Source organism: Drosophila arizonae, chromosome 2 (genome assembly GCF_054131065.1).
Source record: "Drosophila arizonae isolate 15081-1271.41 chromosome 2, UAZ_ARI_1.0, whole genome shotgun sequence".
In the NCBI taxonomy this organism is placed as follows: domain Eukaryota; kingdom Metazoa; phylum Arthropoda; class Insecta; order Diptera; family Drosophilidae; genus Drosophila; species Drosophila arizonae.
The window spans coordinates 33,749,874-34,038,231 of record NC_142922.1 but is presented as its reverse complement, the minus strand read 5'-3'; the positions used below and the strand labels follow the sequence as shown (position 1 = coordinate 34,038,231).

General features: G+C 42.7%; 3 protein-coding genes and 3 long non-coding RNA genes across 15 annotated transcripts; 3 read left to right on the top strand and 3 right to left on the bottom strand.

Annotated features, from left to right (window-relative positions):
• Window positions 1-34,750: 34,750 nt before the first annotated feature.
• Window positions 34,751-36,784, top strand: LOC149270947 (uncharacterized). Its single transcript, XR_016271648.1, has 3 exons — window positions 34,751-35,450; window positions 35,537-36,066; window positions 36,191-36,784. It is a non-coding gene; the product is annotated as an uncharacterized LOC149270947 (long non-coding RNA).
• A 38,922-nt stretch (window positions 36,785-75,706) lies between these two features.
• Window positions 75,707-77,828, bottom strand: LOC149270946 (MICOS complex subunit Mic10-like). The gene is made up of 2 exons (XM_089461917.1): window positions 77,624-77,828; window positions 75,707-75,895 (listed from the first exon to the last, which is right to left on the bottom strand). Exons 1-2 carry the CDS (start codon window positions 77,706-77,708, stop codon window positions 75,759-75,761), a joined length of 222 nt encoding a protein of 73 aa, XP_089318043.1. The 5' UTR covers window positions 77,709-77,828; the 3' UTR covers window positions 75,707-75,758.
• Window positions 76,793-79,235, top strand: LOC149270945 (uncharacterized). Its single transcript, XR_016268521.1, has 2 exons — window positions 76,793-77,611; window positions 78,554-79,235. It is a non-coding gene; the product is annotated as an uncharacterized LOC149270945 (long non-coding RNA).
• Window positions 79,236-79,510: 275 nt separating this feature from the next.
• Window positions 79,511-89,279, bottom strand: LOC149270944 (uncharacterized). Of its 3 annotated transcripts, none has more exons than XR_016268518.1 (5): window positions 88,229-89,279; window positions 87,434-87,546; window positions 81,140-81,560; window positions 80,975-81,054; window positions 79,511-80,894 (listed from the first exon to the last, which is right to left on the bottom strand). It is a non-coding gene; the product is annotated as an uncharacterized LOC149270944 (long non-coding RNA). The 3 variants fall into 3 exon arrangements; XR_016268519.1 differs by lacking the exon at window positions 88,229-89,279 and adding an exon at window positions 87,177-87,280 and having other exon boundaries at window positions 81,140-81,254; window positions 87,434-87,565; XR_016268520.1 differs by lacking the exon at window positions 88,229-89,279 and having other exon boundaries at window positions 81,140-81,254; window positions 87,434-87,536.
• FoxP (forkhead box transcription factor P) lies at window positions 87,014-280,009 on the top strand. Of its 8 annotated transcripts, XR_016268517.1 has the most exons (9): window positions 87,415-87,529; window positions 109,994-110,551; window positions 118,314-118,491; window positions 126,663-126,843; window positions 134,481-134,525; window positions 154,589-154,665; window positions 205,507-205,608; window positions 223,727-223,905; window positions 229,507-229,633. XR_016268517.1 is itself a non-coding variant. In XM_089461911.1 (8 exons), exons 2-8 carry the CDS (start codon window positions 110,010-110,012, stop codon window positions 229,273-229,275), a joined length of 1,605 nt encoding a protein of 534 aa, XP_089318037.1. In that variant the 5' UTR covers window positions 87,014-87,154; window positions 109,994-110,009; the 3' UTR covers window positions 229,276-229,480. The 8 variants fall into 8 exon arrangements, 7 of the variants coding, with proteins under 7 accessions (XP_089318037.1, XP_089318041.1, XP_089318039.1 ...); XM_089461911.1 differs by lacking the exons at window positions 87,415-87,529; window positions 223,727-223,905; window positions 229,507-229,633 and adding exons at window positions 87,014-87,154; window positions 228,796-229,480; XM_089461915.1 differs by lacking the exons at window positions 223,727-223,905; window positions 229,507-229,633 and adding an exon at window positions 279,667-280,009.
• LOC149270943 (uncharacterized) lies at window positions 95,951-96,893 on the bottom strand. Its single transcript, XM_089461884.1, has one exon. It carries the CDS (start codon window positions 96,891-96,893, stop codon window positions 95,994-95,996), a length of 900 nt encoding a protein of 299 aa, XP_089318010.1. The 3' UTR covers window positions 95,951-95,993.
• Window positions 280,010-288,358: the final 8,349 nt, after the last annotated feature.

Genomic DNA, 288,358 nt, shown 5'->3' with positions numbered 1-288,358 from the left:
GCAATTACATGCATATCCATAATCATAATCTGAAAGTTTCATGAAGATCGTACGTCCATAAAAAAAGTTAATAAACAATTAAGTAAGTGTGTGTGTGTGTCTGTATGCGTGTGTGTGTATGTATGCCTGTGTGTGCGTACGTGCCTGTGTGTGTGTGTGCGTGTTTCTTGTGTAAGCTGAAAGACGCGAAAAATTATTGAAATATCTATTGCTCCAAGGGTTCAGGGGATCTCGTAGTCGAGCAGTCTCGACTAGAGCTTTCTTTTTATACCCTGAACCCATTGAAAATGGGAAATCAGGGTATAATGGTTTTGTTGAAATGTATGTAACAGGCAGAAGGAGGCGTGGCAGACCCCACAAAGTATATATATTCTTGATCAGGGTGACGAGCTGAGTTGATTTGGCCCTGTCCGTCTGTCTGTCTGTCCGTCTGTCCGTCTGTCCGTCTGTCCGTCTGTCCGTATGTTTGAACGCGTCGATTTCCGAAGATATAAGAGCTAGAGACTTCAAATTTTTTGTAAAATGTTCGTAATTACAGCGCGGATGTCGAGTTTATCATTAAAATTCGATAACTCATCCCGATCTTTTTTTATCGATGAAAAACCTTATCGAAAACCAGTTATAAAATTATATCTTCTACACCTTTATTGCTAGAGTCTCCAAATTTTGAATGTATGCTTATATGCAATTTATACAATTTCGGTTTTTGTTAAAATTTACCCCCCACATCTAAATTCACCCCCTCACCCTCACTTTTGTAAAACGCGTATTTCAAATACTAGAGACTTGTGCTTTGGCAATTACATGCATATTCATGTTATAATCATAATCTGAAGAAGCATTTTATACAATTTCGATTTTTGTCAAAATTTACCCCCCACCTCTAATTCACCTCCTCACCATCACATTTGTAAAGGGCGTATTTCAGAAACTAGGGACTTGTGCTTTGGCAAATACATGCATATCTATGTTATATTCATAATCTTATGAAGATAGTCCATCCACAAGAAAAGTTATTAAACAATTAAGTTCCCATAGTAAGCCAACACTGCAACCAATGCGTGTTTATGCGTGCGTTCGTATGTCTGTGTGTGTGCGTGTATGTGTGCATGTGCGAATAATTATTAAAATATCTCGTAGTCGAGCAGTCTCGACTAAAGCATTCTTACTTTTTCGTAATTGAAAAAGGACAGCAGTCACTCCAGGGACGAGAAACGGCAACGAAGTGGAACGTTCTGCGAGTTGGACTACCGAATAACAACATTGAGATGGTGCCACCATTTCCCAAGTGGAAAGGTATTAGGGTAAAGCTAACGATATACCCCTACGTCGATCCCCTGAAACAACCAACGAGGCGTATTCCTAATGCGCTCGAAAAGAAAGTCAATGCAAAGTTAGAGGAAGCCTACAAACTGGGCATTATTGGACCGGCCAAGGGTCACAGCCCGCGGATCCCTCCGATGGTGATTACGTTCAAATGTAATGGTGATATTCGTATATGTTTGGATATGAGTCAAGCCAACCATGCGATTCTTCGCGACATTTTAAAAGATTAATCTATTATGACTAAATTAAGAAATGCCAGAATATTTTCACGAATGGATCGGACGCGTATTATCAATTTGAGTTGGATGAATCAAGTACGCAGATAACGACTTTCATTACACCTCGGGGGCTAGTTAGATATAAGCGACTAATGTTTGGCATAAATGCGGCGCCGGAAATCTTTCAACGGAACCCTTACGTGAGCTAATAAAGAAAGATCGGAAGTTTATTTTGGGACCAGCTGAAGAAAATGGGTTTCAGAAGCTAAAGTCAGCGTTAACTGAGATCCCGAGTCTTTCATATTTTAACCCTAAAAATAAAACGCGATTAATCGCTGATGGTAGTCCAGTGGCTCTAGGTGCAGTACTATTACAATTTAACAAGGAGGGCGAGCCCAATATAATTGCATTTGCTAGTGTAACGAACCTTCGGTTTATCCCGAGTCTAAGCTGGGTACTTTCAGCTGACTGTGGATTCGTTGCCAACAAATTTATTTGTTGAAGTCCCTGCGATAATTAATTAGTCTTGTGGTTTAGGTTTTATAGCGCAATGGTATATTTTCTTAAATAAATATGCAATGTACACGTCACTTATGTAAATGTATGCTGGCTCGCTGGTTTGCTTAGCGACGCACACCTACTGAGCGCTTATTCAACGCACTCCGGCTGGGAGAGTGTTGTGCTAAACACGCTAGCTCACCGTAAGGATTTGAGAAACGCCAGGATCTGGATCTGTAAACTCTGGCGGTTCGCCAGCTATGCAGATCTCTCCTACTATCTCGCTCACTCACAGCACAACACTAGCTTCGTTCACTCACAAGCACTTCTCTTACGCACGGCTACGCGAACTCACCCAGGTGTGCAGGCCTCGCTTACGTTGCTGATATGCACCGATGTCCTGATCGGCGCCTGCTGCTGATCTGCAAGGATTCCCACTGGATGTCCTTGTGGTTCCCACGATGTCCTGGGAGTCCTGTTTGCTACTCGCGTTGACTTGATTTCGACACTTTCTTCACTTTCACTTTGTATAACTTTCGACGGCAACACTCTCTCGTATCGTTTTTCGACCCTTTTTTCACCTCGTATGGAGTCGCTGGTGGCCTTTTTCACCCCAGCCACAGGCCCTGCCTCGTGTGGTAACGGGGCCTGTTCGGGTCTGGAGCGGGGCCTTTCTGCTGCTCGTGCCCATAAAAACGGTAAAGTGGCGTGATCTGGGTGACGCCACTTTCCCGCCAAATTGCGTGGCAGCCTCCCATTGGCCGAAGTACCGTTGTTGCCATGCGAGTGAAAACGTCCACTGCTATCACCCGGCCCGAACGGCATCTCGACCAACGGTCCCCGATGATCGTCGTGCGTGCGACGCGAACCCATTGCTGAATCTGTAGAAGCGAAAGAGACCGCCTCTAAAAGGACTTTGATATTGCTCCTCACACTCCCTTCTTCCTTCGGGAAAACACGAGACCATCGTGTTTGAATTTGGCGCCCGTCTCCGCTGCGTTGCTCCGTTTTGCGTCGCTCCATCCCTCGATGCTCCATTCTGCGCTGATCGCTGCTGTTAACGCTCTGTTAACGTTATCAGCTGCATTTTCCCCTTACCGCTGGCAATGCTGCATTCTGCCGGTAAGTGAATGGGGTTAATATTTTTATGTCTCAATCACATTTTTAATAAAAATATTGTTTTCAGGCTGGGCATCTTTTCCTTTATGCCCCTTGACCTGATGGCCTGCCGCTGCCAATGCCCACGCCGGGCGCTGCTGCAAAACTCGCCTCTCGGTTTTGCAGCCCCCGGTGGCATTGGCGCCCGCGCGCACGGCAATGGCCATTTCGCCCATTTGGCGCATGCTGTCCTTCGCCGTTGGAGACATCTCTCTTCTGATCCCTGTTGCTTCTTGGGCCCTTGGGGATGCTACGGTGGGGCATCGCAGTCAATACATGCACTGCTGCTATGAGATCGGGCCACAGACGTCGTTCGCAAATGGACACCGGTGTCAGATCTTTGGTGTCGGTGCGCTTGTTGGCCACTCCTCTTTCGCGCACAGCTTCAGCGGAGTCGCTGGCCAGTGCGCGAGGATTCGGTTGCCAAGCTTTACCGACACCTGGCGATCCATGACCGGTGGAGCCATTCGCGTGGCAGGCGTCTGTAGTCACACTCTCACAGCAAACAGCCACATCTCCGACTGCAGGCCCGCGTGCAATATGGGCCGCCGCTGCCTCCGCCCTGTTGGTTCTGCAGTCTCCGGTGGCTTTGGCACTCGTGCGGCGGCCACCTGCCTCACCATATCCCTCGTCGACCTCTCTGCTGCTGGCGAAGGCTCGTCGCTGATCTCCGTTTGTGGCTGGAACTCCGTGGTGGGTGCATTCCAATTATGGATTGTTTGTTTGAAAGCTGGCCACATCGATGTCGTTCGCAACTGTCACCGGCGCTGAATTTTGACGCCGACTGGCATTTTGTGGCACACTCCTCATTCGCGCACAGCTCCAGCGAAATCGCTGGCCAGTGCGCGAGGATTCGGCCAGCAAAACGCGTCTACGCCTCAGTACGGCAACCGGAAGAACAGTCGCGTGGCAGGCATCGATGATGATCCAATCTCCCAATGCGCAACCCAAAAATATGCCTGCATGCTCCTCGTCTTCACTTGGAACACTTCACTCGACACACTGCACTCGAGCGCCGTCGGTCCACTCTGGTAACTCATCTACCAGAAGCCCGGCCCGATGCCAACATGCCCATTTATACCCTCTGCTGCCACGTCGCCGGCTGCGTAGGCGGCAGCATATAACGGCTCCTGTGTCCTCTGTTCAGCCCACTTTAGCTTTCCCTGCCTTATGGCTGAATTCCAGACAGGCTACGGTATCGCCCAGATACCGTTTTTCCCACACTCCCATCGGCACACGCATACATAGCCCTTCGGTGGCCGAACATTCTGATGCAGCATTCAGCTGTGATACATTGTTGTTGGCTGTTTTATGTATCTAACTCATAGTGGTGGTTGTTTTATATGTCGCCGTGTGTTTTGTTGTGGGCTGCTTTGCATGTCGCTGTGTGTTTTGTTGTTGGCTGTTTTATATATCGCACACACAGCATCTTCGTGCGTTAGCAATCGCTAAGCAGCCGACGAAGGCCTTTGCCCTTGCCTATGCATGTTTGCCCTCGCTTCGCTGTATGTGTGTGTGCAGATATTCTTGCCTGGAACGTATGCGGTTTTGTTTTTGTTTTTCCGCTTTTCGTTTTCGTGCGATTAAACATGATAATACATAATCGCGGCTGCGCGTATTGTTGTTGCGCATATACCGTATATGCATGCTGCTTGTATGCACTGCTTTGTTGTTGTATCTATGCACTGCGCATGCACCGACAGCTAAGTTTTTCGGTGCAGTACTGTACACTGCTTGCTGTCGTGCGCGCGCAGTTCAAACCAATTGTTGTTGCACACCCATATACCGTAATTTTCCTGGTGGCAACTGTAGTTTTCCAATCACAGATGCATTTCGCAGCCGAAATTATGCACTTTTGAGCAAAATTTTGTCGTCTTATTTTTTCTTCTTCTTTTTTTTTTTTTTTTTTTTTGATAAGAAGCAATACACTTCGCTGTGTATTCACTCCCTTTTTTTTTTTGGAAAAAAAAAAACAAAACAGCTCTATTGCTCACCCGTGTCTCCTCTCCACGGCTTGAGATCCGCCACATGCGCCGTCCTGGTCCGCTTTTCTGCCTCCGACCTTATCCGGCAGATGACTGGAGACACAAAACTGGCCACTATATATGGGCCTCCATAGCGTGGCGCCAGGTTTGCTGCGAATCCCTCTGCGGCATTAGACAAGTGGCGTTCCTTTGCCCACACCTTGTCACCTACGGCCGGCTTCCACTGCCGCCTCCGTAGGTTGTAGTGCCGCGCCTGATCCTGTCCAGCGCTCTCCAGGTTCCGACGCACTTGATTCAGCCTCTGCCCAGCTGCAGGCGGCTGACTAGTCTTGCAGTTCTGACACCGCTTGCAACGCTGCACATACGCCCGCGCATCCCGATACATACCGGGCCAGTAGTATCGTGAGGCCACCCGAGCAATTGTTTTTCGGCTCCCAAGGTGGCCAGCGGCGACTGCATCGTGGCTCTCTGCCTTGGCGATAGTCTGGCCACTTTTGTGGTGCCTTGCGCAGACCCTGGCGCAGCTTGGTAAGCCAACGACCTCCTGTCCCAGCTGGCGTCTCCTTACTAGCGACCAAGCGGCTCGCCTCTTTCTCCAGAAGCTGCCGAGAGAGTGCATCTGCTACCCCATTTCGCATGTCTTTCCTGCGTCGAAGTTACCGTTGCTTTTTGGTCCTGCTGGTGCCCTTCACCTCCTTATCCACATGAAGCGGTTCTTGACTATCAGTAGTCACCTCCAGTGGCGTCTTGGGACCCGCTTCCATGCTTACAGCAACCATCGATAACTTCGCTTCCAGTTGGCGGCTTGGCTTGGGATCTCTTGGCCCAATTTTCAGCGCCAAACCGCCACACTCCAGTGTGGTGCCTATACTAGCCAAGAAATCCCAGCCTAGCACCAAATCGTCGATCACTCCTGGCAGGATCAGCAAGGGTATCTGGATTTGCTGATTTCCCAGGCTGATCGTCGTCTCCAGCTGCGAGTCCACCTGACTGCAACTGCCGTCCGCCAAGCGTATGCGCCGCCGTGTGGCGCGCACCACGCCCACTCCTCCGAGCTTCTCAGCGAGCCTCTCACTGATGAAGCTGCTCGAGGCTCCCGTGTCAATCGTGGCCTTCTGCTGTGAGACTCCAATGGCCACGATCGCCGTCAGCCGGCTGCCTTCGTCCTGAAGACTGCCCATTAATACCTGGGGGCTCCTGGCTGCTGCTCCCGCTCGCCCCTGGATGGCGGGTGCCGCTGCTCGTTTCCCGACTGGCAACAGGCAAACGTTCTCACTCCAATGCGCCCGCACTGCCAGCAGAAATCCAGTGCCTTGTTGCGGCACGTAAAGGCGCGGTGCCCTTCCTGGCCACACACTCAACATGCCCTGGCCGGATTTGGGATGTGTGTTCGTGCTCCGGCTGTGCCTGTCCTTGGCGCAGGCGACGGCTTTGCCGTCGGCCGGCGTAAGCGCGCAGATCGGGCTGGCTGATGTTGTATATCAGCTTCATCTCGCGGTCTGCTCCATAGCGCAGAGGCCGCATGAGCGTCTGCATCTCCACCCTGTAGACTTTGAAGCACTCATCTACCATCTGCCTCCGGCGTTTGACGTCATCCTCCAGCTTCTCCAGATAGCCTCTGGGCAGGAAAAACTCCTGGAAGCTGCGCACCAGCGCCGATTGTTGGCCACGAACCACTTTAAGGCCATGCCTTTCAGCAGCTCTGGCATCGCCCTTGGGTCATATCCAGATCCAGGCCATATGTGTCAGCCGACCACTCCACCTGCTCCAAGAACTCCAACGGCTTTGTGGTACCATCAAAACGGAAGCTCCACTCCCGCACTTGTTTGGTCACCTTTGGATATTCCTGAGCGGTGCTGTCGTGTCCTCGTGGCCTGATTTCCGGTTGCGGGGTGGATGTGGCCCTCATCTCACCTTGACGCGTATTTTGGAGTCGCGCCATCGCGCTTGTGGAGGGCCCACACAGCCGTGCCACATGTGCAAGCTCCAACTCCAGCTCGTCGTCCCCGACGGTGGTCGTTGCCTCATCTCTGAGCGAGGCACGGCGTCCATGCAGTCGCCCCAGTTCGGCGATCCTCAGTGAGTAAGGAATGCTTCCTTCATTCCTCTCAACCCACTCGCCGAACTGTCTCCGCATGACGTCCAGTGTGCCTGACAAGCTCACGCCGAACTCGTCACCATAACGCAGCACTTCATCTTTTTTAAGATTGTATACCCACGCTCGCACCATATTCACAAGTATTCACTAATCACACTCTTATCGCAGGGCCCCACGTTGGGCGCCAGTTGTAACGAACCTTCGGTTTATCCCGAGTCTAAGCTGGGCTAGTTTCAGCTGACTGTGGATTCGTTGCCAACAAATTTATTTGTTGAAGTCCCTGCGATAATTAATTAGTCTTGTGGTTTAGGTTTTATAGCGCAATGGTATATTTTCTTAAATAAATATGCAATGTACACGTCACTTATGTAAATGTATGCTGGCTCGCTGGTTTGCTTAGCGACGCACACCTACTGAGCGCTTGTTCAACGCACTCCGGCTGGGAGAGTGTTGTGCTAAACGCTGTTCCCACGATGTCCTGGGAGTCCTGTTTGCTACTCGCGTTGACTTGATTTCGACACTTTCTTCACTTTCACTTTGTATAACTTTCGACGGCAACACTCTCTCGTATCGTTTTTCGACCCTTTTTTCACCTCGTATGGAGTCGCTGGTGGCCTTTTTCACCCCAGCCACAGGCCCTGCCTCGTGTGGTAACGGGGCCTGTTCGGGTCTGGAGCGGGGCCTTTCTGCTGCTCGTGCCCATAAAAACGGTAAAGTGGCGTGATCTGGGTGACGCCACTTTCCCGCCAAATTGCGTGGCAGCCTCCCATTGGCCGAAGTACCGTTGTTGCCATGTGAGTGAAAACGTCCACTGCTATCACCCCGCCCGAACGGCACCTCGACCAACGGTCCCCGATGATCGTCGTGCGTGCGACGCGAACCCATTGCTGAATCTGTAGGAGCGAAAGAGACCGCCTCTAAAAGGACTTTGACGCCCCTTTCCAGTGCGAGGGTCGCTCCTACAGTATTCGCGTCGCTGTGTAGAGCAACATGTATATGCACGTATATGCATATAAACGCACAGCAAATACGTACGTTCATATACACTCATACGTGCATACCTATATTGCTCCTCACACTAGTAGGAGCTTAACAGATGTAGAGAAGCGTTATTCCCAGACGGAAAAAGAGAGTTTAGATCTGGTCTGGGCTGTAGAGAAATATTATTTCTATTTGATAGGACTAGAGCTCGAAACCAGCACTAGAAACCATTTTTAAGCCAACATCAAGGCCTCCAGCTCGTATTGAAAGATGGCTTCTGCGTCTTTAAGCGTATAAATTTAAAATTATTTACAAATCAGGAAAGGAAAACAGAGCTGATAGTTTGTCCGGTTTGTTTGAGCAAACGCCATCCAGTTGCTACGACGTCAAGGGTGAGCACAGCATATTGCGAATTATTGAAAACTCTACACCAATAGCAATATCGATATCTGAAATTGCTGAAAACAGCACACTAGATGAGGAAATAGTAGACGCGATGGCGTGCCTTCAACAGGCGTCATGGGACCCGGCAATGTCGAATAAATTATACCCGTTTCGACATGAACTGTCAACAATGGGAACAATCATGCTTAGAGGAGTTCGAATCGGTATTCCATCAACATTGACACAGAAAGTGTTGGTGCTGGCCCATGAAGGACATCCGGGTGAATTGGCCATGAAGCGAAGATTGAGGTCCAAAGTCTGGTGGCTCCAAAGTGACAGAGATACCGAAAAATTTGTAAAGAATTGTTTTGATTGTATTTTGGTATCCCAAGCGACAAATTCACCATCTATGAAGAGAACGGAATTTTCGAATGGATCATGAATTTCGGTTGCTACAGATCTCTTAGGACCGCTGCCCAACAATCAATATATCCTAGTCTTAATAGACTATTGCTCCAGTTTAAATTCCTTCGCTCCATCACATCTGAATCACTGATTGGGGCGTGTAAGGAAATCTTTAGTAGTCTGGGTTACCCGAAAGAGCTACGAACCGATAATGGCCGACAATATGTAAGCCTTGAATTCAAGAACTATTGTAAATCGTGCGGCATCGAGCAAATAACAACACCTCCTTATTGGCCACAGGCCAACGGTGAGGTCGAGAACATAAACAAGGCATTAGTCAAGCGGTTAAAGATAGCTCATCAAAACAAGAGGTATCTTAAGGAGGAAATTCAAGCTTTCACACTAATGTACAATGTAACTCCTAATTAACCACAGGCACCGCTCCAACGGAACTGATGTTCAATCGAGTAATTAGGGACAAAATTCTCAGCGGTGTAAGTGGTGTAAAGTGGTTTTGTTGAAAGTACCGGGTTATTACACCAGACATTGCTAATGTCAATACTAGTGGCATTAACAACCTTAAATTAATTATTAAAATCATATCTCTTATATAAACGTACATTAAAAACAAGTAAGAAGACTCTAGTCGAGACTGCTCGACTAGGAGATACCCTGAACCCTCTAATCTGATATTCTAATCAGTCTGCACTTCTTTTCTACACACATATATACACACGCATGTATTAGAACGCGCTCTGCTAACTGCACAGTAAGCAGCGACTGCGCTTGGGCTGCGCTGTAGTGTGGGCAACATTATATGAATTTATTTGTTGAATAATCTAATTTCTAGACGTACAATATTAATGAAACTTTCAAGGCGTAATCATATGGTGAAAATGTGTGTACATTCCAAAGCACACGTCTCTAGTACTTGAAATACGCCTTTTACAAAGGCGTTGGTGAGGGGCTTGATATGGGGATGGGGGTAAATTACAACAAAAACCGAAATTATATAAAATACATATAAGTCTACATTTAAAACATTTGGAAGCTCTAGCTCTAAAGGTGTAGGAGATATAATTAATAACTAGCTTTCGATAAGGTTTTTAATCGATAATAAAATATCGGGAGTAGTTATCGATATATAAAGAAATTTGATATGCGCGTGATATACACGGACCTAGGAAAAAAAGTCTCTAGCTCTTATGTCTTCTGAGATCGACGCGTTCATACATACGGACGGACGGTCGTACAGACAGACAGACGGACAGGGCCAAATCGACTCAGCTCGTCGCCCTGATCTGATCTGCCACGCCTCCTTCTGCCTGTTACATACTTTTAACAAAACCATTATACCCTGATTTCCCATTTTCAATGGGTTCAGGGTATAAAAACGTTATCTAAATCGTGCAAACGATTTAGACAAAGTTTAAATCATAAATAAATAAATTGTTCATGCACATGTGTATTCGTTCAAAATAAATAAAATGTTGGGCAAAACAAACAAGTAAGAAAGCTCTAGTCGAGACTGCTAAACTACGAGATCCCCTGAACCATTCGAGCAACTGATATTTCAATAATTATTCGTATATGCACACATATACGCACACACACAGGCATACGCACGCACGCATAAACACGCATTGGCTGCAGTGTAGGCTTACTATGGGAAGTTAATTGTTTAATAACTTTTCTTGTGGATGGACTATCTTCATGAAAGTTTCAGATTATGAACATAACATAGTGTAAAGTTACTTTTTTAAGCCAGGGTTATGGACTCAGTCTCACCAGGGCCAGAACTCACAAGAAAATTTTTAAGTAACTGCGGGACACGCTGGTATAGAGAAAGGGAAAGGGGGAGGGCGTATTGATTAGAGGTTAGGTGTCCACGTGGCATAACCTCGCCGATCGCGCCCACGCGTCTGCACGCGGGAGGGTGACAGCAATCGAGCTGCGCAGCTTGGTGTACTAAAGATTGCCGGAATCGCAGTTATGCGGGAACGTGGTGCGGGAGTTAGTATGGGCATTCAAGCTACTCGTTAATTATTAGGTTCGCCACCAGCAACTAACATACAGATGTTAAATTTCGTTTCTTGACTCCATTTATTATTACAAACTTACTCTGATAACTACAATGTCCCAATTCGTTGACAAGTCCGCGTTTACTTTTAGCCTATGTGGCGCTCGCCTGTCCAACTCGTGATTATCTTTTTATCTTCTCGCGATTACTGTTCGGAATCAGTCACTCGCTTTAAAAAAAAAAAAAAAAACCGTCCTTAGCTCTCAAGCGCCGAAAACTAGCTAACTCTGCCTCTGCAGCTTTTGCTGCTCTCTTGCGCAAAATTCCCTGCAGCGTCAGCAATGCAACCTCACCACAACGAGCTTTCGAGCTGCATGGTTGCATTGCCGGTCGCGCCCGCCCAACATTCAAATCATTGTTACCCTCTTAAAGCTAGTTGCTATACCTAATTGTCCCTATGCTACGCCTAATTACTACTTAATGATTATGCTTAATAACTATGCTTAATACTATGCTTACGTACTACAAAATCTAGCTGTTATGACTAATCGCTACCTAATAATCACACTTAATAACTATCCTTAATACTATGCTTACACACTCTAAATCAAAACCATAACTTCTATCTCATATTCATTCTTATATCTAAACTTCAACGACTGCCAAATTACATCTAATCATAACTCTACTCTATATTAATAAACTAACTACTAATTACTAACTCAAAATCATAACTTCTATTTTATATCCATTCTAATATCTAAACTTTAACGACTACCAAATTACATCTAATTGAACCCTGTGAGGTGGGTCGCGGGCGAGCCGCCTTACAATAGATATGCATTTGCCAAAGCACAAGTCCCTAGTATTTGAAATACGCCTTTTACAAATTTGATGGTGTGGGCGTGAATTAGGGATGGGGGGTAAATTTTTACAAAAACCGAAATTGTATAAAATGCATATAAGTATACACATAAAATTTGGAGACTCTAGCTTTAAAGATGTAGGAGATATAAATTTATTACTAGTTTTCGAAAATGTTTTTAATCGATAACAAAATAACGGGGCAAGTTATCGAAACACAAACGTGTGTATGTGTGTGCGAAAAATGATTGAAATAGCTATTCCTCGAAGGGTTCAGGGGATCTTGTAGTCGAGCAGTCTCGACTAGAGCTTTCTTACTTGTTTTTTTCACACCCTCTGCTTAAATTTTTAAATAATTACTCAGTAAATTAACCTAAGCTAATCATAGGCAATAAGCCATAGCCATTATGTATCCATAACCCTAACTATATACCTAATCCCAATGGAAATTTCTTGTTAGCTAAACTCTCTCTATTGTAGCTTCTTTCGTTTTAACTATCCACTTTTGGTTCATTTTTAGACTCATTCACGAAAGTGAAATCAGTATATTGGTTTTGTGCAATGTCCGCCTTGCTGTCCGTCCGTCTGTCCCTATGAACGCAATCTATTTCGGCGCTATTGAAGCTAGCTAGAGATCATGTTTGTTGAAGAGCTAGAAAGCTGAAATTTGGTATGTAGGTCCGCGCCGATCACCCAAGATCACAAGCTATGGCGGATATATCTCCGCCCATTAGAGGCGTGGTAAATCGGATAAAACTGTATCTCCTAAAGTTATAAACCTAGAATGCTGAAATTTTGCATGTAAGCTGATGTTTTAATTCTATGAAGATAGGTGAAAAATTATATATCTACGCCCACTAGGGGCGTGGCAAATCGGACCTGAAGATATAGTGATTTTTCGAATTCTGCTATATTTTAGGCACTATTGATGCTAGAGACCTGAAATTTTGTATATATACGCGGGTTGACCACCCACGTCCAACGAGCTATGGTAGATATATGTCCGACTATAGGGGGCGTGGCAAACCGCAAAAGTTTATATCTCGTACAGTTTAAGAGCTAGAAGCTTCAAACTTGGATAGTTAAGTTACTGGTGGCCTCCTCTATCGATGCCCCAAAAATAATTTTTAAGCCTCTTTAGGGGCATGGCATATCGAAAAATACCCTGTAATTTTCACATTTTTTGAGCGTAAGAATTCAAATTTTGCGTTTAGGTAACCGGTTGCTCGTTCTAAAAACTGGCTAAAATTGAGGAGTCTACGGCCACTAGGGGCGTGGCAATCGGCATTTACAGTGCCCGAATTGCGACATTTATATGCGTCAGCCATCTATTTATGTATATGTACACATAAGTAGGCTTAATAGGCATTGATAGCACGGAAGGAAACATTTTTATAAAATTAATAAAATATAAAAAAGCTAAACTAACAAAAATTTGCAATTTACAAAAAAGTGTTTTCAGCGGGATTTGAACTCGCACCCAACCCAAACAGCATGTTTGTCAAAATAGCTAAAATAAAGATCAGCCTACAGCACCACCGCGTCGTTTCGATCACGAGTAGTTAAAACGAAATCACATTATTGTTATGACGCCGCATAGCAAAGAAAAGCCAGTGTAGCGGCTGGAAATTTTAAAAGACAAATCAATCGCAACGGGATTCTTAGAATATGCTAGAGCACGCATTTATGTGTACATACATACACACATACAAATGAGCGCGTGTATAAGGCTGGAATGCTTGATGCTATGCGTGCAGGCTTACATATATAATTATATATACATATGTATGTATTTGCGTATATGTATTTGAGGGCTATTTAAGAAGAAACAAATTTAAACTTATAAAATTATTCGACTAAGAAAATGAAAAGTATTAAGTGCCATTCAGTCAAGCTCGCACCTTCCCAATAAAATATCTATTTTATTTAAAACGAAATATGTATGAAAAAATAACAAAAAATAACACAGTAAAGGTTCGAACCTCCCCTATTCTAACATTACTTGCGTCGCCCTTAGCACCCGCGCCACTGCTTTGCTCGAGCAATCAGTTGCTAAAATATAATAGTTTAATAAGAGAGCGTCATCAGACAAAACTACAGTAACGGCTAGAAAGTCCAGAAATCAATCGAAATTCTAAGAATGTGAGAAAAGGCGCGCTTCTGTCTGTACGCATAGAATAGACGATGAGTGTGTGCACAAGCATAGGAAAATCGCGCTGATCTGCTGTTAGCTTGAAGCCGGTATCCAATGTATGGATATAAATATATAATAAAAATCAGAGTTGTATAAATTATATATGTATGTAATTTGAATGCAATAGCTATCGATGATTTTCCAATTTTAATGGCATCAAGCCTGGTTTTTTGTTGCGCACTAGACTTGAAAATTGCACTATATACTCTGGTTGATAGCGTTTGGGCTGTGAATGAGTCTTCTGCTATCGGTATCGCCCGATTGCAACGTTCTTACTTGTTTTCACATGCATTATATATATATATATATTTTTTTGTTAGTAACATTTATAAATTATAGTATCTTATAGTCATTGCTGGAAGTGTTGCATTATTTGATATTTAACACGTTGTACATTTATTATTACATTCTGTCAGCGTTTAAATCAGCACGCTGCTTTAGAAAAAAAAAAAAAAACATAATGCAATAGGCCATAATCTTCTTATTATTTAGATTTCGAATAGCTGATCTAGATCTGAGAGAAAAAGCTCTACAAAAGCTCCCTTATCGTTTTGTGTTTTCTGTATCTTCTCTTTTGCCTTTTACCCAAAACAATAATGTATAATTATATGTTTACATTAAATGTAATGACATTTAACTCTGTTTGATTATTTTGGGGCCATGCGGCGCGTCTTGTATGTTTTCTTAGCTCTCCAAACTGGGGATGGGATCGCTGTTAATAAAGGCAGGTAGCCAGGGATTAAGGTAGGGTGGGCATGGTCGGTCACCTTAATATCTAAGGCCGACTTTCGCTGAGCAGGCACAGATTTGGACAGGTATATTTGTGTGTATCTAGATCTTTTCTATCTCTCTCTCTCTATTCTTTTTTTTCATTAGAGTGGCCGATGATAGTCGTTCGCACGCGATTTTATTTAATAAATATATATATAGCGCTAGGAGTTGCAGTTCCTCCTTTCATACCCCTTTCCCTCTTCCCGATGACCTAATGGCCGAATCAAGTGCGTACACTGCATAATCACTTTTAATCCACCATCTGCGCAATATACTGTAACACGTTACACATTTGTGATATATTTGTACCAAATATGGTAAACACGCCTGCTACATTCCATGTATCCGAAATTGATATAAAGATATTCAAAGGCACAATGGCCCAAACGGTCGTAGATTTTTTCACATATACCAGAGTTCGATGGAAAGGCTGAAAATCTCCGTAGTTTCGTGGATGCATTAGAGCTTATAGATTCCCTAAAGGGCAGCCACGAAGTAGTAGCCATAAATCATATAAAAACAAAGCTAAAGGGTCGTACACGGAATTTGATAAGCAATGAGCAGACAATTTCTGCCATTGTTACGCACTTATCAAAAGCAGTTGAAGGTGAATCTGTAGAGGTAATATCTGCAAAACTCCTTAACCTGCAACAAAGAAGCAAGACTGCCAATAATCAATACACCCAAGAGGTGGAAACCCTGGCAAAGGCTCTCGAAGGTGCATATATAAGTGATGGTTTAACGTGTGAACTAGCACACAAATATAGTACGAACCTAGCTGTGAAAGCAATGACAGGACTGCTCGTCGTCGGCGGCGTCCGAGCCTGGCTGTCTGGTTCCGCTCCGGCGATTTCTCCGTGCTGGAGCTGGGCTCGCGCAGTAGGCGTCGATTCTCGACTGTGCTCGGCGCGTAGCGTAGTGTAACTGTAGGAGACTCCTGCCGGAGGCTTCCCTCCAGTATTGGGCCGGCGCTGGATAAGTGGTTTAGCGCCGCCACTTTCTCCAGGGCTTACACTCTCGGCCCCGATTTTGTCCTCACCCCTACGCATCCACAACCTGTTGGCTTGGGGTGACGCCCTCGAGTCCCCCCTTCTGGCCACGTCCCGCGCCGCAGTCTACGGGGATCTATCGATCACTCCTGCCGCTGGGGCCTCCTCCTCTTCACTCGCCGTCCAAGGCGTCGGACTCGCTCACCTGACCCCAGGCATCTGAATGTACACGGTCGTGTGATTCGCCTGCATCAACATTACGAGGCCATCCAGCCGAGAGGCCACGTTCACTGTTGAACGGTGGACCGTGTGCAAAAAACGTGGCGGCGGTAGTAATCTCTGCCCCTCTGCCGGCCTCGCGCCTCTTCACGGGAGAACGGCTCTGTATCATCGCTGCTCACGTGTTCGATACGGACTGAGCCTTGCTCCGACTCCTCTCGCTCCATGTCCACAAATTCCTCATCGCTACTGATTTCTATGACCTTTTCCATCTTCGCAATTTCCTGCAAATTTAAAACCTTTAATTCTCTGGTTTTATTCGTGTTAATTACCGAAATGGCCCAATATCTACTGCGTTGGAGTTAACGTTAATGAGGAGGTTTCTACGGGGAAGTTTGTGATTTACGAGACCAATAGGTCTCGCAAGACGCTCCGTCGTCATCGTCGGGAGACAACGTCGGCGGCGCCTCGCACACCGTTTCCCCGACATCAACTTCCGGGATCGTGTCTCCTTCGTAAAACGGCTTCAGCTGTGCGATGTTGGCCACCTTCCTCTTGCGTTCGCCTTCCTTCGTCAGGCACACCACATTGGGGGAGATGAACTTGAACTTGAAAGGGCCGTCAAATTTGGGCGTTAGTTTTGCCGCAAATCCTTCCACTGCGTTCGACAGCTGATGCTGTCGTAACGGGACCGCCGAGTCCAGAGCTGGTCTCCAGTCGCGCCGGCGTAAGTTGTAGTGTCTGCCTTGATCCTTTGAAGTCCTCTGCAGGTTGCTGCGTACTACGTCAAAAGTCTCCTTCATCCTGGCCCCCGAATCGATTTCCCTCGTCGCCCAACCGGGAGTAACCTCGTCGTATAATGCGGCGGGCAAACATGGCTCCCGCCCTAATATTAGGAATGTTGGTTTAACCCTGTGGAATTGGGACACTTGAATTGACTATCAGCGTTATCGCGGGCAATAGTTCGTTCCACGTACTTCACTGTGCGATTCGTCCTCTCCGTTGAGTTCACCTGCGGCGAATAAGGTGCCGTGTATTGGAGTACCACCCCCAAGGATTTCATGAAGGACTTGAAGATCCTGCTCGCAAGCTGTACGCCGTTGTCGCACAGTATACGTTCCCGGAACGCCAACTATATCAGCGCGGTAGTGGCTCATCTCAACGACACTAATTCCACCCACTTGGCGAAAGCATCATGGAACACCAACAGCATTGCGAAAGTCTGCGCACAATACCGACATTGGCTTCGCCACCTGTTTGGTCAGCATCTGCCCGGACGGCTTTTGTTGCACGCTTTTGAATTTCTGGCACGTCTCGCAGCGCTTTACGTATCTGGCGGCATCTCGGAACATGTTCTCGTTGAGCTTCTTCAACGCCTCTTCCTGCTCCTCGCCCCAGATCCACTTCTGACCCTTTTTAAGAAGCCTCGTCATCGGTTGTACTGGCGACTCGAAGTTTGGTACGAAGCGCCTGTACCAAGATGCCATACCTAGGAATTGCCGAAACTCCTTTAGATTCGAAGGCGCTGGGAGGCTCCGAATCGCCTCGACTTTTGCGGGATCGGTGCAAATCCCCTCTCCGCTTATCACGTGACCGAGGTACGTGACCTAGGAAGCTGCTCTTCTTCCTGTTGACTTTCAAATTGGCCGCCCTCAATCCCCGAAAAACTTCCTTCAGATTAGCCACGTGCTGTTTTTTCGTTATCCGCCGCCATTGGGATCTGCCAGTAACCGCTCTTTAGATCCAGCGTGGATATAAATCGTGCGTGTCGTAGCCTTTCCAGAATGTGAAGGATCCTCGGAACAAGGTACGCATCTGGGATCGAGTGGGCGTTGATCTGTCGATAATCTACGCATCTGCGCCACTCCCCAGTTTTTTTCTTGACTAAGACTATGGGTGCTCTGTGTGGGCTCTTCGACGGCTCAATGGCCTTAGCTCGAAGTAGTTCGTCCACCTGCTCATCTATCACTTTCTGCATAGCCGGATTTTTTATGTTTGAAAGGTTTGTCGTCCCTCATCCTGATACTATGTTCGGCTATGTGCGTCACTCCTTTGAGGTCTTCGAAAGGGGGGCCAGCTCTGCTTTTAAAAACTCCTGCAAATCGTCCTCCAACTCGTCCGGCCATTTCTTACTACCAGGCGTGGATCATACATTTCTCTCTGTTCTGTCTCATCGGCGGGCCCTCTCCGGGCTCGCCTCCTCTTCTAACTCGATTGCCTTGATCTCTAGTGGCCGCTCCCTGAGTCCACCCTTCTGGTCCTCGCTCTGCTCTGTCGCTCCCACGGGAGGCCCTGCTCCCTTTCTCTGATCCAGTTCCTTGCTTCTTTTTTTCTTATCCATCCTCACCACCGGGAGATCCTCCCCTAGCTCACGTTCGGGCGTTCCTTTCGTGTCTTCACTAGCGAGCTAGTCCTGTCCTCTGGATCGGATGCTACTTCCCTGCGCGCCCTGTACATCCGACGTTGGCGGTTCTTCCTCTGATTCTTCCATCATCCTCATCACCAACACGGCGTTGCCAATACGCACCGTGGTGCTGATGGCGCACAAAAAGACCAATCGAGTATGACGTGGTCTAGCATGGTCGGCATTATGAGCAGAATCGCCTGAGCCGTCTTCCCTGCTAGACCCACGTCCGTCCTTATCATCTTTGTGATGTTCAGGGCTGACCCGTCGGCCAGCCTGATCCTTGACTCCACGTCGCTGTACTCGGCCCGCATCGTTCGTTGGAGCACGCAGTCCTCGCTTACAGTACTGCGACTGGCCCCTATGCCGATCGTGGCAGTCATCTTTTGACCCCCTATCGACACCGTCGCGACGATCTTCCTCTCCATCCCCTCCTTCCTTCTGCTATGCTCGCAACACTCCCCCGTACTCCGGCCTTACTTTTTTTCCTTTTCTTTCTACTTTACTAGACTCTGCTTCAGTTTTCTTTACTTTATTATACTTTACTTTATTCCATATTGCTCCGCTTTACCTCGCTTGACTTGACTTTGCTTTATTTTCTTCGCTTTTACTTCGCCTCGCTTCGCTCGACTTTATTTTACTCGTCTTTGCTTTATCTTAATCTATTCCGCTTTATTTTACTTTCTTTTCTTTTATTTTTTTTCTTTACTTTTTACATTTCGTCTTATTCTATTCCATTTCATATTACTTTCTTATTCTATTTTTACTGTCTCTTAATCGTATCTTCACTTCGCTTTACTTTCTTTGAGCGCGTCGATCTCAGAAGATATAAGAGCTAGAGACTTGAAAACTCCTAGGTCCGTGTATATCCCGCGCATATCGAGTTTATCGATAACTACTCCCGATATTTTATTATCGATTAAATCCCATATCGAAAGCTAATTATTTAGTTATATCTCCTACACCTTTAGAGCTAGAAATTGCGAATTTCAAATGTAGATTTATATGTATTTTATATAATTTAGATTTTTGATGTAATTTATCTGCCACCCCTATATCCAACCCCTGACCGTCACCTTTGTAAAAGGCGTATTTCAAGCACTAGAGACGTGTGATTTGGAATGTACATACATTTTCCCCATATGATTACGCTCTGAAAGTTTAATTAAGATTGTACGCCTAAAAATCAAATTTTTCAACAAATAAATTCTTATAATGTTGTCCACACTTCAGCGCAGCCCAAGCGCAGTCGCTGCTTACTGCGGAGCGCGTTCTAATACGTGCGTGTGTATGTATGTGCGCCCAAAAGAAGTGCAGAGTAATTAGAATATCAAATTAGAGGGTTCAGGGTATCTCCTAGTCGAGTAGTCTTGACTAGAGTCTTCTTACTTGTTATACCCTGAACCCATTTTCAATGGGAAATCAGGGTATAGTGGTTTTCTTGAAATGTATGTAACAGGCACAAGGAGGCGTGGCAGATCCCACAAAGTGTATATATTCTTGATCAGGGCGACGAGCTGAGTCGATTTGGCCCTGTCCGTCTGTCTGTCCGTCCGACCGTATGTATGACCGCGTCGATTTCCGAAGATATAGGAGCTATAGTTTTCAAATTTGTTTTAAATGTCCGTATTGTGAGGAGCAATATAGGTATGCACGTATTAATGTATATAAACGTATGTATTTGCTGTGCGTTTATATGCATATACGTGCATATACATGTTGCTCCACACAGCGACGCGAATACTGTAGGAGCGACCCTCGCACTGGAAAGGGGGTCAAAGTCCTGTTAGAGGCGGGCTCTTTCGCTCCTACAGATTCAGCAATGGGTTCGCGTCGCACGCACGACGATCATCGATGACCGTTAGCCGAGGTGCCGTTCGGGCCGGGTGAGAGCAGTGGACGTTTTCACTTGCATGGCAACAACGGTACTTCGGCCAATGGGAGGCTGCCACGCAATTTGGCGGCAAAGTGGCGTCACCCAGATCACGCCACTTTACCGTTTTATGGGCACGAGCAGCAGGAAGGCCCCGCTCTAGAACCGAACAGGCCCCGTTACCACACGAGGCAGGGCCTGTGGCTGGGGTATAAAAGGCCACCAGCGGCTCCATACGGGGGGTCAGAAAGAGTCAGAAAAAGAAGTAAAAGAAGTCGAGAATATACCGGTGAGAAGCTATATAGCGAAAGTGCGTGAAGAAAGTCAAGTGAAAGTCAACGCGAGTGGTAAATCAGGACTCCCAGGACATCGTGGGAACAGCAAGGACATCGAGGGAACAGCAAGGACATCCAGTGAGAATCCTTGCAGATCAGCAGCAGGCGCCGATCAGGACATCGGTGCATATCAGCAACGTAAGCGAGGCCTGCACACCTGGGTGAGTTCGCGTAGCCGTGCGTAAGAGAAGTGCTTGTGAGTGAACGAAGCTAGTGTTGTACTGTGAGTGAGCGAGATAGTAGGAGAGATCTGCATAGCTGGCGAACCGCCAGAGTTTACAGATCCAGATCCTGGCGTTTCTCAAATCCTTACGGTGAGCTAGCGTGTTCAGCATAACACTCTCCCAGCCGGAGTGCGTTGAACAAGCGCTCAGTAGGTGTGCGTCGCTAAGCAAACCAGCGAGCCACATACATTTGCATAAGTGACGTGTACAATTCATATCTATTTAAGAAAATATACCATTACGCTATAAAACCTAAACCACAAGACTAATTAATTATCGCAGGGGCTTCAACAAATAAATTTGTTGGCAACGAATCCACAGTCAGCTGAAACTAGCCCAGCTTAGACTCGGGATAAACCGAAGGTTCGTTACAGTATTTACAGCGCGGATATCGAGTGTATCATTCAAAATCGATAACTTATCCCGATATTTTATCGATAAAAAACCTTATCGAAAACCAGTTATAAAATTATATCTTCTACACCTTTATTGCTAGAGTCTCCAAATTTTTAATGTATGCTTATATGCAATTTATACAGTTTCGATTTTTGTTAAAATTTACCCTCCACCCCTATATTCACCCACTCACCCTCACATTTGTAGATTTGTATTTCAAATACTAGAGACTCGTGCTTTGGCATATACATGCATACCCATGTTATAATCATAATCTGAAAGTTTCATGAAGATCGTACGCCCATAAAAAAAGTTATTGAACAATTAAGTTCTCATAGTAAGCGCACACTGCAGCTCATGCGTATTTATGCGTGGGTGCTTGTGTGTATGTGTGCTTATGTATGTGTGTGTATGTGTTTGTGTATGTGTTTTTTTTTTATATTCGTTTATTTATTTATATTTATAATACAAGTTGAAAGTTGCGTGGTGGCTAGGATAGTGCGCGATGCTTGCGGGATGGTCGTAAAGCATTGCTTCGCAAGCACTGTGCGCTACCTTACATGCCCTCGCTCGCACCAGGGGCACTCGTCAGATTCCTCGTGGCCAAAGCGTTTCAAATAGCTTCGAAAGCATCTATGTCCAGAGAGGATCTGCGTAAGGTAGAAGTTTACCTCGCCGTGTTTGCGATTGATCCATGGTTCAAGCTCCGGGATGAGCTTGTGCGTCCACCGCCCTTTAGCTGAGCTATTCCACTTTCTTTGCCAGTCGCGCAAGCGCGTGCGAATTCCGCTCCACGGCGACCAAATACTCCAGTGGCACCATAGCGGCTATGACGAGCGCCGCGTCATCGGAGATAGTCCTGAAAGTGCAGCTGACTCTGATTGCGCTCAGTCTGTAGATCGCGCAAATGTCCCGGCTGTAGCTCAGCGTTGCCATCGCTCTTGCCCATATTGGCGCAGCATAGAGGATGACGGACCCAATGACGCTCATTAGAAGGAGACGTCGTTGCTGTTTAGGTCCCCGCGTGTTAAGCATGATTCTCGAGAGAGCTCTACAAGAATCAGCTGCCTATTTATGCACATACTCTAAGTGCTCGAGGAAAGTGAATCTTGTGTCTATCATGACATCAAGATACTTTATCGCTCTATTTGACGCAATGGTGACGCTGCCGATCTTTATATTGGCAGTTTCCACTCTTTTGCGACTGCTGACTAATACGACTTCGGTTTTGTGTGCCTCTACACGAGCCCAGCTCCTGTCAAGCGATTTGATAGCCTCAATGGGGAGTGAGCTATCCTTCAACTCCACCCTAATTGCCTCCAAGATCTCCTCTTTGCTTGCTAACTCAACTAGGTCGCGAATCTCAATTTGAGCCGATTCGGTAAGTATTTTAACTACCGCTCGGTCACCCAAGGCTTTGCCTACAGCTTCGTGCAGAGCCTCAGCGCTATGCTCCGGCTTCCTACTAAGTTGCAACAAAAGGTCCCCCTTAGCTGTCTTCCTAATACCTTGGACATCGCCGCTCAGATGCTTTAAATTTGGGTCGCTCTTGACTACGCGAAACATGTCCGCAACCACCTGCAACCACCTACACCTGAAACCGCGATGGCGTCACTTCTGGAACGTTTTTGCAGCGGCTTGCGTCCCTTAACAACCGTCCAGCTGTTCAAACTCGTCTGTCGACCTGCCTGGTTGGTTTTATCGGCTGCAGCCCGTAGAGCCATTGGCTCTATTGGATTTGCTGCGCTTTTATTGTACCTCGGCTTTTTCGAGGGAGTTTTCCTCTGCTCAGTGGCAACTTCCCGCGACCGCTTGGGCGTATTACTACCTGCTGTAGCACTAACGCTCGCTGTACTTTCTTGACCAGCGTCGGTTGCAGAATGCTTCGGCCGTCTTATGGACACTGACCAGCCTAGCCAGCTCCTCTCTCATTAGTGCATTTATATGCCGCTGCCCCCCAAATAGGGCAGACAAACCCTCTAGCGTAACTCCTATTTGAGCTAACGCTTCTTTTAAAAACTTGGGTGCCTGGCACTCAACCACTGGAGACTGATTACAAGTCGACGGCTGCGGCAACGCCCTCTGTTGTTGCTGCGGCGATCGCTGCAACGAGGAACGGCGCGAAGCCACGGCGTGAAGCCTGTAGTGGGCACTGCCTACTAATATAATTTGAGTTTAGAGACCGCAGTAACTTAAACTCAACTTAACCTCAGCAAGAGCCCGAAAGTATGCACTACTTTTAATACCTGCTACCTCACACCAGCAGCTAGGTTGCTGTCTTTGCCGAGACTTAGCAACTCACCAAAGTTAGTGAGCAGCTGATTGTCCGCTGCAATTTCCAGCACTACTAACAGCTGTTAGAGTGAACGCACCTGATTTTTATTAATTGCACAAATGTGACGCCTAATGTGACAAATCTTTTCGCGCTTAAAAAAAAGAAAGGGAAAGAGGAAAGCCCTGACGCCAAAAACAGTGACGCTATTGCCCCCTCTCTTGCACCACCGGATTGTACCACTGGGGTACTCCGCGAGACCGCCGCGAAGTAAGTCTTTGATAATTTTTGCCGTCGCTGGGTGCGTCGCGCCCACAGCAACCACGTTGTCTACAGTTCTTTCCACTTTCACAGGAAAAAACACAGATCAAGCTATTGTCCACGATGGATCACGATCACGTTGACCGTACTCCACGAAAACGCAACTCAACTGTTTGTGTATGTGTGTGTGTGTGTTTCTTGTGTAAGCTGAAAGACGTGAAAAATTATTGGAATAGCTATTGCTCCAAGGGTTCAGGGGATCTCGTAGTCGAGCAGTCTGGACTATAGCTTTCTTACTTGTTTCTTTTATTTTCGCTGCTCTACATACGCATATTACCTTAACTTCATATTTTCCAACAAAACTAACCTCCACCAACAACTCTCCAGTCACCTCTATTACCCAGCACCTTTATTTGAGGCGGGTTTTTACGCCGCCTGTATACCACGCAATCTCCAGCCCCGCAGTCCCTGCTCGGGCGCCACTTGTAAGGTTACTTTTCTATAGCTGAGGTAAGAACTCAGTCTCACCAGGGCCAAAACTCATAAGACATTTGTAAGTATCTACGGGACATGCAGTGTTAGAGAACAAAAGGAGGGAAAGGTACCAGTTATAGGTTAGGTGACTACGCGGTTCAATCTCACCGACCACGCCCACGCATTTGCACCCGGGAGGGCGGCAGCAATCGAGTCACGCGGTCAAGCCCTCTCAAGATTGCTGGATTCGGGCCAGAGCGATGCAGCTAATGTTAATTTTTTTAATAGTTTCAAAATATTTTTATATATTTTATTAAGTGAGTTTTGTATTTCATTTATATTTTTAAACATATCAAAATACAAATCTTAGCCATACTAAAGGGGCATTTTTATTAGTTGGGTTCAGGGTAGTTCTAGTCGAGCACTCTCGAGTAGAGTTTTCTAACTTGGGATTATATATTTATATTCGCCTTTTCTCACGTTCTTAGAAGTTCCATTGATTTCTAGATTTTCTAGCCGTTACTGTAGTTTTGTCTGATGACGCTCTCTTAATAAGCTAATATATTTAAGCTACTGGCTGCTCAAGCAAAGCAGTGGCGCGTGTGCTAAGGGCGACGGAAATTATGTTAGAGTAGGGGATGTTTTTTTTTTATACCCTGAACCCATTTTCAATGGGAAATCAGGGTATAATGGTTTTGTTGAAATGTATGTAACCGGCAGAAGGAGGCATGGCAGACCCCACACAGTATTTTTATTCTTGATCAGGGTGACGAGCTGAGTTGATTTGGCGTTGCCACTGCTCTTGCCCATATTGGCGCAGCATAGAGAATGACGGACCTAATGAGGCTCATTAGAAGGAGACGTCGTTGCTGTTTTGGTCTCCGCATGTTAAGCATCATTCTTGAGAGAGCTCTACAAGAATCAGCTGCCTTTTTAAGCACATATTCTAGGTGCTCGCGGAAAGTTAATCTTGTGTTTATCATGACGCCAAGATACGTTGACGCAATGGTGACGCTGCCGATCTTTATATTGGCAGTTTCCACTTTCTTGCGACTGCTGACTAATACGACTTCGGTTTTGTGTGCCTCTACACGAGCCCAGTTCCTGTCAACCAGTTTCGTATTCGATTGATACTTTCGCAGCACATATCCTCTGTATCTTTAAGCTCCTTGCTTATGGAGACGACAGCTACATCATCAGCAAAGCCAATGGTGTGCGCACCTGCTAGAAGTTCCAAGCGCAATACGCCATCGTACATAATATTCCATAGGAGAGGCCCCAGCTCTGAGCCTTGGGGTACTCCAGCTGACACTGTATGAGATTGGGGACCCTCACTCGTGTTGTATACAAGTGTTGTTCCTCTGAAGTAGCTCTTTATTATGTCTTTTAGATATTTAGGGATATTATATTGGGATAGCGCATCTAGTATCATATCCCAACTAGCTGTGTTAAAGTCATTCTTTACATCCAGGGTCGCGGTGATTCAGTATTGCTTCGTCCCATGCTTCCATCTGGTGCCATGGATGGCGGAAGTGGCCAGACCAACAACTTTGTTTAGCGCATCCGTTGTTGACCGGGCCTTCCGGAATCCAAATTGATTTGGTGACAGGCCTCCGGCGCTAGTAATCGCAGTCTCCAGTCTAGAGCAGATCAATTTCTCAAACACCTTTCCAATGGTGTCTAAGAGACAGATCGGTCTGTATGAAAATGGCTCATCTGGTGGTTTGCCAGCCTTGGGTAGCAATACCAAGTTCTAACTTTTCCAGGCTGCAGGGAACGTCTCCTGAATTAAACATTCGTTGTATAATTCGGCAAACGTACTAGGGTGCAAGGCGGCGGCTAGCTTTAACGAACGACTTGGGATCCCGTCCGGGCCTGGAGCTGTTTTGCTTCTAAGACCTTTGAGAACTACTAAGATTTTTTGAGTGCTCGTTGAGCCCTGATTAGAAGACTCGGACTCCGGGGCATAAATGGAGCTTAATCTTTATGGAAAGAGCATTTCCACAATCGATTTAAGCTCTAGACGATCCGTCGGCTGCACCTGTTTACCTGCGTACAGTCTTTTAACTACTATCTTATATGCCCTGCCCCAAGGGCCATATTCGGCTGAGTCGCACAACTCTAGAAAGCATTCTCTTTTACTTACCCGAATGGCCTTCTTCAGCTTTCTTCTGGCTGCCTGGTAAGCTAATTGTTTCTCAAAAAACGTAGACTTACCGCGAGCCCGTTGATAGCTTCTTCTCGCCTAGATGCATTTGCGTCGTATGTCACCTATTTGTGCATTCCACCAATACGTAGGCTCTTGTTGTCGCGTGAACTACTTGCGACGTAACATGCTCCTATTGCAAGCACTCTACCATTTGGCATGCTCTGGCCTCAGCATTACCAATTGTGCCCAGAGACTGAATGGCCTCTGAAAAGGCCGCGGGATCAAAAGTATCTAGCCGACACGATTCCCTCCACAAGGTTGGCGCCCCGTCAGGTGGCTCACCTATTGTGAACAGGAGTGCCGTATGATCACTGCCCGTATAACTATCGCAATGGCTCCATGTTGTCTATGATGAGGCTCACTGAGAAAGGCTACCTCAATGCAATTTTTCTTATGGTCTGCTCTAGTAGATCTTGGGCAGCAACACAGTGATTTAAGTTAAGCTGGAGGAACCTTAACATTTCATTTTACGCGCAGCTTCACGGTAGGATGGACACTTAAAGCTGCCTGCTGAGTGGTCCGTCTGCTTTTCACCTTTCCGGACGCAGAGGCTACATTTAGGTGGCTTGGTGCATGCTTTTGCACTGTGACCCATCTCTGCACACCTGAAACAGGCACCCTTTATTTATATACTTATTTATTTATTTCTTAAAGCTATTGTCAAAAACTAGAGTCAGTTTAAATTAAAAAAAAAAACAAGTAAGAAAGCTCTAGTCGAGACTGCTCGACTACGAGATCCCCTGAACCCTTGGAGCAATAGATATTTCAATAATTTTTCGCGTCTTTCAGCTTACACAAGAAACACGCACACACACACACAGGCATACATACACACACACGCATACAGACACACATACACACACACACACGCATACATACACAAGCGCATACACACACACATACACATACACACACACATACACAAACCCATACACACACATACACAAACACATACACACACAAGCACCCACGCATAAACGCATGGGCTGCAGTGTGCGCTTACTATGAGAACTTAATTGTTTAATAACTTTTTTTATGGACGTACGATCTGCATGAAACTTTCAGATTATGATTATAACATGAATATGCATGTAATTGCCAAAGCACAAGTCTCTAGTATTTGAAATACGCTTTTTACAAAAGTGAGGGTGAGGGGGGAATATAGGGGTGGGGGGTAAATTTAAACAAAAGCCGAAATTGTATAAATTGCATATGAGCATACATTAAAAATTTGGAGACTCTAGCAATAAAGGTGTAGAAGATATAATTTTATAACTGGTTTTCGATAAGGTTTTTTATCGATAAAAAAAGATCGGGATGAGTTATCGAATTTTAATGATAAACTTGATATGCGCGCTGTAATTACGGACATTTAAAAAAAAATTTGAAGTCTCTAGCTCTTATATCTTCTGAAATCGACGCGTTCATACATATGGACAGACGGACAGACAGACGGACAGGGCCAAATCAACTCAGCTCGTCACCCTGATCAAGAATATATATACTTTGTGGGGTCTGCCACGCCTCCTTCTCCCTGTTACATACATTTCAACAAAACCATTATACCCTGATTTCCCATTGAAAATGGGTTCAGGGTATAAAAAAAACCTAAACAAAGTACAGGATATAATTTCAATAGTAACACCCTAATAAGGGTATTTTATTTGCCAGTCTGGCCAGCTATGCCCACGTCTCACAGTCAGTGATACTAATGAAGCTATAAAAAGAAAGTGTTAGTAAGAACACTTAAAAAAAAATATTAAATGTAGATTTATTAACTATATCTAACATAATAATTCAAATAATTCTTTAAAAAAAAAAAAAATAAATAAATATTAAAAAAATAAATAACAAGTAAGAAAGCTCTAGTCGAGACTGCTCGACTACGAGATCCCCTGAACCCTTGGAGCAATAGATATTTCAATAATTTTTCGCGTCTTTCAGCTTACACAAGAAACACGCACACACACACACACACACACACACAGGCACGTACGCACACACAGGAACACATACACACACACGCATACAGACACACATACACACACACACACGCATACACACACAAACGCATACACACACACATACACACACACATACACAAACACATACCCACACAAGCACCCACGCATAAACACGCATGGGCTGCAGTGTGCGCTTACTATGAGAACTTAATAGTTTAACCAGTCTTGTGCTAGCTCTCTTACTGTACGCACGTACCTAAGGATTAGCTTGTCAAAGAAAATAAAAATAAAAACAAGTCCACGATTAAAAGAACAAAACGAACTTTATCTCCAGGGGACACCGTTATGTCGCCCAAAGTAAAGCGCACTGCGCTAAAAATAGACACTGGTCAGCGACCAAACGCCAACAAAAACTAATACTCGCCGTTGCAAACACTAATACAACCAAACGACGAGATCGAAATCACTGATAAGAATGAAGATGAGCTCGAGCAAATCAGTTCTAAAAACAAAGTGTATGTTCCCCCAATAACGGTCCTCAAATGCACAGTGGATCAAATTCATAATATCTGCAAACAAATTAATTGCACTAAATATTCCATCAAAAAGATTTCAATTGGAATCAAGCTCCACTGCGTCGATATAAATGACCATAAAGCCGCGTGCAGTGTAATGCATGGAAAATTTGAATATTTCTCCTACGCCGATAAAAATGACAGGCCATACAAAGCACTGCTGTTGGGGCTAGATAAAATGGATCCCTCTTCATTAAAAAATGAGCTTATCGGTCTTGGTCTAAACTGTCTAGATGTTAAACTGGTTCAGCGAAAAAGACCAAACAACACTGTCCTAATTCTATACGTGGTCTTCTTCACCAAAAAATCCATCACACTCAATGAGCTTAGAAAAAACCACTCAGTTATCAACTATGTAAGAGTGAAGTGGGAGTATCAAAAGAAATCCAGTCACCAAATAACTCAATGCTACAACTGCCAAATGTTTGGTCATGGCTCAAACCGCTGCGCCGTGAAGTCGTATTGCTCTAACTGCGCTGGACCTCACAAAACCGCTGAATGTCCGGATGGATCTACTGTTAAATGTGCCAACTGTAATGGTTCACATAAATCCAACGACGCTAACTGCCCTAGTAGGATTAGTTACCTAAATCTAAGATCTCAATATCGGTCGCATCAAGTAAGACCCAATCGTACTAATATTTCTTTGCCACCACAGCTTGATTACTCCAATGCGTTCCCTAATACGCTAAGTAAATCAAATTTTCATTCAAGCGCCAGATGGGTTAACCATAATGGCAATCACACTCCTAATGTCAACAAGGATCTTTTCTCTTTGGAGGAGATCAAGTCCCTTACATTTGAGCTTATAAAAAACTTAAGAAACTGCAAGACCAAGGCAGACCAATTCGAATTAATAACATCATTGGCATGCAAGTTCGTACATAATGTTTGATCATCTCTCAATTATAACTTGGAACGCTAGAGGCGTTAAAAATAAGAAAGATGAGCTTTTTGCTTTCTTAAATAGAGAAAATGTAGATATCTGTCTACTAACTGAATCCTGGCTTAACAGCTCATTATCAATTAAAAACAATAATTACTTTTGTTACAGATGTGACAGATCTAGTAGAAGAGGAGGAGGGGTTGCCATTATTATTAAAAAATCTATTCGCCATACCCTGCTTCCCCTCCCTAACACAAATTTAATCGAATCTATTGGCATAAATATTACCATTAACGGAACTACCTGCACTTCACTGTTTTGCTGTTATTTTGGTGGTGGTCGAGCGAACCCCCTTCAAAAACAAATCTTTACAAATGATTTGCGACTATTAACCCGCACTCCTGGAAACTTAGTGTTAGGAGGAGATTTTAATAGCCGACACAGGCTCTGGGGCTGTAACCGAGCAAATGTCTGGGGATCATTGCTGTACAACTTCTCATTATCTCGTGGACTTGCAGTTCATTTCCCTAATGAACACTCTTATGTACCAGCGAGTGCTAGATATCAATCGTCTACGCTAGACTTATTTGTTTCAAACAACTGTCAACTGTTATCCAATACTATAGCAATAAATGATCTAGGCTCGGATCATCTCCCTGTCCAAACAATACTGCACTCAAATTACACTAAAGTTAAAAAATTCTTCTATGATATCAAAAACGCAAACTTTACTGTGTTTGGTAGAACAATCAACCGACTATTACCAGACTGCGACTCCTTCCCCGCTAGTTCGCAGGACGACATAGACAATTTAATAAATTTGTTTAGCTTAGTGATCGTTGCAGCTAAAGAGCATAGTATTCCTAAAAGAGAAATCAAATCTTCTCCCAAAGCTCTACCTCCTAATATAATCTCTCTAATAAAACTTAGAAACAGGCACCGTCGAAATTGGTTGAGACGCAGAAATATATGTGATCTGACTCTAGTTAGATGGTTCAGCCAACTAGTTAATATTGAATTATCCAAACTCAGAAACGAGAACTGGAATAATCTCTTATCCTCGCTGGAAAAAAATTCTTCCCCCTTTTGGAAGCTTTCAAAAGTCATCAAGAAGAAATACAGTGGAATACCCACACTCACCCACAATCAGCAAAATTTCGTAAGTGCCGATAAGAAAGTCGAACTATTAGCATCATTGTTCGCCTTGAACCATTCGCACTCAGCTAATCTCGGTGATCCATCCACTAGCTCTGAGGTCAACAGTTTCACGGGGTTATTGGACTCCCTGCCTGTTGACCACGACGAATCATACCTGACAAATGTCCATGAGGTATCTTCGATTTTAAAAGAGCTTAAATCCAAGAAGACTCCAGGTCTGGCCCTCCCTCGTAAAGGAGTCAAATTTCTTTCATTCCTTATTAATGAGTGCCTACGCCTCGGATATTTTCCACATAAATGGAAGATCTCTAAAGTCATTCCCATTTTAAAGGCAAACAAGCCTCCTGAATGCCCTACATCATATAGACCAATAAGTCTGCTTTCATCAGTCAGTAAAATCCTAGAGAAAGTCATTAAGAAAAGATTAGTTGACTTTACTGAAAGTAATAATGTCCTTTCGCCTCTTCAGTATGGCTTCCGTCGTGAACACAATACCATTCAACCTATGGGTAGAATTAAAAAAATTGTCAAGGCCAATTTTAGTAGTTCCAAATCTACGGGTATGGTCTTGCTAGACATTAAAGCGGCCTTTGACTCTGTATGGCATGAAGGACTTGTGTACAAAATGAACCTCTTACATTTCCCATTGCAGATTATTAAAATAATACGCAGTTTCTTGAAAGACAGATTCTTTACAGTGTACATAGGCGATGCTCATTCACGTGCAAGTTATATTCCTGCAGGTTGCCCGCAAGGATCCTGCCTCTCCCCAATATTATATAATATCTATACATCCGACTTCCCTGCTTTAAGTGGATGCACGGCATCCATTTTCGCTGATGATACGGCAATCCTTTGCTCTGGTAAACTGGCAACCGATATCTCAGATTCTCTCCAAGCAGCCTTTAACGTTCTAGTTGCGTACTTTACTAAGTGGAAAATTCTTATAAATCCGGAAAAAACCCAAGCAATATACTTTACAAGAAATAGGAAAAATAATTATATTCCTCTACATCCTATTAATCTAAGCCAAGTAGACATTAACTGGGAGAACAATGTTAAATATCTTGGTGTCTTGTTAGACAAAAAATTAACTTTTTCTGATCACGTCCAATTTATTATTAAAAAAACAAATATATTAATTAAAGTGTTATATCCATTCATAAATAGGAACTCTCGACTAAGTTTAGAAAATAAAATGTACCTATTTAGATCAATTTTCCAGTCCACAATTTTTTACGGGGCTCCGGTTTGGGCTGATATAGCTAAGACTCATATCTGTAAAATCCAAGTCTTGCAAAACAAAATATTAAAAAGAATATTTAATCTCCCGTGGCATTACCCTACTGCGGAGCTACACTATATTGCCAGAGTCGAACTAGCGTCAGATAGATTGACTAAGTTGCACACAAATTTTGTAACCCGTTGTAGTTATTCATCTTACCTACATTTAAAAAACAGTAATGAACCCTTATAAGCAATAAGCAATTAGTCTTAATTTTAATTTTAAGTTTTTAGTCTTTAAGTCAATTTACGAGGTTTTTGTTTATACTTTTCCTTGAAAAATAATGTTTCTAAATGTAATTAAATTTCCTGAACAAATAATATTAACATTTAAGCAGAAAAGGTTTATGGCCTGTACTCTTAACTTTCACATGTAAATCACTCACACTTGTGTAAATACTGATATAAAATAAAGTGTTCCTTATAAATTAAATTAAATTAATAGTTTAATAACTTTTTTTATTGACGTACGATCTTCATGAAACTTTCAGATTATGATTATAACATGAATATGCATGTAATTGCCAAAGCACAAGTCTCTAGTATTTGAAATACGCTTTTTACAAAAGTGAGGTAAGGGGTGAATTTAGAGGTGGGGGGTTAATTTTAACAAAAACCGAAATTGTATAAATTGCATGTAAGCATACATTAAAAATTTGGAGACTCTAGTAATAAAGGTGTAGAAGATATAATTTTATAACTGGTTTTCGATAAGGTTTTTTATCGATAAAAAAAGATCGGGATGAGTTATCGATTTTTAATGATAAACTTGATATGCGCGCTGTAATTACGGACGTTCTAAAAAAAATTTGAAGTCTCTAGCTCTTATATCTTCTGAAATCGACGCGTTCATACATACGGACAGACGGACAGACGGACGGACGGACAGACGGACAGACGGACAGACGGACAGACGGACAGACGGACAGACAGACGGACAGGGCCAAATCAACTCAGCTCGTCGCCCTGATCAAGAATATATATACTTTGTGGGGTCTGCCACGCCTCCTTCTGCCTGTTACATACATTTCAACAAAACCATTATACCCTGATTTCCCATTGAAAATGGGTTCAGGGTATAAAAATTAACATCAGTGTTGCACCGATCGGGATTCGAACCGCGACTTCTTAATCGAGCGTCATGCAGCTAACACACTAGACCACCCCACTCCTGCTAGAGGCGCTGGCAAAACTCAAATAGATTCACTGTTGCTGCGCCATCTACCAAAACTAAACGAAACTAACAGCTGATGTGATGTATTTGTTGTACCTGCTGCACGTGCGTTTGTTAATTGGCCAAATATTTGATTATTATACCCTGAACCCATTTTCAATGGGAAATCAGGGTATAATGGTTTTGTTGAAATGTATGTAACAGGGAGAAGGAGGCGTGGCAGACCCCACAAAGTATATATATTCTTGATCAGGGTGACGAGCTGAGTTGATTTGGCCCTGTCCGTCTGTCTGTCCGTCTGTCCGTCTGTCCGTCTGTCCGTATGTATGAACGCGTCGATTTCAGAAGATATAAGAGCTAGAGACTTCAAATTTTTTTTAGAATGTCCGTAATTACAGCGCGCATATCAAGTTTATCATTAAAAATCGATAACTCATCCCGATCTTTTTTTATCGATAAAAAACCTTATCGAAACCCAGTTATAAAATTATATCTTCTACACCTTTATTGCTAGAGTCTCCAAATTTTTAATGTATGCTTGCATGCAATTTATAAAATTTCGGTTTTTGTTAAAATTTACCCCCCACCTCTAAATTCACCCCCTCACCCTCACTTTTGTAAAAAGCGTATTTCAAATACTAGAGACTTGTGCTTTGGCAATCACATGCATATTCATGTTATAATCATAATCTGAAAGTTTCATGAAGATCGTACGTCCATAAAAAAAGTTATTAAACAATTAAGTTCTCATACTAAGCGCACACTGCAGCCCATGCGTGTTTATGCGTGGGTGCTTGTGTGTGTATGTGTTTGTGTGTGTGTGTGTATGTGTGTGTGTATGCGTTTGTGTGTGTATGCGTGTGTGTGTGTGTATGTGTGTCTGTATGCGTGTGTGTGTATGTGTGCCTGTGTGTGCATTTGTGTGTGCATGCATGTGTGAGTGTATGTGTGTCGCAGTTCGCAGTTCGTGTCGTGTTTCTTATGTAAGCTGAAAGACGCGAAAAATTATTGAAATATCTATTGCTCCAAGGGTTCAGGGGATCTCGTAGTCGAGCAGTCTCGACTAGAGCTTTCTTACTTGTTTTTTATTAGTTTTTGACTGAACGGAATTTAATGAAACTTTCAGCATATGATCTACATATTATCTATATATATAAAAGAAAGTTGTGTAAAAGTGAAGACTGCTTATAACTTGATTTGGGCTGAACCAATTTTCATGGTTTTTGATTTGTTGGATTTGTCTCCGCAACGAGTTTAGTATAGGGTCTTAAAAATACTGAAAAAATTTGCCGAATACTTGAAAAACGCGGTTTTTTCCCCAAATGTTCAAATTTTTTTTATACCCAGTAGGCTTGGTAACAGTGACAGTTTTGACAATAGTGTAGAAGTAAATAAACAAATGTAGTCAGTCAGTCTACGGTCTCCTGACCTCGAGCAGACCTGACTATTCAAAAAAAAAAAAAAAAAAAAAAAAAAAAAAAAAAAAAAAAAAAAAAAATTTCAAATCAAAAGGAAAAATATTTCAAATCAAAAATCTGCAAAAAATCAAAAGATTAAAACCTGACTGTTCAAAAAATAAATAAAAAATTAAAAATTCGAAATTAAAAAAAAAAAAGGTAATTATTAAAAAGTGTATTTTTGGCTTTTTATATTTTCGGACTTTTAAACTTTATAAATATTTCAAATCAAAAATCTGGAAAAATTAAAAAAAAAAATCAAAAGATTAAAACCTAACAATCAAAAATAAATAAAAAATTCAAAATTCAAAATTCGAAATTAAAAAAAAAAAAGTTAATTATTAAAAATTGTATTTTTGGACTTTTACAAAAGCTAAATATCTCGAAAGTTCAGGTATTTGTTTGTCTCAAACATAAATTTGTGTAAATTATTTATATTTATATTTCTCGATTGTTTTATATGGTTTTGTGCGAGGGCAGTATTACTATTAATAAAAATGCCGCGTCCTAGAAGATCTAATCTTTCCCGGCGGACCCATAATGCAATTAGGCAACGGAATAGCGCGAGTCAATTATCTGACGAAGAGCGAGAAATCGCCCGAGAAAGGCTCCGCGTTAGTACCCAGGGAAGAAGGGCCTTAATTCGTGCTTCTCAAAGAGAGGCAGCCCGTGAAATGGCAATAAGAAATGGTTCAAGGATTGATTTGAATCGAGCAGCGTTTCGATATGATTGCACCATTGATTACAGCTTGAATCGTTTAGTTTGCATTGGTCCAATGGACGTTGTTTGCTAGCATTGTGGCGCATTGAAGTTTGCTGGTGAAACGCCCGGTTTGTGCTGCCTTAGTGGTAAAGTGACATTGCCATTAGCGGTCACCATAGCCATTGCGTTCCCTGCTTTATGGCGAAACACTAGAATCACGACATTTTCTAGCGAACACTCAAAAATACAATGCCTGTTTCCAAATGACATAATTTGGGGCGGAAAATATTGGAGACGGATATTTAAGGTAATTTACGTTAAAAATTTTATTTTCTATGACTGCCAAAAAAAAATTTTGAATAATGTAGTTTGTTAGATTTCTGTAAATAGTGTTTGTAAATATAACTATAACTATGGCTTTGAATTTAAAGATTCAAGGCCAGATTTGCCATCGCATTGGATCATTGCAACCTATTGAAGATGCACAGCAAAAATTCTTGCAAATATACTTCATGGGCAATATGGAAGAACAACTTGACCGGCGTCAAGAAATGAACACAGCTATGAAAAGAGCAATTCTCCATGATTTGCATGCTTAGAAATTTAAACCAACCAAAACTGTGCAATGGAACGCGTTTGGTGATAAGAAAACTGATGAGCAATGTGATTCACGCGTTGATACTCAAAGGAAAATTTAAAGATGAGGAAGTTCTTATTCCTAGGATTCCGATGAGCTCAACAGATATGCCCTTTGAATTTAAACGAATTCAATTCCCGCTTCGTCTTGCCTTCGCCATGACGATCAACAAGTCACAGGGCCAATCTTTGACTATTTGTGGCCTCAATCTAGAAAATGCGTGTTTTTCTCATGGTCAATTGTACGTGGCATGCTCACGTGTTGGCAAACGATCCGCATTATTTGTTCTTGCACCCGACCAAAAAACGAAGAATGTCGTTTACAACAAGGTGCTTGAATGAAAATCCGATTAATAAATTTATCAGTGTATCCCAGCCTGAACAACATAGCTTTCAACAATTTTTTACCTAGAAATAATATAGAGGGCAATGCAACGTTTGCCGGGCCAGCTAGTATTGAATATTTGAGAAATTAAAAAAAAAAGAAAAATCATTCACAATTAGCTAGAGTGGCATCTGATTTGAACTTGAATGTTTTTACTCGATAAAAACATAACGGGATGATTTATCGAATTTTAAAAGCAAACTCGACGTCCGCGCTGTATAAACGGTCATTTTAAAAAAAAATTCAAGTCTCTAGCTCTTATATCTTCGGAAATCGACGCGTTCAAACATACGGACAGACGGACAGACGGACAGACGGACGGACGGACAGACGGACAGACGGACAGACAGACAGACGGACAGGGCCAAATCGACTCAGCTCGTCGCCCTGCTCAAGAATATATATACTTTGTTAGGTCTGCCACGCCTCCTTCTGCCTGTTACATACATTTCAACAAAACCATTATACCCTGATTTCCCATTTTCAATGGGTTCAGGGTATAAAAAAAAAACATTAATAACAAGTAAGAAAGCTCTAGTCGAGACTGCTCGACTACGAGATCCCCTGAACCCTTGGAGCAATAGATATTTCAATAATTTTTCGCGTCTTTCAGCTTACACAAGAAACACGCACACACACACACACACAGGCATACATACACACACACGCATACAGACACACATACACACACACACATACACAAACATTTACATACATATACACACACAAGCATAAACACGCATGGGCGGCAGTGAGCGCTTACTATGAGAACTTAATTGCTTAATAACTTTTTTTGTGGATGTACGATCTTTATGAAACTTTCAGATTATGATTATAACATGGATATTCATGTAATTGCCAAAGCACAAGTCTCTAGTATTTGAAATACGCTTTTTACAAAAGTGAGGGTGAGGGGGTGAATTTAAGGGTGGGGGGTAAATTTTAACAAAAACCGAAATTGTATAAATTGCATATAAGCATACATTAAAAATTTGGAGACTCTAGCAATAAAGGTGTAGAAGATATAATTTTATAACTGGTTTTTGATAAGGGTTTTTATCGATAAAAAAAGATCGGGATGAGTTATCGATTTTTATTGATAAACTTGATATGCGCGCTGTAATTACGGACATTTAAAAAAAATTTGAAGTCTCTAGCTCTTATATCTTCGGAAATCGACGCGTTCAAACATACGGACAGACAGACAGACGGACAGACAGACAGACGGACAGGACCAAATCAACTCAGCTCGTCACCCTGATCAAGAATATTTATACTTTGTGGGGTCTGCCACGCCTCCTTCTGCCTGTTACATACATTTCAACAAAACCATTATACCCTGATTTCCCATTTTCAATGGGTTCAGGGTATAAAAATTAACATCAGTGTTGCACCGATCGGGATTCGAACCGCGACTTCTTAATCGAGCGTCATGCAGCTAACACACTAGACCACCCCACTCCTGCTAGAGGCGCTGGCAAAACTCAAATAGATTCACTGTTGCTGCGCCATCTACCAAAACTAAACGAAACTAACAGCTGATGTGATGTATTTGTTGTACCTGCTGCACGTGCGTTTGTTAATTGGCCAAATATTTGATTATTATACCCTGAACCCATTTTCAATGGGAAATCAGGGTATAATGGTTTTGTTGAAATGTATGTAACAGGGAGAAGGAGGCGTGGCAGACCCCACAAAGTATATATATTCTTGATCAGGGTGACGAGCTGAGTTGATTTGGCCCTGTCCGTCTGTCTGTCCGTCTGTCCGTCTGTCCGTATGTATGAACGCGTCGATTTCAGAAGATATAAGAGCTAGAGACTTCAAATTTTTTTTAGAATGTCCGTAATTACAGCGCGCATATCAAGTTTATCATTAAAAATCGATAACTCATCCCGATCTTTTTTTATCGATAAAAAACCTTATCGAAACCCAGTTATAAAATTATATCTTCTACACCTTTATTGCTAGAGTCTCCAAATTTTTAATGTATGCTTGCATGCAATTTATACAATTTCGGTTTTTGTTAAAATTTACCCCCCACCTCTAAATTCACCCCCTCACCCTCACTTTTGTAAAAAGCGTATTTCAAATACTAGAGACTTGTGCTTTGGCAATCACATGCATATTCATGTTATAATCATAATCTGAAAGTTTCATGAAGATCGTACGTACATAAAAAAAGTTATTAAACAATTAAGTTCTCATACTAAGCGCACACTGCAGCCCATGCGTGTTTATGCGTGGGTGCTTGTGTGTGTATGTGTTTGTGTATGTGTGTGTGTATGTGTGTGTGTATGCGTTTGTGTGTGTATGCGTGTGTGCGTTTGTGTGTGCATGCATGTGTGAGTGTATGTGTGTCGCAGTTCGCAGTTCGTGTCGTGTTTCTTATGTAAGCTGAAAGACGCGTAAAAGTATTGAAATATCTATTGCTCCAAGGGTTCAGGGGATCTCGTAGTCGAGCAGTCTCGACTAGAGCTTACTTGTTTTTTATTAATTTTTGACTGAACGGAATTTAATGAAACTTTCAGCATATGATCTACATATTATATTGAATATTTGAGAAATTAACAAGTAAGAAAGCTCTAGTCGAGACTGCTCGACTACGAGATCCCCTGAACCCTTGGAGCAATAGATATTTCAATAATTTTTCGCGTCTTTCAGCTTACACAAGAAACACGCACACACACACACAGGCATACATACACACAAACGCATACAGACACACATACACATACACACACACACACGCATAGAGGTTCGAGTTGCGTTTTCACGGAGTGCGGTCGATGTCATCGTGGTCCATCGTAGACAATAGCTTGAACTGTGTTTTCCCCTGTGAAAGTGGAAAGAACTGAAGTCAACGTGTTTGCTGTGGGCGCGGCGTACCCAGCGACCTCAAAAAACTACCAGAGACTTACTGCGCGGCGGTTCGTGGAATTCCCAAGCGGTATAATTCGGAGATGCAAGAGAGGGGGGGGCGATAGCGTCAGTGTTTTGGCGTCAGGGCTTCTTTCCTTTCCTTGTCTTTTGTGAGCGCGTAAATTTTGTTACTTTAGGCGTCACACTTGCGCAATAAGAAAAATCAGGTGCATTCACTCTAACAGCTGTTAGTAGTGCTGGAAATTGCATCGGGCAATCAGCTGCTCACTAACGTTGGTGAGTTGCTAAGCCTTAGCAAAGACAGCAACCTAGCTGCTGGAGTGAAGTAGCAGTTATTAAAAGTAGTGCATACTTTCGGGCTCTCGCTGTAGTCAAGTTGAGTTTAAGTTACTGCGGGTTGTAAACTCAGATTATAGTAGTAGCCATTGCCCACTACAGGCTTCACGCCGTGGTAGTCGGAGTAGAAATGGATGCCATGATGGAGGACGAGCTGCAAGCTTTTGCGCGTCGTTCCTCGTTGCAGCGATCGCCGCAGCAACAACAGAGGGTGTTGGCGCAGCCGTCGACTTCTATCCAGGCTCCAGTGGCTGAGTGCCAGGCACCCAAGTCACTAAAAGAAGCGTTAGCTCAAATAGGAGCTACACTAGAGGGTTTGTCTGCCTTATTTGGGGGTCAGCGGCATATAAATGCCTTAATGAGAGAGGAGCTGGCTAGGCTGGTCAGCCTTCACAAGACGGCCGAAGCGTTCTGCAACCGTTCGGTTAAAAACTGTGAGGTGCAGACCACGCCACTCAAAAAAGTAGGCGAAAACTTTAAGGCAGCGAGCATTAGTGCTACAGTAGGTAGCAATACTCCCAAGCGGTCGAGGGAAGTTGCCTCCGAACAGAGGAAAACTCCCTCAAAAAAGCCGAGGCCCAATAGAAGTGCAGCGAACCCAAAAGAACCAATGGCTCTACGGGCTACAGCTGAATCTGAAACTTCAAACCAGGCCGCCCGACAGACAAACCAGAGCAGCTGGACAGTCGTCAAAGGGCGAAAGCCTATGCAAAAACGTCCCAGGACTGACGCGATTGCGATTTCAGGCGTAGGGGGTTGCAGCTATGCGGACATGCTTCGTGTAGTTAAAAACGACCCAAATTTGAAGCATCTGAGCAGCGACGTTCAAGGCATTAGGAAGACAGCTAAGGGGGACCTTTTACTGCAACTGAGTAGGAAGCCGGAGCATAGCGCTGAGGCTCTGCACGAAGCTGTAGGCAAGGCCTTGGGAGACCGAGCGGTAGTTAAAACACTTACCGAATCGGCGCAAGTTGAGATTCGCGATCTAGATGAGTTAGCGACCAAAGAGGAGATCTTGGAGGCAATTAGGGTGGAGTTGAAGGATAGCTCACTCCCCATTAAGGCTATCAAATCACTTCGGCCAGCTTTCGGTGGACAGCAAAGAGCTACGGTTGCTCTTCCAATTGGGAAAGCTAAAACTCTGCTCGAGCTGTCCAAAATTAGAATAGGATGGGTAGTTTGCCGTATCCGAGCCGTGGAGCAGCCTAAACGCTGTTTCAAGTGCCTCGATTACGGTCATATGGCAGCAAACTGCGGCAGCGACTGTGACTTAAAGGGCGCCTGTTTCAGGTGTGGAGAGATGGGACACAGTGCCAAAGCATGCACCAAGCCACCAAAATGTAGCCTCTGCATCCGGAAAGGTGAAAAGCAGACGGACCATTCAGCAGGCAGCTTCAAGTGCCCATCTTACCGTGAAGCTGCTCGTAAAATGAAATGTTAAGGTTTTTGCAGCTTAACTTAAATCATTGTGTTGCTGCCCAAGATCTTCTAGAGCAGACCATTAGGGAAAAATGTATAGATGTAGCTTTTCTCAGTGAGCCTCACCACTGTAGAACCAGCTGCCCTAGGACATGGTCAACAGACGTAAATGGCAAAGCTGCGTTGTGGGTATGCGGCAACTCAACGAACGTACTTTCGAATGTTAAGTCATTCAATGGGTTCGTACGTGGCCGATATGGTAGCTTGTGGCTTTACAGTTGCTATCTGGCCCCCAGCATGCAGCTCAGTGAATTCACGACGGTGCTCGACGAGCTTGCCGAGGATGCCAGGGGTCGGAAGGCCATTATAGCTGGAGATTTTAACTCCTGGGCGCTAGAATGGGGTAGCCCAACAACAAATGCCAGAGGTCGTATCCTACTGGAGATCTTCGCGACACTAGATGATGCACTGCTCAACACTGGCCATGAGTACACCTTCAGTCGGGCGGGATACGGGTCTGTTATCGACATTACTTTTGTCACTTCATCCCTCTTTCGGGGAGCAACATGGAGCCATTGCGATAGCTATACAGGCAGCGATCATACGGCACTTTTGTTCACAATAGGTGAGCCACCTGCCAGGGCGTCAACATTGTGGAGGGAGTCGTATCGGCTAGATACTTTTGATCCCGCGGTCTTTTCAGAGGTACAATTGGTAATGCTGAGGCCAGAGCATGCCAAATGGTAGCCCAAATACAGTGTGCCTGCAATAGCAGCATGTTACGTCGCAAGCAGTTCACGCGACAACATGATCCTACGTATTGGTGGAATACGCAAATAGGTGACATTCGTCGCAAATGCATCCAGGCGAGAAGAAGCTACCAACGGGCTCGCGGTAGGTCAACGTTTTTTGAGAAACAGTTAGCTTACCAGGCAGCTAGAAGACAGCTGAAGAAGGCCATTCGGGCAAGCAAAAGAGAATGTTTTTTACAGTTGTGCGACTCAGCCGAATATGACCCTTGGGGCAGGGCATATAAGATAGTAGTTAAAAGACTATACGCAGGTAGACAGGTGCAGCCTACGGATCGTCTGGAGCTTAAATCGATTGTGGAAACACTCTTTCCAGAAAGTTTAAGCTCCATTCACGCCCCTGAGTCCGAGTCTGCTGATCAGGGCTCAACGAGCACTGAAATTGTTTTAGTTACAGAGGAAGAAATATCAGTAGTTCTCCGAGGTCTTAGAACCAACACAGCTCCAGGGCCGGACGGGATCCCAAATCGTGCGCTAAAGCTAGCCCTCGCCTTGCACCCAAGTACGTTCGCCGAATTATTTAACGAATGCCTGATCCAAGAGACGTTCCCGCCAAAATGGAAAGCCCAGAATCTGGTATTGCTACCCAAGGCTGGCAAACCACCAGATGAGCCATCTTCGTACAGACCGATCTGTCTCTTAGACACCATGGGAAAGGTGTTTGAGAAACTGATCTGCTCTAGGCTGGAGACTGCGATTGCAAGCGCCGGAGGCCTGTCACCAAACCAATTTGGATTCCGGAAGGCCCGGTCAACAACGGACGCGCTTAACAAAGTTGTTGGTCTGGCCACTTCCGCTATTCAAGGCACCAGATGGAGGCACGGGACGAAGGAATACTGTATCATCGCGACCCTGGATGTAAGGAATGCCTTCAACACAGCTAGTTGGGATATGATACTGAATGCGCTGTCACAATATAATATCCCTAAATATCTAAGAGAGATAATAAAGAGCTACTTCAGAGGAAGAACACTGGTATACAACACGAGTGAGGGTCCCCAAACTCATACAGTGTCAGCTGGAGTACCCCAAGGCTCAGTGCTGGGGCCTCTCCTATGGAACGTCATGTACGACGGCGTACTGCGCTTGGAACTACCAGCAGGCGCGCACACCATTGGCTTTGCTGATGATGTAGCTGTCGTAGCCATAGGAAAGGAGCTCAAAGATACAGAGGATATGTGCAGCGAAAGTATCAATCGCATACGAAGCTGGTTGACAGGAGCTGGGCTCGAGCTTGCGGCACACAAGACCGAAGTTGTACTAGTCAGCAGTCGCAAAAGAGTGGAAACTGCCAATATAAAGATCGGCAGCGTCACCATTGCGTCAAAGAGGGCGATAAAATATCTTGGTGTCATGATAGACACAAGATTAACTTTCCGCGAGCACTTAGAATATGTGCATAAAAAGGCAGCTGATTCTTGTAGAGCTCTCTCGAGAATCATGCTTAACACGCGGGGACCTAAACAGCAACGACGTCTCCTCCTAATGAGCGTCATTAGGTCTGTCATCCTCTATGCTGCGCCAATATGGGCAAGAGCGATGGCAACGCCGAGCTACAGCCGAGGCATTTGCGCGATCTACAGGCTGAGCGCAATCAGAGTCAGCTGCGCTTTCAGGACTATCTCCGATGACGCGGCGCTCGTCATAGCCGGTATGGTGCCACTGGAGTATTTGGTCGCCGAAGCCGTGGAGCGGAATTCGCACGGGCCTACGCGACTCAACGCTGTCAGGACGAACAGCATCGCACGATGGCAAAGAAGGTGGAATAGCTCAGCTAAAGGGCGGTGGACGCACAAGCTCATCCCGGAGCTTGAACCATGGGTTAACCGCAAACATGGCGAGGTTAACTTCTACCTTACGCAGATCCTCTCGGGTCATGGATGCTTTCGGAGCTATTTGAAGCGCTTTGGCCACGAGGAATCTGACGAGTGCCCCTGGTGCGAGCGAGGGCATGTGGAAGACGCCAACCACATTCTTTTCGAATGTGGACGGTTTCTGGAGGAGAGGCGTCGTCTGGAAGAAGCAGTGGGCCGCTCCATCAGAGCGGACAACTTAGTCAACGCCATGCTGGAATCGGAGGAAGCTTGGGAACTAACAAGCACCTTCGCGGCCACGGTGATGATGGAGCTCCGCAGAGTCGAGCGATCGAGAAGACGAGCTGTCCCAGGCTAAGGTAGCGCATAGTGCTTGCGAAGCAATGCTTTACGGCCGTCCCGCAAGCATCGCGCACTATCCTAGCCACCACGCAACATGCAACTTGTATTATAGAGATTGTCAATAAACGAATATAAAAAAACACACAGGCATACATACACACACACGCATACAGACACACATACACACACACACACGCATACACACAAACGCACACACATACAGAAACACATACACACACATACACAAACACATACACACACAAGCACCCACGCATAAACACGCATGGTCTGCAGTGTGCGCTTACTATGAGAACTTAATTGTTTAATAACTTTTTTATGGATGTACGATCTTCATAAGACTTTTAGATTATAATGAATAACGTGAATATGCATGTAATTGCCAAAGCACAAGTCTCTAGTATTTGAAATACGCTTTTTTTACAAAAGTGAGGGTGAGGGGGTGAATTTAGAGGTAGAAGGGGTAAATTTTAACAAAAACTGAAATTATATAATTTGCATATAAGCATACATGAAAAATTTGGAGACTCTAGCAATAAAGGTGTAGAAGATATAATTTTATAACTGGTTTTCGATAAGGGTTTTTATCGATAAAAAAAGATTGGGATGAGTTATCGATTTTTAATTATAAACTTGATATGCGCGCTGTAATTACGGACATTTTTAAAAAATTTGAAGTCTCTAGCTCTTATATCTTCTGAAATCGACGCGTTCATACATACGGACAGACGGACAGACAGACGGACAGGGCCAAATCAACTCAGCTCGTCACCCTGATCAAGAATATATATACTTTGTGGGGTCTGCCACGCCTCCTTCTGCCTGTTACATACATTTCAACAAAACCATTATACCCTGATTTCCCATTGAAAATGGGTTCAGGGTATAAAAAATGTTTGCTGTATTTACAAAAACAACAACAATATGAGTAATTTATTCAAACGGTTGACTTAAAAGATAAGAAACAAGTAAGAAAGCTCTAGTCGAGACTGCCCGACTACGAGATCCCCTGAACCCTTGGAGCAATAGATATTTCAATAATTTTTCGCGTCTTTCAGCTTACACAAGAAACACGCACACACACGCAAACACAGGCACGTACGCACACACAGGCACACATACACACACACGCATACAGACACACATACACACACACACGCGCATATACACACAAACGCATACACATACACATACACAAACACATACCCACACAATCACCCGCGCATAAACACGCATGGGCTGCAGTGTGCGCTTACTATGAGAACTTAATAGTTTAATAACTTTTTTTATGGACGTACGATCTTCATGAAACTTTCAGATTATGATTATAACATGAATATGCATGTAATTGCCAAAGCACAAGTCTCTAGTATTTGAAATACGCTTTTTACAAAAGTGTGGGTGAGGGGTGAATTTAGAGGTGGGGGGTTAATTTTAACAAAAACCGAAATTGTATAAATTGCATGTAAGCATACATTAAAAATTTGGAGACTCTAGCAATAAAGGTGTAGAAGATATAATTTTATAACTGGTTTTCAATAAGGTTTTTTATCGATAAAAAAAGATCGGGATGAGTTATCGAATTTTAATGATAAACTTGATATGCGCGCTGTAATTACGGACATTTAAAAAAAAATTTGAAGTCTCTAGCTCTTATATCTTCTGAAATCGACGCGTTCATACATACGGACAGACGGACAGACAGACGGACAGGGCCAAATCAACTCAGCTCGTCACCCTGATCAAGAATATATATACTTTGTGGGGTCTGCCACGCCTCCTTCTCCCTGTTACATACATTTCAACAAAACCATTATACCCTGATTTCCCATTGAAAATGGGTTCAGGGTATAAAAAAAACCTAAACAAAGTACAGGATATAATTTCAATAGTAACACCCTAATAAGGGTATTTTATTTGCCAGTCTGGCCAGCTATGCCCACGTCTCACAGTCAGTGATACTAATGAAGCTATAAAAAGAAAGTGTTAGTAAGAACACTTTAAAAAAAATATTAAATGTAGATTTATTAACTATATCTAACATAATAATTCAAATAATTATTTAAAAAAAAAAAATAAATAAATAAATATTAAAAAAATAAATAACAAGTAAGAAAGCTCTAGTCGAGACTGCTCGACTACGAGATCCCCTGAACCCTTGGAGCAATAGATATTTCAATAATTTTTCGCGTCTTTCAGCTTACACAAGAAACACGCACACACACACACACACACACACAGGCACGTACGCACACACAGGCACACATACACACACACGCATACAGACACACATACACACACACACACGCATACACACACAAACGCATACACATACACATACACAAACACATACCCACACAATCACCCGCGCATAAACACGCATGGGCTGCAGTGTGCGCTTACTATGAGAACTTAATAGTTTAATAACTTTTTTTATGGACGTACGATCTTCATGAAACTTTCAGATTATGATTATAACATGAATATGCATGTAATTGCCAAAGCACAAGTCTCTAGTATTTGAAATACGCTTTTTACAAAAGTGTGGGTGAGGGGTGAATTTAGAGGTGGGGGGTTAATTTTAACAAAAACCGAAATTGTATAAATTGCATGTAAGCATACATTAAAAATTTGGAGACTCTAGCAATAAAGGTGTAGAAGATATAATTTTATAACTGGTTTTCGATATGGTTTTTTATCGATAAAAAAAGATCGGGATGAGTTATCGATTTTTAATGATAAACTTGATATGCGCGCTGTAATTACGGACATTCTAAAAAAAATTTGAAGTCTCTAGCTCTTATATCTTCGGAAATCGACGCTTTGAAACATACGGACAGACAGACGGACAGGGCCAAATCGACTCAGCTCGTCGCCCTGATCAAGAATATATATATATATACTTTGTGGGGTCTGCCACGCCTCCTTCTCCCTTTCCCATTGAAAATGGGTTCTGGGTATAACAAGAAAATAAAATAAAATAAAAAGTATTTAGTATAGAACAAGTAAGAAAGCTCTAGTCGAGAGTGCCCGACTACAAGATCCCCTGAACCCTTCGAGCAATAGCTGTTTCAATCATTTTTCGCGTCTTTCTGCTTACACAACACACACACACACAGGCATATACACAGTTCAAGTTGCGTTTTCGTGGAGTGCGGTCGATGTTATTGTGATCCATCGTTGACTATAGCTTGTTCCTTTTTTTAGACTCATTCACGAAAGTGAAATGAGTATATTGGTTTTGTGCAATGTCCGTCTTGCTGTCCGTCCGTCTGTCCGTATGAACGCAATCTATTTCGGCGCTATTGAAGCTAGAGACTTGAAATTTGGAACACATACTCGTGTATATCTCCGATTTATAAAGTGTTAAAATTCCGATCCGCCCACTAGGGGCGTGGCAAATCGCAAAAGTTTATATCTCCTACAGTTTAAGAGCTAGAAGCTTCAAATTTGGACAGTTAAGTTACTGGTGGCCTCCTCTATCGATGCCCCAAAAATAATTTTTAAGCCTCTTTAGGGGCGTGGCATATCAAAAAATACCCTGTAATTTTCACATTTTTTGAGCGTAAAAATTCAAATTTTGCATTTAGGTAACCGGTTGCTCGTTCTAAAAACTGGCTAAAATTGAGGAGTCTACGGCCACTAGGGGCGTGGCAATCGGCATTTACGTCAGCCATCTATTTACGTATATGTACACATAAGTAGGCTTAATAGGCATTGATAGCACGGAAGGAAACATTTTTATAAAATTAATAAAATATAAAAAAGCTAAAATAACAAATTATTTGCAATTTACAAAAAAGTGTTTTCAGCGGGATTTGAACTCGCACCCAACCCAAACAGCATGTTTGTCAAAATAGCTAAAATAAAGATCGTCGGCGCTTCAGCCTACAGCACCACCGCGTCGTTTCGATCAAGAGTAGTTAAAACGAAATCACATTATTGTTATGACGCCGCATAGCAAAGAAAAGCCAGTGTAGCGGCTGGAAATTCAAAAACAATGCAAAGACAAATCAATCGCAACGGGATTCTTAGAATATGCTAGAGCACGCATTTATGTGTACATATGTACATACACACATACAAATGAGCGTGTGTATAAGGGTGGAATGCTTGATGCTATGCGTATATATTCATATGTATGTATTTGCGTATATGTATTTGAGGGCTATTTAAGAAGAAACAAATTTAAACTTATAAAATTATTCGACTAAGAAAATGAAAAGTATTAAGTGCCATTCAGTCAAGCTCGCACCTTCCCAATAAAATATCTATTTTATTTAAAACGAAATATGTATGAAAAAATAACAAAAAATAACACAGTAAATGTTCGAACCTCCCCTACTCTAACATTACTTGCGTCGCCCTTAGCACCCGCGCCACTGCTTTGCTCGAGCAATCAGTTGCTAAAATAGAATAGCTTAATAAGAGAGCGTCATCAGACAAAACTACAGTAACGGCTAGAAAGTCCAGAAATCAATCGAAATTCTAAGAATGTGAGAAAAGGCGCGCTTCTGTCTGTACGCATAGAATAGACGATGAGTGTGTGCACAAGCATAGGAAAATCGCGCTGATCTGCTGTTAGCTTGAAGCCGGTATCCAATGTATGGATATAAATATATAATAACAAGTAAGAAAATTCTAGTCGAGAGTGCTCGACTAGATACTACCCTGAACCCAACAAATAAAAATGCTCATTTAGTATGGCTGAAATTTCAATTTCAATGTATTTAAAAATATAAATAAAATACCAAACTCATTTAATAAAATATAAAAATATTTTGAAACAATTAAAAAAAATTATCCTCAGTTGCATCGATCGGGATTCGAACCGCGACTCCTCGATCGAGCGTCACGCTGCTAACACACTAGGCCACCTCACTCCTGCTAATGGCGCTGGCGAAACTCAAATAGATTCACTGCTGCTGCGCCATCTACCAAAACTAAACGAAACTAACTGATGTGATTCTAAGAATCTGCTAGAATAACCAAACTATTTAAAACGCACATAAAGTATAGTTAAAATTTCAATTTCGGTGTATTTAAAAATATAAATTAAATAGAAAACGCATTTATGAAAATATAAAAATATTTTGAAACAATTAAAAAAAATTAACATCAGTGTTGCACCGAACGGGATTCGAACCGCGACTCCTCGATCGAGCGTCACGCTGCTAACACACTAGGCCACGCCACTCCTGCTGGTGGCGCTGGCAAAACTCAAATAGATTCACTGCTGCTGCGCCATCTACCAAAACTAAACGAAACTAACAGCTGATGTGATGTTTTTGTTGTAGCTGCTGCACGTGCGTTTGTTAATTGGCCAAATATTTGATTATTTTTTATTAATTTTAGACTGAACGGAATTTAATGAAACTTTCAGCATATGATCTACATATTATATTGAATATTTGAGAAATTAAAAAAAAAGAAAAACCATTCACAATTAGCTATAGAGGCATCTGATTTGAACTTGAATGTTTTTACTCGATAAAAACATAACGGGATGATTTTTCGAATTTTAAAAGCAAACTCGACGTCCGCGCTGTATATACGGTCATTTTAAAAAAAAATTTAAGTCTCTAGCTTTTATATCTTCGGAAATCGACGCGTTCAAACATACGGACAGACGGACAGACGGACAGACGGACGGACGGACAGACGGACAGACGGACAGACAGACAGACGGACAGGGCCAAATCGACTCAGCTCGTCGCCCTGATCAAGAATATATATACTTTGTGGGGTCTGCCACGCCTCCTTCTGCCTGTTACATACATTTTAACAAAACCATTATACCCTGATTTCCCATTTTCAATGGGTTCAGGGTATAAAAATCAGAGTTGTATAAATTATATATGTATGTAATTTGAATGCAATAGCTATCGATGATTTTCCAATTTTAATGGCATCAAGCCTGGTTTTTTGTTGCGCACTAGACTTGAAAATTGCACTATATACTCTGGTTGACAGCGTTTGGGCTATGAATGAGTCTTCTGCTATCGGTATTGCCCGATTGCAACGTTCTTACTTGTTTTCCCCCTGCGAAAGTGGAAATATCTAAGGAAAAGTGTATGCTGTAGGCGCAACGTACCCAGCGACCTCAAAAGCTACCAAAGACTTACTGCGCGGCGGTTCGTGGAGTTCCCCGGTGGTAGAATCCAGTGGTGCAAGAGAGGGGGGCAATAGCGTCATTGTTTTGGCGTCAGGGCATTTCTCTTTCCTTTTCTTTTTCAAGCGCGAAAAATTTTGTCACTAGGTGTCACACTTGCGCAATTAATACAAATCAGGTGCATGCACTCTAACAGCTGTTAGTAATGCTGGAAATTGCAAAGGACAATCAGCTGCTCACTAACTTTGGTGAGTTGCTAAGTCTTAACAAAGACAGCAACCTAACATCTGGAGTGAAGACGCAGTTACTCAAAGTAGTGCTTACTTTCGGGCTCTTGCTGTAGTTAAGCTGAGTTTAAGTTACTGTGGCCTCTAAACTCAATTTGTATTAGTAGCCATTGCCCACTACAGGCTTCACGTCGTGATAGGCGGAGCAAAAAATTGATGCCAGAATGGAGGACGAGCTGCAAGCTTTCGCGCGCCGTTCCTCGTTGCAGCGATCACCGCAGCAACAACAGAGGGCGTTGCCGCAGCCGTCGACCTTTAATCAGTCCCCAGTGGCTGAGTGCCCACTCACTCACTAAAAGAAGCGTTAGCCCAAATAGGAGTTACGCTAGAGGGCTTGACTGCCTTATTTGGGGGTCAGCGGCATACTAATTCCCTAATGAGAGAGGAGCTGGCTAGGCTGGTCAATCTCCATAAGACGGCCGAAAAGCTCTGCAACCGACCGGCTAAAAACTGCGAGGCGCAGACCATGCCGCTCCAGAAAGTAGTGGAGAAAGCGAGCACTAGCGCGATCTCAGGTAACAATACGCCCAAGCGGTCGAGGGAAGTTGCCACCGATCAGAGGAAAACACCCTCAAAAAAGCCGAGGCCCAATAAAGGCGCAGCGAACCCAAAAGAGCCAATGGCTCTACGGGTTACAGCTGAAAGTTCAAATCAGGCAGGTCGACAGACAAACCCGAACAGCTGGACAGTCGTTAAAGGACGCAAGCCCATGCAAAAACGACCCAGAAGTGACGCAATCGCGGTTTCAGGTGTGGGTGGTTGCAGCTATGCGGACATGCTTCGTGTAGTCAAGACCGACCCAAATCTAAAGCATCTGAGCGGCGACGTTCAAGGCATTAGGAAGACAGCTAAGGGGGACCTTTTGTTGCAACTGAGCAGAAAGCCGGAGCATAGCGCTGAGGCCCTTCACGAAGCTGTAGGCAAGGTCTTGGGTGACCGAGCGGAAGTTAAAACAAAGCTCACTCCCCATTGAGGCTATCAGGTCGCTTCGACCGGCTTTTGGTGGACAGCAAAGAGCTACAGTTGCTCTTCCAATTGGAAAAGCTAAAACTCTGCTCGGGCTGTCCAAAATCATAATAGGATAGGTAGTATGCCGTATCCGAGCCGTGGAACAGCCTAAACGCTGTTTCAAGTGCCTCGATTACGGTCATATGGCAGCAAACTGCGGCAGCGACTGTGACCTAAAGGACGCCTGTTTCAGATGTGGGTCACAGTGCAAAAGCATGCGCTAAGCCACCAAAATGTAGCCTCTGCATGCCTAAAGGTAAAAAGCAGACGGACCACTCAGCAGACAGCTTCAAGTGCCCATCCTACCACGAGGCTGCTCGTAAAATGAAATGTTAAGGTTCTTGCAGCTTAACTTAAATCATTGTGTTGCTGCCCAAGATCTTGTAGAGCAGACCATAAAGGAAAAATGTTGTGAGGAGCAATATAGGTATGCACGTATGAGTGTATATGAACGTACGTATTTGCTGTGCGTTTATATGCATATGCGTGCATATACATATTGCTCCACACAAGCGACGCGAATACTGTAGGAGCGACCCTCGCACTGGAAAGGGGGTCAAAGTCCTGTTAGAGGCGGGCTCTTTCGCTCCTACAGATTCAGCAATGGGTTCGCGTCGCACGCACGACGATCATCGATGACCGTTAGTCGAGGTGCCGTTCGGGCCGGGTGATAGCAGTGGACGTTTTCACTCGCATGGCAACAACGGTACTTTGGCCAATGGGAGGCTGCCACGCAATTTGGCGGGAAAGTGGCGTCACCCAGATCACGCCACTTTACCGTTTTATGGGCACGAGCAGCAGGAAGGCCCCGCTCCAGAGCCGAACAGGCCCCGTTACCACACGAGGCAGGGCCTGTGGCTGGGGTATAAAAGGCCACCAGCGGCTCCATACAAGGTCAAAAAAGAAGTCAAAAGAAGTAAAAGAAGTCGAAAATATACCGGTGAGAAGCTATATAGTGAAAGTGCGTGAAGAAAGTCAAGTGAAAGTCAACGCGAGTGGTAAATCAGGACTCCCAGGACATCGTGGGAACAGCAAGGACATCGAGGGAACAGCAAGGACATCCAGTGAGAATCCTTGCAGATCAGCAGCAGGCGCCGATCAGGACATCGGTGCATATCAGCAACGTAAGCGAGGCCTGCACACCTGGGTGAGTTCGCGTAGCCGTGCGTAAGAGAAGTGCTTGTGAGTGAACGAAGCTAGTGTTGTACTGTGAGTGAGCGAGATAGTAGGAGAGATCTGCATAGCTGGCGAACCGCCAGAGTTTACAGATCCAGATCCTGGCGTTTCTCAAATCCTTACGGTGAGCTAGCGTGTTCAGCATAACACTCTCCCAGCCGGAGTGCGTTGAACAAGCGCTCAGTAGGTGCGCGTCGCTAAGCAAACCAGCGAGCCACATACATTTGCATAAGTGACGTGTACAATTCATATTTATTTAAGAAAATATACCATTACGCTATAAAACCTAAACCACAAGACTAATTAATTATCGCAGGGGCTTCAACAAATAAATTTGTTGGCAACGAATCCACAGTCAGCTGAAACTAGCCCAGCTTAGACTCGGGATAAACCGAAGGTTCGTTACAACTGGCGCCCAACGTGGGGCCCTGCGATAAGAGTGTGATTAGTGAATACTTGTGAATATGGTGCGAGCGTGGGTATACAATCTTAAAAAAGATGAAGTGCTGCGTTATGGTGACGAATTCGGAGTGAGCTTGTCAGGCACACTAGACGTTATGCGGAGGCAGTTTGGCGAGTGGGTTGCGAGGAATGAAGGAAGCATTCCTTACTCACTGAGGATCGCCGAGCTGGAGCGACTGCATGGACGCCGTGCCTCACTCAGGGATGAGGCAACGACCGCCGTCACGGAGGACGACCTGGAATCAGAGCTTGCGCATGTGGCGCGGCTCTGTGTGCCCTCCACAAGCGCAGCAGCACGACTGCAGGACACGCGACAGGGTGAGATGAGAGCCATATCCACCCCGCAACCGGAAATGAGGCCACGAGGACACGACAGCACAGCTCAGGAATATCCAAAGGTGGCCAAACATAATATACAATAACAGCCTGCCCGATCTGCGCGCTTACGCCAGGCCGTATCAATTCCACAATCTAGTGGAATTGATGCACCTGGCAGATGAGTTCGAGGAGCTGGAGAAGGACCGCGAGAGGTTGCGGCAACAGCCACGGCCTGGCCGGACACGACTGATGGCCATGGACGACGCTGGAGGCGATGTGGAGTATCGCCGCATGGAGGATGAGGCAAAGCCTTCGCCGGCGCCAAGGACTGGCACAGCCAGAGCACGAACACACATCCCGAATCCAGCCAGGGCATGTCGAGTGTGTGGTCAGGAGGGGCACCGCGCGTTTACGTGTCGCAACAAGGCGCTGGATTTCTGCTGGCAGTGCGGGCGTATCGGAGTGAGAACGTTTGCCTGTTGCCAGTCGGGAAACGAGAAGCGACACCCGCCATCCAGGGGCGAGCGGGAGCAGCGGTCAGGAGCCCCCAGGCACTAGTGGGCCGTCTCCAGGATGAAGGCAGCCAGATGTCGGCGATCGTGGCCATTGGAGCCACTCAACAAAGAGCTACGATCGACACGGGAGCCACAAGCAGCTTTATCAGCGAAAAGCTTGCTGACGAGCTCAGAGGAGTGGGCGTGGTGCGTGCTACACGGCGGCGCATACGCTTAGCGGACGGCAGTTGCAGTCAGGTGGACTCGCAACTGGAGGCGACGATCAGTCTGGGGAATCAGCAAATACAGATTCCGTTGCTGATTCTGCCAGGAGTGATCGAAGATCTAGTGCTGGGCTGGGATTTCTTGGCCAGCATGGGCACCACACTGGAGTGCGGTGGCTTGACATTGAAGGTCGAGCCAAGAATCCCACAGTCGAGCGGACAGCTGGAGGAGAAGCTATCCGTGGTTGTGGCCAGCGTGGAAGCGAACCCAGCGACGCCGATGGAGGCGAACATGGAACAGCCAACGCCTATGCACAATGACCCAGAGGTGGATGCTTTCCTGAGGCATGAGCTGGAGAAGTTCCAGCATGTGAAGGGCACCACCAGGATCACGGAGCACCGGATCAGGATGCAGGATAACAGGCCCATAAAGCAGCGCTACTTCCCCAAAAATCCAAAAATGCAGGCGGAGATCAACTTGCAGGTGGATGAGCTGCTGGCCAAAGGCTGCATCGAGCCCTCGAAGAGCCCACATAGCGCGCCGATTGTCATGGTTCGTAAGAAGAATGGGAAGTGGCGGCTATGTGTGGATTTTCGACAGCTAAACAGCAGATCCATCAAAGATGCATACCCTTTGCCGCGTGTGCATCACATTCTGGACCAGCTGCGAGAGGCGCGCTACATCAGCAGCCTGGATTTGAAGGATGGGTATTGGCAGATACCGATGGGGAAGGCCAGCAGACCACTGACGGCATTCACGGTGCCAGGAAAGGGGCTCTTTCAGTGGAAAGTGATGCCATTTGGACTCCATTCTGCGCCAGCAACGTTTCAGCGAGCTCTGGACCAAGTGATCGGCCCAGAAATGATGCCCCATGCCTTTGCCTACCTGGACGACATCATCGTCATCGGCCGGACGCGACAGGAGCATATGAACAACCTACAAGAGGTGTTCCGGCGACTGCGGGCAGCCAACTTGAGGATCAACATCGACAAGTGCGATTTCTTCAAGAAAGAGCTAAAGTATCTGGGTCACAAGGTCACGGAGGATGGCATTTGCACGGATCCAGAGAAAGTGGCCGCTATCGCCGAGCTGAAGCCGCCCACAAATGTAAAAGAGTTACGCCAATATGTGGGCGTGGCTTCATGGTACCGCCGCTTTGTGCCAGATTTTGCAGCCACAGTGCATCCGCTAAATGCACTGCTCAAAAAGGGCACGAAGTGGGAGTGGACGGAGGGGCGGCAAAGAGCGTTCGAGACGGTAAAGGCCAAATTGAAGAGTCACCGGTGCTGGCGTGCCCTGATTTCTCGAAGCCATTTTGCTTGCAAACGGACGCAAGCAATTATGGGCTTGGGGCAATCCTGACGCAGACCTCGGAGGATGGAGAGCGCGTCATTTCGTATGCCAGCCGGACACTGAACAGTGCTGAAAAGAACTATTCAGCTACTGAGAAAGAGTGTCTGGCTATAATCTGGGGCATACGAAAACTCAGGCCATACCTGGAAGGCTACAAATTCGTAGTGGTCACTGACCATATGGCGCTGAAGTGGCTCAATTCCATTGAGAGCCCAACAGGAAGGATTGCCAGATGGGCACTGGAGCTGCAGCAATACGACTTCGAGATTCGCTACAGGAAGGGCAAGCAGAACGTGGTAGCCGATGCGCTCTCACGCCAGCCTCTGGGAGAGGAGGCGTGCCGTCTGGTCAAGAGCAAGGACATGCCAGCTGGGACAGGATGTCGCTGGCTCACCAAGCTTCGACAAGACATAAAGAAGGCGGCACATAAGTTTCCAGACTATATGGAAGAGTCTGGAAACTTATATCGGCACATCCCTCATCAAGCCGGCCACGAGGATGTGGCTGCATGGAAGTTGTGCGTGCCGGCGGACCGGCGCAAACAAGTGCTGGAGGAGAACCACGATGCAGCCACCGCTGGACACCTTGGGAGCCGAAAAACTATCGCTCGGGTGGCAGCGCGGTATTACTGGCCAGGTATGTACCGGGATGTGAGAAGATACATACAGCGCTGCGAGGTGTGCCAGCGATACAAGCCCAGTCAGCTGCAAGCTGCTGGGCAAATGCTGACACAGGTGCCCGAGGAGCCATGGGCAACAGTTTGTGCCGATTTTGTTGGCCCACTGCCGAGATCAAAGCATGGTAACACTATGCTTTTGGTTTTCATAGACCGCTTCTCGAAATGGACGGAGATGGTGCCGCTGCGGAGTGCGAATAGCACAGCTCTCCAGAAGGCATTTCGAGAGCGGATCTTGGCGCGGTTTGGCACGCCGAAGGTGCTCATTACTGACAATGGCACCCAATTCACCAGTCGGGCATTCAAGGCGTTTCTGGAGGAGCTTGGGGTGCGTCACCAGTTGACAGCGCCATACACGCCTCAAGAGAATCCCACTGAGAGGGCAAATAGAACTGTGAAGACGATGATTGCGCAGTTCGCTGGAGATGACCACAGATGCTGGGACGACGCATTGCCGGAGTTGACATTGGCGGTCAACAGCAGCGTGTCAGCATCCACAGGATATTCGGCCGCCTTCATCACGCAAGGGTGAGAGCCAAGGCTGCCCAAATCGCTGTTTGATGCGCAAACTATCGGCACAGGCCAGGAGGCACAGACCCCAGTCGAGAGAGCCAGCAAGATGCGCGAAGTGTTTGAGATCGTGCGTCGGAACCTGGAGAGAGCTGGACAGGATCAGGCGCGGCATTACAACCTACGGAGGCGGCAGTGGAAGCCGGCCGTAGGGGACAAGGTGTGGGCAAAGGAACGCCACTTGTCTAATGCCGCAGAGGGATTCGCAGCAAAACTGGCGCCACGCTATGGAGGCCCATATATAGTGGCCAGTTTTGTGTCTCCAGTCATCTGCCGGATCAGGTCGGAGGCAGAGAAGCGGACCAGGACAGCGCATGTGGCGGATCTCAAGCCGTGGAGAGGAGACACGGGTGAGCAATAGAGCTGTTTTGTTTTTTTTTTTCCAAAAAAAAAAAAAGGGGAGTGAATACACAGCGAAGTGTATTGCTTCTTAGGAAAAAAGAAGAAGAAAAAAGAAGACGACAAAATTTTGCTCAAAAATGCATAATTTCGGTTGCGAAACGCATCTGTGACTGGAAAACTACAGTTGCCACCAGGAAAATTACGGTATGTGGGTGCGCAACAACAATTGGTTTGAACTGCGCGCGCACGACAGCAAGCAGTGTACAGTACTGCACCGAAAAACTTAGCTGTCGGTGAATGCGCAATGCATAGATACAACAACAAAGCAGTGCATGCGCAAGCAGCACTCATATACGGTACATGCGCAACAAAAACGCGCGCAGCTGAAATTATGTATTTGTCTAGCGAAAGCGAAAAGCGGAAAAACAACAACAAGCCGCACGCATTCCAGACAAAAGAATTGCTGCACACACACACACAGCGAAGCGAGAGCAAGCGAGCGTAGGCAAGGGTCAAGGGCCCACGTCGGCTGCCCAGCGATCGCTAGCGCACGAAGATGTCAAAGCGAGCGACATCTAAAACCGCCAACAACAAAACGTACAGAGATAACTAAAACAGCCAACAACAAAATGTACAGATACAACTAAAACAGCCAACAACAAAATACACAGCGACATATAAAACGATCACTACCAAAGAGATACATAAAACGGCCAACAACAATGCAACGCAGCAGAAGAGCTTGCATTTGGTTGTTCGGCCACCGAAGGGCGATGTATGCATGTGTAGGTGAGAGTGGGGAAAACGGTATCAAGGCGATACCGTAGCCTGCCTGGAATTCAGCCATAAGGCAGGGAAAGCTAGAGTGGGCTGAACAGAGGACACAGGACCCGTTATATGCAGCCGCCTACGCAGCCGGCGACGTGGCAGCAGAGGGTATAAATGGGCATGTTGGCATCGGGCCGGGCTTCTGGTGGATGAGTTACCAGAGTGGACCGACGGCGCTCGAGTGCAGTGTGTCGAGTGAAGTGTTCCAGGTGAAGTCGAGGAGCATGCAGGCATATTTTTGGGTTGCCCATTGGGGTTGGTTCACCATTGATGCCTGCCACGCGACTGTTTTTCCGGTTGCCGTACTGAGACGTAGGCGCGTTGTGTTGGCCGATCCTCGCGCACTGGCCAGTGACTTTGCTGGAGCTGTGCGCGAATGAGGAGTGAGCCGCAAAATAGCAGCCGGCGTCAAAGTTCGACACCGGTGGCAGTTGCGAACGACATCGATGTGGCCAGCTCCCAACAGCAATCCAATTATGTGTCTGCAACGCCGCAAACGGAGATCAGCGACGAGCCTTCGCCAGCGGCAGAGAGGTCGACGAGGGATATGGTGAGGCAGGTGGCCGCCGCACGAGTGCCAAAGCCACCGGAGACTGCAGAACCAACAGGTGAGTTGTGCAGGAGCGTCCGGCGTGGGCGGAGGCAGCGGCGGCCCATAGTGCACGCGGGCATGCAGTCGGAGATGTGGCTGTTTGCTGTGAGATGTGACTACAGACGCCTGCCACGCGAATGGCTCCACCGGTCATGGATCGCCAGGTGTCGGTAAAGCTTGGCAACCGAATCCTCGCGCACTGGCCAGCGACTCCGCTGGAGCTGTGCGCGAAAGAGGAGTGGCCAACAAGCGCACCGACACCAAAGATCTGACACCGGTGTCCATTTGCGAACGACGTCTGTGGCCCGATCTTGTAGCAGCAGTGCATGTATTGACTGCGATGCCCCACCGGAGCATCCCCAAGGGGCCAAGAAGCAGCAGAAACCAGAAGAGAGATGTCTCCAACGGCGAGGGACAGCGTGCGCCAAATGGGTGAAATGGCCATTGCCATGCGCGCGTGCGCCAATGCCACCGGGGGCTGCAAAACCGAGAGGCGAGTTTTGCAGCAGCGCCCGGCGTGGGCAGTGGCAGCGGCAGGCCATCAGGTCAAGGGGCATAGAGGAAAAGATGCCCAACCTGAAAAACAATATTTTTATTAAAGTTTTGTCGAGACTTATAAAAATATTTGCCCATTCACTTACCGGCAGAGTGCAGCATTGCCAGCGGTAAGGGGAAAATACAGCTGTTAACATTAACAGAGTATTAACAGCAGCGATCAGCGCAAAATGGAGCATCGAGGGATGGAGCGACGCAAAACGGAGCAACGCAGCGGAGACGGGCGCCAAATTCAAACACGATGGTCTCGTGTTTTCCCGAAGGAAGAAGGGAGTGTGAGGAGCAATATAGGTATGCACGTATGAGTGTATATGAACGTACGTATTTGCTGTGCGTTTATATGCATATGCGTGCATATACATATTGCTCCACACAAGCGACGCGAATACTGTAGGAGCGACCCTCGCACTGGAAAGGGGGTCAAAGTCCTGTTAGAGGCGGGCTCTTTCGCTCCTACAGATTCAGCAATGGGTTCGCGTCGCACGCACGACGATCATCGATGACCGTTAGTCGAGGTGCCGTTCGGGCCGGGTGATAGCAGTGGACGTTTTCACTCGCATGGCAACAACGGTACTTTGGCCAATGGGAGGCTGCCACGCAATTTGGCGGGAAAGTGGCGTCACCCAGATCACGCCACTTTACCGTTTTATGGGCACGAGCAGCAGGAAGGCCCCGCTCCAGAGCCGAACAGGCCCCGTTACCACACGAGGCAGGGCCTGTGGCTGGGGTATAAAAGGCCACCAGCGGCTCCATACAAGGTCAAAAAAGAAGTCAAAAGAAGTAAAAGAAGTCGAAAATATACCGGTGAGAAGCTATATAGTGAAAGTGCGTGAAGAAAGTCAAGTGAAAGTCAACGCGAGTGGTAAATCAGGACTCCCAGGACATCGTGGGAACAGCAAGGACATCGAGGGAACAGCAAGGACATCCAGTGAGAATCCTTGCAGATCAGCAGCAGGCGCCGATCAGGACATCGGTGCATATCAGCAACGTAAGCGAGGCCTGCACACCTGGGTGAGTTCGCGTAGCCGTGCGTAAGAGAAGTGCTTGTGAGTGAACGAAGCTAGTGCTGTACTGTGAGTGAGCGAGATAGTAGGAGAGATCTGCATAGCTGGCGAACCGCCAGAGTTTACAGATCCAGATCCTGGCGTTTCTCAAATCCTTACGGTGAGCTAGCGTGTTCAGCATAACACTCTCCCAGCCGGAGTGCGTTGAACAAGCGCTCAGTAGGTGCGCGTCGCTAAGCAAACCAGCGAGCCACATACATTTGCATAAGTGACGTGTACAATTCATATTTATTTAAGAAAATATACCATTACGCTATAAAACCTAAACCACAAGACTAATTAATTATCGCAGGGGCTTCAACAAATAAATTTTGTTGGCAACGAATCCACAGTCAGCTGAAACTAGCCCAGCTTAGACTCGGGATAAACCGAAGGTTCGTTACAATGTATAGACGTAGTATTTCTCAGTGAGCCTCACCACTGTAGAACCAGCTGCCCTAGGACATGGGCAACAGACGCCAATGGCAAAGCTGTGTTGTGGGTATGTGGCAACTCAACGAATGTACTTTCGAATGTTAAGTCATTCAATGGGCTCGTACATGGCCGATATGGTAACTTATGGCTCTACAGCTGCTACCTGGTCCCCAGCATGCAGCTCAGTGAATTCACAACGGTGCTTGACGAGCTTGCCGAGGATGCTAGGGGTCGGAAGGCCATTATAGCCGGAGATTTTAACTCATGGGCGTTAGAATGGGGTAGCCACGCAACAAATGCCAGAGGCTCTATCTTACTGGAGATTTTCGTGACACTAGATGTTGCACTGCTCAACACTGGTCACGAGTTCACCTTCAGTCGGGCGGGATACGGATCTGTAATTGACATTACTTTAGTCACCCCTCGTTCGGGAAGCAACATGGAGCCACTGCGATAGGTATACGGGCAGCGATCATACGGCACTTCTGTTCACAATAGGTGAGCCACCTGCCAGGGTTGTGGAGGGAATCGTGTCAGCTAGATACTTTTGATCCCGCGGCCTTTTCAGAGGCCATTCAGTCTCTGGGCACAATTGGTAATGCTGAGGCCAAATGGTGGCCCAAACATAGAGTGCCTGCAATAGCAGCATGTTACGCCGCAAGCAGTTCACGCGACAACAAGAACCTACGTATTGGTGGAACGCACAAATAGGTGACATACGACGCAAATGCATCCAGGCGAGAAGAAGCTATCAACGGGCTCGGGGTAGGTCTACGTTTTTCGAAAAACAATTAGCTTACCAGGCAGCCAGAAGACAGCTGAAGAAGGCCATTCGGGCAAGTAAAAGAGAATGCTTTCTAGAGTTGTGCGACTCAGCCGAATATGACCCTTGGGGCAGGGCATATAAGATAGTAGTTAAAAGACTATACGCAGGTAAACAGGTGCAGCCGACGGATCGTCTAGAGCTTAAATCGATTGTGGAAACGCTCTTTCCATAAAGATTAAGCTCCATTCATGCCCCGGAGTCCGAGTCTTCTAATCAGGGCTCAACAAGCACTCAAATTGCTTTAGTTACAGACGAAGAAATCCTATTAGCTATCAAAGGTCTTAGAAGCAAAACAGCTCCAGGCCCGGACGGGATCCCAAATCGTGCGCTAAAGCTAGCCCTCGCCTTGCACCCTAGTACGTTCGCCGAATTATTCAACGATGGCTTACTTCAAGAGACGTTCCCTGCAAAATGGAAGACCCAGAACCTGGTATTGCTACCCAAGGCTAGCAAACCACCAGACGAGCCATCTTCATACAGACCGGTCTGTCTCTTAGACACCATAGGAAAGGTGTTTGAGAAATTGATCAGCTCTAGACTGGAGACTGCTATTGCTAGCACCGGAGGCATATCACCAAATCAATTTGGATTCCGGAAGGCCCGGTCAACAACAGATGCTCTAGAAAAAGTTGTTGGCCTGGCAACTTCCACCATCGAAGGCACCAGATGGTGGCACGGGACGAAGCAATACTGCATCATCGCGACCCTGGACGTTAAGAACGCCTTCAACACAGCTAATTGGGATATGATACTAGATGCGCTGTCACAATATAATATCCCTTAATATCTAAAAGACATAATAAAGAACTACTTCAGAGGAAGAACACTGGTATACAAAACGAGTGAGGGTCCCCAAACTCATACAGTGTTAGCTGGAGTACCCCAAGGCTCTGTGCTGGGGCCTCTCCTATGGAATATCATGTACGATGGCGTATTGCGCTTGGAACTACCAGCAGGTGCGCACACCATTGGCTTTGCTGATGATGTAGCTGTCGTCTCCATAGGGGATAGAGGATATGTGCAGCGAAAGTATCAATCGAATACGAAGCTGGTTGATTGGAGTTGGGCTCGAGCTAGCGGCGCACAAGACGGAAGTCGTCCTAGTCAGCAGTCGCAAGAAAGTGGAGACTGCCAATATAAGGATAGGCAGCGTCAGCATTGCGTCAAAGAGGGCGATTAAGTATCTTGGCGTCATGTTAGACACAAGATTAACTTTCCGCGATCACTTAGAATATGTGCATAAAAAGGCAGCTGATTCTTGTAGAGCTCTCTCGAGAATTATGCTTAACACGCGGGGTCATTAGGTCTGTCATCCTCTATACTGCGCGAATATGGTCAAGAGCGATGGCAACTCCGAGCTACAGCCGGGACATTCGCGCGATCTACAGACTGAGCGCAATCAAAGTCAGCTGCGCTTTCAGGACTATCTCCGATGATGCGGCGCTCATCATAGCCGGCATGGTGCCACTGGAGTACCTGGTCGCCGAAGCCGTGGAGCGGAATTTGCACGCGCCTGTGCGACACAAAACTATCAGCGAACAGCATTGCACGATGACAAAGGAAGTGGAATAGCTCAGCTAAAGGGCGGTGGACGCACAAGTTCATCCCGGAGCTCGAACCATGGGTTAACCGCAAACACGGCGAGGTTAACTTTTATCTTTCGCAGATGCTCTCGGGCCATGGATGCTTTCGGAGCTATTTGAAGCGTTTTGGTTACGAGGAAATTGACGAGTGCCCCTGGTGCGGGCGAGGGAAAGTGGAAGACGCCAACTACATCCTTTTCGTATGTGGACGGTTCCTGGAGGAGAGCCGCTGTCTAGAAGTGGCACTGGGCCGCTCCATCAGAGCAGACAACATAGTCAACGCCATGCTGGAATCGGAGGAAGCTTGGGAACTAACAGGCGCCTTCGCGGCCACAGTGATGATGGAGCTGCACAAGGTCGAGCTAATTTAGGCTTTCATGAACGGAATACAATAATACAAAACAATATTAATATAGATAGAAATATAAAAGTATCCTATTATGATGAATGATGATGAATACATACAGAATGAGAATAAAAATTAAAAAAGAATAATAACTAAGTTTTCCAAACATATGTCAGAAAAAATCATTGAAAACTATGTTGTTCAGGCTGTGATATACTCTGGTTAATTTATGAATCGGATTTTCATTCAAGCACCTTGTGGTAAACGACATTATTCGTTTTTTATCAGGTGCAAGAACAAATTATGCGGATGGCTTGCCGACACGTGAGCATACCACACGACACGTGAGCATACCACAATTGATCACAAGAAAAACACGTATTTTCTAGATTGAGGCCATAAATAGTCAAGGATTGGCCTTGTGATTTGTTGATCGTCATGGCGAAGACAAAACGAATCGGGAATTGAATTCGTTTAAACTCAAAGGGCATATCTGTTGGGATCATCGGAATCCTTTGAATAAGAACTTCGTCATCTTTAAATTTTCCTTTGAGTATCGACGCGTGAATCAGTTTTCTTATCACCAAACGCTTTCCATTGCACAGTTTTGGTTGGTTTAAATTTGTAAGCATGATAACTACCGAGCCAACCTTCAGTTGTAAATTGTGCGGTGGTATACCACGCTGGATGTGCATTCAAAAATTCAATTGGATAATTGGATAGTGGCTTCTTCTTCGTTTGTTACACAGTCGATAGATTTAAATGAATACAGAGTACCTACGATTTGGTTTTGAATTATAAAACTGAGGTCATCTACATCTTTATTTTTAGCCGCCAAAATTGCTCGCTCAGTCAACCATTTGGTATTTTTGGGGTTAGCAATGATATCCGGAAATACTTTGTTGATAAGCTCATCTTTTGATGAGACGAAATTGCAAAAATTTGGAGGAAATGAAATTAAACCGCTCGATTCGTCAACAGGAACACCGCCATTCAGCAGCAGATAGATCGTTCAACAATACAACTCATATATTTACAGACAGTTGAAGTTTGTTCACATATCGCCACAAATTTTATGCTTTGAGGCAAGTGTTTATTTCGTCGGCAGCAGTTGATCTTGGAATTACTGGTAGTGTTTGTCGGAAATCGCCAGATAATGAACCAACAAAACATCTAGAGTCATTGCGCAGATCTTTTAAGGCTCGGTCTAGTGCTTCCAATGCGCGTTTATGCGACATTGTGCATTCGTCCCATATTATAATTTTTGATACTACTAAATCTTTGGCCATTGCGGAGTGTTTCGAAATGTTACATGTCGGTTGTTCAGTAGTTTGACGATTTAGCGCTGAGTGAGCCGTACGGCATCCGCCTAACAATGTGGCCGCTATTCCAGAAGAAGCAATTGCTACCGCAATTTTGGATCTCGCCCGTACAGTGGCCAAAATCAATGACATGTGGAATGTCTTCCCAGTTCCACCAGGGGCATCAAAAAAAAAAAAGCCACCTTTTCCACCATCAATTGCATTAATCAGTGTACCATAGACTTCCCTCTGCTTAGGATTCAACAGTGGTACATTCGTTTCAACTGATTGGAAAATTCACGTTCACGGTCTAATTAAATTAAATATTAAATGCGTTATTCATTCTGCGATCTGGCGCTGGCATTTCTAACCTAACAAACTGCAGCATATGAGGTAACACATATCTTCGATCAAGAGCAAGGCCGCCATAAAGCAGGGAACGCAATTGCTCTGGTGGCGGGACCACTAATGGCAATGTCACTTTACCACTAAGGCAGTACAAACCGAGCGTTTCATCAGCAAACTTCAATGCGCCACAATGCTGGCAAAAAACGTCCATTGGACCAATGCTAAACGGTGCAAGGTGTAGTCGATGGTGCAATCATATCGAAACGCTGCTCGACTCAAATCAATACTTGCTGTTTCACGGCACATAAAACAATTTGTTAAACTGTAGAAAAAATCTTTAACTTATTAATAATAACACAAATTAATGTCTAAGACAAACAAATATAACAGTACCTACCAGAACTTTCGGGATATTTTGCTTCTGAACGCATACTTAAAATTTTTCAATCTTTTTTAAAAAAAAAAATACACATAATAGTTTATTCATTCACGTATTGATCAAATGCAGGACCGAAAACTGTCACTTTTATCAAGCCTACTGAGTAAATTCTCAATGAAAATTTGCCAGCTCCTAAATTAAAGAACCCTAGGGGAAAATAACCCGTTTTTCAAGCATTCTCCTAATCGGGGCGGAGACAAATCCAACAAATCAAAAACCATGAAAATTGATCCAGCAGATATATATATATATATATATATATATATATAAATATAAGACGTGTAACTGATATGTACACATGTGTCAATAACAGGAGAGGCAAGTGACAAGAGAAGCAGAGGCGCGGGGGCACTAAGTACCGCGAACCAGTAGGAAAACTGGTGTTGGGGTTATGTTATTAAAAGAATGCTGTTAATAGCATAACATGGTAACATGCGGGAGAAGCAATTCTTGTGAATGGGATCTGGCATTAACATACTCCGACCCCTTGCAAGGATTGCAAATTATGCAAATTATCCGCTCGAAGCTGGAGACCTTTTGGTGTGCGGATCAAGCTGTCGACGCAGATTGACGCACTGATCCCTGGAGGTGCAGGAACGTTTCTCCTCAGGAAGGCCCAGAAAACGGTTGCACTTCTGGAGACCGCGGGCTCCTTTGCACAGGCGGCACTGGAAGGAATTGACACCGGGTGGCTTGCTGCATTCTGATGACGGCACATTTATCTGGAAGATCGAATGAGTTGAATGAGGGTGAATTGCTTGCTCGTCAGACCACAACATGGAAGTTAGTTGGACAGCAAAAGAGCACAGGTTGGATTGTTGGGCCTGAATGAAGAATATCATTCAGGCACTTATTGAAACCGACTCTCATTTTCGTGGTGGTGGTGGTCGGGAACTCGGGGTGGAAGAGTTACAGGAGATGAAAAGGTTCTCGGAATCTCAAGTTTCGTCTCACCCGGAACGGAAACTTAAGTTGTGAGACCATTACCGGTGAGGTTCGTAAAAGTGGGCCAGTCGTGAGTGAGATAAACAAATATTCGGATGGTAACCTCCCTGAATAATAATCGGAAGGATATCCGCACCTATAAGGATATCAATTTCTGAACTCTTATAGAGCTCAGGATCAGCTAGCTAAATGCTCGGAAGCTGGGTCAATAAGAGTTGCGGAACTGGAGATGAAGGGAGCTTACCAGCAAGTTTTGGAAGGACGAGAGCAGAAGCTTCTATTCGTAGTCTCGGTTTCGAAGGAGAACTAATGTAAAAGTTGCATAGATTTTGTGCATGAGTAACTGCTTGATTCAGTCGACTCGTTCACTTTTCTCAATTGCTCATTCACATTGCTCACTCACATTGCTCAGTTGCTCACTGTTCATGGAAACGGAAGAACGAAAAATGAGCTAACAGTACGTAAAAAGGAGCAAAGCCAACAAAAGTGAGTGTTAAAAAACAGCTGAGCAAAAGAGCATGTGAGCAAAAAGAGCAAGTTAACAATATTGAGCAAGTGAGCAAAAAAGAACAAGTGAGCAATAAAGAACAAGTGAGCAAAAAAGAACAAGTGAGCAATAAAGAACAAGTGAGCAAAAAAGAGCAAGTGAGTAATAAGGAACAATTCGAGAGGAAAATGTTCAGTTGCTCAGTTTAGTGAACAACTCTTTTTTGTTCACTCACTCATGAGCCCAACACTATTAAACAGTTGGAGAAACCGAGGGCAACATCGGATTGGATGTTTCGCTTTTGAATGATCGCACATTGTGCTTTTCGAATTCACTTGCGTTGTGAAGGAGTTAACTCGTTTGGGAGGGGCTGAGTTCGCACATTTCGGAACTGAGATTGAAACTGCTGGTGCAGAACGATCACCTACCAAAGAAAGTGACTAACGTCCTGCAAGGCTTGAAACAGCTGCGTGTCAACGGAAGGAAGACAACAGCGTCCAGATGGGGCGAAAGGAACGGAAACGGGGGCGGGCGGTGCACTGGATGCTGAAACGGCATCGATCTGCCTAGTTAACTGAGCTGTGCACCGCTCATTGACAGTATAGCAGCGGTCGAATTTTTCCTCCATGGCTAAAACTTCCCCACTACCAGCCCCCTGGCTAAACGCTTTGGAACATGCTTCATACCGTAGCTCTGACTTCTCCCATAGGACCTTGACCCTATCCCTTCGAATTTCAAGAGCTTGGAGTTGTAATGTCGTGGTGGAGCCAACCTCCTCAGAATAGTCGATGCGGGACTCAAATCTGATGAGCTTATCCGCAGCCCAGATGAAGTCAGACAGCGACATTTTGGGTAATAAATTTGCGGGCTTTGGATTTGATCGGGTTACGACCGGACTGCGCTTGAATGTGCTTTTTGTCTGCAGTTTCCCGGTTGAAATGGGTAATGCCGAGACACTGCGTTTAATCAAATGAGAAACGGGTACACTCAGTTGCGGTCGATCCGAACGATCAGACATGAAAATTAGTTGAAAAAAATTTCTGATACGGAGGTAGAAATTAATTAATTTAGCTCGGCGGATTTCCCTTTAATAATAAAAGAAAAAGAAAAAAAAAACAAGACTAAAAATTTACTTTCTTTTTGTTTTAAAGGGGCTATCCACAGATGAATTTGTTACACGAACACGTTGTGTTATTCAAATATTCGAATATGGATAGAAGTGTTCGTACGAACATTTTGCTCGCCGTTTGTGTTCGCATAAAAATAGAAATTTTTCTATCTTACGGTGTTTGTGCTAACATGGATGGATTCGAGTGTTCGAAAGCGAAAACTATACAAATAAAAAGTTGCGCAACAAATCATGGGACAAATTATAATTAAAACATAAAGTTGTCGAAGAAAACGCCACAATTAATGTCGTCATTGCCAGAGAGCGTCGAGAGAGAGAGAGAGAGAGAGAGAGACAGCAAGGGAAACATTGTGCGTCGAGGCATCTCTTGTCAACAGTCGACTATCTCGGCCAAGCGCATGAAGAGATATGATTTTGTGTTCCCATATTTTCGTAGCCCGAACCTAAAAGCCGAGCAAATGTCTGCGTACGCTGAATTAGTAAATTTTCTATGTATTAAAATAAATTGCAATTTGAAAACAAAAAACAGAAATTAGTATGGAGCTAGTAAATAATCACGCTTGTAAGCATCCCACCTTCTGGAAGACCTCGTGTTTGCAGATGATAGTATATTTGTATCCAAATTCGGCATAAATAAGTAAGACTGCTCTAGTCGAGACTGCTCAACAAGAAGATACCCTGAACCCCGTAAACAGCTGATACTCTAATCATTCTGCACTTCTTTTATACACACATTCATACACATGCACACATACATCCAGGCGCACGTATAATCACGCTCTCTGTTTAAGTACCACGCTCACTTCGCCCCAAAAACCAATCCGAAAAGGCCTGACAGACCCTATAAAGTATATATTCTTAATCAGGGTTTCAAAAGTTGTTGGCCGAGATTCTGTAGACCTGTCCGTCCGACCGTCCGTATGTATGAACGCGTAGGTGGCAGATGATATAAGAGCTAGAGACTTGAAATTTTTGTTCCTACATCCGTGTATATCACGCGCAGATCGAGTTTGTTTCCATAAATCGATAGCTACTTCCGTTATTGTGTTATCGGTTATACCTTATTGAAAATCGTAAAGTCTTCTACATCTTTAAAGGAAGTCTCTAAATTAAGTAAGAACGTTGCAGTCGGGCGTTACCGATTGCAAAGTGCTGATTCGCATCCCATACAAGTCTCTAGTACGCAACAAAAATCAGGGCCTAGTCCCGTTAAAATTGACAAATCATCGATAGCTATTCCCTTTTATATCTAGTACATCTTTGCAGCTTGGATCTTCAAAGTAAACAATTTCGATTTTGTTATATTTTGGTTACTGGCTCCAAGGTAGCAGCAGCTCAGGGCTCTTGTCCTAAACATACGCACAAACTCATCGTTTATTCTATGAATACAGACAAAAGCGCTCCTTCTAGCATATTCTAAAAATTGCGATTGATTTCTGAATTTTCCAGCCGTTCCTGTACTTCTGCCAGATGACGCTCCGTTATGAAGTTATTTATAGCTACTAGCTAATCAATCGAATCGGTGGCGTGGCGTGGATGCAAGTAGTATTAGAGTAGAAAGAGTTCAAAACCTTTCAGAAAATATATATATACATATATATATTTTTTTTTTTTTTTTCATATGTACATATTTCGTTTTCTGTAAATTATATATTTATTGGTAAGGTGCGAGCTTGAATGAATGGCACAGAATACTTTTTATTTTCTTTTCCAAAAATTTTAATGTTTAAATTTATTACTTCTTAAATAAAGCAAGTCGCTCCGAAGGCACTGAGCTACCAAGGGCACCGGCTTAAGAAAAATCCAAAAAATTATTGGATTGCTTTCCATAGAAGTTTGTAGCGAGCTGCGGTACGCTTCAAGCTCTCTCATTTCCGCATAGTGTAACCATCCTAGTGCTAGTTTTTCATATGCGACGATATTTTTATGGGTTACCACTTGTATTTATTATTTTAAGGCACAAATAACATTTGGCTGTTCCATTTTAAAAGTCCGAATAATTTGTTTTCACCATATTCAAGTTCTTTACTTTTGCGCTTGGTTCAATTATCACAGGACTAACTCAAACAAGTAAGAACGTTGCAGTCGGGCATTACCGACTGCGCAATACTCATTCACATCCCATCAGCAATTTAGTATTTAAGTTTCGCTCTAATACTGTATTAAATGCAGTTTTCCCCGATTTGCCACGCCCCTACTAAGCGTAGATACCTCATTTTTGGTCAGTTCTAAGAACGAGATAACGGTACACTAACTGCAAAGTTTGAATACTTACCCTCGAAAAATGTGAAAATTATAGGGTATTTTTCGATATGCCACGCACCTAAAGAGGTGTACAAATTATTTTTGGGTCATCGAGGAGGTTACTGGTAACTTAACTATCTAAATTTGAAGCTTCTAGCTATTATACTTTGGGAGATATAAACTTTTGCGGGTTACCACGCTCCCTGTGGGCGGACATATGTATATCCGTCGAAGCTTTTTGGTTTTGGGTGACCAGCCCGAGTATATATACAAAATTTGAGGTCTCTGACATCAATAGTGGCCAGAATAAAGTAGAATTTAAACAAGTAAGAAGACTCTAGTCGAGACTGCTCGAGGAGATACCCTGAACCCTCTAATCTGATATTATAATCAGTCTGCACTTCTTTTCGACACACATACATACACACGCAAGTATTAGAACGCGATCTGCTAACTGCGCAGTAAGCAGCGACTGCGCTTGGGCTGCGCTGCAGTGTGGGCAATATTATAAGAATTTATATGTTGAATAATTTAATTTCTAGATGTACACTATTAATGAAACTTTCAGGGCATAATCAAATGGTGAAAATGTGTGTACATTCTAAAGCATATGTCTCTATTACTTGAAATACGCCTTTTACAAAGGTGAGGTGATATACACATACCTAGGGAAAAAATTTCAAGTCTCTAGCTCTTATATCTTCTGAGATCGATTTCCTGATTTCCCATTTTCAATGGGTTCAGGGTATAAAAATCACTATATCTTCAGGTCCGATTTGCCACGCCCCTAACGGGCGTAGACATATAATTTTCATTAGACTTTATAGAGCTGTAACCCTCCTGCAGATACAGTTTTATCCGATTTGCCACGCCCCCAATGGGCGTAGATATATCCGCCATAGCTCGTTCAATTAATATGATTTCTGGCATAGCGGAAAATGCATTTTCCGATTTGCCACGCCCCTTGTGGGCGGATCGGGAAAATTTTCATACGGACAGACGGACGGACGGACAGACAGACGGACAGCAAGACGGACATTGTACAAAACCAGTATAATAATTCACTTTCGTGAATGAGTATAATAAAAATATTGTTTTTTAACAAAAAATATCTATATATTGATATTTCGATATATTTTTGACAGCCCTTGTTCAAATCCCGAGGAAAACTTTTTTATGCACTGAACCGATTGTAAATGGGAAATCAGGACAAAATGGTTTTGTTGAAATGTATGTAACAAGCAGAAGGAGGCGTGGCAGACCCCACAAAGTATATACAGTCGACTCTTGTTATTTCAAACCTGCGTTATTTCGAACCTCTCATTAATTCAAAGTTATCAGGTCAGGCACTCGACAATTCAAATTTGCGAAGGTTCTTGGCGTGTTAGTAAGAACTTTAAATTTGAATTTTGGAAACGAGAGTCCACTGCAATATTTTCACTGCTCGAACCTCCAGCGACCGAGCCGAGCAAATACGAAGTAAAGTGGTCGACCAACTTAACATTTTCTGCTGTAGAAAAATTTGTTCTACATGTCTAGTCTATGTGTTCTCTGGTCAGTGGTTATACTCAGTCATTCGGCATAAGACACAACATGTTCGTCTTGCGAAACAGTAGTATACACATTCGTCTCATTCTGTCCTTTTCACTCACTCATATTCTACTCAATTCGAATGTACTCAATGTGGCTTTGTTATGAATGTAATCATGCAGACGTCTAATAGATATGCATGTATTTGTCAAAGCACAAGTTTCTAGTATTTGAAATACGCCTTTTACAAACTTAATGGGGATGGTGTGAATATAGGGCTGATGGATAAACTTATAGAAAAATCGAAAATGTATAAAGTACATATGAATCTCCATTTAAGATTTCGCTAGAGTCGTAGCAGATATATGTATGCAAATTTATTACTGGTTTTCGAAGTTTTTAAACGATGAAAAAGTAACGGGATGAGTTTTCGATTTTTGGAGATAAACTCGATATGCGCGCTATATACACGGACGTTTAAAAAAATTTCAAGTATCTAGCTCTTATATCTTCTAAATCGACTCGTTCAAACATACGGACATATGTGATATGTGGACATACGGTGAATATGTGTGTACATTCCAAAGCCCAAGTCTCTAGTACTTGAAATGCGTTTACAAATTGGGGGAGAAGGGGGCGTGGTATCCAAAATCTGTAAATTACAAAATTTTTGTATCGATTAACTTTATATACAACACAAATTTGAAGACTCTAGGTCTAAAAATGTTCAAATTAGGCTAAAAAAAAAATCAATTTTTCGATTATTCTCGATAAAAAAAAGTTATCGGACGGTTTATCGAAAAAATAAAGCAAACTCGTACTGCGTATGGTACTCACAAGTATGCATGCCAAATTTCAGCTCTCTAGCTCTTATAACTTCTGAGATCGACGCACTCATACGGACGGACGGACGGACGGACGGACGGACAGACGGACAGGGCTATATCGACTCAGCTCGTCGCGCTGATCAAGAATATATATACTTTGTGGGGTCTGCCACGCCTCCTTCTGCCCGTTAAAAAGTATTCACAAAACCATTATACCCTGATTTCCCATTTTCAATGGGTTCAGGGTATAATGAGTTTCAGTCCCATAATTGACTTGTAGCAAATGCCTTCCTGGTGTACGTAGAGTTATGCTGGTAAGTATATGTACATACATATATATGTATAGTATGTATTATTTTCAAACTCTTAAGTGCGAGGGGCACTCGTTACATCTAATTGCAGGAGACAAACGCGTCTCATTCGGCATGTTACATAAATTAAACAAGTAAGAACATTGCAATCGGGTGATACCGATAGCAGAAGACTCATTCACAGCCCAAACGCTGTCAACCAGAGTATATAGTGCAATTTTCAAGTCTAGTGCGCAGCAAAAAACACGGCATGATGCCATTAAAATTCGAAAATCATCGATAGCTATTGCATTCAAATTACATACATATATAATTTATACAACTCTGATTTTTATTATATATTTATATCCATACATTGGATACCGGCTTCAAGCTAACAGCAGATCAGCGCGATTTTCCTATGCTTGTGCACACACTCATCGTCTATTCTATGCGTACAGACAGAAGCGCGCCTTTTCTCACATTCTTAGAATTTCGATTGATTTCTGGACTTTCTAGCCGTTACTGTAGTTTTGTCTGATGACGCTCTCTTATTAAGCTATTCTATTTTAGCAACTGATTGCTCGAGCAAAGCAGTGGCGCGGGTGCTAAGGGCGACGCAAGTAATGTTAGAGTAGCGGAGGTTCGAACCACAGTAAAGTGTTATTTTTTTTTATTTTTTCATACATATTTCGTTTTTTATAAAATAAATATTTTATTGGGAAGGTGCGAGCTTGACTGAATGGCACTTAATACTTTTCATTTTCTTAGTCGAATAATTTTATAAGTTCAAATTTGTTTCTTCTTAAATAGCCCTCAAATACATATACGCAAATACATACATATGTATATATAATTATATATGTAAGCCTGCACGCATAGCATCAAGCATTCCAGCCTTATACACGCGCTCATTTGTATGTGTGTATGTATGTACACATAAATGCGTGCACTAGCATATTCTAAGAATCCCGTTGCGATTGATTTGTCTTTGCATTGTTTTTGAATTTCCAGCCGCTACACTGGCTTTTCTTTGCTATGCGGCGTCATAACAATAAATTGATTTCGTTTTAACTATTCTTGATCGAAACGACGCGGTGGTGCTGTAGGCTGAAGCGCCGACGATCTTTATTTTAGCTATTTTGACAAACATGCTGTTTGGGTTGGGTGCGAGTTCAAATCCCGCTGAAAACACTTTTTTGTAAATTGCAAATTTTTGTTATTTTAGCTTTTTTATATATTATTAATTTTATAAAAATGTTTCCTTCCGTGCTATCAATGCCTATTAAGCCTATTAAGCCTACTTATGTGTACATATACATAAATAGATGGCTGACGCATATAAATGTCGCAATTCGGGCACTGTAAATGCCGATTGCCACGCCCCTAGTGGCCGTAGACTCCTCAATTTTAGCCAGTTTTTAGAACGAGCAACCGGTTACCTAAACGCAAAATTTGAATTCTTACGCTCAAAAAATGTGAAAATTACAGGGTATTTTTCGATATGCCATGCCCCTAAAGAGGCTTAAAAATTATTTTTGGGGCATCGATAGAGGAGGCCACCAGTAACTTAACTATCCAAGTTTGAAGCTTCTAGCTCTTAAACTGTACGAGATATAAACTTTTGCGGTTTGCCACGCCCCCTATAGGCGGACACATATCTACCATAGCTCGTTGGACGTGGGTGGTCAACCCGCGTATATATACAAAATTTCAGGTCTCTAGCATCAATAGTGCCTAAAATATAGCAGAATTCGAAAAATCACTATATCTTCAGGTCAGATTTGCCACGCCCCTAGTGGGCGTAGATATATAATTTTTTCACCTATCTTCATAAAATTAAAACATCAGCTTACATGCAAAATTTCAGCAGTCTAGGTTTATAAATTTAGGAGATACAGTTTTATCCGATTTGCCAGGCCCCTAATGGGCGGAGATATATCCGCCATAGCTTGTGATCCTGGGTGATCGGCGCGGACCTACACACCAAATTTCAGCTTTCTAGCTCTTCAACAAACATGATTTCTGGTATATCGGAAAATGCATTTTCCGATTTGCCCCGCCCCTAGAGGGCGGATCGGGAAAATTTTAACACTTTATAAATCGGAGATATACACGAGTATGTGTTCCAAATTTCAAGTCTCTAGCTTCAATAGCGCCGAAATAGATAGCGTTCATACGGACAGACGGACGGACAGCAAGACGGACATTGCACAAAACCAATATACTCATTTCACATTCGTGAATGAGTCTAAAAAAAAACAAGAGAGCTCCAGTCGAGACTGCTCGACTAGGATATACCCTGAACCCACCAAACTGATATTCTAATTGATATTCTAACTGATATTCTAATGATTTCCCATTTTCAATGGGTTCAGGGTATAAAAAATTATATATATATATATATATATATATATATATATATATATATATATATATATATATATATATATATATATATATATATATATATATATGTGTATATATATATGTACATACATATGCCAATAATTGCAATCACATTTCAACTTGAATAATTGGTCGATATTGCTTTTACATACAGCAATTTTTTATTAAAACATTTTATTATTTTACAGAGTTTAAGTTATTTTCACAAGAACTATAGGCCACGCCAACTCCAAAGCCAGCCCCTAGCCAAGTAGGCCACAAACGTCTTCTGAAAAATAATAATGACACAACCGATCCAATGATAAGACCGCCACCTGTAAATAAAAAATACGTTTGTTAGTTTTCTAATAAAATTTAATATCAATAAAGTGTATCACGTGTATTAAGTGGAAAATTTTAACAAAAACCGAAATTGTATAAAATGCATATAAGTATACATACATTCAAAATTTGGACACTCTAGATTTAAAGATGTAGGAGATATAGTTTTACAACTAATTGTCAATAAGGTTTTTTATCGATAAAAATAACTGGATGAGTTATCGATTTGATAAACTCGATATCCACTCTGTATATACGGATATTTAAAAAACAAGTAAGAAAGCTCTGGTCGGCTACGAGATCCCTTGAACCCATGGAGTAATAGCTATTTCAATAATTTTTCGCGTCTTTCAGCTTACACAAGAAACACGCACACACACACACACAAACACACACACACAAACACACACGCACACACACAGGCATACATACACACACACACACGCACGCACACACACACACACACGCACGCACACACACACACACACACACACAGGTTTTTATCCATAAAAAAAGATCGGGATGAGTTATCGATTTTTAATGATTACTACGACTACGACTACGAGATCCCCTGAACCCTTGGAGCAATAGATATTTCAATAATTTTTCGCGTCTTTCAGCTCACACTAGAAACACGCACACACACACGCACGTACGCACACACAGGCATACATACACACACACGCATACAGACACACAGGCATACATACACACACACGCATACAGACACACATACACACACACACACACGCATACACACACAAACGCATGCACACACACACTTACACACACACATACACAAACATTTACATGCATATACACACACAAGCATAAACACGCATGGGCGGCAATGAGCGCTTACTATGAGAACTCAATTGTGGGGGGTAAATTTTAACAAAAACCGAAATTGCATATAAGCATACATTAAAAATTTGGAGACTCTAGCAATAAAGGTGTAGAAGATATAATTTGATAACTGGTTTTCGATAAGGCTTTTTATCGATAAAAAAAAGATCGGGATGAGTTATCGATTTTTAATGATAAACTTGATATGCGCGCTGTAATTACGGACATTTGAAAAAAAAATTTGAAGTCTCTAGCTCTTATATCTTCTGAAATCGACGCGTTCATACATACGGACAGACGGACAGGGCCAAATCGACTCATCTCGTCACCCTTATCAAGAATATATATACTTTGTGGGGTCTGCCACGCCTTCTTCTGCCTGTTACATACATTTCATTACCATTATACCCTGATTTCCCATTGAAAATGGGTTCAGGGTATAAACATATGTACATATACATATGTATATTTTATAAAATTTTGATTTTTTTTTAATTCTGCCCTCTCCCTCCCCGACCCACCTTACCAATAATTGTAAAGGGCTTCTTTTGTAGAGGGATTTTGTTCAAAAGTCATCCATCTCGGTCGACCGCATGAAGCGAAATGATGGTGATTTGTCATATTTTATTAGAAGGAACTGAGCAATGCTCAAATAAGTGCAAAACACTTTACACTTCGTGTTCGGTCTATGTATTCTATAGTAAAGTGGTAAAAGTGGTCGAATTTATAGTGTTTCTTGAAAATGAGATTTTGTTGCTATATATGATATATTCACTTCGAAAGAAGAGACATTGTGCAGTAAGAAGAGACTATTGGTACATTGCATACAAATTTAAACCGCTAATACAGTATATTATATAATAGTAAGCACTCACTTCCTTTAACAATTGTATCAGATACACATCGATCGAACTTCATGCCCATTTGCTCTTCTGAAAATCCCATTCCGCTGGTTGGCATTATTATTATTATTTTAATTCTGTATTTAAAGCACTATTCTTTTACAAATGAGTATTTTTAAAAAGGGTTTTCCAATAGAGATGCGCGATAGTTCCTATACCAATTACTTGTACTAAGCAGTGCTGCCATTTTAGCCATTAAGTTGCTAGATCTAGCAATTTTGAATTTGAGTTTGCAATTTTTTTTTTTTAATTGCTATTAGCCACAAATATAGCTATTTAAAAAAAAAATTATGCAATTTTTAGCAATTTTGTGATCTCACAATAACATCATCTTAAAAAGAACTCAACTTGTTCAAAATCTTAACAATATCGATAAATGCACAAACTTGTGAACAATAGTTCACAAATTCATCGAAAGTGAGCAAGTGTCATTTGTGCGCTGAGTTTTAAATTGTATGCTGTTTTGTTAGATTCATTAAAAGTTTTATAAAATATGCCAAAAACGTATACCCAAAAATTTCGCGATGTGTGGTTGAGTGGCGAGTTGCGAATGTGACAAGACGGAGGAGCATGAGGCTGCACTGTGCCTATACATAAAATTAATAAAAACTCTTTATACAAACTTAGAAAAATATTACAGATATGGATTACAAAAGCATGATATTTGCTGCCATAATTATGTGCTGCCAAAAAAATGTTTGGCAAAAATAAGCGACAGCTCCAAATATGCTATTAATGATGAAGAAAGTATATTGGAACAATTGGACGACATTTTAACTATCATTTAAAAACTCAATCATAAATAAAAGTAATAAATTTAACATATAAAATTTTAACAAAATTTTGGCAATTTCTTTTAGCAATTTTAATAAATTTTTTAGCAACTTTTTTTTTTAATTCTAGCAATTCTTGCCTTCAAAATTCTGGCAACACTGATGTACATATGCATGTGAGCACAAGCAGCAGCCAGGCTGCCAATTTAGCTATTTTCCCACTAGATCTAGTGGGTTGCAACAAGGAAATGCGGGATAAATTGTGAAATAGCGGCTAGCGGGAATTATAGCTATTTTTCAAGAAAAACTTGCTCTTTGAAACATCTGGTAACTAGTGCATTTTTATGCTCAATGATGCCACATTTTCATACGAATAGTATTTTTTCGTTTGAATGGCAAAAAACATCGATTCAATCTTATCGATGCTGCGAAGTCTAGCGAATCGTGTTTTATACCATCGCTAAGAGGGAATTTCACAAGCTTTAAAGCGCGAGCAACAAGTTGTTAATAATGCCAAAAATTTATAAGCAAAGCAGCGTATTATATGGCTGCAAGATTGTGGATATTTTAGTGCATTTCAAGGTAGAATCTAGCAATATTGATGAAATTTTGATGCAGTACGCGAGCATCCACCTAATTAAGTGGTGCAATATAAATGACTATACCCTTTTGGTATGAGAATGATAGGGACCAATGAAACCTACATAAACCAGGAGGATATAGATGAAATCATCGATGAAATCTTATAAAATATTGAAATAAAAAAAAATAAATATAAAAATAAAAAAAATATATACATATGTATATATATATATTCTAACGTTATTTTAAGCTACGAAAAAATATTTCTAACTATTTCTAGCTTTTTTCAAAGGCTGATTTAGCGTTTTCAAGCAACGAAATGTTGGCAGCAGCTCACAAAAATTGAAATTTCTTCGCAGCGACACTAACCAGAGAGCACATAGATGAGACAACCAGTGTTGCCAGGTTTTGAGACATAAAAATAGCAAAATCGTCTCTAAAAAATAGCTGAAAATAGCTAAACAAATTTTAAAATAGCTTACAAAATAGCTGAAACCTTTATGCATTATGCATTTACTTTAAATTTTATTTTTAAATGTTATTTAATAATGTTACAATTTGATCCACATCCAAATCATCATCAGAATTATATTTTTGATTAACTGGAATCATGTTTAAATGAAATCATGGAAAATGTTTAAATTTTTTGCCCAAAGACGCCAATCGCAGTTTTATGTTTTTTTTTGTCGCGGCATGCATTTTAATATCGTGCAATTTGGCAAAAACACTGCATTTGCAGTATATACAATACGTCCGCCTGTTGTCCGACTCATCCTCCTTAATCCAATTCTTAAATTCGGTGATTGTTTTCCAGGAATCACGAAATTTCTGCTTAAATTTTTTATCCATCACATACAATTAATGCCAAGAAGCGCGCCAAGAAGAATTAGCGATGGTGTAAATTCACAACTGATGTTATAAGTACGATAAAGTCGTGGTGGTAGTATCGCGCACATCATTACGTACAATTTGGGACTTAATAGAAAAATGTTTTTTTTTTTTTTGCTTTAAATACTAAAATCAAATTCAAACTATTCGTTTGTAAAATAGCTAAATTTATAGCTAATAGCATTTTCAAAATTTTCATAGCATTTAGGGTTCAAAAATAGCTAAAAATGCTATTAAATAGCTAATCTGGCAACACTGCATAGCCGTGCTTCATATAAAAATGGCACCATTTCGTTTGAGCGCTTGCAGCACACTGATTTTGTCGTGCAATATTTTCACTGCTTGAGCCTCAAGAGACTGAGCCGAGCAAATACGAAGTTGTGTAGTCTCCTCAGCGCATTTTTTCGTCGGTGAAAAAATTAGTTCTAGATGTCTAGTCTATGTGTTCTCTGGTTAGTGCTAGACATTAGTGCTGCAAAACCATCGATGGACCGTCCATTGATTTTGAGTCCGATGGACTAAAATATCGATAGTATCGATGGTTCCATCGAAAATAGCTCCATCATTCAAAATTATTGAAAATTCATAGAAAAAAAATCAACTTTAGTTCATAACAAAACAGTCTATCCTAAAAATAAACTTTAGTTCATATTTATCTTATAACTAAAAAACAAAAAGTTCGACTGTAATTAATAAGTCTTAAAATTTAACTTAAAATTAAAAAACAAAGCTTGACTATCTTTCACAAAAGTCTTGAGCTTAAAACTGAAAGTAATTTTCGTGAGATCCATTATGTGCACGCTTTAAATGCTCTTGCATATTTGATGTGTTCCCGCTCGTTTTATATTGCTGCCCACACAATAGGCATTTCACAAAGTTTTCTTCTTTGCATTTTTCAAAAAACTTCCATACTTGAGATTTCTCAAATTTCTTTCGCTTATTCGGAGGCGCAATATTTTCAGTGTCTACCGTAACAGCAAATGAAGATTCCTTATTGGCGTCTGCAGGCGAAGAAGCAGTTTTATATAAAATCCAAAACAATTAGAAAAAACGTGTTTGCTATTAATTATATGAATCTTACCAGATGGGATCAAAAATTTTTCCATTTTCCGTGGAGGAACCGCCAACAATTAAATAATGTGGTAATTAGGTATCTATGTGCTATATGTTAAAAAATAAATCAAATTGTTTGTGTAAAATAGATTCTAATTTTAATAATAATTTGAGTATCAACGTATGAACTTACTTGTGGATTGGCGTCTGTAGCGATCTATCGACATCGAGAAAATTCCATCGATCTATCTAACAAAAGAAAGTCCATCGATACTATCGATATTTCCATCGATGGATTTGCAGCACTACTAGACATGTAGAACAAATTTTTCTACAGCAGAAAATAATAAGTTGGTCGACCACTTTACTTCGTATTTGCTCGGCTCGGTCGCTGGAGGTTCGAGCAGTGAAAATATTGCACGACAAAGTCAGTGCGCTGCAAGCGCTCAAAAGAAATGGTGCTATTCTTATATGAAGCACATCTATGCGCTTTTGTCCTACTCTCTCTCTCTATCTCTCTCTATGGTCGCTCAAATCACCGAACTCAGCAGCGCACAAAAATTGAAATTTGTTGGCGACGATCCCAGCTCTTTCCTTTTAAACGAAGGGTATACCTAAATCATAAAAGCGTTTGTAAGGCTCATGCAAATAAAATATAGCGTTTCGATGTATATTCCTGTTATTGCATGTTATACCTAAAATCGAGTCAATTTTCTGGTTTTCTACCGATTTCAGGGGATAATAATGTAAATATTTCAAAAAGTTGTTGGCCGATTGAAAATCTGAATACGTCATTAGATGGGGCACTCAAAGACGCTTCCAACGAGGTAGGTCATAACGAAATCGGCCAAGAAACAGTCCTGTTATTGCATGTTATACCTGAAAATAAGTCAATTTTCTGGTTTTCTACCGATTTCAGGGGATAATAATGTAAATATTTCAAAAAGTTGTTGGCCGATTGAAAATCTGAATACGTCATTAGATGGGGCACTCAAAGACGCTTCCAACGAAGTAGGTCGTAAAGAAATCGGCCAAGAAACAGTCCTGTTATTGCATGTTATACCTAAAAATGAGTCAATTTTCTGGTTTTCTACCGATTTCAGGGGATAATAATGTAAATATTTCAAAAAGTTGTTGGCCGATTGAAAATCTGAATACGTCATTAGATGGGAGCACTCAAAGACGCTTTCAACGAGGTAGGTCGTAAAGAAATCGGCCAAGAAACAGTCCTGTTATTGCATGTTATACCTAAAAATAAGTCCATTTTCTGGTTTTCTACCGATTTCAGGGGATAATAATGTAAATATTTCAAAAAGTTGTTGGCCGATTGAAAATCTGAATACGTCATTAGATGGGGCACTCAAAGACGCTTCCAACGGTCGTAAAGAAATCGGCCAAGAAACAGTCCTGTTATTGCATGTTATACCTAAAAATGAGTCAATTTTCTGGTTTTCTACCGATTTCAGGGGATAGTAATGTAAATATTTCAAAATGTTGTTGGCCAATTGAAAATCTGAATACGTCATTAGATGGGGCACTCAAAGACGCTTCCAACGAGGTAGGTCGTAAAGAAATCGGCCAAGAAACAGTCCTGTTATTGCATGTTATACCTAAAAATGAGTCAATTTTCTGGTTTTCTACCGATTTCAGGGGATAATAATGTAAATATTTCAAAAAGTTGTTGGCCGATTGAAAATCTGAATACGTCATTAGATGGGGCACTCAAAGACGCTTCCAACGAAGTAGGTCGTAAAGAAATCGGCCAAGAAACAGTCCTGTTATTGCATGTTATACCTAAAAATGAGTCAATTTTCTGGTTTTCTACCGATTTCAGGGGATAGTAATGTAAATATTTCAAAAAGTTGTTGGCCGATTGAAAATCTGAATACGTCATTAGATGGGGCACTCAAAGACGCTTTCAACGAAGTAGGTCGTAAAGAAATCGGCCAAGAAACAGTCCTGTTATTGCATGTTATACCTAAAAATAAGTCAATTTTCTGGTTTTCTACCGATTTCAGGGGATAATAATGTAAATATTTCAAAAAGTTGTTGGCCGATTGAAAATCTGAATACGTCATTAGATGGGGCACTCAAAGACGCTTTCAACGAAGTAGGTCGTAAAGAAATCGGCCAAGAAACAGTCCTGTTATTGCATGTTATACCTAAAAATAAGTCCATTTTCTGGTTTTCTACCGATTTCAGGGGATAATAATGTAAATATTTCAAAAAGTTGTTGGCCAATTGAAAATCTGAATACGTCATTAGATGGGGCACTCAAAGACGCTTCCAACGAGGTAGGTCGTAAAGAAATCGGCCAAGAAACAGTCCTGTTATTGCATGTTATACCTAAAAATAAGTCAATTTTCTGGTTTTCTACCGATTTCAGGGGATAATAATGTAAATATTTCAAAAAGTTGTTGGCCAATTGAAAATCTGAATACGTCATTAGATGGGGCACTCAAAGACGCTTCCAACGAGGTAGGTCGTAAAGAAATCGGCCAAGAAACAGTCCTGTTATTACATGTAATACCTAAAAATGAGTCAATTTTCTGGTTTTCTACCGATTTCAGGGGATAATAATGTAAATATTTCAAAAAGTTGTTGGCCGATTGAAAATCTGAATACGTCATTAGATGGGGCACTCAAAGACGCTTCCAACGGTCGTAAAGAAATCGGCCAAGAAACAGTCCTGTTATTGCATGTTATACCTAAAAATGAGTCAATTTTCTGGTTTTCTACCGATTTCAGGGGATAATAATGTAAATATTTCAAAAAGTTGTTGGCCGATTGAAAATCTGAATACGTCATTAGATGGAGCACTCAAAGACGCTTTCAACGAGGTAGGTCGTAAAGAAATCGGCCAAGAAACAGTCCTGTTATTGCATGTTATACCTAAAAATAAGTCCATTTTCTGGTTTTCTACCGATTTCAGGGGATAATAATGTAAATATTTCAAAAAGTTGTTGACCCATTGAAAATCGGAATACGTCATTAGATGGGGCACTCAAAGACGCTTCCAACGGTCGTAAAGAAATCGGCCAAGAAACAGTCCTGTTATTGCATGTTATACCTAAAAATGAGTCAATTTTCTGGTTTTCTACCGATTTCAGGGGATAATAATGTAAATATTTCAAAAAGTTGTTGGCCGATTGAAAATCTGAATACGTCATTAGATGGGGCACTCAAAGACGCTTCCAACGAAGTAGGTCGTAAAGAAATCGGCCAAGAAACAGTCCTGTTATTGCATGTTATACCTAAAAATGAGTCAATTTTCTGGTTTTCTACCGATTTCAGGGGATAGTAATGTAAATATTTCAAAAAGTTGTTGGCCGATTGAAAATCTGAATACGTCATTAGATGGAGCACTCAAAGACGCTTTCAACGAAGTAGGTCGTAAAGAAATCGGCCAAGAAACAGTCCTGTTATTGCATGTTATACCTAAAAATAAGTCAATTTTCTGGTTTTCTACCGATTTCAGGGGATAATAATGTAAATATTTCAAAAAGTTGTTGACCCATTGAAAATCTGAATACGTCATTAGATGGGGCACTCAAAGACACTTCCAACGAGGTAGGTCGTAAAGAAATCGGCCAAGAAACAGTCCTGTTATTACATGTTAATACCTAAAAATAAGTCCATTTTCTGGTTTTCTACCGATTTCAGGGGATAATAATGTAAATATTTCAAAAAGTTGTTGACCCATTGAAAATCTGAATACGTCATTAGATGGGGCACTCAAAGACACTTCCAACGAGGTAGGTCGTAAAGAAATCGGCCAAGAAACAGTCCTGTTATTACATGTAATACCTAAAAATAAGTCCATTTTCTGGTTTTCTACCGATTTCAGGGGATAATAATGTAAATATTTCAAAAAGTTGTTGACCCATTGAAAATCGGAATAAGTCATTAGATGGGGCACTCAAAGACGCTTCCAACGAGGTAGGTCGTAAAGAAATCGGCCAAGAAACAGTCCTGTTATTGCATGTTATACCTAAAAATAAGTCAATTTTCTGGTTTTCTACCGATTTCAGGGGATAATAATGTAAATATTTCAAAAAGTTGTTGGCCAATTGCAACTCTGAATACGTCATTAGATGGGGCACTCAAAGACGCTTCCAACGAGGTAGGTCGTAAAGAAATCGGCCAAGAAACAGTCCTGTTATTACATGTAATACCTAAAAATAAGTCCATTTTCTGGTTTTCTACCGATTTCAGGGGATAATAATGTAAATATTTCAAAAAGTTGTTGACCCATTGAAAATCGGAATACGTCATTAGATGGGGCACTCAAAGACGCTTCCAACAAGGTAGGTCGTAAAGAAATCGGCCAAGAAACAGTTCTGTTATTGCATGTTTACTTAAAAATGAGTCAATTTTCTGGTTTTCTACCGATTTCAGGGGATAATAATGTAAATATTTCAAAAAGTTGTTGGCCCATTGAAAGTCTGAATACGTCAATAGATTGGGCACTCAAAGACGCTTCCAACGAGGTAGGTCGTAAAGAAATGAAAGCGTTGATACGCATAAAGAATATGATTTCGCGACGGGCAAGCACACACACACTTGCAGTCTCTGGAAACATGTGTGAGCATTTGTGGCCTGCGTGCGTAACTCTTGCTGCCTGAGCAAATTGTAATGCCCAAAATTTACCGTTGATTGGCCTTTGAGGGAGCACATACATTTGCATACATATGTATGTGTATGTGTGTATGAGATGGGATGATAATAGTCTGGCGATTCAGTAGTTTTTTATCGATAAAAACCTGTGTGTGTGCGTGTGTGTTTGTGTGTGTGTGTGTGTGCGTGTTTCTTGTGTAAGCTGAAAGACGCGAAAAATTATTGAAATAGCTAACACTCCAAGGGTTCAGGGGATCTCGTAGTCGTGAATTCTCGACTAGAGTTTTCTTACTTGTTTAAATTGTAGTACTTGATTAATCCCAGTGGGCAAATTGGAATGCGATTTTCGATCCCTTACACCTGCACATATACAGGTGGAATTTACCTTTTTAATAAGAAGCATGTGTATGTACATACATACATAAACTGGCTAAATGGACCCATTTTAAAGGGTGCATCTGTTGGATGTCATAAAAATCATGCAGTTAAAAAATACGTATAAAAGCTATGGGAAGTGAACTTGTTACTTTAGTTAGTCAGCTACTTAAATGTAAGCGCCCACTGGGATTAACCAAGTACTACATTAAAAGAAAAAATCATTCTGATAGGCAAGCCCACGATCATTGAAATAAAATCAGCTACTTAAATGTAAGCGCGCCTCTTCAAATAAAACCCAAAATCGTTCACACCATTCTAAGTTGAGGGAGGCACACGCCAATATTCATCTCCCATTCATACACACACGCACATGTAAAGGCACACAGGCATACACATGCTTCTACAAGTGATATCCCATAATTGTGAGCATCGCATCCCATGCGTATACATAATCAAATGTATATACATACATACATACAAATGTATGCCAGCACTTCACAAGATCGACCAAATGCAAATGCTGGACTGTAAAATTGCTACAGGCGGCAAGAGCTTCGCACACAGGCATAAAAATGCTCATAGTACATGTAGCAAGCGAGAGTGTGTGTGTGCATGCTCATCGTGAAAACATTTTCTTTATGCGCACCAACGCTTTCATACCCTTCCCACAAATAATAACGAAAAGGCAAATATTTTGTACTAGCTTGGCAAACGGTTTGAAGAGTTCGGAATACACTTCACGTAAGGGAAGAAACGGCAGTCTAACGCGAAGAAATTTCAATTATTTTTTTTTTTCGTGAGCTGCTGCTTGTTCTCACATGCATACATACATATACATATTTGAGAGAGCAGAGAGCAGAGAGAGCGAGAGAGCAAGAACAAAAATTGAGCATAGAGACATCTTTATTCAACATTTGACCATCTCGGTCGAGCGCATGAAGCGGAATGATTGTGCTTTCGCATATATTCGTAGCCCGAACCTAAACAGTGAAGAGCCGAGCAAATACGAAATTGATAGGCCCTAGGAGGCAGATTTTTCGGTGTTGAAAAACTTTGTACTACATGTGTAGTCTATGTTTGATGATGTTTGCAAATAGTTAGATTTGTAGCTAATAGCTGTTTGAAAATTTGTGTAGCAATCGGCCTTAAAAAGTAGCCACATCTAGCTACAAAATAGCTGATTCGGCAACACTGACTCTGGACAGTGTCTCTGGTGAGTGGTCGATCTATCTTACAACAGAAACTCCATCGATACATCGATATTTCCATCGACGGCTTTGCAGCACTACTTCATTCGGGATATACAGAATCATTTACTCGAATTCCATAAATAGGCTAACTACGAAAATATCATATATATATATATATATATATATATATATATATATATATATATATATATATATATATATATATATATATATATATATATATATATATATATAATTATTTTTTTCTTAGAGATATTCTTAAGTAGTTTCCTTGTACTTACATTCTGTTCACTTGCACTCGAATTGCAAAATGTGTATACTTGTGGTGTCTACATCCATACATACATACATATGTATGTATGTACATCTATAATTGTGTACGCCAGTCTAGACTCTAAATTGCAATATTTTACATATATAAAACAGAATTAATCACCCGATTAGTTAACTATAAGGCTAATAAACTATATGGCTATATATATGCATTTATGTACATACATACATTTATACAATTTCATTGACGAAATGGTACTGAATGTACGTACATACATACAGATATTGTAAATGCAAATATAATGTATGTATGTATTATACTTTGGTATATGTCAACATATTCGCATCAATCTTATATATTTTTATGTACATACATATATACGTAAACATCTGTGTACAACTTTGTGATCAAATGGTTTGTAGATGGTTATGTTTTACAATTTATTTGCGGACATAAATACATGCATATCTACATACATAAATACATGCATATCTACATACAGTTTGGCAAGAAAATGTTTACACATAGGGAAAAAATTTTAATTTTTTACTTTGAAGCGAAATAAAAGCATTAAGAATATGCATATTCAATTTTTTTTAAATGACAATAGGTAAATTAGACTATAAACTATATTAGTAAGTAAACAAAATTACAATATGTTTCCATTAGCAAAAGAAAATAACAAAAAACAAAAGAAGTAACAAAAATCAGCTGACAAGAAAGTGTTTACACAACTAAAACAATTAATTCATTATAGTGTTTTAACTACTTTTTAGTTAAAACTAATAATTTTGTTGGCCACCTTTGGCATCTATGACTGCTCCCAAGCGTCTGTTCATCGATTGGACCAAATTTCTTACATATTCCACTGGGATATTTTGCCATTCCTCCAAAACAATGGTTTTCAGCTCAGTTTTATTCTTTGGTTACCTCTTTGCGGTTCTCTTCTTCAGATAAGCCCACAAATTCTCAATGAGGCTTAAGTCCGGGCCTTTAGCTTGCGTATCCATCACATTTTTCCAGTTATAAAGATGCCAGCACCTCACAATATGCGCCTTATGTTTGAATCATTGTCTTGATAAAACCTAAAAGTTGGTTTGCCATTGACAAAGAATCCAAATTTGTTGGCACTGGTTACTAAATGTGTGCGCAAAATGTCAAAATACTGTCCAACATCCATGGTGTTCTCAATAAAACATAGATATCCAACTGCTTTGCTTGAGATGCACCCCCAGACCATTACCGAAAGCTTTCCAAAATCAACAGTCGGTATTATATTTTTCTTCTCGAGGGCTTTTAGGGGCTAGCGCCACTCTCTAGTTGGACCATTGTTATAATATAAAATCATTTTGGATTCATCGCAAAATATTACATCATCCCGATATGAATCTGGCTGATTTTCGTGCATTTTAGCAAACATTAGACGGGCTAGTCGGGACGACAGATCGTTACTTTTTAGTGCTCTTCTGACACTTTCCCGGGAAATGGTTATGCTACACTCCTCCTTCAGCTCACTGGCAAGCATCCTGATCAAAATAGTTGGTTTCTCGTCCATTTTTCTGAGCGTAATTCGCTCTACCCTGGGTGATAATAGAAGAGGCCGTCCTTTAACTTTAACGTTTAACCTTTAACTCAAGCCTATCCTCTTTTTATACTCATTCACGAAAGTGAGTCAGTATATTGGTTTTGTGCAATGTCCGCATTGCTGTCCGTCCGTCTGTCCGTCCGTCTGTCCGTCCGTCTGTCTGTCCGTATGAACGCAATCTATTTCGGCGCTATTGAAGCTAGAGACTTGAAATTTGGAACACATACTCGTGTATATTTCCGATGTATAAAGTGTTAAAATTTTCCCGATCCGCCCACTAGGGGCGTGGCAAATCGGAAAATACATTTTCCGATATACCAGAAATTATGTTAGTTAAAGAGCTAGAAAGCTGAAATTTGGTATGTAGGTCCGCGTCGACCACCCAAGATCACGAGCTATGGCGGATATATCCCCGCCCATTTGGGGCGTGGCAAATCGGATAAAACCGTATCTCCTAAAGTTGTAAACCTAGAATGCTGAAATTTTGCATGTCAGCTAATGTTATGATTCTATAAAGTCTAAAGACAAAATTATAAGTTTACACCCGTTAGGGGCGTGGCAAATCGGACCTGAAGATATAGTGATTTTTTTAATTCTGCTATATTTTGGACACTATTGAAGCCAGAGATCTCAAATTTTGTATATATACTCGGGCTGGTCACCCAAGACCAAAAAGCTTTGTCGGATATATGTCCGCCCACAGGGGGCGTGGAAAACCGCATAAGTTTATATCTCCTAAAGTATAATAGCTAGAGGCTTAAAATTTGGATAGTTAGTTATTGGTAGCCTTCTCTATCGATTCCCCAAAAATAATTTTTACTCCTCTTTAGGAGCGTGGCATATTGAAAAATACCCTGTAATTTTCACTTTTTTTTGAGAGTAAGCATTCAAACTTTGCAGTTAGGGTACCGTTACGGCCAGTTGGGGCGTGGCAAATCGGAAAAACCTGTATGTTCTACAGTATTAGAGCTAAACTTAACTACTAAATTGTTGATGGGATGTGAATGAGTATTCCGCAGTCGGTAACGCCCGACTGCAACGTTCTTACTTGTTTTTGCACGGCTTAGTATATTATATACCGTTTTCCAAGAAATCAAAAACATTTGGCCAATCTCTGTGGGAGTTTTACCCGCCACGAGGCATCCAAAGAATAAAACTGAACTGAAAACCAATGTTTTGGAGGAATGGCAAAATATCCCAGTGGAATATGTAAGAAATTTGGTCCAATCGATGAATAGACGCTTGGGAGCAGTCATAGATGCCAAAGGTGGCCAACAAAATTATTAGTTTTAACTAAAAAGTAGTTAAAACACTATAATGAATTAATTGTTTTAGTTGGGTAAACACTTTCTTGTCAGCTGATTTTTGTTACTTCTTTTGTTTTTTGTTATTTTCTTTTGGTAAAACATATTGTAATTTTTTTTTTACTTACTAATATAATTTATAGTCTAATTTACCTATTGTCATTTAAAAAAAAATTGAATATGCATATTCTTAATGCTTTTATTTCGCTTCAAAGTAAAAAATTAAAAATTTTTCCCTGTGTGTAAACACTTTCTTGCCAAACTGTACATATGTATTTATGTATGCATGCATTGGAAGGTTTGTTCTTATGTACATACAGTGTACCAATAATGTCTTCGTACAGCAGCAGTTTTTTTCTTTGAAAACGAATAAGACATATACATATGTATATAGTAATAAACTAAAAAAAATAGTACTACACTTTTATTACCTTATTTATTAATATTAACTTACAAGTAAGAAAGCTCTAGTCGAGACTGCTCGACTACGAGATCCCCTGAACCCTTCTAGCAATAGCTATTTCAATCAGTTTTTGCGTCTCTCTGCTTACACAAGAAACACGCACACACACAAGCACCCACGCATAAGCACACATGGGCTGCAGTGTGCGCTTACTATGAGAACTTAATTGTTTAATATCTTTTTTTTGTGGACATACGATCTTCATACAACTTTGAGATTATGATTGTAGCATAGATATGCATGTATTTGTCAAAGCACAAGTCTCTAGTATTTAAAATACGCTTTTTACAAAAGTGATGGTGAGGGAGTGGATATATCTGCCTCCGCCGCTTTCCTCAATAAAGCAATTTCTTCCGTTTCTGTTGTCAAATTGCCTTTATTTCCACACGTCACTTAACCTAACCACTCTTCACAGAAACTACTCGCACAATTTCGTTTCACCGCTCTTCGGCGTCCGACGGCCTTTGCTGCTTAACCTCCACCCTTTGTCGTCCGACGACCTTTGCTGCTTAACCTCGACTAACTCTCGCTTTTTTCTCTCGCTCGCCCAAAGCGCTCGGCATCGGCGACGCAACTCTCCGCTCAAAACTCTCCACGCAGGGTTGTGCCGCCGATCGCCGATAAATCATCAGCGCTTTGGGCGGCTTTTTCAAACACAAGTTTAAATAAACACTAGTGCCGCTTAATTGATTAACTTAAACTCTAATTACTACACCTAAGTCTTAGCCTTAACCTTAACGAACTAAACATAACAAATCTATAAATCCAAACGTTTAATTAATTCAACACAAATTCCAAATCCTTTTTCGCTTATTGACTAACTTTATATCAATCCAACTTATACTTCATATTTCGTATTCATTAACTCAACTCAAAACCTATTTTATATAAATTCAATTTAATACTTTATATTTCGTATTAATACTTCATATTTCGTATTCGTCAACTTAAAAAACCTATTTCTGCTTATCGACTAATCTTGTGATCGGAAAGCCGTCAGACACCCCCCCCCCCCCCCCCCCCCCCCCCCCCCCCCCCCTTACTTAATAAGGAGACGACCACGGCTCCTGTGGCCGTGACGTTGTAGACGCTGTTCTCCGACGACACGTGCGGCGATGTCGTCGACTGTAGGCGCCAGCTTCTCTAGTTCAACAACCTTCTCCTCTAGATTCGTACCAGCCGGGCGCACCGTCCAATTCCGCGGGACGGAAAGGAACGCCTCTCGTTCCGCGCCATCTTCGACGCTCGACCTGGACGCCTCGTCCGACAGCCACCCTTCGAGGACATCACCAAGCTCTCTCTGGTGGTTTGATCCCCCTATGCGGGAATCGTCCAGTTTTCGCCACTTCGGTTGCGGCTCCACGGAGCTCGCCCGTCTCCTCCGTCGAGTGATCCCGCCACAGCTTGATGTTCCAAAGTCGTTTGGGCATGCGTGGGATCCAGCATACCGGTCTCGGCGGTCCACCCAAGGCCGTCCACTCGCCCGCTCCGACCGATAGACTGGCTCTGCCAGTCGACGCCTGCTCTCCACGGCCCCGGGAATGTAGCGAAATGTGACTCGCGTGGAACCGCGGCGGCGATTCTCAACTGCATCGCTCTCCAACGGGCGTCGGCTTCGGCCATACGTCTTCACTTCGGTTGCCCCTTCTCATCCATGGTTCCTCTGGCTCCCCGGCCTCCGCTCGCGACGCGACTCTCGAGGCAGGATTAGGGACGGAAGGACAGTGCTCCCTGCCGCGTCCTACCTCGCGTGGCGGAAGCTGGTCGGGACCTCCTTCGCAGCATCCTCGTCTTCCCCCTCGCTTGCAGTCCACTGTGTCGGGCTGGCCCATCTCTTCGACTCCTCGTCCGTCAAAACATTGGGGTTTTCCGGCTGTGATGGGCTCGGTGAGCCGGGAAGGGAAGTTGGCTCCTCCACATGCGGCGGAGTCCGCTGCACTCCGGGCGCTTGCACGTACATCGTGGTGAAGTTTTCCCTTAACACCATGATCATATCCTCCAAGGCCACCGAGACGTCTATCGTGGAGTGGTGGATGGAGTGGATACGATCGGTGTGCGGCAGATCCTCCCACGGCGACCCTTGGGGGAGTGTCTCTTCCCCACCGCTGCCGTCCTTCAGGCGCACCGGCGTAGCCCGCGACTCCTCCCACTCCTCGTCGCTGCTAATCGTCACCACCTCGTCTTCCATTTCGTTTATCTGTGTGAATCTTCTATTAATGTTCTCATTAATACTCGCTCTCTCTCGGATCTCTTCTTGACCAAAACGGTTAGTGGGTTAGTATGAGATTAGTAAGGTTTCTTTAAAGGTGGTAAGAAGGGGATAGCGGGGTTCAAGCAATCGAGTTTCTTCTATCCTTCGAGTGGCGCGTCCATGTTTGATTTGGGCCGATCGAATCCTTCCTCCTCCTCTGTTTCCCTCCTCAATGCCGTTCCGCTGGTCTCTTCCTCCTCAGTGTAGAAAGGCTTAAGCTGGGAAAGGTTGGCCACCCTCCTTCTCCGTTCGCCCACTTGAGCGAGCCGCACCACGTTGGGAGAAATGAAGTGGACGACCTAGGGGCCGTCGAACTTGGGTGCCAATTTCGCCGCGAAGTCCTCCGCTGCACTGGACAGCTGGTGCTGTCGCAGCAGAACCATCGACCCTAGCGCGGGCCTCCACTCTCGCCGACACAGGTTGTAATACCTGCCCTGGTTCTTCGATGCTTTTTATACTCATTCACGAAAGTGAATCAGTATATTGGTTTTGTGCAATGTCCGTCTTGCTGTCCGTCTTGCTGTCCGTCCGTCCGTCCGTCTGTCCGTATGAACGCAGTCTATTTCGGCGCTATTGAAGCTAGAGACTTGAAATTTGGAACACATACTCGTGTATATTTCCGATTTATAAAGTGTTAAAATTGTCCCGATCCGCCCACTAGGGGCGTGGCAAATCGGAAAATACATTTTCCGATATGCCAGAAATCATGTTAATTAAAGAGCTAGAAAGCTGAAATTTTGAATATAGATCCGCATCGACCACCATCGATAAAACTGTATCTCCTAAAGTTGTAAGCCTAGGATGCTGAAATTTAGCACATCAGCTAATGCTATGACTCTATGAAGTCTGAAGACAAAATTATAAGCCTACGCCCATTAGGGGCGTGGCAAATCGGACCTGAAGATATAGTGATTTTTTATATTCTGCTATATTTTGGACACTTTTAAAAAGTATTAGAGAGAAACCTAACTACTAAATGATGGGATGTGAACGAGTATTCCGCAGTCGGTAACGCCCGACTGCAACGTTCTTACTTGTTGTAGATTGTTACGGACCACTTCGAAGATTTCTTTCATCGTTTCTTTCTTTGTTGTTAAGTCGACTTCCCCCGTTGCCGACCCGGGAGTGACCTCGTCGTAGAGAGCAGACGGGAGGCGAGGCTCTCTTCCCATCATCAAGAATGCAGGCGTGAACCCGGTAGAATCTGCGACACTAGAGTTGATCGCTAGCGATATCTCCGGCAACAGCACATCCCACGAACTCTGGCGTCCCTCGATGTACTGAGCTATCATCGTTTTTACGGTGCGATTAGTCCTCTCAGTAGGATTTTCCTGCGGGGAGTACGGGGCAGTGAACTGTAACCGCACCCCTAAGAATTCCATGCTCACAAATTGTGCGCCATTGTCACAGATGAACAACTTAGGCACTCCGAATCGACCCAAAATACGCTCTCTAAACGCCGCCTGCAGCAGCGCTGTCGTGGCCCTCCTCAGTGGCACCAGTTCTACCCACTTAGCGAACGCATCGTGAAACACAAGCAACATTGTGCTCCCACGCTTCGACCGAGGCAAAGGACCCACGAAGTCCGCGCACAGAATCGCCATGGGCTCTGCTACTTGCCTAGTCACCATCTGACCCGCTGGCTTGTGTTGCTCACTCTTAAACTTCTGGCATCGCCTCACATACCTGGCCGCTTCCCGGAACATCCCTGGCCAGTAGTATCGCTGTGCCAGCCTCATGACCGTTTTCCTCACGCCTTGGTGCCCCGCCGTGGGAGCATCATGGCATTCCTGCAGTACTCTTTTCCGCTGGTGAGTTAGGACGCACAATTTCCAGGGAATATAGCCCTCATCGTCCGTCCGGTGGCCAAGGTTACGGTACAGCTGTCCGTTCTCCTCAACGTAATCCTTGAATTTTTCTGGATCTTCTTTGATCCTCTCGCGCATTCTTGTTATCCACTTACAAGGGGGATTGGCCTCCATCATTCGCTGGCAACTTTCCACAGGTTGTCGACATTCTATTTCCCTTGTCGATAGCGGATGTCGAATTGAAATTGCTGTAGCTCCAGTGCCCACCTCGCGATCCTCCCCGTGGGGCTCTCTATCGAGTTAAGCCACTTCAACGCCAAGTGATCTGTAACCACTTCAAATCTATAACCCTCGAGATAGCACCGCAATTTCCTGATCGCGCAGACAATCGTAAGGCACTCCTTTTCTGTGGCTGAATAATTGAGCTCCGCTTTCAACATCTTCCGACTAGCGTATGCAATCACCTTTTCCTCGCCTTCGACCTCTTGCGTGAGCACCGCGCCCAAGCCGTAATCGCTGGCATCCGTCTGTAGTACGAACCTCGCCGAAAAGTCGGGACACGCCAACACTGGCGCGTTCGTGAGACTTTGAGTTCCTTCAATGACTCCTCCTTCTCGTCGTTCCATTCCCATTTCTGGTCCTTCTTAAGGAGTCTCGTCATTGGCTCCACCATCGACGCAAAGTTCGGCACAAATCGCCTGTGCCACGACGCCATTCCCAAACACTGTTTGCGGGATCCGTGCATATCCCTTCTTCACTGATGACATGTCCGAGATAGACCAACCTTTTCTTGAAGAAGCTGCATTTCTTCCGGTTTATTCGAAGGTTGGCTTTCCTCAACCGGCGGAAGACCTCCCTCAAGTTCTCCACATGCTGCGCTTTCGTGGCGCCGATCACCACGATGTCATCTAAATATGCAAAAGCGTGCGGCTCCAAGTCCGGTGTCCAGCGCTCTCTGGAACGTAGCGCCTGCTGAATGTAAGCCGAATGGCATCACTCGTCATTGAAATAATCCTCTCCCTGGCACCGTGAACGCCGTGCTTTCCCTGCTGTCCGCCGCCATGGGAATCTGCCAGTATCCGCTCTTCAAGTCCAGGGTGGATATGTATCGTGCGTGTCTCAGCCTCTCGAGGGTGTGATTGATCCGCGGAACGGATTAGGCGTCTGGGATTGAGTGGGCATTCAGCTGCCGGTAGTCCACACACATGCGCCAATCTCCGGTCTTCTTCTTTACTAAGACGAAGGGCGCACTATGCGGACTTCGCGAAGGCTCGATGGCTCCAGCTCGAATCAACTCGTCTACCTGTTCGTGGATCACTTTCCTCATAGCCGGATTCTTGGGGTAATATCTTTGCTTGAGAGGCTTATCATCCCGCATCCTTATGCTATGCTCGGCGATATTTGAGACTCCGTCCAGTCCCTCGAAAAGCGCCAACTCCGCTTCCAGGAACTCCTTCAGCTCGTCTTCCAGGTCCTCCGGCCACCCTGTGTCGTCGGGGGAAGACTCTGTATTCTCCTCATCCTCTTCTTGGCCTATTGAACTCCGCGGTGACTGGCTACTCCGAATTTCGCCGACGTCCTCCGCCTCCAATCCCACCAACTTAACTTCCGGGGGACGCTCCTCCGGCCCTTCCTCCAGATCCTTCGTCCTCGCTAGCTGAGGACGCTTCCCGAGTTCTTCCTTCGGCGTCTTGCGACCTCTCTTGATCGAATGGGCAGGTGGCCTGCCACTCTTCGACGTTCCCTGCTCATCGACCGGCAATCCTCCGCCCGCTGACGCCGCGCCCCCCTTCTGCGTCGGGGAACAACACGGTGCCTCGGGGCCTCTCTTCCGTTCCTGTCCGCCAATCCTTGATCGATCAAGCGATTGTGGCCCTCCAGACCGGTCGCTCTCTTTCGATACATTTGACCCGCTTCTCAGGGACGTCTCCTCGTTCGACTCCTCCTTCATCCTCATGGTGAGCGCTGCGTTGCCACAATACACCGTGGTGTCGCACAAGAAGTCCATTACCAGGATAAGGTGGTCCAGTATCGCCGGCATGCCGATCAATGTCATTTTTACAACCTTTCCCGCGAGACTCACTTCCATATTTATCCTCTTTGTTATCTCCAGTCTTCGCTTATGCAGCTGCGTGTGGCCCCGGTGTCGATTGTGGCTGTCATAGCTCGCTGGTCAAGAACCATTTCGCCGCCTTATCCGCGAATACCTCGCTCATCGCCCGTGGCATCCGATCCACCTCGATGCCGTAAGTGATCGCTTTTTCTTCCACGATCTCCACGAAGCCTAACGGGTCCGTTCCGCCATCATACCGCATGCCCCATTTACGAACTTGCTCGGCGACCCCCCAGGGCGGGGACCTCTCCGACGGGATCGCGGGCGCGGGGACTTGTCGACCAGTCTTCGAAGTCGTCGACAGCGCCTCATCCTCTCCAGCGTTGCCGAACTCCTTCCGCTCTTCCCGACGCCGCACCGCCGCGCTGTCCGTTATGGGCACCCTCAATTTCAGGGACTCTGTCTAAACAGGGCCTTGGTCTTGAACCTTTCGTTAATCCGGTTCCGATTTCTGGTAAGCTCGGCTGCCCATGCTTGGCGCAGCGCTTCTCGATCTCGGCCAATCTCGCTTTGGCCTCCGGCGAATAGTTGTTGCTTTGTATGAATGTAGAGAGTCTTTTCCTCAGATCCTCTACTCGGCCCTCACCATCCAGGCCGAACTCTCGAGCTATTGTGATTAGCTCCTCCTTGCACCGCTGGTAAATCCGCCCGACGCTCAATCCCGGGATATGATATTCGGCGTCTTCCATTTCAAATGTTTATTTATTCCACTCAGTTAATTCAAATCTCGTTCCGTTACCGCTATTCTATTTATTTGTTTCTTTTCTTTTCTCCCTTTTTTTTTATACCCTGAACCCATTTTCAATGGGAAATCAGGGTATAATGGTTTTGTTGAAATGTATGTAACAGGGAGAAGGAGGCGTGGCAGACCCCACAAAGTATATATATTCTTGATCAGGGTGACGAGCTGAGTTGATTTGGCCCTGTCCGTCTGTCCGTATGTATGAACGCGTCGATTTCAGAAGATATAAGAGCTAGAGACTTCAAATTTTTTTTAAAATGTCCGTAATTACAGCGCTCATATCAAGTTTATCATTAAAAATCGATAACTCATCCCAATCTTTTTTTATCGATAAAAAACATTATCGAAAACCAGTTATAAAATTATATCTTCTACACCTTTATTGCTAGAGTCTCCAAATTTTTAATGTATACTTATATGCAATTTATACATATATACATATTTCGGTTTTTGTTAAAATTTACCCCCCACCCTTAAATTCACCCCCTCACCCTCACTTTTGTAAAAAGCGTATTTCAAATAGTAGATACTTGTGCTTTGGCAATTACATGCATATCCATGTTATAATCATAATCTGAAAGTTTCATGAAGATCGTACGGCCACAAAGTAAGCGCTCACTGCCGCCCATGCGTGTTTATATTTGTGTGTGTATATGTATGTAAATGTTTGTGTATGTGTGTGTATGTGTTTGTGTATGTGTGTGTGTATGTGCGTGTGTGTGTGTATGCGTGTGTGTGTGTGTATGTGTGTCTGTATGCGTGTGTGTGTATGTATGCCTGTGTGTGCGTACGTGCGTGTGTGTGTGCGTGTTTCTTGTGTAAGCTGAAAGACGCGAAAAATTATTGAAATAGCTAGCACTCCAAGGGTTCAGGGGATCTCGTAGTCGAGCAGTCTCGACTAGAGCTTTCTTACTTGTTATATATATTTTCTTCTCTTTTCTTTCCCCTTAACCTGTTTCGTTCCTTGTCGATTCACTTTAATCGCTTTTAATTTATTTATGTTCGTTTAGCTGACTTTATATCATCTTCTCTTCGCATCCCTTTATTTGCTTTCAATTAAATTTTCTTTGTTCGCTCTTAACCTGTTTCATTCCCTTTTCGCTTCTCTTTATACGCTTTTAATTTATCTTCCGTTAGTTTAACTTGCTTTATTTCATATTCATCACCTTACTTTTACTTTTCTTGATTACTTTCTTTCGTTACCTTTACTTAATTTTCTGCGTTACTTCACTCCATCTTCATTATCGAATCTTGCCCTTCTTCATTTTCTACTTGTTTCACCTCTCTTCACTTTACTCTTGCTAGATTTGGCCTCGTTCTCTTTATTTTATCTTCTCACTTCTTCAATACATCCCACTTCACCCTGCTTTATTTCTCTTCGCTCCGCCTTGTTTATTTGTTATATATCATTTTTATTTTTATTTGATTTTATTATACCCTGAACCCATTGAAAATGGGAAATCAGGGTATAATGGTTTTGTGAAAAGTATGTAACAGGCAGAAGGAATCATCGCAGACCCCATAAAGTATATATATTCTTGATCAGGACGACGAGCTGAGTCGATATAGCCCTGTCCGTCTGTCCGTCCGTCCGTCCGTCCGTCCGTCCGTCCGTCCGTCCGTCCGTCCGTCCGTATGAGCAAAAGGATCTCAGAAGATATAAGAGCTAGAGAGCTGAAATTTGGCAAGCATACTCGTGTATACCATAGGCAGTACAAGTTTGCTTTATTTTTTCGATAACTCATCCGATAACTTTTTTATCGAGAATAATCGAAAAATCGACAATGTTTTTTCAGCTTATTTTGAACACTTTTAGACCTGGAGACTTCAAATTTGCGTTGTATATAAAGTTAATGGATACAAAGATTTTGTAATTTACAGATTTTGGATACCACGCCCCCTTCGCCCCCAATTTGTAAAAAACGCATTTCAAGTACTAGAGACTTGTGCTTTGAAATGTACACACATATAAGCCATATGATTACGCTCTAAAAGTTTCATTAAGATCGTATGTCTACAAAAGAAATTATTCAACAAATAAATTCTCGTTATATTGCCCACACTGCAGTGCAGCCCAAGCGCAGCCGCTGCTAGCTGCGCAGTTTGCAAAGCGCGTGCTTATACGTGCATGTGTATGTATGTGTGCATAAAAGAAGTCCAGAATGATTAGAATATCAGTTTGGAGGGTTCAGGGTATCTCCTAGTCGAGCAGTCTCGACTGGAGCCTTCTTACTTGTTTTATATTATTTTATTTTATTTTATTTTATTTTATTTTTTTTTTACTTTATTATATTTTATTTTATTTTATTTTATCGGATATGCCCTAGGTAGGGTATCACGAAATAATGCCACTGCTCGACTAGGAGATACCCTGAACCCTCCAAGCTGATATTCTAATCATTCTGGACTTCTTTTTTGCACACATACATACACATGCACTTATAAGCACGCGCTCTGCTAACTGCGCAGTAAGCAGCGGCTGCGCTTGGGCTGCGCTGCAGTGTGGGCAATATTATGAGAATTTATTTGTTGAATAATTTCTTTTGTAGACGTACGATCTTTATGAAACTTTTAGAACGTAATCATAATGTTCAAATGTGTGTACATTCCAAAGCACAAGTCTCTAATACTTGAAATGCGTTTTTTACAAATTGGTGGCGAAGGGGGCGTGGTATCGAAAATCTGTAAATTGCAAAATCTTTGTTTCCATTAAATTTATATATAACGCAAATTTGAAGTCTGCAGGTCTAAAAGTGTTCAAATTAGGCTGGAAAAACATAGTCGATTTTTCGATTATTCTCGATAAAAAAGTTATCGGATGAATTATCGAAAAAATAAAGCAAACTTGTACTGCTTATGGTATACACGAGTATGCATGCCAAATTTCAGCTCTCTAGCTCTTATATCTTCTGAGATTCTTTTGCTCATACGGACGGACGGACGGACGGACAGACGGACAGCTCGTCATCCTGATCAAGAATATATATACTTTATGGGGTCTGCGATGATTCGTTCTGCCTGTTACATACTTTTCACAAAAGCATTATACCCTGATTTCCCATTTTCAATGGGTTCAGGGTATAAAAAGCTAGTTGTGCCAATAATTTAGTTCGTCACTGTATGTACAAAATTTACCCCCCACCCCTATATTCACCCCCTCACACTCACATTTGTAAAAGGCGTATTTCAAACACTAGCGACATATTCTTTGGCAATACGTTCATATCTATGTTATATTTATAATCCGAAAGTTTCATGAAGATAGTCCATCCACAAAAAATAAAGTTATTAAAAAATTAAATTTCCATAGTAAGCCACCACTGCAGCCAATGCGTGTTTATGCTTGCGAGCGTATGGATGTGTGAGTGCGTGTGTGTGTGCATGTGTGAATAATTGTTGAAATATCAGTTCCTCGAAGGGTTCAGGGGATCTCGTAGTCGGGCAGTCTCGACTAGAGCTTTCTTACTTGTTTTTGAAAATTGCAAATTTTTGTTATTTTAGCTTCTTTTATATTTTTTAAATTTCCTAAAAATGATTCCTTCCGTCTTATGAATATGTATTAAGCTTATTTATATGCATGTGGGATTCGTAAAAGTTACAACATCTCTGGCAGAAAAATTTTGGGAACGTATGCATTTCGTGGCAGCGGTCGCAGCGCACTAATTTTGTCGTGCCTCATTTTTACTGCTTGAGCTTCAAAATACCTATCCAAGCAAACACGAAGTTGTCTGGTCTCTTCAGCGCATTTTTCCGTCGTAGAAAAAATTTGTTCTAGATATCTAGTCTATGTGTTCTCTGGGTAGTGGTATAAAGCAGTTGTAAGGCAATAGCCAAGTAGAAAAGACGTACAGGATAAGGAAAGAAAGTAAAAGTAGAACGGAGATCGCGGGAGGTGATCGGAAACGCCTGAAAGGATCACGTTCGCGTACAATTAAATAAATAATATAGGTGTAACTAAAATCAATCTTTATAATACTATAATCTAATTAATATAATATAAATTGTAGACATTTATTGTGAAACTCTTCATAGTTTGTAATTAAGAGAAAATCGTCAAATTGACTCTTATCATCAAGTAAATCAAAATCCTACATACATATATGTATATGTGGCACACGCATATAGATTGCATAGTTGGGCGCTACAAATGTCGATTTGCCACGCGTCTTGTGGGCGCAGATTGCGATGGTTCGAACCCGCAGTAAAGTTTTGTTTTTATTTATTTTATACCCTGAACTCATTGAAAATGGGAAATCAGGGTATAATGGTTTTGGTAAATGTATGTAACAGACAGAAGAAGGCGTGGCAGACCCCATAAAATATATATATTCTTGATCAGGGCGACGAGCTGAGTCGATTTACATCTGTCCGTCTGTCTGTCCGTCCGTCTGTCCGTCCGTCTGACCGTATGTTTGAACGCGTCGATCTAAGAAGATATAAGAGCTAGAGACTTGACTTTTTCACTAATCACAGAACACATAGACCGGACAAGTATAGTAAAGCGTTTTGCACGAGCATTAGTACCCGCGGTTACCCGTGGGTATGGGCTGAAAAATCGAGTTTCGGGTTGGGTGCGGGCAGGTGTGGGTTACGCCGCTCAACTCGCGCGCGTGTGCTAACCTAAATGCAAAATTTGAGGCGGTTACCAGTAACTCAACTTTCCAAATCTGAAGCTTCAAGCTCTTAGACTTTTCCGATTTGCCACGCCCCTAGGGACGGATCTGAAATTGAATACGAGTATATGTTCCAAATTTCATGTGTCTAGATTCAAAGTGCCGAAATAAACTGCGTTCATACGGACAGACGGATATTTCACAAAACCAATTTACTCATTCCTGAAAGTGAAAGGAGTGAAATAAAAATTTCAAGACTCTAGCTCTTATATCTTCTGAGGTCGACGTGTTCAAACATACGGACAGAAAGGCGGACGGACAGACGAACAGAGCTAAATCAACACAGCTCTATTATCTTGTCACAGCCTTCCTCCCCTCGTGATACCATTAATTTTCTTCTATAGTTCTCAAAACATCTCAAGATCGTTGCAAAAATGCGGAGCTAGAATGCACTTTGTACGATGCAGCATTATTATACCCTGAATCCATTGAAAATGGGAAATCAGCGTATAATAGTTTTGTGAAAAGTATAACAGGCAGAAGAAATCATCGCAGACCCCATAAAGTATATATATTCTTGATCAGGGCGACGAGCTAAGTCGATATAGCCCAGTCCGTCCGAACGTATGAGCGCCTAGATCTCAGAAGTTATAAGAGCTAGAGAGCTGAAATTTGGCATGCACACACGTGTATACCACACGCAGTACAAGCTAATCAAATTTTTTAGATAACTGGGAGACTTCAGTCTTAGACTGGGAGACTTCAGATTTACTGTTAGTTTTACTGAGTTTTTAAAATACGCCTTTTACAAATATGATTTTAAGGGGGTGGATATAAGGGTGGGGGTAAATTTTAACCAACATCGAAATCCTATAAAGTACATATGAATCTACAATTAAAATCTTACATTACGTGTCCGGTCTATGTGTTCTGTGGTTAGTGGTAATATGCAGTAGGAGGAGTGACAGACCCCATAAGATATACAAGTATCCTACAAGATACTAACAACTAACAAATTCCAGCGCTGTACGCAGCAAACTTAAAATGTACGCATTATTTTGAGGTGTCATTTTTTGGTAATGTGTTTTGTTTATAATTTTTTATTAATATTAGGTTTAGTTTTAATAATAAAATGAAAACATAATTATGTTAATAAATAAATGAAAATTGTTATACAAAAAGAAGTATTGCCTTAAGTCTTCTATATTAAATACAATATACATGTAAACTTAAAAATAGGGGTTTGTTCGCAAGTGTACGCAGAGTTCTGCGATCAAGTGTATATATTCTGGCCGTCTGTCCGTATGTTTGAACGCGTCGATCTCGAAGATATATGAGCTAGAACCTTGAAACTTTTTTAAAATGTCCACATATTTAACGTGAATATCGAGTTTATCTCCAAAATTCGATAACTCATTCCGTTATTTTTTTTTATCGATTACAAACCTCACCGAAAATATTTATTTAATTATATCTCTTGCATCTTAATAGCTAATGTCGCCAATTTCTATATTTGAATTCATATATATTTTATCGAATTTAGATTTTTGTTAAAATTTATCCTCCACCCCTATATATATATATTTGTCATCAGACAAAACTACAGTAACGGCTAGGAAGTCCAGAAATCAATCGAAATTCTAAGAATGCACTATGGCCTAGATTAAGTTTTTTTTTGGCATAAAGTCGAAAAATGTATTTATAAGATCCAAACTTTGCACATTTTATTTTTATGGCACTAATAATTTGTACACCAAATTTTGGATCAGTGCGACCACGCCCACTCTTGCCGCCCTTACAAACTAGAAGAAGTATATTTTTTTTTAGAATTAAAAGAAACAATTTTTTGTGGTTGTTGATCTATTTATATATTTTATTTTCTTCTTCATCTAATTCAATATTATAATAATTATTATCCTCATTATCATCAGAATCATCCTCCAGTTCGTTGTCATTTGAAGCTATACACGGAAGCTCTAAAGGATTTGGCACCTCTTGTGAAAATGTTTTTTTTTTTTCTTTCTCTTTCCTTTAAGCAAACACTTGATAATAGTGGATCCGATGAATCCATAGCTCTGTAAAATATATCAGCCATAGTATTGATCCGACTATTTTTTCGTGAATGTGACAATCTGTCTTTTTATACCCTGAACCCATTGAAAATGGGAAATCAGGGTATAATGGTTTTGTTGAAATGTATGTAACAGGGAGAAGGAGGCGTGGCAGACCCCACAAAGTATATATATTCTTGATCAGGGTGACGAGCTGAGTTGATTTGGCCCTGTCCGTCTGTCTGTCCGTCTGTCCGTCTGTCCGTCTGTCCGTCTGTCCGTCCGTCCGTCTGTCCGTCTGTCCGTCTGTCCGTATGTATGAACGCGTCGATTTCAGAAGATATAAGAGCTAGAGACTTCAAATTTTTTGTAAAATGTTCGTAATTACAGCGCGCATATCAAGTTTATCATTAAAAATCGATAACTCATCCCGATCTTTTTTTATCGATAAAAAACCTTATCGAAAACTAGTTATAAAATTATATCTTCTACACCTTTATTGCTAGAGTCTCCAAATTTTTAATGTATGCTTATATGCAATTTATACAATTTCGGTTTTTGTTAACATTTACCCCCCACCCTTAAATTCACCCCCTCACCCTCACTTTTGTAAAAAGCGTATTTCAAATACTAGAGACTTGTGCTTTGGCAATTACATGCATATTCATGTTACAATCATAATCTGAAAGTTTCATGAAGATCGTACGTCCATAAAAAAAGTTATTAAACAATTAAGTCCTCATAGTAAGCGCACACTGCAGCCCATGCGTGTTTATGCGTGGGTGCTTGTGTGTGTATGTGTTTGTGTATGTGTGTGTATGTGTGTGTGTGTATGCGTTTGTGTGAGTATGCGTGTGTGTGTATGTGTGCCTGTGTGTGCGTACGTGCCTGTCTGTGTGTGTGTGTGCGTGTTTCTTGTGTAAGCTAAAAGTCGCGAAAAATTATTGAAATATCTATTGCTCCAAGGGTTCAGGGGATCTCGTAGTCGAGCAGTCTCGACTAGAGCTTTCTTACTTGTTTGTAAATTTTATTGTGTGCTTCTGAAGCGTTTTCGCCTAATGATCCTAGGGGAACCAAACTCGAATTATTTATCTGGTGTCGCTGAAGCTGGTAATAGATGCAAATAGGATAAGGTTGGGCGTCCCGTTTGCTGTCGGGTCTTGCAGTTTTCATTAATAGTAATTGATATTTTCGACGCCAGCCATACAGTATACTTAGACAAGAACCGTTCAAGCATATAGTTACATTTGGGTAGATATCTATGGTAGATATCTATTAACATAACTGATTTTTTTTATCTATTTCTTTCTTTATCTCTTATTCGATATTGTTTTTATTTATATTAGTGTAAATCTAATCCGATACCGATTGAATTTGCCGGTTGTTGCTGCGCCATATATCAATAAGTTCGTTGTTACCACTGACCAGAGAACACATAGACTAGACATGTAGTACAAAGTTTTTCAACACCGAAAAATCTGACTCCTAGGGCCTATCAATTTCGTATTTGCTCGGCTCTTCACTTTTTAGGTTCGGGCTACGAAAATATGCGAAGTTACAATAATTCCGCTTCATGCGCTCGACCGAGATGGTCAAATGTTGAATAAAAGATGCCTCTATGCTCAATTTTTGTTCTTGCTCTCTCGCTCTCTCTGCTCTCTGCTCTCTCAATATGTATATGTATGTATGCATGTGAGCACAAGCAGCAGCTCACGAAAATTGAAATTTCTTCGCGTTAGACTGCCGTTTCTTCCCTTACGTGAAGTGTATTCCGAACTCTTCAAGCCGTTTGCCATGCGTTTTCGTTATTATTTGTGGGAAGGGTATGAAAGCGTTGGTGCGCATAATGAAAATGTTTTCGCGATTAGCATGCATACACACTCTCGCTTGCTACATGTACTATGAGCATTTGTATGCCTGTGTGCGAAGCTCTTGCCGCCTGTAGCAATTTTACAGCCCAGCATTTGCATTTGTCGATCTTGTGAAGTGCTCACATACATATGTATGTATGTATATACATTTGATTGTGTGTACGCATGGGTGGCGCTGCTCACAATTATGGGATATAACTTGTAGAAGCACTTGTATGCCTGTGTGCCTTTACATGTGCGTGTGTGTATGCATGGGAGATGAATATTGGCGTGTGCCTCCCTCAACTTAGAATGGTGTGAACGATTTTGGGTTTTATTTGAAGAGGCGCGCCTACATTTAAGTAGCTGATTTTATTTCAATGATCGTGGGCTTGCCTATCAGAATGATTTTTTCTTTTAATGTAGTACTTGGTTAATCCCAGTGGGCGCTTACATTTAAGTAGCTGACTAACTAAAGTAACAAGTTCACTTCCCATTGCTTTTATACGTATTTTTTAATTGCATGATTTTTATGACATCCAACAGATGCACCCTTTAAAATGGGTCCATTTAGCCAGTATATTTCTGAATGTACATACATATGCTTCTTATTAAAAAGATAAATTTCACTTGATTAATTCCAATTTGCCCACTGGGATTAATCAAGTACTACATTAAAAGAAACAAGTAAGAAAGCTCTAGTCGAGACTGCTCGACTACGAGATCCCCTGAACCCTTGGAGCAATAGATATTTCAATAATTTTTCGCGTCTTTCAGCTTACACAAGAAACACGCACACACACACACACAGGCACGTACGCCCACACAGGCATACATACACACACACGCATACAAACACACATACACACACACATACGCATACACACACAAACGCATACACACACACACACATACACACACACATACACAAACACATACACATACATTTACATACATATACACACACAAGCATAAACACGCATGGGCGGCAATGAGCGCTTACTATGAGAACTTAATTGTTTAATAACTTTTTTTATGGACGTACGATCTTCATGAAACTTTCAGATTATGATTATAACATGGATATGCATGTAATTGCCAAAGCACAAGTCTCTAGTATTTGAAATACGCTTTTTACAAAAGTGAGGGTGAGGGGGTGAATTTAAGGGTGGGGGGTAAATTTTAACAAAAACCGAAATTGTATAAATTGCATATAAGCATACATTAAAAATTTGGAGGCTCTAGCAATAAAGGTGTAGAATATATAATTTTATAACTGGTTTTCGATAAGGTTTTTTATCGATAAAAAAAGATCGGGATGAGTTATCGAATTTTAATGATAAACTTGATATGCGCGCTGTAATTACGGACATTTAAAAAAAAATTTGAAGTCTCTAGCTCTTATATCTTCTGAAATCGACGCGTTCATACATACGGACAGACGGACAGACGGACAGACAGACGGACAGGGCCAAATCAACTCAGCTCGTCACCCTGATCAAGAATATATATACTTTGTGGGGTCTGCCACGCCTCCTTCTGCCGCCCATGCGTGTTTATGCTTGTGTGTGTATATGTATGTAATTGTTTGTGTATGTGTGTGTGTGTGTGTATGTGTGTGTGTATGCGTTTGTGTGTGTATTCATGTGTGTGTGTATGTGTGTCGCAGTTCGCAGTTCGTGTCGTGTTTCTTATGTAAGCTGAAAGACGCGAAAAATTATTGAAATATCTATTGCTCCAAGGGTTCAGGGGATCTCGTAGTCGAGCAGTCTCGACTAGAGCTTTCTTACTTGTTTTTGTTGTTTTCGTTCGCCGTTTTTGAAAAAAATCTTTTGTGGCATAAAGCCTATTCTATGTAGAAGCGATCGGCTAAAGAAATTGCTAAAATAACGGTACATGCTAATAAATAGAGCGAAAAGAAGAATTACTTAGAGGTTGTCAAAAGTATTTACACACATTTTTTTTGCGTCTTAAGTATTTACACAAAACTTTTATTGCTATTGTTTGTTTATTGCTATTGTTTAATGTTATTTCTTTTGGACTCTAAATCAATCAGGATATCAGCCAATATTAAATCACAATAATTTTACATCGGGAACACACTATTTCTAGCCATTGACTGGCTACTGCAGCAAAATAATGCTCCTTGCCATAAAGGATCAATACCCACAAAGCTTTTGAGGGACTTAAACTAAGCCATTCTGCCTTGGTTTTCGCGAAATCCGGGCCTTATCAAATGAAAATGTTTGGGTAATGATGAAATCTTACAGATTATTCAACAAGGACCGAAACTGGACGATATCAACAAGGAAATTACCGAAATTTGGGCGAAATTAACAATTGACTTTGCCCGATCCTTGGTGGCATCAATTCCAGCAAGGCATCGGGCTGTAATTGAAGTAAAAGCAGGAATAATTAAACACAAACTTAAATAAATAAGCCCTTTGTTATATAAAACAAAAATCCAAAAGAAATAACATTAAACAATAGCAATAAACATTATTTAAGTTTTGTGTAAATACTTAAGACGCAAAAAAAATGTGTGTAAATACTTTTGACAACCTCTAAGTAATTCTTCTTTTCGCTCTATTTATTAGCATGTACCGTTATTTTAGCAATTTCTTTAGCCGATCGCTTCTACATAGAATAGGCTTTATGCCACAAAAGATTTTTTTCAAAAACGGCGAACGAAAACAACAAAAAAAGGCTCTTTAAGCAGAGCATGTAGAAAAATGCTCGTTGTGTAAATACTTTTGACCACCTCTGTATATACTTTGTGGGGTCTGCCACGCCTCCTTCTGCCTGTTACATACATTTCAACAAAACCATTATACCCTGATTTCCCATTGAAAATGGGTTCAGGGTATAAAAATCATTCTGATAGGCAAGCCCACGATCATTGAAATAAAATCAGCTACTTAAATGTAAGCCCGCCTCTTCAAATAAAACCCAAAATCGTTCACACCATTCTAAGTTGAGGGAGGCATACGCCAATATTCATCTCCCATGCATACACACACGCACATGTAAAGGCACACAGGCATACAAGTGCTTCTACAAGTAATATCCCATAATTGTGAGCAGCGCCTCACGTACACACAATCAAATGTATATACATACATACATACATATGTCTGTGAGCACTTCAAAAGATCGACCAAATGCTGGGCTTCAAAATTGCTACAGGCAGCCAGAGCTTCACACACAGGCATACAAATGCTCATAGTGCATGTAGCAAGCGACAGTGTGTGTGTGTGTGCATGCTCGTCGCGAATTTTCTTTATGCGCACCAACGCTTTCATACCCTTCCCACAAATAATAACGAAAACGCAAACATTTCGCATGAGCATGGCAAACGATTTGAAAAGTTAGGTATACTCTCCACACAGAAGGGAAGAAACGACGAAATTTCAATTTTCGTGAGATGCTGCTTGTGCTCACATGCATACATACATATACATATTTGAGAGAGCAGAGAGCAGAGAGAGAGAGAGAGAGAGCAAGAGAAAATTGAGCATAGTGAATTCTTTTGTTCAATATTTGACCATCTCGGTCGAGCGCATGAAGCAAAATAAAACTGAAGAGCCGAGCAAATACGAAGTGGTCTGGGAGATAACTCCCGAAATAAAGTGTGCAAAACGCTTTACACTACTTATCGGGTCTATGTGTTCTGTGGTTAGTGATATAAATAAGGAAACTTCAATGCATTTTAATTCTGCTTATTCATACGTAAAAAAACAAAGAATAATAAATAAAAAAAAGTTTTAATTGTCTTGTTTCCATTCAGTTTATTTATAATTATTATGCTTCGGTTTCCTGAGGACGGATTTTCTGAAGATAATAAAGGATCTCCGCACATCGATAATCATCAACAAAAAGAAATTTTTAGCAAATCTCTTTACCACTCACCAATATCTTCCGATTTTTGTCCTGAAAAACTTAAAAATAATGGTTTACAAAAGGATGGTGTTCCTATTCATTCATCATATGCAACACACATTATTAAGTCCAGTTCACCAACTTCCAGCGTGGGAGAATCAATATTTGTTCCAGACTTTAATAGTCAAATACCAACATCTAATGGTCAACAAATACATACAATGACGCCAAGTACTGATATCAACTTTTACAGCTTTCCCGAATTTATATCTGACCAAGAAAAGAATATACTGTCAGATTCTGAGAAGATTCTTCGTTCAAAAGAGAATGATATATATAATAACGAATATAATCACATACATGATGTATTTGCCATTCGCAAATATTATCATCCCTTATTCGCTCATGGAATATGTAGATGGCCTGGTTGTGAAGTTGATTTGGAAGATATTGCCTCTTTTGTAAAGTAAGTAGATTTAAGATTATATCATATATAAATTAAATTGTAAATGGAAAATCAGGATATAATGTTTTTGTGAATATGTATGTAACAGGTGTGAATGTGTTAAGTATAAACGCCGATTAGGTAAAAGGACTAACAATATAATAAATAGACTGAACATATCTAAAAAGTTTTTTGCATAGTTAAATTTGATTATAACTATATCACACAACTTCGTATTTGCTCGAGCCTTTACTTTTACGAAAATATAGCAAACCAAAAACATTTAATCGAGCAATTGAAAATGGTTTTGTTAAATATATGTAAGAGGCTAAAGGAGACGTGACGAGTTCAGTCGATTTAGCCATGTCAGAAGATAGTAGAGTCCGTATATGAATATAACAGAATTTAACCGAAGCATATAGGCGTCGAGTCACTCGAGTCCTTGCATGCATATATCTTCGTATCAACACTTCGTATTTGCTTGGCTCCGATGAAGCCTTACTGCGCGCCTTTTCCTTCTTACTCTCCCTTTCTATCTAGGCCCTTTCCCTTTACGAATATATCTTTACCGAGCTGTTGAGCGGGTTCGCGGTAAAAAAAAAAGAAATAAGGGACAGTCAACTGCGTATTAGCTCTCTATTCTCGTATGACCCACTAATATTTGCTATTCTTCTCCGGTACTCTATCTCTCTTCCGGTTTCAAATGTTTGTTAAAATTTACCCCCCCACCACTATAGACGTATTTCTAATACTAGAGACTTGTGCTTTGGCAAATGCATGCATATCCATGTTATAATCTGAAAGTTTCATGAAGAAAGTACATCCACAAGAAAAGTTATTAAACAATTAAATTCCCATAGTAGGTCCAAATTGCAGCCGATGCGTGTTTATGCGTACGTGCGTATGCCTGTGTGTATGCGTTTGTGTGTGCATGTGCGAACAATTATTGAAATCTCTTTCATACTTGTTTTAAAGATGTAGGAGATATAATTTTATAACTAATTTTCAATAAGGTGTGTGTTCGATAAAAAAAAAAATAACGGGATGAATTATCGATTTTTTTGTGATAAACTGGACATACGCGCTGTATATAGGGATATTTGAAAAAAATTTTAAGTCTCTAGCTTGTATATCTTCTGAAATCGACGCGTTCAAACAAGCAGATAGACAGACGGATAGGGCCGAATCGATTCAGGTCGCCCTGCTCAAGAATATATATACTTTGTGGGGTCTGCCACGCCTAATTCGCCGGCAGTGCCATCTAGTAAAACTAAACCAAATTAACAGCAGATGTGATTCAAAGAATGTTCTAGAAGAAGTTTGAATGTATGTGTGCACACGTATACAATACTGTTGTAGCTGCTGCACGTGCGTTTGATAATTGGCCTGAACCGATTTTCAATGGGAAATCAGTGTATAATGGTTTTGTTGAATTGTATGTAACAGGCACAAGGAGGCGTGGTGGACCCCAGAAAGTATATACATATATTCTGATAAGGGTGACGAGATGAGTCGATTTGGCCCTGTCCGTCTGTCAGAAGATATAAGAGCTAGAGACTTCAAATTTTTTTTAAATGTCCGTAATTACAGCGCGCATATCAAGTTTATCATTAAAAATCGATAACTCATCCCGATCTTTTTTATCGATAAAAAACCTTATCGAAAACCAGTTATAAAATTATATCTTCTACACCTTTATTGCTAGAATCTCCAAATTTTTAATGTATGCTTATATGCAATTTATACAATTTCGGTTTTTGTTAAAATTTATCCCCCACCTTTAAATTCACCCCCTCACCCTCACTTTTGTAAAAAGCGTACTAGAGACTTGTGCTTTGGCAATTACATGCATATCCATGTTATAATCATAATCTGAAAGTTTCATGAAGATCGTACGGCCACAAAAATTATTAAGCAATTAAGTTCTCATAGTAAGCGCTCACTGCCGCCCATGCGTGTTTATGCTTGTGTGTGTATCTGTTTGTGTATGTGTGTGTATGTGTGTGTATGTGTTTGTGTATGTGTGTGTGTATGCGTTTGTGTGTGTGTATGCGTGTGTGTGTGTGTATGTGTGTCTGTATGCGTGTGTGTGTATGTATGCCTGTGTGGGCGTACGTGCCTGTGTGTGTGTGTGTGTGCGTGTTTCTTGTGTAAGCTGAAAGACGCGAAAAATTATTGAAATATCTATTGCTCCAAGGGTTCAGGGGATCTCGTAGTCGAGCAGTCTCGACTAGAGCTATCTTACTTGTTACTCTTGCTCTTTATATTATCTTACTTCACTATTACAATTTCACCAATCTATCGCACTTACTCGCTAATTGCGTCTGACCCGTATGACGCTCTGCAATGCTAATGCGTCTGCTCAATACGACGTTGTCTAATCAATTACCTTAATCCTAGTCACGTCTGATCTGAACGACGATCTCCAACTCAATCCTCCCATCTAATCCTCGCTTGGGCTGCTCGCACTCGCGAGCGCCCAATTCACCTTGGCGTTGGCAATGCAGCGCTCTCCGCCCTCGTGAGCTTTCATCACGCTGGGCAAGGTTACACTGCCGATAGCCGACGCGCGCTCAGCCGCTTTTTAAATTTAAATATTAAATCCAATATTCACATTACCTAATATTACATACATTCTAACCATTAAAACTAACAATTACAAACTACAAACTTAACGCTATGCGCTTATATTCTACATATTATATACTACAAAACTATCACTACAACTTATGTGCTACAAACAATGTAAGGCGCTGAATGGGGGATCCGCCTTACAAGCTTCACAGCTGAGCGAATATTGGGATAAAATTGAAGCGGTTAATGTATAGTATACATACACGGTATACTTATTCTGGATCAAGGCGACAAGGTGAAATGATTTGGTCCCAGCCGTCTGTCTCTCCGTCCGTCCGACCGTATGTATGAATGCGTCGATCTCAGAAGATATAAGAGCCAGAGACTTAAAATCGCATATCGAGTTTTTCTCTAAATATCGATAACTACGCCAGATATTTTCTTATCGATTAAAAGCTTTACCGAAAGGTAGTTATTTAAATATATATATCCTAGAGCTTCAGCTTTTAAATGTAGACATATGTATGTATTTTATACAATTTCGATTTTTCTCAAAATGTACTCCCCATCCCTATATTCACCCCCTCACCATCACATTTGTAAAAGGCGTATTTAAAATAGTAGGGACTTGTGCTTTGGCAAATATATGCACATCTATGTTATATTTATAGTTTCATAGTTTCATAGTTTCATGAAGATCGTATATCCCCAAACAAAGTTATTAAGCAATTAAGTTCTCATAGTAAGCCCTCACTGCCCATGCGTGTTTATGCGTGGGTGCTTGTGTGTGTATGTGTTTGTGTATGTGTGTGCGTTTGTGTGTATGCGTGTGTGTGTGTGTATGTGTGTCTGTATGCGTGTGTTTGTATGTATGCCTGTGTGTTTTTATACCCTGAACCCATTTTCAATGGGAAATCAGGGTATAATGGTTTTGTTGAAATGTATGTAACAGGGAGAAGGAGGCGTGGCAGACCCCACAAAGTATATATATTCTTGATCAGGATGACGAGCTGAGTTGATTTGGCCCTGTCCGTCTGTCTGTCTGTCTGTCCGTCTGTCCGTCTGTCCGTATGCATGAACGCGTCGATTTCAGAAGATATAAGAGCTAGAGACTTCAATTTTTTTTTAAAATGTCCGTAATTACAGCGCGCATATCAAGTTTATCATTAAAAATCGCTAACTCATCCCGATCTTTTTTTATCGATAAAAAAACCTTATCGAAAACCAGTTATAAAATTATATCTTCTACACCTTTATTGCTAGAGTCTCCAAATTTTTTATGTATGCTTATATGCAATTTATACAATTTCGGTTTTTGTTAAAATTTACCCCCCACCCTTAAATTCACCCCCTCACCCTCACTTTTGTAAAAAGCGTATTTCAAATACTAGAGACTTGTGCTTTGGCAATTACATGCATATCCATGTTATAATCATAATCTGAAAGTTTCGTGAAGATCGTACGTCCACAAAAAAAGTTATTAAACAATTAAGTTCTCATAGTAAGCGCTCACTGCCGCCCATGCGTGTTTATGCTTGTGTGTGTATATGTATGTAAATGTTTGTGTATGTGTGTGTATGTGTGTGTATGTGTTTGTGTATGTGTGTGTGTATGTGCGTGTGTGTATGCGTTTGTGTGTGTATGCGTGTGTGTGTGTGTATGTGTGTCTGTATGCGTGTGTGTATGCCTGTGTGTGCGTACGTGCGTGTGTGTGTGCGTGTTTCTTGTGTAAGCTGAAAGACGCGAAAAGTTATTGAAATATCTATTGCTCCAAGGGTTCAGGGGATCTCGTAGTCGAGCAGTCTCGACTAGAGCTTTCTTACTTGTTTTATATTCGTTTATTGATAATCTCTATAATACAAGTTGCATGTTGCGTGGTGGCTAGGATAGTGCGCCATGCTTGCGGGACGGCCGTAAAGCATTGCTTCGCAAGCACTGTGCGCTACCTTAGCCTGGGACATTGTTGTCCGCTCTGATGGAGCGGCCTACTGCCTCTTCCAGACGACGCCTCTCCTCCAGGAACCGTCCACATTCGAAAAGAATGTGGTTGGCGTCTTCCACTCGTCAGAATCCTTGTGGCCAAAGCGCTTCAAATAGCTCCGAAAGCATCCATGTCCCGAGAGGATCTGCGTAAGGTAGAAGTTTACCTCGCCGTGTTTGCGGTTGACCCATGGTTCAAGCTCCGGGATGAGCTTGTGCATCCACCGCCCTTTAGCTGAGCTATTCCACTTTCTTTGCCAATGCCGTGCAATGCTGTTCGCCCTGATAGCGTTGAGTCGCGCAAGCGCGTGCGAATTCCGCTCCACGGCTTCGGCGACCAAGTACTCCAATGGTACCATACCAGCTATGACGAGCGCCGCGTCATCGGAGATAGTCCTGAAAGCGCAGCTGACTCTGATTGCGCTCAGTCTGTAGATCGCGCAAATACCCCGGCTGTAGCTCGTCGTTGCCATCGCTCTTGCCCATATGGGCGCAGCATAGAGGATGACGGACCTAATGACGCTCATTAGAAGGAGACGTCGTTGCTGTTTAGGTCCCCGCGTGTTAAGCATAATTCTCGAGAGAGCTCTACAAGAATCAGCTGCCTTTTTATGCACATACTCTAAGTGCTCGCGGAAAGTTAATCTTGTGTCTATCATGACACCAAGATACTTTATCGCCCTCTTTAACGCAATGGTGACGCTGCCGATTTTTATATTGGCAGTTTCCACTCTTGCGACTGCTGACTAGGACAACTTCAGTTTTGTGTGCCGCTAGCTCGGGCCCAGCTCCAGTCAACCAGCTTCGTATGCGATTGATACTTTCGCTGCACATATCCTCTGTATCTTTGAGTTCCTTTCCTATGGCTACGACAGCTACATCATCAGCAAAGCCAATGGTGTGCACACCTGCTGGTAGTTCCAAGCGCAGTACGTCGTACTTGATATTCCAGGCCAGGCCCCAGCACTGAGCCTTGGGGTACTCCAGCAAACACTGTATGAGTTTGGGGACCCTCACTCGTATTGTATACCAGTGTTCTTCCTCTGAAGTAACTCTTTATTGTTTCTTTAAGATATTTAGGGATATTATATAGTGACAGCGCATTCAGTATCATATCTCAACTAACTGTATTGAAGGCATTCTTTACGTCCAAGGTCGCAATAATGCAGCATTGCTTCGTCCCATGCTTCCATCTTGTGCCATGGATGGCGGAAGTGGCCAGACCAACAACTTTGTTTAGCGCATCCGTTGTTGACCGGGCCTTCCGGAATCCAAATTTGTTTGTGTGTGTGTATGTGTGTGTGTGTGTATGTGTGTGTGTGTGTGTGTGTGTGTGTGTGTGTGTGTGTATGCATGTGTGGGTGTATGCGTGTGTATGTGTGCGTGTGTGCGTCTTTCTTGTGTACGCTGAAAGACGCGAAAAATGATTGAAATAGCTATTGCTCGAAGGGTTCAGAGGATCTCGTAGTCAAGCAGTCTTGTTATACCCTGAACCCATTGAAAATGGGAAATCAGGGTCTAATGGTTTTGTTAAAAGTATGTAACAGGCAGAAGGAGGCGTGGCAGACCCCACAAAGTATATATATTCTTGATCAGGGCGAAGAGCTGAGTCGAATTGGCCCTGTCCGTCCGTCCGTCCGTCCGTCCGTATGTATGAACGCGTCGATCTCAGAAGATATAAGAACTAGAGACATGAAAGTTTTTTCCTAGGTCCGTGTATATCACGCGCATATCAAGTTTTTCTTTATACATCGATAACTACTCCCGATTTTTTATTATCGATCAAAAACCTTATCGAAAGCAAGTTATTTAATTATATCTCCTACACCTTTAGAGCTAGAGCTCGCAAATTTTAAATGTAGATTTATATGTATTTTATATAATCTCGTTTTTTTTTTGTAATTTACCCCCCACCCCTATATCCAGCCCCTCATCCACACCTGTGTTAAAGGTGTATTTCAAGTACTTGAGACGTGTGCTTTGGAATGTACATACATTGTCACCATATGATTACGCCCTGAATTAAGATTGTACGTCTAGAAATTAAATTATTTAACAAATAAATTCTTATAATGTTGCACACACTACAGCGCAGCCCAACCACAGTCGCTGCTTACTGCGCAGTTAGCAGAGCGCGTTCTAATACGTGCGTTTTACATGTGTGCCAAAAAGAACTGCACAGTGATTATAATATCAGTTTGGAGGGTTCAGGGTATCTCCTAGTCGAGCAGTCTCGACTAGAGACTTCTTACTTGTTATATCCTGAACCCATTGAAAATGGGAAATCAGGGTATATTGGTTTTGTTGAAATGTATGTAACAGGCAGAAGGAGGCGTGGCAGACCCCACAAAGTATATATATTCTTGATCAGGGTGACGAGCTGAGTTGATTTGGCCCTGTCCGTCTGTCTGTCTGTCCGTCTGTCCGTCTGTCCGTATGTTTGAACGCGTCGATTTCAGAAGATATAAGAGCTAGAGACTTCAAATTTTTTGTAAAATGTTCGTAATTACAGCGCGGATATCGAGTTTATCATTAAAAATCGATAACTCATCCCGATCTTTTTTATCGATAAAAAACCTTATCGAAAACCAGTTTTAAAATTATATCTTCTACACCTTTATTGCTAGAGTCTTCAAATTTTTTATATATGCTTATATGCAATTTATACAATTTCGGTTTTTGTTAAAATTTACCCCCCACCTCTAAATTCACCCCCTCACCCTCGCTTTTGTAAAAAGCGTATTTCAAATACTAGAGACTTGTGCTTTGGCAATTACATGCATATTCATGTTATAATAATAATCTGAAAGTTTCATGAAGATCGTACGTCCACAAAAAAAGTTATTAAACAATTAAGTTCTCATGGTAAGCGCACACTGCAGCCCATGCGTGTTTATGCGTGGGTGCTTGTGTGTGTATGTGTTTGTGTATGTGTGTGTATGTGTTTGTGTATGTGTGTGTGTTTCTTGTGTAAGCTGAAAGACGCGAAAAATTATTGAAATTATAGCTAGCACTCCAAGGGTTCAGGGGATCTCGTAGTCGAGCAGTTTCGACTAGAGCTTTCTTACTTGTTTTAATTAGAATTAGTTATACGCCTGTATTATAGAAGGTACTTTATAGCTTTTTTTTTGTACACAGAAAGGTTTAAGATATATTTGCGTTGTCACTTCCGTACATTGTATTTAAAGTAATACATATCGCATATTATTTATAACATTTTTTCCAACAGACACTTGAATTCGGAGCATGCATTAGATGACAGATCAACAGCCCAGGCTCGGGTACAAATGCAAGTGGTTTCCCAATTGGAAAGTCACCTGCAAAAGGAAAGAGATCGTCTGCAAGCTATGATGCATCATTTATATTTATCAAAGCAGTTATTGTCGCCCTCAAAAGTCGATCGAAAGGTACTTTTAAAATTTTTATAAATGATTTCTTAAGTATGCAAAAATATATTATGTAGTGTATTCTAAGTTGTAAGAATTTATTTTTATTTTTCGGGTGCAACTGATATCTATGTTCTAACGATCAAAAAAATTAATAACTAGAATAGATACAATATTTTCATATCATGCTTTATATCAAAATAAGCCCAACATAAAACGTGAGAATGTAGAAAGATACTAATTATTTCGGCTTTAAAAAAAAAAACAAATAAATAATAAGAAAGCTCCAGTCGTGACTGCTCGACCACGAGATCCTCTGAGCCCTTCGAGCAAAACCTATTTCAATAATTTTTCGCGTCTTTCTGCACGCACACACACACACACTCACACACATACATTTACACGCACACTTACTATGAGAACTTAATTGTTTAATAACTTTACTTATGGATGTACTTTTTTCATGAAACTTTCAGATTATGATTATAACATGGATATGCATGCATTTTATTGAAAATCTTTATAAAATTATATCTCCTGCATCTTTAGAGCTAGAATTTCCAAATGTCAAATGTAGCCAAATCAGCTTTTTTTCTGTCAAATCTGGCTTTTTTGAAAAGCTGATTGCGGGATAAATTCCAAAACAGCGGGCAGCTGGAACTCTGGATTTTTTTTTCAAGAATAATTTGCATTATTTCCGCTTTTTTATTTATTGAGCAAATTTTCGTATTTTGTAGGGATAATTCGTATGAAGAATGAACTTTTCTTCATTGTAGTTAAATCAAACCCAAATAGTTCAGTAATTAAATTTTCAATGAACGAGCCAAGCGATAATAATATGGAACTAACTAAACTAGGATATGATTTATATTTAATTCAGAACAACTTATTGTGAACAACAATATCGAAATTTTTTATTCTATGTAAATGAAACGAAAAGGTTTTTTAACAGAGCTTATAAAGTAATTTAAAAATGTATAAATTGTTAAAAAATATATATAAAAACATGTAAGAAAGCTCTAGTCGAGACTGCTCGACTACGAGATCCCCTGAACCCTTGGAGCAATAGATATTTCAATAACTTTTCGCGTCTTTCAGCTTACACAAGAAACACGCACACACACGCGCACGTACGCACACACACGCATACAGACACACATACACACACACACGCATACAGACACACATACACACACACACACGCATACACACACAAACGCATACACACACACATACACAAACATATACACACAGATACACAAACATTTACATATATATACACACACAAGCATAAACACGCATGGGCGGCAGTGAGCGCTTACTATGAGAACTTAATTGCTTAATAATTTGTGGAACGTACGATCTTCACGAAACTTTCAGATTATGATTATAACATGGATATGCATGTAATTGCCAAAGCACAAGTCTCTAGTATTTGAAATACGCTTTTTACAAAAGTGAGGGTGAGGGGGTGAATTTAAGGGTGGGGGGTAAATTTTAACAAAAACCGAAATTGTATAAATTGCATATAAGCATACATTAAAAATTTGGAGACTCTAGCAATAAAGGTGTAGAAGATATAATTTGATAACTGGTTTTCGATAAGGCTTTTTATCGATAAAAAAAGATCGGGATGAGTTATCGATTTTTAATGATAAACTTGATATGCGCGCTGTAATTACGGACATTTGAAAAAAAAATTTGAAGTCTCTAGCTCTTATATCTTCTGAAATCGACGCGTTCATACATGCGGACAGACGGACAGACAGACGGACAGGGCCAAATCAACTCAGCTCGTCGCCCTGATCAAGAATATATATACTTTGTGGGGTCTGCCACGCCTCCTTCTCCCTGTTACATACATTTCAACAAAACCATTATACCCTGATTTCCCATTGAAAATGGGTTCAGGGTATAAAAATCAATCAAATCAAAACAAACAAGTAAGAAAGCTCTAGTCGAGACTGCTCGACTACGAGATCCTCTGAACCCTTCAAGCAACACATACACGCACACACACAGACATACGTACGCACGCATTGGCTGCTTACTATGGAAACTATGGGCACTTAATTGTTTAATAACTTTTCTTGTGGATAAACTATCTTCATGAAACTTTTAGATTATGAATATAACATAGAAATTAGACGTCTGCATGATTACATTCATAACAAAGCCACATTGAGTACATTCGAATTGAGTAGAATATGATTGAGTGAAAAGGACAGAATGAGACGAATGTGTATACTACTGTTTCGCAAGACGAACATGTTGTGTCTCATGCCGAATGACTGAGTATAACGAAAGAGGAGCAAAGTGAAATGAAAACTTCGAAAACACTCGAACTACTCAAGTAGTTCGAAGAATATTTTGTGTATTCATTTTGTGCTTTGAGAAATTGTGAGCAGACGTGCGAAATGTAAGCGGAAGCTGCAGGAAAAAATGTATGTATTTTTCGGCAAATACCAGCGTGTTGTTTTTGTGTTTTGTTTTGTTTAAAGCTTGTGTTTTTCAGTTTTACTAACAAAATGTGTAGTTGTGACCGTCTATATATGTTTTCTGTGTTGATATTTGCAGATTTAATATTTATTTGGTCAATAGCTTCCAACCCTGATAGCAATAATAAAATTATGTTTTTAAATTCTAATATTATTAATTAATTATTTATAATAAATATATAAGTTAAAAATTCCACAACAAAAAATACATTGCACACATATTTCTTTATTTTTTCCTCTTTCTTTTAACAGATACACACAGCAGAAAACAGCTGACAATATTCGAATGTATTCAATATACAACATTTAATAGCTTCTGCTGCTCACTCACTCACTTCGTTTCTTTTCGGGTATATTTTTGTGCAGCCGAGAGAAACACGACTTCAGTCGCTCACTCATTCTCATTTCGTTTTGTACAAGTTTTCACTCAATTCAATGATGACTTTGTACAGTTGAATGTGCTTTTTTTGCCATTCATGCAATGTATGTATTTGTCAAAGCAGAAGTCTCTAGTATTTGAAATACGCCTTTTACAAATGTGATGGTGAGGGGGTGAATTAGAGGTGGGGGGGTAAATTTTGATAAAAATCGAAATTGTATAAAATGCATATAAATATACAAAAAAGTTTGGAGAGTCTAGCTTTAAAGATGTAGCAGATATAAATTTATTACTGGTTTTCGATAATCTTTTTAATCGATAACAAAATAACGGGGTAATTTATCGATATTTAAAGCAAAACTCGATATGCGCGTGCTATACACGGATCTAGGAAAAAAAAATTTCAAGTCTCTAGCTATTATATTTTCTTGGCAGAAGTAGGCGTGGCAGACCCCACAAAGTATATTCTTGATCAGGGCGACGAGCTGAGTCGATTTGGCCCTGTCCGTCCGTCTGTTTGTCCGTCCGTCCGTCCGTATGTAGGAACGCGTCGGTCTCAGAAGATATAAAAGCTATAGACTTAAAATTTTTTTTCCTAGGTACGTGTATATCTAATAATACTCTAATAACTACTCCCGATATTTTATTATCGAATAAAAAATAAAAACTATCGATTGCACTATCGTCACTATTGATGGTCGGGCACATCTTCGTGTGCATGCAAATACATACATACATACAATAGAGGACAAAAGTATTTTGACAACGCAATGCAAAAACTCTAACCTCTCATTTCTTATATCAATTCATTTAACTCAAGCAAACGAATAGTGCTTGACTTGAGCGAAACTAAAACTGAAATAACTGCCCCGCTCAGAGCGCGAGCGAGCTAAACCATACGCGACAAAACCAATTACTGTCTTTTTTATTGTGTGAGTGAAACTTATTTGCAGACAACAAAAATCGATCACTACAATAAAAACCATAACTTAATAGTGTTTAGGTTTTTGCTTTGAAGTCAATTCAGCTTTTATCTTAAAATGTAATTTCACAAATTTGAATTGTTCAAATTTTTAAAGCTAAGAATCAATCTTTTTTTTGCGACTATCGACCACAATCGATGGTACTATCGACCGCTATCGATGGTTTGGAAATTACTATCGTCCTCAATCGATAAGGCCCACCATCGATAGTTTGGCTCACAGCTAATTTGACCCACGTGAAATAAAAATTTCATCTGCTTATTACTTTTTACTCAATACAAATTTTTGAAAAATTCAAACGTGGAATTGTTATTTCAATATTAAATTAATGGAAAACATAATTTTATTTATATTTAAAAAAACACAGTAAGAAAATAACAAAAGCTAACAAAAAAGTCATAAATTCAATGTCACAGCTTACAATATTCCACAGGCAGCAAGAATAGTTTCCCATACTAACACATATGTAAGGGCTTATACATGCATGTAAAACGGGACTGTATCTAATGATTGACAAAAATACTCAGAAAGAATTGAGTTTCGCGACGCACGCACACAAAAGCACATACACGTAGCAAGGATGTAAATTCGCTCGGCTCCTCACTTTTAGGTTCGGGTTACTAAAATATACGAAAGCACAATCATTTCGCTTCATGCACTCGACCGAGATGGTCAAATGTTGAACAAAAGATCCCTCTATGCTCAATGTTTTCCTTGCTCTCTCTCTCTCTCGATGCTCTCTGCTCTCTCAAATGTGTATATGTATGTATGCATGTGAGGCTCACATTGTGAGCACAAGCAGAAGCTCACGAAAATTGAAATTTCTTCGCAGCAAGAACCCATGCCTTCCCTTCTGTGTGAAGGGTATTCCGAACTCCTTAAGCCGTTTGCCATGCGTTTTCGTTATTATTTGTCGGAAGAGTATGAAAGCGTTGGTGCGCATAATGAAAATGTTTTCGCGACGAGCATGCACACACACACTTACAGTATGCTACATGTACTATGAGCATTTGTATGCCTGTGTGTGAAGCTCTGGCTGCCTATAGCAATTTTGAAGCCCAGCATTTGCATTTGTCGATCTTGTGAAGTGCTCACATACATATGTATGTATGTATGTATATACATTTGATTGTGTGTACGCATGGGTGGCGCTGCTCACAATTATGGGATATAACTTGTAGAAGAACTTGTATGCCTGTGTGCCTTTACATGTGCGTGTGTGTATGCATGGGAGATGAATATTGGCGTGTGCCTCCCTCAACTTAGAATGGTGTGAACGATTTTGGGTTTTAATTGACATGACATGGGTTTTAATTGACATTAATTATGACAGTCCGTAAGACCGACCAAATGCAAATGCTGGGCTTTGAAATTGCTACAAGCAGCAAGAGTAACGCACGCGGGTCACAAATGCTCATACATGTAGCAAGGGACAACAAGTGTGTGTGCGTGCATGCCCGTCGCGAGATCCTATTCTTTATGCGCCTCAACGCATTCATACCCTTCCCATAAATATATATCGAAACGCTAACATTTTGTTTGCATGAATGTCGCAAACGATTTTAAGATTTCGGTATACTTTTCACTCAAAAGGAAAGCGCTGGGACCGTCGCGAAGAAATTTGAATTTTTGTGCGCTGAGCTTCATGATTTGATAGCCCACAGAGAGAGAGAGAGAGAGAGAGAGAGAGAGAGAGAGAGAGAGAGAGAGAGAGAGAGAGAGAGAGAGTTAGAGAGAAAGGGAGAGTAAGACAAAAAACGCAAAGCGCATACATGATCATTTCGTTTGCATGCTTAGAGCGCACTGATTTCGTCGTGCTATCTTTCATTACCCGAGCCATCCAATACGTTGCGGCGTGGAAAAACGTTGCTCTACATGTCTAGTCTATGTGTTGTTTGGTCAGTGCACGGACCTAGGAAAAAAATTTTCAAGTCTCTAGCTCTTATATCTTCTTAGATCGACGCGTTCATACATACGGACAGACGGACCGCCCAAAATCGACTCAGCTCATCGCTCTGATCAAGAATATATATTCTTTTATACCCTGATTTGGCATTTTCAATGGGTTCAGGGTATAAAAACTGAAATGGCTATATTTCTGGCTATTCTTGATCTAGCCTTTTCTAGCAGATTTGCAGGTTAGAATTTTCTTACCCGGAAAAGTTGGCAGCACAGGCAGCCTGTGTGCGAATTTCTTGCTGCCTGTAGCAATTTTAAATCCCAGCATTTGCATTTGGTCGATCTTGTGAAGTGCTCACATACATATGTATGTATGTATGTATATACATTTGATTGTATGTACGCATGGAATGCGATGCTCACAATTATGGGATATCACTTGTAGACGTATTTGTATGCCTGTGTGCCTTTACATGTGTGTGTGTGTATGTCTTTGTTTCTATGCATGGGAGATGAACATTGATGTGTGCCTTCCTCAACTTAGAATGGTGTGTTCGATTTTGGGTTTTAATTGGAGAATCGCGTTTATAGTCACTTAATTAAAAATGTTGCTCTAATTCTGATGTGTATTTAATTTATCTACAAAACGAATGTATCCTTACAAAAATAACATAATTTTTGCAGAAGTTATTAATTAATCACCGCTAAATCAGTCGTTTCGCCCACTGTGCACTGTGTGGGCCTTTACATGCGCGTGTGTGTATGTACATGTGTGTATGCATGGGACATGAACATTGGCGTGTGCCTACCTCAACTTAGAATTGGTTGACCGATTTAGGGTTGGAATTGTAGAATCGCATTTCTATTTAAGTACCTTTTATTTTGTATCAATGATCGTGTGCTTGCTTATCGAAGTCATCAATTCATAAAAACAATTGTTTTAAATAGCAATCTGTTTAATATTATTTCATAAATTTAATATAAATAAAAATAAAATAATTAATATAAAAATAAAAAACATAACGTTCAATATGTAACAAAAAATCAACAAAAACAAAGATTATTTATTAATAACAGTATAAATTATATGAAGGCACCATGCACATATGCATACATATGTATGTACATACAAATATGTACATATGTATGCACGCACAAGCCAGTAACGCAAAAAATGAAAATCCCTTGGCGACGATCCCATTATTGGCCTTCTGATTGATGACTGTTGAAAGAGTTTACAATGATAAAATAAAATTTCAAATTTTTTGTTATTTGTATGAATGATATAAACTGCGTTTAATGAGTATGTTTTTACTTACATGTATACATACACACATACATGCATATGTGCAATTCTTTATTCTTCCTGTCCTGTGCTGTAAATATTGTACGGGCGTATATATGTATGTACATGCATACATACATGCATACATACATACACATACATATATGCATGTATGTTTATAATACGCATGCGTATTATGCGTGTGCCCACATACATTCAGACTTCTTCTAGTGTGTTAGCTGCATGACGCTCGATCGAGAAGTCGCGGTTCGAATCCCGATCGATGCAACTGATGTTAATCTTTTTTAATTGTTTCAAAATATTTTTATATTTTATTAAATGAGTTTGGTATTTTATTTATATTTTTAAATACATCGAAATTGAAATTTCAGCCATACTAAATGGGCATTTTTATTTGTTGGGTTCAGGGTAGTATCTAGTTGAGCACTCTCGACTAGAATTTTCTTACTTGTATTGTATAGAATTTCAATATTTGTTATAATTTATCCCCCACCCTAACCTTTGTAAAAGTCGTATTTCAAATACTAGAGTTGAAGATTAATTTTCCATAGTAAGCCCACATTGCAGCCCATACGTGTTTATGCGTGCGTGCCTATATGTGCCTGTGAGTGTGTGTGTGTGTATTTCTTTTGTATGTAGAAAAACGCAAAGAAGTATTAGAATATAAGTTGCTCGAAGTGTTCAGTGGATCTCATAGTTGAGCAGTCTCGACTACAGCTTTCTTACTTGTTTCTAGATGGCGCTGTGGAAGTGAAACTCTTTCACTTTTGCCATCACAGTTTCGAAAAGTGACGGGGGAATTGTGACTAGCGCGACGCTCGATCGAGGAGTCTCGGGTTCGACTCCAGAGCGCGGAATTTATGTTTATTTTAATTGTTTCAAAGTATTTAATTTTCCCAATTGCAACTAGTAAAAGGCGTTATATCATTATATTTTTCAGGACATAAATATAAATATATTACACTGAGTTTTTCATTTCACTTATATTTTTAAACATATCGAAGTAGAAATTTAAAACCGTACACATTTAGCATTTCTCTTAACTTGGTTAAGGGTAGTATTTAGTCGAGGAGTCTCGACTAGAGTTTTCTTACTTGTTATTAATAATTATTTATATATTTTGTTAGGAAGCTCCTGGAAATGAAATCAATTTGTGCAGTGCAACGTCTCCAATTGTGATAAATAATGTTGCTCGAGCTCTTTATCGATCGCATTCTCCGATTTCCGGTAATCTTCCCATTGCTAATTCCACTTTATCTGTTATAAAAAAAAGAAATAATGAAAAAAATACATTTTCAGTTACTGGTGGTAAGTGAATGTACATAAATAAATATTCATCAATTAGATTTCTTACTTATGTTATTTATTTATTTATTTTACGAATCATTTTCTATATAAACAGATTTATCTCGTTTAAGAAATCAGTTATCTATTCCCGTTTATTGGTATCGATTAAAATCCTTATAAGCCAGTCCGGCTACGAGATCCGCTGAGCCTTCGAGTTATTATTTTGTCTGCTTTTATAAAAATTTCAATGTTTATACTAGCCCTAGATTATTCGGCACTAAGGAGACCCTGACACGTTCTAAAAGTTTGATAAAGATGGAATGAATGGAATATCAGCTCATTGCAGAGTTCAGGGCATCTCCTAGTCGATCAGTTTCAATGGGAAATCAGGGTATATTGGTTTTGTTGAAATGTATGTAACAAGCAAGTTCAGAAGATACAAGCACTAGAGATCTCAATTTTTTTGTAAAATGTCCGTGTATACCACGCGCGCTATCGAGTTTTGCTTTAAAAATGGATAACTACTCCCGATATTTTTTTTATCGATTAAAATCTTACCGAAAATCAGTTTGAAAATTATATCTCCTACAACTTTAAAGCAAATATGTAATGTAGATTTATATGCAATTTATACAATTTCGGTTTTTGTGCTAATATTTTCGTGTGTACGTGTATGTGTGTGTGTGTTTGTGCGTTTGTGCGTGTGGGTGTGTCTTGTGTAAGTAGAAATACGCGAAAAATGATTGAAATAGCTATTGCTCGAAGGGCTCAGAGGATCTCGTACTCGAGCAGTCTTGACTGTGTATATCTATAAACTACTACTGATTATATATAATTCTAATTTATACACATTTTCAACCGAAATATTATCGTGATACACTAAAAAGTTTATTAAATGTTTTGTAATATATCGGGTTGCGACTATAAATTGCGAAAATTACTGATTAAGTCATAAAGGCCTATTTGGCAAAATTTTTTGGCTATTTCATTTCCAAATAGGCCAGATCTAGCCATAAATAGGCGTGTGCGTCCATCTGTCTGTCCGACCGTCCGTCTGTCCATCCGTATGTATGAACGCCTCGATCTCAGAAGATATAAGAGCTAGAGACTTGAAATATTTTTCGCGCATATCGAGTTTCTCTTTAAAAATCGATAACTTGCCCCGATATTTTATTATCGATTAAAAGCATTATCGAAAATCAGTAATAAATTTATATCTTTTACATCTTTAGAGCTAGAGTCGCAAAATTTCAAATGTAGATTCATATGTGTTTTATAGAAAACAGATTTTTAATAAATCTTAGCCCCCACCTCTATATCCACCCCCTTACAATCATATTTGTCAAAGGTGTATTTCAAATACTAGAGACTTGTGGTTTAGCAAATGCATGCATGTCCATCATTATAATCATGATCTATTTCATGAATATAGTCTATCCAAGAACAGTTATTAAACTATTAAGTTCCCGTAGTAAGTCCAGGCTGCAAACAATGCGTGTTTATGCGTGCTTGCGTATGTCTGTGTTTGTGTGTGTGTATGCAAGTGCGTGGCTCGAAGGACTCAGGGGATCTCGTAGTCGAGCAGTGTCGTCTTGAGCTTTCTTACTTGTTATACCCTGAACCCATTTTCAATGGGAAATCAGGGTATAATGGTTTTGTTGAAATGTATGTAACAGGCAGAAGGAGGCGTGGCAGACCCCAACAAAGTATATATATTCTTGATCAGGGCGGCGAGCTGAGTTGATTTGGCCCTGTCCGTCTGTCTGTCCGTCTGTCCGTCTGTCCGTCCGTCCGTCTGTCCGTCTGTCCGTCTGTCCGTCTGTCCGTATGTATGAACGCGTCGATTTCAGAAGATATAAGAGCTAGAGACTTCAATTTTTTTTTTAAATATCCGTAATTACAGCGCGCATATCAAGTTTATCATTAAAAATCGATAACTCATCCCGATCTTTTTTTATCGATAAAAAAACCTTATCGAAAACCAGTTATAAAATTATATCTTCTACACCTTTATTGCTAGAGTGTCCAAATTTTTAATGTATGCTTATATGCAATTTATACAATTTCGGTTTTTGTTAAAATTTACCCCCCACCCTTAAATTCACCCCCTCACCCTCACTTTTGTAAAAAGCGTATTTCAAATACTAGAGACTTGTGCTTTGGCAATTACATGCATATCCATGTTATAATCATAATCTGAAAGTTTCATGAAGATCGTACGTCCATAAAAAAAGTTATTAAACAATTGAGTTCTCATAGTAAGCGCTCACTGCCGTCCATGCGTGTTTATGCTTGTGTGTGTATATGTATGTAATTGTTTGTGTATGTGTGTGTGTGTTTTTTTTTTTTTTTATACCCTGAACCCATTTTCAATACGAAATCAGGGTATAATGGTTTTGTTGAAATGTATGTAACAGGCAGAAGGAGGCGTGGCAGACCCCACAAAGTATATATATTCTTGATCAGGGCGGCGAGCTGAGTTGATTTGGCCCTGTCCGTCTGTCTGTCCGTCTGTCCGTCTGTCCGTCTGTCCGTCCGTCCGTCTGTCCGTCTGTATGAACGCGTCGATTTCAGAAGATAAAAGAGCTAGAGACTTCAATTTTTTTTTTAAATATCCGTAATTACAGCGCGCATATCAAGTTTATCATTAAAAATCGATAACTCATCCCGATCTTTTTTTATCGATAAAAAACCTTATCGAAACCCAGCTATAAAATTATATCTTCTACACCTTTATTGCTAGAGTGTCCAAATTTTTAATGTATGCTTATATGCAATTTATACAATTTCGGTTTTTGTTAAAATTAACCCCCCACCCTTAAATTCACCCCCTGACCCTCACTTTTGTAAAAAGCGTATTTCAAATACTAGAGACTTGTGCTTTGGCAATTACATGCATATTCATATTATAAACATAATCTAAAAGTTTCATGAAGACCGTACGTCCACAAAAAAAGTTATTAAACAATTAAGTTCTCATAGTAAGCGCTCACTGCTGCCCATGCGTGTATATGCTTGTGTGTGTATATGTATGTAATTGTTTGTGTATGTGTGTGTGTGTGTTTTTTTTTTTTTTTTTATATTCATTTATTGACAAAATTATACAAATTGCAAGATGCGTGGTGGCTAGGATAGCGCGCGGTGCTTGCGGGACGGCCGTAAAGCATTGCTTCGCAAGCACTATGCGCTACCTTAGCCTGGGACAGCTCGTCTTCTCGATCGCTCGACTCTGCGGAGCTCCATCATCACCGTGGCCGCGAAGGTGCTTGTTAGTTCCCAAGCTTCCTCCGATTCCAGCATGGCGTTGACTAAGTTGTCCGCTCTGATGGAGCGGCCCACTGCCTCTTCCAGACGACGCCTCTCCTCCAGAAACCGTCCACATTCGAAAAGAATGTGGTTGGCGTCTTCCACATGCCATCGCTCGCACCAGGGGCACTCGTCAGATTCCTCGTGGCCAAAGCGCTTCAAATAGCTCCGAAAGCATCCATGACCCGAGAGGATCTGCGTAAGGTAGAAGTTAACCTCGCCATGTTTGCGGTTAACCCATGGTTCAAGCTCCGGGATGAGCTTGTGCGTCCACCGCCCTTTAGCTGAGCTATTCCACCTTCTTTGCCATCGTGCGATGCTGTTCGCCCTGACAGCGTTGAGTCGCGTAGGCCCGTGCGAATTCCGCTCCACGGCTTCGGCGACCAAATACTCCAGTGGCACCATACCGGCTATGACGAGCGCCGCGTCATCGGAGATAGTCCTGAAAGCGCAGCTGACTCTGATTGCGCTCAGCCTGTAGATCGCGCAAATGCCTCGGCTGTAGCTCGGCGTTGCCATCGCTCTTGCCCATATTGGCGCAGCATAGAGGATGACAGACCTAATGACGCTCATTAGGAGGAGACGTCGTTGCTGTTTAGGTCCCCGCGTGTTAAGCATGATTCTCGAGAGAGCTCTACAAGAATCAGCTGCCTTTTTATGCACATATTCTAAGTGCTCGCGGAAAGTTAATCTTGTGTCTATCATGACACCAAGATATTTTATCGCCCTCTTTGACGCAATGGTGACGCTGCCGATCTTTATATTGGCAGTTTCCACTCTTTTGCGACTGCTGACTAGTACAACTTCGGTTTTGTGTGCCGCAAGCTCGAGCCCAGCTCCAGTCAACCAGCTTCGTATGCGATTGATACTTTCGCTGCACATATCCTCTGTATCTTTGAGCTCCTTTCCTATGGCTACGACAGCTACATCATCAGCAAAGCCAATGGTGTGCGCGCCTGCTGGTAGTTCCAAGCGCAGTACGCCGTCGTACATGATGTTCCATAGGAGAGGCCCCAGCACTGAGCCTTGGGGTACTCCAGCTGACACTGTATGAGTTTGGGGACCCTCACTCGTGTTGTATACCAGTGTTCTTCCTCTGAAGTAGCTCTTTATTATCTCTCTTAGATATTTAGGGATATTATATTGTGACAGCGCATTCAGTATCATATTCCAACTAGCTGTGTTGAAGGCATTCCTTACATCCAGGGTCGCGATGATACAGTATTCCTTCGTCCCGTGCCTCCATCTGGTGCCTTGAATAGCGGAAGTGGCCAGACCAACAACTTTGTTAAGCGCGTCCGTTGTTGACCGGGCCTTCCGGAATCCAAATTGGTTTGGTGACAGGCCTCCGGCGCTTGCAATCGCAGTCTCCAGCCTAGAGCAGATCAGTTTCTCAAACACCTTTCCCATGGTGTCTAAGAGACAGATCGGTCTGTACGAAGATGGCTCATCTGGTGGTTTGCCAGCCTTGGGTAGCAATACCAGATTCTGGGCTTTCCATTTTGCCGGGAACGTCTCTTGGATCAGGCATTCGTTAAATAATTCGGCGAACGTACTTGGGTGCAAGGCGAGGGCTAGCTTTAGCGCACGATTTGGGATCCCGTCCGGCCCTGGAGCTGTGTTGGTTCTAAGACCTCGGAGAACTACTGATATTTCTTCCTCTGTAACTAAAACAATTTCAGTGCTCGTTGAGCCCTGATCAGCAGACTCGGACTCAGGGGCGTGAATGGAGCTTAAACTTTCTGGAAAGAGTGTTTCCACAATCGATTTAAGCTCCAGACGATCCGTAGGCTGCACCTGTCTACCTGCGTATAGTCTTTTAACTACTATCTTATATGCCCTGCCCCAAGGGTCATATTCGGCTGAGTCGCACAACTGTAAAAAACATTCTCTTTTGCTTGCCCGAATGGCCTTCTTCAGCTGTCTTCTAGCTGCCTGGTAAGCTAACTGTTTCTCAAAAAACGTTGACCTACCGCGAGCCCGTTGGTAGCTTCTTCTCGCCTGGATGCATTTGCGACGAATGTCACCTATTTGCGTATTCCACCAATACGTAGGATCATGTTGTCGCGTGAACTGCTTGCGACGTAACATGCTGCTATTGCAGGCACACTGTATTTGGGCTACCATTTGGCATGCTCTGGCCTCAGCATTACCAATTGTACCTAGAGACTGAATGGCCTCTGAAAAGACCGCGGGATCAAAAGTATCTAGCCGATACGACTCCCTCCACAATGTTGACGCCCTGGCAGGTGGCTCACTGTGTGTGTGTGTGTGTGTGTGTGTGTACTAGTCAGCAGTCGCAAAAGAGTGGAAACTGCCAATATAAGGATCGGCAGCGTCACCATTGCGTCAAAGAGGGCGATAAAATATCTTGGTGTCATGATAGACACAAGATTAACTTTCCGCGAGCACTTAGAATATGTGCATAAAAAGGCAGCTGATTCTTGTAGAGCTCTCTCGAGAATCATGCTTAACACGCGGGGACCTAAACAGCAACGACGTCTCCTCCTAATGAGCGTCATTAGGTCTGTCATCCTCTATGCTGCGCCAATATGGGCAAGAGCGATGGCAACGCCGAGCTACAGCCGAGGCATTTGCGCGATCTACAGGCTGAGCGCAATCAGAGTCAGCTGCGCTTTCAGGACTATCTCCGATGACGCGGCGCTCGTCATAGCCGGTATGGTGCCACTGGAGTATTTGGTCGCCGAAGCCGTGGAGCGGAATTCGCACGGGCCTACGCGACTCAACGCTGTCAGGGCGAACAGCATCGCACGATGGCAAAGAAGGTGGAATAGCTCAGCTAAAGGGCGGTGGACGCACAAGCTCATCCCGGAGCTTGAACCATGGGTTAACCGCAAACATGGCGAGGTTAACTTCTACCTTACGCAGATCCTCTCGGGTCATGGATGCTTTCGGAGCTATTTGAAGCGCTTTGGCCACGAGGAATCTGACGAGTGCCCCTGGTGCGAGCGAGGGCATGTGGAAGACGCCAACCACATTCTTTTCGAATGTGGACGGTTCCTGGAGGAGAGGCGTCGTCTGGAAGAGGCAGTGGGCCGCTCCATCCGAGCGGACAACTTAGTCAACGCCATGCTGGAATCGGAGAAAGCTTGGGAACTAACAAGCACCTTCGCGGCCACGGTGATGATGGAGCTCCGCAGAGTCGAGCGATCGAGAAGACGAGCTGTCCCAGGCTAAGGTAGCGCATAGTGCTTGCGAAGCAATGCTTTACGGCCGTCCCGCAAGCACCGCGCGCTATCCTAGCCACCACGCAACTTGCAATTTGTATAATTTTGTCAATAAATGAATATAAAAAAAAAAAAAAAAAAAAAAAAAAACACACACACACATACACACGCACATACACACACACATACACAAACACATACACACACAAGCACCCACGCATAAACACGCATGGGCTGCAGTGTGCGCTTACTATGAGAACTTAATTGTTTAATAACTTTTATGGACGTACGATATTCATGAAACTTTCAGATTATGATTATAACATGGATATGCATGTAATTGCCAAAGCACAAGTCTCTAGTATTTGAAATACGCTTTTTACAAAAGTGAGGGTGAGGGGGTGAATTTAAGGGTGGGGGTAAATTTTAACAAAAACCGAAATTGTATAAATTGCATATAAGCATACATTAAAAATTTGGACACTCTAGCAATAAAGGTGTAGAAGATATAATTTTATAACTGGTTTTCGATAAGGTTTTTTATCGATAAAAAAAAGATCGGGATGAGTTATCGATTTTTAATGATAAACTTGATATGCGCGCTGTAATTACGGACATTTAAAAAAAATTTGAAGTCTCTAGCTCTTATATCTTCTGAAATCGACGCGTTCATACATACGGACAGACGGACAGACAGACGAACAGGGCCAAATCAACTCAGCTCGTCGCCCTGATCAAGAATATATATACTTTGTGGGGTCTGCCACGCCTCCTTCTCCCTGTTACATACATTTCAACAAAACCATTATACCCTGATTTCCCATTGAAAATGGGTTCAGGGTATAACAAAAGTAAACAGTTGATCACCGAGTGCGAACGAGCTCGGTGAGCATCCAATTTAATCGGCGGCTCTCCGAGTCTTTTCTCAAAGTATGAATCATCGACACTTATTTGCAGACAGAATGAAACGGTCATATATGTGAGCTACGAAAAAAAAATATTTTTCCCTATGCATTTTAGCATGTTCGAATCACAATTGCGTTAGAATTTATTTTAAATTGTGTTAAACAATTTAGCGGATACTTTAATACTTTATTTACTAGCAATAAAATATTTTTGGATTTAGAATTCCATTGTATATAAATGTTTGTAATCTTATTTTAGGTCTCCCATATATGCTAGAGAGAGCTGGTCTTGATGTACAACATGGTGAGTAAGGTATTGAAGAGTTTATTCAATTATTTAATGTAATGTAATGTTTTGTCTTACTGCCACATACAGTGGCGAACTAAATTATTGGCACAGGAAGCTTTTTAAACTTTATGGGATTTTTTTTTTGTCTTTTTAAACATCTATATATATAAAAGAGAGTTGTGTAAAAATGCTTCAACACTTATAACTTAATATGTGCTGAACCAATTTTCATGGTTTTTGATTTGTTGGATTTGTCTCCGCCACGAGTAGGTCAGTAGATCTTTAAAATACTGAAAAAATTTGACGAATACTTGAAAAACGCGGTTTTTTCCCTAAAGATTCAAATTTCCATTTATACTCAGTAGCCTTGACAACAGTGACAGTTTCGGTCCTGTATAGAAGTAAATAAACAAATGTAGTCAGTCAGTCTACGGCACAGCCTCGAGCAGACCTGACTATTCAACAAAAAGAAAAAAAAAAAACAAGTAAGAAAGCTCTAGTCGAGACTACTCGACTACGAGATCCCCTGAACCCTTGGAGTAATAGCTATTTCAATAATTTTTCGCGACTTTCAGCTTACACAGGAAACACGCACACACACACACACACACACACACACACGCGCGCACGCACGCACACACGGGCATACATACACACACATACATACACACACATACACACACACACACATACACAAACAATTACATACATATACACATACAAGCATATACACGCATGGGCGGCAGTGAGCGCTTACTATGAGAACTTAATTGCTTAATAACTTTTTTTGTGGACGTACGATCTTCATGAAACTTTTAGATTATGATTATAACATGAATATGCATGTAATTGCTAAAGCACAAGTCTCTAGTATTTGAAATACGCTTTTTACAAAAGTGAGGGTGAGGGGGTGAATTTAAGGGTGGGGGGTTAATTTTAACAAAAACCGAAACTGTATAAATTGCATATAAGCATACATTAAAAATTTGGAGACTCTAGCAATAAAGGTGTTGAAGATATAATTTTATAACTGGGTTTCGATAAGGTTTTTTATCGATAAAAAAAGATCGGGATGAGTTATCGATTTTTAATGATAAACTTGATATGCGCGCTGTAATTACGGACATTTTAAAAAAAATTTGAAGTCTCTAGCTCTTATATCTTCTGAAATCGACGCGTTCATACATACGGACAGACGGACAGACGGACGGACGGACAGACGGACAGACGGACAGACAGACGGACAGGGCCAAATCAACTCAGCTCGTCACCCTGATCAAGAATATATATACTTTGTGGGGTCTGCCACGCCTCCTTCTCCCTGTTACATACATTTCAACAAAACCATTATACCCTGATTTCCCATTGAAAATGGGTTCAGGGTATAACAAGTAAGAAAGCTCTAGTCGAGACTGCTCGACTACGAGATCCCCTGAACCCTTGGAGCAATAGATCTTTCAATAATTTTTCGCGTCTTTCAGCTTACACAAGAAACACGCACACACACACACACACAGGCACGTACGCACACACAGGCATACATACACGCACACGCATACAGACTCACATACACACACACACACACACATACACAAACACATATACACACATACACAAACACATACACACACAAGCACCCACGCATAAACACGCATGGGCTGCAGTGTGCGCTTGCTATGAGAACTTAATTGTTTAATAACTTTTTTTATGGACGTACGATCTTCATGAAACTTTCAGATTATGATTATAACATGGATATGCATGTAATTGCCAAAGCACAAGTCTCTAGTATTTGAAATACGCTTTTTACAAAAGTGAGGGTCAGGGGGTGAATTTAAGGGTGGGGGGTTAATTTTAACAAAAACCGAAATTGTATAAATTGCATATAAGCATACATTAAAAATTTGGAGACTCTAGCAATAAAGGTGTAGAAGATATAATTTTATAACTGGGTTTCGATAAGGTTTTTTATCGATAAAAAAAGATCGGGATGAGTTATCGATTTTTAATGATAAACTTGATATGCGCGCTGTAATTACGGACATTTAAAAAAAAATTTGAAGTCTCTAGCTCGTATATCTTCTGAAATCGACGCGTTCATACATACGGACAGACGGACAGACGGACGGACGGACAGACGGACAGACGGACAGACAGACAGACAGGGCCAAATCAACTCACCTCGCCGCCCTGATCAAGAATATATATATTTTGTGGGGTCTGCCACGCCTCCTTCTGCCTGTTACATACATTTCAACAAAACCATTATACCCTGATTTCCCATTGAAAATGGGTTCAGGGTATAAAAATGCTCATTTAATTTAATCAAATATAAAAATATTTTGAAACAATTAAAAAAAATTAACATCAGTTACATCGATCGGGATTTGAACCGTGACTTCTCGATCGAGCGTCATGCAGCTAACACACTAGGCCACGTCACTCCTGCTAGCGGCGCTGGCAAAACTCAAATAGATTCACTGCTGCAGCGCCATCTACCAAAACTAAACGAAACTAACTGCTGATGTGATTCTAAGAATCTGCTAGAATACCAAACTATTAAAAACGCACATGAAGTATAGTTAAAATTTCAATTTCGGTGTATTTAAAAATATAAATTAAATAGAAAACTCATTTATGAAAATATAAAAATATTTTGAAACAATTAAAACAAAAAAACTAACATCAGTTGCATCGATCGGGATTCGAACCGTGACTTCTCGATCAAGCGTCATGTAGCTAACACACTAGGCCACCCCACTTCTGCTAATGGCGCTGGCAAAACTCAAATAGATTCACTGCTGCTGCGCCATCTACCAAAACTAAACGAAACTAACAGCTGATGTGATTCAACGAATGTTTTTGTTGTAGTTGCTGCACGTGCGTTTGTTAATTGGCCAAATATTTGATTATTTTTTATTAATTTGTGACTGAACGGAATTTAATGAAACTTTCAGCATATGATCTACATATTATATTGAATATTTGAGATCCCCTGAACCCTTGGAGTAATAGCTATTTCAATAATTTTTCGCGACTTTCAGCTTACACAAGAAACACGCACACACACACACACACACACACACACACACACGCACGCACACACGGGCATACATACACACACATACACACACATACACAAACAATTACATACATATACACACACAAGCATATACACGCATGGGCGGCAGTGAGCGCTTACTATGAGAACTTAATTGCTTAATAACTTTTTTTGTGGACGTACGATCTTCATGAAACTTTTAGATTATGATTATAACATGAATATGCATGTAATTGCTAAAGCACAAGTCTCTAGTATTTGAAATACGCTTTTTACAAAAGTGAGGGTGAGGGGGTGAATTTAAGGGTGGGGGGTTAATTTTAACAAAAACCGAAACTGTATAAATTGCATATAAGCATACATTAAAAATTTGGAGACTCTAGCAATAAAGGTGTTGAAGATATAATTTTATAACTGGGTTTCGATAAGGTTTTTTATCGATAAAAAAAGATCGGGATGAGTTATCGATTTTTAATGATAAACTTGATATGCGCGCTGTAATTACGGACATTTTGAAAAAAATTTGAAGTCTCTTGCTCTTATATCTTCTGAAATCGACGCGTTCATACATACGGACAGACGGACGGACGGACAGACGGACAGACAGACGGACAGGGCCAAATCAACTCAGCTCGTCGCCCTGATCAAGAATATATATACTTTGTGGGGTCTGCCACGCCTCCTTCTGCCTGTTACATACATTTCAACAAAACCATTATACCCTGATTTCCCATTGAAAATGGGTTCAGGGTATAACAAGTAAGAAAGCTCTAGTCGAGACTGCTCGACTACGAGATCCCCTGAACCCTTGGAGTAATAGCTATTTCAATAATTTTTCGCGTCTTTCAGCTTACACAAGAAACACGCACACACACACACACACACACGGACGCACGCACGCACATACACATACATACACACACACACACACACACACACACATACACAAACAATTACATACATATACACACACAAGCATAAACACGCATGGACGGCAGTGAGCGCTTACTATGAGAACTCAATTGTTTAATAACTTTTGTGGACGTACGATCTTCATGAAACTTTCAGATTATGATTATAACATGAATATGCATGTAATTGCCAAAGCACAAGTCTCTAGTATTTGAAATACGCGTTTTACAAAAGTGAGGGTGAGGGGTAAATTTTAACAAAAACCGAAATTGTATAAACTGCATATAAGCATACATTAAACATTTGGAGACTCTAGCAATAAAGGTGTAGAAGATATAATTTTATAACTGGTTTTCGATAAGGTTTTTTATCGATAAAAAAAGATCGGGATGAGTTATCGATTTTTAATGATAAACTTGATATGCGCGCTGTAATTACGGACATTTTGAAAAAAATTTGAAGTCTCTTGCTCTTATATCTTCTGAAATCGACGCGTTCATACATACGGACAGACGGACAGACAGACGGACAGGGCCAAATCAACTCACCTCGCCGCCCTGATCAAGAATATATATATTTTGTGGGGTCTGCCACGCCTCCTTCTCCCTGTTACATACATTTCAACAAAACCATTATACCCTGATTTCCCATTGAAAATGGGTTCAGGGTATAAAAAGTGTATTTTTGGCTTTTTATAATTCTGGACTTTTAAACTTTATAAATATTTCAAATCAAAAATCTGGAAAAATTAAAAAAAAAAAAAAAATCAAAAGATTAAAACCTGACTAATCAAAAATAAATAAAAAATTCAAAATTCGAAATTAAAAAAAAAGTTAATTATTAAAAAGTGTATTTTTGGCTTTTTATATTTTTGGACTTTTATCTCGAAAGTTCAGGTATTTGTTTGTCTCAAACATAAATTTGTGTAAATTATTTACATTTCTCGATTGTTATACCCTGAACCCATTTACAATGGGAAATCAGGGTATAATGGTTTTGTTGAAATGTATGTAACAGGCAGAAGGAGGCGTGGCAGACCCCACAAAGTATATATATTCTTGATCAGGGCGACGAGCTGAGTTGATTTGGCCCTGTCCGTCTGTCTGTCCGTCTGTCCGTCCGTCCGTCTGTCCGTCTGTCCGTCTGTCCGTATGTATGAACGCGTCGATTTCAGAAGATATAAGAGCTAGAGACTTCAAATTTTTTTTAGTCCGCTGTAGTCCGTAATTACAGCGCGCATATCAAGTTTATCATTAAAAATCGATAACTCATCCCGATATTTTTTTAACGATAAAAAACCTTATCGAAAACCAGTTATAAAATTATATCTTCTACACCTTTATTGCTAGAGTCTCCAAATTTTTAATGTATGCTTACATGCAATTTATACAATTTCGGTTTTTGTTAAAATTAACCCCCCACCTCTAAATTCACCCCCTCACCCTCACTTTTGTAAAAAGCGTATTTCAAATACTAGAGACTTGTGCTTTGGCAATTACATGCATATTCATGTTATAATCATAACCTGAAAGTTTCATGAAAATCGTACGTCCATAAAAAAAGTTATTAAACTATTAAGTTCTCATAGTAAGCGCACACTGCAGCCCATGCGTGTTTATGCGTGGGTGCTTGTGTGGGTATGTGTTTGTGTATGTGTGTGTGTGTATGTGTGTGTGTATGCGTTTGTGTGTATGCGTGTGTGTGTGTGTATGTGTGTCTGTATGCGTGTGTGTGTATGTGTGCCTGTGTGTGCGTACGTGCCTGTGTGTGTGTGTGTGTGCGTGTTTCTTGTGTAAGCTGAAAGACGCGAAAAATGATGGAAATATCTATTGCTCCAAGGGTTCAGGGGATCTCGTAGTCGAGCAGTCTCGACTAGAGCTTTCTTACTTGTTTTATATGGTTTTGTGCGAGGGCAGTATTACTATTAATAAAAATGCCGCTTCCTAGAAGATCTAATCTTTCCCGGCGGACCCATAATGCAATTAGGCAACGGTATATCGCGAGTCAATTATCTGACGAAGAGCAAGAAATCGCCCGAGAAAGGCGCCGCGTTAGTACCCAGCAAAGAAGGGGCTTAATTCGTGCTTCTCAGAGAGAGGCAGCCCGTGAAATGGCAATAAGAAATGGTTCAAGGATTGATTTGAATCAAGAAGCGTTTCGATATGATTGCACCATTGACTATAGCTTAAATCGTTTAGTTTGCATTGGTCCAATGGACGTTGTTTGCCAGCATTGTGGCGCATTGAAGTTTGCTGGTGAAACGCCCGGTTTGTGCTGCCTTAGTGGTAAAGTGACATTGCCATTAGTGGTCCCGCCACCAGAGCCATTGCGTTCCCTGCTTTATGGCGAAACACTAGAATCACGGCATTTTCTAGCGAGCACTCAAAAATACAATACCTGCTTCCAAATGACGGCGGAAATTATTGGAGACGGATACAATCCGACATTTAAGGTAATTTACGTTAAAAATTTTATTTTCTATGATAAAAAAAAAATGATAAAAAAAAAATTTTGGAATAATGTAGTTCGTTAGATTTCTGTAAAAAGTGTTTGTAAATCTAACTATAACTATGGCTTTGAATTTAAAGATTCAAGGCCAGATTTGCCATCGCATTGGATCATTGCAACCTATTGAAGATGCACAGCACAAATTCTTGCAAATATACTTCATGGGCAATATGGAAGAACAACTTGACCGGCGTCAAGAAATCAACACAGCTATGAAAAGAGCAATCCTCCAAGATTTGCAGCAAATGCTTCACGAACATCATGCATTGGTCAAGCTGTTCAAGACTGCTTTAGAGCGCATGCCAAGGTGCTTGAATGAAAATCTGATTAATAAATTAATCAGAGTGTATCCCAACCTGAACAACATAGCTTTCAACAATTTTTTACCTAGTTTTTAATAAAACAAAAAATGACCTAAATAGAATAAGATAATTACTAAATTATAAAAAAAAATATATTGGAAAAAGCTTCAACGCACTTTAAAAAAAAATTAAATAACCAAAAAAAAAAAAAAACAAGTAAAAGTTATAGTCGAGACTGCTCAACTACGAGATCCCCTGAACCCTTGGAGTAATAGCTATTTCAATAATTTTCCGAGTCTTTCAGCTTACACAAGAAACACGCACACACACACACACACACACACACACACACACGCACGCACGCACGCACAGGCATACATACACACACACACACACACACACATACACAAACAATTACATACATATACACACACAAGCATAAACACGCATGGGCTGCAGTGTGCGCTTACTATGAGAACTTAATTGTTTAATAACTTTTTTTATGGACGTACGATCTTCATGAAACTTTCAGATTATGATTATAACATGGATATGCATGTAATTGCCAAAGCACAAGTCTCTAGTATTTGAAATACGCTTTTTTTACAAAAGTGAGGGTGAGGGGGTGAATTTAACAGTGGGGGGTAAATTTTAACAAAAACCGAAATTGTATAAATTGCATGTAAGCATACATTAAAAATTTGGAGACTCTAGCAATAAAGGTGTAGAAGATATAATTTTATAACTGGGTTTCGATAAGGTTTTTTATCGATAAAAAAAGATCGGGATGAGTTATCGATTTTTAATGATAAACTTGATATGCGCGCTGTAATTACGGACATTTAAAAAAAAGTTGAAGTCTCTAGCTCGTATATCTTCTGAAATCGACGCGTTCATACATACGGACAGACGGACAGACGGACAGACGGACGGACGGACAGACGGACAGACGGACAGACGGACAGACAGACGGACAGGGCCAAATCAACTCAGCTCGTCGCGCTGATCAAGAATATATATACTTTGTGGGGTCTGCCACGCCTCCTTCTGCCTGTTACATACATTTCAACAAAACCATTATACCCTGATTTCCCATTGAAAATGGGTTCAGGGTATAAAAAAAACAAGTAAGAGGGCTCCAATCGAGAGTGTTCTACCTATTCTGCACTTCTTTTATGAACACATGCATACACACGCACGCATATCACGCGCTCTGCTGTGTAGGCAATATTATGAGAATTTATTTGTTGAATAGCTTCTATTATAAATGGACTATCTTTATGAAGCATAATAATATGGCTAAAATGTGTGTACATTCCAAAGCACAAGTCGCTAGTACTTGTAATACGTTTTTTACAAAAAGTGGGCGAAGGGGGCGTGTTATCCAAAATCTTTAAAATACAAAATCTTTGTATCCAAATTATTATACAACGCAAATTTGAAGTTACCAGGTCTAAAAGTGTTCAAATTAGGCTGAAAATACAAAGTCGATTTATCGACCGTCTGTGCATTCGGCTCCGTATCGGCGTATGGTGTTTTCCTTACTCCGGGCATTTGGATGTACACGGTCGTACACTCTGTCCGCCTAAATATTACGACGTCGTCCAGCCGGGATGCTACGTTTACCGTCGAACAATAAACCGTATGCAAACTGTAAGGCTGCTCCTGTTCCTCGTGTTCGCGGTAATAATCCCTGCCCAACCTGGGATCTCGCTGTCGTCCTCTCGCTTCGTCACGGGGGAACGGCTCCGTATTGTCGCTTGTTCTGACTCTTCTCCCTCGACGTCCATGAACTTCTCATCGCTGCTGATTTCGATCACCTGATCCATCTTCGTGCTCTCCCTTTGGATGTAGAGCCTTCAATTATATGTTTTTGTTTTTGTTAATGACCGAAGCGGCCCTCGAATTATTGCGTTAGGGTTAACGTTAGTAGGGGGTTTCTACGGGGAAGTTAGTAGTCCACGAGACTGGCGGGTCTCGTAGGGCACTCTGTCGTTATGCCCAGGGGACAACGCTGGCCGCGCCTCGTCCACCGTTTCCCCGGCCTCAACTTCCGGGATCGTGTCGACCTCATCCTCTCCGTGATGAAAAGGTTTTAGCTGTGCGATGTTGGCCACCCGTCTCTTGCGTTCGCCTTCCTTCACCAGGGTGGCGATGAACTTGACGACCTTGTAAGGACCGTCAAATTTGGGTGCCAGTTTCGCCGCAAATCCTTCTGCCGCGTTCGACAGTTGATGCTGTCGTAACAGGACTGCCGAGCCCAGCGCTAGCCTCCAGTCGCGCCGGCGCAAGTTGTAGTGTCTGCCTTGATCCTTAGAAGTCCGCTGCAGGTTGCTGCGTACTAAGCCGAAGACCTCTTTCATCCTGCCCTCCTTAGCCTCGGGCTCGATTTCCCTCGTCACCGAACCAGAAGTGGCCTCGTCGTATAACGCGACGGGCAAACGTGGCTTCCGCCCGTTGAATCGGCTACACTGGAATTGACCGCCAGCGTTATCTCGGGCAATAGCTCGTCCCACGAGCTTTGATGGCCCTCGATGTATTGCGCTATCATGGTCTTCACTGTGCGATTCGTCGTCGCCTGCGGCGAGTAAGGCGCCATGTATTGGAGTACCACACCCAAGGACTTCATGAATGACTTGAAACTACTGCTCGTAAAATGTACTCCGTTCTCGAAAACTACCGTCCTGGACACTCCAAATCCGCTTAGGATCCACTCCCGGAACGCCAACTGCAGCAGCGCGGCAGCGGCTCTTCTCAACGGCACCAATTGCGAAGTCCCCGCACAATACCGACATTGGCTCCGCCATCTGCCTGGTCAGCATCTGCCCGGCCAGCTTTTGTTGCACGCTTTTGAGCTTCTGGCACGTCTCGCAGCGCTTCACGTACTTGGTGGCGTCTCGGAACAGGCCCGACCAGAGTACCTCTGTGCCAGCCGTGCCGCCGTCTTTCTCACTCTTTGATGACCGGCCGTGGGAGCATCGTGGCACTCCATCATCACTCTATTCCTCAAACTGCTGGGGACGCACAGCTTCCATGGGATAATATCCTCCTCGTCCATCCGATGACCCAGATTCCGATGTAACTGTCCGTTGTCCTCAACGTAATCCTGGAACTTCTCAGGCTCCCTCGCAATCCTCTCGCGCATCTTCTGGATCCACCCGTAAAGGGGATTGTCTTCCACGGTCTGCTGACAACTGTCTAGGGTTTGCCGGGACAGTGTGTCAGCTACCAGTTCAAGCTCCCTCGGCGATAGCATACGTCAAACTGCTGCAACTCTGGGACTTTCTATGGAGTTGAGCCGCTTCAGCGCCAGGTGATCCGTGACTACGTTGCACCTCGCGCCTTCCACACCGCATCATTCGGATCGCCCAAACGATCGCGAGACACTCCTTCTCCGTGGCCGAGTAGTTCATCTCTGAAAAGTAACTTTCGGTTGACGTAGGCTATCACCCGCTCTTGACCCTCGGCCTCTTGTGTCAGCACCGCACCCAGGCAGTAGTCGCTTGCGTTGGTCTGCAACACAAACTTTGTCGAGAAGTCGGGACAGGCCAAAATAGGTCGTTAACCTCTCCTTGAGTTTCCGCAATGCCTCTTCCTGCTCTTCGCCCCAGATGCACTCGTGATCCTTTTTAAGAAGCCTCGTCATCGGTTGTACCAGCGACGCGAGGTTTGGCACGAAGCGCCTATACCATGATGCCTAAGCACAGCCGCAACTCCTTTAGATTTGAAGGCGATGGGAGGCTCCAAATCGCTTCGACTTTCTCGGGATCGGTGCAAATACTCTCTCCGCTTATCACGTGGCCAAGATACGCCAACTTTTCCCGAACGAAACTGCACTTCTTCCTGTTGAATTTCAATTTGGTCGCCCTCAATCGCTGGAAAACTTCTTTCAGATTGGTTATGTACTGGTTTTTTTGTCGCTCCAATTTTTTGAATGCCGTGAATTCTCTACTATCTGCCGCCATCGGGATCTGCCTATAACCGCTCTTCAGATCCAGCGTGGATATGAATCGTGCGTGTCAGAGCCTCTCCAGAATATGAAGGATCGTCGGAACAGGGTACGCATCCGGGATCGAGTGAGCATTGAGCTGTTGATAATCTACGCACATGCGCCACTTTTTCTTGACCAAGTCTATGGGCGCGCTGTGTGGACTTTTCGACTCAATGGCCCCAGTTCGAAGTAATTCGTCCACCTGCTCATCTATCCCTTTCTGCATAGCCGGATTCTTAGGGCAGTACCTCTGTTTGAGAGGTTTGTCGTCCTTCATCCTGATGCCATGTTCGGCAATGCACGTCACTTCTTCGCGATCTTTGAAGAGTGCCAACTCCGTTTCTAGAAACTCCTTCAGTTCGTCCTCCAACTCATCCTGTTACTCCTTGCTACCGGTCGCGGATCGTACGTTTCCTCTATGTCCCTTTTCTGGCGTTTCTCTCTTCGGCGGGCCGCCTCTGGGCTCACCTTCCTTTTCCAACTCGATTGCTTTTATCTCTGGTGGCGGCACCTCAAATCCTCGCTCTGCTTTGTAGCTCTTGTGGGAGGCCCGGCTCCTTTCTCTGAGCCAATTCCTTGCTTCCTTTCGTTCTATTCATCTTCGCCGTCAAGAGATCCTCCCCGGTCTCCCCCGATGCCTCTCCGGGCTTAACCCCTTCGAGCTTCCTTATGCGAGCCAATCCTGCTCTCTGGATTGACTGCTCCTTTCTTGCGCGTCTTGCCTATTCATCGACGACGCTTCTCCACCGTGTCCTCTACCGTGTCCTCTACCGTGTCCTCCAAGTCGTAGTACTCGCCTCGTATCGTCTGTTGGCACATTCAGTCCTCGCTTACGAAACTGCGCGTGGCCCCAGTGTTGATCGTGGCGGTCATCTTTTGACCCCCGATCACCACCGTCGCGACGATCTTGCCCTCATCCACTCTGAGCGGATACCTTTCTTCTTCCTTGTCGGCGCCGCTCCGCTCCTGTGGAGGGCGCATTGTCCATTTTCCGCGCTGCTCTGCTTGCAGCACTCCTTCGTGCTCCTGCCTCGCTGTCCACAGCGCCAGCAGAATATCACTGGCGCATTGCGACACTCTCGTACGAAGTGTCCGGCTTGCGCGCATCTGAAGCATACTCGCCGCTGGCCCGGCCCGGATCCAGTGTCTTAAGTCATCATCCAACTCGTCGCCTCCATTGGCGATGCAGCCACTGGCGTGATCGTCTGACCCGCGGCCTGTCCTCCAAACCGGGAGTGTGGCGCCTGCGTGCGAAATGGATTGCCCTGCCTACCCTCCGCCGTCTTTGACCAAGCAGTCTTCACTACAATCTTCTTCTCCTGTTCCCTCTGCTGACTTTGCATATTCTCGTATTCAGCTGCCATCTGCGTCAGCTGTGTGAGCGATGCGAAATCGTCCCGCCGTACATATAGCCTGTATTCCGGGCTGCGTTTTCGTAGGCCCTGTTTAACTCTTGCGCCGGGCTGCCTACCTAGCCTGACGCACTAGAAGTCGCAGCTTGATTAGATAATCCTTGAAGGACTCGCCTTCCCGCTGGCGACGCGCCTTAATCCAATCTTCCAAGCGCTCGAGGTACTGTGGTGGCAAGAAGAAGTCAAGGAATTCTTTCTTAAACTCCAGTCAGGACACTTCCCTCAACCCGCTGGTGAGGAACCATTTGGCCGTACTTCGCTCAACGCCCTGGGCATCCGGTCTAGCTCGATGCCGTACGTGATCGCCCGCTCCTCCAGGATTTCTATAAAGCCAAGGGGATCCGACCGGCTGTCGTACCTCATTCCCCATTTTCGGACCTGCTCAGCTACACTCCAAGGTGGGTGCCTTCGTTAATGTTGCGAGCACCTTGTTTTCGCCGCAACCGTAGAATTCTCACGGTCTCTCATGCCTCAGGCTCCCAGCCGCACCACTCGCCGTGGGAACGCTCAGCTTCAGCGACGCTGCCGAGAAGGGGTCGAGTTTCTGTATCTTCCGTAGGTCCCGCTCCGACTTTTGATAAGCGCGGCTGCCCATGCTCGTCGCTGCGCCTTCCAAAGAGAATCCAGACTCCTTTGAGAAACGTGTCTCCCACTTAGCCAGCCGCTCCTTGATTTGCGCCGAATAGCTGCCGCCTTGAACGAACGAGGATAATCTCTTACTCAAGTCATCGACACGGCTTTCGTCGTCGAGCCCGAGGTCCCGGCCTATCACTATTAGCTCGTCCTTGCTACGCTGGTAGACCCAGCCGACGCTTAGCCTCTGATTATGGGATGTCTGTCGTTGATGTCTGGATAGTCTACTTATCCGTTCCGCTTACGCTACTTTTATTTACTTATTCTATAGATAACTTCTTTATTCTTCTTTATCCACTTAGTCTAGTTTTCATTTCTTTTCTCTCCTTTTTATACCCTGAGCCCATTTTCAATGGGAAATCATTAGGTTTTGTTGAAATGTATATAACAGGCAGAAGGAGGCAGGCCCCACAAAGTATATATATTCTTGATCAGGGCGACGAGCTGAGTCGATTTGGCGCTGTCCGTCTGGGTGTCTGTCCGTCTGTCCGTCCGTCCGTCTGTCCGTCCGTCCGTCTGTCCGTCTGTCCGTATGTTTGAACGCGTCGATTTCCGAAGATATAAGAACTAGAGACTTCATTTTTTTTAATGACCTTTTATACAGCGCGGACGTCGAGTTTGCTTTTAAAATTCGATAAATCATCCCGTTATGTTTTTATCGAGTAAAAACATTCAAGTTCAAGTCAGATGCCACTATAGCTAATTGTGAATGATTTTTCATTTTTTTTTTTAATTTCTCAAATATTCAATATAATATGTAGATCATATGCTGAAAGTTTCATTAAATTCCGTTCAGTCAAAAATTAATAAAAAAATAATCAAATAATTGGCCAATTAACAAACGCACGTGCAGCAGCTACAACAAAAACATTCGTTGAATCACATCAGCTGTTAGTTTCGTTTAGTTTTGGTAGATGGCGCAGCAACAGTGAATCTATTTGAGTTTTGCCAGCGCCCCTAGCAGATGTGGGGTGGCCTAGTGTGTTAGCTGCATGACGCTCGATCGAGAAGTCGCGGTTCGAATCCCGATCGATGCAACTGATGTTAATTTTTTTAATTGTTTCAAAATATTTTTATATTTTCATAAATGAGTTTTCTATTTAATTTATATTTTTAAATACATCGAAATTGAAATTTCAGCCATACTAAATGGGCATTTTTATTTGTTGGGTTCAGAGTAGTATCTAGTCGAGTGCTCTCGACTCTTACTTGTCTATCTTTTTTTTTTTCTTTTTATACCCTGAACCCATTTTCAATGGGAAATCAGGGTATAATGGTTTTGTTGAAATGTATGTAACAGGCAGAAAGAGGCGTGGCAGACCCCACAAAGTATATATATTCTTGATCAGGGCGACGAGCTGAGTTGATTTGGCCCTGTCCGTCCGTCTGTCCGTATGTATGAACGAGTCGATTTCAGAAGATATGAGAGCTAGAGACTTAAAATTTTTTTTAAATGTCCGTAATCACAGCGCGGATATCAAGTTTATCATTAAAAATCGATAACTCATCCCCATTTTTTTATCGATAAAAACCCTTATCGAAAACCAGTTATAAAATTATATCTTCTACACCTTTATTGCTAGAGTCTCCAAATTTTTCATGTATGCTTATATGCAAATTATATAATTTCAGTTTTTGTTAAAATTTACCCCTTCTACCTCTAAATTCACCCCCTCACCCTCACTTTTGTAAAAAAAGCGTATTTCAAATACTAGAGACTTGTGCTTTGGCAATTACATGCATATTCACGTTATTCATTATAATCTAAAAGTCTTATGAAGATAGTACATCCATAAAAAAGTTATTAAACAATTAAGTTCTCATAGTAAGCGCACACTGCAGACCATGCGTGTTTATGCGTGGGTGCTTGTGTGTGTATGTGTTTGTGTATGTGTGTGTATGTGTTTCTGTATGTGTGTGCGTTTGTGTGTATGCGTGTGTGTGTGTGTATGTGTGTCTGTATGCGTGTGTGTGTATGTATGCCTGTGTGTTTTTTTATATTCGTTTATTGACAATCTCTATAATACAAGTTGCATGTTGCGTGGTGGCTAGGATAGTGCGCGATGCTTGCGGGACGGCCGTAAAGCATTGCTTCGCAAGCACTGTGCGCCACCTTAGCCTGGGACAGCTCGTCTTCTCATTCGCTCTGCGACTCTGCGGAGCTCCATCATCACTGTGGCCGCGAAGGTGCTTGTTAGTTTCCAAGCTTCCTCCGATTCCAGCATGGCGTTGACTATGTTGTCCGCTCTGATGGAGCGGCCCACTGCCTCTTCCAGACGACGCCTCTCCTCCAGGAACCGTCTACATTCGAAAAGAATGTGGTTGGCGTCTTCCACATGCCCTCGCTCGCACCAGGGGCACTCGTCAGATTCGTCGTGGCCAAAGCGCTTCAAATAGCTCCGAAAGCATCCATGTCCCGAGAGGATCTGCGTAAGGTAGAAGTTAACCTCGCCGTGTTTACGGTTGAACCATGGTTCAAGCTCCGGGATGAGCTTGTGCGTCTACCGCCCTTTAGCTGAGCTCTACCACTTTCTTTGCCATCGTGCAATGCTGTTCGCCCTGATAGCGTTGAGTCGCGCAGGCGTGTGCGAATTGCCCTCCACGGCTTCGGCGACCAAGTACTCCAATGGTACCATACCAGCTATGACGAGCGCCGCGTCATCGGAGATAGTCCTGAAAGTGCAGCTGACTCTGATTGCGCTCAGCCTGTAGATCGCGCAAATGCCTCGGCTGTAGCTCGGCGTTGCCATCGCTCTTGCCCATATTGGCGCAGCATAGAGGATGACGGACCTAATGACGCTCATTAGAAGGAGACGTCGTTGCTGTTTAGGTCCCCGCGTGTTAAGCATAATTCTCGAGAGAGCTCTACAAGAATCAGCTGCGTTTTTATGCACATACTCTAAATGCTCGCGGAAAGTTAATCTTGTGTCTATCATGACACCAAGATACTTTATCGCCCTCTTTGACGCAATGGTGACGCTGCCGATCTTTATATTGGCAGTTCCCACTCTTTTGCGACTGCTGACTTGGACAACTTCAGTTTTGTGTGCCGCTAGCTCGAGCCCAGCTCCAGTCAACCAGCTTCGTATGCGATTGATACTTTCGCTGCACATATCCTCTGTATCTTTGAGCTCCTTTCCTATGGCTACGACAGCTACATCATCAGCAAAGCCAATGGTGTGCGCACCTGCTGGTAGTTTCAAGCGCAGTACGCCGTCGTACATGATATTCCATAGGAGAGGCCCCAGCACAGAGATTTGGGGTACTCCAGCTGACATTGTATGAGTTTGGGGACCCTCACTCGTATTGTATACCAGTGTTCTTCCTCTGAAGTAACTCTTTATTGTTTCTTTAAGATATTTAGGGATATTATATTGTGACAGCGCATTCAGTATCATATCCCAACTAGCTGTATTGAAGGCATTATTTACATCCAGAGTCGCAATAGTGCAGTACTGCTTCGTCCCATGCTTCCATCTTGTGCCATGGATGGCGGAAGTGGCCAGACCAACAACTTTGTTTAGCGTGTCCGTTGTTGACCGGGCCTTCCGGAATCCAAATTGATTTGGTGACAGGCCTCCGGCGCTAGTAATCGCAGTCTCCAGTCTAGAGCAGATCAATTTCTCAAACACCTTTCCCATGGTGTCTAAGAGACAAATCGGTCTGTATGAAGATGGCTCATCTGGTGGTTTGCCAGCCTTGGGTAGCAACACCAGGTTCTGGGCTTTCCATTTTGGCGGGAACGTCTCTTGAATTAGACATTCGTTGAATAATTCAGCGAACGTACTAGGGTGCAAGGCGAGGGCTAGCTTTAGCGCACGATTTGGGATCCCGTCCGGCCCTGGAGTAATGTTGGTTCTAAGACCCCGGAGAGTTACTATGATTTCTTCCTCTGTGACTAAAACAATTTCAGTGTTCGTTGAGAACTGATCAACAGACTCGGACCCAGGGGCGTGAATTTAGCTTAAACGTTCTGGAAAGAGCGTTTCCACAATCGATTTAAGCTCCAGACGATCGGTAGGCTGCACCTGTCTACCTGCGTATAGTCTTTTAACTACTATCTTATATGCCCTGCCGCAAGGGTCATATTCGGCTGAGTCGCACAACTCTAAATAGCATTCTCGTTTGCTTGGCCCAATGGCCCTCTTCAGCTGTCTTCTAGCTGCCTGGTAAGCTAACTGTTTCTCAAAAAACGTTGACCTACCGCGAGCCCGTTGGTAGCTTCTTCTCGCCTGGATGTATTTGCGACGAATGTCACCTATTTGTGCATTCCACCAATACGTAGGCTCTTGTTGTCGCGTGAACTGCTTGCGGCGTAACATGCTGCTTTTGCGGACAATCTGTATTTGGGCTACCATTTGGCATGCTCTGGCCTCAGCATTACCAATTATGCCCAGAGACTGAATGGGCTCTGAAAAGACCGCGGGGTCAAAAGTATCTAGCCGATACGACTCCCTCCACAATGTTGACGCCCTGGCAGGTGGCTCACCTATTGTGAATAGAAGTGCCGTATGATCGCTGCCCGTATAGCTATCGCAATGGCTCCATGTTGCTCCCCGAAAGAGGGATGAAGTGACAAAAGTAATGTCGATAACAGATCCGTATCCCGCCCGACTGAAGGTGTACTCATGGCCAGTGTTGAGCAGTGCAACATCTAGTGTCGCGAAGATCTCCAGTAGGATACGACCTCTGGCATTTGTTGTGAGGCTACCCCTTTCTAACGCCCATGAGTTAAAATCTCCAGCTATAATGGCCTTCCGACCCCTAGCATCCTCGGCAAGCTCGTCGAGCACAGTCGTGAATTCACTGAGCTGCATGCTGGGGGCCAGATAGCAACTGTAAAGCCATAAGTTACCATATCGGCCGCGTACGAACCCATTGAATGACTTAACATTCGAAAGTACATTCGTTGAGTTGCCGCATACCCACAACGCAGCTTTGCCATGAACGTCTGTTGACCATGTCCTAGGGCAGCTGGTTATACAGTGGTGGGGCTCACTGAGAAAAGCTACGTCTATACATTTTTCCCTAATGGTCTGCTCTAGAAGATCTTGGGCAGCAATACAATGATTCAAGTTAAGCTGCAAGAACCTTAACATTTAATTTTACGAGCAGCTTCACGGTAGGATGGGCACTTGAAGCTGCCTGCTGAATGGTCCGTCTGCTTTTCACCTTTCCGGATGCAAAGGCTACATTTTGGTGGCTTGGTGCATGCTTTTGCACTGTGACCCATCTCTCCACACCTGAAACAGGCACCCTTTAGGTCACAGTCGCTGCGACAGTTTGCTGCCATATGACCGTAATCGAGGCACTTCAAACAGCGTTTAGGACGTCGCCGCTCAGATGCTTTAAATTTGGGTCGCTCTTCACTACGCGAAGCATGTTCGCATAGCTGCAACCACCTACACCTGAAACCGCGATGGCGTCACTTCTGGAACGTTTTTGCAGCGGCTTGCGTCCCTTAACAACCTACCAGCTGTTCGAACTCGTCTGTCGACCTGCCTGGTTGGTTTTATCGGCTGCAGCCCGTAGAGCCATTGGCTCTATTGGATTTGCTGCGCTTTTATTGTGCCTCGGCTTTTTCGAGGGAGTTTTTCTCTGCTCAGTGACAACTTCCCTCGACCGCTTGGGCGTATTACTACCTGTTGTAGCACTAACGCTCGCTGTTTTAGCCTTCTCAGCTACTTTCTTGACCAGCGTGGTCTGCACCTCGCAGTCTTTGACCGGTCGGTTGCAGAACGCTTCGGCCGTCTTGTGGAGACTGACCAGCCTAGTCAGCTCCTCTGCCCCCAAATAGGGCAGACAAACCCTCTAGCGTAACTCCTATTTGAACTAACGCTTCTTTTAAAGACTTGGGTGCCTGGCACTCAGCCACTGGAGACTGATTACAAGTCGACGGCGCGGCAACGCCCTCTGTGGTTGCTGCGGCGATCGCTGCAACGAGGAACGGCGCGCGAAAACTTGCAGCTCCTCCTCCATCATGGCCTCCATATTGCTTCGACTACCACGGCGTGAAGCCTGTAGTGGGCACAGCCTACTAATATAATTTGAGTTTAGAGACCGCAGTAGCTTAAACTCAACTTAACTTCAGCAAGAGCCCGAAAGTATGCACTACTTTTAATGCCTGCTACCTCACACCAGCAGCTAGGTTGCTGTCTTTGCTGAGACTTAGCAACTCACCAAAGTTAGTGAGCAGCTGATTGTCCGCTGCAATTTCCAGCACTACTAACAGCTGTTAGAGTGAATGCACCTGATTTTTTATTATTTGCACAAATGTGACGCCTAATGTGACAAATCTTTTCGCGCTTAAAAAAAGAAAGGGAAAGAGGAAAGCCCTGACGCCAAAAACAGTGACGCTATTGCCCCTCTCTCTTGCACCACCGGATTGTACCACTGGGGTACTCCGCAAGACCGCCGCGAAGTAAGTCTTTGATAAATTTTTTGCCGTCGCTGGGTGCGTCGCGCCCACAGCAACCACGTTGTCTACAGCTCTTTCCACTTTCACAGGAAAAAACACAGATCAAGCTATTGTCCACGGTGGAACACGATGACGTCGACTCCACGAAAACGCAACTCGAACTCGTGTATGCGTATGCGTGAAAATTATTGAAATAGCTATTGCTCGAAGGGTTCAGGGGATCTCGTAGTCGGGCAGTCTCGACTAGAGCTTTCTTACTTGTTAAAGATTCAGAATTTAATTTATATATTTTTAAATCTATAAAAATGTTGCCTTGCGTGCTATCAATACCTATTAATTAATTGAATCGTGATAAAAGTGTGCGTACATGCTCGTTACATATAAATATTTGGGAGAGCAAAGAGCACAGAGCAAAGAGAGAGAGAGAGAGAGAGAGAGAGAGAGAGAGGAAGAGCAAGAAAAAAAGTTAAGCGTAGAGGCATCTTTTGTTCAACTTTCGACCATATCGGACGAGCGCATAAAGCGAAATGATTGTACTTTCATATATTTTCGTAGCCCGAATCTAAAAGTGACGAGCCAAACAAATACGAAGTCACCTGGTATTGGAATAATCGAAAAAAAAGTCTGTAAAAAGCTTTACACTGCGTGTCCGGTCTAAGTGTTCTCTGGTTAGTGCAAAAACGTATCATACGCTGTATACATACTATGTATACCAAATGTGACAAATTTTAAATGTGTATGCATATGTATAATAAACATTTTTGGTGCCAGCTGTGTTTTCAGTCGATATCGCCTACAACATTTTTACTTCTTTTACTGACAAATTATTCTCAATTTTCAGAAATTCAACGCAATAGGGAATTTTATAAAAATGCTGATGTGCGTCCCCCTTTTACATATGCATCCCTTATCAGACAGGTAAATTAAAACTAATAATGTTTATTAAAATCAGTTTTTAACAATTAAGACTGTTCTAGTCGAGACTGCTCGACTAGGAGAAACCCTGAACCACTTTATTTATGAGCACATACATTGGTGATATAAATTTATTACTGGTTTTCGATAATGTTTTTAATCGATAACAAAATAACGGGGCAAGTTATGGCTATTTAAAACAAAACTCAATATGCGCGTGCTATACACGGACCTAGGAAAAAAATTTCAAGTCTCTAACTCTTATATCTTCTGAGATCGACGCGTTCAAACATATGGACAGACGGACGGATGGACAGACGGACAGAGCTAAATCGACTCAGCTCGTCGCCCTGATCAAGAATATAGATTCACATTCACAGCCCAAACGCTGTCAACCAGAGTATATAGTGCAATTTTCAAGTCTAGTGCGCAACAAAAAACAGGGCATGATCGCACTAAAATTGGAAAACATTGATAGCTACTGCTATCATCATCGCATCATTGCAGCTAGAATCTTCAAATTACATACAAATATATATTTATATACATATATTTTATACCGGCTTCAAGCTAGCAGCAGATCAGCGCGATTTTCCTATACATGTGCACACACTCTTCGTCCATTCTATGCGTACGGACAGAAGCGCGCCTTTTCGCACATTCTTAGAATTTCAATTGATTTCTGGACTTTCTAGCCGTTACTGTAGTTTTTCAGATGACGCGCTGTTATTAAGTAATTCTATTTTATCAACAGAAGCGTCGGCGATCCTTATTTTAGCTATTTTGACAAACATGCTGTTTGGCTTGGGTGCGAGTTCAAATCCCGGGGAAAACTCTTTTTATATTCATTCACGAAAGTGAAATGAGTATATTGGTTTTGTGCAATGTCCGTCTTGCTGTCTGTCCGTCTGTTCGACTGTTCGTCTGTCCGACTGTTCGTATGAACGCAGTTTATTTCGACGCTATTGAAGCTAGAGACTTTAAATTTGGAACGCATACTCGTGTATATCTCCGATTTATAAAATGTAAAAAAATGTCCCACTAGGGGCGTGGCAAATCGGAAAATGCATTTTGCGACATACCAGAAATCATATTAGATGAAGAGCTAGAAAGCTAAAATTTGGAATGTAGGTCCGCATCGATCACTTAAGATTACAAGCTATGGCGGATATATCTATGCCTATTATGGGCGTGGAAAATCGGATAAAACTCTATCTCATAGAGTTTTAAAGCTACAGCGCTGAAATTTTGTACGTAGGCTTATATTATGATTCTTTAAAGAATAATGAAAATTTTATGTCTATCCGTAATATAAGCCTAAATTTCGCATTGTACTGAAACCTAATTTTTCTAAGTCGCGTTATATCGAAACAGCGTTGTATAAGACCGCGTTATACAATGGATACCTGTATGTAGCTATATTTGTATGCCTGTGTGCGTAACTTGACTGTTGCTGCCTGTGGAGGAGTGCTGCCAGAATTCGCCAAGCAAAAATTGCTAGATTTGGGGAAAAAAGTTGCCAAAAATTGCTCAAAATTGCTCAAAATTTTTAATTTATAAAAAGCTTAGATATACGAGTACAAAAATAAAAATAAAAATGCAAAGCTCTTAAATTAATAAGGAACATGGTCTTAAATTATATAATATTATATTTACATTTAACTACAAAATACTTAAAATACTATCTAGTTCGTCAGCTTCTTCACATAAATCGGTGTACTTCTCATTGCCACTAATTTGGGTCAAGTACTCATATGGCAGAGAATAATTATGGCAACATTTTCCGTGACTTTGCAGTCCATACCTGTTAAAATGATTGAAGCTCAATTTTTTTTGCACACGAATGTCAGTGGACTCGTCCAACAGAAGACTAAAAGTTGAGTTTCCGAGGTCGGCTCGCAAGTCGTCCATGAAATGCACTGCGAGTACATTTTTAATAATGTAGGTGCATTTCGTTCGACCTAATTTGATGTTTGCAGCAGCTTTGCAAACTGAAAACTGCTCCACACATAACTGCTAAAACAATATTTTAAATTGCTAGATTTGTGGCTAATAGCATTTAAAAAAACGCGTTGATTTCAGAAGATACAAGAGCTAGAGACCTCAATTTTCAAAATGGGATCTCGTAGTCGAGCTGTCTCGACTACAGCTTTCTTACTTGTTATACCCTTGACCCATTTTCAATCGGAAATAAGGGCATAATGGTTTTGTAAAAATGTATGTAACAGGAGGCGTGGCAGACCCCACAAAGTATATATATTCTTCATCAGGGTGCCGAGCTGAGTCTATTTGGCTCTGTCCGTCTATACGCCCGTCCGTCTGTCCGTATGTATGAACGCGTCGATTTCAGAAGATACAAGAGCTAGAGACTTCAAATTTTTTTTTAAATGTCCGTATTTACAGCGCTGATATCGAGCTTAACATTAAATATCGATAACTCATCCCGATCTTTTTCTTATCGAAAAAAACCGTATCGAAAACCAGTTATACAATTATATCTTCTACACCTTTATTGCCAGAGTCTCAAAATTTGTAATGTATACTTATATGCAATTTATACAGTTTCGGTTTTTGTTAATATTTACCCCACACCCCTATATCCAACCCATCGCCCACACCTTTGTAAATATTTCAAGTACTAGAGACGTGTGCTTTGGAATGTACACACATTTTCACCATATGATTACGCCCTGGAAAATTCATTAAGATTGTACGTCTAGAAATTAAATTATTCAACAAATAAATTCTTATAATGTTGCCCACACTGAAGCGCAGTCCAAGCGCAGTCATTGCTTATTGCACAGTTAGCAGAGCGTGCTCTAATACGTGCGTGTGTATGTTTGTGTGCCGAAAAGAAGTGCAGAGTGATTAGTATATTAGATTAGAGGGTTCAGTATATCTCCTAGTCGAGCAGTCTCGACTAGAGTCTTCTTACTTGTTATACACTGAGCCCATTTTCAATAGAAAATCAGGGTATAATGGTTTGTTGAAATGTATGTAACAGGCAGAAGGAGGCGTGGCAGACCCCACAAAATAGACATATTCTTGATCAGGGCGACGAGCTGAGTTGATTTGGCTCTGTCCGTCTGTCTGTCCGTCTGTCTGTCCGTCCGTCTGTCCGTCCGACTTGTGCTTTGGCAAATACATGTATATCCATGTTAAAATCATAATCTGAAAGTTTCATGAAGATCGTATGTCCACAAAAAAAAGTTATTAAACAATTAAGTTCTCATAGTAAGCGCACACTGCAGCCCATGCGTGTTTATGCGTGGGTGCTTGGGTGTGTATATGTGTGTGTATGTGTTTGTGTATGTGTGTGTGTTTTTTTTTTTTTTTTTTTTTTTTTTTTTTTTTTATATTCATTTATTGAGAAAATAACAAATTACAAGTTGCGTGGTGGCTAGGATAGCGCGCGGTGCTTGCGGGACGGCCGTAAAGCATTGCTTCGCAAGCACTATGCGCTACCTTAGCCTGGGACAGCTTGTCTTCTCGATCGCTCGACTCTGCGGAGCTCCATCATCACCGTGGCCGCGAAGGTGCTTGTTAGTTCCCAAGCTTCCTCCGATTCCAGCATGGCGTTGACTAAGTTGTCCGCTCGGATGGAGCGGCCCACTGCCTCTTCCAGACGACGCCTCTCCTCCAGGAACCGTCCACATTCGAAAAGAATGTGGTTGGCGTCTTCCACATGCCCTCGCTCGCACCAGGGGCACTCGTCAGATTCCTCGTGGCCAAAGCGCTTCAAATAGCTCCGAAAGCATCCATGACCCGAGAGGATCTGCGTAAGGTAGAAGTTAACCGCGCCATGTTTGCGGTTAACCCATGGTTCAAGCTCCGGGATGAGCTTGTGCGTCCACCGCCCTTTAGCTGAGCTATTCCACCTTCTTTGCCATCGTGCGATGCTGTTCGCCATGACAGCGTTGAGTCGCGTAGGCCCGTGCGAATTCCGCTCCACGGCTTCGGCGACCAAATACTCCAGTGGCTATGATGAGCGCCGCGTCATCGGAGATAGTCCTGAAAGCGCAGCTGACTCTGATTGCGCTCAGCCTGTAGATCGCGCAAATTCCTCGGCTGTAGCTCGGCGTTGCCATCGCTCTTGCCCATATTGGCGCAGCATAGAGGATGACGGACCTAATGACGCTCATTAGGAGGAGACGTCGTTGCTGTTTAGGTCCCCGCGTGTTAAGCATGATTCTCGAGAGAGCTCTACAAGAGTCAGCTGCCTTTTTATGCACATTGTAAGGTTACAATTTTACAGGTTATGTTTTTCAGCCGGGGTCGGAGTCTCAGTCTGCCCAGGGCCACAACTTACAAGACATTTGTAAATTAATACGGGACTACACGTGGTTAGAGAAATGGGAGAGGGTGGGGAGTCATTATGTATTAAATGGCCGCGCAGCCCGAACTCGCCGACCACGCCCGCACACGCTTGCACGTGGGATGGCTGCAGCGATCGAGTGGCGCGATCAAGCGCACTCTAGATTGCTGGGGTCGGGGCTACAAAGGCATATTGCGGGGTATTAGTGGGGCTACTATCATTGGTGGATCGCAGATCGAGGAACGCCCAGCGTTGTCGCCGGCGTTCACTCCAGACCACGCGATTTTGTGTGCCAGAGTTTTGGCCTTCTGGCGAACAGGATTGCCCTCGTTCTAACCACCAGTTAGTGTTGTTATTATTAGTAGATTAGTGTTGTCAAATCAACTACAAATGAGTACGCAATCATTTCTATAGACACATTTAACATTTTTATTCCATATTACCTTACGCTCTTTACCCCTCGTTTATCTGTTTCTTATTTTCTCCGATATCAACTGCTCACATCGAGAGCTCAAAACTCACTAAATACTGCACGCAGCTTTCAAGCCTCTTCTGCCGCTGTGCAGATTTTACCACGCGACCAGCAATGCAATTCACCACCGCGAGCTTTCGAGCTGCACGGTTGCATTGCTGATCGCGTGCCCGCCCACTAATTTGAATTTTGCCTACTATCTAAAGCTAACGACTATGACACCTATATCTACTTAACTATCTAACACTTAGCCTACTTACTATCTACCAAAATAATCAATGACTCCAGAATGTAAACTTAATGGCTACAAAACTACAGATATAAACTTAATGACTATAATCCAATTCATTTCCTTTCACTATCTTACATGCTACGAATATAACTCACTAACCAACTTACTTACTACAAATATAACTTACTACTAACTTACTCACTACAAATATAACTTACTACTAACTTACTCACTACAAACTCCAGTAAACTCGACAGCTAGAATGCAATATGTAAGGTGGGCAAAAAGGCCACCTTACACCCCCCCCCTTACTTCGACAGAGCGACTGTGACGCCCCCCGACGAATTGATGGTCACCGTGTATGACCGTTCCCCCGCCGCAACCCGGAAACGGGTTCTCCTGTGCTGCCGTCTGCGCGTTTCCACTTCCCGCCTCAAGAGTTGGATCACCTCCTCGCTCAGCTCGGCGCCAGCAGGGCGTATCCTCCAGTTGACGGGGATCAGTGGCAACATCCTCAACGCTTCCACGTCCTCTGCGCCCAGCGCGTCCTCGAGGCTCACCTCCCATCCATCCAACAGCTCCGCCATGTCTGCCAATAGACGCCTCTCCTCGCTCTCCTCCGTCGACTCGCCTCGACGCTGGTCGCGTTCTCGGCCGCTCTCAGCCTGGCTGCGCTCTCTGCGCTGCCGACGCACGGATGGGCCCTCGGCGCCGTCCGTTAGATTCCTTTGACTGGCCGGGGCGCGGGTGTCCGGCTCGCGAGCGGGCACTGGTCGTCCTCTCCGTGTCGCCGACGACGCTTACGCCTGGACGCCTGGCCTTGATCTGCCGGGCGTTCTGCGCTGGACTGCGACGAGCATGACAGGCGCCGGTTTTCAACCGCGCCCGGCGTATATCGCAACGTGACCCTGGCGGCATGGTTCTGGCGGCTGGTCCCTCTCAACGTCGGCGTCAGTTCGGCGTTGGGGAACAGGGTCTGTGGCGGTGTCCTCCTCAGGATTCGCGTCTTCCACTCGGACTTCCTTGTCGAAACTCCTCGACGCGCTCAGCTGCTCTGCTTCCGCTCCGTCCAGCGCCGCGGTCTCCGGGATGGGGTCCTCGACGGAGGGACAATGCTTCCTGCCGCCTTCCCACCCCCGTGACGGGGATCCATCGTCTAGCCTTCGGGGAATAGGGCTTGCAACGCAGCCTTCCTCGGGGCTCGCATCCTCGGCCTCGAACTCTTCGCCGAAACTTCTTGACACATCACTGTGCCCTTCCTCCACTCCGTCCCGCGTCGCGGTCTCCGGGGTGGGGTCCTCGACGGAGGGACCATGCTCCCTGCCGACTCCCCACCCCCGTGACGGGGATCTGCTGTCCATTTCTCCCGGTGGGAATTCTTCGTCTTCACTTGACGTCCACGGCGTCGGCGTCGCCCACCTCGACGGGGCTCCGTCCTCCGCACTTCTCCGTGCGTCCGACTTCGGGCTGCCCGGTGGGCTGGGCGGAGATGGCGGCTCCTCCACGAGTGGTGGCGTGGTGCCCCCCCTGGGCACCTGGATGTACACCGTTGTGTACCTGGCCTGCACCAGTTGGATAAGGCCGTCCATCCGGGTTGCCACGTTCACCGTCGAGCGGAGGACCGTGTGTACACGCCGGGGCGGCGCCCGCTCCCCTTGGCGACGGTAGTATTCCCTACCGAGCCTCGGGTCCCTCGGCCTCGGCCGACTCCGCGCCTCTCCTCTGGAGAACGGCTCCGTGCTGTCGCTGCTTGCGTCTTCGACTCGGACTGAGCCTTCGTCGTCGCTGCTGATCTCGATGACGTCCTCCATACTGTTACTTCCCTGTAAGTTCAGATTCTTTAGTCTTCTGTTTTTATTCGTGTTAATGACCGAAATGGCCCTCTAACTACTGCATTAGTGTTAGCGTTAATAAGGGGCTCTACGGGGAAGTTAGTGGTTGATGAGATGTGTAGATTTGTCAGGGCCTTTGGTTGTCTTCGTCGGGTACAGCGGGGCTCGTTCCTCGTTCCCCGTTTCCCCGGTCTCATTTTCCGGTATCGTGTCGCTTTCTTCGTCTTCTTGATGGAATGGCTTCAACTGCGCAATGTTGGCCACCCTTCTCTTACGTTCGCCCTCCTTCGCCAGGCGCACCACGTTGGGAGACAGGAACTTAATAACCTTGTAAGGGCCGTCGAATTTGGGCGCTAGTTTCGCCGCGAACCCTTCCGCCGCGTTCGACAATTGATGTTGTCGCAACAACACCACCGAACCCAACGCCGGTCTCCAGTCCCGCCGTCTCAAGTTGTATTGCCTGCCTTGATCCTTTGACGCTCGCTGCAAGTTACTGCGCACTATGTCGAAAATCTCCTTCATTTTGACTCCTTTGGCCTCGGGTCGGGTCTCTCTAGTCGCCGAACCGGGAGTGACTTCATCGTACAAAGCGGCGGGTAGGCGTGGCTCCCGCCCTAACATCAGGAATGCTGGAGTGAAGCCCGTGGAGTCGGCCACGCTCGAATTGATCGCCAGCGTTATCTCCGGCAACAGCTCGTCCCACGAGCTCTGGTGGCCTTCGATGTATTGGGCGATCATGGTCTTCACCGTGCGATTCGTTCTCTCCGTCGGGTTCTCTTGTGGTGAATAAGGCGCTGTGTACTGGAGTGTCACCCCCAGGGATTCCATGAACGCCTTGAAACTTCTGCTCGCAAATTGTACGCCGTTGTCGCAAACGAATGTCCTGGGTATTCCAAATCTGCTGAGTATACGTTCCCGGAACGCCAGTTGCAACAGAGCGGTAGTCGCTTTCCTCAATGGCACCAGCTCCACCCATTTGGCAAAAGCGTCGTGGAACACCAACAACATTGTGTTCCCACGCTTGGAACGAGGCAAAGGTCCCACGAAGTCTGCGCACAAGACCGCCATTGGCTCCGCCACCTGCCTGGTGAGCATATGCCCGGCCGGCTTTTGTTGCTCGCATTTGAATTTTTGGCACGTTTCGCAACACCTCACGTACTTGGCGGCATCTCGGAACATGCCCGGCCAATAGTACCTTTGCGCAAGTCGTGCTGCCGTCTTCCTCACTCCTTGATGTCCGGCCGTGGGAGCGTCGTGACACTCCCTCATCACTCTGCCCCTCAAGCCGCTTGGGACGCAGAGCTTCCATGGGATAAAGTCCTCCTCGTCTATCCTATGGCCCAAATTCCGGTATAACTGCCCGTTCTCCTCCACGTAATCCTGGAACTTCTCGGGCTCCTGCACGATCCTCTCACGCATCCTCTTTATCCACCCGCAAGGGGGATTTTCTTCCACGGCCTGCTCGCAACTGTCTATGGGCTGTCGGGACAATGCGTCTGCCACTACGTTTAAGCTTCCTCGACGATAACGTATGTCGAACTGGTATTGCTGCAACTCTAGCGCCCACCGAGCGATCCTGCCCGTGGGACTCTCTATGGAGTTGAGCCATTTCAGCGCTAGGTGATCCGTAACCACGTCGAATCTGTAGCCTTCCAGGTAGCATCGCATCTTTCGGATCGCCCAGACGATCGCGAGGCACTCCTTCTCCGTGGCCGAGTAGTTTAGCTCCGCCTTCAGTAACTTCCGGCTGGCGTATGCTATCACCCGCTCCTGCCCCTCGACTTCTTGCGTCAGCACTGCGCCGAGGCCGTAGTCGCTGGCGTCGGTTTGCAGCACGAACTTGGCCGAGAAGTCGGGACAGGCCAGAATAGGTGCGGTTGTCAAACTCTCCTTAAGCTTCTGCAACGCCTCCTCCTGCTCCTCGCTCCAGATCCACTTCTGGCCCTTCTTTAGCAGCTTCGTCATCGGTTGTACCAGTGACGCGAAGTTTGGTACAAAGCGTCGATACCACGATGCCATCCCTAGGCACTGCCGCAGTCCCTTGAGATTCGAAGGTGATGGGAGGCTCTGGATCGCCTCGACCTTCGCGGGATCAGTACAAATCCCCTCTCCGCTTATCACGTGGCCAAGGTATGCCAACTCCTCCCGAAAGAAACTACATTTCTTTCTGCTGAGTCTGAGATTGGCCTTTCGCAACCGCCGGAAAACTTCCTTCAGGTTGGCCACGTGTTGCTCCTTCGTTCTCTCCGATGACCACTATGTCGTCTAGATACGCAAACGCGTGAGGCTCCATGTCGGGCCCGATGACCGTATCCAATGCCCTCTGGAATGTCGCCCCCGCCGAATGCAAACCGAATGGCATCACTCGCCATTGGAACAATCCTCTGCCTGGTACGGTGAACGCCGTGTATTCCCTGCTATCCGCCGCCATTGGGATCTGCCAGTAACCGCTCTTTAGATCCAGCGTGGATATGAATCGTGCGTGTCTTAACTTCTCCAAACTGTGAAGAATCCGCGGAACAGGGTACGCATCCGGGACTGAGTGAGCGTTGAGCTGTCGATAATCTACGCACATGCGCCAATCCCCAGCCTTTTTCTTGACCAAGACTATGGGTGCGCTGTGTGGGCTCTTCGACGGTTCAATCGCTCCAGCTTGAAGCAGCTCGTCCACCTGTTCGTCGATCACCTTTTGCATAGCCGGATTTTTAGGGTAGTACCTTTGCTTCAAAGGCTTGTCGTCCTTCATCCGGATGCTATGCTCAGCGATGTGCGTCACGCCTCTGAGATCCTCGAACAATGCCAACTCTGCCTCAAGGAATTCTTGCAACTCTTTCTCTAACTCGTCCGGCCACTCCTTGCTATTGGGCGCGGATCGTTCATGTCCTCCGTATTCGCTCTCTGCTGCCTCTCTTGTCAGTGGGCCGCCCTCGGGCTCACCTTCCCTCTCCAACTCGACTGATTTAAACTCCGGCGACCGCTCCTCGGGTCCGCTCCTCAAGTCCTCGCTCTGCTTCACAGCTCTCACGGGAGGCTCAGCTCCCCTTTTGTCCTCCATTATCTCGCTTCTGTCCTTTTTATCTCTCGTTGTCGCTGGGAGACTCCCTCTAAGTCTCTCCTCCGGCGTTCCCTTTGCCATTCTTTTCCTCTTGTCTCTGCTTTTCTTCCCCTGTTTCCTCTCTCCTCTTTTCTTGTCGGGCGGTGCACCTTGGCTCGACGATTCCTGAACGCCGACTGTCGACACCGTGATTGCCGACCTCGGATCCTCCTTCGACGTCGCGGCCTCGCGCGACACCTCTGGGCCCGACTCCTTCACATATCCTTTAGTGAGCTGGCCTTGCTCCCCAAAGCCGCTGCTGCCTTTCTCTCCTCTTCGTTTACTCGGTGGCGACGCCCCTTCTCCCACGTCGTCCACCATCCTCATTTCCAGCTCCGCGTTGCCACAACGCACCGTAGTGCCGATGGCGCATAGGAAATCCATGCCGAGGATGACATGGTCCAGCATGGTCGGCATTATCAGCAAATTTACTTCCGCCGTTTTTCCTGCCAGGCTCACATCTGTCCTCACCATCTCCGTCACGTTCAATGCTGATCCATCGGCCAACCTGATCCGCGACTCGATCTGGCAACGCTCGCCTCCTATCGTCCGCCGGCGCGCTAGCCTTCACTGACAAAACTGCGCGTGGCCCCGGTGTCGATCGTGGCGGTCATCCTTTGACCCCCGACCGTCACCGTCGCGACGATCTTCCACTCCTTCACTCGGAGCGGGTTTTCCTCCTCATCCCTCGTGTTTAATTGGCGCCGCTCCGCTCTCTTGGAGGGCGCCCCTGGCCGTTTCCCGAGCCGTCTCGTTCGCAGCACTCCCTCGCAGTCCGGCCTCGCTGACCACAGTGTCGACAAAACAACACCTGTGCGTTATGACACTCTCGCGCGAAATGTCCGGGTTGTGCACATCGATAACAAACTCGGCTTGGCCTAGATCCAGCGTCCTGGGCCATCATCCAGCTGGTTGCCTCCGCCGGCTGTGTCGCCGCCGGCGTCTCTGTCCGCCCCTCGGCTTGTCCTCCGGATCGGGGATCAGATGTCTTTGCGCGGAAGGGATTACTCTGCCGCACCTCCACCGGCTTGGGCCAGCTGGTCTCCACCGTAGCCTTCCTTCCTTGTTCTTTTTGTTGACTCCTCACGTTCTCGAACTCCGCGGCCATCTGGGTCAGCTGCGTTAGAGATGAGAAATCGTGCCTCCGTACGTACAATCTGTATTCTGGGGATGCGTTCTCGTAGGCCCTATTCAATTCTTGGGCCGGGCTGTATCTAGCCTGACGCATCAATAGACGCAGCTCAATCAAGTAGTCCTTGAAGGGTTCGCCTTCCCGCTGCCGGCGCGCCCGGATCTGATCCTCCAAACGCTCGAGGTATTGGGGAGGTAAGAAAAAGTCCAAGAACTCCTTCTTAAATTCCAACCAGGGCACATCTCTTAGCCCGCTGGTCAGGAACCACTTGGCTGCCTTGTCTACCAACACCTCGCTCAGTGCCCTCGGCATCCTGTCCAGCTCGATTCCATAAGTTATGGCTCGCTCCTCCAAGATCTCGACGAAGCCGAGGGGATCCGACCGACCGTCGTACTTCATTCCCCACTTCCTTACTTGCTCGGCGATATTCCAAGGCGAGTGCCTCTCTGGTGGCGGTGAGAGCGCTGGAGTCCGACGCTCAACACTCATCTCGCCTCCATTGCCGGACCCCTTCGACCTCTCGTCCCTCCGGCTCCCAGCCGTGCTGCTTGCCGTCGGTACGCTAAGCCTCAGCGGCGCTGTCGAACTAGAACCATTCTCCTGGATCTTTCGCAGATCGGGCTCTGACTTTTGGTATGCGCGGCCGCCCATGCTCGACATCGCACCTCCCGAAGAGAATCGTGCCTCCCATTCGGTCAGTCGCCCTTTGACCTCCGCCGAATAGCTACCGCCCTGGATGTAGGACGACAATCTCTTTCTTAAATCCTCCACGCGGCCCTCGTCGTCAAGGCCGAGATCTCGTGCAACCGCTATCAATTCTTCTTTGCAGCGCTGGTAAACCCAGCCGACGTTCAGTCCCGAACTGTGGGATGCCGCTCCTTCCATCCTTGATGCCTGGGTGCTCTGCGTTACTTTGGTTACTTATACTAACGATCTCCAGTCGTTTAGCTCTTCTTTTCTTTTCTCTCTTTTTTTTCCCCTTTTTTTTTTCTTCCGTTTTTTTCCTTTATTCTTTCTTTTCTTCTTTTATTGTTATTATTATTATTATTATTATTATTATTATTACCCTTTTTTTTTTTTTTTTTTTTTTTAATCTATCTTGCTTTATTTCGTTTTCTCTATTTTTCTTAGTATATTTTGTTTTATTTCGTTTTCTTTATTTTTTCTTAACCTAGTTTAGATTATTTTACTTTGTTTCATTTCCTTTTTTTTTTCCCCAATTTTACTTCTTAATTGATCTTATTTTTTTTTTTTTTATTTTATTTTATTTTATTTTATTTTATTTTATTTTTTATTTTATTTTATTTTATTTTATTTTATTTTATTTTATTTTATTTCATTTTATTTTATTTTCACTGGTCTCGGCCCACTGTCCACTCTCACGATCAAAATCGCCTCATGTCATATGCGCATCAAAAATCGCCTAGTGTCACATGCGCATCAACAAAATCGCCTCATGTCATATGCGCATTAGCAAAATCGCCCACGCTTGACCAATTACTCTCTCTCTCTTGATCTATTCTCGCATACATATATATGCATTCGCGCTCGCCTTCTCACTTGCACCTATGCATATATACATGCGCTTGCCCTTTTTCCTATGCACAAAACTCTTCACTCTCTCGCCAAGTACCCTTCACTCTCTCATGCCAGTATATATATATGTATATATGTATATGCCTACATACATGTGCGCATTCATCTATGCGCGCATCATGGAATATTCACCACTATTTACTCTTCACTAATTATATATATATGTATATATATATGCACACATATACACATACATATGCACATACACACATATATACATATACGTACATACGTATATATATGCACTCTTTATCGAACACTTTACTATTCACTCTTTCTATGTCAATTTTCATATGCCTGTATATGTACATATGCATACATACATACATACACGCATCTATGCACGCTTACATATGCGTGCGCTAATACCCTTCACAATTTAACTTCTCTGTCACCGGGTATATTCGCTCACAAACACTTTTACATTCAATTATTAACTTCTTGCTGCAATCACACTGTCTCTTAATGATGATTCATTTCGCTCACTTTTACCCCTTTCCAATTCAGCTTCTGGCTTCTTGCTGCACTCATGATACCCTTCTTTCTCTCTTTTTTTTTTTTTTTTGTTACTTACTCTCGGTGTGGGCGCATATACCCGTTTTATATCCTTACCACCTCTCTTCGCTGGATTTCGGCGACGTTCGCTATGCTGCCCCCGCGCGTGCATATGCTTGTGCATATGCGTCTTCGGCTGGCGCTTCTGCGTAACATTTTCGCGCGCACTGTACTTTTTCGGCGCCGCAACGGTTTTCTAATCCCGTTTTTTTTTTCTTTCTTTTCGCTCGACGCTTCTCGAAGTTTTTACCCTCGACCCCGTGGCCGTCGTAGGGTATATTCGATTTTAAATTTACGACACTTTTCGCGAATGTACTTAGTTTTTCTTAGTTTTTCTTCACTTTTCTATGCTCACTACCTTGCATGAAATAACCGCCACCAACAATTATACCATCACCTCTATTTGGGTATGCCGGCGGGATTTTACGCCGCCCGTATACCGCACTCTCTCTAGCCCCGCGTCCCTGCTCGGGCGCCACTTGTAAGGTTACAATTTTACTGGTTATGTTTTTCAGCCGGGGTCGGAGTCTCAGTCTGCCCAGGGCCACAACTTACAAGACATTTGTAAATTAATACGGGACTACACGTGGTTAGAGAAATGGGAGAGGGTGGGGAGTCATTATGTATTAAATGGCCGCGCAGCCCGAACTCGCCGACCACGCCCGCACACGCTTGCACGTGGGATGGCTGCAGCGATCGAGTGGCGCGATCAAGCGCACTCTAGATTGCTGGGGTCGGGGCTATAAAGGCATATTGCGGGGTATTAGTGGGGCTACTATCATTGGTGGATCGCAGATCGAGGAACGCCCAGCGTTGTCGCCGGCGTTCACTCCAGACCACGCGATTTTGTGTGCCAGAGTTTTGGCCTTCTGGCGAACAGGATTGCCCTCGTTCTAACCACCAGTTAGTGTTGTTATTATTAGTAGATTAGTGTTGTCAAATCAACTACAAATGAGTACGCAATCATTTCTATAGACACATTTAACATTTTTATTCCATATTACCTTACGCTCTTTACCCCTCGTTTATCTGTTTCTTATTTTCTCCGATATCAACTGCTCACATCGAGAGCTCAAAACTCACTAAATACTGCACGCAGCTTTCAAGCCTCTTCTGCCGCTGTGCAGATTTTACCACGGGACCAGCAATGCAATTCACCACCGCGAGCTTTCGAGCTGCACGGTTGCATTGCTGATCGCGTGCCCGCCTACTAATTTGAATTTTGCCTACTATCTAAAGCTAACGACTATGACACCTATATCTACTTAACTATCTAACACTTAGCCTACTTACTATCTACCAAAATAATCAATGACTCCAGAATGTAAACTTAATGGCTACAAAACTACAGATATAAACTTAATGACTATAATCCAATTCATTTCCTTTCACTATCTTACATGCTACGAATATAACTCACTAACCAACTTACTTACTACAAATATAACTTACTACTAACTTACTCACTACAAATATAACTTACTACTAACTTACTCACTACAAACTCCAGTAAACTCGACAGCTAGAATGCAATATGTAAGGTGGGCAAAAAGGCCACCTTACAACATATTCTAAGTGCTCGCGGAAAGTTAATCTTGTGTCTATCATGACACCAAGATATCTTATCGCCCTCTTTGACGCAATGGTGACGCTGCCGATCTTTATATTGGCAGTTTCCACTCTTTTGCGACTGCTGACTAGTACAACTTCGGTCTTGTGTGCCGCAAGCTCGAGCCCAGCTCCTGTCAACCAGCTTCGTATGCGATTGATACTTTCGCTGCACATATCCTCTGTATCTTTGAGCTCCTTTCCTATGGCTACGACAGCTACATCATCAGCAAAGCCAATGGTGTGCGCACCTGTTGGTAGTTCCAAGCGCAGTACGCCGTCGTACATGATGTTCCATAGGAGAGGCCCCAGCACTGAGCCTTGGGGTACTCCAGCTGACACTGTATGAGTTTGGGGACCCTCACTCGTGTTGTATACCAGTGTTCTTCCACTGAAGTAGCTCTTTATTATCTCTCTTAGATATTTAGGGATATTATATTGTGACAGCGCATTCAGTATCATATCCCAACTAGCTGTGTTGAAGGCATTCCTTACATCCAGGGTCGCGATGATGCAGTATTCCTTCGTCCCTTGCCTCCATCTGGTGCCTTGAATAGCGGAAGTGGCCAGACCGACAACTTTGTTAAGCGCGTCCGTTGTTGACCGGGCCTTCCGGAATCCAAATTGGTTTGGTGACAGGCCTCCGGCGCTTGCAATCGCAGTCTCCAGCCTAGAGCGGATCAGTTTCTCAAACACCTTTCCCATGGTGTCTAAGAGACAGATCGATCTGTACGAAGATGGCTCATCTAGTGGTTTGCCAGCCTTGGGTAGCAATACCAGATTCTGGGCTTTCCATTTTGCCGGGAACGTCTCTTGGATCAGGCATTCATTAAATAATTCGGCGAACGTACTTGGGTGCAAGGCGAGGGCTAGCTTTAGCGCACGATTTGGGATCCCGTCCGGCCCTGGAGCTGTGTTGGTTCTAAGACCTCGGAGAACTTCTGATATTTCTTCCTCTGTAACTAAAACAATTTCAGTGCTCGTTGAGCCCTGATCAGCAGACTCGGACTCAGGGGCGTGAATGGAGCTTAGACTTTCTGGAAAGAGTGTTTCCACAATCGATTTAAGCTCCAGACGATCCGTAGGCTGCACCTGTCTACCTGCGTATAGTCTTTTAACTACTATCTTATATGCCCTGCCCCAAGGGTCATATTCGGCTGAGTCGCACAACTGTAAAAAACATTCTCTTTTGCTTGCCCGAATGGCCTTCTTCAGCTGTCTTCTAGCTGCCTGGTAAGCTAACTGTTTCTCAAAAAACGTTGACCTACCGCGAGCCCGTTGGTAGCTTCTTCTCGCCTGGATGCATTTGCGACGAATGTCACCTATTTGCGTACTCCACCAATACGTAGGCTCATGTTGTCGCGTGAACTGCTTGCGATGTAACATGCTGCTATTGCAGGCACACTGTATTTGGGCTACCATTTGGCATGCTCTGGCCTCAGCATTACCAATTGTACCCAGAGACTGAATGGCCTCTGAAAAGACCGCGGGATCAAAAGTATCTAGCCGATACGACTCCCTCCACAATGTTGACGCCCTGGCAGGTGGCTCACCTATTGTGAACAGAAGTGCCGTATGATCGCTGCCTGTATAGCTATCGCAATGGCTCCATGTTGCTCCCCGAAAGACGGATGAAGTGACAAAAGTAATGTCGATAACAGACCCGTGTTGAGCAGTGCAACATCTAGTGTCGCGAAGATCTCCAGTAGGATACGACCTTTGGCATTTGTTGTGAGGCTACCCCATTCTAGCGCCTAGGAGTTAAAATCTCCAGCTATAATGGCCTTCCGACCTCTAGCATCCTCGGCAAGCTCGTCGAGCACCGTAGTGAATTCACTGAGCTGCATGCTGGGGGCCAGATAGCAACTGTAAAGCCATAAGTTACCATATCGGCCGCGTACGAACCCATTGAATGACTTAACATTCGAAAGTACGTTTGTTGAGTTGCCGCATACCCACAACGCAGCTTTGCCATTAACGTCTGTTGACCATGTCCTAGGGCAGCTGGTTCTACAGTGGTGAGGCTCACTGAGAAAAGCTACATCTATACATTTTTCCCTAATGGTCTGCTCTAGAAGATCTTGGGCAGCAACACAATGATTTAAGTTAAGCTGCAAAAACCTTAACATTTCATTTTACGAGCAGCTTCACGGTAGGATGGGCACTTGAAGCTGCCTGCTGAATGGTCCGTCTGCTTTTCACCTTTCCGGATGCAAAGGCTACATTTTGGTGGCTTGGTGCATGCTTTTGCACTGTGACCCATCTCTCCACACCTGAAACAGGCGCCCTTTAAGTCACAGTCGCTGCGACAGTTTGCTGCCATATGACCGTAATCGAGGCACTTGAAACAGCGTTTAGGCTGTTCCACGGCTCGGATACGGCATACTACCCATCCTATTCTAATTTTGGACAGCTCGAGTAGACTTTTAGCTTTCCCAATTGGAAGAGCAACCGTAGCTCTTTGCTGTCCACCAAAAGCTGGCCGAAGCGATTTGATAGCCTCAATGGGGAGTAAGCCATCCTTCAACTCCACCCTAATTGCCTCCAAGATCTCCTCTTTGCTCGCTAACTCAACTAGGTCGCGAATCTCAATTTGAGCCGATTCGGTAAGTGTTTTAACTACCGCTCGGTCACCCAAGGCTTTGCCTACAGCTTCGTGCAGAGCCTCAGCGCTATGCTCCGGCTTCCTACTAAGTTGCAACAAAAGGTCCCCCTTAGCTGTCTTCCTAATACCTTGGACGTCGCCGCTCAGATGCTTTAAATTTGGGTCGCTCTTGACTTCGCGAAGCATGTCCGCATAGCTGCAACCACCTTCACCTGAAACCGCGATGGCGTCACTTCTGGAACGTTTTTGCAGCGGCTTGCGTCCCTTAACAACCTACCAGCTGTTCGAACTCGTCTGTCGACCTGCCTGGTTGGTTTTATCGGCTGCAGCCCGTAGAGCCATTGGCTGTATTGGATTTGCTGCGCTTTTATTGTGCCTCGGCTTTTTCGAGGGAGTTTTTCTCTGCTCAGTGGCAACTTCCCTCGACCGCTTGGGCGAATTACTACCTGCTGTAGCACTAACGCTCGCTGTTTTAGCCTTCTCAGCTACTTTCTTGACCAGCGAGGTCTGCACCTCGCAGTCTTTGACCGGTCGGTTGCAGAACGCTTCGGCCGTCTTGTGGAGACTAACCAGCCTAGCCAGCTCCTCTCTCATTAGTGCATTTATATGCCGCTGCCCCCCAAATAGGGCAGACAAACCCTCTAGCGTAACTCCTATTTGAACTAACGCTTCTTTTAAAGACTTGGGTGCCTGGCACTCAGCCACTGGAGACTGATTACAAGTCGACGGCTGCGGCAACGCCCTCTGTTGTTGCTGCGGCGATCGCTGCAACGAGGAACGTCGCGCGAAAACTTGCAGCTCCTCCTCCATCATGGCCTCCATATTGCTCCGACTACCACAGCGTGAAGCCTGTAGTGGGCACTGCCTACTAATATAATTTGAGTTTAATTCTCTTAAACAAGCCCACAATTGTGGCCCATTTATAATAGTGGCTTCTTGGGGCACTGCTTGTGATATAAGTTCAAGGGCATTGATATATTCACTATTGACAAATTGCTAACCGGGGCTTTGCTGCCCGGCTTGCGTGTGCAAGCAAAACAGCTGTTTTTAAAATAGCATCTATGTATAAAGCATTGCCAGAATGGTGCTTAACAAAAATCTTCGTGATGCACTCTTGAAAGCTGTCAACGAGCCTTCAAACAACGAAATGGTGATTACAGTGCTGCCTGCAGTACAGGTACCCAAAACCAATCCTCAAAGCGCAAATGGAGCAATGCGCTTTCAAAATGTGGAAAGTTGGCGGAAAAATTCTACAATTAAGCGCAAGATAATTACTACGACTTCTCCTAATCTTGCTAAGAAGAAATTCAACCTTGGAAAGAATAACGAACGCTCTACCTCGCAACAATCTCATTATACTGGCAGTTCTAACAGATTCGGATTGCTTGCGCAAATTCCAGCTGACATGGATGTAGAAGACTTGTGTGAACAGCCCAGCACCAGCAATCAAGCGGCTATTGCTGCGTCGAATCGGACTGCTGCCATAGTTGGCAACTCTGGGGCTCCAGTTAAAGCTCAGCCGTCAAAGCCACCCCAAATAGTACTTAATGTTAGCGACTTAAATGACCTCTTTGAGCTTATAAGCGAAGTTGCCAGCTTAGATAACGTCGTTGTTAAAGCTAATCAAGGGGAAACGGTCAGAGTCTTCCCTAATGACAGCGACACCTATAGAGCCATTGTGGATCGACTGGATACACTTGGAATAGAATTCCACACATACCAAATGCAGTCAGAAAAGCCACACCGGATTGTTGTAAGAGATCTGCACAACAGTACTCTAAATAAAGACATTATTGCCGATTTTAATAAACTGGGCTTCGAAGTTCTCCATATTCATAACCCAAGATCACGCATAAATAAGGATGAAAAGCTTAATATTTTTTTCATTAATATTAAGCCGTGTCCAAAAATTAACGAAATTTATAAAGTTAAGACTCTTTGCCGCCAAAAAATTAGAGTTGAGAGAATGCGAAAAACAACCGAAATCGCACAATGTCGTCGATGCCAAGACTACGGCCATACTGCTAAATATTGCCGCCGACAGCCTAATTGTGCCCGATGTGGTGAAAACCATCAAACAATGCAATGTATATGTCCTCCAGATGCACAGCCCAAATGCATACACTGCTCTGGCAGCCACATGGCTAGCTATAAAGGATGTGAATGGTATCAAGAATTTCTTCGCCGATCTATGAGGCCTGCAAGGAGGGAATATAATCCGAACAGGCCAAGACACATTAACTTAAATGCACAGAATGATTATGCTTACCCTTCCGCACCTTCTACAGCGAACCAGCAATTCCCCACCTTGAGGTCTGATCGTAAACAAAGGGCTAACAGACTGACAACTCAGCAACAGCCGCAGCTAACTCCACATCAGCCAACGGCAAGCACTGGAAGGAATACATCAGTCTCTTATGCTGAAATGGTTAAAAGAAATCCTATTGCAACACATTGCAAAGACGGACCTGCTCAGCAGCGTCTTCATAATCCTCTAGCGCATCAAATTCCACAGCAACATAATTTGAATAATCTGCAACACAGCCCTTATGATTTACAGGCAGTGTTGCAACAGCAGCAGGAACAGTTCCAACAGTGGCAGCAGCAGCTCCAGCAGCAACAACAACAACAGTTTCTCACATGGTTGCAGCGGCAGCAACAAGAACAGCAGCAGCATAACAGGCAAGTAAACCAACGTATCGAAAAACTCGAGAGTATAGTACTTGAGTTGACCAACTCGATTAAGGTATGGACTGGGGAAAGGCCAAATTGTCAGTCTCCAAACAACGTTGCAGCTTCGAAATGAATCCACTAAAAGTTCTTATCTGGAATGCTAACGGCATTTCAACAAAAGCTAAAGAAATTGAACTCTTCGCACACAACAACAGCGTCGACATTCTTCTTTTAACGGAGATCAGGATGAAGCGTGGAGACACTATAAAAATATATGGATATGCCTGCTACCCAGCTTTCAGACCATCACGAAATAATAACAGCGTTGGCGGAGTGGCGGTATTGGTCAGGACAGCTCTTCGCCATTTTCCTCAAAGAGTCACTGAAACCCGTAACATACAAATGTCATCTGTAAAAGTAGCTACGGCCCTGGGAGACGTGGAGTTCAGCGCTATTTACTGCCCACCAAGGGTGAGGATTGACGAAATGCATTTCATCAACACACTTCGTGCTTGCGGCCAAAGGTATTTAGTTGGTGGCGATTGGAATGCCCGCCATTGGTTGTGGGGAGACACATACAACTCACCGAGGGGACGCGAACTAGCAGAAGCCATCTCCGTTACTGGCTCTAGGATCCTTGCTACTGGATCGCCAACCAGGTATCCATATGTGCTTCACTACACACCGTCCTGCATAGACTTTGCCCTGTATCATGGAATACCGGATTTTCGAGTAAGCATAACTCAGAGCTGGGATCTGGACTCGGATCATCTGGCTTTAGTCATTAATATTGAGACAGAAGGCATAAACGTTAACGCAAATCGCTCTCTAATAACCAGACACACAAACCTGCTCGTCTTTAGGCAACATTTAGAGAGCTCGATTCAGCTAAACACTACTCTAAACTCTGGTGAAGATATTGAGATGGCTGTCAATAGCTTCACTGAGAGCATTTATACGGCTGCTGCTGCATCAACACCTTCTGAGCCCCAGATAGGTTCCAACTATGGAATTCGACTAACAAGAGAGGCCAGGGATCTTTTGTTGCAAAAAAGAAGACTTCGTAGACGCGCAATCAGAACGCAGGACCCATGGGACCGAATCTTATGGAACCGGGCTGCTAGGCAACTACGAAATGTATTGAGAGAACTTCGAAGCAACTTCTTTGAGCAGAAGCTGGCTTCTTTGGATTATACAGTTGATGCTGGATACTCGCTTTGGAAGTGTACCAAGTCACTTAAGAGACAACCGTTTAGGCAGGTACCAACCCGGTGTCCTAGCGGTGATCTAGCTAAGAACGAAGAGGAGCAAGCGAATTCGTTTGCGAAGCATCTAGAAGCCAGGTTCACACCCTATGAATTTGCCACTGCTGATCAGATCGAAGAGACCACTGATAGTCTACAGACACCTCTACAAATGTCCTTACCCATTAGGGCAGTTAGGGTTGAGGAAATTGCTGAAGTCATAAAGTCCTTGCCGAATAAGAAAGCACCTGGTTATGACAGACTGAGCAATGCAACGCTAAAAGCCCTCCCTACTCGGGCGATCATCTTCATAGCTTTAATATTTAATGCTATGCTGAGGGTGGAGTTCTTTCCTAAGCAATGGAAGATGGCAGCGATTGTAATGATCCACAAACCAGGAAAGCCAGAGGATGACCCAGAATCGTACCGCCCAATAAGTCTGCTGTCGTCACTTTCCAAAGTATGGGAGAGACTTATTGCCAATCGACTTGGCAATATCATCAGTGAACGTCATATCTTACCGGACCATCAGTTTGGCTTTAGAGAAGGACACGGAACTATGGAGCAGGTTCACCGGTTGACGAGGCACATCCTTCAGGCATTTGATGACATGGAATACTGCAACGCAGTTTTTGTCGATATGCAGCAAGCATTTGATAGGGTCTGGCATACAGGGCTTCTCAGCAAAATCAAAAACCTCTTCCCAGCACCTTACTTCGGGATTCTACGATCGTATCTGGAGGGTCGGCAATTTATTGTCAGAGTACGGAACACATACTCGACTCCTTGCCAAATGAGAGCTGGAGTTCCTCAGGGCAGCGTATTAGGGCCGCTGCTTTACTCCATTTACACGGCCGACCTACCCTCCCCTAGCGTGCGCCACATGGAGAATCCTGGCAAAGCCCTTCTCGCTACTTACGCAGACGATATAGCGGTGCTCTACAGCTCAAAATGTCCCACTGAGGCTGCGAATGGAGTGGAGAGCTACCTAAACACACTAGTAGCATGGTGCAAAAGATGGAACATGAAGATTAACCCACGCAAGACCACCAACACTTGCTTCACCCTAAAAACCTCCATCAGCCACACCCCGCCTATACGTTTAGATGGCGAAACACTTGATCAGGCAAAGTACCTTCGCATCACCCTTGACAAGCGTCTAACATTTGGTCCTCATCTTAAGGCAGTAGCTAGGAGATGTGGGCAACGCATGCAACAACTGCGGTGGCTGCTCAACAGACACAGCACCATGTCACTCAGAGCTAAGAGAGCGGTTTATGTCCACTGTGTAGCCCCAATTTGGCTCTACGGTGTGCAGATTTGGGGAATATGCGCAAAATCAAACTATAAACGCATACAGGTCCTGCAAAATCGTGTATTGCGGCAAATTACAAACTGTCCATGGTATGTGCGCGGCTCAACTCTACATCGAGATCTGAAACTGTTTACTGTGGAGGAACAGATTGGGAGACATACTAGCCGATATAGTGACAGACTGGCTAGACACCGGAGCAGACTAGCGAGAAGATTGCTTCCTGCGAGACCACTAAGGCGATTAAAACGCTTGGGTTTTGCCAAAAATATGAGATAAGTCGTTTAGGGATACTTGTAAATATATATTTGTAAGTCCTCCTGAATACATCAGAAGGTTAGGTGTTATATAAAAATTCTAATTGTGTTGTTAAGGTACTAAACTTGCATTGTACAGATTCAGCGCTTAAAATATATATACAAACAAAAAAAAAGAGAGCGCAGTAACTTAAACTCAACTTAACTTCAGCGAGAGCCCGAAAGTATGCACTACTTTTAGTAACTGCGTCTTCACTCAAGATGTTAGGTTGCTGTCTTTGCTAAGACTTAGCAACTCACCAAAGTTAGTGAGCAGCTGATTGTCCGCTGCAATTTCCAGCACTACTAACAGCTGTTAGAGTGAATGCACCTGATTTTTTATTATTTGCACAAATGTGACGCCTAATGTGACAAATCTTTTCGCGCTTAAAAAAAAGAAAGGGAAAGAGGAAAGTCCTGACGCCAAAAACAGTGACGCTATTGTCCCCCTCTCTTGCAGCACTGGATTCCACCACCGGGGTATTCCACGAACCGCCGCGCAGTAAGTCTTTGGTAGCTTTCGAGGTCGCTGGGTACGTTGCGCCCACAGCATACACGTTTTCTTTAGATATTTCCACCTTCAGGGAAAAACTCGGAACAAACTATAGTCAACGATGGATCACAATAACATCGACCGCACTCTACGAAAACGCAACTCGAACAACTGCGTGTGGGTGTGTGGGTGTATGCGTTTGTGTGTATATTCGTGTGTGTGCGTATGTGTATGTGAGTTTCTTGTGTAAGCTGAAAGACGCGAAAAATGATTGAAATAGCTATTGCTTCAAGGGTTCAGGGGATCTCGTAGTCAAGCAGTCTCGACTATAGCTTTCTTACTTGTTATACCCTGGACCCATTTTCAATCGAAAATAAGGGTGTAATGGTTTTGTTGAAATGTATGTAACAGGCAGAAGGAGGCGTGGCAGACCATATAAAGTATATATATTCTTGATCAGGGCGACGAGCTGAGTCGATTTAGCTCTGTCCGTCCGTCCGTCCGTCCGTCCGTCCGTATGTATGAACGCGTCGATCTCAAAATATATAAGAGCTAGAGACTTGACTTTTTTTTCCTAGGTCCGTGCATATCGAGTTTTTCCCTATATATCGATAACTACTCCCAATATTTTATTATCGATCAAAAACCTTATCGAAAGCTAGTTATTTCATTATATCTCCTACACCTTTAGAGCTAGAGCTTGCTAATTTTATATATAGACTTATAAGTATTTCATATAATTTAGATTTTGTTGTAATTTACCCCTCACCACTATATCCACCCCCTCGCCCACACCTTTGCAAATATTTCAAGTACTAGAGACTTGTGGTTTGGAATGTACATACAATCACTAAGATTGTACGTCTAAAAATTAAATTATTCAACAAATAAATTCTTATAATGTTGTCCACACTGCAGCGCTGCCCAAGCGCAGTCGCTGCTTACTGCGCATTTAGCAGAGCGCGTTCTAATACGTGCGTGTGTATGTATGTGTGCCGAAAAAAAGTGCAGAGTGATTAGAATATCAGATTAGAGGGTTCAGGGTATCTTCTAGTCGAGCAGTCTCGACTAGAGTCTTCTTACTTGTTATACCCTGAACTCATTTTCAATGGGAAATCAGGGTATAATGGTTTTGTTGAAATGTATGTAACATGCAGAAGGAGGCGTGGCTGACCCCACAAAGCATATATATTCTTGATCAGGGCGACGAGCTGAGTTGATTTGGCCCTGTCCGTCTGTCTGTCCGTCCGTCTATCCGTCCGACTTGTGCTTTGGCAAATACATGCATATCCATGTCGTAATCACAATCTGAAAGTTTCATGAAGATCGTATGTCCACAAAAAAAAGTTATTAAACAATTAAGTTCTCATAGTAAGCGCACACTGCAGCCCATGCGTGTTTATGCGTGGGTGCTTGGGTGTGATATGTGTTTGTGTATGTGTTTGAGTATGTGTATGTATTATTTGTGTATATGTGTGTGTATGTGATCGTGTGTATGCGTTTGTGTCTGTATGCGTGTGTGTGTATGTATGCCTGTGTGTGCGTACGTGCGTGTGTGTGTGTGTGTGTGTGCGTGTTTCTTGTGTAACCTGAAAGACGCGAAAAATTATTGAAATATATATTGCTCCAAGGGTTCAGGGGATCTCGTAGTCGAGCAGTCTCGACTATAGCTTTCTTACTTGTTATACCCTGGACCCATTTTCAATCGAAAATAAGGGTATAATGGTTTTGTTGAAATGTATGTAACAGGCAGAAGGAGGCGTGGCAGACCCCATAAAATATATATATTCTTGATCAGGGCGACGAGCTGAGTCGATTTAGCTCTGTCAATCTGTCCGTCCGTCCGTCTGTCCGTATGTTTGAACACGTCGATATCAGAAGATATAAGAGCTAGAGACTTGACATTTTTTTCCTAGGTCCGTGTATAGCACGCGCATATCGAGTTTCGTTTTAAATATCGATCAATTGGACCGTTATTTTGTTATCGATTAAAAACATTATCGAAAACCAGTAATAAATTGATATCTCCTACATCTTTAAAGCTAGAGTCTCCAAATTTTCTATGTATACCGATATGCAATTTATACAGTTTGGGTTTTGTCAAAATTTACCCCCCCCCATTACATATCTAATACCAGAGACTGTGCTTTGGCAAATACACGTATATCCATGTTAAAATCATAATCTGAAAGTTTCATGAAGAAAGTACAGCCACAAGAAAAGTTATTGAACAATTAAGTTTCCTTAGTAAGCCACCACTGCAGCCAATCCGTGTTTATGCGTGCGTGCGTATCTCTGTGTGTATGCGGGTGTGTGTGTGTATGATGTGTGTATATGCCTGTGTGTGTATGCGTGTGTTTTTTTTTTTTATATTCATTTATTGACAAAATTATATAACAAATTACAAGTTGCGTGATGGATAGGATAGCGCGCGGTGCTTGCGGGACGGCCGTAAAGCATTGCTTCGCAAGCACTATGCGCTACCTTAGCCTGGGACAGCTCATCTTCTCGATCGCTCGACTCTGCGGAGCTCCATCATCACCGTGGCCGCGAAGGTGCTTGTTAGTTCCCAAGCTTTCTCCGATTCCAGCATGGCGTTGACTAAGTTGTCCGCTCTGATGGAGCGGCCCACTGCCTCTTCCAGACGACGCCTCTCCTCCAGGAACCGTCCACATTCGAAAAGAATGTGGTTGGCGTCTTCCACATGCCCTCGCTCGCACCAGGGGCACTTGTCAGATTCGTCGTGGCCAAAGCGCTTCAAATAGCTCCGAAAGCATCCATGACCCGAGAGGATCTGCGTAAGGTAGAAGTTAACCTCGCCATGTTTGCGGTTAACCCATGGTTCAAGCTCCGGGATGAGCTTGTGCGTCCACCGCCCTTTAGCTGAGCTATTCCACCTTCTTTGCCATCGTGCGATGCTGTTCGCCCTGACAGCGTTGAGTCGCGTAGGCCCATGCGAATTCCGCTCCACGGCTTCGGCGACCAAATACTCCAGTGGCACCATACCAGCTATGACGAGCGCCGCGTCATCGGAGATAGTCCTGAAAGCGCAGCTGACTCTGATTGCGCTCAGCCTGTAGATCGCGCAAATTCCTCGGCTGTAGCTCGGCGTTGCCATCGCTCTTGCCCATATTGGCGCAGCATAGAGGATGACGGACCTAATGACGCTCATTAGGAGGAGACGTCGTTGCTGTTTAGGTCCCCGCGTGTTAAGCATGATTCTCGAGAGAGCTCTACAAGAGTCAGCTGCCTTTTTATGCACATATTCTAAGTGCTCGCGGAAAGTTAATCTTGTGTCTATCATGACACCAAGATATCTTATCGCCCTCTTTGACGCAATGGTAACGCTGCCGATCCTTATATTGGCAGTTTCCACTCTTTTGCGACTGCTGACTTGGACAACTTCAGTTTTGTGTGCCGCTAGCTCGAGCCCAGCTCCAGTCAACCAGCTTTGTATGCGATTGGTACTTTCGCTGCACATATCCTCTGTATCTTTGAGTTCCTTTTCTATTGCTACGACAGCTACATCATCAGCAAAGCCAATGGTGTGCACACCTGCTGGTAGTTCCAAGCGCAGTACGTCGTACTTGATATTCCAGGCCAGGCCCCAGCACTGAGCCTTGGGGTACTCCAGCTGACACTGTATGAGTTTGGGGACCCTCACTCGTATTGTATACCAGTGTTCTTCCCCTGAAGTAACTCTTTATTGTTTCTTTAAGATATTTAGGGATATTATATTGTGACAGCGCATTCAGTATCATATCCCAACTAGCTGTATTGAAGGCATTCCTTACATCCAGGGTCGCGATGATGCAGTATTCCTTCGTCCCGTGCCTCCATCTGGTGCCTTGAATAGCGGAAGTGGCCAGACCGACAACTTTGTTAAGCGCGTCCGTTGTTGACCGGGCCTTCCGGAATCCAAATTGGTTTGGTGACAGGCCTCCGGCGCTTGCAATCGCAGTCTCCAGCCTAGAGCAGATCAGTTTCTCAAACACCTTTCCCATGGTGTCTAAGAGACAGATCGGTCTGTACGAAGATGGCTCATCTAGTGGTTTGCCAGCCTTGGGTAGCAATACCAGATTCTGGGCTTTCCATTTTGCCGGGAACGTCTCTTGGATCAGGCATTCATTAAATAATTCGGCGAACGTACTTGGGTGCAAGGCGAGGGCTAGCTTTAGCGCACGATTTGGGATCCCGTCCGGCCCTGGAGTTGTGTTGGTTCTAAGACCTCGGAGAACTACTATGATTTCTTCCTCTGTGACTAAAACAATTTCAGTGTTCGTTGAGAACTGATCAACAGACTCGGACCCAGGGGCGTGAATTTAGCTTAAACGTTCTGGAAAAAGCGTTTCCACAATCGATTTAAGCTCCAGACGATCGGTAGGCTGCACCTGTCTACCTGCGTATAGTCTTTTAACTACTATCTTATATGCCCTGGCCCAAGGGTCATATTCGGCTGAGTCGCCCAACTCTAAATAGCATTCTCTTTTGCTTGGCCCAATGGCCTTCTTCAGCTGTCTTCTAGCTGCCTGGTAAGCTAATTTTTTCTCAAAAAACGTAGACCTACCGCGAGCCCGTTGGTAGCTTCTTCTCGCCTGGATGCATTTGCGACGAATGTCACCTATTTGTGCATTCCACCAATACGTAGGCTCATGTTGTCGCGTGAACTGCTTGCGGCGTAACATGCTGCTATTGCAGGCACTCTATATTTGGGCTACCATTTGGCATGCTCTGGACTCAGCATTCACAGATCCGTATCCCGCCCGACTGATGGTGTACTCGTGGCCAGTGTTGAAGATCTCCAGTAGGATAAGACCTCTGATTTGTTGTGAGGCTACCCCATTCTAACGCCCAGGAGTTAAAATCTCCAGCTATAATGGCCTTCCGACCTCTAGCATCCTCGGCAAGCTCGTCGAGCACCGTAGTGAATTCACTGAGCTGCATGCTGGGGGCCAGATAGCAACTGTAAAGCCATAAGTTACCAAATCGGCCGCGTACGAACCCATTGAATGACTTAACATTCGAAAGTACGTTTGTTGAGTTGCCGCATACCCACAACGCAGCTTTGCCATTAACGTCTGTTGAACATGTCCAAGGCAGCTGGAGGTAGGGCTCACTGAGAAAAGCTACGTCTATACATTTTTCCCTAATGGTCTGCTCTAGAAGATCTTGGGCAGCAATACAATGATTTAACTTAAGCTGCAAGAACCTTAACATTTCATTTTACGAGCAGCTTCACGGTCGGATGGGCACTTGAAGCTACCTGCTGAATGGTCCGTCTGTTTTTCAGCACTATTAACAGCTTTTAGAGTGAATGCACCTGATTTTTTTATTATTTGCACAAATGTGACGGCTAATGTGACAAAACTTTTCGCGCTTAAAAAAGAAAGGGAAAGAGGAAAGCCCTGACGCCAAAATCAGTGACGCTATTGCCCCCCTCTCTTGCACCACCGTATTGTACCACTGGGGTACTCCGCGAGACCGCCGCGAAGTAAGTCTTTGATAGTTTTTGCCGTCGCTAGGTGCGTCGCGCCCACAGCAGTCACGTTGTCTACAGTTCATTCCACTTTCACAGGGAAAAACACAGATCAAGCTATTGTCCACGATGGATCACGATGACGTCGACCGTACTCCACGAAAACGCAACTCGAACTCTCTGTATGCGTGTGTGTGTGTGTATGTATGCCTGCGTGTGCGTGCGTGCGTTTTTTTTTTTTTTTTTTATACTCGTTTATTGACAATCTTTATATAATCTTTAATACAAGTTGCAAGTTACAAGTGGCTAGGATAGTGCGCTATGCTTGCGGGACGGCCGTAAAGCATTGCTTCGCAAGCACTGCGCTACCTTAGCCTGGGACATTTCGTTTATTGACAATCTTTATATAATCTTTAATACAAGTTGCAAGTTGCAAGTGGCTAGGATAGTGCGCTATGCTTGCGGGACGGCCGTAAAGCATTGCTTCGCAAGCACTGCGCGCTACCTTAGCCTGGGACAGCTCGTCTTCTCATTCGCTCGACTCTGCGGAGCTCCATCATCACTGTGGCCGCGAAGGTGCTTGTTAGTTCCCAAGCTTTCTCCGATTCCAGCATGGCGTTGACTATGTTGTCCGCTCTGATGAAGCGGCCCACTGCCTCTTCCAGACGACGCCTCTCCTCCAGGAACCGTCCACATTCGAAAAGAATGTGGTTGGCGTCTTCCACATGCCCTCGCTCGCACCAGGGGCACTCGTCAGATTCCTCATGGCCAAAGCGCTTCAAATAGCTTCGAAAGCATCCATGTCCAGAGAGGATCTGCGTAAGGTAGAAGTTTACCTCGCCGTGTTTACGGTTGACCCATGGTTCAAGCTCCGGGATGAGCTTGTGCGTCCACCGCCCTTTAGCATCGTGCAATGCTGTTCGCCCTGATAGCGGCTTCGGCGACCAAATACTCCAATGGTACTATACCAGCTATGACGAGCGCCGCGTCATCGGAGATAGTCCTGAAAGCGAAGCTGACTCTGATTGCGCTCAGATCTGTAGATCGTGCAAATGCCCCGGCTGTAGCTCGGCGTTGCCATCGCTCTTGCCCATATTGGCGCAGCATAGAGGATGACGGACCTAATGACGCTCATTAGGAGGAGATGTCGTTGCTGTTTAGGTCCCCGCGTGCTAAGCATGATTCTCGAGAGAGCTCTACAAGAGTCAGCTGCCTTTTTATGCACATATTCTAAGTGCTCGCGGAAAGTTAATCTTGTGTCTATCATGACACCAAGATATCTTATCGCCCTCTTTGACGCAATGGTAACGCTGCCGATCTTTATATTGGCAGTTTCCACTCTTTTGCGACTGCTGACTTGGACAACTTCAGTTTTGTGTGCCGCTAGCTCGAGCCCAGCTCCAGTCAACCAGCTTTGTATGCGATTGATACTTTCGCTGCACATATCCTCTGTATCTTTGAGTTCCTTTTCTATTGCTACGACAGCTACATCATCAGCAAAGCCAATGGTGTGCGCGCCTGCTGGTAGTTCCAAGCGCAGTACGCCGTCGTACATGATGTTCCATAGGAGTGGCCCCAGCACTGAGCCTTGGGGTACTCCAGCTGACACTGTATGAGTTTGGGGACCCTCACTCGTGTTGTATACCAGTGTTCTTCCTCTGAAGTAGCTCTTTATTATCTCTCTTAGATATTTAGGGATATTATATTGTGACAGCGCATTCAGTATCATATCCCAACTAGCTGTGTTGAAGGCATTCCTTACATCCAGGGTCGCGATGATGCAGTATTCCTTCGTCCCGTGCCTCCATCTGGTGCCTTAAATAGCGGAAGTGGCCAGACCGACAACTTTGTTTAGCGCGTCCGTTGTTGACCGGGCCTTCCGGAATCCAAATTGGTTTGGTGACAGGCCTCCGGCGCTTGCAATCGCAGTCTCCAGCCTAGAGCAGATCAGTTTCTCAAACACCTTTCCCATGGTGTCTAAGAGACAGATCGGTCTGTACGAAGATGGCTCATCTAGTGGTTTGCCAGCCTTGGGTAGCAATACCAGATTCTGGGCTTTCCATTTTGCCGGGAACGTCTCTTGGATCAGGCATTCATTAAATAATTCGGCGAACGTACTTGGGTGCAAGGCGAGGGCTAGCTTTAGCGCACGATTTGGGATCCCGTCCGACCCTGGAGCTGTGTTGGTTCTAAGACCTCGGAGAACTTCTGATATTTCTTCCTCTGTAACTAAAACAATTTCAGTGCTCGTTGAGCCCTGATCAGCAGACTCGGACTCAGGGGCGTGAATGGAGCTTAGACTTTCTGGAAAGAGTGTTTCCACAATCGATTTAAGCTCCAGACGATCCGTAGGCTGCACCTGTCTACCTGCGTATAGTCTTTTAACTACTATCTTATATGCCCTGCCCCAAGGGTCATATTCGGCTGAGTCGCACAACTGTAAAAAACATTCTCTTTTGCTTGCCCGAATGGCCTTCTTCAGCTGTCTTCTAGCTGCCTGGTAAGCTAACTGTTTCTCAAAAAACGTTGACCTACCGCGAGCCCGTTGGTAGCTTCTTCTCGCCTGGATGCATTTGCGACGAATGCCACCTATTTGCGTATTCCACCAATACGTAGGCTCATGTTGTCGCGTGAACTACTTGCGACGTAACATGCTGCTATTGCAGGCACACTGTATTTGGGCTACCATTTGGCATGCTCTGGCCTCAGCATAACCAATTGTACCCAGAGACTGAATGGCCTCTGAAAAGACCTCGGGATCAAAAGTATCTAGCCGATACGACTCCCTCCACAATGTTGACGCCCTGGCAGGTGGCTCACCTATTGTGAACAGAAGTGCCGTATGATCGCTGCCTGTATAGCTATCGCAATGGCTCCATGTTGCTCCCCGAAAGAGGGATGAAGTGACAAAAGTAATGTCGATAACAGACCCGTATCCCGCCCGACTGAAGGTGTACTCATGGCCAGTGTTGAGCAGTGCAACATCTAGTGTCGCGAAGATCTCCAGTAGGATATAGACCTCTGGCATTTGTTGTGGGGCTACCCCATTCTAGCGCCCAGGAGTTAAAATCTCCAGCTATAATGGCCTTCCGACCCCTAGCATCCTCGGCAAGCTCGTCGAGCACCGTCGTGAATTCACTGAGCTGCAGATAGCAGCTGTAAAGCCATAAGCTACCATATCGGCCACGTACGAACCCATTGAATGACTTAACATTCGAAAGTACGTTCGTTGAGTTGCCGCATACCCACAACGCAGCTTTGCCATTAACGTCTGTTGACCATGTCCTAGGGCAGCTGGTTCTACAGTGGTGAGGCTCACTGAGAAAAGCTACATCTATACATTTTTCCCTAATGGTCTGCTCTAGAAGATCTTGGGCAGCAACACAATGATTTAAGTTAAGCTGCAAAAACCTTAACATTTCATTTTACGAGCAGCTTCACGGTAGGATGGGCACTTGAAGCTGCCTGCTGAATGGTCCGTCTGCTTTTCACCTTTCCGGATGCAAAGGCTACATTTTGGTGGCTTGGTGCATGCTTTTGCACTGTGACCCATCTCTCCACACCTGAAACACACAGCGACAGTTTGCTGCCATATGACCGTAATCGAGGCACTTGAAAAAGCGTTTAGGCTGCTCCACGGCTCGGATACGGCAAACTACCCATCCTATTCTAATTTTGGACAGCTCGAGCAGAGTTTTAGCTTTCCCAATTGGAAGAGCAACCGTAGCTCTTTGCTGTCCACCGAAAGCTGGCCGAAGCGATTTGATAGCCTCAATGGGGAGTGAGCTATCCTTCAACTCCACCCTAATTGCCTCCAAGATCTCCTCTTTGGTCGCTAACTCATCTAGATCGCGAATCTCAACTTGCGCCGATTCGGTAAGTGTTTTAACTACCGCTCGGTCTCCCAAGGCCTTGCCTACAGCTTCGTGCAGAGCCTCAGCGCTATGCTCCGGCTTCCTACTCAGTTGCAATAATAGGTCCCCCTTAGCTGTCTTCCTAATGCCTTGAACGTCGCTGCTCAGATGCTTTAAATTTGGGTCGCTCTTGACTTCGCGAAGCATGTCCGCATAGCTGCAACCCCCTACGCCTGAAATCGCAATCGCGTCAGTCCTGGGACGTTTTTGCATAGGCTTTCGCCCTTTGACGACTGTCCAGCTGCTCTGGTTTGTCTGTCGAGCGGCCTAGTTTGAAGTTTCAGTTTCAGCTGTAGCCCGTAGAGCCATTGGTTCTTTTGGGTTCGCTGCACTTCTATTGGGCCTCGGCTTTTTTGAGGGAGTTTTCCTCTGTTCGGAGGCAACTTCCCTCGACCGCTTGGGAGTATTGCTACCTACTGTAGCACTAATGCTCGCTGCCTTAACGTTTTCGCCTACTTTTTTGAGTGGCGTGGTCTGCACCTCACAGTTTTTAACCGAACGGTTGCAGAACGCTTCGGCCGTCTTGTGAAGGCTGACCAGCCTAGCCAGCTCCTCTCTCATTAAAGCATTTATATGCCGCTGACCCCCAAATAAGGCAGACAAACCCTCTAGTGTAGCTCCTATTTGAGCTAACGCTTCTTTTAGTGACTTGGGTGCCTGGCACTCAGCCACTGGAGCCTGATTAGAAGTCGACGGCTGCGCCAACGCCCTCTGTTGTTGCTGCGGCGATCGCTGCAACGAGGAACGACGCGCAAAAGCTTGCAGCTCGTCCTCCATCATGGCATCCATTTCTGCTCCGACTACCACGGCGTGAAGCCTGTAGTGGGCAATGGCTACTAATATAATCTGAGTTTACAACCCGCAGTAACTTAAACTCAACTTTACTACAGCGAGAGCCCGAAAGTATGCACTACTTTTTATACCTGCTACCTCACTCCAGCAGCTAGGTTGCTGTCTTTGCTAAGGCTTAGCAACTCACCAACGTTAGTGAGCAGCTGATTGCCCGATGCAATTTCCAGCACTACTAATAGCTGTTAGAGTGAATGCACCTGCTTTTTATTATTGCGCAAGTGTGACGCCTAAAGTGACAAAATTTACGCGCCCACAAAAGACAAGGGAAGGAAAGAAGCCCTGACGCCAAAACAATGACGCTATCGCCCCCCCTCTCTTGCACCTCCGAATTATACCGCTTGGGAATTCCACGAACCGCCGCGCAGTAAGTCTCTGGTAGTTTTTTTAAGGTCGCTGGGTACGCCGCGCCCACAGCAAACACGTTGACTTCAGTTCTTTCCACTTTCGCAGGGGAAAACACAGTTCAAGTGTTTTCTACGATGGATCACGATGACATCGACCGCACTCCGTGAAAACGCAACTCGAACTCCCTGTGTATGCGTGTGTGTGTGTGCGTGTGTGTGTGCCTTGTGTAGGCAGAAAGACACGAAAAATGATTGAAACAGCTATTGCTCGAAGGGTTCAGTGGATCTCGTAGTCGGGCAGTCTCGATTACAGCTTTCTTACTTGTTATACCCTGAACCCATTGAAAAGGGGAAAAAAGGGTATAATGGTTTTGTTGAAATGTATGTAACAGGCAGAAGGAGGCGTGGCAGACCCCACAAAGTAGACATATTCTTGATCAGGGCGACGAGCTGAGTTGATTTGGCTCTGTCCGTCTGTCTGTCCGTCCGTCTGTCCGTATGTATGAACGCTTCAATTTCAGAAGATATGAGAGCTAGAGACTTCAATTTTTTTTAAACGTCCGTAATTACAGCGCGGATATCAAGTTTATCATTAAAAATCGATAACTCATCCCGATCTTTTTTATCGATAAAAACCCTTATCGAAAACCAGTTACAAAATTATATCTCCTACACCTTTATTGCTAGTCTCCAAATTTTTTATTTATGCTTATATGCAATTTACGCAATTTCGGTTTTAGTTAAAATTTACCCCCCACCCCCTCACCATCACCACCTCTCCTCCAGGAACCGTCCACATTCGAAAAGAATGTGGTTGGCGTTTTCCACATGCCCTCGCTCGCACCAGGGGCACTCGTCAGATTCCTCGTGGCCAAAGCGCTTCAAATAGCTCCGAAAGCATCCATGTCCCGAGAGGATCTGCGTAAGGTAGAGGTTTACCTCGCCGTGTTTACGGTTTACCCATGGTTCAAGCTCCGGGATGAGCTTGTGCGTCCACCGCCCTTTAGCTGAGCTCTACCACTTTCTTTGCCATCATGCAATGCTGTTCGCCCTGATAGCGTTGAGTCGCGCAGGCGTGTGCGAATTGCCCTCCACGGCTTCGGCGACCAAATACTCCAATGGTACTATACCAGCTATGACGAGCGCCGCGTCATCGGAGATAGTCCTGAAAGCGAAGCTGACTCTGATTGCGCTCAGATCTGTAGATCGCGCAAATGCCTCGGCTGTAGCTCGGCGTTGCCATCGCTCTTGCCCATATTGGCGCAGCATAGAGGATGACGGACCTAATGACGCTCATTAGAAGGAGACGTCGTTGCTGTTTAGGTCCCCGCGTGTTAAGCATGATTCTCGACAGAGCTCTACAAGAATCAGCTGCCTTTTTATGCACATATTCTAAGTGCTCGCGGAAAGTTAATCTTGTGTCTATCATGACACCAAGATACTTTATCGCCCTCTTTGACGCAATGGTGACGCTGCCGATCTTTATATTGGCAGTTCCCACTCTTTTGCGACTGCTGACTAGGACAACTTCAGTTTTGTGTGCCGCTAGCTCGAGCCCAGCTCCAGTCAACCAGCTTCATATGCGATTGATACTTTCGCTGCACATATCCTCTGTATCTTTGAGTTCCTTTCCTATGGCTACGACAGCTACATCATCAGCAAAGCCAATGGTGTGCGCACCTGCTGGTAGTTCCAAGCGCAGTACGTCGTCGTACATGATATTCCATAGGAGAGGCCCCAGCACAGAGCCTTGGGGTACTCCAGCGACACTGTATGAGTTTGGGGACCCTTACTCGTAGTGCTTCCTCTAAAGTAACTCTTTATTGTTTCTTTAAGATATTTAGGGATATTATATTGTGACAGCGCATTCAGTATCATATCCCAACTAGCTGTATTAAAGGCATTCTTTACGTCCAGAGTCGCAATAATGCAGTACTGCTTCGTTCCATGCTTCCATCTTGTGCCTTGGATGGCTGAAGTGGCCAGACCAACAACTTTGTTTAGCGCGTCCGTTGTTGACCGGGCCTTCCGGAATCGAAATTGATTTGGTGACAAGTCTCCGGCGCTAGTAATCGCAGTCTCCAGTCTAGAGCAGATCAAATTCTCAAACACCTTTCCCATGGTGTCTAAGAGACAGATCGGTCTGTATGAAGATGGCTCATCTAGTGGTTTGCCAGCCTTGGGTAGCAACACCAGGTTCTGGGCTTTCCATTTTGCCGGGAGCGTCTCTTGAATTAGACATTCGTTGAATAATTCAGCGAACGTACTAGGGTGCAAGGCGAGGGCTAGCTTTAGCGCATGATTTGGGATCCCGTCCGGCCCTGGAGTAATGTTGGTTCTAAGACCCCGGAGAGTTACTATGATTTCTTCCTCTGTGACTAAAACAATTTCAGTGCTCGTTGAGCCCTGATCAGCAGACTCGGACTCAGGGGCGTGAATGGAGCTTAGACTTTCTGGAAAGAGTGTTTCCACAATCGATTTAAGCTCCAGACGATCCGTAGGCTGCACCTGTCTACCTGCGTATAGTCTTTTAACTACTATCTTATATGCCCTGCCCCAAGGGTCATATTCGGCTGAGTCGCACAACTCTAAATAGCATTCTCTTTTGCTTGGCCCAATGGCCTTCTTCAGCTGTCTTCTAGCTGCCTGGTAAGCTAATTTTTTCTCAAAAAACGTAGACCTACCGCGAGCCCGTTGGTAGCTTCTTCTCGCCTGGATGCATTTGCGACGAATGTCACCTATTTGTGCATTCCACCAATACGTAGGCTCTTGTTGTCGCGTGAACTGCTTGCGGCGTAACATGCTGCTATTGCAGGCACTCTATATTTGGGCTACCATTTGGCATGCTCTGGACCCAGCATTCACAGATCCGTATCCCGCCCGACTGATGGTGTACTCGTGGCCAGTGTTGAAGATCTCCAGTAGGATAAGACCTCTGATTTGTTGTGAGGCTACCCCATTCTAACGCCCAGGAGTTAAAATCTCCAGCTATAATGGCCTTCCGACCTCTAGCATCCTCGGCAAGCTCGTCGAGCACCGTAGTGAATTCACTGAGCTGCATGCTGGGGGCCAGATAGCAACTGTAAAGCCATAAGTTACCAAATCGGCCGCGTACGAACCCATTGAATGACTTAACATTCGAAAGTACGTTTGTTGAGTTGCCGCATACCCACAACGCAGCTTTGCCATTAACGTCTGTTGAACATGTCCAAGGCAGCTGGAGGTAGGGCTCACTGAGAAAAGCTACGTCTATACATTTTTCCCTAATGGTCTGCTCTAGAAGATCTTGGGCAGCAATACAATGATTTAACTTAAGCTGCAAGAACCTTAACATTTCATTTTACGAGCTTCACGGTCGGATGGGCACTTGAAGCTACCTGCTGAATGGTCCGTCTGTTTTTCAGCACTATTAACAGCTGTTAGAGTGAATGCACCTGATTTTTTTATTATTTGCACAAATGTGACGGCTAATGTGACAAAACTTTTCGCGCTTAAAAAAGAAAGGGAAAGAGGAAAGCCCTGACGCCAAAATCAGTGACGCTATTGCCCCCCTCTCTTGCACCACCGTATTGTACCACTGGGGTACTCCGCGAGACCGCCGCGAAGTAAGTCTTTGATAGTTTTTGCCGTCGCTAGGTGCGTCGCGCCCACAGCAGTCACGTTGTCTACAGTTCATTCCACTTTCACAGGGAAAAACACAGATCAAGCTATTGTCCACGATGGATCACGATGACGTCGACCGTACTCCACGAAAACGCAACTCGAACTCTCTGTATGCGTGTGTGTGTGTGTATGTATGCCTGCGTGTGCGTGCGTGCGTTTTTTTTTTTTTTTTTTTTTTTATATTCGTTTATTGACAATCTTTATATAATCTTTAATACAAGTTGCAAGTTGCAAGTGGCTAGGATAGTGCGCTATGCTTGCGGGACGGCCGTAAAGCATTGCTTCGCAAGCACTGCGCGCTACCTTAGCCTGGGACAGCTCGTCTTCTCATTCGCTCGACTCTGCGGAGCTCCATCATCACTGTGGCCGCGAAGGTGCTTGTTAGTTCCCAAGCTTCCTCCGATTCCAGCATGGCGTTGACTATGTTGTCCGCTCTGATGAAGCGGCCCACTGCCTCTTCCAGACGACGCCTTTCCTCCAGGAACCGTCCACATTCGAAAAGAATGTGGTTGGCGTCTTCCACATGCCCTCGTTCGCACCAGGGGCACTCGTCAGATTCCTCGTGGCCAAAGCGCTTCAAATAGCTTCGAAAGCATCCATGTCCAGAGAGGATCTGCGTAAGGTAGAAGTTTACCTCGCCGTGTTTACGGTTGACCCATGGTTCAAGCTCCGGGATGAGCTTGTGCGTCCACCGCCCTTTAGCATCGTGCAATGCTGTTCGCCCTGATAGCGGCTTCGGCGACCAAATACTCCAATGGTACTATACCAGCTATGACGAGCGCCGCGTCATCGGAGATAGTCCTGAAAGCGAAGCTGACTCTGATTGCGCTCAGATCTGTAGATCGTGCAAATGCCCCGGCTGTAGCTCGGCGTTGCCATCGCTCTTGCCCATATTGGCGCAGCATAGAGGATGACGGACCTAATGACGCTCATTAGGAGGAGATGTCGTTGCTGTTTAGGTCCCCGCGTGCTAAGCATGATTCTCGAGAGAGCTCTACAAGAGTCAGCTGCCTTTTTATGCACATATTCTAAGTGCTCGCGGAAAGTTAATCTTGTGTCTATCATGACACCAAGATATCTTATCGCCCTCTTTGACGCAATGGTAACGCTGCCGATCTTTATATTGGCAGTTTCCACTCTTTTGCGACTGCTGACTTGGACAACTTCAGTTTTGTGTGCCGCTAGCTCGAGCCCAGCTCCAGTCAACCAGCTTTGTATGCGATTGATACTTTCGCTGCACATATCCTCTGTATCTTTGAGTTCCTTTTCTATTGCTACGACAGCTACATCATCAGCAAAGCCAATGGTGTGCGCGCCTGCTGGTAGTTCCAAGCGCAGTACGCCGTCGTACATGATGTTCCATAGGAGTGGCCCCAGCACTGAGCCTTGGGGTACTCCAGCTGACACTGTATGAGTTTGGGGACCCTCACTCGTGTTGTATACCAGTGTTCTTCCTCTGAAGTAGCTCTTTATTATCTCTCTTAGATATTTAGGGATATTATATTGTGACAGCGCATTCAGTATCATATCCCAACTAGCTGTGTTGAAGGCATTCTTTACATCCAGGGTCGCGATGATGCAGTATTCCTTCGTCCCGTGCCTCCATCTGGTGCCTTAAATAGCGGAAGTGGCCAGACCGACAACTTTGTTTAGCGCGTCCGTTGTTGACCGGGCCTTCCGGAATCCAAATTGGTTTGGTGACAGGCCTCCGGCGCTTGCAATCGCAGTCTCCAGCCTAGAGCAGATCAGTTTCTCAAACACCTTTCCCATGGTGTCTAAGAGACAGATCGGTCTGTATGAAGATGGCTCATCTAGTGGTTTGCCAGCCTTGGGTAGCAACACCAGGTTCTGGGCTTTCCATTTTGCCGGGAGCGTCTCTTGAATTAGACATTCGTTGAATAATTCAGCGAACGTACTAGGGTGCAAGGCGAGGGCTAGCTTTAGCGCATGATTTGGGATCCCGTCCGGCCCTGGAGTAATGTTGGTTCTAAGACCCCGGAGAGTTACTATGATTTCTTCCTCTGTGACTAAAACAATTTCAGTGCTCGTTGAGCCCTGATCAGCAGATCAGCAGATCAGTGGAATGAGCGTTTCCACAATCGATTTCAGCTCCAGACGATCCGTAGGCTGCACCTGTCTACCTGCGTATAGTCTTTTAACTACTATCTTATATGCCCTGCCGCAAGGGTCATATTCGGCTGAGTCGCACAACTCTAAATAGCATTATCGTTTGCTTGGCCCAATGGCCCTCTTCAGCTGTCTTCTAGCTGCCTGGTAAGCTAATTGTTTCTCAAAAAACGTAGACCTACCGCGAGCCCGTTGGTAGCTTCTTCTCGCCTGGATGCATTTGCGACGAATGTCACCTATTTGTGCATTCCACCAATACGTAGGCTCTTGTTGTCGCGTGAACTGCTTGCGGCGTAACATGCTGCTATTGCAGGCACTCTATATTTGGGCTACCATTTGGCATGCTCTGGACTCAGCATTCACAGATCCGTATCCCGCCCGACTGATGGTGTACTCGTGGCCAGTGTTGAAGATCTCCAGTAGGATAAGACCTCTGGCATTTGTTGTGAGGCTATCCCATTCTAACGCCCAGGAGTTAAAATCTTCAGCTATAATGGCCTTCCGACCTCTAGTATCCTCGGCAAGCTCGTCGAGCACCGTCGTGAATTCACTGAGCTGCATGCTGGGGGCCAGATAGCAACTGTAAAGCCATAAGTTACCATATCGGCCGCGTACGAACCCATTGAATGACTTAACATTCGAAAGTACGTTCGTTGAGTTGCCGCATACCCACAACGCAACTTTGCCATGAACGTCTGTTGACCATGTCCTAGGGCAGCTGGTTATACAGTGGTGGGGCTCACTGAGAAAAGCTACGTCTATACATTTTTCCCTAATGGTCTGCTCTAGAAGATCTTGGGCAGCAATACAATGATTTAACTTAAGCTGCAAGAACCTTAACATTTCATTTTACGAGCAGCTTCACGTCTGTTTTTCAGCACTACTAACAGCTGTTAGAGTGAATGCACCTGATTTTTTTATTATTTGCACAAATGTGACGGCTAATGTGACAAAACTTTTCGCGCTTAAAAAAGAAAGGGAAAGAGGAAAGCCCTGACGCCAAAATCAGTGACGCTATTGCCCCCCTCTCTTGCACCACCGTATTGTACCACTGGGGTACTCCGCGAGACCGCCGCGAAGTAAGTCTTTGATAGTTTTTGCCGTCGCTGGGTGCGTCGCGCCCACAGAAGTCACGTTGTCTACAGTTCATTCCACTTCCACAGGGAAAAACACAGATCAAGCTATTGTCCACGATGGATCACGATGACGTCGACCGTACTCCACGAAAACGCAACTCGAACTCTCTGTATGCGTGTGTGTGTGTGTATGTATGCCTGCGTGTGCGTGCGTGCGTTTTTTTTTTTTTTTTTTTTTTTATATTCGTTTATTGACAATCTTTATATAATCTTTAATACAAGTTGCAAGTTGCAAGTGGCTAGGATAGTGCGCTATGCTTGCGGGACGGCCGTAAAGCATTGCTTCGCAAGCACTGCGCGCTACCTTAGCCTGGGACAGCTCGTCTTCTCATTCGCTCGACTCTGCGGAGCTCCATCATCACTGTGGCCGCGAAGGTGCTTGTTAGTTCCCAAGCTTCCTCCGATTCCAGCATGGCGTTGACTATGTTGTCCGCTCTGATGAAGCGGCCCACTGCCTCTTCCAGACGACGCCTTTCCTCCAGGAACCGTCCACATTCGAAAAGAATGTGGTTGGCGTCTTCCACATGCCCTCGTTCGCACCAGGGGCACTCGTCAGATTCCTCGTGGCCAAAGCGCTTCAAATAGCTTCGAAAGCATCCATGTCCAGAGAGGATCTGCGTAAGGTAGAAGTTTACCTCGCCGTGTTTACGGTTGACCCATGGTTCAAGCTCCGGGATGAGCTTGTGCGTCCACCGCCCTTTAGCATCGTGCAATGCTGTTCGCCCTGATAGCGGCTTCGGCGACCAAATACTCCAATGGTACTATACCAGCTATGACGAGCGCCGCGTCATCGGAGATAGTCCTGAAAGCGAAGCTGACTCTGATTGCGCTCAGATCTGTAGATCGTGCAAATGCCCCGGCTGTAGCTCGGCGTTGCCATCGCTCTTGCCCATATTGGCGCAGCATAGAGGATGACGGACCTAATGACGCTCATTAGGAGGAGATGTCGTTGCTGTTTAGGTCCCCGCGTGCTAAGCATGATTCTCGAGAGAGCTCTACAAGAGTCAGCTGCCTTTTTATGCACATATTCTAAGTGCTCGCGGAAAGTTAATCTTGTGTCTATCATGACACCAAGATATCTTATCGCCCTCTTTGACGCAATGGTAACGCTGCCGATCTTTATATTGGCAGTTTCCACTCTTTTGCGACTGCTGACTTGGACAACTTCAGTTTTGTGTGCCGCTAGCTCGAGCCCAGCTCCAGTCAACCAGCTTTGTATGCGATTGATACTTTCGCTGCACATATCCTCTGTATCTTTGAGTTCCTTTTCTATTGCTACGACAGCTACATCATCAGCAAAGCCAATGGTGTGCGCGCCTGCTGGTAGTTCCAAGCGCAGTACGCCGTCGTACATGATGTTCCATAGGAGTGGCCCCAGCACTGAGCCTTGGGGTACTCCAGCTGACACTGTATGAGTTTGGGGACCCTCACTCGTGTTGTATACCAGTGTTCTTCCTCTGAAGTAGCTCTTTATTATCTCTCTTAGATATTTAGGGATATTATATTGTGACAGCGCATTCAGTATCATATCCCAACTAGCTGTGTTGAAGGCATTCTTTACATCCAGGGTCGCGATGATGCAGTATTCCTTCGTCCCGTGCCTCCATCTGGTGCCTTAAATAGCGGAAGTGGCCAGACCGACAACTTTGTTTAGCGCGTCCGTTGTTGACCGGGCCTTCCGGAATCCAAATTGGTTTGGTGACAGGCCTCCGGCGCTTGCAATCGCAGTCTCCAGCCTAGAGCAGATCAGTTTCTCAAACACCTTTCCCATGGTGTCTAAGAGACAGATCGGTCTGTATGAAGATGGCTCATCTAGTGGTTTGCCAGCCTTGGGTAGCAACACCAGGTTCTGGGCTTTCCATTTTGCCGGGAGCGTCTCTTGAATTAGACATTCGTTGAATAATTCAGCGAACGTACTAGGGTGCAAGGCGAGGGCTAGCTTTAGCGCATGATTTGGGATCCCGTCCGGCCCTGGAGTAATGTTGGTTCTAAGACCCCGGAGAGTTACTATGATTTCTTCCTCTGTGACTAAAACAATTTCAGTGCTCGTTGAGCCCTGATCAGCAGATCAGCAGATCAGTGGAATGAGCGTTTCCACAATCGATTTCAGCTCCAGACGATCCGTAGGCTGCACCTGTCTACCTGCGTATAGTCTTTTAACTACTATCTTATATGCCCTGCCGCAAGGGTCATATTCGGCTGAGTCGCACAACTCTAAATAGCATTATCGTTTGCTTGGCCCAATGGCCCTCTTCAGCTGTCTTCTAGCTGCCTGGTAAGCTAATTGTTTCTCAAAAAACGTAGACCTACCGCGAGCCCGTTGGTAGCTTCTTCTCGCCTGGATGCATTTGCGACGAATGTCACCTATTTGTGCATTCCACCAATACGTAGGCTCTTGTTGTCGCGTGAACTGCTTGCGGCGTAACATGCTGCTATTGCAGGCACTCTATATTTGGGCTACCATTTGGCATGCTCTGGACTCAGCATTCACAGATCCGTATCCCGCCCGACTGATGGTGTACTCGTGGCCAGTGTTGAAGATCTCCAGTAGGATAAGACCTCTGGCATTTGTTGTGAGGCTATCCCATTCTAACGCCCAGGAGTTAAAATCTTCAGCTATAATGGCCTTCCGACCTCTAGTATCCTCGGCAAGCTCGTCGAGCACCGTCGTGAATTCACTGAGCTGCATGCTGGGGGCCAGATAGCAACTGTAAAGCCATAAGTTACCATATCGGCCGCGTACGAACCCATTGAATGACTTAACATTCGAAAGTACGTTCGTTGAGTTGCCGCATACCCACAACGCAACTTTGCCATGAACGTCTGTTGACCATGTCCTAGGGCAGCTGGTTATACAGTGGTGGGGCTCACTGAGAAAAGCTACGTCTATACATTTTTCCCTAATGGTCTGCTCTAGAAGATCTTGGGCAGCAATACAATGATTTAACTTAAGCTGCAAGAACCTTAACATTTCATTTTACGAGCAGCTTCACGTCTGTTTTTCAGCACTACTAACAGCTGTTAGAGTGAATGCACCTGATTTTTTTATTATTTGCACAAATGTGACGGCTAATGTGACAAAACTTTTCGCGCTTAAAAAAGAAAGGGAAAGAGGAAAGCCCTGACGCCAAAATCAGTGACGCTATTGCCCCCCTCTCTTGCACCACCGTATTGTACCACTGGGGTACTCCGCGAGACCGCCGCGAAGTAAGTCTTTGATAGTTTTTGCCGTCGCTGGGTGCGTCGCGCCCACAGAAGTCACGTTGTCTACAGTTCATTCCACTTTCACAGGGAAAAACACAGATCAAGCTATTGTCCACGATGGATCACGATGACGTCGACCGTACTCCACGAAAACGCAACTCGAACTCTCTGTATGCGTGTGTGTGTGTGTATGTATGCCTGCGTGTGCGTGCGTGCGTTTTTTTTTTTTTTTTTTTTTTATATTCGTTTATTGACAATCTTTATATAATCTTTAATACAAGTTGCAAGTTGCAAGTGGCTAGGATAGTGCGCTATGCTTGCGGGACGGCCGTAAAGCATTGCTTCGCAAGCACTGCGCGCTACCTTAGCCTGGGACAGCTCGTCTTCTCATTCGCTCGACTCTGCGGAGCTCCATCATCACTGTGGCCGCGAAGGTGCTTGTTAGTTCCCAAGCTTCCTCCGATTCCAGCATGGCGTTGACTATGTTGTCCGCTCTGATGAAGCGGCCCACTGCCTCTTCCAGACGACGCCTTTCCTCCAGGAACCGTCCACATTCGAAAAGAATGTGGTTGGCGTCTTCCACATGCCCTCGTTCGCACCAGGGGCACTCGTCAGATTCCTCGTGGCCAAAGCGCTTCAAATAGCTTCGAAAGCATCCATGTCCAGAGAGGATCTGCGTAAGGTAGAAGTTTACCTCGCCGTGTTTACGGTTGACCCATGGTTCAAGCTCCGGGATGAGCTTGTGCGTCCACCGCCCTTTAGCATCGTGCAATGCTGTTCGCCCTGATAGCGGCTTCGGCGACCAAATACTCCAATGGTACTATACCAGCTATGACGAGCGCCGCGTCATCGGAGATAGTCCTGAAAGCGAAGCTGACTCTGATTGCGCTCAGATCTGTAGATCGTGCAAATGCCCCGGCTGTAGCTCGGCGTTGCCATCGCTCTTGCCCATATTGGCGCAGCATAGAGGATGACGGACCTAATGACGCTCATTAGGAGGAGATGTCGTTGCTGTTTAGGTCCCCGCGTGCTAAGCATGATTCTCGAGAGAGCTCTACAAGAGTCAGCTGCCTTTTTATGCACATATTCTAAGTGCTCGCGGAAAGTTAATCTTGTGTCTATCATGACACCAAGATATCTTATCGCCCTCTTTGACGCAATGGTAACGCTGCCGATCTTTATATTGGCAGTTTCCACTCTTTTGCGACTGCTGACTTGGACAACTTCAGTTTTGTGTGCCGCTAGCTCGAGCCCAGCTCCAGTCAACCAGCTTTGTATGCGATTGATACTTTCGCTGCACATATCCTCTGTATCTTTGAGTTCCTTTTCTATTGCTACGACAGCTACATCATCAGCAAAGCCAATGGTGTGCGCGCCTGCTGGTAGTTCCAAGCGCAGTACGCCGTCGTACATGATGTTCCATAGGAGTGGCCCCAGCACTGAGCCTTGGGGTACTCCAGCTGACACTGTATGAGTTTGGGGACCCTCACTCGTGTTGTATACCAGTGTTCTTCCTCTGAAGTAGCTCTTTATTATCTCTCTTAGATATTTAGGGATATTATATTGTGACAGCGCATTCAGTATCATATCCCAACTAGCTGTGTTGAAGGCATTCTTTACATCCAGGGTCGCGATGATGCAGTATTCCTTCGTCCCGTGCCTCCATCTGGTGCCTTAAATAGCGGAAGTGGCCAGACCGACAACTTTGTTTAGCGCGTCCGTTGTTGACCGGGCCTTCCGGAATCCAAATTGGTTTGGTGACAGGCCTCCGGCGCTTGCAATCGCAGTCTCCAGCCTAGAGCAGATCAGTTTCTCAAACACCTTTCCCATGGTGTCTAAGAGACAGATCGGTCTGTACGAAGATGGCTCATCTAGTGGTTTGCCAGCCTTGGGTAGCAATACCAGATTCTGGGCTTTCCATTTTGCCGGGAACGTCTCTTGGATCAGGCATTCATTAAATAATTCGGCGAACGTACTTGGGTGCAAGGCGAGGGCTAGCTTTAGCGCACGATTTGGGATCCCGTCCGACCCTGGAGCTGTGTTGGTTCTAAGACCTCGGAGAACTTCTGATATTTCTTCCTCTGTAACTAAAACAATTTCAGTGCTCGTTGAGCCCTGATCAGCAGACTCAAACTCAGGGGCGTGAATGGAGCTTAGACTTTCTGGAAAGAGTGTTTCCACAATCGATTTAAGCTCCAGACGATCCGTAGGCTGCACCTGTCTACCTGCGTATAGTCTTTTAACTACTATCTTATATGCCCTGCCCCAAGGGTCATATTCGGCTGAGTCGCACAACTGTAAAAAACATTCTCTTTTGCTTGCCCGAATGGCCTTCTTCAGCTGTCTTCTAGCTGCCTGGTAAGCTAACTGTTTCTCAAAAAACGTTGACCTACCGCGAGCCCGTTGGTAGCTTCTTCTCGCCTGGATGCATTTGCGACGAATGTCACCTATTTGCGTACTCCACCAATACGTAGGCTCATGTTGTCGCGTGAACTGCTTGCGATGTAACATGCTGCTATTGCAGGCACACTGTATTTGGGCTACCATTTGGCATGCTCTGGCCTCAGCATTACCAATTGTACCCAGAGACTGAATGGCCTCTGAAAAGACCGCGGGATCAAAAGTATCTAGCCGATACGACTCCCTCCACAATGTTGACGCCCTGGCAGGTGGCTCACCTATTGTGAACAGAAGTGCCGTATGATCGCTGCCTGTATAGCTATCGCAATGGCTCCATGTTGCTCCCCGAAAGAGGGATGAAGTGACAAAAGTAATGTCGATAACAGACCCGTATCCCGCCCGACTGAAGTTGTACTCATGGCCAGTGTTGAGCAGTGCAACATCTAGTGTCGCGAAGATCTCCAGTAGGATATAGACCTCTGGCATTTGTTGTGGGGCTACCCCATTCTAGCGCCCAGGAATTAAAATCTCCAGCTATAATGGCCTTCCGACCCCTAGCATCCTCGGCAAGCTCGTCGAGCACCGTCGTGAATTCACTGAGCTGCATGCTGGGGGCCAGATAGCAACTGTAAAGCCATAAGCTACCATATCGGCCACGTACGAACCCATTGAATGACTTAACATTCGAAAGTACGTTCGTTGAGTTGCCGCATACCCACAACGCAGCTTTGCCATTAACGTCTGTTGACCATGTCCTAGGGCAGCTGGTTCTACAGTGGTGAGGCTCACTGAGAAAAGCTACATCTATACATTTTTCCCTAATGGTCTGCTCTAGAAGATCTTGGGCAGCAACACAATGATTTAAGTTAAGCTGCAAAAACCTTAACATTTCATTTTACGAGCAGCTTCACGGTAGGATGGGCACTTGAAGCTGCCTGCTGAATGGTCCGTCTGCTTTTCACCTTTCCGGATGCAAAGGCTACATTTTGGTGGCTTGGTGCATGCTTTTGCACTGTGACCCATCTCTCCACACCTGAAACAGGCGCCCTTTAAGTCACAGTCGCTGCGACAGTTTGCTGCCATATGACCGTAATCGAGGCACTTGAAAAAGCGTTTAGGCTGCTCCACGGCTCGGATACGGCAAACTACCCATCCTATTCTAATTTTGGACAGCTCGAGCAGAGTTTTAGCTTTCCCAATTGGAAGAGCAACCGTAGCTCTTTGCTGTCCACCGAAAGCTGGCCGAAGCGATTTGATAGCCTCAATGGGGAGTGAGCTATCCTTCAACTCCACCCTAATTGCCTCCAAGATCTCCTCTTTGGTCGCTAACTCATCTAGATCGCGAATCTCAACTTGCGCCGATTCGGTAAGTGTTTTAACTACCGCTCGGTCTCCCAAGGCCTTGCCTACAGCTTCGTGCAGAGCCTCAGCGCTATGCTCCGGCTTCCTACTAAGTTGCAACAAGAGGTCCCCCTTAGCTGTCTTCCTAATACCTTGGACGTCGCCGCTCAGATGCTTCAAATTTGGGTCGCTCTTCACTACGCGAAGCATGTCCGCATAGCTGCAACCACCTACACCTGAAACCGCGATGGCGTCACTTCTGGGACGTTTTTGCAGCGCCTTGCGTCGCCTAACAACCTACCAGCTGTTCGAACTCGTCTGTCGACCTGCCTGGTTGGTTTTATCGGCTGCAGCCCGTAGAGCCATTGACTCTATTGGGTTTGCTGCGCTTTTATTGTGTCTTGGCTTTTTCGAGGGAGTTTTCCTCTGCTCAGCGGCAACTTCCCTCGACCGCTTGGGCGTATTACTACCTGTTGTAGCACTAACGCTCGCTGTTTTAGCCTTCTCAGCTACTTTCTTGACCAGCGTGGTCTGCACCTCGCAGTCTTTGACCGGTCGGTTGCAGAACGCTTCGGCCGTCTTGTGGAGACTAACCAGCCTAGCCAGCCCCTCTCTCATTAGTGCATTTATATGCCGCTGCCCCCCAAATAGGGCAGACAAACCCTCTAGCGTAACTCCTATTTGAACTAACGCTTCTTTTAAAGACTTGGGTGCCTGGCACTCAGCCACTGGAGACTGATTACAAGTCGACGGCGCGGCAACGCCCTCTGTGGTTGCTGCGGCGATCGCTGCAACGAGGAACGGCGCGCGAAAACTTGCAGCTCCTCCTCCATCATGGGCTCCATATTGCTTCGACTACCACGGCGTGAAGCCTGTAGTGGGCACAGCCTACTAATATAATTTGAGTTTAGAGACCGCAGTAACTTAAACTCAACTTAACTTCAGCAAGAGCCCGAAAGTATGCACTACTTTTAATGCCTGCTACCTCACACCAGCAGCTAGGTTGCTGTCTTTGCTGAGACTTAGCAACTCACCAAAGTTAGTGAGCAGCTGATTGTCCGCTGCAATTTCCAGCACTACTAACAGCTGTTAGAGTGAATGCACCTAATTTTTTATTATTTGCACAAATGTGACGCCTAATGTGACAAATCTTTTCGCGCTTAAAAAAAGAAAGGAAAAGAGGAAAGCCCTGACGTAAAAATCAGTGACGCTATTGCCCCCCTCTCTTGCACCACCGGATTGTACCACTGGGGTACTCCGCGAGACCGCCGCGAAGTAAGTCTTTGATAGATTTTTTGCCGTCGCTGGGTGCGTCGCGCCTACAGCAACCACGTTGTCTACAGTTCTTTCCACTTTCACAGGGAAAAACACAGATCAAGCTATTGTCCACGGTGGATCACGATGACGTCGACTCCACGAAAACGCAACTCCAACCTCGCGTGCGTGTGTGTGTGTGTGTGTGTGTATGTGTGCGCGTTTCTTGTGTAAGCTGAAAGACGCGAAAAATTATTGAAATATATATTGCTCCAAGGGTTCAGGGGATCTCGTAATCGAGCAGTCTCGACTATAGCTTTCTTACTTGTTTTTAATTTCCTTTTACTTAAAATGTTGGTAAAACCAAAAAGTTTCTCAGTTGGCCATTTACAATTTTTACACCCTGAATCCATTTTTAATGGGAAATCAGGGTATATATATTCTTGATCAGGGCGACGAGCTGAGTTGATTTAGCCCTGTCCGTCTGTCTATCTGTCCGTCCGTCCGTCTGTCTGCCTGTCCGTCTGTCAGTATCCTAAAATGTCCGTGTATACCACGCGGATATCGAGTTTTACTTTAAAAAGCGATAACTTTTCCCGATATGTTTTATCGATAAAAACTTTATCGAAAAGCAGTTATAAAATTATATGTCCGACAACTTTAAAGCTAAAGTCTCCAAATTTTTAATGTAGATTTCGATTTCGAAAATTTACCCCCCACCCTTATATCCACTCCCTCACTATCAAATTTGTAAAAGGCGAATTTCAAATACTTGAGACTTGTGCTATATACATGCATTTCTATGTTATAATCATAATCCAAAAGTTTCATGAAGATAGTATGTTCACAAAAAAGTTTTTAAACAATGATTTAGCCCTGTTCGTCTGTCTGTCTGGCCGTCTGTCTGTCCGTCCGTCTGTTCGTCTGTCAGTATGTTTGAACGCGTCGATTTCAGAAGATACAAGAGCTAGAGACCTCAGGAGTTCGGAGTACTCTTCACACAGAAGGGATGAAACGGCAGTCTAACGCGAACGAATTTCAATTTCCTTGAGCTGCTGCTTGTGCTCATCTGCATACATACATATACATATTTTAGAGAGCAAAAAGCAGACAGCGAGAGAGCAAGAACAAAAATTTAACATAGATGCATCTTTTATTTAACATTTGACCATCTCTGTGGAGCGCATGAAGCGAAATGATTGTGCTTTCGTATATTTTCGTAGCCCGAACCTAAAAGTGAAGAGCCGAGCAAATACGAAATTGATAGGCCCTAGGAGATAGATTTTCGGTGTTGAAAAACTTTGTAGTACATGTCTAGTCTATGTGTTCTCTGGTCAGTGTCATCGGTTTAATCAGCATCATTATCATCAACTTTAACTTTTGCAACTTCTCTTTTCTTCTCACCTCCTTCTACTTTTTACTATTACCTCCACAAATTAACCAATTTTAATTTTGTATTAAACAAATCCAGATATCTTACCATGGATTTTTATTAATGGAAATAAATAATTTAATATAAATATAATATATGTTAATTATAATTATAATTATATAATTAATTATATTAATTATAATTATAATTAATTATATTAATTATATATATGATAGTTATAATATATATTAATTGATTTTAAAACTTATATACATATATAAATGTTCTTTGTTTATCCAAAGGCCATCATTGACTCACCAGACAAGCAGTTAACATTAAACGAGATATATAATTGGTTTCAAAACACATTTTGTTATTTCCGGAGAAATGCAGCCACTTGGAAGGTACATACAATAAAATATTGTAATATCTATATATATAAAACAAAGTCGTGTTATGTGTTACAACACTTATAACTCGAGACAAATTTTCATGTTTTTTGATTTGTTGGATTTGTCTCCCCCCCGATTTGAAGAGTATATCTTATAAAATAGTAAAAAATTATAGAATACTTGAAAAACGTTATTTTCCCTATTGCTATTGAGGATCATGGCATTTTCATTGAGACTCAGTAGGCTTGATAACAGTGTCAGTTTTCGGTCATGCACTCATAGGTTGTCTATGATTTTTCTTGATAAGCTATCATCTATGTTTCGATTGTTTTATATGGTTTTGTGCGAGTGTTTATTCAGTATTACTATTAATAAAAATGCCGCGTCCAAGATCTAATTTTTCCCAGCGGACACATAATGCAATTAGGCAACCGAATATCGTGAGTCAATTATCTGACGAAGAAAGAGAAATCGTCCGAGAAGAGCGCCGCGTTAGTTTGGAACAAAGAAGGGCTTTAATTCGTGCTTCTCAAACACAAGAGTAAAGAGAGGCAACCCGTGAACCGGCTAGATTAGAAACGATAAATCGTCGAGCTTATCGTACAGATGAGCAGAGGAATAATCTTCGAAGTGCATGAAGAAATGGTTCAAGTATTGATTTGAATCGAGCAGCGTTTCGATATAATTGCACCATCGTTTAGTTTGCACTGGTCCTATGGACGTTGCTTGTCAGCATTGTGGCGCATTGAAGTTTGCTGATAAAATGCCCAGTTTGTGCTGCCTTAGTGGTAAAGTGACATTGCCATTATATTTCTATCTATATTAATTATTATTTCTATCTATATTAATATAGTTTTATATTATTGTATTACGTTCATCAAAGCCTAAATTAGTTCAGCTAAGAGGTAACACGACATTCTTTGACTGTTAGGCGGTACGAAGTTCGCCGGGTCAACTAATAAAAAGATTTTGTAAATACCCTGAAATCATTGAATATGTGAAATTAGGATATATTGTCATTGTGAAAATGTATTTAACAGGTAGAGCATATATATATTCTTGATCAGCGCGACGAGCTGATTTGATATAGCCATGGCCGTTTGTCCGTCCGTCTGTCCGTATGAACATGGAGATCTCAAAATATCTTTGAGCTAAAGCTTTGAAATTTTGCTGTATACTTATACGCAGCACGAGTTTACTATAATTAATAAATAAAATAAATAAATAATAAATAATATTTTTAAAAATGATATTATTAATTTGAAAATTGTCCGACCTAGAGACTTTAGATTTACTAGGTCTATGAGCTGAATGTGTTTCACATAGTAGCGACTTGTGCTTTGGCAAAAATACACATTTGAGTGTAAATTTGAGTAAGATAGTCCATATACAAGAGGATTAATTGAACAATTAAATCCTCATAATATAGACCACACTGTAGACTAAAACCAGCCGCTGCTAAGCTGCGAAGTTAGCAGAGCTTGGGAATATGCGTGCGTGCGGATGCATGCGTTTGCATGTGTTTGCATAATAGATGAGTATACTCTATAAACGGAAAAGGGCTTCAACGCGGAAATTTTTTCACGGCTCGACGCCTATATACTTCGGTTAAATGTTGTATTCCGATTAGGTCTTATTTATTTTCACTCTTTTTACGGAAAGCATTGAGTTATGAGACATAGAGTCCATGAGAACTCCAACTCGCCCAACATGTTTATGACCCTCAGTCACTCATTCAGTCTTATTTCGAATGGACTCTATTTTGCTATGTTATGATTGCAGCCATGCATATATTCTGCAAAAATAAACATAAAATATTAAAATTTTTGTGCTTTGGAAACTATGAATTCATATATCGAAATTTATATGTTTCCTTTTCTTTTATAATATTTTATAATTCTGTTGGGTGAATTTTCTAAAAGATTCCCTAAACTAATTTTAATTCAAATTTAACCAAATAATTGATTGATTTAACTTAACCATATAAATAACTTTAGAATGCAGTGCGTCACAATCTGTCTCTGCATAAGTGCTTCATGCGTGTTGAGAATGTAAAAGGCGCTGTATGGACTGTAGATGAAATAGAATTCTATAAAAGACGGCCACAACGTACAACGGCTGCTGCTAGTAATTTAGCAGGAGTGAAAAATTCAATGGATAATAATTTTTATATAGCTTTAAACTTTGGGTATGTGGGACATTGTTAACTTTTCATTATATATGCTTTTCTCTAGTTAATAATTTTTCTATAAATTGCACAGTATAAACATATTCCAATATACATGTATATACATATAAAAAAAAAAGCTCTACTCCAATCAAGCGCATTATTTTATTCTTATCAATTTGATTAGTGATGTTTGATTGCATTGTAGTACAATGAATGTAAACAAATAGTAAGTTCATTACTACATGTTTATGTATTATATACCCTAAACTCATTGAAAATGGGAATGGTGCATCTGTCCGATCGTCTGTACGAGCTCAAAGATCTCTTAAGCAACAAATGCTCTTTCACTCTGTGCACCATACTCATTAAGAGTTTATCAACAAATCAGTTTTTAGAGCGCACTCCAGCCTAAGGCAGTTTATGCGTTTATTTGGATGGACGTGTGGATGTGTTTGTATATGTGGTTATAAAAGAAATGTGCTTACAATAGCAGTTCTTTGATGTGTTCAGAAAATCTCATAGTCGAACAGTCTCGACTGCAGCTTTCATACTTATTTATAATAAAAATGGCTAAAAACTACCATCACATAATATTTTCTGAAAGCTTGAGAAGAAAAATATAAGATAAAACTACACCCATTACAAGATTAAATCCATTAACCCATTGAAATTGGGAAGTCCAGGTATGTTTTTGTGAAAATGTATGTAACAGGCAGAGGGAGGCATGGAACACCCTATAAAGTATGTATATATATGTGGGATTCCTAAAAGCACTAACCAGAGAAAACATAGACTAGGCATTGAAAGTATGGCACGACAAAATCAGTGCGCTGCGACCGCTGCACCCGCTGCCACGAAATGCACACGTTCCCAAATGAAGTACGGTTATGCGCTCTTTTTCCCTTACTTACTCTCTCCCTATCTTTATGCTCACTACCCCTATGGTCTCCCAAATAGCAGCAGCGCACAGACAATGAATATTGTTCGCGACGATCCCAGCTCTTTCCTTTTGAGTGAATGGTATACCGAAATCATAAAAGCGTTTGTCACGCTCATGCAAACAAAATGTAAGCGTTTCGATTGTTATTCGTGGGAAGGGTATGAAAGCGTTGATGCGCATAAAGAATATGATTTCGCGACAGGCAAGCACACACACCCTTGTAGTCTCTGGAAACATGTGTGAGCATTTGTGGCTTGTGTACACAACTCTTGCTGCCTGTGCAAATTGTCAAGCCCAAAATTTACCGTTGGTCGGTCTCGTGAAGTAAGTACATACATATGCATATGGATGGAATCTGGCGATTCAGTAGTTTTTATACCCTGAACCCATTGAAAATGGGAAATCAGGGTATAATGGTTTTGTTAAAAGTATGTAACAGGCAAAAGGAGGCGTGGCAGACCCCACTTAGTATATATATTCTTGATCAGGGCGACGAGCTGAGTCGATTTGGCCCTGTCCGCCTGTCTGTCCGTCCGTCCGTATGTATGAACGCGTCGATCTCAGAAGATATAAGAGCTAGAGACTTGAAATTGCCTAGGACCATAAAAACTTCAAGTGGAAATGAAATACACACGTCGAAATGATACATATTTATTGCCAAAATTACTGATTAAGTCATAAAGGCTCATTTGACAGTCACTCTACAAATCAAACCATACAAAATAAAACAAGTAAGAAAGCTCTAGTCAAGACTGCCCGACTACGAGATCCCCTGAACCCTTCGAGCCATAGCTGTTTCAATCATTTTTCGCGTCTTTCTGCTTACACAAGACACACACACGCACACACACACGCATACACACACAGGCATACACACACACACAATACACACACACACACAGAAATACGCACGCACGCATAAACACGCATTGGCTGCAGTGGTGGCTTACTAAAGCAACTTAATTGTTCAATAACTTTTCTTGTAGATGTACTTTCTTCATGAAACTTTCAGATTATGATTATATCATGAATATGCATGTATTTGCCAAAGCACAAGTCTAATATTTGAAATACGCCTTTTACAAATGTAATGATGAGGGGGTAAATTAGAGGTGGGGTGTAAATTTTGACAAAAACCGAAATTGTATAAAATGCATATAAGTATACATAACAAATTTGGAGACTCTAGCTATAAAGATGTAGGATATATAAATTTATTACTGGTTTTCGATCATTTTCAATGGGAAATCAGGGTATAATGGTAATGAAATGTATGTAACAGGCAGAATACGGCGTGGCAGACCCAACAAAGTATATATATTCTTGATCAGGGTGACGAGCTGAGTCGATTTGGCCCTGTCCGTCTGTCTGTCCATCCGTCTGTCCGTCAGTTACCTATATTGCTAGAGTCTCCAAATGTTTAATGTATGCTTATATGCAATTTATGCAATTTCGTTTTTTGTTAAAATTTACCCCCCCCCCCCCCCTCTTATAACTAACTAATACGCCCTTGTAAAAGGCGTATTTCAAATACTACTACTTAGGCTTAGGCAAATACATGCATATCCATGTTATAATCATAATCTGAAAGTTTTATGAAGATCGTATGTCCATAAAAAACTTATTAAACAATTAAGTTCTCATAGTAAGCGCACACTGCAGCCCATGTGTGTTTATGCGTGGGTGCGTGCGTGTGTGTGTGTGTGCGTGTTCTTGTGTAAGCTGAACGACGCGAAAAATTATTGAAATAACTATTGCTCCAAAGGTTCAGGGGATCTCGTAGTCGAGCAGTCTCGACTATAGCTTTCTTACTTGTTTCATACATATTTTTATAAAATAGATATTTTATTGGGATGGTGCGAGCTTGCCTGAATGGCTCTTAATAGTTTTCTTTTTATACCCTGAACCCATTTTCAATGGGAAATCAGGGTATAATGGTTTTGTTCTTAGTCGATTAATTTTATAAGTCTAAATTTGTTTCTTCTTAAATAGCCTCCAAGTACATATAAGCAAATACATACATTTGCATATATGTATATATGTAAGTCTCCACGCATAGCATCAAGCATTCCAGCCTTATACACGCACTCATTTGTATGTGTGTATACACATAAATGCGTACTCTAGCATATTCTAAGAATCTCGCTGCGATTGATTTGTCTTTGCATTGTTTTTGAATTTCCAGCCGCTACACTGCTTTTTATTTGCTATGTGGCGCCATAAACATAATGTGATTTTGTTTTAACTACTGTTAATCGAAACGACGCGGTGGTGCTGTAGGCAAAAGCGCCGGCGATCTTTATTTTAGATATTTTGACATGAACATGCTATTCGGCTTGGGTGCGAGTTCAAATCCCGCGGAAAACTCGTTATTGTAAATTGCAAATTTTTTTGTTTTTTTTTAGCTTTTTCATATTTTATTAATTTTATAAAAATGTTTCCTTCCTTGCTGTCAATGAATGGAAAAACTTGTTACGTCTATGTGGACGACGTAATAATTTTCTCCCCCAATAAGGAAGACCACATCAGACACATTGAGTGGGTCTTGAAAAGCCTTAGGGATGCAGGCATGAGGGTTTCTCAAAAAAAAGACTAAATTCTTCAAAAAGGATGTGGAATATTTGGGATTCACAGTATGCAGAGGTGGAATTCGGACATCGACCGACAAAGTGCAGGCCATTAAGAATTTCCAACCACCGACAACATTGTTTAACCTTAGATCATTCCTAGGGTTAGCAAGTTATTACAGATGCTTCATAGCAGGATTCGCCAGCATTGCAAGACCCCTAACGGAGATCTTGAAAGGCGAAAGTTTGAAAATAAGCGCCAACCATTCAAGGAAAGTGAAACTCGAATTAAACCAAACCCAGTTAAATGCCTTCAACAGATTAAAAGAGTTGCTAGCGTCCGAGGAGGTGCTGTTGGCATATACCGATTTTAAAAGACCATTTGACTTGACAACAGACGCGTCAGGCCAAGGGCTCGGCGCAGTGCTATCTCAGGGCGGACGCCCTATAACAATGATCTCGCGCACATTGCGAGACAATGAGATTAACTTTGCCACAAATGAGCGAGAACTCCTAGCCATTGTGTGGGCACTGAAAAATCTCAGAAATTACTTGTACGGTGTTAAAAACCTTAACATCTACACAGACCACCAGCCGCTAACACTTGCGGTATCGGATAAAAATCTGAATGCCAAAATAAAGCGCTGGAAGGCTTTCATTGATGAGCATAACGCAAACGCTTATAGATGATAAGCCTGGCAAAGAAAACCTTGTAGCAGACGATCTGTCTCGACAGAATATCAACGCTCTGGAAGACACGGCAGAATCTGATGCCGCTACGATCCACAGCGAAGAGTCCTTAACTTACACAATCGAGACAACAGATAAGCCGGTAAACTGCTTCCGAAACCAGATTATATTGGAGGAAAGCACTGTCCCACAACACAAGACATATATCTTGTTTAGAAGGAAAACCCGACACGTTATACAGTTTTCCGATCGCAACACATTAATACAAACTCTACGAGAGGTTGTAAACTCCGAGGTTACTAACGCAATATATTGTGAACTTCCTATTCTAGCCTCCATTCAGCATAATCTAGTGAAGGAATTCTCCTCAACAACGTTTCGGCATTCTAAAAGTTTCGTGATAGATATATCAGACGTTACAGAGCAAAGGGAAATAGCTATAGCGGAGCACAATCGCGCTCATCGCGCAGCACAGGAGAATGCCCAACAAATACTAAGGGACTATTTTTTTAAGGGGATAACCCCTTTACCTTCATATTCTGGAGAAATGTTACATGTAGACATTTACTCCACAGATGGGAAATACTTCTTAACCTGTATTGACAAATTTTCCAAGTTTGCTGTCGTCCAACCAATCCGATCACGAGCAATTGTGGATGTAAAGGCTTCACTCTTGCAACTTTTAAATTTTTCCAAAGACAAAAACAATCTACTGCGATAACGAAAAATCACTAAACTCAGAGACCATCAGGGCAATGTTGTCAAACAACTTTGACATAGTGATCACAAACGCACCCCCCCTACATAGTACATCTAACGGGCAGGTCGAGCGTTTTCACGGTACTTTAGGGGATATAAGTCGTTGCCTAAAAAATGGAAATCACATTGAAGATACTATTGACAGTACCCTCCTTGCGACAATAAACTACAATAGGTCGATCCACTCGGTGACAAAGAAAAAGCCGATAGAAATTATTGATAATATCCCTACAAACGTTGCAGTGCAGATAAAAAACAACCTCACGTCAGCACAAGAAAAGTCTTTGGAGCAACATAACAAGAACAGGGTCCAAAAAGCGTACCAAATAGGAGAGAAAGTATGGGTAAAGTCCAACAAGAGACTGGGAAACAAACTTGCACGCTTTTCCACCGAAGCAGCGGTTGAAGCAGACCTTGGAACAACGGTTCTTATAAAGGGGAGGGTGGTCCATAAGGACAACCTTAGTAAACCATTTGTTTAATTTTTTAATTAAAAAAAAAAAAAAAAAAAAAAAAATCCTTTTTAATAACTACATTCTTTTACCATAGGATAAAATATATTCTAGTTTTAAAAATAGTGGCTCTGACTAGAACTGAAGCGACTTCGAGACTTAATGACTATACGCACGCGGACTACATACCTATAATAGACGGCGACGTGACGATTTGGGACGAATACGGCTACAAGGGACACACAACTAACCTGACGATATTCGGGACATATGTTGACGAGACGTGGAACTTAATAGACGGACTACCCAAAGACCATATGAGACAGGTACTTAAGACTGACTTACAACACATAGCCACTTTAATTAGTACCCTTAACGTTCACCATAGACAGGCCAGAAGCATAAACTTGATAGGTAGTGCCCTTAAAGCAATAGCAGGAACCCCAGATTTCGATGACTGGGAGCAGATAAAATTTAAACAAGGACAATTAGTAGACGCTGAAAACAAGCAAATCGAGATCAATAACAAAATTAAAGTAAGACTCAACGAAATTTCAAGAGCTCTTAACACAATTCAAAAACCAGATACTGAAGCCGAATATCTTTATACGACTATCTTGGCGAAAAACAGAATGATTATTTCGGACTTAGAAGATTTGATTCTTTCAATTTCCCTGCGGGATTGCGGGACAAAAACCTTCGCCGTGCGGGATTGCGCCCCTACAGTGAGCACCACCATCTGCAAACAAATGCAGAAAGCAACATGTGCCCAACAGTTGGTCTCAGGTTGCACTGCACAATGCGCTACACGTCTTGGGCATCTAAAGCTCATAATCGTAGTCGATGAAGGCATCGTTATCATCAACAGCGCCACTATCGACATAGTGGGCAGCACCGGAACTAGCCAGCAGGTCACGGGGACTTATTTAGTCACCTTCGATGACCACATCTCATTGAATGGAACAACGTAACGGAACCTTACATAAATCATCGGGGTATTCTGAGAAAAAAACCAGCAGTTTCGACGTCAGGAATAGTCAACATCACACTATTCCGAGAACACCTGAGCCTTCCGTTCCTGCACGACACATCAGTAACCTCAAGGCCGAACTGTCATCAAGGTCATTTGGTTGCGTCACTATCATTGACTCTCTTGTCTTCCTCCTAGTTATCGGTTTTAAACTATGTCAACGGAAGTCGATCAATGGGAAACCCGAGGACGGGTTTCAACCTACCCGGGGAGGAGTTAGCACGCGCCGATCAAATAGTGCTGACAACAAGTCGGCAATTTCTACACCGGACGCCGTTGCGACAGAGTTGCAGGCGAAATTAGACACCAGCACGCAGAAGCGGGCTGATCATCCATGGAAGACGCAAGCTCAGCGTTCTGTCGGCCCGGCCGCCGGCACCGATGGCTTGGAGCCGCCGTTTAGTTTTATAAAAGTTTAGTTTATAATCTTCTCTCAGAAAGCTCACACGAGCAGTAAAATAAAAAGATTCAAAGTAAAACACAGTCTTGTTATAATTTATATGCGGGTTGACCACCCAAGTCCAACGAGCTATGGTAGTTATATGTCCGCCCATAGGGGGCGTGGCACACCGCAAAAGTTTATATCCCCTACAGTTTAAGAGCTAGAAGCTTCAAATTTTGATAGTTAAGTTACTGGTAGCCTCCTCCATCGATGCCCCAAAAAAAATTTTAAGCCTCCTTAGGGGCATGGCATATCGAAAAATACCCTATACTTTTCACATTTGTTGAGCGATAGATAGATAGATAGATATTCATAATATGGAAAGAAACATTTTTATGAAATTTATGAAATTTACAATTTACAAAAAGTGTTTTCCGCGGGATTTGAGCTCGCACCCAAGCCGAATAACATGTTCATGTCAAAATATCTAAAATAAAGATCACCGGCGCTTCTGCCTACAGCACCACCGCGTCGATTCGAACAACAGTAGTTAAAACGAAATCACATTATTGTTATGACGCCACATAGCAAAAAAAAAAAAAAAAACAGTGTAGCGGCTGGAAATTCAAAAACAATGAAAAGACAAATCAATCGCAGCGAGATTCTTAGAATATGCTAGAGTACGCATTTATATGTGCATACATACACACATACAAATGAGCGCGTGTATAAGGCTGACTTACATATATACATGTGGGATTCCTAAAAGTTGCAGCATCCCTGGCAGATGCACCAGAAAGTGATTCGGAGTCAATGCAAGCTTAGAGTTAGATGAGCCGTCGCTAAGAAAGGAAGTCGTAAGAAAGTCGTCAACTAGAGCAGTCGCGCAGCTGACTTAGATGAAAGTCAAATAAAGGTCACAAGAACTGATCGAAATCGCCCATAAAAAGCCATAATCCATAATACTAAATGAAATAGATTGTAGACATTTATTGTGAAACTCGTCAGAGTTTATAATTAAGACTCTTAGATATTCAATAAATTAAATAATCCTACAAATTGGGGACTCAACCGGGATTGGTCCAAGTTACACCGCGAACAATTAAATTAATTGAACCGCGCAAGACAAAATTGCAGAAATCGCGTAGTAAACAATTATCACAAACGTATGAGCGAGACAGAAGATATGCTCAGTGACAGTTTCAAGTTACTTTACAATTCACTTTTCTGCTAAAGCGAAGCGCGCAAGCAGAAAGCAGACAAAGAAGAAATAGTGCATGCAGGGACGTCGAAGCAGTCAGTCGATGTCAAATTTTGCTGATACGCAGGCGGATGAGCTGGTGCGTAAAGAAAAAGTTAATCAAGAACGCAAGCAAGGTGGCTGTGCGCTACGATTAACTACACTAACTTGTCGGTGAGATTCGTCGTGGGACGTAGTCGATCGAGAGCGCAAGCCATGTGGCTGTGCGCTACGATTGATACCGTCAGGACGCAGCCGATCAGTGCTGCCAGAATTTTGAAGGCAAGAATTGCTAGAATTTCAAAAAAAAAGTTGCTAAAATTGCTAAAAAATTTATTAAAATTGCTAAAAGAAATTGCCAAATTTTGTTAAAATTTTATATGTTAAATTTATTACTTTTATTTATGATTAAGTTTTTAAATGATAGTTAAAATGTCGTCCAATTGTTCCAATATACTTTCTTCATCATTAATAGCATATTTGGAGCTGTCGCTTATTTTTGCCAAACATTTTTTTGGCAGCACATAATTATGGCAGCATTTATCATGCCTTTGTAATCCATATCTGTAATATTTTTCTAAGTTTGTATAAAGAGTTTTTATTAATTTTATGTATAGGCACAGTGCAGCCTCATGCTCCTCCGTCTTGTCACATTCGCAACTCGCCACTCAACCACACATCGTGAAATTTTTGGGTATACGTTTTTGGCATATTTTATAAAACTTTTAATGAATCTAACAAAACAGCATACAATTTAAAGCTCAGCGCACAAATGACACTCGATCACTTTCGATGAATTTGTGAACTACTTATTGTTCACAACTATTCACAAGTTTGTGCATTTATCGATATTGTTATGATTTTGAACAAGTTGAGTTCTTTTTTATACCCTGAACCCATTTTCAATGGGAAATCAGGGTATAATGGTTTTGTTGAAATGTATGTAACAGGCAGAAGGAGGCGTGGTAGACCCCACAAAGTATATATATTCTTGATCAGGGCGACGAGCTGAGTTGATTTGGCCCTGTCCGTCTGTCTGTCCGTCTGTCCGTCCGTCCGTCTGTCCGTCTGTCCGTATGTATGAACGCGTCGATTTCAGAAGATATAAGAGCTAGAGACTTCAATTTTTTTTTTAAATGTCTGTAATTACAGCGCGCATATCAAGTTTATCATTAAAAATCGATAACTCATCCCGATCTTTTTTATCGATAAAAAACCTTATCGAAAACCAGTTATAAAATTATATCTTCTAGACCTTTATTACTAGAGTCTCCAAATTTTTAATGTATGCTTATATGCAATTTATACAATTTCGGTTTTTGTTAAAATTTACCCCCCACCCTTAAATTCACCCCCTCACCCTCACTTTTGTAAAAAGCGTATTTCAAATACTAGAGACTTGTTCTTTGGCAGTTACATGCATATCCATGTTATAATCATAATCTGAAAGTTTCATGAAGATCGTACGTCCATAAAAAAAGTTATTAAACAATTAAGTTCTCATAGTAAGCGCACACTGCAGCCCATGCGTGTTTATGCGTGGGTGCTTGTGTGGGTATGTGTTTGTGTATGTGTGTGTATGTGTTTGTGTATGTGTGTGTGTATGTGTATGTGTGTGTGTATGCGTTTGTGTATGTATGCGTGTGTGTGTGTGTATGTGTGTCTGTATGCCTGTGTGTGCGTACGTGCCTGTGTGTGTGTGTGTGCGTGTTTCTTGTGTAAGCTAAAAGACGCGAAAAATTATTGAAATATCTATTGCTCCAAGGGTTCAGGGGATCTCGTAGTCGAGCAGTCTCGACTAGAGCTTTCTTACTTGTTATTTGTTGGGTTCAGGGTAGTATCTAGTCGAGCACTCTCGACTAGAGTTTTCTTACTTGTTTCCTTTGGTTTTGGGGCTATCGCTTAGCATTGCAAAGCGATTCTCCCCTTGACTATAATGCCCTGTGGGCATAGCTGTGTATTTGACTTACTATATGCTTTTATGCTTCTGTGTGTATTGGAAGGTGAAGAATGAGTGTACAAAAAAAAAACAGGCGCTTGAAAAATTGATAAGCTGTGAACTGAACTTTACTTTACGATAACACAACCGTTCGGTACGAGGTCTAGTCGACGACTGCCTTACAATATATTGGCTAGTGGACTATAAAAACTTCAAGTGGAAATGAAATACGCATGTCGAAAGGCTCATTTGACAGTCACTCTACAATTCAAACCATACAAAATTGACAAACTACTGAATCGCCAGACAATTATTATCCCATCTCATACATACATACACATATGTATGCAAATGTATGTGCTCACTCAGAGGCCAATCAACGGTAAATTTTGGGCATTTCAATTTGCTCAGGCAGCAAGAGTTGTGTGCGTAACTCACACATGTTTCCAGAGACTGCAAGTGTTGTGTGCTTGCCCGTCGCGAAATCATATTCTTTATGCGTATCAACGCTTTCATACCCTTCCTACGAATAACCATCGAAACGCTTACATTTTGTTTGCATGAGAGTGACAAACGCTTTTATGATTTCGGTATACCATTCACTCAAAAGGAAAGAGCTGGGATCGTCGCGAACAATTTTCATTGTCTGTGCGCTGCTGCTATTTGGGAGACCATAGAGAGAGATAGAGTGAGAGAGAGTAGGACAAATAGCGCATAGCCGTGCTTCTTATAAGAATGGCACCATTTCGTTTGAGCGCTTGCAGCACACTGATTTTGTCGTGCAATATTTTCACTGCTTGAGCCTCAAGAGACTGAGCCGAGCAAATACGAAGTTGTGTAGTCTCCTCAGCGCATTTCTTCGTCGGTGAAAAAATTTGTTCTAGATGTCTAGTCTATGTGTTCTCTGGTTAGTGGTATCAATAAATTGTGTAGCAAAAGTAGAAAATCTAAAGTCGTAGGAGCAATTGTAAGCGAGCAAAGTTAAAAGAGTCAATTAACATAACATAATAAATTGCTAATCGATGTGTACATTCACAGCTGATTGGGCTGCTGAATAATTTAAATAACGAAAAGCGATAAGTTTAAATTTATTGTTTAAGTAAACTGATAAATAGTTGAAAAATGGAACGAAGCGAGATTTTAGGGCTTGTTGTTGGCCAATTGAGAGGTAAATTAGATAAATTGCAACTGAGTACTGCTGGACGCAAAGTAGAATTGGAGAACAGGCTGTTAGAACATTATGGTTTAGGAGTAGAGGAAGAGGACCCAGATGATGAAATAGTGAAAACAGTTCCATTGGTGCGTAATGTTGAGCAAGGCAGATCGTGGTTTACACTTAAAGATGTCGAAGATAGTGTAGATAAGCTTGATGGCTCGAGTTCAGTTACTGTTCAGTGGTCAGAGCTGCAGTTGTTTGTGTAGACAAAGCAATTTGTTGAAGGTGCTGCTAAGTCGCTTATTTGCAGTCAGAGAGGTATCAATAACTGGGGAAATCTAAAGCTGCACTGATAAGTAAATTAACTGTTTAATCTATCGAGCTTGGTAAAAAAGTGTCTTATTTATCCTAGAATCTGGATCCCTTCAACAAAATACTCGATCAAGCTCCCTTCATCTAAATCGATATTCCTTGCTATCTCCATCAAGGCATACAAATATTCCTGAAGTAGCTGCCTCTTTCTCAACCTTCTGTGAATTTCTGCCGATGTCATTTTTACCTCAAATTTACTTATCAGTGCAGCTTTCGATTTCCCCCAGTTATTGATACCTCTCTGACTGCAAATAAGCGACTTAGCAGCACCTTCAACAAATTGCTTTGTCTACAGGTACAGGTACAGGTACAGGTACAGGTAGAGAACTTTCAGAGGTTGCGAAATTCGAAAGTGATTGAAAAAGAGAATCCAGAGAAAGATTTTTCGGATAGCAAAGATAGGATATGCTTTAAATGTGGAGATTACTCGCATTTCTTTAAGAATTGTCCTAAGAAAGAGTTTTGTTGCTTTAAATGTGATAAGTCAGGACATCGTGCAGTGCAGTGCAAGGGCGAAGTCGAAAATGAGCAGAAGAAATCGGAGATATTGTTAATGAAGTCGATTCAAAAGTATACCAGAAGTTGGGGATAAGGCAATTGTCAAGCCTTAGTGAAACTTTAAAGGGTGTAGGTGATGGTCAGATATTGACGTTCGCAAGTTTTACAATAGCAGTAAAGATTCATAATGTTGAAATGAATATCGAAATTCATGTAGTGCCAGATGAGGATATCGCGGTCACGGTAATTCTTGGCACAACAATTTTAGATTTCGTTGATATAGTAGTGACTAAAATTAGAATATTATTACAGCCATCAGCATCCGAAACAATTAATAGATAGCGATCAGGTCAAAAGATAAAGGATTTGGAAGCGGAGAAAATGATTAAGCAAAGAGTTTCGGAATATGTTTCCTCAATTGTGTTAGACGCCAAGAAGAACGGCAAGAAGCGTTTAAGTTTGAATTGCTTAAAAATGAATGAAGAAGTGTTCCGAAAAAAATTGTTAAAGAGAAAAGACGAAATTAAAACGAAAATGAATGAAAAGTATTCAAAGCCGTACAATATAGCAGAGATGAAAGATCAAGGCAGATATGATGTAGAGAAGGCAGTTGGAGAAGGACCTCATTGGATGACGACAGTGTCCGAATATATAAAAATGAGGATTCTTTCGGGTGAAGGACTTGTCAGGAGGGCCGAATGTGTAATTCCTAAAAGTTACAACATCCCTGGCAGATGAGCCGCAGAGTAGTTCGGAGTGAACGCAAGTTTTGAACTAGATCAAGAGTCGTTCTTAGAAGAAGAAGAGTCGTGGGGTAGCCGTAGTACAGAGCAGTTGTAAGGCAGTCGCAAAGTAGAGAGGACGTGCAGTTGAAATTACGGGATAAGGAAAGAAAGTAGAAGTAGAATGGAGATCGCGGGAGGTGATGGGGTTCGCCTGAGGAGGATCACGTTCGTGTAATTATTAATTAAATTATATAAGTGTGGCTAAAATTAATCTTTATAGTATTATAATCTAATTAATATAATATAAATTGTAGACATTTATTGTGAAACTCATCATAGTTTGTAATTAAGAGAAAATCGTAAAATTGACTCTTAATACCAAATAAATCATAATCCTACATATATATATATTCTTAATTAAAATAACGAGCCGAGTTGATCTAGTCATGTTCGTCTACAAGTCCGCCTGTCCGATCGTATGAACGCCGCCATCACATAAACCTAAATAATTTATATTTGCTGTATAAATGTCGAAAACAAAAATGGTTACAACGCGCAATTTGCCCCAATTTTTAATGCTTACATCAAAAACCCCTCTTTGAAGGGTATTTTCACATGTTGAAATTTGTGTGAATGCCTGTGTGCATGTGTTTTTGAATTTATGCATGCAAGTGCTAAATGATTTAAAATTATTTGTTTGCAGAGTTAAGATGATCTCTTCTTGACTATAACTCTTTTTTCACATTATACCCTAAATCTATTGAAAATTAGAAATCAGGGTATAATGTTGGGATAGTTACATATATATTTTTTGATCAGGATGACTAGCTGACTTGAACTAGCCCTGTCCGTCTGTGCGCTCATTCGTCCGACCGTCTGCCCGTATGCCTTTGCGTATGCTAGATTTTAAATTGTAAATACAATTTCCGTCCGCCCGTCCGCTCCTCTGCCTGTCTGTTCCATTAGGGAGGCGTGGGAGACTCTATAAAGTACAAGCAGTACAAGTTCATAATATATATTCGATAATTCATCCTATCTCATTTTATCGACTATAACTACAATTTGATTTTGGTTATACCATGCCCACTTTGCCCCCTATATAAAAAAGGAACTTATTTCAAATATTACACAGTTTTGCTTATATACTTGTATGCTTGTATTAGTACGTGAGTGTGTATGCATTAAAAAAGGTAGAATGGTTGGAATATCACTTATTCAAAGGGTTATGTAGATCTGCTAGTCGAGCAGTATCGATTTGTTATACCCTGAACTCATCGATATTGGAAATGGAATTGTAGGGTATTATGCTTTGGAGAAAAGCGTATGTATGAAGGCCCCAAATAGTATACATATGCCATCTTTTAGATCCGCCTCTCCGTCCGTGCAGGGATCTTATAACTTTAAATTTATTTCGGTGTACGTCATATATATCCAAGGATATTTTGACCTCGTTTGTAAAACTTTACCTAAATGATAAATAATAATACTTTGTAATTTATAGAACAATTAAAAATAATATTTTTTCTCTCGTTCTTTTAATAGGAAGGAGTAGCATGACCTATACGTTTGTCCTTTATTATATCCTCCATCTCTTCTAGTTATTTTATATCTATAACAGTAGTAGTATCTGTATTAAGTTCAAACAGCGCTGTTATGCCACGTGCTAATGGCTCCTTTTAAGACAATCGAAATAGTCGTCGCTTATATTTTGATTGCCTTTAACGTAATTGCAATGGAAAGTTTATTAATCATTATGTAAGAATCTCGCACGTCAGTGCGATAATCACTTACAATTAGTCTGTTTAGGATTTGCCGTTTGCACTTTTGTTTATTAAGAAGAGACTTTTTTAATCATCCACCACAAAGAATAATTTGTAGAATGGTTGAGTATACGAAGATCGTATACATGCCTCCGACGCGCTCAATGACTGGCAGGTAGTGCACTGGGAAAAGATAAGGGTCATATGTACGGACTCTATAAATGACAAATGAACACTAACCTTTGCAACCCCAGAGTCAAATTATGTTAGAAACGAGCGCAGAGCCTTACAGCCTCAGCGATAATATAAGAATAGCTAATAGACCAACGCGGAGGCTTACAAACATAGCGATAAGATAAGAATATGTAATAGACCAATGCTGAACCTTGCGCACTCAGCAATAGACGCACTAGATTTAAGGGTTGAAAATATGCATGAGTCTGGGTCTATAAACCAATGCTCAGAAGAATAAAGATCAATACGAAACTAAACACCATCATAGTCAAGTGTATACGCTCATCAGGTTTGCCGATTTACCACGCTCCTAGTGGCCGTAGACATGTAATATTTTCATCAGTCTTCATAGAATCATAACATTAGCTCGCGTGCAAAATATTAACATTCTATCTTTACGACTCCAGGAGATACAGTTTTATCCTATTTGTCACGGCCCCAATGGGCGTAGATCTACCATGGCATGTGATCTTGGGTGGTCGACGTGATCTGTATTTCAGCTTTCTAGCTCTTCAACTAATGTGATTTATGGCATATCGGAAAATGCATTTTCCGATTTGTCACGACCCTAGTGGGCGCATCGGGAAAATTTTAACACTTTATAAATCTGAGATATACAGGAGTATGTGTTCCTAGCTTAAATAGCGCCAAAATAAACTGCGTTCATACGGACAGACGGACGGACATTGCACAAAAAACAATATACTCATTTCACTTTCGTGAATGAGTATAGAAAAAAATTTATAGTTGAATTACTAATAATCGCCTCTGCTGATGACCTGGAATTAATTATTATGCCTCTTTGAGGCGGGCATATCAAAAAATTTCCTGCAATTTTCCTGGGGATTATTTGTATGACATACAACCCTTTTCTTGCCAGCCAGGAAAGCTTTATCAAGAAAGTCTTATAATTTTCATAGATTGAAAAAAAAAAAAATATTAATAACCGGCTTCATAATTTTCGACTGACAGCGCCTTAATAGAGTTCTGAGTGCACGTAATTTCTTTGCAATTGTGCTTTCTACGCTCGTCTAGTCTTTAAGCCATGCCTTATAAGAATCATAACGTATATAACGTAATAAATGTCCGTTCGTTTATCTGTTATATGTAATTGACATCAAATTACCAAAAATTTCTTTAACTGCATACTACCACTAGCCATAGAGCACAAAGGCCGGACACACAGTATAAAGAGTTTTTTTTTCACTTTTTTTAGTATTGAAGCCCCAGACAACTTGCTCGGCTCCTTATATTTAAAGCACAATCATTTCGCTTCATGCGCTCGACTGAGATGGTCGACTTTGTAAAGTAGCTCGCCCTCGAACCGCCTTACATTGCGTTGTCTGCTCGCGCCATAGCAAGCAGCCTTTTGTAGTGCGGAAGTTGGATAATAAGGTTTGATTGGTAGTTCGTAAGCCATTGAAGTTTTGCACTTTGTTGTAGTTTTCATTTGTAGTACGTAAGCTAGATAATAAGGTTTCATTTATAGTTCGTAAGGCATTGTTGTATAATTATTAAGTTTCCATTGGTAGTTGCAGGTTTCGTAGCAATTAGACTTTGTAACGCGTAAGTTTAAAACTGTCTGATCTGAAAGTGAGCGTGGGCGCGGGCAACGGTGGAAGTTCCTCGGTCGGCAGTCTACCGCCCGTAGTAGCCCAATTAACCTCCCATAACGCACCCACGTAGTCGGCGAAGTTGCTCCGCGTGGTCACCTAACCTTTAACCAGTATCCCCCCATTTCCGATTCTGTGTGTCCCGTAGAACTTAACAAATTTTCTTCTAAGTTCTGGCCTTTGTGAGACCGAGTTTTAGCCTCGGCCGTAATAAATGTAACCTTACAAGTGGAGCCCGAGGGACCCGGGGCAGGAGAAAGCGTGGTATACGGGCGGCGTAAAAACCAGGGACCACAAAGAGTTATGAATTTAAAACAAGTAAGAACGTTGCAGTCGAGCGTTACCGACTGCGGAATACTCATTCACATCCCATCAACAATTTAGTAGTTAAGTTTCGCTCTAGTACTGTACCACGCTCCTACTGAGCGTCATGTTTGGTCAGTTCTTGGAACGTGATAACAATACCCTAACTACAAAGTTTGAATGCTTACCCTCAAAAAATGTGAAAATTACAGGGTATTTTTCGATGTGCCACGCACCTAAAGAGGCGTAAAAATTATTTTTGGGTCATCGATAGAGGAGGTTACTGCTAACTTAACTATCTAAATTTGAAGCTTCTAGCTATTATACGCCCCCTGTTGGCGGACATATATAAGACAAAACTTTTTGGTCTTTAGCGGGGTGATGAGCCCGAGTATATATACAAAATTTGAGGTCTCTGGCATCAATAGTGTTCAAAATATAGCAGAATTTAAAAAATCACTATATCTTCAGGTCCGATTTGCCACGCCCCTAATGAGCGTAGACTTATAATTTTCCTGTCTTTCGTGATCTAGGGTGGTCGACGCGGTCCTACATACCAAATTTCAGCTTTCTAGCTCTTCAACTAACATGATTTATGGCATATCGGAAAATGCATTTTCCACGCATCGGGAAAATTTTAACACTTTATAAATCGGAGATATACACGAGTATGTGTTCCAAATTTCAAGTCTCTAGCTTCAATAGCGCCGAAATAGATTGCGTTCATACGGACAGACGGACAGAAGGACGGACGGACAGCAAGAAGGACATTGCACAAAACCAATATACTAATTCACTTTCGTGAATGAGATATAGTCCGATATAGCCCTGCAATTTGCTAACTTCTGAGATCGACGCACTCATACGGACGGACGGACAGACGGACGGACGGACGGGCAGACGGACAGGGCTATATCGACTCAGCTCGTCGCGCCGATCAAGAATATATATACTTTGTGGGGTCTGCCACGCCTCCTTCTGCCCGTTACATACTTTTCACAAAACCATTATACCCTGATTTCCCATTTTCAATGGGTTCAGGGTATAAAAAAAAACATTTGGTGATACACCCATGTAAACAACTCAAGCTTACTTTAGGTATAAATCGTTCAAAGAGGGGCGAGAAGAAGTGAACGATTTACCACGTTCAGGACGTCCTTTGACTTCTTCAACTGAAGAATTCGTGGTGTTGTATATTCGGAATTCTTACCGGAGGGCCAAGCCATCAATAAAGAATATTATCCTGGCGCTATGAATGCAATGGTGCAATGATCATAGCAATAGCTATCAATAATTTTCGAATTTTAGTGGGATCATGCCCTATTTTTTGTTGCGCACTAGACTTGAAAATTGCACTATATACTCTGGTTAACAGCGTTTGGGCTGTGAATGAGGATTCTGCAATCGGTATCGACCGACTGTTTTTTTTTTTTAGCATTAAAGCCCCAGATAATTTCTTATTTGCTCGGTTCTCTTTATGTTCGAGCTACGAAAAAAAGGACAATCATTTCGCTTCATGTGCTCGACCGAGATGGTCGATTTTTGAACAAAAGATGTCTCTATGCTCAAGTTTTTGTCTTGCTCTCTCTCTCTCTCTCTCTGCTCTCTCAAATGCTTCTATGCTCAATTTGCCGTAAATAAAATAACTTATGTGTCTTTTTGCCTCTCTCCTTTGGGCTTCTTTTGAGCCTCAATTTTTATCCTCATTCACGAAAGTGAATATTGGTTTTGTGCAATGTCCGTCTTGCTGTCCGTCCGTCCTTCTGTCCGTCTGTCCGTATGAACGCAATCTATTTCGGCGCTGTTGAAGCTATAGACTTGAAATTTGGAACACATACTCGTGTATATCTCCGATTTACAAAGTGTTAAAATTTTCCTAGGGGCGCGACAAATCGGATAATGCATTTTCCGATATGCCATAAATCATGTTAGTTGAAGAGCTAGAAAGCTGAAATTTAGTATGTACGTCCGCGTCGACCACCCTAGATCACGAGCTATAGCGGATATATCTCCGCCCATTAAGGGGGTGGCAAATCGGATAAAACTGTAACTTCAAAAGTTTTACAGCTAGATCGCTGAAATTTCGCTCGTCAGCTAATGTTATGATTCTATAAAGTCTAAAGACAAAATTATAAGTCTACGCTCATTAGGGGCGTGGCAAATCGGACCTGAAGATGTAGTGATTTTTTAAATTCTGCTATATTTTGGACACTATTGATGCAAGAGACCTCAAATTTTGTATATATACTCGGGTTAATCACCCAAGACCAAAAAGTTTTGTCCTATATATGTCCGCCAACAGGGGGCGTGGCAAACCGCAAAAGCTGATATCTCCTAAAGTATAATAGCTAGAAGCTTCAAATTTAGATAGTTAAGTTACCAGTAACCTCCTCGATGACCCAAAAATAATTTGTACACCTCTTTAGGTGCGTGGCATATCGAAAAATACCCTATAATTTTCACATTTTTCGAGGGTAAGTATTCAAACTTTGCAGTTAGGGTACCGTTATTACATACTAAGAACTGACCAAAAATGAGGTGTATTTTCTACAGTATTAAAGCTAAATTTAGCTGCTAAATTGTTGATGGGATGTGAATGAGTATTCCGCAGTCGGTAACGCCCGACTGCAACGTTCTTACTTGTTTTTTTGTTTTTGTATAGTGTTTTTTTATAAAATAGGTATTTTATTGGGAAGGTGCGAGCTTGAATGAATGGCACTTAATACTCTTCTTTTACTTAGTCGAATAATTTTATAAGTTTAAATTTGTTTCTTCTTAAATAGCCCTCAAATACATATAAGCAAATACATACATAGTATATGTATATTTGTAAGTCTCCACGCATTGCATCAAGCATTCCAGCCTTATACACGCGCTCATTTGTATGTGTGTATGTACATATGTACACATAAATGCGTACTGTAGCATATTCTAAGAATCTCGCGGCGATTGATTGTCCTTCCGTGCTGTTAATGCCTATTAAGCCCATTTATGTGTTCAAATACGTAATTAGATGGCTGACGCATATAAATGCCGCACATAAATGCCGATTGCCACGCCCCTAGTGGCCGTAGACTTTCATTTTTGGCCAGTTATTTGAACGAGCAAACGGTAACTTAATTGCAAAATTTTAATTCTTACGCTCAAAAAATGTGAAAATTACAGGGTATTTTTCGATATGCCACGCCCCTAATAAGGCGTAAAAATAATTTTTGGGGCGTCGATAGAGGAGGCTACCAGTAACTTAACTGTCCAAATTTGAAGCTTCTAGCTCTTAAACTGTAGGAGATATAAACTTTTGCGGTTTGCCACGCCCCAATGGGCGGACATATATCTACCATAGCTCGTTGGACTTGGGTGATCAACCCGATAGTGTCAAAAATATAGCCGAATTCGAAAAATCACTATATATTCAGGTCCGATTTGCCACGCCCCTAGTAGGCGTAGATATATAATTTTTTCACCCATCTTTATAGAATTAAAACATCAGCTTACGTTAATTTCAGCATTCTAGGTTTTTAACTTTATTAGATACAGTTTTGTCCGATTTGCCACGCCCCCAATGGGCGGGGATATATCCTCCATAGCTCGTGATCTTCGGTGGTCGACGCGGACCTACATACCAAATTTCAGTTTTCTAGCTCTTCAATAAACATGGTTTCTGGTATATCGGAAAATGCATTTTCCGATTTGCACGCTCCTATTGGGCGGATCGGGAAAATTTTAACACTTTATAAATCGGAGATATACACGAGTATGTGTTCCAAATTTCAAGTCTCTAGCTTCAATAGCGCCGAAATAGATTGCGTTCATACGGACAGACGGACGGACAGCAAGACGGACATTGCACAAAACCAATATACTCTTTCACTTCGTGAATGAGTCTAAAAACTGTACAAAAGGCTTTACACTGCGTGTCCGGTCTATGAGCTCTATGGTCAGTGAAATTACTTTATCATTAATATTTTATTTATTTATCCTATGCGACTTAATACAACCTTTATTTGATTGGCTATGGATTAATTAATTAATTACAAAATTAGGAATACAACTCAGCTGAGGGGAGTTAATATATCCTTATTTTAACGTTGGAATACAGTCGGAGAGTTCGTTTTTACTTAGCTTACTCATTGCGACACTTACTTACATGGCTTCTTGTCCAAACGATTCAGTTAAAAAGTATGTGAATGCTTGTCTTATGCTTTAATAAATTCAACCTATTTATCCTATTGCAAAATACTATAGCTATGGAGAAAAATATAAACATTTTATTCCATAATTAATGAATGTACCAATACTTTATTCATTTCAAATTAATATCTTCTTATATTTGTTAATTTTACAATAATATAATTGCATGGAACTATAGAATGCTATTCGAACGAATTTGTCACTACATAAATGTTTTGTACGTTACGAAGATGACTTCGGCTCTTTTTGGATGGTTGATGATAATGAGTTCATTAAAAGACGCCATTTATCTCGGGGTAGGCCCCGCAAATATGAACCTTCATCCTCACCAAATTCAAATCAATCAGACTGCGCTAATAATAAAGACTCTTGTGATAATTGCTATCAATCTTGCAATAATACAGTTATTGAGTCAGAAAACAAAATAGAAAATAATGAAATAACTCAAAAAACATGCTTTAACTTATGTAGTCGCCACCATAGTAAAAGACAAAATCAAAATATTGATGAAAGTTCATATAGGAGTGACTACTTGAGCAAAGTTTCGAAAACAATTGCGAATTCGGAAGCAATGGTTTCGATAACTAATGAATTTGTTAATATCGATGAAGAGCCAGGAACAATGTTTCAAAAAAGTACGAATCATTATTATCATTAGGCAAAATATTTATGAAAAGATTTTGAAAAACGCATTGCTGTTTATATACATACATACATATATGTTTTGGGGTTCGGCACAATTTGATATATGATATATATGCTAAAACTATAAATATCATAAATTAATAAAATAGTTGTATATTGTTTCCTTTACATAACATATGTATTTCATTGGGGGTTCGATAACATTACCTTAAATAGATAATATTTTCCAACCTTAATCTTACAGGAATTGGTTTTCTTGAATTACTTGAATACTTTAATGGGTTCAAGGTACCCCCTACCCAGGCGCCCCCGACAAGGTCGAAAGATGAATCATGATTTGAATCGACAGCCAGATTCGTCCGATAATCCAGTCGTGTTATTGACGCTCGACCGCACGAGGGGATGCAAAATTTCATATCAATAACTATTTCCAGCCAAAAATCATACTATATTGCAGATAAGCAAAGAATATAATCAACATGATTCCAATGCTATGAAATATAATAATAATAATAATAATAATAATAAAAAGAAATCTTCCAGATAGATTATTATCTAGATTATCAATATCTAGATTCGATAGATGCAATCATAAATAATCTTAGGCCAAATCACTAACCAGAGAACACATAGACCGGACACGTCCGGACACACAGAAGGAGGCGTGGCAGACCCCATAAAGTATATATTCTTGATCAGGGCGACGAGCTGAGTCGATTTACCTCTGTCCGCCCGTCTGTCCGTATGTTTGCACGCTTCGATCTTAGAAGATATAAGAGCTCGAGACTTGAAATTTTTATACCCTGAACCCATTGAAAATGGGAAATCAGTTTTTGTTGATTTAGCTCTGTTCGTCTGTCCGTCCGCCCGTCTGTCCGTATGTTTGCACGCGTCGATCTTAGAAGATATAAGAGCTCGAGACTTCAATTTTTTTTTTTAAATGACCGTATATACAGCGCGGACGTCGAGTTTGCTTTTAAAATTCGATAAATCATCCCGTTATGTTTTTCTCGAGACTGCTCGACTACGAGATCCCCTGAACCCTTGGAGCAATAGATATTTCAATAACTTTTCGCGTCTTTCAGCTTACACAAGAAACACGCACACACACGCCCACGTACGCACACACAGGCATACATACACACACACGCATACAGACACACATGCACACACACACGCATACACACACAAACGCATACACACACACACATACACACACACATACACAAACACATACACACACATACACAAACATTTACATACATATACACACACAAGCATAAACACGCATGGGCGGCAGTGAGCGCTTTGCCTCAAATGAACAATTATTTTATAAACATTTGCTGTCATAGGCAGTCATTCATAGTTCTCAGCTAGTTTTTGTTCCTGCTGCATTTCTTTCATTTGGCATTTATATTTTGGCAAAAAAGCGGCTTTTGCTTTTTTAATATCATTAATAAGTTGAATCAATATTAGTCTTATTTAGTTTCGCCTTAAAAAAAATCTAAATTACTATTTCTTGGTTATAGTTGCCTTTTTCATTGAGCCAAATATCACACAGGTCAGCTCATAGTCACCTGCTAAAAATTGATTTGTGCCGGTTGTGCACAAAAGTGCACATTGAGACAAAGGCACTAAGATCCGAATTGATTACTCTATAACATGCAATTGGAATTATACTTATGCGCCCTTGTGGCTGTTTTATATGTCTTTGCAAAGTTTAATTTTATTTACAAGAAATGAAATTTGACAACATTTGCTATTTATACAATAAATGAATAAAATAAGTTCAAACATCAATTGGTTTTTAAGCCAACGCATAGTAGAAGCCCTAAAAATTCATATCCTTTTTAAATTTCTCAAAAATAATGTCTGGTCATTGAATAACGATGATTTGAAAATCGGCTACCACAAATTGTAAGCTGAAGGCAAATGCTTTTCGAAGATAACAGCTGACTTTAACAGCTGTTAGGCTTAACAGTGGACTGTTATTCAATATTTTGAGTACAGTACCTTAAAGTTTGGAGTTTTATTAAGATGTTAACATAAAAAAATGATAAATTTTCATACTTCGCAAAAATGACTAAATACCCGAAAAACGGCAAAATTCCCCATAGTGCACAAGAAACACGCACACACACGCGCACGTACGCACACACAGGCATACATACACACACACGCATACAGACACACATGCACACACACACGCATACACACACAAACGCATACACACACACACATACACACACACATACACAAACACATACACACACATACACAAACATTTACATACATATACACACACAAGCATAAACACGCATGGGCGGCAGTGAGCGCTTACTATGAGAACTTAATTGTTTAATAACTTTTTTTGTGGACGTACGATCTTCATGAAACTTTTAGATTATGATTATAACATGGATATGCATGTAATTTCCAAAGCACAAGTCTCTAGTATTTGAAATACGCTTTTTACAAAAGTGAGGGTGAGGGGGTGAATTTAAGGGTGGGGGGTTAATTTTAACAAAAACCGAAATTGTATAAATTGCATATAAGCATACATTAAAAATTTGGAGACTCTAGCAATAAAGGTGTAGAAGATATAATTTTATAACTGGTTTTCGATAAGGTTTTTTATCGATAAAAAAAGATCGGGATGAGTTATCGAATTTTAATGATAAACTTGATATGCGCGCTGTAATTACGGACATTTTTTTATAAAATAGGTATTTTATTGGGAAGGTGCGAGCTTGAATGAATGGCACTTAATACTCTTCTTTTTCTTAGTCGAATAATTTTATAAGTTTAAATTTGTTTCTTCTTAAATAGCCCTCAAATACATATAAGCAAATACATACATAGTATATGTATATTTGTAAGTCTCCACGCATTGCATCAAGCATTCCAGCCTTATACACGCGCTCATTTGTATGTGTGTATGTACATATGTACACATAAATGCGTACTGTAGCATATTCTAAGAATCTCGCGGCGATTGATTGTCCTTCCGTGCTGTTAATGCCTATTAAGCCCATTTATGTGTTCAAATACGTAATTAGATGGCTGACGCATATATGTAAATGCCGCACATAAATGCCGATTGCCACGCCCCTAGTGGCCGTAGACTTTCATTTTTGGCCAGTTATTTGAACGAGCAAACGGTAACTTAATTGCAAAATTTTAATTCTTACGCTCAAAAAATGTGAAAATTACAGGGTATTTTTCGATATGCCACGCCCCTAATAAGGCGTAAAAATAATTTTTGGGGCGTCGATAGAGGAGGCTACCAGTAACTTAACTGTCCAAATTTGAAGCTTCTAGCTCTTAAACTGTAGGAGATATAAACTTTTGCGGTTTGCCACGCCCCAATGGGCGGACATATATCTACCATAGCTCGTTGGACTTGGGTGATCAACCCGCGTATATATATAAAATTTAGGTCTTTAGCATCAATAGTGTCAAAAATATAGCCGAATTCGAAAAATCACTATATATTCAGGTCCGATTTGCCACGCCCCATCTTTATAGAATTAAAACATCAGCTTACGTTAATTTCAGCATTCTAGGTTTTTAACTTTATTAGATACAGTTTTGTCCGATTTGCCACGCCCCCAATGGGCGGGGATATATCCTCCATAGCTCGTGATCTTCGGTGGTCGACGCGGACCTACATACCAAATTTCAGTTTTCTAGCTCTTCAATAAACATGGTTTCTGGTATATCGGAAAATGCATTTTCCGATTTGCACGCTCCTATTGGGCGGATCGGGAAAATTTTAACACTTTATAAATCGGAGATATACACGAGTATGTGTTCCAAATTTCAAGTCTCTAGCTTCAATAGCGCCGAAATAGATTGCGTTCATACGGACAGACGGACGGACAGCAAGACGGACATTGCACAAAACCAATATACTCTTTCACTTCGTGAATGAGTCTAAAAACTGTACAAAAGGCTTTACACTGCGTGTCCGGTCTATGAGCTCTATGGTCAGTGAAATTACTTTATCATTAATATTTTATTTATTTATCCTATGCGACTTAATACAACCTTTATTTGATTGGCTATGGATTAATTAATTAATTACAAAATTAGGAATACAGGCCCTCAGCTGAGTTAATATATCCTTATTTTAACGTTGGAATACAGTCGGAGAGTTCGTTTTTACTTAGCTTACTCATTGCGACACTTACTTACATGGCTTCTTGTCCAAACGATTCAGTTAAAAAGTATGTGAATGCTTGTCTTATGCTTTAATAAATTCAACCTATTTATCCTATTGCAAAATACTATAGCTATGGAGAAAAATATAAACATTTTATTCCATAATTAATGAATGTACCAATACTTTATTCATTTCAAATTAATATCTTCTTATATTTGTTAATTTTACAATAATATAATTGCATGGAACTATAGAATGCTATTCGAACGAATTTGTCACTACATAAATGTTTTGTACGTTACGAAGATGACTTCGGCTCTTTTTGGATGGTTGATGATAACGAGTTCATTAAAAGACGCCATTTATCTCGGGGTAGGCCCCGCAAATATGAACCTTCATCCTCACCAAATTCAAATCAATCAGACTGCGCTAATAATAAAGACTCTTGTGATAATTGCTATCAATCTTGCAATAATACAGTTATTGAGTCAGAAAACAAAATAGAAAATAATGAAATAACTCAAAAAACATGCTTTAACTTATGTAGTCGCCACCATAGTAAAAGACAAAATCAAAATATTGATGAAAGTTCATATAGGAGTGACTACTTGAGCAAAGTTTCGAAAACAATTGCGAATTCGGAAGCAATGGTTTCGATAACTAATGAATTTGTTAATATCGATGAAGAGCCAGGAACAATGTTTCAAAAAAGTACGAATCATTATTATCATTAGGCAAAATATTTATGAAAAGATTTTGAAAAATGCATTGCTGTTTATATACATACATACATATATGTTTTGGGGTTCGGCACAATTTGATATATGATATATATGCTAAAACTATAAATATCATAAATTAATAAAATAGTTGTATATTGTTTCCTTTACATAACATATGTATTTCATTGGGGGTTCGATAACATTACCTTAAATAGATAATATTTTCCAACCTTAATCTTACAGGAATTGGTTTTCTTGAATTACTTGAATACTTTAATGGGTTCAAGGTACCCCCTACCCAGGCGCCCCCGACAAGGTCGAAAGATGAATCATGATTTGAATCGACAGCCAGATTCGTCCGATAATCCAGTCGTGTTATTGACGCTCGACCGCACGAGGGGATGCAAAATTTCATATCAATAACTATTTCCAGCCAAAAATCATACTTTATTGCAGATAAGCAAAGAATATAATCAACATGATTCCAATGCTATGAAATATAATAATATAATAAAATATAATAATAATAAAAAGAAATCTTCCAGATAGATTATTATCTAGATTATCAATATCTAGATTCGATAGATGCAATCATAAATAATCTTAGGCCAAATCACTAACCAGAGAACACATAGACCGGACACGTCCGGACACACAGAAGGAGGCGTGGCAGACCCCATAAAGTATATATTCTTGATCAGGGCGACGAGCTGAGTCGATTTACCTCTGTCCGCCCGTCTGTCCGTATGTTTGCACGCTTCGATCTTAGAAGATATAAGAGCTCGAGACTTGAAATTTTTATACCCTGAACCCATTGAAAATGGGAAATCAGTTTTTGTTGATTTAGCTCTGTTCGTCTGTCCGTCCGCCCGTCTGTCCGTATGTTTGCACGCGTCGATCTTAGAAGATATAAGAGCTCGAGACTTCAATTTTTTTTTAAAATGACCGTATATACAGCGCGGACGTCGAGTTTGCTTTTAAAATTCGATAAATCATCCCGTTATGTTTTTCTCGAGACTGCTCGACTACGAGATCCCCTGAACCCTTGGAGCAATAGATATTTCAATAACTTTTCGCGTCTTTCAGCTTACACAAGAAACACGCACACACACGCCCACGTACGGACACACAGGCATACATACACACACACGCATACAGACACACATGCACACACACACGCATACACACACAAACGCATACACACACACACATACACACACACATACACAAACACATACACACACATACACAAACATTTACATACATATACACACACAAGCATAAACACGCATGGGCGGCAGTGAGCGCTTTGCCTCAAATGAACAATTATTTTATAAACATTTGCTGTCATAGGCAGTCATTCATAGTTCTCAGCTAGTTTTTGTTCCTGCTGCATTTCTTTCATTTGGCATTTATATTTTGGCAAAAAAGCGGCTTTTGCTTTTTTAATATCATTAATAAGTTGAATCAATATTAGTCTTATTTAGTTTCGCCTTAAAAAAAATCTAAATTACTATTTCTTGGTTATAGTTGCCTTTTTCATTGAGCCAAATATCACACAGGTCAGCTCATAGTCACCTGCTAAAAATTGATTTGTGCCGGTTGTGCACAAAAGTGCACATTGAGACAAAGGCACTAAGATCCCAATTGATTACTCTATAACATGCAATTGGAATTATACTTATGCGCCCTTGTGGCTGTTTTATATGTCTTTGCAAAGTTTAATTTTATTTACAAGAAATGAAATTTGACAACATTTGCTATTTATACAATAAATGAATAAAATAAGTTCAAACATCAATTGGTTTTTAAGCCAACGCATAGTAGAAGCCCTAAAAATTCATATCCTTTTTAAATTTCTCAAAAATAATGTCTGGTCATTGAATAACGATGATTTGAAAATCGGCTACCACAAATTGTAAGCTGAAGGCAAATGCTTTTCGAAGATAACAGCTGACTTTAACAGCTGTTAGGCTTAACAGTGGACTGTTATTCAATATTTTGAGTACAGTACCTTAAAGTTTGGAGTTTTATTAAGATGTTAACATAAAAAAATGATAAATTTTCATACTTCGCAAAAATGACTAAATACCCGAAAAACGGCAAAATTCCCCATACACAAGAAACACGCACACACACGCGCACGTACGCACACACAGGCATACATACACACACACGCATACAGACACACATGCACACACACACGCATACACACACAAACGCATACACACACACACATACACACACACATACACAAACACATACACACACATACACAAACATTTACATACATATACACACACAAGCATAAACACGCATGGGCGGCAGTGAGCGCTTACTATGAGAACTTAATTGTTTAATAACTTTTTTTGTGGACGTACGATCTTCATGAAACTTTTAGATTATGATTATAACATGGATATGCATGTAATTTCCAAAGCACAAGTCTCTAGTATTTGAAATACGCTTTTTACAAAAGTGAGGGTGAGGGGGTGAATTTAAGGGTGGGGGGTTAATTTTAACAAAAACCGAAATTGTATAAATTGCATATAAGCATACATTAAAAATTTGGAGACTCTAGCAATAAAGGTGTAGAAGATATAATTTTATAACTGGTTTTCGATAAGGTTTTTTATCGATAAAAAAAGATCGGGATGAGTTATCGAATTTTAATGATAAACTTGATATGCGCGCTGTAATTACGGACATTTTTTTATAAAATAGGTATTTTATTGGGAAGGTGCGAGCTTGAATGAATGGCACTTAATACTCTTCTTTTTCTTAGTCGAATAATTTTATAAGTTTAAATTTGTTTCTTCTTAAATAGCCCTCAAATACATATAAGCAAATACATACATAGTATATGTATATTTGTAAGTCTCCACGCATTGCATCAAGCATTCCAGCCTTATACACGCGCTCATTTGTATGTGTGTATGTACATATGTACACATAAATGCGTACTGTAGCATATTCTAAGAATCTCGCGGCGATTGATTGTCCTTCCGTGCTGTTAATGCCTATTAAGCCCATTTATGTGTTCAAATACGTAATTAGATGGCTGACGCATATAAATGCCGCACATAAATGCCGATTGCCACGCCCCTAGTGGCCGTAGACTTTCATTTTTGGCCAGTTATTTGAACGAGCAAACGGTAACTTAATTGCAAAATTTTAATTCTTACGCTCAAAAAATGTGAAAATTACAGGGTATTTTTCGATATGCCACGCCCCTAATAAGGCGTAAAAATAATTTTTGGGGCGTCGATAGAGGAGGCTACCAGTAACTTAACTGTCCAAATTTGAAGCTTCTAGCTCTTAAACTGTAGGAGATATAAACTTTTGCGGTTTGCCACGCCCCAATGGGCGGACATATATCTACCATAGCTCGTTGGACTTGGGTGATCAACCCGCGTATATATATAAAATTTAGGTCTTTAGCATCAATAGTGTCAAAAATATAGCCGAATTCGAAAAATCACTACATATTCAGGTCCGATTTGCCACGCCCCTAGTAGGCGTAGATATATAATTTTTTCACCCATCTTTATAGAATTAAAACATCAGCTTACGTTAATTTCAGCATTCTAGGTTTTTAACTTTATTAGATACAGTTTTGTCCGATTTGCCACGCCCCCAATGGGCGGGGATATATCCTCCATAGCTCGTGATCTTCGGTGGTCGACGCGGACCTACATACCAAATTTCAGTTTTCTAGCTCTTCAATAAACATGGTTTCTGGTATATCGGAAAATGCATTTTCCGATTTGCACGCTCCTATTGGGCGGATCGGGAAAATTTTAACACTTTATAAATCGGAGATATACACGAGTATGTGTTCCAAATTTCAAGTCTCTAGCTTCAATAGCGCCGAAATAGATTGCGTTCATACGGACAGACGGACGGACAGCAAGACGGACATTGCACAAAACCAATATACTCTTTCACTTCGTGAATGAGTCTAAAAACTGTACAAAAGGCTTTACACTGCGTGTCCGGTCTATGAGCTCTATGGTCAGTGAAATTACTTTATCATTAATATTTTATTTATTTATCCTATGCGACTTAATACAACCTTTATTTGATTGGCTATGGATTAATTAATTAATTACAAAATTAGGAATACAGGCCCTCAGCTGAGTTAATATATCCTTATTTTAACGTTGGAATACAGTCGGAGAGTTCGTTTTTACTTAGCTTACTCATTGCGACACTTACTTACATGGCTTCTTGTCCAAACGATTCAGTTAAAAAGTATGTGAATGCTTGTCTTATGCTTTAATAAATTCAACCTATTTATCCTATTGCAAAATACTATAGCTATGGAGAAAAATATAAACATTTTATTCCATAATTAATGAATGTACCAATACTTTATTCATTTCAAATTAATATCTTCTTATATTTGTTAATTTTACAATAATATAATTGCATGGAACTATAGAATGCTATTCGAACGAATTTGTCACTACATAAATGTTTTGTACGTTACGAAGATGACTTCGGCTCTTTTTGGATGGTTGATGATAACGAGTTCATTAAAAGACGCCATTTATCTCGGGGTAGGCCCCGCAAATATGAACCTTCATCCTCACCAAATTCAAATCAATCAGACTGCGCTAATAATAAAGACTCTTGTGATAATTGCTATCAATCTTGCAATAATACAGTTATTGAGTCAGAAAACAAAATAGAAAATAATGAAATAACTCAAAAAACATGCTTTAACTTATGTAGTCGCCACCATAGTAAAAGACAAAATCAAAATATTGATGAAAGTTCATATAGGAGTGACTACTTGAGCAAAGTTTCGAAAACAATTGCGAATTCGGAAGCAATGGTTTCGATAACTAATGAATTTGTTAATATCGATGAAGAGCCAGGAACAATGTTTCAAAAAAGTACGAATCATTATTATCATTAGGCAAAATATTTATGAAAAGATTTTGAAAAATGCATTGCTGTTTATATACATACATACATATATGTTTTGGGGTTCGGCACAATTTGATATATGATATATATGCTAAAACTATAAATATCATAAATTAATAAAATAGTTGTATATTGTTTCCTTTACATAACATATGTATTTCATTGGGGGTTCGATAACATTACCTTAAATAGATAATATTTTCCAACCTTAATCTTACAGGAATTGGTTTTCTTGAATTACTTGAATACTTTAATGGGTTCAAGGTACCCCCTACCCAGGCGCCCCCGACAAGGTCGAAAGATGAATCATGATTTGAATCGACAGCCAGATTCGTCCGATAATCCAGTCGTGTTATTGACGCTCGACCGCACGAGGGGATGCAAAATTTCATATCAATAACTATTTCCAGCCAAAAATCATACTATATTGCAGATAAGCAAAGAATATAATCAACATGATTCCAATGCTATGAAATATAATAATATAATAAAATATAATAATAATAAAAAGAAATCTTCCAGATAGATTATTATCTAGATTATCAATATCTAGATTCGATAGATGCAATCATAAATAATCTTAGGCCAAATCACTAACCAGAGAACACATAGACCGGACACGTCCGGACACACAGAAGGAGGCGTGGCAGACCCCATAAAGTATATATTCTTGATCAGGGCGACGAGCTGAGTCGATTTACCTCTGTCCGCCCGTCTGTCCGTATGTTTGCACGCTTCGATCTTAGAAGATATAAGAGCTCGAGACTTGAAATTTTTATACCCTGAACCCATTGAAAATGGGAAATCAGTTTTTGTTGATTTAGCTCTGTTCGTCTGTCCGTCCGCCCGTCTGTCCGTATGTTTGCACGCGTCGATCTTAGAAGATATAAGAGCTCGAGACTTGAAATTTTTATACCCTGAACCCATTGAAAATGGGAAATCAGTTTTTGTTGATTTGGCCCTGTCCGTCTGTCTGTCTGTCCGTCTGTCCGTATGTTTGAACGCGTCGATTTCTGAAGATATAAGAGCTCGAGACTTCAATTTTTTTTTAAAATGACCGTATATACAGCGCGGACGTCGAGTTTGCTTTTAAAATTCGATAAATCATCCCGTTATGTTTTTCTCGAGTAAAAACATTCAAGTTCAAGTCAGATGCCAATATAGCTAATTGTGAATGATTTTTCTTTTTTTTTAATTTCTCAAATATTCAATATAATATGTAGATCATATGCTGAAAGTTTCATTAAATTCCGTTTAGTCAAAAATTAATAAAAAACAAGTAAGAAAGCTCTAGTCGAGACTGCTCGACTACGAGATCCCCTGAACCCTTGGAGCAATAGATATTTCAATAACTTTTCGCGTCTTTCAGCTTACACAAGAAACACGCACACACACACGCACGTACGCACACACAGGCATACATACACACACACGCATACAGACACACATGCACACACACACGCATACACACAGACATATACACACACACATACACAAACACATACACACACATACACAAACATTTACATACATATACACACACAAGCATAAACACGCATGGGCGGCAGTGAGCGCTTACTATGAGAACTTAATTGTTTAATAACTTTTTTTGTGGACGTACGATCTTCATGAAACTTTTAGATTATGATTAAACCATGGATATGCATGTAATTGCCAAAGCACAAGTCTCTAGTATTTGAAATACGCGTTTTACAAAAGTGATGGTGAGGGGGTGAATTTAAGGGTGGGGGGGGGTTAATTTTAACAAAAACCGAAATTGTATAAATTGCATATAAGCATACATTAAAAATTTGGAGACTCTAGCAATAAAGGTGTAGAAGATATAATTTTATTACTGGTTTTCGATAAGGTTTTTTATCGATAAAAAAAGATCGGGATGAGTTATCGATTTTTAATGATAAACTTGATATGCGCGCTGTAATTACGGACATTTTAAAAAAATTTTGAAGTCTCTAGCTCTTAAATCTTCTGAAATCGACACGTTCATACATACGGACAGACGGACAGACAGGCGGACAGGGCCAAATCAACTCAGCTCGTCACCCTGATCAAGAATATATATACTTTGTGGGGTCTGCCACGCCTCCTTCTCCCTGTTACATACATTTCAACAAAACCATTATACCCTGATTTCCAATTGAAAATGGGTTCAGGGTATAATAATCAAATATTTGTCCAATTAACAAACGCACGTGTAGCAGCTACAACAGCATCGTATGCGTGTGCCCACATACATTCAAACTTCTTCTAGAAACATTCGTTGAATCACATTAGCTGTTAGTTTCGTTTAGTTTTGGTAGATGGCGCAGCAGCAGTGAATCTATTTGAGTTTTGCCAGCGCCACTAGCAGAAGGGAGGTGGCGTTGTGTGTTAGCTGCATGACGCTCGATCGAGAAGTCGCGGTTCGAATCCCGATCGATGCAACTGATGTTAATTTTTTTTTTTGTTTCAAAATATTTTTATATTTTCATAAATGAGTTTTCTATTTAATTTATATTTTTAAATGCACCGAAATTGAAATTTTAACCATACTTTATGTGCGTTTTTAATAGTTTGGTTATTCTAGCAGATTCTTAGAATCACATCAGCAGTTAGTTTCGTTTAGTTTTGGTAGATGGCGCTGCAGCAGTGAATCTATTTGAGTTTTGCTAGCGCCACTACCAGGAGTGTGTTAGATGCATGACGCTCGACCGAGAAGTTGCGGTTCGAATCCCGATCGATGCAACTGAGGTTAACTGTTTTAAGTGTTACAAAAAAATTTTATATTTTATTAAATGAGTTTGGTATTTTATTATACCCTGAACCCATTTTCAATGGGAAATCAGGGTATAATGGTTTTGTTGAAATGTATGTAACAGGCAGAAGGAGGCGTGGCAGACCCCACAAAGTATATATATTCTTGATCAGGGCGACGAGCTGAGTTGATTTGGCCCTGTCCGTCTGTCTGTCCGTCTGTCCGTCTGTCCGTCCGTCCGTCTGTCCGTCTGTCCGTCTGTCCGTCTGTCCGTATGTATGAACGCGTCGATTTCAGAAGATATAAGAGCTAGAGACTTCAAATTTTTTTTAAAATGTCCGTAATTACAGCGCGCATATCAAGTTTATCATTAAAATTCGATAACTCATCCCGATCTTTTTTTATCGATAAAAAACCTTATCGAAAACCAGTTATAAAATTATATCTTCTACACCTTTATTGCTAGAGTCTCCAAATTTTTAATGTATGCTTATATGCAATTTATACAATTTCGGTTTTTGTTAAAATTAACCCCCCACCTCTAAATTCACCCCCTCACCCTCACTTTTGTAAGAAGCGTATTTCAAATACTAGAGACTTGTGCTTTGGCAATTACATGCATATTCATGTTATAATCATAATCTGAAAGTTTCATGAAGATCGTACGTCCATAAAAAAAGTTATTAAACAATTAAGTTCTCATAGTAAGCGCATACTGCAGCCCATGCGTGTTTATGCGTGGGTGCTTGTGTGTGTATGTGTTTGTGTATGTGAGTGTGTGTATGTGAGTGTGTGTATGTGTTTGTGTCTGTATGCGTGTGTGTGTATGTATGCCTGTGTGTGCGTACGTGCATGTGTGTGTGTGTGTGCGTGTTTCTTGTGTAAGCTGAAAGACGCGAAAAATTATTGAAATATCTATTGCTCCGAGGGTTCAGGGGATCTCGTAGTCGAGCAGTCTCGACTAGAGCTTTCTTACTTGTTTATATTTTTAATACATCGAAATTAAAATTTCAGCCATACTAAATGGGCATTTTTATACCCTGAACCCATTTTCAATGGGAAATCAGGGTATAATGGTTTTGTTGAAATGTATGTAACAGGGAGAAGGAGGCGTGGCAGACCCCACAAAGTATATATATTCTTGATCAGGGTGACGAGCTGAGTTGATTTGGCCCTGTCCGTCTGTCTGTCCGTCTGTCCGTCTGTCCGTCTGTCCGTATGTATGAACGCGTCGATTTCAGAAGATATAAGAGCTAGAGACTTCAAATTTTTTTTCAAATGTCCGTAATTACAGCGCGCATATCAAGTTTATCATTAAAAATCGATAACTCATTCCGATCTTTTTTTATCGATAAAAAACCTTATCGAAAACCAGTTATAAAATTATATCTTCTACACCTTTATTGCTAGAGTCTCCAAATTTTTAATGTATGCTTATATGCAATTTATACAATTTCGGTTTTTATTAAAATTTACCCCCCACCCTTAAATTCACCCCCTCATCCTCACTTTTGTAAAAAGCGTATTTCAAATACTAGAGACTTGTGCTTTGGCAATTACATGCATATCCATGTTATAATCATAATCTGAAAGTTTCGTGAGGATCGTACGTCCACAAAAAAAGTTATTAAGCAATTAAGTTGTCATAGTAAGCGCTCACTGCCGCCCATGCGTGTTTATGCTTGTGTGTGTATATGTATGTATGTGTGTGTGTATGTGTATGTGTATGCGTTTGTGTGTGTATGCGTGTGTGTGTGTGTGTATGTGTGTCTGTATGCGTGTGTGTGTATGTATGCCTGTGTGTGCGTACGTGCGTGTGTGTGTGTGTGTGCGTGTTTCTTGTGTAAGCTGAAAGACGCGAAAAGTTATTGAAATATCTATTGCTCCAAGGGTTCAGGGGATCTCGTAGTCGAGCAGACTCGACTAGAGCTTTCTTACTTGTTATTTGTTGGGTTCAGGGTAGTATCTAGTCGAGCACTCTCGACTAGAGTTTTATTACTTGTTTTAACTGTTGTTGATCGAAACGACGCGGTGGTGCTGTAGGCTGAAGCGCCGGCGATCTTTATTTAATATATTTTGACATGAACATGCTATTCGGCTTGGGTGCGAACTCGTTTTTGTAAATTGCAATTTTTTTTTGTTATTTTAGCTTTTTTATATTTTATTAATTTTATAAAAATGTTTCCTTCCGTGCTATCAATGCCTATTAAGCCTATTAAGCCTATTTATGTGTATAAATACATAAAAAGATGGCTGACGCATATAAATGCCGCAATATAGGCACTATAAATGCCGATTGCCACGCCCCTAGTGGCCGTAGACTCCTCATTTTTGGCCAGTTCTTTGAACGAGCAACCGGTAACCTAAATGCAAAATTTGAATTCTTATGCTCAAAAAATGTGAAAAATATAGGGTGTTTTTCGATATGCCACGCCCCTAAAGAGGCGTAAAAACTATTTTTGGGGCGCCGATAGAGGAGGCTACCAGTAACTAAACTATCCATTTGAAGCTTCTAGCCCTTAAACTGTAGGAGATATAAACTTTTGCGGCTGCCACGCCCCCTATGGTCGGACATATATCTACCATAGCTCGTTGGACGTGGTGGTCAACCCGCGTATATATACCAAATTTCAGGTCTCTAGCATCAATAGTGTCAAAAATATAGCCGAATTCGAAAAATCACTATATCTTCAGGTCCGATTTGCTTATTCTGCTTATTGCCTAACTTACTCTCTACCAAAATATGACTTCATAACTCAACTCAGTACCTATGAACAAAAAATATAACTCGACGACTTCAATTGCGTCACTTTCAAATATAAGAAAACATAGTTCAATCGTTTCCGCTTATTTACTACAAACTAAAATATAATTCCGAATCCAAACTCCTCTCTACTGTAACCGAAATACTGCTTCACTTCAGATTATTCAACTTATTCACTACTTTAAAAAAATATGATTCAAAATTCAACCTCCTCTCTAAGGTGGGCAAATAGGCCACCTTGCAGCGGACCAGGCCGAGGGGATCGTAAAAACGAGCAATAGACGAGACAACAGAGCGCCTGGAGAGCTTAGAGGCTGAATTCAGGGCTAGATATGAAAAAAATTGATCAGATGCTGGATCCCATGCAAGGCTAAGTGCCTTTGTAATGTCGCAGCCATTATTGAACCTAATGAGCGATTCCTTGTCGCAGTCTGTTACGCCGTCCAGTACCATGTGATGGCTTGAACACCACTTTCTCAATTTAAACTTCTTACATGCCAAGATTCCAACTGTCTCTTGCATAATAAGTCTTGCTTCTTCGACTAAATTTCCTCCACGCGACTGGGAATGCGTTCTTTTCATCTACGGCAAGCTGATGCATGGCGCGCACAGACAAAATGACGCTGGTTTTGTTCCGTATGTTACCGTATCAAGCCTGAAAACTTCCAACTCATCATCTGGCGAACTCCTCCATAAAATGCATTGCAGATATCTGTCCGGCTCAGGTACCTTCACGCAACGATACATTTTGCAAATATCGCCGGTGAGTGCAACTGGATAAGATCGGAAGCGCGATAATATGTCGACCAAATCCGGCTGAATGACGGGACCTGACATTAGAATGTCATTCAACAGTTGTGGTAAATGCTGATCCGTCAAAGACGACGCGAAGCTTGGTGGTTGTGCTGTCTTCCTTCAGAACGGAGTGATGAGGAAGAAAATATCTGCGTAGATGAAATGAATTTAGAGGAACGCGTGACATGTGTTCAAGATACTCTTTCAGAAATGCTGAGTATTGAGACTTTATATGCGGCAAACGACTAAATTTGTTCTCCAAATTGAGAAACCGATGTCGCGCTTGCTCATAAGAATCTCCAAGAAGCTCGCAACTAAGCTAAACAGACTAGCCAATCGATTCTAATGCCTCGCAAAATGCGCTCCGCAGTCTGAGTCTTCCTTGCTGATTATACCCTGAACCCATTTTCAATGGGAAATCAGGGTATAATGGTTTTGTTGAAATGTATGTAACAGGCAAAAGGAGGCGTGGCAGACCCCACAAAGTATATATATTCTTGATCAGGGCGACGAGCTGAGTTGATTTGGCCCTGTCAGTCTGTCTGTCCGTATGTATGAACGTGTCGATTTCAGAAGATTTAAGAGCTAGAGACTTCAAAATTTTTTTAAAATGTCCGTAATTACAGCGCGCATATCAAGTTTATCATTAAAAATCGATAACTCATCCCGATCTTTTTTTATCGATAAAAAACCTTATCGAAAACTAGTTATAAAATTATATCTTCTACACCTTTATTGCTAGAGTCTCCAAATTTTTAATGTATGCTTATATGCAATTTATACAATTTCGGTTTTTGTTAAAATTTACCCCCCACCTCTAAATTCACCCCCTCACCCTCACTTTTGTAAAAAGCGTATTTCAAATACTAGAGACTTGTGCTTTGGCAATTACATGCATATTCATGTTATAATCATAATCTGAAGATCGTACGTCCATAAAAAAAGTTATTAAACAATTAAATTCTCATAGTAAGCGCATACTGCAGCCCATGCGTGTTTATGCGTGGGTACTTGTGTGTGTATGTGTTTGTGTATGTGTGTGTGTATGTGTGTGTGTGTATGTGTGTCTGTATGCCTGTGTGTGCGTACGTGCATGTGTGTGTGTGTGCGTGTTTCTTGTGTAACTTGAAAGACGCGAAAAATTATTGAAATATCTATTGCTCCAAGGGTTCAGGGGATCTCGTAGTCGTGCAGTCTCGACTAGAGCTCTCTTACTTGTTTTTACAATGAAATCGCTGCAGCGCTCAACTTCCCAAAAGCGACGAACGAGACTGTCCAATTTGATATCAGCACTGGATTCTATAATAGGATCCAAAGGCGCCTTTGAAGCTATTAGCACGAATTTGTGGTTGTGAGCCTCGCCACCTGATACAACCCAACCAAGACAAGTCTTCTGTTACAATTGAAGTCCAGGCATCAACTTGATTTGTACCACACAGAGCAAATCATAAAACAGGCTAGCTCCGATAAGCAGATTTACTCGTTGCGGCCTATAGAAAGCTGGATCTGCCAGTACAATATTTTGCGGTATGCTCCAATTGCTCGTATTTACATTAGAACTGGGCTGCCTGCCAGTTATATTTGTAGCTACCAGAGCCATGGCAACATTGGAGTCGCCTACGCCGCATACAGATGCAACCGATTTTGTTCTCTTAAGTTGTAGGAGATTCGCAAATCTGGCTGTAATAAGATGTAGTTGAGAGCCTGAATCTAAAAGTGCACGACAAGGAACAAGTTCGGCAAACCGATTTCTTGCCAGAACCACTGCGGTAGCTAGGAGCACAACATCGCTGTGCCGATCCTTGGATAAAAGAGTAGTGGCTGGTGCTGAGGGCTGAGGGATAATCTGTATCTTGATGTTGAAGATTGTTGATGGGGCGGCATTGCAGCCTACGATGTGTTGGAGTGGCCGACATGAAGAAGCGTATGATGCTTGACTCCACAGACCCGACAACTGCGCAAACCATATTGTCGTGACTGATGACCGCCCTTGAGACAATTTAAACATAAACCAGCCTTTCGGACTTCATTCAGGCGAAGACTAGGAGATAAGTTTGTGAATCTTGGGCATTTGTAGATTGTGTGCTCAAGATCATTACAAAAACTGCAACTGTGCGTACTGTGGACGGTTACGAGAAATGCTGATCTGCTGGTAGCAACCTTACTGCAAGAATTCATCGGCTTACTTGACGAATGACGACTAAACATGGAACTATGATGCACTTGAGCAGTACGACTTTGAACTTCGGACATTATTGTTGACTGCATGACAATTATTAAATCATCAAAGTCAGTGCGCAAATCGCTGGACACTTCAGTAAAGTCGAGCTCCTCTAGACTTTCATGGGCCTTTCTAAAGGAGTGGCTTAGCTTGTCGATATGCTGCAGTAGAACATTTAAAGTGCTGTCACTGTGATCGGCAAGAGCATCTGAATCAACCTTGGATTGTAGTTTTTTTACGCATTCAAACACCGACTGTCCCTTGAGCTTATAAAACCGCACGCGATCTTCGTGAGCAACTGGACTAGCATCTAAATTCGCTATGACGAGTACAGCACAAGAGTAACACGATAGAGCTAAAAGTTGTTGGTGCGAGCGCGATTACAAGAGTAAAGTAAATGTATGCTCTAGCGCAGACACAAAACTTGGAATAAGTCTTATTTGTGGAGCGTAGCACTTGCAACTTTAATAAACTGTCACATAATCATATTATGGTACTCAAATAATGCGCGCGTATGAATTGTTGCACACCGGTACGACTATTATAGACGCGCTCGTATCGCAGCCGAGGCGAATGAGTGCAATGGCAACGAAGAATAACGGCAAGCATGTAATTACACTGTGCTTATGCAAACTTAATCACTTATCGATTGAAGCTATAGAACACACAGTCACTAACCATAGACAGAGTTCAGAAGTTTTCACATGGGCATTACTTTTGTGTGCCAGTGTATTGCAGACCGAACGAAAGAGTGTGGCCACGTTATCGTTATCGTTATTTAGTTTCCCAGATTCGGATAAACCAAAAGAAAAACAAGTAAGAAAGCCCTAGTCGAGACTGCTCGACTACGAGATCCCCTGAACCCTTGGAGCAATAGATATTTCAATAATTTTTCGCGTCTTTCAGCTTACACAAGAAACACGCACACACACACACACACACACACACACACGCACGTACGCACACACAGGTATACATACACACACACGCATACAGACACACATACACACACGCATACACACACACACATACACACACATACACAAACACATACACACACATACACAAACATTTACATACATATACACACACAAGCATAAACACCGCATGGACGTCAGTGAGCGCTTACTATGAGAACTTAATTGCTTAATAACTTTTTTTGTGGACGTACGATCTTCATGAAACTTTTAGATTATGATTATAACATGGATATGCATGTAATTGCCAAAGCACAAGTCTCTAGTATTTGAAATACGCTTTTTACAAAAGTGAGGGTGAGGGGGTGAATTTAGAGGTGGGGGGTAAATTTTTACAAAAACCGAAATTGTATAAATTGCATATAAGCATACATTAAAAATTTGGACACTCTAGCAATAAAGGCGTAGAAGATATAATTTTATAACTGGTTTTCAATAAGGTTTTTTATCGATAAAATAAGATCGGGATGGGTTATTGATTTTTAATGATAAACTTGATAGGCGCGCTGTAATTACGGACATTTAAAAAAGAAATTGAAGTCTCTAGCTCTTATATCTTCTGAAATCGACGCGTTCATACATACGAACAGACGGACAGACGGACAGACAGACAGACAGACAGACGGACAGGGCCAAATCAACTCAGCTCGTCGCCCTGATCAAGAATATATATACTTTGTGGGGTCTGCCACGCCTCCTTCTCCCTGTTACATACATTTCAACAAAACCATTATACCCTGATTTCCCATTGAAAATGGGTTCAGGGTATAACAATCTCGGAATAGTTCGATTTAAATCGTTATAATCTCGCAATGAATTGTTAGTATTTGTTAAAAGTATCGTCTTGTCGAGTTCAGCTGCCAGCCACCGACTGCCCTTCGTCATGCGGCGGCTTCTCTTCCTTTTCGTTTTCCAGGTCGACGGCCGCTGGCCGCTGCCGAGACATGTTGGGAAGCAATGGCGCCAAGTTGATGGTAGGGGAGAAGAGGAAGTGCTATGCATTGACTGGTGTTAACTCCTAGAGCTGGAAAATCATCGATGTTTGTCGCCATCGATGTTTCCGATGTTTTTTGAAGAAAACATCGATGTTACATCGATGTTTTCGATGTTTGCGCGGAATATTCAAAATTGTTGCTTGGTGTGAAATTGTTTATATTCTTTCAGGATACAGAGCTTAATAAAATTAATAATAAACATTTTTGATTTATTTATAAACTTCATTTATATTCAACTTATCGTCTAATTAATAACAAAAACAGTACTTTCATTTCATTTAAAGCATTTAGGATACATAATACATAATAATTAAGTCTATTTGAGATCCATAAGTTTCATGTTTTTATTAAGGAACAATAATTTATTTACTATCCTGGATTTCAAAGAACAGCGGCGATCGGATATAATTTGCCCAGCTTTACTAAAAGTCCGTTCCGACTCGCACGATGACGCCGGAACACACAAAAATTTCCTAGCCATATTTTTCATGGCGTTTGAATCGGTGGGACAGCCCTTAAAATTATTTTTTTTAATTTTGAATTTTAGTAGTTTATCAACAAATTTCATCTTACCTTCCAATATTCCAGTGGATTGCATTCCTCTGGTGCAATAGAATTTTCCAAATGCTGCCTCAAGATGATTATGGCACTACTCTTTGAGGTCGACACTTTGCTTTGTAGCTTATTCTTCATAAACGAAAACCGTACCGGCTCTGGTGTTGTTGGAGTTGGTTGAGAAATTCGCGTTGCTTTGGACATTTCCAGCGACAGCTCATCTTCAAGGGCTTTTGAAGCCTGTTCAGCATTTGAGACAGACAAAAACCCTTCTTTTTTGAAACGAGGATCTATCATTGTTGCAATTCTCGGTATGGTGCGAGACTCATACGAGAAAAGGCGTGCAGGGAAACGTTCTTTCAAAAACTGTATAGCACTTTTAGCCTCTGGCTGATCCTTAATGTGTGAATGAAAAATATCGATAGTAGCAAGCGAACATCGATGTATTTCAAAAATACAAAAACATCGATGTATCGATAGTACAATCGATGTATTTTCCAGCTCTATTAACTCCTCCCCCCTTAAGTATCTGCGTCCTGCAGATCAGACAGCCTTCTGGGTGACCGGAGTGATGTCATTTGCCTGTGCAATACGAGGTTCCGTGTCACCGGTGCACCGGTGATCGCGGTGATTGTTGCAGGCGTTTGGCGGCGTGTGGTTCTGGCTAATACAACGTCAAGACTCGGATTTGCCCTGCGTTTAGTTCTCGTGCTTCATTTCTCATCGCCTCGATGCTCGCTACAATTTCATCCAGTATTACCATGTGGATCAGGTTGAAATATCTATCCACTCTCCATCCCTGCTCTGTGTCAACGTCGCTAGTGGTCCGCCATATTTGATATTAGGTATATTAATTAAGTTAATGGGGTGCTGGTGATATGCAGTGTGTTAGTAATACAATTTTCTTCTTAATACTAACAATTTTTACTTAAGTCTATATGGGATTGAAAAAACTAACATTGTGTAAGTTTTATTAACTTTTGTGTGTGTTTTCGTGTGAGCGTGATGATACAGGACACGAAGTCCTCCGCTTGGCATAGCAAAGGAAGTATCATTTATCAAACTTAAGACATGTGGAAAACTTTTTGCTATGAAACCCGCATCTTCACTTTTTTACGTGTGATTTATGAAGAACCTTGCCTGATCTCGTCTTTATTGTGACCTTTTTGTCCTGTTCGACTATTTCCTTACTGAATCGCTTCTTGTCTTTACTTTTAATCTGTCTATTCTTTATGAACACCTCTTGTCCCGGTTGATAAGTATCCGGTGTTGTCCTATTCTTGTTTTTGTTATCATTCGAGATCTGTTGTTTACGCTGTAACAAATATCCTTATGCTCCTTTTGTTTTAATTCTAACATCTTTTCCAAATCTAAAGTCGTACCACGGTTGAAGAAGATATCCGTGGGTTTCCTCAGTGTAACAGAGTGAATAGAATTTTTGTATCTATCGACCGAAATCGTGACAAGTTCATCGACCGTGCAGGTCGGATATTCCTGCCTGAGGCAACGGTATATTTCTAAGAATTTGGAATGAAACCTTTCAACTTGGCCGTTCACTTCACTCTTTTGTGAAGGTGCGTGGTAGACCTCAATACCCAAAGCTTTGAGAAAATTCAAAACCGTAGGGCAGAGTAAACCTCGCTCATTATCGGATACCATTGTCTTTGGCGCAGTAAAGTAATGTAAAGCCTTGATAAATTCTTCGCGCAAGTGTAGCGCTGATTTCGACTCTATTGGGAATAGTTTGGCATACTTGGAAAATTTATCAATACAACTGAGGTATTTTTTACCCTCTAGTATGAAAATATCTATGTGTAGTATTTCACATGGACGAGTCGGAATTGGTGTTGGCTGTAGAAATAGTTTATTGGGGTGCCGATCATATTTTTGGTATTTACAGATCTCACACGCGGCCGTGAAAGCCCTAATACGACTAGCCATTTTTAAAAAGTAACAGCTGTCTAGAAGTTGTAGCCTAACCTTTCTTGGGTTTCTATGAGCTCGAGAATGTTTTCGCTCAATTGTCGCTAATATCTTGTTTTCGTCTGTAATATCTTCCACGAGCTTCTGTGCTATTCTTGTCTTGAAAAGAGAGAATGAATCCCGGTAGCGCTCTTGGAAAGATTGCAAATAAGCATCAGGAATTTTTACCCCATTTATAATTATTGGGCGTAAGTATTTCCCCAGTTTGGTGGTTAGAGATTGTGTCATGTCATTTGTTAAAAGGATAGTGTGCCTAGTATAGCCGGGGAATGGCGTCTCGAGAGAATACATTCTCGCCTCGGGGTCAAAAACTATCTATATTTCTAAAGACATTAATTGGTGCTTCCACATGCGGAACGAGGTCCGTCGCGTCTTGAAGAGCACTATGCACGGTAGCCACAGAATCTGAATCCGCGCGTGAAACACCAACGGCGTGAGAATCTGTATCGAGAGAATTTAATTGGTGGAAGGCGTGAAAGCGCATATGCCACGACGTTGGACTTTCCTGACTTGTAGAGTAACTCACAATTGTATTCTTCGATACGAGCTTTCCACCTTTTTAACTTCGCGTTGTAATTACAATTCCCTAAAGAATACGTAAGGGGTTGGTGGTCTGTGAAGATCTTGATGCAACCAGCACCGTAAAGGTACGAGCGAAAATTGTTCAAAGCCCAAATGATCGCCAGCATTTGTTTTTCGTTGGCGGCATAGCTCTCTTCAGTTTTATTCAAGGACCTGGATATGTAGGCTATTGGTCTGTCTTTTCCGTCTTGAATTTGGGATAGAACCGCTCCCAGTGCATACCTGGACGCATCGGTAGTCAAATAGAAGGGCTTGTGAAAATCAGGGAAGGCCAGTACTTCGCAAGATGAAAGGAGAGTTTTTAATTCTTCGAACGCCTTCAAACAGGACTCGTCTAGTTCAATGGAAACTTTCTTCGATAGTGAAGCTTTGTCTCCCGCGCCCTCACCTCTTGTCAAGTTGGTAAGAAGCTTCGCGATTTTTGCATAATCTTGAATGAACTTCCTATAATAGGAAGTCATGCCAAGGAAGCTCTTTAGCTCCTTGACATTAGTAGGTGGTGCTAATTTCTTAATAGCTTCCACTTTCTTGACATCCGGTCTTATGCCATCGGAGGCTATGATGTAGCCCAAGAACTCGACCTGAGTAGACAAGAAATACGTCTTCTCAAGGTTAACTTTCAAATCCACTTCACGAAGCGTTTTGAAAATCTGCCGCAAATGTTCCCAGTGGTTTTCAAAGCTATCGCTGAAGACAATTATATCGTCTACATAAACGTAGCATATTTTACCAATGAATAGTCTAAGCACATCGTCGATCATGCGCTGAAATATGGCGGGGGCGTTCCGTAGGCCGAAAGGCAATCGAGTGAATTCATACTTGCCGTTTAAAGTCGAGAATGCTGTCTTTGGCATGTCAGTTTCTTTCATTAGCACCTGGTGGAACCCTGAAGTCAGGTCAAGTGTCGTAAAATACTTTGCTGTGCCAAGACTAGCCAAAGTTGAAGTAATGTCAGGTATGGGATACGTGTCTGGTATAGTTACCGCATTAAGGCGTTTGAAATCAACCACCATGCGATACTGTTTTTCTCCGTTAGGCTTAGGTTTCTTAGGAACCACCCAAATTGCAGAATTATAGGGGCTCTTAGATGGCCGAATTATACCTTCTTTTTCTAACTCTTTGATCTGTCTCTCTACTTCTTCCCTCATATGGGCTGGGTAAGGGTAAATCTTGGAATAAATAGGCTCTTAAGTACGAATTTCAGCTCTCACTGCCGTCTTAACTACGCGACCTGGTGCGAGAGGCTGAAAAACGTCCGCGAATTCTTCGAGCAAAAGGTCGAGTGCCTTCCTCACTTCTTCTGAATGCGTGCATCGAGTAGAATGTGCACCGATTTTGATTTTCTAGCTAACAGTGGAATTCTCACTCCTGGTTCTATCGTGAGAAGATCACGCTTCCTGTCTATGATTGCATTTAACTGTCTCAGACTATCGTCTCCGATAATTCCGTCAAACGACTCTAAACCAGGAAGCACATAAAAAGCGAGGGGGGTACTATTGCCCACTGATTCGAAGAATGAGCCAGTTAGCTGCTGTTTTATTAAGATACTGCCTGCAGCGGACTGTACCAAAAATGGTCTTGCCAAATCAGTACACCCTGCGGCTACTCTGGGGCAAATAAAATTCTTATTAGCTCCAGTGTCTATTAGGAACTGAAGCCCAGCCCCGTCACTCGTACCGTACTCTAAGTTCGGTACGCTAGAGAGGCGTTTGTCATAAAATTTACTTGCTCTCGTCTAGCTGCACTAATTGCTCTCCAGCGTGGTCCGACTCATCTTCCTGTGATGAGTGTCCGGCCAGACTAGCTTCGACTACTTGGTTGGGCGTCTCATAAGACGTCGTCATATTCGCATGGCCCCCCTCTTCTAAAATTTCCTCATTACTAGGCAAGTGTGATGCATCGCTAGGGCCCTCCATATGATAAAATCTCTGAGATTTTCTGAACGGATTAGAGTTACCACTGGGAGCTCTTTTAAAATTACCTGATGAGGACATATTCGACCTTTGAGAGTGTCCTGACTGGTTTGATTCCATTTTCAGGGCGGGTCTCGCCGGCTTTACTCCATATCTTGGTGTGAATGGTGGCCGAGAAGAGGCGTTATTATTAGTGTACCCCTGTTGTGGCATCGTAAATTTGCCATCGTTAGAATTCAATAGAGGTCGCGGAGGGCGAAATGTCGAATGGTTCGGTACCGGATTCACCGGGCGTGGATTTCCGGGAAAAACATTCCTAGATACAAACGTGGGGCCAGCCCTCATACAAACATTTTGTAACTCATTACACAATGAGTATGCTTCGGGTAGGTCTTTCGGCCTATGTACCATTTAAGCCACCTATGAACATATCTAGCGCTTTCTTTTTGTAAATATCTATTAAAGCTGATGACACCTCCACTGAGTAAGAGCTATTTCTCAGTTTTCCCATTATCAAGGAGAAGTGGCTATTGATTCTATTGAAGAAGACATCGACACTTGTCGTGCCTTGAAACATCCTTTCCAACTGGAATTCTAACGTACTCAAATCACGCTTGTCAGCATAATGCATCCTAATACGCGTTTCATTTCCGGCCAGTCGTCATCAGGTACCCCATAAGAAGTAAGGGCTATGTTTGCAGGGCCTCTTACCTTTTGCTTGATGTACGTTATTATCGCCCTATACTGAGGTTTGTCTCGAATTATCTCGTAATCGGTCAAGATACCATCGACCCTATTAACCCAAGACTCAAACTCGGAGACATTTCCTTCAAAAATTTTTAAATCTTTCACGCATTCGGGTATTTGATTACACTCTGCTAAATCGAAGGCATTGCGGGGCGAGTTAAGGGTCGCGGCTCTTCAACCGTAGGATTGCGAGACTCGCGTTCCTGAGCAAGGTCACGTTCCAAAGAATTGATTTTGGCAAGAGCCTCTTTCAATTCTTCCCTTTGCGAGGCATTTTGGTTCGATACCAACGATAAGGTTGCCTCAAATCTTTCTATGGATTCCCTCATTTCGGACAATTCTCGCTCGGACACAGACATTTTTTTTTTAGTTTTTACTACTTCTGTGAAAAAGCGACAATGAAGACAATAAAACAATGGCAGTAGTTCAATAATATAAGCTTCAAGCAAACGGTCTTCCACAGATGTTAATTAAATATGTTTCATATATTATTTAAATTCTTTTTATACCCTGAACCCATTTTCAATGGGAAATCAGGGTATAATGGTTTTGTTGAAATGTATGTAACAGGGAGAAGGAGGCGTGGCAGACCCCACAAAGTATATATATTCTTGATCAGGGTGACGAGCTGAGTTGATTTGGCCCTGTCCGTCTGTCCGTCTGTCCGTATGTATGAACGCGTCGATTTCAGAAGATATAAGAGCTAGAGACTTCAAATTTTTTTTAAAATGTCCGTAATTACAGCGCGCATATCAAGTTTATCATTAAAAATCGATAACTCATCCCGATCTTTTTTTATCGATAAAAAACCTTATCGAAAACCAGTTATAAAATTATATCTTCTACACCTTTATTGCTAGAGTCTCCAAATTTTTAATGTATGCTTACATGCAATTTATACAATTTCGGTTTTTGTCAAAATTAACCCCCCACCTCTAAATTCACCCCCTCACCCTCACTTTTGTAAAAAGCGTATTTCAAATACTAGAGACTTGTGCTTTGGCAATTACATGCATATTTATGTTATAATCATAATCTAAAAGTTTCATGAAGATCGTACGTCCACAAAAAAAGTTATTAAACAATTAAGTTCTCATAGTAAGCGTACACTGCAGCCCATGCGTGTTTATGCGTGGGTGCTTGTGTGTGTATGTGTTTGTGTATGTGTGTGTGTATGTGTGTGTGCGTATGCGGTTGTGTGTGTATGCGTGTGTGTGTGTGTATGTGTGTCTGTATGCGTGTGTGTGTGTATGTGTGCCTGTGTGTGCGTACGTGCCTGTGTGTGTGTGTGTGTGTGCGTGTTTCTTCTGTAAGCTGAAAGACGCGAAAAATTATTGAAATATCTATTGCTCCAAGGGTTCAGGGGATCTCGTAGTCGAGCAGTCTCGACTAGAGCTTTTTTACTTGTTTATTATTATTTTTTAAATAGAAAAGTACGGAGGGCAATGTATCACTTACTCAGAATAAATGTTAGTTGATGTTCTCAATATGTGTGCGTTAGTGTGCGTATGAATGTGCTGACTTCTTTAATCCAGAATAAATGTTAGTTGGTGTTCTCAATGTGTGTGCGCTACTGTGCGTATGAGTATGCTGACTTCTTTAATCTGTCGGGGATAAAAACTTTAATTAGTAAACTATTAAATAAATGTTGCAATTAAGAGAAACAGAAAAAAAACTAATTTTTCATTTTTCCTTTATTTGGTTGATCGTATTTATCTTTATTTATTTATTTTTTTTTTTTAATAGGGTAAATTTATAGGGTATTTTTATACCCGGAACCCATTTTCAATGGGAAATCAGGGTATAATGGTTTTGTTGAAATGTATGTAACAGGCAGAAGGAGGCGTGGCAGACCCCACAAAGTATATATATTCTTGATCAGGGCGACGAGCTGAGTTGATTTGGCCCTGTCCGTCTGTCTGTCCGTCTGTCCGTCCGTCCGTCTGTCCGTCTGTCCGTCTGTCCGTATGTATGAACGCGTCGATTTCAGAAGATATAAGAGCTAGAGACTTCAAATTTTTTTTTAAATGTCCGTATTTACAGCGCGCATATCAAGTTTATCATTAAAAATCGATAACTCATCCCGATCTTTTTTTTATCGATAAAAAACCTTATCGAAACCCAGTTATAAAATTATATCTTCTACACCTTTATTGCTAGAGTCTCCAAATTTTTAATGTATGCTTATATGCAATTTATACAATTTCGGTTTTTGTTAAAATTTACCCCCCACCTCTAAATTCACCCCCTCACCCTCACTTTTGTAAAAAGCGTATTTCAAATACTAGAGACTTGTGCTTTGGCAATTGTATGTATATTCATGTTATAATCATAATCTAAAAGTCTCATAAAGATCGTACGTCCATAAAAAAAGTTATTAAACAATTAAGTTCTCATAGTAAGCGCACACTGCAGCCCATGCGTGTTTATGCGTGGGTGCTTGTGTGTGTATGTGTTTGTGTATGTGTGTGTCTATGTGTGTGTGTATGTGTGTCTCTATGCGTGTGTGTGTATGTGTGCCTGTGTGTGCGTTTGTGTGTGTATGCATGTGTGAGTGTATGTGTGTCGCAGTTCGCAGTTCGTGACGTGTTTCTTATGTAAGCTGAAAGACGCGAAAAATTATTGAAATATCTATTGCTCCAAGGGTTCAGGGGATCTCGTAGTCGAGCAGTCTCGACTAGAGCTTTTTTACTTGTTTATAGTGTCATATTGTATCTTAATGTCGTCATGTTCAATTTTTATTTTTATTTCAAAGAAGGAAAAGAAAAACAAGTAAGAAAGCTCTAGTCGAGACTGCTCGACTACGAGATCCCCTGAACCCTTGGAGTGTTAGCTATTTCAATCATTTTTCGCGTCTTTCAGCTTACACAAGAAACACACACACACACACGCACACACGCACGTACGCACACACAGGCATATATACACACACACGCATACAGACACAAACACATACACACACTCACATACACACACTCACATACACACACACATACACAAACACATACACAAACACATACCCACACAAGCACCCACGCATAAACACGCATGGGCTGCAGTGTGCGCTTACTATGAGAACTTAATTGTTTAATAACGATCTTCATGAAACTTTCAGATTATGATAATAACATAGATATGCATTTAATTGCCAAAGCACAAGTCTCTAGTATTTGAAATACGCTTTTTACAAAAGTGAGGGTGAGGGGGTGAATTTAGAGGTGAAGGTAAATTTTAACAAAAACCAAAATTGTATAAATTGCATATAGGCATATATACAAAATTTGGAGACTCTAGCAATAAAGGTGTAGAAGATATAATTTTAAAACTGGTTTTCGATAAGGTTTTTATCGATAAAAAAAGATCGGGATGACTTATCGATTTTTAATGATAAACTCGATATCCGCGCTGTAATTACGAGCATTTTACAAAAAATTTGAAGTCTCTAGCTCTTATATCTTCTGAAATCGACGCGTTCAAACATACGGACAGACGGACAGACGGACAGACAGACAGACGGACAGGGCCAAATCAACTCAGCTCGTCACCCTGATCAAGAATATATATACTTTGTGGGGTCTGCCACGCCTCCTTCTGCCTGTTACATACATTTCAACAAAACCATTATACCCTGATTTCCCATTTTCAATGGGATTCACCCCCTCACCCTCACTTTTGTAAAAAGCGTATTTCAAATACTAGAGACTTGTGCTTTGGCAATTACATGCATATCCATGTTATAATCATAATCTGCGTACGTGCGTGTGTGTGTGTGTGTGTGTGTGTGCGTGTTTCTTGTGTAAGCTGAAAGACGCGAAAAATTATTGAAATATCTATTGCTCCAAGGGTTCAGGGGATCTCGTAGTCGAGCAGTCTCGACTAGAGCTTTCTTACTTGTTATTTCTTTATTTGGTCTGCAAAGGGAGTCGAACCCACGCATCTCTTAACATAGAGATTACGTACACATTTTCCACACACTTTTTATACCCTGAACCCATTGAAAATGGGAAATCAGGGTATAATGGTTTTGTTGAAATGTATGTAACAGGCAGAAGGAGGCGTGGCAGACCCCACAAAGTATATATATTCTTGATCAGGGCGACGAGCTGAGTTGATTTGGCCCTGTCCGTCTGTCTGTCTGTCCGTCTGTCCGTCTGTCCGGCCGTCCGTCTGTCCGTCTGTCCGTATGTTTGAACGCGTCGATTTCCGAAGATATAAGAGCTAGAGACTTGAATTTTTTTTTAAATGACCATATATACAGCGCGGACGTCGAGTTTGCTTTTAAAATTCGATAAATCATCCCGTTATGTTTTTATCGAGTAAAAACATTCAAGTTCAAATCAGATGCCACTATAGCTAATTGTGAATGATTTTTCTTTTTTCTAAAATTCTCAAATATTCAATATAATATGTAGATCATATGCTGAAAGTTTCATTAAATTCCGTTCAGTCAAAAATTAATAAAAAAAAAAATCAAATATTTGGCCAATTAACAAACGCACGTGCAGCAGCTACAACAAAAACATTCGTTGAATCACATCAGCTGTTAGTTTCATTTAGTTTTGGTAGATGGCGCAGCAGCAGTGAATCTATTTGAGTTTTGCCAGCGCCACTAGCAGGAGTGAGGTGGTCTAGTGTGTTAGCTGCATGACGCTCGATCGAAAGGTCGCGGTTCGAGTCCCGATCGGTGCCACTGGTGTTAAATTTTTTTAATTGTTTCAAAATCTATATATATAAAAGAGAGTTGTGTAAAAGTGTCCAAGCACTTATAACTCGAGATCTGCTGGACCAATTTTCATGGTTTTTGATTTGTTGGATTTGTCTCCGCAACGAGTTTAGTATAGGGTCTTAAAAATACTGAAAAAATTTGCCGAATACTTGAAAAACGCGGTTTTTTCCCCAAATGTTCAAATTTTTTTTATACCCAGTAGGCTTGGTAACAGTGACAGTTTTGACAATAGTGTAGAAGTAAATAAACAAATGTAGTCAGTCAGTCTACGGCACAGCCTCGAGCAGGCCAGACTATTCAACAAAAAAAAAAAAAGACTATTCAACAAAAAAAATTTTTTTCCTAATCAAAAAGAAAAATATTTCAAATCAAAAATCTGCAAAAATTCAAAAAAAAAATCAAAAGATTAAAACCTGACTGTTCAAAAAATAAATAAAAAATTTAAAATTCGAAATTAAAAAAAAAAAAAAGTTAATTATTAAAAAGTGTATTTTTGGCTTTTTATATTTTTGGACTTTTAAACATTCTAAATATTTCAAATCAAAAATCTGAAAAAATTAAAAAAAAAATCAAAAGATTAAAACCTGACTAATCAAAAATAAATAAAAAATTAAAAATTCGAAATTTAAAAAAAAAAGTTAATTATTAAAAAGTGTATTTTTGGCTTTTTATATTTTTGGACTTTTACAAAAGCTAAATATCTCGAAAGTTCAGGTATTTGTTTGTCTCAAACATAAATTTGTGTAAATCTATATATATAAAAGAGAGTTGTGTAAAAGTGTCCAAGCACTTATAACTCGAGATCTGCTGGACCAATTTTCATGGTTTTTGATTTGTTGGATTTGTCTCCGCAACGAGTTTAGTATAGGGTCTTAAAAATACTGAAAAAATTTGCCGAATACTTGAAAAACGCGGTTTTTTCCCCAAATGTTCAAATTTTTTTTATACCCAGTAGGCTTGGTAACAGTGACAGTTTTGACAATAGTGTAGAAGTAAATAAACAAATGCAGTCAGTCAGTCTACGGCACAGCCTCGAGCAGGCCAGACTATTCAACAAAAAAAAAAAAGACTATTCAACAAAAAAAATTTTTTTCCTAATCAAAAAGAAAAATATTTCAAATCAAAAATCTGCAAAAATTCAAAAAAAAAATCAAAAGATTAAAACCTGACTGTTCAAAAAATAAATAAAAAATTTAAAATTCGAAATTAAAAAAAAAAAAAGTTAATTATTAAAAAGTGTATTTTTGGCTTTTTATATTTTTGGACTTTTAAACATTCTAAATATTTCAAATCAAAAATCTGAAAAAATTAAAAAAAAAAATCAAAAGATTAAAACCTGACTAATCAAAAATAAATAAAAAATTAAAAATTCGAAATTAAAAAAAAAAAAAGTTAATTATTAAAAAGTGTATTTTTGGCTTTTTATATTTTTGGACTTTTACAAAAGCTAAATATCTCGAAAGTTCAGGTATTTGTTTGTCTCAAACATAAATTTGTGTAAATCTATATATATAAAAGAGAGTTGTGTAAAAGTGTCCAAGCACTTATAACTCGAGATCTGCTGGACCTATTTTCATGGTTTTTGATTTGTTGGATTTGTCTCCGCCACGAGTAGGTCAGTAGATCTTTAATATACTGAAAAAATTTGACGAATGTTTGAAAAACGCGGTTTTTTCCCTAAAGATTCAAATTTCCATTTATACTCAGTAGCCTTGACAACAGTGACAGTTTCGGTCCTGTATAGAAGTAAATAAACAAATGTAGTCAGTCAGTCTACGGCACAGCCTCGAGCAGACCTGACTATTCAACAAAAAAAAAAAAAAAAAAACTATTCAACAAAAAAAAAAAAAAAAAAAAAAAAAAAAAAGACTATTCAAAAAAAAATCAACAAAAAAAAAATTCCAAATCAAAAAGAAAAATATTTCAAATCAAAAATCTGAAAAAATTCAAAAAAATCAAAAGATTAAAACCTGACTGTTCAAAAAATAAATAAAAAATTCAAAATTTGAAATTAAAAAAAAAAAAGTTAATTATTAAAAAGTGTATTTTGGCTTTTTATATTTTTGGGCTTTTAAACTTTATAAATGTTTCAAATCAAAAATCTGCAAAAATTAAAAAAAAAAATCAACAGAATTAAACCTGACTAATCAAAAATAAATAAAAAATTCAAAATTCGAAATTCAAAAAAAAAAAAGGTAAATTTTAAAAAGTGTATTTTTGGCTTTTTATATTTTTGGACTTTTACAAAAGCTAAATATCTCGAAAGTTCAGGTATTTGTTTGTCTCAAACATAAATTTGAGTAAATTATTTATATTTCTCGATTGTTTTATATGGTTTTGTGCGAGGGCAGTATTACTATTAATAAAAATGTCGCGTCCTAGAAGATCTAATCTTTCCCGGCGGACCCATAATGCAATTAGGCAACGGAATAGCGCGAGTCAATTATCTGACGAAGAGCGAGAAATCGCCCGAGAAAGGCTCCGCGTTAGTACCCAGCAAAGAAGGACCTTAATTCGTGCTTCTCAAAGAGAGGCAGCCCGTGAAATGGCAATAAGAAATGGTTCAAGGATTGATTTGAATCGAGCAGCGTTTCGATATGATTGCACCATTGATTACAGCTTGAATCGTTTAGTTTGCATTGGACCAATGGACGTTGTTTGCCAACATTGTGGCGCATTGAAGTTTGCTGGTGAAACGCCCGGTTTGTGCTGCCTTAGTGGTAAAATGACATTGCCATTGACTATTTGTGGCCTCAATCTAGAATTCAATTCTACGTGGCATGCTCACGTGTTGGCAAACCATCCGCATTATTCGTTCTTGCACCTGACCAAAAAACGAAGAATGTCGTTTACCACAAGGTGCTTGAATGAAAATCCGATTAATAAATTAATCAGAGTGTATCCCAACCTGAACAACATAGCTTTCAACAATTTTTTACCTAGAAATAATATAGAGGGCAATGCAACGTTTGCCGGGCCAGCTAGTTTATTTATATTTTTGAATACACCGAAATTGAAATCTTAACTATACTTTATGTGGGTTTTTAATAGTTTGGTTATTCTAGCAGATTCTTAGAATCACATCAGCAGTTAGTTTCGTTTAGTTTTGGTAGATGGCGCTGCAGCAGTGAATCTATTTGAGTTTTGCCAGCACCACTAGCAGGAGTGAGGTGGCCTAGTGTGTTAGCTGCATGACGCTCGATCGAGAAGTTGCGGTTCGAATCCCGATCGATGCAACTGATGTTAACTTTTTTTAATTGTTTCAAAATATTTTTATATTTTATTAAATGAGTTTGGTATTTTATTTATATTTTTAAATACATCGAAATTGAAATTTCATCCATACTAAATGAGCATTTTTATTTGTTGGGTTCAGGGTAGTATCTAGTCGAGCACTCTCGACTAGAATTTTCTTACTTGTTTATTTTAAGTTGATTAGCTCTGTTTTTGTTCGACTAGTCGACTGATTGTCAAAAATAGAACTGACTGCAAGCTCTGCTTTTGCATCTCTTGCCGCCGTCGTTTCGTTGTCTGCGTCGCTGCTGACAGCATTCCAAGAACTGTTTATATTTTAATTCTTGGTAGTTTCTCTGTCAGTGTCGCCGCTGCAAAATAGTCGAGTACTTGCTTACAAGGCAAGACGCGTCTGCTTTTGGGGGGAACATCGACGGGTGCCTAGATATATGTAACTCGCGCAATACCGACGAAAAAGATTAAAAACAACTAAGAAAGCTCTAGTCGAGACTGCTCGACTACGAGATCCCCTGAACCCTTGGAGCAATAGATATTTCAATAATTTTTCGCGTCTTTCAGCTTACACAAGAAACACGCACACACACACACGCACGTACGCACACAAAGGCATACATACACACACACGCATACAAACACAAACGCATACACACACTCACATACACACACATACCCAAACACATACATACACATGCACAAACACATACACACATATACACAAACACATACACACACAAGCACTCACGCATAAACACGCATGGGCTGCAGTGTGCGCTTACTATGAGAATTTAATTGTTTAATAACTTTTTTTATGGACGTACGATCTTCATGAAACTTTCAGATTATGATTATAACATGAATATGCATATAACTGCCAAAGCAAAAGTCTCTAGTATTTGAAATACGCTTTTTACAAAAGTGAGGGTGAGGGGGTGAACTTAGGGGTGGAGGTAAATTTTAACAAAAACCGAAATTGTATAAATTGCATATAAGCATACATTAGACTCTAGAGACTCTAGCAATAAAGGTGTAGAAGATATAATATTATAACTGGTTTTCGATAAGGCTTTTTATCGATAAAAAAAAGATCGGGATGAGTTATCGATTTTTAATGATAAACTTGATAGGCGCGCTTAATTACGGACATTTTAAAAAAAATTTGAAGTCTCTAGCTCTTATATCTTCTGAAATCGACGCGTTCATACATACGGACAGACGGACAGACGGACATGGCCAAATCAACTCAGCTCGTCACCCTGATCAAGAATATATATACTTTGTGGGGTCTGCCACGCCTCCTTCTCCCTGTTACATACATTTCAACAAAACCAATATACCCTGATTTCCCATTGAAAATGGGTTCAGGGTATAAAAAAAAAATTCTTCAAAACTTCCGTATCATTGCATATTATTTAATCATATTAAAATTATAATTATTATCTTAATTTTTTATTTACGTATTTTTTATTTTTAGTCGCTTATATTTGATCGTTTTGCGCGCAACAACTGAAAAAAATTTCACGTATTATTTAATTTTGTATATTTTATTTAGGGAATACTCGTGGCACTATATTTCTATTTTTTTATCCGCACAATTTTATAAACGAAGTGGTCCCTGCTCGGGCCCCAGTTAACGATCGTGACGCCTTGTTACTCTAGTGGCGGCCACGTCCAAGGGCTATAGTTATCGTTATTTAGTTTCAGAGATTCGGATAAACCAAAAGAAAAACAATCTCGCAATAGTTCGATTTAAATCGGTATAATCCCGCAATGAATTGTTAGTATTTGTTAAAAAAAAACATTTTAACAAAACCATTATACCCTGATTTCCCATTTTCATGGGAGAAAGCTCTAAGGTAAATACGTGATAATATTTATTAAAATTAAGACAAAGAACATGAAACGCACTGTGCAAAGAAACGCACTGTGGTAGAAATATGAAGATTAAGATTTAGCTTACAGTCAAAGATCACACCAATGCGTCGTAAGGAAATGTTGCTAATTTTATAATCAACAATTAAAGGAACGGTACGACTGAAGGTCATTGTCATACACTTTGAGCAATTTAAGTCCAGCTGGTTTTCCACACACCAAAGTTGGAATGCATTTAGGTCATGTTGAAGATGAATACGCCCATTTGCACTGGAGTACGGAAGGCAAAGTTTCACATCATCCGCATACATAAATATAGTGGAATAAGATATACAGCTAGGAAGGTCATTTAACAAGTAAGAACGTTGCAGTCGGGAGTTACCGACTGCGGAATACTCATTCACGTCCAATCAAGAATTCAGTAGTTAAGTTTCGCTCTAATACTGTAGAAATACTGGGCGTAGACACCTCATTTTTGGACAGTTCTTAGAACGAGATAACGGTACCCTAACTGCAAAGTTTGAATGCTTACCCTCAAAAAATATGAAAATTACAGGGTATTTTCGATATGCCACGCCCCTAAAAAGGCGTAAAAATTAGTTTTGGGTCATTGATAGAGGAGTTTACTGGTATCTTAACTATCTAAATTTGAAGCTTCTAGCTATTATACTTTAGCAGATATCAACTTTTGCGGTTTGCCACGCCCCCTTTGGGCGGACATACATATATCCGACAAAGTTTTTTGGTCTTGGGTGATCAGCCCGAGTATATATACAAAATTGTAGGTCTCTGGCATCAATAGTGTCCAAAATATAGCAGAATTTAAAAATCACTATATCTTCAGGTCCGATTTGCCGATTTTTGTCTGTAGACTCTATAGAATCATCACATTAGCTGACATGAAACATTTCAGCGCTCTAGCTGTAAAACTTTTGGAGATACAGTTTTATCCGATTTGCCACGCCCTCAAAGAGCGTAGATATATCCTCCATAGCTCGTGATCTTGGGTGGTCGATGCGGATTTATATTCCAAATTTCAGCTTTCTAGCTCTTCAATTAATATGATTTCTGGCATATCGGAAACGCCCCTAGTGGGCGGATCGGGAAAAAATTAACACTTTATTAATCGGAGATATACACGAGTATGTGTTCCAAATTTCAAGTCTCTAGCTTCAATAGCGCCGAAATAGATTGCGTTCATACGGACAGACGGACAGAAGGACGGACGGGCGGACAGCAAGATGGACATTGCACAAAACCAATACACTAATTCACTTTCGTGAATGAGAATAAAAAGGATGAAGTGCTGCGTTATGGTGACGAGTTCGGAGTGAGCTTGTCAGGCACACTGGGCGTTATGCGGAGGCAGTTTGGCGAGTGGGTTGAGAGGAATGAAGGAAGCATTCCTTACTCACTGAGGATCGCCGAGCTGGGTCGACTGCACGCCGTGCCTCACTCAGGGGTGAGGCAACGGCCACCGTCACGGAGGACGATCTGGAGGCAGAGCTTGCACATGCAGGATACGTGGCAAGGTGAGATGGGAGCCACATACACCCCGCAAGCAGAAATAAGGCCACGAGGGTTCGGCACCACGGCTCAGGAGTATCCAAACAAGTGAGGGAGTGGAGCTTCCGCTTTGATGGCACTACAAAGCCTTTGGAGTTCCTGGAGCAAGTGGAGTGGTCGGCTGAAACATATGGCTTGGAGTTGGACATGATCCCGAGGGCGATGCCACAGCTGCTGAAATGTATGGCGTTAAAGTGGTATATGGCCAACAATCGGCACTGGACGGCGTGGGCAACGTTTGTGCGCAGCTTCCATGAGAAGAGAGAGATGAGAGCTTCAAGGTCTACATGGTTGAGATGCAGACTCTCATGCGGCCCCTGCGCTATGGAGCAGACCGCGAGATGAAGCTCATCTACAACAAAAGTCCGCCCGATCTGCGTGCCTACGCCCGCCCGTATTAATTCCGGACTCTGGTGGAATTGATGCACCTGGCAGTTCGACCAGCTGGAAAAAGATCGGGAGAGACTGCGGCAGCAGCCACGGCCTGGCCGGACGCGATTGATGGCCATGGACGACGCTGAAAGCGACGTGGAGTATCGTCGCATAGATGATGAGGCGAAGCCTTCTCCTACGCCGAGGACAGGCGCATCAGGACCAAGGACGCGCATCCCAAATCCAGCCAGGGGTTGCCGAATGTGTGGCCAAGAAGGGCATCGCGCTTTTGCGTGCCGCAACAGGGCACTGGACTTCTGCTGGAGTCTCACAGCAGAAGGCAACGATTGATACGGGAGACTCGAGCAGCTTCATCAGCGAGAGGTTCAGAGGAGTGGGAGTGCGCGCCACACGGCGGCGCTTACGCTTGGCGGACGGCAGTTTCAGTCAGGTTGACTCGCAGCTGAAGACGACGATCAGCCTGGGAAATCAGCAAATCCACATACCGATGCTGATCCTGCCAGGAGTGATCGACGATTTGGTGCTTGGCTGTGATTTCTTGGCTAGTATAGGCACCACACTGGAGTGTGGCGGTTTGGCGCTGAAAATTGGTCCAAGAGATCCCAAACCAAGCCACTAACTGGAAGCGAAATTATCGATGGTTGCTGTAAGCATGGAAATGGGTCCCAAGACGCCACTGGAGGTGACTACGGATAGTCAAGAACCGCTTCATGTGGATAAGGAGGTGAAGGAATGACAGGCGAAATGTGGTAGCAGATGCACTCTCACGGCAGCGAGAGCCGTTTGGCCGCTAGTAAGGAGACGCAAGCTGGGACAGGATGTCGTTGGCTCACCAAGCTGTGCCAGGATCTGCGCAAGGCACAAAATTGGCCAGACTATCGCGAAGAGTCTGGAAACTTATATCGGCACAGTCCGCATCAAGCTGGCCATAAACGTGTGGCGGCGTGGAAGCTGTGTGTGCCAACGGAGCGGCGCAAGCAACTACTGGAAGAGAGCCACGATGCAGTCGCCGCTGGCCACCATGGGAGCCGAAAAACAATTCCTCGGGTGGCCGCACGATACTACTGGCCCGGTATGTATCCGGATGCGCGGGCGTACGTGCAGCGTTGCAAACGGTGTCAGACTGCAAGACTGGTCAGCCGTATGCAGCAGGGCAGAGGATGAATCAAGTGCGCCGAGGCCTGGAGCGAGCTGGACAGGATCAGGCGCGGCATTATAACCTACGGAGTCGGCAGTGGAAGCCGGCCGTAGGTGACAAGGTGTGGGCAAAGGTACGCCACTTGTCTGATGCCGGAGGCCCATACACCGTGGCCAGTTTTGTGTCCCCAGTTATCTGCCGGATCAGGTCGGCGGCAGAGAAGCGGGCCAGGACGGCGCATGTGGCGGATCTCAAGCCGAGAGGAGAGGAGACACGGGTGAGCAATAGAGCTGTTTCGTTTTTTTTTTTCGAAAAAAGGGAGTGAATACACAGCGAAGTGTATTGCTTCTCATCTAAGCGAAGAAAAATGTTTAATTGGGCGCGCATGGCAACAAGCAGTGTACAGTTCGGTACCTAAAACTTAGCTGCCAGTGCATGCGCAATGCAATACAACAACAAGCAGTGCAGGTGCAAGCAGCATCCACCTACAGTGCATGCGCACTCGGCAACAATAACGCGCGCAGCCGAAATTATGCATTTTCTAAAGAAAGCGAAAGCGGAAAAACAACAAACCGCACGAAAAGAATTGCTGCACACACACAGCGAAGCGAGAGCGCCGAAGGGCGAACGACGTCTGTGGCCCGATCTCCTAGCAGCAGTACATGAAATGACTACAGAGCCCCAAAGAGCATCCTCGAGGGCTGAAGGAGCAAGTAAAACCAGCAGAGAGACGTCTCCAGCGGCGAGGGACAGCAGGCGCGAAATGGTCGAAATGCCAATTGCCGTGCGCGCATGCTCCAATGTCACCGGGGGTTGCAAAGCCGAAAGGCGAGTTTTGCAGCAGCGCCCGGCGTGGGCATTGGCAGCGGCAGACCATCAGGTCAAGGGGCATAGAGAAAAGGTGCCCAGCCTGAAAAATAATATATTTTCTTTAATTTTATTGGAGCTTAAAAAAAAATATTAACTCCAGCATACAGCATTGCCAGCGATAAATAAAAGGGAAGCTGATGTTGTTAACAGCGAGTTAACAGCTCGTAAGCTTAAGCGAGGCCTGAATATCTGAGTAAGTTCACGTAGCCGTGCGTAAGAGAAGTGGTGTGAGTGAAACGAAGCTATTGTTTTGCTGTGAGCGAGTGGAATAGTAGAAGAGGTCTGTATAGTCGAGCAAACCGCCAGAGTTCAGAGACCCAAATCCTGGCGTTTTCCGAATCGTACCTCTGAAACTAGCGCGTTTTAGCACAACACTCTCCCAGCCGGAGTGCGTTGAACTAGCACTCAGCCGGTGTGTCTTGCTAAAGCGAACCAGCATAGAATCATAAAATAAGTGACGTGTAAATTTACAAGCTTATATTCAAGAAAATATACTTTACGCTATAAACTATAAATCACAAGTGACTAATTAATATAGCAGGGGCTCCAACAGATGATTTTTTTTTTGGCACGAATCCACAGTGAGCTGAAACTAGCCCAGCTTAGACTCGGGATAAAACCGAAGGTTCGTTACACCTCTATAATTGGAAATATCAGATGTTCCACCTTTTAAATGATTCTTTGCAAATTGAAGGGAACACAGAAGTATCTAGAAGTTAAACAATTTTAGTAATTGTGACTGAAGAGAAACACTGTACTCTTTAATCACACAACTTTAGTAACCCATATTCAAGAAGGGAATATGGATATTAGTTGCTGTAGAGATATAAGTGGATTGAAAAAAATCTGCAAATAGATCAGAGGAATTCTGATCATTTCAAGTATTTTCCCCACCAAGGACAAATGAGGACGGCAAACCAGAAGATTTACGCTTCAAGTTTAAAAATGAGTAAAATTGTTTAGGATCTCGAGAAATCTGACGTTTGCAACGTATAAGATAATTCTCATAACAACTAGAATTTGAAAGATTGAAATTTGACTTGGCAATGGAATATTTAGACCAGTCAACACTTGAACCAGACTTTTTATAATTTTTAAAACATTTAGTTTTAATGTTTCTTAAGATCGACTTGGTAAACCAAGGTGGCTTATTTAAAACTGGCGAAATACGACAGAGAGGGACACAAACATCCATAATAGAGTTTAAGGTGGTATAAAAAAACGATGCTGCTAAATTAATATCAACCAACTCATCTAAAATAGGCCAATCTGTTGAATTAATTAATTCATTAAGCAAAACAAAATTGCATTTACGATAGCAGCGACTATATGTATATCCTCTGGTAAGCAGAAAGGAGTTGAAAGGAGTCACGGTATTAATGAGCGAATCATGATTAACAAACATAAGATCAAGAGTGCGATTTAGATGGTTTGAAAAGAGTTCATCTGAAACATAGACAGGGTAATCAATTCATCAAAAAGATAGTGATCAATTGTCGGAATAAAGTTATTTGCATTAGAAGTTGATGACCAAGAAGTGTTCGGAATATTGAAATAACCCAACACAAGAAACAAGTCTCTATCATTTACATGCTCATAAATTTCTTTAATACAAGTTATATGTTGAACATAAACTTGTGCATCAGACGAGAGAGAGATGTAAGAGCATGTGATAAATAATGAGCAAGATGGGAGAAATAATTTAACCCCTATAATCTCTGCATCCTGAAGGGACGAAAAGATTAACACATCGGATCGGATACTGGATTTAACAGCAATTAACACCCCACCCCCTCTACGCATAGCACGGTCAAGTCTATAAATAGTGAAATTACTTGAAAAGATCTCACTATTATGAACATTATTATGATGATGATTGCGCCGAAGTTAGATTCAAGGAAACAGGAGTCGATTTGTTACGATTCTTAGGTTTGAATTCATGCACAACTACATGAGGTGGCCAGAATTTAGGATCTTATATGGTTGTAAAATATTCCAAAATATAAAAACATTGGCAGAAATCTTGCTAGAAATAAAAGCAGATAATGGCTCACATGTAGTGTCAGATGAAAGCTTAGATAAAAATACTTGCTTTCGAGGAGAGACGACAGATAAGGTGATGCCCGGAGTGGCTGACTTATTGTCACTCTTTGTTTGAACAACAATAGAAGTAGTATCCAAATTTGGAGCAGGGGCTCGAGTTTCAACAGCAGCATCAATAGGAGAAACAGATTTGGGACTAGGTGATGTAGGATCAAGTAAAAACCTAGAGAGGTATAAATATGTTGAGAGCAAGTCCAACAACAAACAGCCGTTACAGAGCGCAAACAAAAAATATATATGTAGATAGTGAGCGCAATTTTGCGCACACTCACACTAACAAACTTATAAAGTGTGGTATGCACTGTAACGAACCTTCGGTTTATCCCGAGTCTAAGCTGGGTTAGTTTCAGCTGACTGTGGATTCGTGCCAATAAATTTATTTGTTGAAGCCCCTGCGATATTAATTAGTCACTTGTGATTTAGGTTTTATAGCGTAAATGTATATTCTCTTAATAAGTTAGAAATGTACACGTCACTTAAATTTATGCTGGTTCGCTGGTTGGTTTTAGCGAAGCACACCTACTGAGCGCTGGTTCAACGCACTCCGGCTGGGAGAGTGTTGAGCTAAAACACGCTAGTTCACCGGGACGATTCAGGAAACGCCAGGATTTCGATCAGATATACAGGTCTCTCCTACTATCCCACTCGTTCACAGCACAACACTAGCTACGTTTCACTCACAAACACTTCTCTTGCGCACGGCTACGTGAACTTACTCAGATGTGCAGGCGTCGCTTAAGCCGCCGATATGCACCGATGTCCTGATCGGTGCCGCTGATGATCCGCAAGGATTCCCTCTGGATGTCCTTGCTGTTCCCACGGTGTCCTTGCTGTTTCCACGATGTCCTTGCTGTTCCCACGATGTCCTGGGAGTCCTGATTTACCACTCGCGTTGACTTCACTTAACTTTGGCACTTTCTTCACTCACTTCGACTTTCACTTTAAATCTTCTCTTCACTATAGTTTCGACCCCCTATATGAAGCTGCTGGTGGCCTTTTATACCCCAGCCACAGGCCCTGCTTCGTGTGGTAACGGAGCCTGTTCGGCTCTGGAGCGGGGCCTTTCTGCTGCTCGTGCCCATAAAAACGGTAAAGTGGCGTGATCTTGGTGACGCCACTTTCCCGCCAAATTGCGTGGCAGCCTCTCATTGGCCGAAGTACCGTTGTACCCGGCCCGAACGGCACCTCGGCTAACGGTCACCGATGATCGTCGTGCGTGCGACGCGAACCCATTGCTGAATCTGTAGGAGCGAAAGAGCCCGCCTCTAACAGGACTTTGACCCCCTTTCCAGTGCGAGGGTCGCTCCTACAGTATTCGCGTCGCTGTGTGGAGCAACATGTATGTATATGCACGTATATGCATATAAACGCACAGCAAATACGTACGTTCATATACATAAATACGTGCATACCTATATTGCTCCTCACAGCACATATCGAGAGCTCACTGTGCTCATCACTATGTCAAGTATATACTCTCTATATACAAATAATTGTTTACACTAGAAGGCAACGACACTTAGTCAGTATTGCATAAATTTTTTCATATTCAAGTGCAGTTCAAGTATACCGAAATATGACATGCTAAGAATACCATGCAGTGACCGCTTGCAGAATATATTACTTTTACTTACTTTTCACTTCTTATACATATATAAAATTGTTCGCGACGATCCCAGCTCTTTTCTTTTGAGTGAAGGGTATATCGAAATCATAAAAGCGTTTGTCACGCTCATGCAAACAAAATGTAAGCGTTTCGATGGTTATTCGTGGGAAGGGTATGAAAGCGTTGATGAAGCTAGAAACTTGAAATTTAGAAGAAGAAGAGCTAGAAAGCTGAAATTTGGTATGTAGGTCCGCGTTGACCACCCAAGATCACGAGCTATGTAGGATATATCTCCGCCCATTGGGGGCGTGGCAAATCAGACAAAACTGTTATAACGGGACATACAGAGTTAGAGAAAAGGGAGAGGGGGAAGGTATTAGTTAAAGGTTAGGTGACCACGTAGGGCATTTTGCCGGCCACGCCCAACGTTAGTAGCAAAGGTTAATAAAGCAATAACTACTAATGAGTACACGATTTTCTCATATAAGCTTACTTTATTTATTACAAATCCAAATCAACACCCCTACTAGCGAATGCACGCGGCCGGTCGCGCCTACTGAAGGCGCCACCATCGCGTTGTAGGCGCCATCATCCACGATACCTCTGTGCCGTTCGCCAAACTCCATCTCCATCCATCTCTGAGGTTACTCGTCTTTCCACGTTGCCGACGGGTGACCTTCCTCAGATTCGTCACACGTCGCTCCTTTGCGCCTGCAGAAAGTTCCCCAAACGGCATCATCCGCCACTGGGACCGCTCTCCTCTTGGCACTATGGACTGGTGCACGCTCGGCTACCCGCCGCCGTTAAGATCTGCCAGTGCTTGCTTTCTAGATCCCTGGTAGAGGTAAATCGGGCGCGTCGTAGCCCCTCCGGAAGGTAAAAGATCCTCATAGCAGGATATGCGTCCGGGATCAAGTGGGCGCTAATCTACACACACGCGCCACTTCCCAGTCCCCTCCTCAACTAGAACCGTGTGTGCGCTGTGTGGGCTCGTCGACGACTCAATGGCTCCAGCTCGAAGCGACTCATCCACCTGCTTATCGATCACCTTCCGTGCTTCTAGAAACTCATTCAATTCACCTCTCTGCCTTCCTTCTCCAACTTGATTGCCTTGATCTTTGATGGCCGCCACCTGAGTCCACCCATCAGATGCTTACTTTGATCTGCGGTGGCCGCTCCTTGAGCCCACCCATCAGATCCTCACTTTGATCCTGGTGGCCGCTCCTTGAGTCCACCCATCAGATACTTACTTTGATCTGCGGTGGCCGCTCCTTGAGTCCACCCATCAGATTCTTGCTTTGATCTGCGGTGGCCGCTCCTTGAGCCCACCCATCAAATCCTTACTCTTTTCTGTAGCTCTTACGGGACGCCCAGCTCCCTCCTTCTGTCGAAGCCGTCTCTCTCTTTCTGACGTTCAGCGCTGGCCCGTGCGCCAGCCTGATCATCAACTCCATCTGCTGCTCCATTTCCCTCGTTGTATAGTGCGGCAGGCAAACGTGCCGGTGTAAAGCCCGTAGAGCCGGACACACTGGAATTGACCGCCAGCGCTACCTCGTGCAATAGCTCGTCCGGTTCGGTTCGGTTTATCCCGAGTCTAAGCTGGGTTAGTTTCAGCTGACTGTGGATTCATGCCAATAAATTTATTTGTTGAAGCCCCTGCGATATTAATTAGTCACTTGTGATTTAGGTTTTATAGCGTAAATGTATATTCTCTTAATAAGTTAGAAATGTACACGTCACTTAAATTTATGCTGGTTCGCTGGTTGGTTTTAGCGAAGCACACCTACTGAGCGCTGGTTCAACGCACTCCGGCTGGGAGAGTGTTGAGCTAAAACACGCTAGTTCACCGGGACGATTCAGGAAACGCCAGGATTTCGATCAGATATACAGGTCTCTCCTACTATCCCACTCGTTCACAGCACAACACTAGCTACGTTTCACTCACAAACACTTCTCTTGCGCACGGCTACGTGAACTTACTCAGATGTGCAGGCGTCGCTTAAGCCGCCGATATGCACCGATGTCCTGATCGGTGCCGCTGATGATCCGCAAGGATTCCCTCTGGATGTCCTTGCTGTTCCCACGGTGTCCTTGCTGTTTCCACGATGTCCTTGCTGTTCCCACGATGTCCTGGGAGTCCTGATTTACCACTCGCGTTGACTTCACTTAACTTTGGCACTTTCTTCACTCACTTCGACTTTCACTTTAAATCTTCTCTTCACTATAGTTTCGACCCCCTATATGAAGCTGCTGGTGGCCTTTTATACCCCAGCCACAGGCCCTGCTTCGTGTGGTAACGGAGCCTGTTCGGCTCTGGAGCGGGGCTTTTCTGCTGCTCGTGCCCATAAAAACGGTAAAGTGGCGTGATCTTGGTGACGCCACTTTCCCGCCAAATTGCGTGGCAGCCTCTCATTGGCCGAAGTACCGTTGTACCCGGCCCGAACGGCACCTCGGCTAACGGTCACCGATGATCGTCGTGCGTGCGACGCGAACCCATTGCTGAATCTGTAGGAGCGAAAGAGCCCGCCTCTAACAGGACTTTGACCCCCTTTCCAGTGCGAGGGTCGCTCCTACAGTATTCGCGTCGCTGTGTGGAGCAACATGTATGTATATGCACGTATATGCATATAAACGCACAGCAAATACGTACGTTCATATACATAAATACGTGCATACCTATATTGCTCCTCACAGCACATATCGAGAGCTCACTGTGCTCATCACTATGTCAAGTATATACTCTCTATATACAAATAATTGTTTACACTAGAAGGCAACGACACTTAGTCAGTATTGCATAAATTTTTTCATATTCAAGTGCAGTTCAAGTATACCGAAATATGACATGCTAAGAATACCATGCAGTGACCGCTTGCAGAATATATTACTTTTACTTACTTTTCACTTCTTATACATATATAAAATTGTTCGCGACGATCCCAGCTCTTTTCTTTTGAGTGAAGGGTATATCGAAATCATAAAAGCGTTTGTCACGCTCATGCAAACAAAATGTAAGCGTTTCGATGGTTATTCGTGGGAAGGGTATGAAAGCGTTGATGAAGCTAGAAACTTGAAATTTAGAAGAAGAAGAGCTAGAAAGCTGAAATTTGGTATGTAGGTCCGCGTTGACCACCCAAGATCACGAGCTATGTAGGATATATCTCCGCCCATTGGGGGCGTGGCAAATCAGACAAAACTGTTATAACGGGACATACAGAGTTAGAGAAAAGGGAGAGGGGGAAGGTATTAGTTAAAGGTTAGGTGACCACGTAGGGCATTTTGCCGGCCACGCCCAACGTTAGTAGCAAAGGTTAATAAAGCAATAACTACTAATGAGTACACGATTTTCTCATATAAGCTTACTTTATTTATTACAAATCCAAATCAACACCCCTACTAGCGAATGCACGCGGCCGGTCGCGCCTACTGAAGGCGCCACCATCGCGTTGTAGGCGCCATCATCCACGATACCTCTGTGCCGTTCGCCAAACTCCATCTCCATCCATCTCTGAGGTTACTCGTCTTTCCACGTTGCCGACGGGTCACTTAAATTTATGCTGGTTCGCTGGTTGGTTTTAGCGAAGCACACCTACTGAGCGCTGGTTCAACGCACTCCGGCTGGGAGAGTGTTGAGCTAAAACACGCTAGTTCACCGGGACGATTCAGGAAACGCCAGGATTTCGATCAGATATACAGGTCTCTCCTACTATCCCACTCGTTCACAGCACAACACTAGCTACGTTTCACTCACAAACACTTCTCTTGCGCACGGCTACGTGAACTTACTCAGATGTGCAGGCGTCGCTTAAGCCGCCGATATGCACCGATGTCCTGATCGGTGCCGCTGATGATCCGCAAGGATTCCCTCTGGATGTCCTTGCTGTTCCCACGGTGTCCTTGCTGTTTCCACGATGTCCTTGCTGTTCCCACGATGTCCTGGGAGTCCTGATTTACCACTCGCGTTGACTTCACTTAACTTTGGCACTTTCTTCACTCACTTCGACTTTCACTTTAAATCTTCTCTTCACTATAGTTTCGACCCCCTATATGAAGCTGCTGGTGGCCTTTTATACCCCAGCCACAGGCCCTGCTTCGTGTGGTAACGGAGCCTGTTCGGCTCTGGAGCGGGGCTTTTCTGCTGCTCGTGCCCATAAAAACGGTAAAGTGGCGTGATCTTGGTGACGCCACTTTCCCGCCAAATTGCGTGGCAGCCTCTCATTGGCCGAAGTACCGTTGTACCCGGCCCGAACGGCACCTCGGCTAACGGTCACCGATGATCGTCGTGCGTGCGACGCGAACCCATTGCTGAATCTGTAGGAGCGAAAGAGCCCGCCTCTAACAGGACTTTGACCCCCTTTCCAGTGCGAGGGTCGCTCCTACAGTATTCGCGTCGCTGTGTGGAGCAACATGTATGTATATGCACGTATATGCATATAAACGCACAGCAAATACGTACGTTCATATACATAAATACGTGCATACCTATATTGCTCCTCACAGCACATATCGAGAGCTCACTGTGCTCATCACTATGTCAAGTATATACTCTCTATATACAAATAATTGTTTACACTAGAAGGCAACGACACTTAGTCAGTATTGCATAAATTTTTTCATATTCAAGTGCAGTTCAAGTATACCGAAATATGACATGCTAAGAATACCATGCAGTGACCGCTTGCAGAATATATTACTTTTACTTACTTTTCACTTCTTATACATATATAAAATTGTTCGCGACGATCCCAGCTCTTTTCTTTTGAGTGAAGGGTATATCGAAATCATAAAAGCGTTTGTCACGCTCATGCAAACAAAATGTAAGCGTTTCGATGGTTATTCGTGGGAAGGGTATGAAAGCGTTGATGAAGCTAGAAACTTGAAATTTAGAAGAAGAAGAGCTAGAAAGCTGAAATTTGGTATGTAGGTCCGCGTTGACCACCCAAGATCACGAGCTATGTAGGATATATCTCCGCCCATTGGGGGCGTGGCAAATCAGACAAAACTGTTATAACGGGACATACAGAGTTAGAGAAAAGGGAGAGGGGGAAGGTATTAGTTAAAGGTTAGGTGACCACGTAGGGCATTTTGCCGGCCACGCCCAACGTTAGTAGCAAAGGTTAATAAAGCAATAACTACTAATGAGTACACGATTTTCTCATATAAGCTTACTTTATTTATTACAAATCCAAATCAACACCCCTACTAGCGAATGCACGCGGCCGGTCGCGCCTACTGAAGGCGCCACCATCGCGTTGTAGGCGCCATCATCCACGATACCTCTGTGCCGTTCGCCAAACTCCATCTCCATCCATCTCTGAGGTTACTCGTCTTTCCACGTTGCCGACGGGTGACCTTCCTCAGATTCGTCACACGTCGCTCCTTTGCGCCTGCAGAAAGTTCCCCAAACGGCATCATCCGCCACTGGGACCGCTCTCCTCTTGGCACTATGGACTGGTGCACGCTCGGCTACCCGCCGCCGTTAAGATCTGCCAGTGCTTGCTTTCTAGATCCCTGGTAGAGGTAAATCGGGCGCGTCGTAGCCCCTCCGGAAGGTAAAAGATCCTCATAGCAGGATATGCGTCCGGGATCAAGTGGGCGCTAATCTACACACACGCGCCACTTCCCAGTCCCCTCCTCAACTAGAACCGTGTGTGCGCTGTGTGGGCTCGTCGACGACTCAATGGCTCCAGCTCGAAGCGACTCATCCACCTGCTTATCGATCACCTTCCGTGCTTCTAGAAACTCATTCAATTCACCTCTCTGCCTTCCTTCTCCAACTTGATTGCCTTGATCTTTGATGGCCGCCACCTGAGTCCACCCATCAGATGCTTACTTTGATCTGCGGTGGCCGCTCCTTGAGTCCACCCATCAGATCCTTGCTTTGATCTGCGGTGGCCGCTCCTTGAGCCCACCCATCAGATCCTCACTTTGATCCTGGTGGCCGCTCCTTGAGGCTACCCATCAGATACTTACTTTGATCTGCGGTGGCCGCTCCTTGAGTCCACCCATCAGATTCTTGCTTTGATCTGCGGTGGCCGCTCCTTGAGCCCACCCATCAAATCCTTACTCTTTTCTGTAGCTCTTACGGGACGCCCAGCTCCCTCCTTCTGTCGAAGCCGTCTCTCTCTTTCTGACGTTCAGCGCTGGCCCGTGCGCCAGCCTGATCATCAACTCCATCTGCTGCTCCATTTCCCTCGTTGTATAGTGCGGCAGGCAAACGTGCCGGTGTAAAGCCCGTAGAGCCGGACACACTGGAATTGACCGCCAGCGCTACCTCGTGCAATAGCTCGTCCCACGAACTTTGATGGCCCTCGATGTATTGCGCTATCATGGTCTTCACTGTGCGACTCTTCTTCTTTGCACACCTGACTGATTGATTGCGCTCCCAGAACGCCCACTCGGCGAGAGCATCATGGAACACGGAGTCTGCGCACAAGACCGCCATTAGCTCCGCCACTCGCCTGATCAGCATCTGCCCGGCCGGCTTTTGTTGACCGCTGTTGAACTTCTAGCCCGTCTCGCGGCGCGTCGTGTACTTGGTGGCATCTCCGAACATGACCGGCCAATGTTGTCTCTGCGCCAGTCGTGCCGCCGTCTTCTTCGCACCTCGATGTCTCCATAGTCTGCTTCTCCGCTCCGCTTACATTAGTCTTACTTTATTACTCTGGATTATCCCACCCTTTCATTCCCTTGATCTTTCAATCTCTTATATTTTCCTTTCGACTTTGTCCCTTTACATTCTTTATTTTTCTTTCTTTTCTCTAACAAGCACCTTCGCGGCCACAGCGATGATGGAGCTCCTAAGAGTCGAGCGAATAAGAAGACGAGCTGTACCAGGCTAAGGTAGCGCATAGTGCCTGCGAAGCAATGCTTTACGGCCGTCCCGCAAGCATCGCGCGCTACCCGAGCCACCACTCAACTTGCAACTTGTAATATAATAAGATTGTCAATAAACGAATATAAATATAAATAAAAAACACACACACACACACACACACAAGCAGCCGAGGTTCGAGTTGCGTTTTCGAGTTTGTGGGGTACCCCAGTGGTAGAATCCAGTGGTGCAAGAGAGGGGGCAATAGCTTCAATGTTTTGGCGTCAGGGCTTTCCTCTTTCCTTTTCTTTTTCAAGCGCGAAAAGATTTGTCACTTTAGGCATCACACTTGCGCAATTAATAAAAATCAGGTACATTCACTCTAACAGCTGTTAGTAGTCCTGGAAATTGCAACGGACAATCAGCTGCTCACTAACTTTGGTGAGTTGCTAAGTCTTAAAAAAGACAGCAACCTAACATCTGGAGTGAAGATGCAGTTATTAAAAGAAGTGCATACTTTCGGGCTCTTGCTGTAGTTAAGCTGAGTTTAAGTTACTGTGGCCTCTAAACTAAAATTGTATTAGTAGCCTTTGCCCACTACAGGCTTCACGTCGTGATGGGCGGAGCAAAAAATTGATGCCAGAATGGAGGACGATCTGCAAGCTTCCGCGCGTCGTTCTTCGTTTCAGCGATCACCGCAGCAACAACAGAGGACGCTGACGCAGCCACCAACCTATAATCAGTCTCCAGTGGCTGAGGGCCAGGCACCCAACTCACTAAAAGAATCGCTAGCTCAAATAGGAGTTACTCTAGAGGGTTTGACTGCCTTATGTGGGGGTCAGCGGCATATTAATGTTCTAATAAGTGAGGAGCTGGCTGGGCTGACCAATCACCATAAGACGGCCGAAAAGCTCTACAACCGTCCGGCTAAAAACTGTGAGGTACAGTCCATGCCGCTCAAGAAAGTAGTTAAGAAAGCCCAAGTAGTCGAGGGAAGCTACCATCGATCAGAGGAAAGCTCCCTCAAAAAAGCCGAAACCCTATAAAAGCGCAGCGAACTCAAAAGAACCAATGGCTCTACTAGCTACAGCTGAAAATTAAAATCAGGCAGGTCAAAGGACAAACCCGAACAGCTGGACAGTGGTTAAAGGACGAAAGCCTATGCAAAAACGACCCAGAAGTGATGTAATCGCGATTTCAGGCGTGGGTGGTTGCAGTCATGCTTCGTGTAGTGAAGAGCGACCCAAATTTAAAGCATCTGAGCGGCATGAAGCTGTAGGCAAGGTCTTAGGCGACCGAGCGGTAGTTAAGACATGTACCGAATCGGCTCAAATTGAGATTCGTGATTTAGATGAGTTAGCGAGCGAAGAGGAGATCTTCGAGGCAATTAGGGTGGAGTTGAAGGATAGCTCACTCTCCACTGAGTTTATCAAATCGCTTCGACCAGCCTTTGGTGGATAGCAAAGAGCTACGGTTGCTCTCCCAATTGGGAAAACTAAAACTCTGCTCGAGCTGTCCAAAATCAGAATAGGATGAGTAGCATACCGTATCCGAGCCGTGGACCAGACTGAACGCTGTTTCAAGTGCCTCGATTATGCAAAAGCATGCACCAAGCCACCTAAATGTAGCCTCTGCGTCCGGAAAGGTGAAAAGCAGACGAACCACTCAGTAGGTAGCTTTAAGTGTCCATCCTACCGTGAAGCTGCACGTAAAATGAAATGTTAAGGTTCCTAAAGCTTAATTTAAATGGCTGTGGTGCTGCCCAAAATCTACTAGAGCAGACCATAAAAGAAAATCCATAGACGTAGCCTTTCTCAGTGAGCCTCATCACTGTAGGACCACCTGCCATAGGACATGGTCAACAGAAGCCAACATCAAATATGAGCTCGTACGTGGCCGATATGGTAGCCTATGGCTCTACAGTTGCTATCTGGCCCCCAGCATGCAGCTCAGTGAATTCACAACGGTGCTCGACGAGCTTGCCGAGGATGGTAGGGGTCGGAAGGCCATTATAGCCGGAGATTTTAACTCATGGGCGTTAGAATGGGGTAGCCACGCAACAAATGCCATAGGCCGTATCTTACTGGAGATTTTCGCGACACTAGATGTTGCACTGCTCAACACTGGCTACGAGTTCACCTTCAGTCGGGCTGGATACGGATCTGTAATTGACATTACTTTTGTCACTTCATCCCCCGTTGGGAAGCAACATAGAGCCACTGCGATAGCTATACGGGTAGCGATCAATAGGTGAGCCACCTGCCGGGGCGTCAACCTTGTGGAGGGAATCGTGTCGGCTGGATACTTTAGACCCCGCGGCTTTTTCAGAGGCCATTCAGTCTCTGGGCACAATTGGAAATGCTGAGCCCAGAGCATGCCAAATGGTGGCCCAAATACAGATTGCCTGCAATAGCAGCATGTTACGCCGCAAGCAGTTGACGCGACAACAAGAGCCTACGTATTGGTGGAATGCACAAATAGGTGACACTCGACGCAAATGCATCCAGGCGAGAAGAAACTATCAACGGGCTCGGGGTAGGTCTACGTTCTTCGAAAAACAATTAGCTTACCAGGCAGCCAGAAGACAGTTGAAGAAGGCCATTCGGGCAAGCAAAAGAGAATGCTTTCTAGAGTTGTGCGACTCAGCCGAATATGACCCTTGAGGCAGGACATATAAGATAGTAGTTAAAAGACTATACGCAGATAAACAGGTGCAGCCGACGGATCGTCTGGAGCTTAAATCAATTGTGGAAACGTTTTCAGAACGGTTAAGCTCCATACATGCCCCGGAGTCCGAGTCTGCTAATCAGGGCTCAACGAGCACTCAAATTGTTTTAGTTACAGACGAAGAAATCTTAGTAGCTCTCAGCTCTCTCAACACAGCATCAGGGCCGGACGGGATCCCAAATCGTGCGCTAAAGCTAACCCTTGCCTTGCACCCTAGTACGTTCGCCGAATTATTCAACGATTGCTTAATACAAGAGACGTTCCCTGCAAAATGGAAGACCCAGAACCTGGTATTGCTACCCAAGGCTGGCAAACCACCAGACGAGCCATCTTCATACAGACCGATCTGCCTCTTAGACACCGTGGGAAAGGTGTTTGAGAAATTCATTTGCTCTAGACTGGAGACTGCTAGCGCCGGAGGCCTATCACCAAATCAATTTGGATTCCGGAAGGCCCGGTCAACAACAGATGCTCTAAAAAAAAGTTGTTGGCCTGGCAACTTTCGCCATCCAAGGCACCAGATGGAAGCACGGGACGAAGCAATACTGCATCATCGCGACCCTGGACGTTAAGAACGCCTTCAAGACAGCTAGTTGGGATATGATAGTGAATGCGCTGTCACAATATAATATCCCTAAATATCTAAAAGAGATAATAAAGAGCTACTTCAGAGGAAGATTACTAGTATACAACACGAGTAAGAGTCCCCAAACTCATACAGTGTCAGCTGGAGTACCCCAAGACTCAGTGCTGGGGCCTCTCCTATGGAATATCATGTACGAGGGCGTACTGCGCTTGGAAGTACCAGCAGGTGCGCGTACCATTGGCTTTGCTGATGATTTAGCCGTCGTCGCCATAGGCAAGGAGCTCAAAGATACAGAGGATATGTGCAGCGAAAGTATCAATCGCATACGAAGCTGGTTGAAAGGAGCTGGGCTCGAGCTAGCGGCGCACAAGACGGAAGTCGTCGCAAAAAAGTGGAGACTGCCAAAATAAGGATAGGCAGCGTCACCATCGCGTCAACGAGGGCGATTAAGTGTCTTGGCGTCATCTTTGACACAAGATTAACTTTCCGCGAGCACTTAGAATATGTGCATAAAAAGGCAGCTGATTCTTGCAGAGCTCTCTCGAGAATAATGCTTAACATGCGGGGACCTAAACAGCAACGACGTCTTCTTCTAATGAGCGTCATTAGGTCTGTCATCCTCTACGCTGCGCCAATATGGTCAAGAGCGATGGCAACGCCGAGCTACAGCCGAGGAATTTGCGCGATCTACAGGCTGAGCGCAATCAGAGTCAGCTGCGCTTTCAGGACTATCTCCGATGATGCGGCGCTTGTCATAGCTTGTATGGTGCCACTGGAGTACCTGGCCGCCCAAGCCGTGGAGCGCAATTCGCACGCGCCTGTGCGACACAACGCTATCAGGGTGAACAGCATTGCACGATGGCAAAGAAAGTGGAATAGCTCAGCTAAAGGGCGGTGGACGCACAAGCTCATCCCGAAGCTCGAACCATGGGTTAACCGCAAACACGGCGAGGTTAACTTCTATCTTTCGCAGATCCTCTCGGGCCATGGATGCTTTCGGAGCTACTTAAAGCGCTTTGGTCACGAGGAAACTGACGAGTGCCCCTGGTGCGGGCGAGGGCATGTGGAAGACGCCAACCTCATCCTTTTCGTATGTGGACGGTTCCTGGAGAAGAGTCGTCGTCTAGAAGAGGCACTGGTCGCTCCATCAGAGCGGACAACATAGTCAACGCCATGCTGGAATCGGAGGAATCGGCCACAGTGATGATGGAGCTGCGCAGAATCGAGCGACTGAGAAGATGAGCTGTATCAGGCTAAGGTAGCGCATAGTGCTTGCGAAGCAATGCTTTACGGTCGTCCCGCAAGCATCGCGCGCTATCCTAGCCACCACACAACTTGCAACTTTTAATATAATAAGATTGTCAACAAACGAATATAAAAAAAAAAACGCATACACACACAAGCATACACACACACATATACACACAGACACACACACAGAGATACGCAGTCAATGCATGTTGCAATGGTGACTTACTATAGGAATTGTTCTATATCTTTTTTTTGGATGTACTTTCTTCATGAAACTTTCAGATCATGATTATAACATGGATATGCATGGAAATACACCTTTAAAAAATGTGGGGTGAGGGGGTGAATTAGGGGTAGGGGGTGAATTTTGACAAAAAACTAAATTGTATAAAATGCATAGCTTTAAAGATGTAGGAAACATAAATTTATTACTGGTTTTCGATAATGTTTTTAATCGATAACAAAATAACGGGGCAATTTATCGATATATAAAGCAAAACTCGATATGCGCGTGCTATACACGGACCTAGGAAAAACAAGTAAGAAAACTCTAGTCGAGAGTGCTCGACTAGATACTACCCTGAACCCAACAAATAACAAGTAAGAACGTTGCAATCGGGCGATACCGATAGCAGAAGACTCATTCACAGCCCAAACGCTGTCAACCAGAGTATATAGTGCAATTTTCAATCAGGGCATGATCCCATTAAAATTGGAAAGTCATCAATAGCTATTGCTATGATCATTGCATCATTGCATTCAAATTACATATGTATATAATTATATATAATTTTGATTTTTATGATATATTTATATCCATATATTGGATACCGCCTTCAAGCAAACAGCAGATCAGCGCGATTTTCGTATACATGTGCACACACTCATCATCTATTCTATGCGTGCAGACAGAAGCGCGCCTTTTCTCACATTCTTAGAATTTCGATTGATTTCTGGACTTTCTAGCCGTAACTTTAGTTTTGTCTGATGACGCTCTCTTATTAAGCTATTCTATTTTAGCAACTGGCTGATCAAGCAAAGCAAAACTAGGGGCGACGCAAGTAATGTTAGAGTAGGGGAGGTTCGAACCTCTAGGATGTTATTATTTTTTTTTTTTTTTCATACATATTTCGTTTTTTATACCCTGAACCCATTGAAAATGGGAAATCAGGGTATAATGGTTTTGTTGAAATGTATGTAACAGGCAGAAGGAGGCGTGGCAGACCCCACAAAGTATATATATTCTTGATCAGGGTGACGAGCTGAGTTGATTTGGCCCTGTCCGTCTGTCTGTCTGTCCGTCTGTCCGTCTGTCCGTATGTTTGAACGCGTCGATTTCCGAAGATATAAGAGCTAGAGACTTCAAATTTTGTAAATTTTTTTTGTAAAATGTTCGTAATTACAGCGCGGATATCGAGTTTATCATTAAAATTCGATAACTCATCCCGATCTTTTTTTATCGATGAAAAACCTTATCGAAAACCAGTTATAAAATTATATCTTCTACACCTTTATTGCTAGAGTCTCCAAATTTTGAATGTATGCTTATATGCAATTTATACAATTTCGTTTTTTGTTAAAATTTACCCCCCACCTCTAAATTCACCCCCTCACCCTCACTTTTGTAAAACGCGTATTTCAAATACTAGAGACTTGTGCTTTGGCAATTACATGCATATTCATGTTATAATCATAATCTGAAAGTTTCATGAAGATCGTACGTCCACAAAAAAAGTTATTAAACAATTAAGTTCTCATAGTAAGCGCACACTGCAGCCCATGCGTGTTTATGCGTGGGTGCTTGTATGTGTATGTGTTTGTGTATGTGTGTGTGTTTCTTGTGTAAGCTGAAAGACGCGAAAAATTATTGAAATAGCTAGCACTCCAAGGGTTCAGGGGATCTCGTAGTCGAGCAGTCTCGACTAGAGCTTTCTTACTTGTTATAAAATAGATATATTATTGGGAAGGTGAGAGCTTGAATGAATGGCACTTAATACTTTTCTTTTTCTTAGTGGAATCATTTTATAAGTTTAAATTTGTTTCTTCTTAAATAGCCCTCAAGTACATATACGGAAATACATGCATATGCATATATGTATGTATGTAAGTCTCCACGCCATAGCATCAAGCATTATAGCCTTATTTATACATGCGCTTATTTGTATGTGTGTATGTATGTACACATAAATGCGTGCTCTATCATATTCTAAGAATCCCGTTGCGATTGATTTGTCTTTGCATTGTTTTTGAGTTTCCAGCCGCTACACTGGCTTTTCTTTGCTATGCGGCGTCATAACAATAATGTGATGTCGTTTTAACTACTCTTGATCGAAACGACGCGGTGGTGCTGTAGGCTGAAGCGCCGACGATCTTTATTTTAGCTATTTTGACAAACATGCTGTTTGGGTTGGGTGCGAGTTCAAATCCCGCTGAAAACACTTTTTTGTAAATTGCAAATTTTTGTTAGTTTAGCTTTTTTATATTTTATTAATTTTATAAAAATGTTTCCTTCCGTGCTATCAATGCCTATTAAGCCTACTTATGTGTACATATACATAAATAGATGGCTGACGCATATAAATGTCGCAATTCGGGCACTGTAAATGCCGATTGCCACGCCCCTAGTGGCCGTAGACTCCTCAATTTTAGCCAGTTTTTAGAACGAGCAACCGGTTACCTAAATGCAAAATTTGAATTCTTACGCTCAAAAAATGTGAAAATTACAGGGTATTTCTCGATATGCCACGCCCCTAAAGAGGCTTAAAAATATTTTTGGGGCATCGATAGAGGAGGCCACCAGTAACTTAACTGTCCAAATTTGAAGCTTCTAGCTCTTAAACTGTAGGAGATATAAACTTTTGCGGTTTGCCACGCCCCCTATAGGCGGACATATATCTACCATAGCTCGTTGGACTTGGGTGGTCAACCCGCGTATATATACAAAATTTCATGTCTCTAGCATCAATAGTGCCTAAAATATAGCAGAATTCGAAAAATCTCTATATCTTCAGGTCCGCCCCTAGTGGGCGTAAATATATAATTTTTTCACCTATCTTCATAGAATTAAAACATCAGCTTACATGCAAAATTTCAGCATTCTAGGTTTACAACTTTAGGAGATACAGTTTTGTCCGATTTGCCACGCCCCTAATGGGCGGAGATACATCCGCCATAGCTTGTGATCTTGGGTGGTTGGCGCGGACCTACATACCAAATTTCAGCTTTCTAGCTCTTCAACAAACATGATTTCTGGTATATCGGAAAATGCATTTTCCGATTTGCCACGCCCCTAGTGGGCGGATCGGGAAAATTTTAACACTTTATAAATCGGAGATATACACGCGTATGTGTTCCAAATTTCAAATAGATTGCGTTCATACGGACAGACGGACAGACGGACGGACAGCAAGACGGACATTGCACAAAACCAATATACTCATTTCACTTTCGTGAATGAGTCTAAAAATGCCCATTTAGTATGGCTGAAATTTCAATTTCGATGTATTTAAAAATATAAATAAAATATAACATAAAAATATTTTGAAACAATTAAAAAAGTTAACATCAGTTGCACCGATCGGGATTCGAGCCACAACTACTCGATCGAGCGTCATGCAACTAACACACTAGGCCACCTCACTTCTGCTAGTGGCGCTGGAAAAACTCAAATAGATTCACTGCTGCAGCGCCATCTACCAAAACTAAACGAAACTAACAGCTGATGTGATTCAACGAATGTTTCTAGAAGAAGTTTGAATGTATGTGTGCACACGCATACGATGCTGTTGTAGCTGCTGCACGTGCGTTTGTTAATTGGCCAAATATTTGATTATTTTTTATTAATTTTTGACTGAACGGAATTTAATGAAATTTTCAGCATATAATCTACATATTATATTGAATATTTGAGAAATTAAAAAAAAAAGAAAAATCATTCACAATTAGCTATAGTGGCATCTGATTTGAACTTGAATGTTTTTACTCGATAAAAATATAACGGGATGATTTATCGAATTTTAAAAGCAAACTCGACGTCCGCGCTGTATATACGGTCATTAAAAAAAATTCAAGTCTCTAGCTCTT

Excerpts from the sequence above, each read along its gene's own strand:
- LOC149270946 (XM_089461917.1), bottom strand. The coding sequence starts at position 77,708 with ATGCCAACCAGCGGAATGGGATTTTCAGAAGAGCAAATGGGCATGAAG. Across the intron at positions 75,896-77,623 it reads TGATACAATTGTTAAAGGAA|GTGGCGGTCTTATCATTGGA; the intron begins GTGAGTGCTTAC and ends TTTTATTTACAG.
- LOC149270943 (XM_089461884.1), bottom strand. The coding sequence starts at position 96,893 with ATGACATTGATCGGCATGCCGGCGATACTGGACCACCTTATCCTGGTA.
- FoxP (XM_089461914.1), top strand. The coding sequence starts at position 87,504 with ATGTATGTATGTACATCTATAATTGT. Across the intron at positions 110,552-118,313 it reads GATATTGCCTCTTTTGTAAA|ACACTTGAATTCGGAGCATG; the intron begins GTAAGTAGATTT and ends TTTTTCCAACAG. Across the intron at positions 134,526-154,588 it reads TGGTCTTGATGTACAACATG|AAATTCAACGCAATAGGGAA; the intron begins GTGAGTAAGGTA and ends CTCAATTTTCAG.